The sequence below is a fragment of the Gopherus flavomarginatus genome, chromosome 2 (genome assembly GCF_025201925.1).
Source record: "Gopherus flavomarginatus isolate rGopFla2 chromosome 2, rGopFla2.mat.asm, whole genome shotgun sequence".
In the NCBI taxonomy this organism is placed as follows: domain Eukaryota; kingdom Metazoa; phylum Chordata; order Testudines; family Testudinidae; genus Gopherus; species Gopherus flavomarginatus.
This window is the reverse complement of record NC_066618.1, coordinates 156,860,038-157,148,395: the sequence shown is the minus strand read 5'-3', so window position 1 is coordinate 157,148,395 and position 288,358 is coordinate 156,860,038. Positions and strand designations below refer to the sequence as shown.

At 43.1% G+C, this 288,358-nt stretch overlaps 4 protein-coding genes across 12 annotated transcripts; 2 read left to right on the top strand and 2 right to left on the bottom strand.

Annotated features, from left to right (window-relative positions):
- Nucleotides 1-34,235: 34,235 nt before the first annotated feature.
- PRNP (prion protein) lies at nt 34,236-48,876 on the top strand. Its single transcript, XM_050940260.1, has 2 exons — nt 34,236-34,341; nt 46,119-48,876. Exon 2 carries the CDS (start codon nt 46,129-46,131, stop codon nt 46,948-46,950), a length of 822 nt encoding a protein of 273 aa, XP_050796217.1. The 5' UTR covers nt 34,236-34,341; nt 46,119-46,128; the 3' UTR covers nt 46,951-48,876.
- A 19,290-nt stretch (nt 48,877-68,166) lies between these two features.
- On the top strand, nt 68,167-73,520 carry PRND (prion like protein doppel). The gene is made up of 2 exons (XM_050940333.1): nt 68,167-68,231; nt 72,237-73,520. Exon 2 carries the CDS (start codon nt 72,247-72,249, stop codon nt 72,799-72,801), a length of 555 nt encoding a protein of 184 aa, XP_050796290.1. The 5' UTR covers nt 68,167-68,231; nt 72,237-72,246; the 3' UTR covers nt 72,802-73,520.
- A 25,398-nt stretch (nt 73,521-98,918) lies between these two features.
- RASSF2 (Ras association domain family member 2) lies at nt 98,919-142,900 on the bottom strand. The gene is made up of 11 exons (XM_050940376.1): nt 142,742-142,900; nt 127,773-127,863; nt 124,793-124,868; nt 123,489-123,640; nt 118,675-118,763; nt 114,189-114,349; nt 113,705-113,806; nt 112,245-112,296; nt 111,540-111,661; nt 106,915-107,012; nt 98,919-104,747 (listed from the first exon to the last, which is right to left on the bottom strand). Exons 2-11 carry the CDS (start codon nt 127,829-127,831, stop codon nt 104,678-104,680), a joined length of 981 nt encoding a protein of 326 aa, XP_050796333.1. The 5' UTR covers nt 127,832-127,863; nt 142,742-142,900; the 3' UTR covers nt 98,919-104,677.
- Nucleotides 142,901-155,512: 12,612 nt separating this feature from the next.
- On the bottom strand, nt 155,513-279,477 carry SLC23A2 (solute carrier family 23 member 2). 9 transcript variants are annotated; one of them, XM_050939999.1, is made up of 18 exons: nt 279,111-279,477; nt 276,243-276,317; nt 267,359-267,425; nt 228,147-228,424; nt 216,363-216,461; nt 205,977-206,093; nt 202,402-202,559; nt 183,396-183,484; nt 179,901-179,971; nt 178,565-178,746; nt 172,353-172,473; nt 171,439-171,595; nt 169,249-169,396; nt 168,498-168,603; nt 163,691-163,820; nt 163,389-163,526; nt 161,848-161,943; nt 155,513-161,031 (listed from the first exon to the last, which is right to left on the bottom strand). In XM_050939999.1, exons 4-18 carry the CDS (start codon nt 228,249-228,251, stop codon nt 160,799-160,801), a joined length of 1,950 nt encoding a protein of 649 aa, XP_050795956.1. In that variant the 5' UTR covers nt 228,252-228,424; nt 267,359-267,425; nt 276,243-276,317; nt 279,111-279,477; the 3' UTR covers nt 155,513-160,798. The 9 variants fall into 9 exon arrangements, with proteins under 9 accessions (XP_050795956.1, XP_050795957.1, XP_050795955.1 ...); XM_050940000.1 differs by lacking the exon at nt 279,111-279,477 and having other exon boundaries at nt 276,243-276,396; XM_050939998.1 differs by lacking the exons at nt 276,243-276,317; nt 279,111-279,477 and adding an exon at nt 272,024-272,136.
- Nucleotides 279,478-288,358: the final 8,881 nt, after the last annotated feature.

Genomic DNA, 288,358 nt, shown 5'->3' with positions numbered 1-288,358 from the left:
TTATGACTCCTGCACATAGCACATCTCAGACTAAAGGCACAAGGCTAAATAGTTGTGCAAAGCAAGTTTGTCTAATCCTAGTGACTGCTTCCTTTATTCACTCAGAGCATGTTCTCATTTAAACTCTCAGCCCAGAGAGTTCAAATAAGCATTTTGGATACCTATCTATACCTCACAAAGTAGGTAATATATTTGGGTTTTCCTCTGATTTCTTTCATTGCAATTCTTCTGCGTTCTCCTGCTGTGCTTGGCTTTATTTGCCCCAGTTCTCAGAATCCCTTTTTAGCTGGCTGGTTTCATCCATGGACAATTTGCTACAGAAGTAACATCATTCTACTGCTAATGAGGGGTCCTTTGCTATTTATAGTCCTCTGCCAATTCTCCCCACTTTGTAGCATTTGGGTGGGGTGTCACTGCAAATTAGTTCCCTTTTATTGTTTTCCCCTGCAACTGCTCAAGATTTCCACTTGGTTCATTATGCCCATTAATGTCAAAATCCTCCATTATTCAATTAAGGCTCCTTCCTGTGTGACCCTCCCTCTGCTTTTACTTCCTTAGGCTACGTCTACACTACAGGATAAATTCGAATTAGCTTAAACCGATTTTATAAAACAGATATTATAAAGTCGATTGTGCGCGTCCACACTAGGCACATTAATTCGGTGGTGTGCGTCCATGGTCCGAGGCTAGCGTCGATTTCTGGAGCGGTGCACTGTGGGTAGCTACTGTAAAATAATGAGGCCAATAACTTTGATTTGCGTCCACACTAACCTTAATTCGATATAGTAATATCGATTTTAGCATTCCTCCTCTCGTTTTGTAGGAGTACAGAAATCGATTTAAAGAGCCCTTTAAATAGATAAAAAGAGCAGTGTAGTGTGGACGGGTGCAGTGTTAAATCGATTTAACGCTGTTAAAATCGGTTTAACAGCGTAGTGTAGACCAGGCCTAAGTGGGAAAGTTTTCTTTTTTCTTCTGGCTTCTCCCCTCCTCTCTTTTGAAGCATTGTGTTTCCTTATTGTGAAAAAACAAGTGATACGTAATGCTGCAATCAACCAAACTCTAACAACACTTGCCATTTTCTCTCGCACCTTTCATCCAAGGATCTCAAAGCAATTTCCAAACATGAAGAAATTAAGTCTCCCAGAGTAGATCGTTATCAGTTATCTCCATTTTACAGAAGCACAAGGAGATCAGGGCTTGATTTTCATAAGCAATGAGCTCTCCCAACAGCCTAAGCTCCATTTTTAGAAAAGACTATAGGCTCTTAACTGGGGTTTTCAAAAGGGCCAAGACACCTAATTCCCATGATGACTAGTTGATGACCTATTAGCCTGCTTTATCAGTACTGTGCACCTTAAGGACTCTGTTCCCCATTAGCTTCCACACAGAGGAAAACCCTTTAACTGGAACAGTCTGCTTTCTACCTACCAAGCAAGGGGGAAACATCCATTAGCCTTTGCATGTTGTTATAAATAGGGTATTGATACCTGGAGCCTTCTGTTCCTGTAGTACTAACATTTGCCTGCAGAGGTCAGCACTGCCAAGGAAATATGAAACAAGCCGCTAGGTATCAGGTTTTGGGGATTACAATAGGTGTGAAAAGAAAATTAAATGCACTCTTTCTATTTTTAAACAACTGTTGCTGTTTGTGAGAGGGCTGCCCCAACGGGTTGCTGAGTTCAGATCCTGAGGTGAACTGCTATAGAATTTCAGTCACTTTGGATCTATGCACCTCTGAAATCCTGTCACCTGTGACTGATTATCTAGACCAATGAAATGCCCTCTTGAGCTTTTAACATGTAATCAACAACTCTACATTTTCCCCCACCTGCATTATCATTCAAATACGATGCTAATCATGCTGTCCTCAAAAAAGCAGTTGGCAGAAGGCTGCTGAGACCAGAAACAGCCACAAAAGAGCTGAAGAATATGTATATATATTTTTTTTTTCCATCTGATACACAAAGCCTTAAGGTGAAGGCTGGGATTTTGAAAGGAGCCTAAGGCAATTAGGCATAACTTAAATGGCAGGTAGGCACCCAACTCACTTAAGCTCCTTTGAAATCCACAGCCTGGATTCCTCCCTCATCACTCCCGGACTGTGAAGAGAATGTGTTTCGTTAAGTGAAGTTACAATTGTAACAGTCACTGTGTGAAGATGTTCCTTCTCACCCAGCAGTTCTGCTCCTGGGAGTCCAACTGGACCAGTAATTAGAGCATTAGTGACACACTTCAAAGACAGATGTTCGAGTCCCTACTCTGTCAGAAGCTTCCCGTGTGACCTTGAGCAAGTCACCTAACTTCCATTGATTTTAATGCAAGTTACGACCCTAAATCTCTTTGAGGATCTAGGCCTTAGTCTCACTGTGCCTCAGTTCCACACCTGTACAATGGGAATAGTAGCACCTCCCTACCTCACAGGGTGTTGGGAGAATAAATACAACAAAGATTGTGAGGTGCTGAGATACAATGACAGGGGCCATGTGAGCATGAGAAAGGGACTTTGTTAGCACAAACATTTGTGCCCTGCAGAGTCGTCATATCTACAGGGAAGTAAGCCAGATTCTATTCCATTTCAAGCATACCAACAAAAATTGTCAACTGAACTTTGACAAGAACATTTTTGTTACCAGTGATTACATCAGAAAATACAGTTTGATTTTTGAGGTCCCCTCCAGTGTTTGCAGTGCTGGCAATGGGAAAATTCATCCTTTGTTAAATATAACAAACCCTGAAGATCCATGAGAGAATAAAATATGAAAGCTCCAACTCACTTTTTTTTTTAAACAAAGCCTCTTCTCACAGTAAAACCACATTTTAAGTTAAATACTCATGTATGATGTATAAAAGCATGGGGGATATCTACCCTGTAAGACCTTGCATCACAGACAGAGATATATTAATGTAGTTATAGCTGATCTAACAATGACAAGAAAAAGAATATAGTCGCATATAAACTACTTGAATTTGATTGGCTGCTATTCCTGAGGTCATTTGTTATTGTCAGATATTCCGAGGGATGTCAGTGATGAGTGCAATATGAGAACCTAAATAGACTAGATCAATTCACAAAAATGTTCATCAACACCATGTTTACTTTCCAGTCTCTTGTTTCTCTTCTGATTGGATGACAAACTTTTTAAACAATACCATGTGGCAAGTCTCGTCCATGAATAATGAATAGTGAATAATCAGTGAACAACCCAGAGGCTGAAAATTATATGCCTGAATTATTTGGTGAACACTTGCAGTTTGCAGAAACAAATCAAGACAAGTTAGATAATGATAAGGGACACATTTATCTATTCGTCTGATGAAGTGGGTATTCACCCACGAAAGCTCATGCTCCAATACATCTGTTAGTCTATAAGGTGCCACAGGACTCTTTGTCGCTTTTTACAGATCCAGACTAATGTGGCTGTCCCTTTAATATTTATCTATTATTACCATTCATCCAGCCCTAAAAGTAATAGTTTCCTGGATAAACGGCAAACAGTCCATTATGATTATCTACTCCGACTAGCTCCAGGCCATAAAATTGCACCCAGTGATTTCTGCATCTGGGCCCATAACTTGTGGTGAAACAATCACGTCCTTTCACTGTTGAAAATGTGAGTCTCATTTCCAGTTTGATCTTTGATCTTCACATAACACAAGAACCAGGGCAGGGGTCTCCCAATGAAATTAATAGGCGGTAAGTTTAAAACAAACAAAGGGAAGTACTACTTCACACAACTCATTGCCAGGGGATGTGGTGAAGTCCAGAAGCATAACTGGGTTCAAAAAATAATTAGATAAGCTTATGGAGGATAGGTCCATCAGTGGCTATTAGCCAGGATTGTCAGGGATTCGGGACACAACCTCATGCTCTAGGTGTTCCTCGCCTCTGATTGCCAGAAGCTAGGAGTGGCTGGCAGAGGCTATATCACTCAGTAATTGCCTTCTTCCTTTCAGACCCTCAGAAACATCTGGCATTGGCCACTGACAGAAGACAGGAGACTGGGCTAGATGGGCCACTGATCTGACCCAGTATGGTGGTTCTTCTGAGGTTAATTTCCAGCCAGTGGGTCTTATGTCTTTGTCTGCAAGATTAAAGTGCCGTCTCAGCATCAGACATCCATTCCTTGAAGAAGAGCTCTGCATAGCTCAGGAGTTTGTCTGTTTCACCAGCAAAAGTTGGTCCAAAAAAGATATTACCTCACCCACCTTGTCAGTCTTCTCCCTGTGTAGGTAATTGTACATGTTTGCTTTCTATTAATCGAGATGGTAATATGTTTTCACTGTAAGCCCAGTCAGGTTCCAGGGGTGTACAAAAAACAGCTTTAGGTGAAAGGTTACGATGCTCTCCTGCTCCTAGTATAAAACAACACTAACCCACTTTATTCCTACCAGATGAAGTTTACTTCTAGATAGGGTTTAACTGGTGTCTAGTCTTTGTGCTGGCCCTCTGCTCAAGGGCGACTTGCACTCTATGCTATTTGAAAGATATTGGGCTAATAACTAAACTAAAAGGGCAATTTTCAGATTTCTGGATGCTGGTTTCCTCATATTCTCCCGGAAGTAGCTCTGAAAGATTCTAGTTAAGACACAGAGTGGAAGGAGCAGGCTGAGCCGTTTTCTAGCCACCATTACCTCATTGTCTCTTGCTCATGGAAACCTTCTCGCAATCCTTCGAACCTTAGTTATAAATGAATCTGCATGGGACTTAAAAATGAGCAGAGATAGGAATGGTTAACAAGGTAAGAGGCCAAATTCTAAGCTTTCTTCGCTTTAATCTTAGCCAGGGAGATGATGTAATGCTACAAAAATTCTTTAATAAAACCACAGACTTGGACTATAGACGACGGTAAATAACTCAAAGACGTAACTGAAACTAAATTGTGTCCAAGGATTCCAAACAAACTGATCTTTGTCAGGGTATATTTCTCAGACCGTGTTCCCGCTTTATTTTTAATGAGATGATTGCTGTCTCTCTGAAGTTACTATAAATACTTCAGGGATTGGAGGGGGAGAAGGGATGACCAGAATTTGGAAAGCAAAAAAACACAATGGAAGTATTGAAAAGGGTTGTTATGGTGGGGTTTAGTGTGGAGATGAGCTCCCAACTACTATAAAAAATCAGTGTCTCTGACAGACTCCCCATCACTTGCCATCATATGGAGGAGGTGTTTTTACCAAAAGTGGGAGTGCCAAAGGTGTGTATCTGGTGCCATTTAAAAATAACCAGATAGCTCAAGGCAGCTGAGGCATTTCGTCGTGGGAGAACCGCCTACAAAGAAGAAGGAAAACTCTGATCTCCACCTCTCATCCATGGTGTGAACTGGACATAACACCAATTTCCACCATCTTGTGCATTCAAAGCCTGTTCACCATAATCATGATCCTTGTGTAGCCATTTACACCAGTGTGAACTGGACATAAAACTCTTCCAGATCAGAATGGGAGCATGTTAAGCTTGTATTGCACTGGTGTAAATAACTGCACAAAGTGCAAGAGAATGGAGAAAAGAGGCCTCTTGAAGAGGGCTGGTCAAAAGTTTTCCATGAAAACTATGCTTCAGTGAAAAACTGGGGGGTTCCGTGAAAAAGTCTTCCACCAAGTGTTTGTTTTCTGCAAAAAATGTTTGATTTTTTTTTCACAATACAGTGTCTGAAAACCGAAATATTTGGAAGCTGAAATGCTACCCAAGTGCCTCCTGGGATTTGTAGCTCAGTTGCCTCATTTCCAATCCCCCTCTATTGGCTTGGCTCCCCAGCCAGACTACATCCCCCATGATTCACTGCATCCATGTGACTGCCATGATGTGCTATCTCCCCAAGCAATGTTGTCTAATCTATAGGGAGCCCAGCCTATGAAGAACCAGGGGGATAAGGTACCTGAGCTACAACTCCCAGGAGACACTGCTGCATTTCAACATCAAAAGATTTCTGTTTTTGATTTTTCATCAAAAACTCAAAATTTTCAAAAACCTACACTTTTCCAACCAGCTCTACCCTGGAGCCTGATCCCTTCAGTGAAATGGTTAAGAGTGCCTAGAAGATCAGGACTTTGTTTTTATTAGATAAGAAAGATATCATGGGGAGAAGGGTGATAAAAATAATAGTCTATTACAGGATTCCTGTTGGTAATTTGCATAGTGGCAGCATTTAGGTGCCCCAAGTTATGGACCAGAGCTCCGTTGCGCTAGGCAGTGTTCAACACAGAACATAAAAAAACAAAACCAACAAACTAGTCCCTGCCCCCAAAAGATTACAATCTATGTGTAAGACACAAGGCAACAGATGGATACAAACAGAGTGATGGGGGAGTAGAAGGAATTAAAGAAACAATATTGGTCAGCATGACAGGCTGTGGTCTCAGCACACCAACAGCCTAATCAATATCTACTCACTCCCTGGCTCCAAAGGCCTTATAGATCCTTGGCCGCTTTCACAATTGTCCCCATCCTTGTCTATCAAGGGCACATTTTTTCTCCATTGATTCACATTAAGAACTATTAGGTCTTGCTCACTATTTTCCTTCTATCTCCTCCTTGTTTGACCATGGAGGTAGACCACCCTAAGGAGATTGATTTCAGAGGGGTAGCTGTGTTAGTCTGTATCAGTCAAAACAACGGGGAGTCCTTGTGGCACCTTAAAGACTAACAAATTTGATATTGATATTGAGTTGATACTGAGTGGAAGACCATCAGAAATATGCTAAAGAGAGCCTTCCTATGGTGTCTAGCCTTAGTCAAGTTTTTGGTAGGCATCACAGCGGAGGAGAGGGTTTTAAGGAGTGATGTGGAGGATGACAACAAGTTATCTTAGATAGATTAGAATCAGATATAGTTCCTACCTAGGAAGGGGATCTTTTAAAGAGACATTTTACTTTTTCTTTTCAACCAGAAATAAACTTTAAGTTAGAAGTAGGAAAATATAAAGAAGAAACATGCTTACATCGTGTTTACGCTTGGATATGAGGCATACCTGGCAGGAAGCAGAACTCACTCTGAATTCCCTCCCTTCCCACTCCTGCTGATCTGCTATTGCAGTGAGTGTAGGGGGAGAGAAGGGGAGGTAGACAAACTTTTCCAATAGCGAGGTTCATTTCTTAACACAAGGACAGTCTTGTGAACAGTCCCTTACCGTTTGTCATCATGCAGATCTAGCTTTAAAGACACACTGGAATAGCAGAATAGCACAGCAAGACTGTGTTGGACCCACGATCCAGATTCTTCTGCCAGCTCCATCCTCCTGCCCTGTTTTAGTGTGTAGAGCACAGAGCACTGGACTGGGACTCAGTAGACTTGGGTCTGCCACTGACCTGCTGTGTGGCCACAACCACATCACTTCAAATCTGTGTACCTCAGCTTCCTCCTCTGTAAAATTGGGATGGGGGCTATTCTCCTCCTTTGGAAAGTGCTTTGAGACCTATGTGTAACCCTTCTGCCACTCTGAGTTGGCAGCAACAAGGGCCGGGTTCATTATCCAGGGGTTCTGTTTCAATAACACAATGCCAAACCAGCTCGAGCCCCCACCCAGTGACTTGGGAAAATCTTACACACACCCCTAGGCGCCTCGAAGAGGCAATATTTCCCCTCTCGCAAGCACAGAGTCTCGGTATAGAAGAAAAGGTTTAATTACATGAGATAAACAACAAGCATTAAATTCGGAAAACACCTCAACTAGAGTTCCTAGACCAAACTGTGAGCAAAGACCCACCCCAGGAAATTGGGCCGTGTCCTTTTCCCTGGGCTCTTGAGTGCAGCAACCCCCCAAATCACCCACAGTCCCAACAGTCCCACAATCCAAAAGTCTCTGTCCTTGATCAGTGCAGCCCCAAAGTTTGAGAGTCTATCTGCCAGAGGTCCCTCCCCCCATCCTGGGTAGAAAGAGGCACCTTATGTGGTCCGGGGCCAACTGCCCTGCCTCTCCGTGGGGTTCTGCTTCCGCCTTCTCCACGAACTGCTCCGCTTTACCAGCTACTCCACTCTGCTCCTCCAGCCGTCCTCACAAACTGCTCCGCTCCGCTCTGCTCCGTGAGCTGCTCCAGCTGTCCCCGCAAACTGTTCGGCTCCGCTCGCTCCGTGGGCCGCTCCACCCGTCCCACAGCTACTCCGCTCTGCCAGCTGCTCTGCTCCACCAGCTGTCCCGTGATCCGCTCCAGCCATCCCCACAAACTGCTCCACTCCACTCTGCCAGCTGCTCTGTTCCGCCGTATAGCTTCAGGCTCTCCCACTAGTTAGCACAGTACTCAGTGCCCTCAGCTCAATAATTCCAGCTCTTTAGTGATTTCAACTCTTAGTGATCTCAGCTCATAGTAGGGGAGCCCCAGTGCTAGTGCACCATTAGCCCAAAGTGAGTTCAGCTCAGTAACATGTATCTAGATTCTTATGGGAATAAAAAATCACTTCTGACATTCCACAGTGGAGAGAGGAGTGGGTGGAACTAGTGCTTCTTGCTCCACAAGGAGCCTACACCACCAGGCACAGATACCTGTCCCCAGCCTCTCTCAATTCACTGGGTTTTGGAACCCGTGTCCCTTGTCTAGCAAGTATCACCCAACTGAGGTTGAGTCACAAAGCAGTCCCACAGCTCGGCAGCCTGGGATGGGGTAGGTGTGCCTATGCAAATACACTCTCTGAAATTCTTTCCACCAGATGTCAGGGTATAGCTCATCCTGACTCTGCTTACATATGGATGAAATGCAGTATACAAAAGCTGGGTGTTGTCATTAGGTAGTAAGAAAGGGGAAGCTTGTCTACACTACACCCCATTCGCCAGTGGAGCTGCCTTGGAATGCGAACTGTGGATCCTGTTTCTTGTCATATAGTGATTGAGATCTGAGGTTCTTTCAAGCCCCAAATTCAAAGCAAAAATTCTTTTGGGATATTATAACTATATTAATGTAAGCTCTTTCTTTAAAAAACAAGCAAACACCTCTTCCTGTTACAGAAAACATCTGTGCTGTCAAGTTAATGAGGATTTTTTCCCCTACTCTTCTCCCTTTTAAATAATCTCAGCACTAAAGGTATCCATAGAGACAGACACTGAATGCCTGCTAGACTGTTGTGTCTAGGACAACCAGAGAACAAGCATCACTGCAGGGTTTAGAAGGTGCAAATCCTCTCACCTATACCTCTCCCTTTCTTGTATCAGACTGTGTATGTCAATTAGGGCCTGATCTTGCTGCCATAAAGTCAATGGCAAAACTCACAGTGGTGCAGCAAGGGCCCCAGAGCTCCCTTCTGATATCACACCACTGCAAATCAGCAACAATGCCTCTGCTGAAATCACTGAAGTGACAAGCAAGGTGAAATTGGGGAAAGTGAGAACAGATTGAGGCCCTTGGCATTTTGTATTATTTAGTGACCAGGGCTTTGTGTCATGTTGTATCCAAGAGATCATAGAAGATCAGGGTTGGAAGAGACATCAGGAGATCATCTAGTCCAACCCCCTGCTCAAAGCAGGATCAATCCCCAACTAAGTCATCCCAGCCAGGGCTTTATCAAGCCCTGCCTTAAAAACCTCTAAGGATGGAGATTCCACCACCTCCTTAGGCAAATCATTCCAAGGCTTCACCACCCTCCTAGTAAAGGTAATAAGGTAGGAGGGGAAATATTTTTTATTGGACCACCCTCTGTTGGTGAGAGAGACACGCTGTCTATCTCCACAGAGCTCCTCTTCAGATCTGGGAAAGGTACTCAGTGTCACCACCAAACACAAGATCGAACAGCAAGTTTAGCATAAGTAGTTAGCACACGTGGGGAAGGGATAGCTCAGTGGTTTGAGCATTCACCTGCCATACCCAGGGTTGTGAGTTCAATCCTTGAGGGGGCCTGTAGTGAGGCGGTGAGGCTCCCCTCCCTGTCAGGGAGGTTCGAGCCCTGTCAGTCATCCATGGGGCGGGGCTGCTGGGTGGAAGTCCCGCCCCTCAGAGGGTCAGGCGGCGACCCAGAAGAATAAAAGCCGGGCCCCAGCTTTCAGTTGTGGCTCGGCCACCGGCAGGAGCAGACGTGCCCGCTGACGCTTGTGACTGGGAGGCTGTCCGAACCAGAGGCAGGGACCAGGAGCTGCCAGAGCTGCCTCAGCCCTACTACGACGAGGGGCCGCCAGAACTGCCTCGCCCCTACTACGGCCCCGAGGAGCCCCCAGACCAGGCTTGGCCCGTGTTCCCCGAAACTTTACCGGACCTGCCGCCCAGCCCGGATTGGGAGGAACCGATGGTCTTGGACGTCCCTGGAACAGAGGCCCCGGACCAGGTAGGAGTAGAGGGGGAATTAGGAAGTAGCCCGGGGGCAGCTGACTCCGGTCAGGCTGCAGAGCTACCTTTGCCCATGTCAGTGTGTTTCGATCAGGACCCCACTGACCACCCTTAGCGGTGACAACCGCTACCAGGGCCCCGGGCTGGAACGCAGAGGAGTGGGTGGGCCTGCGTTCCCCCTGCCACCCATAATTCCCCCTCTTCCCAGTTGAAGAGGCTAGAGCTGCTTATAACTGGGTTTGGCGCCCCACGTGAACCAAGGGCTGGGCCCCTTTTGACTCTGCCACTGCTCTGCCCTGCTCCAAAGGGCCAGAGCTGCTTATAACTGGGTTTGGCGCCCCGCCTGAACCAAGGGCTGGGCCCCTTTTGACTTTGCCACTGCTCTGACCTGCCGAAAGGCCAGAGCAGATTGTAATTGCAGGGAAGACAGTGAGGCCGGTGTGGCTCCCCTCCCTCTCAGGGAGGGTCGAGCCCCGGCGGAACCCGTCTACAGGGCCATTTAGGGAACTGTTGTAAAAATTTGTCTGGGGAATCAGTCCTGCTTTGGGCAGGGGGTTGGACTAGATGATCTCCTGAGATCCCTTCCAACCATGATATTCTAAGGGACCATTCAAGGTGAACAACTGCTTCTGCTAGACCAGGGGTTCTCAAACTGTGGGTCACAATCCCATTTTAATGGGGCTCCCAAAGCTGGTGTTAGACTTGTTGGGCCTAAGGCTGAAGCCAAAGCACAAGCCCCACTGTCCAGGGCTGAATCTGAAGCCCAAACCCTACTGCCCAGGGTCAAAGCTAAGGTTACAGGCCTCCTGCCCAGGGCAGAAGCCCTTGGGCTTCAGCTTTGGGCCCCTCTCCCGCAACCTGGGGCAGCGGGGCAGGATGGGCTCGGGCTTCAGTCCCCTCTCCTGGGGCTGTATAGTGATTTTTGTTGTCAGAAGGGAGGTCACGGTGCAATGAAGTTTGAGAACCCCCCTGCTAGACAATCTGCTCCACTCTGTATTTAGCTGTGACATTCTGACTACCATTCCCAGGCCTGAAGAAGAGCTCTGTGTAGCTCAAAGGCTTGTCTCTTGCACCAACAGAAGTTGGTCCAATGAAACATATTATCTCAACCACCTCGTCTTTCTAATATTCTGGGACTGACACAGCTACAACTACACTGCATAAATATTATATTCAGTCAGACAAGTAGATGCTTTTAGAATAATATAGAAAGCTGAAATAAGTGTCCAGAGAATGAAAATTTAGCTGATTAAAATGTATGGAAAAGAACTGAAGGGAGAGAGAGATGCTATTTTACATCACAAATCCAGTATGTGGATTTCAGGGTCCTCACAAGGGGTTCAGTCTCACAAGAAGCTCTGCACAGGTGGATCCCTGTTTCAATGTAAAGCTCATTGCAGGGTTAGGGCCCAAGAGGCTGATCTTGCAAACACCTACTTGAAGCCAATGGGGCTACCCTTGTGAATAAAGTTACATGCCCAAGTGTTTCTTGGATGAGGACCTTGGACAAGAATTTTGGTAAACCAGGAAGGCTCTTGCATGAGCCAGAACTGAAGTTTAAAAAAAAAATGTGGGCCAAGAGAAAATGTTACATGGAAAGTGAAAATAACCTACAACATATACATAGCTAGGGCCCTACCAAATTCAGAGCCATGAAAAACGCATCACAGACTGTGAAATCTGGTCTCCCCCATGAAATCTGGTCTTTTGTATGCTTTTAACCCATACTATACAGATGTCACAAGGGAGACCAGTGTTTCTCAAATTGGGGGTGCTGACCCAAAAAAGGGTTGCAGGGGAGCCACAAGGTTATTTTAGGGGGGCCACGGTATTGCCACCCTTACTTCTGTACTGCTGCCTTCAGAGCCGGGCGGCCAGAGAGTGGTAGCTGCTGACTGAGGGCCCAGTTCTGCAGACAGCAGGGTGTCAATACCATACCAGGCCATCCTTACTTCTGTGCTGCTGCTGGCGGCAGCTCTGTCTTCAGAGCTGGGCTCCCAGCTAGCAGCTGCTTCTGTCCAGCTGCCCAGCTCTGCAGGCAGTGCAGAAGTAAGGGTGGCAACACTGTGACCCCACCCCTAACTCTTTTTTGGGGTGAGGACCCCTACAGGGGTTTTAAATAGCTGAAATCATGAAATTTACTGTTATTAAAATCCTACGACGGTGAAGTTGACCAAATGGACCGTGAATTTTGTCAAAAAATCAGGAAGGTTTTCCTGTTCCGTTAGACTCTCCTTGTATGCACTGAACACCTACTGATATCGGGCTCAATTCACCCACTGTCCTATCCTCCATGGAGTCATTTACACTTTTGCAGGGTAGGTATGAAATCCTATCAATTCAGCACAGCAGCATATTATGCTCACTTTGCACTGGTGCAAATGATTACACATACTACTAGACAATAGTGAAGCAGATCCATCCATGGGAATTCTTCCCACGTCGGGGGAGAGGAATATCTGCATGGAAACCGACTAGGTGGATCCAGAGGGAGAATTTCACCCTGCTGCTGCAAGAACACCTTTCTTTCTGCCTCCTAAATCCAATGGCCTGATGCTATCCAAGGACTAGAATTAACAGGCTGATTCATCAGCAGGTTTGTGTAGCTGTGTTGACTTCAGTGAAATTACACTGCATCATAGGGTGACTGGCCCTTTAAGGCAGATGGGTCCCACCCCATCTATACTTAGCTCATCTCCCCAGGTGGAGAAAATAAGCAAAGTCACATGACAGGCAGGTCACATGGCTAAAGTCAGTCCTTCTAGTTCCCCTGGGCAGGCAAGAAGGGAGAGATTACAGACTATGTATGAAGCCCTGGGAGTTGCTGCTTGACGGAAAGCAGGGGGAGAGACTCAAAGGAGCAGGGGGTGTGCATAAGTGGCTCCACACAAACAGAGTCTCCTCAGCTCCCAGGCACAGAGCTGGGGAGCACAGAGACCCAGTACCAGCTAGGAAGGCTTTGATCTTTAATAAACCAGCCCCCAAGAAGGGGTGTTATCTGACACATGAAAGCCTCTGTGAAATAATTGAGGAGCCCAACATGGTGAAACTGAGGCAGCGGAAAGCCAGAGCTGCAGCACATCCATTTTCATCAGCAAAAATCTAGGCCAAAATATTCTGAGAGGGGAAACAATAGTTGAAAGTGAAGCACCTTTTACACGTTCCCCTATTCAAAAACCACATCCGTTGAACCAGTTCAGTGTGTTGCTCTCCTTTGCCCCAACCAGAGACTATTCTGAAAATGATTCTGCCCAACCACATGGCCATGACTTGGTTTCACATCATACGAAGAAAGTGAAATGGCTGCTACAAACAAACCAGCAGAAGAACAACTCAGTGGGGCAGGAGGATTTTTTCCAGATTCTGCAGCACTGTAATAGGGTGTTGTTTAGTTCTTTGGAAACCATGGTAATATGGAAATGAGTCATACAGCCTGTGAGCTTTTTCACTCCAGACAGCAGGATCTTTGTGCAAGCTTCTGAGAGGGCTTTCTAGCTAGTTATTGCAGTGGAAAGAAAAGTCTGTAACAAAGCATGATCCTCCCCAGACCCTCTCACCACCGCACAAAGGTAAATGACAGGGTGATAGGAGCCCCTTCACCACCACTAGCATGGCTTCTGGAGATCAGGGAGAATGTTTCCTAGTGTAAATGCACCGAAGCTTATTTACATGAGCTTTGCTTATGCAGACTGCGTTCAGCCTGGTGTGACCAAGAATGGCAAGTTCCTAGTGTGTAGCTACTTTACATTGATTTCCTGCACTTACATGTCCACTGCAGTCATGCAAATGGTGCTCAGGCCTGGGCCTTGAGTGATTATATTATCACTTGTATTACAATTATGTCTAAGGCCCTAACCAAGGTCAGGGACCCATGCTTGCCATCTCCATTCAGGAACGTACCCCTAGGCAGGACAGTCCTTAAGCATGTCAAATGAGACTTAAGGACACGCCTTAAGTGTTGTCCCAAATAGGGATACAGAGCCTGGATGTTGGACTCTACTAATTCATTTTTGTCATGTACTGAAAACTGTACTAAAATTGCCAACGATCACACATTAGAAGTAAAGTGTTTCCTAGTCCTTCTAGCAGGCTAGGAGGCTCTGTGGGGAAAGCATGTGAACTGGGTCTTCAGCAGTCAGTCTGCGAAGAGCCAGACTAAAGAAAGACAGGGGGAGTCATACCTCCCTGCCATAGGGAGCAACGTGCTTTGTCTCTCTGGTTTTTTTGGTTCTTGCTTGTAAGGGTTCTGGATTCTAAGAAATAAAGCCATGTTGCACTGTAACCTTCCAGAAAGAGTAGTTTATGTTTATATTTATCTTCTGTGTGTATGCTGTGAATGTAGGCATTTTTATTTATTCAGATTTATAAAAATGTTAATTAAGGGCATTTATCCATACTTTCTAGGGGCCCTTGACATAACTGAAAATAAAGTGCAGCAGTACAATATAATGTAAACCATCACAAGTAGCTCTTTTGGATTATATCCAGACATGCAGGTTAAAAATAAATGGGATGGGAATCTCTTGACAGTTAACATAGTACAGATCCTACCCTGGACACACGATACCCATATGCAGTAAAGTACATTTAACCTTTCCTAAGAGGGACTCCAGCCAACAGCAGGTCTTTTGACTGCCAGTTCTCTGAAAAGTACCTTGTGTCAGTTTAAGGGAAGTCTCAGGGATTTGTCACAGTAATAACCCAGTGTCACTACTTTACCACGTCACCAGGGGAGTATCAACCAAAGTGCTCAAATTCTATGCTGCCTTCAAAGAGCATTCAAATTCTATGCTGCTTTTGTCTTTATAAAAAATACACAAATTGTCTGTCCCTTCCTCCAATTATTACTTCTCTGCTGCTTACTTATTCTTCAGGACACAGTAGTCAATTGTTCACATGCAGAGGTCAACACTGCAAGACATTCCAAAAGCATGAACACTCTGTTCCCCAGACTGGTTTTACGCAGAATATTTTGCTGAATCAGAGCCAGATTGCAAGTTCCTTACTCACATGGGTATGATTTACTCAGCCAGTTATACTCTATTGTTTTCATCTTTAAATAAAGAAAGATCCAGCTATCTCTGACCACCACATAACCTAGCCACCATTGATTGACTTGTCTGTCCAATTATCCTTTATCTGTAGCAATCACATAGAGAAAAATATGTGCATTTGAGCATTAAAACACCCAGTCTGACAACTAAATTAAGGATTTATCTATATGGAGAAAATTGACTGGAATACCTATGCAGAATAAGAATGCCCACAAGTGGAGTTATTCTAAAACAGCTATTGTACTTTAAGTTCACATACACCCTACCTGATTCTAGAATAGCTTCCCCATATAGACAACCCCTAAGCTAAGACCCTGGAAACCTTCAGAAAAATGTATTAAACTGCACAGTGTTTTTCAAATAAGAGTTATTACAAGTAAACCGCCCACAGCAGAATGGATGCAGGCTAAGAACTGTACTAAGTTACACAAAATAATTACCTGTCTCCTTCATAAGCATGCCCACCAACTCTATTTTTGCATAGACAAATACTTCAGAAACATCATGTGTTATATAGGCCTGTGGAGACACAACTGGACCAGTACTGTTTGTTGTTCTTTGGTGTTTTGTTTTTTTTAAAGCAGCATCTTTATTCCTGTTACTAAAGCTGCACACAGCTCAAACCTTGCAGCTGGTTGTTAGAATGCCCAGGGGGACTTAATCATGAGTTCACTGTGCTGCCGTGAGCTAAGACAGTTGTTTAAAAGCAGTTCCTATGAGAGGTTTATTCCTTGCAGGTTTAAACAACTATCCCCAGAAAATTCGTTGCATCATCAAGAAATCAACCTAGATACAGGAAGACAGCTCTGCCTGTAAGTAATTTATCTGTTTCTCTGCCTGGAATAGTACTTAGCACATGGGTAGTACTAAATTACCTACAACTGTTATCAGATTATGGCAGCTAGAGAAACAGTTATAACTTTTAAAGTGATCGTATTCCAATAATAAACACAGAAGACATGTAAATGATCCACAGAGATTCAGTGAATAAGATGCCTACCTATACAATAGGTAAGTTATTGATTAAATATTCCTTAAATAGGGTAGGTGCAGTTTGAGTGTGCTAGTTCTTTGTACACTTTATTATTACTATCAACTATTTGTATTACTGTAGAATCTAGAAGCACAATCACATTATGTTAGGCACTGTACAAAAAAAACAAAAAAGACACTCTTTCTCTCTGAAGCACAATTATGGGAGATAATACTTTGCATGTGTATAGTGCATTCTATCCAAAGGTTTCAAAGTGCCTTTCAATAATTAATTTGGCCTCACAATGCCAGAGAGGAGTAATTATGGCCATTCCAAAAATGGGGAAACTGAAGCATAAACAGGGTTAAGTGACTTGCACAGGCCACACAGCAAGTCAGTGAGTCATGTTTGCCTTCAGAGCTGTTTGTGCCGGAGACTGTAGTGTATTGTAAAAGAAAATAGGCCAGTTCCTCTGCTAGTATAAGTCAACATAGCTGCTTTGGAGCCAATAGAGCAACACCCATTTACACCAGCTAGGAATATGGCCCTGTGTGTGCATGCAGTGAATTACATCAACCAGTACATGAGTTTGTGGGTGGAGAAATGGGATCTCAATTTGCTGACAAGATTCATCTTTAGAGGTATTGATTTACATTGATTAACATGGCCCAGATATTTATTTGTTAATGTTACCACTTACGGACTAAAAAAATGGATTTGGAAATCCTTCAGAAATATTCAGGAAGCAAGGAAAATCCCCTACCTAGACAGCATGCTCAGCAGAGACCATGAACTCTAAAACATTAATTATCTGCATCATGAATGGCTGGTGCTAATAGATGTAGTTTGCTTGAGGAATCACAGGCTAATTGCATTTTCTTTCTAATCAAATGGAATGCCAAGGGCTTGGCTTTGCAACAGTCATGTGTTTGTTGGGAAATGTTCCTAGCTAGAACCAACTGTTCTGTGCCTGTAAAAGTTGAATGACTTCCCAGCAAGGACTTTCCCTGCCCTCCCCTTCCCCTCACCATTCCACTATCTATTTTGGACTATCAATGGGCTTAAACTGCAGCAAGGGAGATTTAGATTGGACATTAGGAAAAAGTTCCTAACTGTCAGGGTAGTTAAACACTGGAATAGATTGCCTAGGGAAGTTGTGGAATCTCCATCTCTGGAGATATTTAAGAGTAGGTTAGATAAATGTCTATTAGGGATGGTCTAGACAGTATTTGGTCCTGCCATGAGGGCAGGGGACTGGACTCGATGACCTCTCGAGGTCCCTTCCAGTCCTAGAGTCTATGAGGCTATGAGTTACCTAATAAAATGCACTGTTTGCCTCTATCAGCACCTTGGAGAGCTTTGGAGAACTTCCCTGTGACCTGTGGATTTCATAAACTCCTGCTTTGCAGTAAAACATCAGAATATTCAACTATAAGCATTTATCCAATCATTCAGATTAATTGCATGAGTATTCTCTTGTGCTCTTTCAGTGCTACTCTTATATCAACAAGATCAGAGCTTCATCACCTTGATTCTTTATTGAAAAATCCTCCAGCATTTTACAGAAGAGGAGAAGCCCTTCAAGGAGCTTGGTTTAAAACTAGAATTTAACAGACAATTAGGTCTCTGGTATAGAATTTATAGGACAGTTTAAGAAACCTATAGAAAAGAGTGGGAACCTATTTGATTTAGACCTTGTCAACAAATCGTAAAGATTTTTTATATGACAGGCACAAATAATCAAAAATCTCAGCTAGATTAAAACTCGCAGCCGGCCACCTTGGAGAACATCTCCAATTCTGCAGTTCTCCTCCAGCAAGTCTCCCATTGATTCCATGGGACTGAACCCTTTACACCCGAAGTTCCTTTTTCACTGCTTTGGCAAAGCCATGTAAAGGGGCCTTAGTGTAGATGAGAAATCAGGCCCTACGTTTCTACATGTAAGTTACTTGATATAAATGGACATTAGAAAAGTATTTGGTTATTTGGAAAGGAGTAATCTATGTGCACTAATGGCCAAATGGATCTTCTTAGAATCAATGGCCGTGTCCAAAAGATGACAAATAGATTTTGCTGGATCAGCCCCTCATAATTCTCCTAAAATTTCTTTTCCCTTTTGTTTACAGCAGCAAAGGTTCCTGGAAGCCTGCTCTCATTTTTCTTCTCCTCCGAGTAAGTATATGCTACACAAGCCAATGGCATTTACTCGTGTGCTTTGCCATATGCTGATGCATGCAATGTGAATGCCTATATAAGAGTTGGAATTAAAATTATGGGATTTCTGTGGCTATTTGAGCAGTTAGAAAGAAATGACCTCAGTATTTGGGTCATACTCTGTTTTGCTTCTGAATTCATATCACAGTTAGTTTAATGCAGATTATAGATTAATAGATGATAAAACCAGAAGGGATCATTGCAATCAAGTCTGACCTCTTGTATAACACAGGCCATAGGACTTCCTCAAATTAATTCATGTTAGAACTAGAGCATCTCTTTTATGTTTGGCTTACACAACTCCCTCAGCAACCAAGCATCAGTGCATCAATCCGAGTCCAATTTTTCCACTGCCTCGCACCTATGTCATCATCTATGCCTGTGAAGCTGGGTGCAAGCTGCTGCCATTAATCTGGTGGCATTTTGTACATGTTCACTTTGCCCAGGGACACAAGCGGTAAAGCATCATAGGGAAAAAAAAATCAAATAATCCACAGTGTTGAACTTCTGGTTCCATTTTTTTAAGTAAATCTTATTTAAAATATTCGTTTAAGTAGGTGGAGGAAGGGGAAATAGGGGGAGATTTTTATTTTGTTTCCAGCTGCAATTATGAAAGGATTTACTTTAGTGTTACACAAACAGCTGCCATCTGGAAAATTCAACCACTCCAGATGGCCGCTGGGGCATTTAACTCTTGGAGCCTGGGTGACCAAAATCAGTTCTCTGTGACCAAAGCATTCAGACACAACATATATTAGTCAACAGAAATGGGATTTTCTTTGTTTCTTTATATGATAAAACCTGGATAAAGCATGGGCATTTTTCAATCTGATAATAAAACTGGTCACAGATGACTAGGCTCCACAGGGTACACACTCAGCTTGCTATCATTTTATTTATCCATCCATCCACAGGGGTAGGTTTACTGGATGTGTACTAGCTCTTAGTAGTTCTTGCTTTATTTGCCTTCCGGGTTTTGAGCCTTTGTGGTTCACATTTTCAAGCTTTCCTCCATAACCATGAGAGCTACAAAAGGGTAATCTTTTTCTTTTTACATGAATCATAGAATATCAGAGTTGGAAGGGACCTCAGGAGGTCATCTTGTCCAACCCCCTGCTCAAAGCAGGACCAATCCCCAATCCCCAATTTTTGCCCCAAATTTTGAAAGTGGAGATTCTCACATAATCACATGACTCTAGGAGCTTGAGCTTTAAGAAAAATGCCGAATATCATGAGACAAGTCACAAGAGTTAGCAACACAGAGCTTCACAGCTGTAACTGAGGGAAGAATCTGCTCCACATGTGTTAGAATAAGGGGGCATTTAGGAGATGGGGTGATGGTTCAAAATTAGTCACTCCAAATTTATATATTTTGTTCTTAAAGTGACCAAGACAGGTACTACCAAGCAAGCCCTCAATAACAGGTCAATGCCCATTGGCAATGAAGAGAAACAATCTGGAAAAAGAAAAACAGATCCTTGTTAGGGAGGGATAGCCAGCGCATAGGATTGGGAGTCATGGTTTCTCTGTTATCCTGGTAATCACCAAGCTTCATGCAGATGACCCTCTGCATTCACGAACTCTGACATCTCTCCACTGAGCTGTTTTGTTTTCTGCAGCACTACAAATCCTGCTTTTGAGTAATATGGAATCCTCAAGAATTGCAGGGGGGGAATCATTTCGGCACAGGACTGCAGAAAGCCTGTGCACCAGTAAAATTGCCAAAACAGCAGTGTTACCAACTCATGATTTCTACCAAGAGTCTAACAATATTTGATGTTTTACTTAAAACCCCAGCTCCTGTGAGGAGAACCTCAGTGCTCTGTTCTTAATTTAAAAAAAAAAAGAAAGAAAGTTGGTCCTTTTAAAGTAGGTCCTTTGGTAGTTGCAGAGAAAATCTTGAAGACATGAGCCAAGTGCATCCCACCATCTCAAAAAACAGAAGGCAAACAAAGAGAATGCAACATTTAAAATCTCATGATTTTAAAGCTAATTTCAGGATTCTTTTCAGACCTCGCTCTGGGTTGTTGAACATTTCGGATTGGCCATACTGTAAAAGGTCCTGTGCACAGGAGTAGTTTTTCTCCCTAGGTATAAAGAAAGCTCTGCACAGGGATCTGCTGGGACTCCACATTCAACTTTCCTTATGGAAGATATGCATTAGCCAAACAAGTTATTGGGCTCAGTAAGGAGGTTGCAGAGTGAAATTTAATGGCCTGTGATATACAGGAGGTCAGACTAGACCGGTGATTGTCAACCAAGGGTACAGAAGTCTCCCAGGAGGTACTCAACTCATCTAGATTAGTGGGTTGCAGCTTCCAGAGTGGAGAGGGTCATGGGACAGGTTTGGGGGAGTTGCAAGTGTAAGGCTGACAGTAGAGTGTGGCAAGCAGGGCAAATGCCTGGGGTTCCACACCATAGAGAGCCCCACAAAGTTAAGTTATGTTCTTCGGCCCCACTGCCTGGGGCTCAGGCTTCAGACAAGGCTCACAAGTATCACTCTGAAATGTAAGTACAATATTTCTAGTCCAATGGATTTATTTTATCATTAGAAGGTAAAAATGAGAGAGAGTCAGCCATTTTTCAGCGATAGCGTGCTGGGACACTTTTGTATTTTTATGTCTGAGTTGGTAAGCAAGTCCTTTTTAAGTGAGGTGAAATTTTGGGGTACACAAGCCAAATCAGACTCCTGAAAGGGGTACAGTAGTCTGGAAAAGTTGAGAACCACTGGGCTAGATGATATGATGATTCCTTCTGGCCTTAAACTGTGGAATCTATTCATTTAAAAGGTGGGGGGCAAGAAAGGCAGTCAGGTCATGAGAACCTCTCTGTGCTTCATTTTAGCCATATGTATAATTAAGAGTGTGCTAGCCACAGGGGCTGCCAGGCTTAGAACGCTTGGAAAGGTTTGAATGAAGGGGAAATGTGTTAAAGTACAAAGTGTTACCTTCCCAAGGCTTTATGATGAAGAGCAAGGAAGAAAATATCACAAAAACTAATTTGACATAGGCTCTTTTAATTAGACTATGACTCAGAGTTTCCAGGGAAATATAAATCCTGTTTTATAGCTCTCCTAAAAAAGAAGACACTGATTTTTGCTACCAGATAGACATGCCATTTAAAATCCAATAAAATCCAACCCAGAATTGTTTTCCTCCAAACCAGCCCTGTAATAATGCACAACTAGATATCTGTACTCCCTCTCAAGGTGGCATATTTCCCACTCCCAGCAAGGCTAAATCTGGAAAATGTTCAAACGGGAGATCGTCAAGGAAAACCTAGGGTGTGGCACTGGTGATCCAATAGATGTTACATATCATTGTTAATTATTATTATTAAAATAACTAGCACTATATAGCACTCTTCAAAGTGCTTTACAAAAGGAGTTACTTATCATTATCCCCATTTTACAGATCAGGAAACTGAGGCACAGAAAGGTGAATAGATTTGACAAAGGTCACCCAGTGGGCCAGTAGCAGAGGCCAAACTAGAATCTTGGTCTCTTCATCCCAGTCCAGTGCTCTATCCACTAGACAAGACTGCCTTCTTAAGCACTATTAATCAGCTGCTATGTTTCACCCTACAAGTAGATGAAATTATTATTTGTGTATTTATAAGGCCATATTCCATCAGAGCACTGTAGATCTGCAACTGCCACGAACATTTTGGAGTGAGTGACTCCAAATTTGACTTTCTGCATTCTCACAGAAAGGTCACTTTGCAAAAATTTACAACACAGGAAAGAATGGGGCCTACAGGTCGGGTTGTGTGGTTGCCTTCCCCACATCTATATAACCAATCAAGCCAAAGTTCAAAGTCATTTTGGCCTTGAGCAAGCCCCTTCTCCCCCATGCCTTAGTTTTCCCACCTGTAATAATAATACTGACCTCCTTTGTAAAGTGATCTTTGAGATCTCTGAATAAAAAGCACAATTAAAAAAAACTAGGTGGTGTTATTATTAAAGGGGTGAACTTAGATGCTAACTCCAAGTCTGTGTGCTTTGATGACACCAGGGTACAGATTCAGCATATGCTGAACCACTATACAGCAACCCAACACAAGTTGCCAAGTAATGAGCTTTTCTCATACTGTAAGAATAAAAACTCTCACACCAGTACGCTGAATGTGTTCTTAATTCCTTCCCGGGTGCCCCAAAACAATCCAAGTAAGTTAACAGTGGAAAAGTTGTAAGCCCATCCCTAAGGGATCTACATGAACAAGAACTTAAATGAATGAAATAAAAGGTAAATTTACAAGGAAAAAAAAGGGTTAGGCCTCCAACTGCTGCCATTCAGTGCTTTCCTTTTCTACTGTACCTGCAGTACCAAAAGAGCCAGAGACCTCACTTATCTGCCACCGATTCCAGTTAAAATAAAACCACTGAATGATGGAAGGAATCAATCCACACACAGCCATGTTCCATCCTGTTTAGCTATCACAACTACACAGTACAGCCAATATTTTTTAGCTTTGCTTCAGGGCAAACAGCCTGTTAATGTTTGTTTTGTTTTGTTTATAGACTTATACTTCCTGAAGCATTAATGGATTTCATTCTTATCTAATGCATTTTGTAGCCTTCACTTTTTCTGGCTTTGTTTTGGTAACTTCAAGGAAAAAAAGACTACTCAGTGCTTATAGTGTTTTTCATGTTCAGAGCAGTGTACGAATAAATCCTCAAAACACTGTGGGAGATTGAGTAATACTTCCTGCTTATTAACCTTCCATATAGTCCATAGAGATTAAAAAAACTGGAATGCTGCCCTAGCAATGAGGGATGAGGAATCTCCCCACAAAGGTGGAGGAGGAGAAACCGTGTACATTGAAGGCTGGGGGGGCCCATGGCCACCACTCCCAAGGGGAAATGGTGGTGGTCAGTGACTCCCTTCTAAGGGAGAAGGAAGCATCCATGTACCAGGATGACCTGGCATCCCAGGAGGTGTACTGCCTATCAGGGGCCCGTATCTGAGACATTACAAAATGATTGCTGACCCTCTGGCTACTACCCCATGGGGACACTAATGAAACCCTGCAGGGTATGACCCTAAGCAGATCAGAAGTGACTACAGGGCTCTGGGAGGGAGGGTGAAGGAGTTGGGGGCACAGATGGTGTTCTCATCTATCCTTCTGGTCAAGGGTAGGGGCACAGGCAAAGACCGACACATCCTGCAGATGAATGCATGGCAGAGAAGATGGTGTTGCTAGGAGGGCTTTGGCTTCCTTAATCATGGGATGCTGTTCCGAGGACTGCAGAGCGGAGACAGGGTTCACCTAGCAAAGAAAGGGAACAGTATCTTCAGATACAGACTGGCTAACCTAGTGAGCTGGGCTTTAAACTAGGTTCAATGGGGGGAAGATATAAAAAGCCCACAATTCAGTCCAAAACAGAGTCCTACGTGGACAGCTGGGATCTGGGGGGAACATGTACAATCACAGCAGGGACAAAAGACAGACAAGAAGGAATATGGAGGGACGATCTAATGAACATCTTAGATATCTATATACTAGGGCAGGAAGTAAAGGGAATAAACAGGAAGAAGTAGAAATACAACTGAATAATCACCATTATTACACAAGCAGCAGACCAGATGGGATCAGTAACATGACTAGAAAAATGGTATAGAAGGCCAGACAGAGGAAAAAAGGGAGGAGTTGCTTTGTGTATCAAAGATGTATACACCTGCACTGAGGTTGAGATAGAAGTGGGAGACAGACCTGTTGAAAGCCTCTGAGTAAGAATAAAAGGGTAATAAGCAAGGGTCCTGGTAGGGGTCTATTATAGACTGTCTAACCAGGAAGAAGAGGTAGATGAGGCTTTTTTCCCCCCCAATAGCTAACAAAATCATTCACAGCACAGGACTTGGTGGTGACGGGGGACTTCAATTACCCAGACATCTGATAGGAAAACAACACAGCAGGGCACAGATTATCCAACAAGTTCTTGAAATGTTTTGGAGACTCCTTTTTATTACAGAAGGTGGAGGAAGCGCCTGGCGAGGAGGCTGTTCTAGATTTGATTCTGACAAATAGGGAAGGACTGATCAAGCATTTGAAGATGGAAGGCAGCTTAGGTGAAAGTGATCATGAAATGACAAGTCCATGATTCTAAGGAATGGTGGAAGAGAAAACAGCAGAATAAAAATGACAAACTTCAAGAAGGCGGACTGTAGCAACTCAGAGAATTGATAGCTAAGATCCCATAGGAAGCAAGTCTAAGAGGAAAAAAAGTTCAGTACAACTGGCAGTTTTTAGAGATACATTATTAAGGGTACAAGAGCAAGCTATTCCAGTGCATGCTACACTTCCTATCTTTCGTAACAGACCACTGTGGCTTAATTAGGACATCTTCAAATCAACTGAAACTCAAAAAAGAGCCATGTAAAAAGTGAAAACTAGGTCAAATGACAAAGGATTAATATAAAAAAAACCTCACAAGCATGTAGGGATAAAATTGGAAAGGCACAAAACGAGATTAAACTAGCTAGAGACATAAATGGTAACAAGATAGCATTCTAATACATATATTAGAAACAAGAGAAAGACCAAGGACAGCGTAGGCCCATTACTCAATGAGGAAGGAAAAACAATAACAAAAAACACCGCAATGATCGAAGTGTTAAATGCCTTTTTTGTTTCAGTTTTCACAAAAATGGTTATCGGTGATCGGATGACTAACTGTGAACATCAGTATAAATCAGGGGTTCTCAAGTTGGGGGTCATGACCCTTCAGGGGGTCATGAGGTTATTATGTGGGGGGGGGGTCATAAGCTGTCAGCCTCCACCTGACCCAAACACCACTTTGCCTCCAGCATTTACAATAGTGCTAAATATAAAAAATATATTAATTTGTGAGAGGGGGAGGGGTCACTCAGAAATTTGTTGTGTTAAAGGGGTCAGCAATACAAAAGTTTGATAACCACTGGTATAAATTATGTAGGATCCGAGGCTAAAATAGGAAAAGAACAAGTTAAGAATCACTTACAAGTTAGATGTCTTCAAGTCAGCGAGGCCTGATGAAATACATGCTAAATACTTAAGAAACAGGCTGAAGAGATCTCTGAGCCATTAGCAATTATCTTTGAGGAATCATGGAGGATGAGAAAGACCCAGGAGGACTGGAAAAGGGCAAATATAGTACCTAATATAAAAAAGGGGAACAAGGATAATCCAGGGAATTATAGACCAATCAGTTTAACTTCAGTACCAGGAAAGTAATGGAGTAAACAGTCAATCAATTTGTAAGCACTTAGAAGATAATAAGCTAATAAGTAACAGTCAACATGGAATTGTCAAGAACAAATCATGACAAACCAACCTAATATCCTTCTTTGGCAGGGTAACAAGCCTTTTGGATAGGGGGGCAAGCCGTAGATGTGATTTATCTCAATTTCATTAAGGTTTGAGATATTGTCTCACATGACCATCTCACAAACAAATCAGGGAAATATGGCTTAGGTGAGCTTACTATAAGGTGGGTGTACAATTTTTTGGAAAAACATATTCAGAGTGTAGTTATCAATGGTTCACAATCAAGTTGGGAAGGGCATATCAAGTGGAGTCCCAAAAGAATATGTCGTGGGTCTGGTTCTTTTCAATATCTTCATAAATTATTTGGATAATGGCATAGACAGTACACTTATAAAGTTTGCAGACAATACCAAGCTGGGAGGACAGGATTTAGAATTCAAAATGATCTTGACAAATTGGAGAAATAGTCTGAAATAAATAGGATAAAATGCAATAAGGACAAAGGCAAATTATACTTAGGAAGGAATAATCAAAATGGAAATGACTACTTGGGAAGAAGTAGTTCAGAAAAGGTTCTAGGGGTTATAGTGGACCACAAACTAGATAAGAGACAACAATTTTAAACTGTTGCCAAAAAAAAGCAAAAGAAAAAGAAAGAAGAAAAGAAACATCATGCTGGGATGTATTAGCAGGAGTGTTATAAGCGATGCATGAGAAATAATTCTTCCACTCTACTCAGCACTTATAAGGCCTCAACTGGAGTATTGTGTCCAGTTCTGAGCACCACACTTCAGAAAAGATGTGAACAAATGGGAGAAAACTCCAGAGGAGAATAACAACAATGATTAAAACATCTAGCAAACAATGATCCACAAGGAAAGATTGAAAACATTGAGTTTGTTTAGTCTGGAGAAGAGATAACTGAGCTGGGAACTGATAACACAGTATTCGAGTACATAAAAGATTGTTGTAAAGAGGACAAACAATAAATTGTTTTCCTTAACCACTGAGAACAGGACAAGTAGTAATAGCCTTAAATGGCAGCATAGGAGATTTAGGTTAGATGTTAGGAAAAACTTCTTAACTGTAAAGGTTGTTAAGCAGTGTAACAAATTACCAAGGAAGGTCATTGAATCTCTGTCACTGGAGGTTTTTAAGAACAGATTAGACAAACACCTGTCAGGGATGATCTAGATAACACTTCTTATTGCCTCAGTGCAAAGGACTGAACTAGATGACCTAACGAGGTCCCTTCCAACCCTACATTTCTAGAATTCCATTTTACAGATGGGGAAACAGAAGCAGGGAGGTTAAGTGATTTGACAAAGGCCAGTGTCAGAGCTGAGATTAGGTTGAGTATCAGGAACAGCTTCCTAATGGAGAGATCTGTAAGACTGTAAAATAGCCTCTGGTTACAAGTTCCATCCCAAGAAACATTTGAAATTGGACTGTTCAAAACAATGAAAAAAGAAAATACATTTTAGTGTACAAACCTGCATTGGACACAGAGGCTTAACTTCTACGATAAAAATACAAACTGTTTAAATATAGTGAAGGCTCTCTAATTTTCTGTTCGAATAGTAAGTACCAGTAGAAAGGCGGTTTAGTCTTTTTGATTGTTTTCTTTATTTGCAAATGTGTATTTTGCTGGAAGGATTTTAATTTGTATTTGTGCTGGGGAGAAGGCTTCTCTCTAGTGTCTATAAGCTGAAAGACCCTGTAACTTTTACCATCCTAATTACAGAGACAACTTTTACTTTCTTTCTTTCTTTTATTAAAAGCTTTTCTTTTTTAAGACCTGATTGATTTTTTCCCCTTGTTCAGGCTCAAGGGAATTGAGTCTGTACTCACCAGGGAATTGGTGGGAGACAGGGAGAGAGAAGGGAGGGGGAAGGTAGAATTCCTCTGTTTTAGATTCACGGAGCTTGAATCTGTATTACCTCTTGGGAAGAGGAAAAGAGGAGGGGGGAAGGTGCATCCCTCTCTGTTTTAAGATTCAAGGAGTTTGAATCACAGTGATCTTCCAGGGTAACCCAGGGAGGGAAAGCCTGGGAGAGGCAACGGTGTGGGAAAGGGTTTACTTTCCTTGTGTAAGATCCAGGGGGTCTGGGTCTTGGGGTCCCCTGGGAAGGTTTTGGGGGGACCAGAGTGTACCAGGCACTGCAAGTCCTGGTTGGTGGCAGCACTACAAGATCTAATCTGGTAATTAAGCTTAGGGGGATTCATGCTGGTACCCCATCTTTTGGATGCTAAGGTTCAGAGTGGGGGTTATACCATGACAGGGCATAAACTTTCATGGGCTAGAACCCACTTCATCAGATGCATGGAGTGGAAAATACAGTAGGCAGGTATAAATATACAGCACACTACCAAGGGAATTTTGTCAAAACCTTCCCAGGCTTGTCTCATAATACAGTCTTCATACATGTTAACAAGGCCTGCAGACAAAATAAACATTCATCTCACACCCTTCCCATTTGAAAACTTCTCACTGTCACCTGCTGTTGTTTGCACCAGGGCCTGGTGGTGGTGGTGAAGACTTACAATGACTTCGGTGACATGCTTTGGAATCCCCATGTCTGTCAGCATCCTCCAAAGACAGTATCAAACGCTTCTGAGTAGTCAATGAAGCATGGTCAATGGGTGACTGTACTTACTGCATTTTTAAGTGATGCGACAGGTATTTGCAATTTGGTCACGTGTGCCTCTGCCCTCACGGAAACAAGCTTATTGTGGTGGCAGTTCTGCTTTCATTCTTAATTTCATGCTATCCTAGATTATGTAGGATAGAACTTTGCTCACATGAGATATCAGGGAGATGAAGTAACAGCGACTACTACTACTACTACCCCACATATTTGCATAGAAAAGCTTGGAAATGTGATCTGAGAGTACCCGAACAGCTCAGGAACCAGAAAGTGAAGCAGAACTCAGAGCTGTTGGGTTTTTTAAAATGTGATCTTTGACTCATGGTTTTCAAATGGCTAGGCTTGCCAGTACTGCAAAATTTTGGTTTTGTTAATAAAGTAGATCATTATAAGATCTGCACAGATCAGATCTGTTGAGCAGAAAGATACCATTTTTCACACGGCCTGATGGAAAGCCCTCTGAAGTCAAAATCAGTTTCCTGGGCTTGACACTGATCAGTTATAAATCAAGGCGGGCAAATAACTGATCTTCCAGTTCAGCCAAGCAAATCAGAAAAAAGAAAGTCCAGAAACAAAAAAAGTTCCGTTCTGTTCCAAAAATTGTTTGGAATTGATCAGTAAATCCGAAATGCATCACCTAGGAGATAGATGTGGGTTCAAACCCCTCTCCTCCCAGGTGAGTGACTATAGAGTCACTCTCTCTCTTTGGCCCTGTGAATACTTAAGTATTTATAAAAGTGGAACAGCTTCTGCACTTCCACACCTGAGGAAGATGCTCTGAACCACTGGGCTAAAGGTTATAAAGTGGGCTGAATGGAGACACACACACTTCTACAACTGCAACTATTTGGGTCACATTTGTGAATAGTTTTGGGTTGACAGACACTGCATTTTTTGGTAAATAAGGTATTTGTCTGAAAAATGTTGCCCAGCCCTAGTTTGAAGTCTCAGTTTTTAAACACAGTTGGCTAAAAGAAAGATAGACCCGGGATGAGATGCAAAGATCTTCCTAAGTCTACATTTTGAGTACTTGGACTCTGATCTCCACCCAGAAGTTAATTGCAAGATTCCCATGCGCTTCAGTAGGCACTGGATCAGGCCCTTGCTGACTAAAAGATGATTGGACTCAGTAAACATGTCAAAATTCCTTCTCAGACTATTTCCAATCTAATTCAACTTTTGGATTTCAGAGATCAGTGAAATGCTCAATCTTGTGGATCAGACATAAAAATCAAAGTCCTAGCCATTGTGGTTACTAATAGCCTCTCATTAACAGTTAGCCACAATATCTGGCCTAAATTCCCACTTGAGTAATAGCAATTTGCTGTTCTAGTTAACCCTGAGTGGCTGGTTTCAGGAGGATACATCCATCTTGATATCATGTGTTCATAACTAGTTCCCATATTTCACCCACAGCAGTGGTTGTTTTTCAATTGTAGATGTAGGGAAACCAAAGTATGATTTGTGAAATATGGGGTATTTTCATGCAGAGCAGTTTGTTAAGCTTGTGACATAGTCTGGGAGCCCTTTGATGTGAAATAAGCTCTAGAAATGATGTATATTATATACTCTAGAGAGATACATATATGTATGTTTGTATACATTTGGAAGTAAAGGTGAAATATTTATGTGCACAAACTAAAATCCCTTAATATTTATAGTGTATTTATTTATATATATATTTATAGTCTATAAATATTAAAGGATTTGTTTTGGTTTGTGCACATAAAAATATCACTTGTACTTCTAAGAGATTAAAAATGGATACAGTCATATATTACTTTGCAGAATAATAAAAACCATGTTTTGCTGCAAAATGGACCCCAAATATTTGTTTTTATTTTTTGTTTGGCTCATTTTGCATTTTATATTGTTCATTGTTTGGATTTTCCTACAAAACCAATGTTTATCTATTGTAAGACATGGGAGAATTTCTATTAAGAGAACAGCTGGTTGGAAAAAAGGAAAATTTCCTTCCTGCAGAAAATTCCAACATTTCAGAATCTATTTTCACTCTGAATTGGAACCATAAACTCATTTTTTTCCTAAAAAAATGAAATTCTGAAAAAATTTGGTTTGGAAACATGGAGAAGTTTCATTTTATCAAAACAAAATAAATATTAAATACGATGTTAAAAATAGTTACACTGTAAAGGTCAAAGCAAAATGAAATGGGAAAATCAAAATGATTTGGCCAGCTTAGTTATGAGCGAAACTGACAGTTGAAAGTGTTTACATTGCTAAAGTAAAAGACATTTGAAACATTATTTTGGTTTTCTTATGGTGTCCTAGATGACTGTCTCCTTCCTTCCTCCCTCTCAATGGAGTTCTATGAGGATTCCATATAACATGTAAGTTACTTTGAAGATACTTTATTCTGACATATTATTAATAAATCACACTCTGAGAGGGTATTTTTCCATTTAAATGATAGACAAGAAGAATATAAAGAGATTCTCAAGATAACAGCATGTGTGGAATAGAGCAATATCTTTCAGAATGGCTAATGGAAAAAGAAAAATTTGGGTTTTATCTGATGGGAATTCTGAGTTAGCTTGGTAGGACTGTGTGCAAAGATTTGAGATAGATGGTGAAATAAATTCACTGAGGTGCAGAGGATCAGTGGAAATCTTCTGCTCCCTGTAGGTCCTCTTTATGTCCCCAAAACAGAATTTAGGCAAGATGTAAGTGGTCCATAAACTTTGCATCAACTCTCTGCACAAGGGTGAATTTCACTCCTATGTTATTAAGGGTATTTAGTTTAATGGAGTTGTGCCCACTTACACCATCAGTGGGCATGACTGTGTGAGAACAGAAGCTTTTGTTGCTATGACTGGAGGGTTATCTGTCCCTAACCCTGCGTTTTAGACTCTTTTGCCTTATATCTGCATGGTAAGAGTCATTAGGCAATGGGCATGGGGTAGAGAGGGAGGTAGAGAACAAAAACAAGCAAACAAGAAACCTGTAGCAACTTTAACTATGGCTATGTCTACATTACAGAGGCTATGCCATCATAGCCACCTAACATAGATGCAGCATATGCCAACAGGAGAGGACTACTGTCAGTGTACCAAATGTCACCTCCCCAAACAACTTGAGCTTTGCTGACAAAAGCCTTCTTTTGTCGGCACAGCTGTGCCTATACGGGGATGTCATTTAACACACACACACCTGACTAACACACAGATATGCTAATATAAGCTTTAAGTGTAGACCAGGCCTATGGAGAGTTTGCAGTTTTTAAATAAGTCCTTGTTTGAAGAGGACAATTTTCTTGGGCTGTTTATTATTTACACTCCACTCCGCTCAGGCAATTAAAAATACACTTGTCAGTTTCCTTTTACTTCTAGCCCTTTCCGTTTTCAAAACCATGCACCAGCATCACACAGTTGTTGGGGTTTTGGGTTGGTGGCGGTGAGTTTTTGTGTTTGTTTGTTTTTCGGGGTTTACAAACAAATTTTGATCTTAAAATAACTGACAGAATCCCTTAATATTCCCCCCCCATTACTCTCCACCCCAATCTTAAAAGTTTCTGAATCAAATTCCTAAAAATATTGCAAAACTATTGATCCAGATCCTCGGCTACTGTAAATCAATTAAGCTACACTGATTTACACCAGCTGGGCACCTTGCCCATTGTACTTTATAAATGTACTATATCGCACAACTGAATATTTATGGCTAAAGTGTAATCCCCTAAAAGCAGGTGTTTATAATGGAAATGGTTTTGCCAGTTTTCACTACACAGCTCTGTCGTGCTGAGGAATAACCTGAATGTATACTGTGCACATGCACATTATCTGCCAGAATTAATACCATCTCTCTTTCCTGTTATTCCAGCTTCTCATATTCCCAATATTCATTTCATGCATCTGAAAAAGTGGGGTTCCTTACCCAGAGTCAGCTCTAACTTTTTTGCCGCCCCAAGGAAAAAAAAAAAAAGGTGCCGCCCCACCTTAACACCTCCCACAGCGCCGTGCTGCCCCACCAAAACACCCCCACGAGCGCCATACCACCAAAACAAAAACAACCAACCCCCCTGCTAAACAAAAAAAAAAAAACCGAGCGCCCCCTGCCACTCCAAGATTGGCCGCCCCAAGCATGTGCTTGGTAGGCTGGTGCATGGAACCAGCCCTGTCTTTACCCACAAAAGCTTATGCCCAAATAAATCTGTTAATCTTTAAGGTGCCACTGCACTCCTTATTGTTTTAATATCACTGCAGTAGCTGCATCTTTCAGACCTTCATTTAGAGCCTCTTCAATACACATCAAGTATTTGGGAGTAGTATTGACATACCCAGTAGCAGCAGATCCTGGCTGAAATTTACTAGCACCCTGCAACAGCCAATACAGTGATTGGATAGAAGACTCAGTGCAGAAGCCCACAACCAACTTCTTCTCCTACTGCTGCTTTGTAAGACTAAGCCTGAGTGGAAAGGTGGATTCTATGTGTTGCTATAATTCAAAATCTTCTTCCCTGGGACTATGCGTTATTTGTTAATCAAAAATCAATAGCTCTCCCCTGTTGGGCAGCAGGAACAGGGGATAATTGGCTGCAGGCTAGTGAGGTGGGCAGCATCTGGCGGGGGGGGGGGGGGTGTCTGTGGCCTGTTTCTGCTTAGCACTAGAAATTACAAAGAGGAATTCAAGGGAGTGATGAGGGCAAGCCAGGAAAAGGGGAGGGGCAATAGTGAGTGACTGAGCAGGTGAGGGAGTGGTATGTGGTGGGAGGCAGGAGCTTGTGGAGCTAGGGGGCTCTGTCTGCGAAGGGAATGGGCAGGTGAAGTGAGCTGGGCCACTGAAAATGGGAGGCTGGGTGGTGATGCATAGCTTCAGGGGTGTAGGGTGAGCAGAGACTAGTGTGGTTTGGGAGATGGTGTGAGGAGGGGCTGGATGTATTATATGGTGATATTGGGAGGGACAGGCAGGCTGTACTGTGAATAGCCCTGGGATAATGTGAGGGACTGTGTGGAGGAGGGAGGAATGGGACATTAGGGGTGGCTCAAAGAGGGACTGTGGGTCTGCAGAGGGCTGTACGGAGGAGTAGGGGGTGTTAAGTGGTGGGTATTGGGTTGTGGGTGCTGTGTTGTATAGTGCAGGCATTTGGAGGGCTGAGCTATGGGGATGGAGGAGACTGGATACGGGAGGGCGGTGCAGTGGGGACTACTGGACTGGCTTGGACAGAGCTGGGTGTGTGTACGAGAGAGCAAGTGCTATGTGGCAGTTACTGGGATGAGTTCTGGGTTGGGGTGGGGAAGATGTACGGCTCGGCTGTGGGATGAAGGGGCAGTGGAGGTGTGAGGCTGGGCTGGGGGTAATGGGGGTGAGGCTGGACAGTGGGGGTAGGGGACTGGGGATGTAGGGCTGGGCTGTTGGGGCAGTGGGGTGAGTTGGGGGGTAGGGGCTGGTGAAGCTGGGGGGTGAGTAGGGACAGCGGGGTGCTGAGTTGGGATACCAGGGGGCAGGGCAGGTAGAACTGGGTGGTGAGTAGGGGCAATGCAAGGGGGTTGTGGTGGGCGGGGCAGTGGGGGTGAATGGGGTGGCAGGGTGCTGGGTTGGGGTAGAAGGATGTGGGGCAGTGGGGGTGCAAGGCAGGTGGAGCTGGGTGGTGAGTAGGGGCAATGGGGTGCTGGGTTGGGGCAGTGGGGGCAGGGCAGGTGGAGTTGAGGGATGAGGAGGGGGAGCAGGTGCTGGGTTGGGGTAATGAGAGGCAGGGCAGGTGGAGCTGGCGGTGAGTAGGGGCGGCGGGGTGCTGGGTTGGGGTAACGGGGTGAGGGGGAGGGGGTCGGAGCGGGGCGGGGCAGGCGCTGGGCTGGGCTGGGCTGGGCGCCCGGCTCCTCCCCTGCGCGCCGCATCCTCCCCGGCTCTCCTGGCAGCGTGGCGCAGGCGGTTCTCGGTTGCAGCAGCCGCAGTTCCCAGCCGCATCCCGGGGAAGCGGAGCAGGCAACGCAGCGCCCGGGTGAGTGCGGGGCCGGGGAGCTCCGGCTGGGGAGGGCAGGCAGCCGGGCGGGCGGGCGGGCAGGGAGACCCTGAGCTGGGGGGGGCTGGAGGGGAAACGTGGGGCCAGGCGCGGGGAGCTGGGTCGGGCCCAGCTTGCCCCCACCCCCAGCATAAAATCGAGCGGCCAAAGGCTGCATCAGTCCGGGGCAAGGAGAGGTTTAAAGGGGGGGGGGTTCGTGCTGTGTGGGTCGGAGGGGAGCAGGGGTACCGGCCCCCTCGCCCCACTGCCCGGGGTGATCTCATTCTGAACACCGCACTTCCTCCTTTCCTAGCGCTGCCTCGTCATGGAAGACTTGAGCCAAAGATAATTTAAGTCAGAGCAGAAAACTGATTTGTGTGTGTCTGTTCAGACAGCGAAACAGGCACACGAACAAAAACCCCACCCCATCCATCTGCTCACATCTACTTCCTTTACACCAGACCAGAGGCAGCAGTACCAGGGACACTTACCCATCTTCCCTCCGAAAGCAGGTCCTGCTTTTCCCTTGCTTTATTTAAGCTCCAGAAATACACTCAGGGCTGTATAAGGCATAAGACCATCTTACACCTTAGACAGAACAGCATCCACATCCCTTAACAAGAATATTGCCCTTCCTACCTGTTGCCCCCTTACCTAGTCCAACAGAAAGACTTTTACAGTAAGAGGAACTCTAGAAAATCCTAGGTCCAGTTTGCACCATCTGAAGGTTGGAAATGGAAGCTGCTAACAGGCACACCCAGCTGCAGCCCTTCCTGGATTTCCCCTCACACTCCATCCCATGGCAGCTTCCTGGCATAAGAGCATTTCAGCTTCAACATTTGTACCCCAGAACTTGTCCCTACATTCTGTTGCCTGATACCTCTGATATCTTCCCAGCTCTCTCACACTTTCACACTCTTCTGCTGCTGGACCTCTGTTTTCCTGACCACTCCTCTCTTCTCCTCCATATCTTTCCCCTTTCCTCTTCCACCGTTTCCCTCCCTGCCTTCACTTACTGTACAGATTCAGCTCTTCACCACCATCCCCCTTGGCCCACCTCTAGTTGACTGAAAAAAACAAAAAATCAGCACTTTTTTTTGGTTGCAAAACAAAGATATCTCCAATACCCCCAACCCAAACATAACCAAAGCAAACTCATGAATGAGTGAAAAGAACAGGAGTACTTGTGACACCTTACAGACTAACAAATTTATTTAGCATAAGCTTTCATGGACTACAGCCCACTTCTTCAGATGCATAGAATGGAACATATAGTAAGAAGACATATATACATACAGAGAACATGAAAAGGTGGAAGTTGCCATCGTATTCTCTGTATGTGTGTATATATATATATATATATATATATATATATATATATCTTCTTACTATATGTTCCATTCTATGCATCTGATGAAGTGGGCTGTAGCCCACAGCTTATGCTCAGATAAATTTGTTAGTCTGTAAGGTGCCACAAGTACTCTTCTTTTTGTGGATACAGGCTAACACGGCTGCTACTCTGAAACTTGAACTATGAATGAGTATTGTTACTCTCATTCTCCATTTCTCTCTCCTCAGTCTCCAACTCTTTTTAATCATCATTGTAAACTCTTCTTGACACAAACCGTATTTGTCTAGAAGGTGCTCACTATACTTAGGATCTAGATAAATAATCCTTGTTCCATACAACCCGGAAAGCATCTTCTTTCTGAAACCCTTCACCTGCAGAAAGGTGAGATGCAGTACTATTATGTTGTGAGGATCCATGTATCCGTGTTTGCCAAGTGCTTTGAGATCCTCTTCTCTAAAGGTTGTAGAGAGAGGCTCTGCGTGTACACAAAACATACAGATTGATGAGCACCAACAGCATCATTACCTGTAAACAAGATAATTATTCTCTCCAACACTTATGTAGGTAACATAGGAATGGATAACATCTTATCATAGTGGCAATTCATTTTTTCTAGGACATGAGGTGGGAACCCCACCCCTAGGGCTGCAGAGACATTAAACAGATGCATGATTAGACACACATTTCTGAGCCGCTGCCTTGTTTATCAGTTTGTTTTGCCCTGGCACATTGAGCTAGATTATTTAATACAACTCAGATGGAGCATTCTCCAGTGCTTTGCTGTAACATGTCTGATGAAAAAAACCAATTACATTCTTATTAATAATTACTTTGCTTGCTTAAGAGGAGGCTTGGATCTTCATATGAATAATATTGAGCTTTTCTGTCTGTATTCAGGAAGGGACATGGCTTTGTTAGTAAAAAATGTACAGTTTACCCAGTGAAGTTATGAATGTGATCCCTGTATATGCAGAGCTGACCCACACCAAATATAAATGTCTTTGGACTATTTTTAAACCCACTTCCCTCACTGACTGACAGTGCTTCAGTATGAAGGCATTATGGAAATCAGAAAGGAACAGAGAGAGTTAAAGACTGAGGGCTGTAAAACAGCTAGATTTTAAAGCATTCTGTGGGGTAAGGCAAACAAGCAAAGAACAAAAACCAAAAAGGCTTTGTTTCTTAATTGTTATAGTCATGGGGCATGTGTTATTGTATCTTTCTATTGCTCCGTTTTGGTAGGCAGAGAGTATATTTAAGTACAAGAATCCTGCTAGGTTATGTAACCATAGTCAGCCATGGGGAGGTGGAGGAAATCCCACTTGCAGGGTTTATACTGTGATCCACTTAAGCTGTCGTATGTATTAAATAAGCATTTTGATTAAGGAGCATTCAGGTCTAAGCTCTCAAACCGACAGTTGATTCAGATTTTTTTTGGTGTGGTTTAATACCGTATTGAATAACATTATGCCACAAATACCTGCCTCTGCCATGGCAACTGCAGCATTCAGAGAGCCATAAGCTACTGTACATTAAAAATTCAAGACTCCATTATGTACGGACCATACTCTTCTGTATGTTCTGCCCTGTTAAATATTGTTTTTAGCATTAGAAATAAGGACGTTTCTATCATGAGTCCAACATTTCTTTGCATGTTATTTCTCTGCACAGTGTATTATGCAAATAAAATATTTCTAGAGGAAAAAGGAACTATAGTGGTGAGAGCAGGAAACAGATAGGTTCTCTCATGTGCAGAGAGGTTGCTGATTTTTTTTCCCCTTACTAACAGAAGCCAAGACCCATCATATCTATTTCCTTGAGCCAAAATTGTACAAGTTTCAGTTGTTTAGATGTAGCGTACTGCTTCATTCATTCACTTAAAGAAAAGTAAATGGGTGATTGTTATGGTGGACACTCACCGATGGTGGCCTAGTGCAGAACCACAGATGCATGTCTGACTCAGTTTCCCCCATAGACTATCAGTGAGTTCCATGAGGCTTGTAGATAGTTAACCCCGCCCCTTCAGGGATCTAGTTGATTTAATCAGAGATGAAACATAGTATGCAAACAAGCCTTCACTCCAGCATCCTACTGATGGGAGGGGGGAGAAGAAAAAGGGGTGCAAGTTAAATGTTAGTCAGTCTGCTCCCACCTGAATTCCTCCTCCTTCTCCTCTGTCTAGCATCTTTCACCAGTAAGGCCCTCTAGACTTGAGATCCTCCAGAGGAGTCATGCCTCCGGGCATCACCTTCCTTCCCTTGACACAGGGCCCCTGCAAAGATCAAGCCCCTGCAGCTCTTCCCTAATGACCTGGACCTCTTCTTACTATCTGGTAAGGTCCTTTCGCTGGGACTGGGCCTCCCTAGGTGTTTGCCCTCTTAGCCCTTTGGACATCTGCTTTCTCCAGGCGCACCTTTCTTAGGTCTCCTTTTCTGGTAGCCTCTCTAATCAGCTCATCTGAGATGATTCCTCTCCGTCTTCTGAAGACCTCCTCTTGACTGGGCGCTCAGAAGCCTGTATTAGGCCCAGGTGTTCCAAAACTGTCACCTAGGTGGATTTGGGTTGGCTCATTCTCCTTAGCCAGCCATCACAGCTAGACTGGGTGCCTGAAGCACCTCAGGGGCAGCTACCCTATGCCAGTATTCCATAGTCATCTGCATGTTTTAATCATCCTTGTGCTTTGTTAGGACTCATCTCTCTCCATTCTTGGCACTCTCTCTGTTAGAAATTTGCATGGATTCATTTCACAACAAAAGTAAGCAAAGAATAGGAATATGTAGCCAGTTCTCAGCATGGAGAGACATTAAAAGTAGAGTGTGCTTTATGGAATAGAACTACAGCCTGTGTTAGTATATTTATTAACCATCTGGAAGGAGAAGCCATGAATGATGAGGTGGCAAAATAAGTGAGGTTACTCAAGACTAAGGAACCTTTGGGAGGATTTCACTAACATAGTTAATTGGGCACCACAGAGTAAAGTCAACCCACACATGTGCAGGGTAACAAACATTAGAAGAATGGACTGAAATTTCTCCTGTGCCTTGATAGGTTCAGAATTTGTTGTAGTCTGAGGGGGGGAAAGCTCTAGGGACAAATTTTGGCCCCACTGAAGTTAGGATTTGCCATTTAATTTTAGTTAGACCAGGACTTGATCTGGGATTTGCACAAGAGCCCAATTCCCATTAAAGTACAGTGAGAGCTGGATGCCCATTTCCCTAGACGCTTTTGACAAGCCCAACCTTGGTGCTTTTCCTGGACAATGGAGTGAAAATTCCCTCTCAGTAGTGGTCAGATAAGCAAATAAGATATTAGTCTGTTAAGCAGGGAACAGAGAGAATGTGGGAATTATACCTTGGTATAAACTGACAGTACAGCTTTACTTTGAGTAGTGTAGTTTGTTTTGTAATCTAAAAGGAACAGACCTGATCCAGGGAGGGACAACGCAAGTTATTGGACCAAGTGTGTCCACACTAGGGGAAAAAAGTGTGTTCTTACCTTTTGCTAGACAACATGATAACTAACATGAGGTGTAATCCTAGTGAAGAGGATTGTAGAAGGTAGTCATAGGACTATTAATTCAATTACAGATGTGATTTTTAAAAAAAATTACATTTCTGTAACAGAAAACCCCTCCTGTAAATGCAGTTGTACCAGCATAAAATCCTTTTGCTAGTTATCGTTTATTTTGCTCAAGGAAGCTATGCTGGGAGGGTTTCCTCGTACAGCTATATTTGCAAACCTTTTATTTTACACATCTGTCCTTACTGTTGCTACAGCAGTCTTGTCTTCACTGCCAAAAAGAGGTGTTTTTACAGTGGGATTACGTGCATTAGCTATCCATCTGTAAAATCCTAACAAGTCAAGACATGGGTCACTTTTACTGAGATGTATCTAGGCCAGGTCAAGGCTATATTCACTGCTCATGGTTCACTTCACCTTAGGGTGGCCAGATGTCCCGATTTTATAGGGACAGTCCCGATTTTTGGGTCTTTTTCCTTATATAGGCTTCTGTTACCTCCCACCCCTTGTCCCTATTTTTCACACTTGCTGTCTGATCATCCTAGTTCACCTAGCTACACCATAGTAAGAACTACATTGCCTTGTCTCTGCTAGGATTTCACACTGAGAACACTAAAGCACATAAATTGTCCCACTATATTAAAAAGAAAAAAAAAACCACCACTTTTTTTTGGCAGCAAAGACATGTTCTAACATTAAGACCTACACTGCAAAAGATTTGCTGTTATCCCGAAACAAGTGCTTTTAAACTGCGTACAATCTATATATTAGTTTCCCGCAGTCAAACTGAGTATAGCAGTAGCAGCTCTTTTTAAATACTGGTATAACTATGTACAGAAATAAAGTAAGAAAAAAATCACTCCCCTAATCCACACTACACCTTAGACCTGGCCTAAGACTGAGAAGAAAATTGAAGTATAAATTTAAGTTATTTTTTTAAATGCCCAACATACTGGTGGTTCAGATGGCTCACTGAATTGAGTCCCCCTTGCCCCTCACACCAATAATGTGGACTTCTTTGGAAACACTGCAGAAGAGCACCCACACATCAAGAGAGAAAAGGATAGGCTTGCACATCCCCTTGTGCCTTTCCAGCTGGAAAGGGGTGAAATAATCTGTAAATGTGGTCTCTTGTTTGCTGAATGATTTCAGGCTTACTGTGGTTTAGAAAGTCATTAATAAGCTAGGTACCATTTACACATTCAACAGTCTTTTAATGTGGCCAGGACACTGTCATATTGGACCATGATCCTCCTCTACAGTCGTTTTTATGTTGTAGACCACAGCTTCCTGGTAAGTCTCTCATGCTGAGCACATAACAGTTTTGTTCCTACTAACATTGGCAAAACAGCTTCAAGGAAAGTAAACTCAGTCTAAAACCAGGTGTGGCCAAATGGAGGTCAAACAAGGTTTGGTCAACCAATGTCAATAAGGGCAGGATTTCCCCTGACCCAACATTCATTAATAGAGAGAGAGAGAGGCAAGAAAGATTTGGAGGGGGAAGGGACATTTAAATTCAAGTTCATCTGCTTTGTACACTTGACGGCACTTTGTGGATGGACACTTTATCCTAGTGTTTGTGTCCAATTTGCACATATTAACAGGGGAATGAAAAGCATTTAAAGTAGAAACGTGATTGTAAAATACTCAAAAACCAGGGCAGATGTCGCATCTGAAACTGCTCTTAACATCAGCTAGAATTTGGGTGGGTATTGTCCCTTTAAAATATGGTGTGTGAATTGATTATATCAGACTGCCTCATTCCCTGTGATGGTGAAGACAACCTGAAGTGTGTTTGTGCCCTCTTGGGGCAGGAGGGAGGATATCTTTGCCGAAGCATCTTTGACTGGAACTGGTTTCCTCTGGCGGCCAGTTAGTTAGCATTTTAGCCTTAAAGCTTGCTGGATGGCTCACCGCTTCGGCCAAGCCTTTGTCTAGTCTAAGGCCCTTTCCCCCCTTTCTGTTCCAGCTTTCACTTCATTAAATGATGCTTGTGTTTGTAGATAATGTGCTCCGGTGCCATGGCAGTTGACAAACTAGAAATTGCTGCTAAACTGCTTAACACACCAAGAGCGGATCAAATATGTAGAGCGAGAGTTGCTGGGACTGCATATTAGTGCTTGTACCTTGTGCTTTCTAGAGCCAACAGTGAGCTGGAAATGGCAAGATTCCTACCCACCCAGCACTTGAGACTGGAATTATGTCAGTTTCCGCACACTGTTGCCTCTCAAGTATAGGTTCAGTTGGAAGAACAAAGGAAGACCTGGCTTCTGTGTGTTTGAATCAATCAAATCGATCCTGCTTTGGCTTCTGGTGGATCATACACCTACACCTTAGGAAGGAGCTGAGGTTTCAGCTATGGACCGTTCTTAATTCTGGTGGGGAAAAGGTTCTCAGTGTCCTTTATATTTTCACTTTTATGGAAACATCTTTAGATGGAAAGCCATCTACAGTAAGAAGGTAGAGTTATCCTTTGGTCTAGTCAACAAGTGCTAAGCCTGTCATTGAATTTCTGTTACAGAGCTATGAACCCAGAGCTCAACTTTTTGTAACTTTCACATGAGCCGACAATTGGTTCTGACCAGGATCAAAGTTGCTGTGACCTCCGTGACTGTTTGCATTAGGGTAGAAACAGTTTAATCTTCTACACAGTTTAATTGTGTCATGCTAAAGGTATACATTAAATGTTGCACTGCAGTATAAATAATTTTTTATAGTCCTGTACTAAGTGTTATATTTATATAATTCATTTGGAGCTCATTTCTTCCAGACTCTCTCCAGTGGAGCAGCCTTTCAGGTAGTAGTAGTAGTAGATAGAATTAGTGTAGAGTAAGCATGGAAGCCTTCTAAACAGGCATTTAACCCAGACTTTCCTTGGCATTTATCCTGCCAATGTGCAGTAACTGAGACACAAATGCTGGGAAATACACAGTCATTGGATGTCTTCTCCTTCTGCCTCTCCCTGACATTGTAGAGCTGCCAATACATGACTTTTCTAATGGCTTGTTGTTAAAAATGCATTTTTTGCTCTTATGTTGAAGGTTGTTCTCATATAAAACTTTTCTGAGCTGAATTTGTTGTAACTTCTGCATCACAAAAGAATGAAGTAAAAATCTTAAGTGAACCCACATGTTCCATAGAATCTCTATGGATAGTAATTTCATGCTCTAATAAGAACATAACATTAAGGATCTATTATCAACCACCTGACCAGGACAGTGGACAGGATAGTGATGATGAAATGCTAAGGGAAATTAGAGAGGCTATCAAAATTAAAAACTCACTAATAGTGGGGGATTTCAGTTATCCCCATATTGACTGGAAACATGTCACCTCAGGACGAAATGCAGAGACAAAATTTCTCGATACTTTAAATGATTGTTTCTTGGAGCAGCTGGTATGGGAACCCACAAGGGAGAGGCAACTCTAGATTTAGTCCTAAGTGGAGCGCAGGAGCTGGTCCAAGAGGTAACTATAACAGGACCGCTTGGAAATAGTGACCATAATATAACAACATTTAACATCCCTGTGGTGAGAAGAACATCTCAGCAGCCCAACACTATGGCATTTAAATTTCAAAAAGGAGAACTATGCAAAAATGAGGGGGTTAGCTAAACAGAAATTAAAAGGTACAGTGACTAAAGTGAAATCCCTACAAGTTGCATGGGCATTTTTTAAAGACACCATAATAGAGGCCTAATTTAAATGTATACCTCAAATTAACAAACACAGTAAATGAACTAAGAAAGAGCCACTGTGGCTTAACAAGCATGTAAAAGAAGCAGTCAGAGATAAAAAGTCTGCCTTTAAAAAGTGGAAGTCAAATCCTAGTGAGGTAAATAGAAAGGAATATAACACTGCCAAATTAAGTGTAAAAATGTAATAAGAAAAGCCAAAGAGGAGTTTGAAGAACGGCTAGCCAAAAACTCCAAAGGTAATAACAAAATGTTTTTTAAGTACATCAGAAGCAGGAAGCCTGCTAAACAACCAGTGGGGCCCCTCGATGGTCGAGATACAAAAGGAGCGGTTAAAATAATCATGATAAAGCCATTGTGGAGAAACTGAATGGATTCTTTGCTTCAGTCTTCATGGCGGAGGATGTTAGGGAGATTCCCAAACCTGAGCCGGCTTTTGTAGGTGAGAAATCTGAGGAACTGTCACAGATTGAACGGTCACTAGAGGTGGTTTTGGAATTAATTGATAAACTCAACATAAACAAGTCACCGGGACCAGATGGCATTCACCCAAGAGTTCTGAAAGAACTCAAATGTGAAATTGCGGAACTATTAACTAGGGTTTGTAACCTGTCCTTTAAATCAGCCTCTGTAGCCAACAACTGAAAGATAGCTAATGTAACACCAATATTTAAAAAGGGCTGTAGAGGTGATCCCAGCAATTACAGACTGGTAAGTCTAACGTCGGTACCAGGCAAATTAGTTGAAACAATAGTAAAGAATAAAATTGTCAGACACATAGAAGAACTTAAACTGTTGGGCAAAAGTCAACATGGTTTCTGTAAAGGGAAATCATGTCTTAATAATCTGTTAGAGTTCTTTGAAGGCGTCAAACAAACATGTGGACTAAGGGGATCCAGTGGACATAGTGTACTTAGATTTCCAGAAAGCCTTTGACAAGGTCCCACACCAAAGATTCTTACATAAATTAAGTTGTCATGGGATAAGAGGGAAGGTCCTTTAGGGATTGAGAACTGGATAAAAGACAGAGAACAAATGGTAGGAATTAATGGTAAATTCTCAGAACAGAGAGGTGTAACTAGTGGTGTTCCCCAAGGGTGAGTCCTAGGACCAATCCTATTCAATTTATTCATAAATCATCTGGAGAAAGAGGTAAAAAGTGAACTGGCCAAGTTTGCAGATGATACTAAACTGCTCAAGATAGTTAAGACCAAAGCAGGCTGTGAAGAACTTCAAAAAGATCTCACAAAACTAAGTGATTGGGCAACAAAATGGCAAATGAAATTTAATATGGATAAATGTAAAGTAATGCACATTGGAAAAAAATAACCCCAACTATACGTACAATATGATTGGGGCTAATTTAGCAATAACAGATCAGGAAAAAGATCTTGGAGTCATCGTGGATAGTTCTCTGAAGGTGAATACTGCGTACAGATGTGGTCTCCTCAGGCTAGGACTTTTCAGGTTGGTAAAGAGGAGACTAAGGAGGTATATGATAGAAGTATATAAAATCATGAGTGACGTGGAGAAAGTAGATAAGGAAAAATTATGTACTTATTCCCATAATACAACAACTAAGGGTCACCAAATGAAATTAATAGGCAGCAGGTTTAAAACAAATAAAAGGAAGTTCTTCACACAGCGCACAGTCAACTAGTGGAACTCCTTGCCTGAGGAGGTTGTGAAGGCTAGAACTATAACAGCATTTAAAAGAGAACTGGATAAATTCATGGAGGTTAAGTCCATTAATGGCTATTAGCCAGGATGGGTAAGGAATGGTGTCCCTAGACTCTTTGTCAGAGGATGGAGCTGGATGGCAGGAGAGAGATCACTTGATCATTGCCTGTTAGGTTCGCTCCCTCTGGGGTACCTGGCATTGGCCACTTTCGGTAGACAGGATACTGGGCTGGATGGACCTTTGGTCTGACCCAGTATGGCTGTTCTTATGTTCTTTGATATTTTACAGTTTTATACATGATAATCCACTGTCCACTTCCTAGCCCAATACTGTGAAACACTGTAGTTACTTGTCGTAAGTTTAGGGAAATACGGCACTCTCTCAGATAGCATGTGCAGTAACACTCTGGGTTTTCACATTTTTAAAAGGTGACAGCTATACTTTGAGAATTGCATGTTTATGAGCATTGTAGAAATCATTGTTTAACTGAGATCTATTAAACATCAATACTGATGTATTAAAGTCATTCTTTATTTTAAAAGGTCTTTTTTTAAAGTGAACACTAAAATATTTGATTTTTTCTTCTTTTGAAGAAATCCGTAAGGTCAAATCTGTAAGGCACCCACCACTCCCATTGAAGCTTATGGGAGCTGAGAATATTCAGCACCTCTAACTCAGAACTCAGGTGTACACTTCGAAAAAATAGCAAGAAACAGCTTTTCTAAACTACGTTTGAGATTTGGTTTGAGGTTTTCTTGGTTTGGTTTTGTTGTTTTCCCATACCCACACATCCTTTTACAAGGAGCAAAATCTCCTCTTGTGATTTAGCATAAAATATTGCAGAGGAGGTTTAAGTGAATGTGGTTTTAAATTTTAACTGCAGCTAATTTAACAGGTCGGATATAGTAGAAGTAACAAGGTCTGTTTCCTCTAGGTATTATGTATCAGGTCTGTTCTCACTTCATCTGTTGGCATTTCTCATCCATAGGAATTAAAGTGCATGTTAAGAGAAGATAACCTTTTTAGAAAATTGACTTTTGCTTCTATTGTTTCTGTAATTTAAGTGGATTTTTAATATTGATACACATTCAATGCATTCAGTCTACAGCTATATAAAATGGAGTGTTTGTTTATAATGATTTCACAAGCCAAGCGTTAAATAACACTCTTAGATGCTGACAACAGCGGGAGCCCCATAGATGCAACCAAAGGTAGACCATGACCCTTGACCTCATGCAAGACCTCCTTCTGTCTGTCCTCATGTTTATAAATACAGTTGCACCCACTGAAAAATCACTGTGCTGATTGCTATCACAGTTTTCTCCTGTTGTGTACAAAGAAATTCTGAAGTATCTTATACCGTTGTACAGTAACTGTTGGCAAAAGGTAGATTCGTTAATGGTGAGGTTATTTAAAATCAAATATAAATGAGGCTGAGTAGACAGCCCCCTGCCATCTGGTTGTAATTTTGTGTGTACCAACACTTTTATACATCAGGTTGTTCTTTAAATCCAATAATTATCTTTTACAGACTAATCACCATGGGGAGGTACCGAATAACCTGCTGGATAGTCATCCTTTTTGTTGTGATGTGGAGCGATGTTTCCCTTTCCAAAAAAGGAAAGGGTAAAGGTAGAGGCGGTGGGAACACAGGAGGCAACCGCTATCCCAGCAACCCTGGCCATCCCAGCAACCCCGGCTACCCCCAAAATCCTGGCTACCCCAGAAACCCTAGCTACCCCCATAATCCCGCCTACCCTCCCAATCCCGCCTACCCCCCAAATCCTGCCTACCCCCCAAATCCCAGCTATCCCAGGAACCCTAGCTACCCCCACAATCCCAGCTACCCCGGTGATGGTGGGCAGCACTACAACCCAGCTGGTGGCAGAACAGACTTCAAAAACCAGAAGCCCTGGAAGCCTGATAAACCCAAAACCAACATGAAAGCCATGGCAGGAGCAGCAGCAGCAGGCGCTGTCGTGGGTGGTCTAGGTGGCTATGCCCTGGGAAGTGCAATGTCAGGAAGGCACATTAATTTTGACCATCCTGACGAGCAGCGGTGGTGGGACGAAAACTCCAATCGCTATCCCAACAGAGTGTACTACAGGCAATACAACGACCACTCCGTTCCAGAGGGAAGGTTTGTGCGGGAGTGTGTGAATATCACAGTGACCCAATACAACATTGATCCCAATGAAAATCAAAATGTGACCCAGGTAGAAGCCAGAGTCATGAAGCACGTGATACAGGAGATGTGCCTGGAGCAATATCAGAAATACCAGCTGGCCTCTGGTGTCAAACTACTCTCTGACCCCTCACTCATGCTGATTATCATGCTTGTCTTTTTTTTTGTAATGCATTAAGCAAGCAATCTCAACCTGAACTGTGCTGCTGATCTGTGCACACATTCAGAGGGAATAATCTATATAAAACAGCCTTTCTGTGGAAGTCTCTCATTTTTGCTTGTGTTTATCTTAGGGGAAGTATCTTAAGATCTGTAATAGGTATCAATAATGTACCATAGAGACACAGGCTGACAGTGTATAGCTCTCTCTTCAAAGCTATCTCAGATTATACACCTACTGTCCAGAATTGAAATTGAACCAGACTTCAAATGGAAAGAAAAGTCAATCCGTTAGCTCCACGTTTGTTCTAGTGCAATAGACCTTAAAAGCCAATACAAATCAGTTAATACTGACACAGTGAGCTTGTGATCACACAAGAAAGTGGCCTTCACCAAAATGCCCTCTTCCTCAAATCCATTCTTTAAACCCTGCTATGGATAGGATCCATCTGATCACACTCATCTTCCCGCCTCCAAAACTAGACCACTTGTGAGAGCTGTTTTTTCCATTCCACTACACCATTGGACTTCTTCCTCTCCAGCTCAGCTAATTAAAGATTTCAGACTGTTGTTTGGCTTCACAAGCGTTCCTGGGTCATCTAGGCTGAGCACGTTGCAAAGGCAGAATACTTATGAAAATCCTCTTTAGAGATAATTGGTGTCTTAGCTAATGGCACTAAATAGTACCAAAATGGCACCAACCTTAACTTGGGGACACCACATTTTTTGGGACATCCACAATCCAAGTTCAAATTACAAGTTAATTTTGTGACCTAGAGTACGTACCAAGTATTTCAGACAGTTTTTCCTGCCGGTCTCCGGCTTGTGAAGTGAAACCCTTCCATTGTTAGGCTGTATTTTGTACCATTAGATCACCGTTTTGTACTTAAGAGTATCCTCTCTAAGCACATGTTTACGTAGGGGCATTCCATCCGTTTAACAATTTGCCCATTGCAAATGTTCCAGCAGAATAGGCCAGCTTTGGATGCCAAGTGTCAGCCCAAGATGGTAGCCTGCCAAACGCCCAGGTTCCAAGGAGCAGGCCTAGGATTGTTAAGTTTGGGTAGAGTATCCTTTTAGTTGTACAGTAATTGACTTGGAATGTTTAAGGAGACAAATGCTTGATGAAGGTGTAAATAGCTGCTACAATAACACTTGTTTCATAGTTGTCGTCACAAGGAAAAACAATTCTGCCGATGCAGTAAAAGGTGCATGGTTTCATTCATGGCTATATTGTCAGTAAAGTTTCCCCCTTCACTGAGCTGCATTCACACAAACTGTTGACTTCATTGGAAGTTGTGCATCACATACTTCTGAGGGCAGGATTTGGCTTTAACAGCCTCATCTAAAGCCTGTTGAAGTCAATAGAAAGGCTCCCATGGATCAGGCACTAAATCAGTAAAACTTGCATTACATTTACTTCAGCAGCTTGATCACGTTAGAACAAGCAACATCAGTCAACATTATCCTGACACAGACAGTCAAAATGCTGCAAGCCATCTTTTGGAAGCAACTAATCCTGGTTGACCCACTGCTTAATACCCAAATTATTATGGGAATTGATGGCGTCAGTTACTGCTAATCTGCATTTTGATTGTCTTGATGATGCAACTGTGTTGTATATAATGTGTAGTATATGTAAAGGTTACGCTTATTGCAACTGCCATGCCAAATATTTAGTGTACTCTATATTGCAGCAAGGCACTGAGTGACTAAAACAAACAAGCACCCTTAATTATTTCTGCTTCAATGTAAGTTGAATGGATATATTATGAAACTGTTCAAAATTCACACTATAAAGACAGGACTTGGAAGTCACATGTAGTTTGTGATGTGAGAATATTTTGTATATTTGTAATGGTGCATGTACTTAACTCTGACGCTCAAATCCTTTTATAAATGTTTGATGTCCGGTAAAAATTAAACAGACACAGCAAAGGCTCAAGCGTGTCTCTTGCATGCAGATATCTTTATTTGTGAATGGCTCATCTACTCAGATCGAATGCTGAACTCCTGTTCTCAGAGACCACTACTTCTGCCTGAACATTTTTTGACTTCTGTTGATCCAGGCACTTATATGGCCCTCATCACCATAATATCTGAGCATCTCACATTCATTAAATGAATTTTACCCTTAAAACCCCTACTGAGTTCATAGAATATCAGGGTCGGAAGGGATCTCAGGAGGTCGTCTAGTCCAACCCCGCTGCTCAAAGCAGGATTAGGGAAGTATTGTCCCCATTTTACAGATGGAGAAACTGACACGTAGCGTATATTAAGCAACTTGCCCAAGATCACCCAGGAAGCCTGTGGCTGTGGCAGGAATTGCCAGGTCTCCTTGGTCCCAGTCCAGTATCATATCCACAAGATAGTCCTTCATTGCTTGCTTGTGCTTTAATTGCATTTTAACAGCATAGATGCTTAGAAAATTATACCATATAAGTCTCATTTTTCTATGTGACTGAGACACTCTTGAAAATTGGATTTAGTCTCCTTGGTAGCACAGCTGGTTTTGAAAGTTTTATCCATAGTGGCTAAGCAATTCTTGTGTTCTGATAAAATGTAAGTGTCAAGTTACTAGATGGAGAAGTTATTTACCTAGCTCAAAACACAGGTAAATAAAGAGAGGTAAGGAAACTAGCAACTTTTTTGCCCTGGGACACAGGAGAGTCTTGTAGCTAATCATATAACAGATTGATAGCCTTCAAAAAAAAAATGTGATCCTGTATATTGCTTTGCACCCTGTCTAAACACTAAAGCTGGTCTAGGAAATGGAGTTTCCATTTTGCGGGAAATTCCAATGTTTCAAAAATTCATCCTGAATTGGACTGAAAAGTTGAAATTCCAAAAACATTCAGTTCAAACACCATTATTGTTTTGATAATGCCCAAAACAATATAGTAAGTCAGAATGAAACAAAATAGTTGAAGCAAAATGTTTTCACAGTATCAAAAACCGAGGAAGTTAAGATGAATCCAAAGTTCTCCCCTAAAAAAAAAAAAATCCTCAAAATTGACCTAAAAAGTTTCAGTTTCAACAAAATTGCATTTTCTGTTCCACTGAAAACTTTGACCAGCTCTGGGAGGTCACATAACTGGGCAAAGTGGGAATAAATGCGGCTGTTCTGGTTTGGTGGTGTGTTGCACCCAATTTAAATGTGTACTAAGCAGCAAAGAATCAAGATGAGAGCATCACATGCCATCATTTGGTGAATGGGGGGCCAGACTTTTGGCTGGTCATCTGAACAAGCTGGTCTCGGCTAATCAGCATTGCTCCCGTTGACTTCAATGGAGCAAAGGACCGAGGCCTAGAAGGATAAATAAGCACCTAATGTTTAACATCGGATCCTAGAGTTAATTATTTATTAGCCACTTAGTTTTGCATGCTTCAGAAAATGATGAGCCTTAAAACCATTTTGTTCATTTCCTCTTTTCAGGGAATATTTGCTTCCTCTGTGTGTGAATTTAAGGACTTGTGTCAGGAGCCCAATTGAAGCTCTATTGGTGCAGAATATTGGTGTCTCCTAAGCAATGGCAGCACAAGCTTCCCTCACCTTTCCTTTCCTTATGAACTTCAGTCTTTCCCTGAAGGGTAGTTCTGTCACCATGACCCATTCAGTCCTTCGCATCTCTATTGAGATGGCTTCAAATTAGTGGCAATTTCTCTGATGTCGGTACTTATTCATTAGAAATACTGACAAACTCCCTTATCATAAGGGATCAAACAGCCATCACTTTCCTTCACTACTGAGGAGCATTTGCACTGCTATCACAAGAGTTAGTATATCCTATTTCCCTCCCCTTCCCAATCCTTGATATTTCTTGCTTTAAATTAATTTTAGACCATGTCTTGAATCAGTTTGTCTGGGGGAGAAGGTGCACAGGGAAACAAAGTCAATCGTAATCTTCCCTACACACACACACACACGGAAAGCTGTATATAGTGTTGGTGAAATATGAAGAACAAGGATGTATAGTGGCCTTATGTACAATCACTGCAAACTTGACTCAGGATCCTATTTTGAAACCCCTGATTTAATATCTCCCATTTATATATTTCCGCAGAAGTGGGGATGCTGGTTTGGGCCCAAATTCAAAAACCAAATACACACTGTGGAAGTCCGGTTCCAAATTTTACACCTGGCCCATACTCCTAAAATGGGCTGAACCAAAACTCCAAGTCTAGAATGCCAGTACCTTGACTGTTGGGAAAGTCCAGGGAGGGATCTGAACCGTGTGTCTCAGGTCTTTGTCTAGTTTTCTCAAGCACTGGGCTTTTCCTAGCAATGTAAGTATGTCACAATTCAAATATTTTATGCAGTGATCTATCATGGATGTAGCTATCCATCTTAGGTCTTTTGTCCCTCTAGTATTAAATCATGTATGTGTTATATTGTAATTTATATATAGGGCTGACTGAATTTTCATGACTTGCATAGCTGTCTGTTTTACTTAAAAGAACCAGATGAACAAGATATTGCTTTTCAATGAACAGGCTTAAAATGAAATGCATTGTTCCCCCACCCCCTACCTTGTGTGTAAAACCCTGTTTTCACCCGATTATGAAAATACTAGCAGCTGCTCTGCTGTGATTATCTATCCATTACTTCACTGGTAAGACTGGCAGCCACGAGAGATTGATGCACAGCACTTCACACCAGAGTAACCGGTTCTTTCCCCTTAAAACTCCAAACCTGCAACGGACCAAGTCTGCACATCTCATACCAGTGGACTCTGGGCTCTCTCACCCCATATATACAATTCTTCATTAAATTCATTTTGTTTAAAAAACAAAAACAAAAAAAACAAAAAAAAAAAACAGCTTTGAATTTTTTCCCCTCACTCCCCCCCCCCCCCGCTTACTTTGTTTGTTTTTTTGGCAGTTACTCTTCGCCATTGAGGTATGACGTGAAGCATTATAGAAACACTAAGGCAGACATGATCCCAGTAGCAAAATGCTTACATTCCTGTAGCTCTGTTAGTCCCAGGACCCTGGAAAGGGAGGATGCTTTGAAGTAGACCCACTGTTTAAATTTATTTGCAAAACAGTAATTGGCAATGATTGGTACCTCTTGAGATATTAGACCCGTTTTAAGATGCGGCTGCTTTATGGATGCCTGGTCTCTTGGGCCTAACAGGTTGGAATTGCACAGCTCATCATTCTGAGCCACTGAGGACACGTTTACACAGCATTTTGGAGGTAGGGTGACCAGCCATCCCAATATTAGGGGTTTTGTCTTACATATGCAACAATCCCGGCCCCTCCCCCCACCCCCACACATAATAAACGTTTGGTCACCCTGTTTGGAGCAAGGCTCCCAGCCTGAGTCGACAGACTGGGGATAGCAGGACTGCACCAGTGCCCTAAAAACAGATGTGCACGCAGCACTGTGAAGTTGCAGCTCAGGCTCTGAAGCCTGTCCTCTCCTCAAACTTCAAATCTTCGATCATACAGCTATTTGTAGAGTGGTAGCGTGCACCCCACTAATCCAATTCGGTTGACCCAGGCTCATTCCAAAATTTTACATAAACATACCTCCCCTGCACCAGCCTCTATCTGTTGAGGCAGAAACAGAAATAGTCACTCATTCTCTCCCTCTGTGTCCCTAGGATAAGATGCTTCCTCCTTTCAGCTGCTGTGTTGACCTTAGTTTTTGTTTACCTTGTCACATCTTTTCCTGCTGATCCCCTCAATTCCTCTAGTGGCCACAACCCTTTCCAGTCACTGCCTATCCAGATTGTAAATCCCTTCTTCCCACTGGGGCAGCGCTTAATTTGTAATCAAAGAGGTGCTTGGGCTCAAGCAATTTTTTTTACAGCATAACTGATGCAGCAAGCCTAGAGGTGCTGGGACTATGAACTGCACCTGTACTCTTAGGTTCTCAAAAGGAGGACAAAAGTCCAACCCCGCGTTACACAAGACTGTTTATAAAAGGCAGCAGACATTGAAGACAAGTAGGTGGTACCAACCGGTGAAATGAACTAAAGCCAGAGGACTTCCAGGCTCCTGCTACAGTCACAGGTGGATTTAACAATAAGACGGAAGATTCTAGAAATGGGAGGAAGTGCTTGTAGTGGAGAGTACTGAAATGTGCTTTCATTGGATGATAATAGTGGGATGAGGCTGCCACCCTTTATGGGCATTGTTTATCTGGCTGTCATTCAGTGAGAGACAGGGATGTGTAGAATGGAGAAAACAAGGTTTACCATCATGGTTTCCTCTCCCCACTGTTTTCTGAGACCCCACATCCACTGTGACCCCCTTGGGCCTTCGCTGTCCTACTCCTGAAAAATATCCTGACCAGACTGGGTAAAAGAGGTTTCCGAGACTGGGGCCATCTAAATTAACTTACTCTCTCAGCCCCCATAAGGACCTTTAACACTCTCTTTAATTCCACCTAAACGATTGGCAAAGAAGAGTTTCTCCTATTAAACACAGAAGGTCTCAATACAGCAAACATAAGAGAAAGAGCAGTTTGTTTTATACTGTGAAGGCCTTACTTACTACTTTATATTTCAAATGCTTTAACTGTTTTTCTGTGTCTTTAATAAAAAGGTTAATAGGTGGTTGTTACACTGGGAGTCGCCAGCAATCACTTGACAGAAAACCCTGCCTTACTCCTGTCTGTTAAATGTTGTAACAATGAGTAAAGATTTTATTAACATCTTATCCCATCTGCGCTCTGACACCCCCCTATATCAACACAACAAATCACAATCTGACCCTAAAGGATTTAGTGGGGATTAAAAAAAAAAATCTTAAGAATCTTAAATCTGAGCCCTTTTTATGAATAAAATTGATGGTCAATCTGGTCTGGCAAGAAGCAGTGCACACTGTGGTTATTCATCTGGATAAAACTCAGAGTTTAAGGCTAAAAGGAATCACACCAAGGTCAGTGAGTCTGACCTCCTTTACATCACAGGCCAGAGGAGAAATAGGGGTGCCGTTTGGATGGCTTACATGATTTTGGAGCTGTTCCCATGAGACTTCAGCCAGAAATGGTGGCTATTTCACCAGATCAGCTCATCTGGCAAAAGATTAAGAAAGGAATCATCTATGATCAAGACATTTGTCTCCTTGGACCAGAAGCTTGCAAGAACAACCCATCATGGGAGTTTTAAATATGTAGGATTTAAATTGGTTTTTGCTCTCCCAGGGAAATAAGGTCAAAGCAATGAGTTGGGATCCAGCAATCTGAATTCAAATAACCCCTTCCTGAAATTTGGAAGGGTTCAGATTAAATATTTGTGAAAGAGAAATATTACAGTATTCCAGCATTTGAGCATCCAGCATTTGAGGCTACGTCTACACTATGACCTACAGGAATGATTTCCCTGCTTGTGTACATCATATACTCATGGCTAGCTGTCATTGAGCAAGCAGGAGTATCAATAGCAATGTAGCCAAGGTAGCACAGGTAGTAGCAGCCGAGCCTTGAAACCCACTGGTTTGGGGCTGATGGGTCACGTACAGCGTAGACATAGCCTAAGTCAGGATTTCATTTTTGTAGCTGAAAGGCAGGACATACTTCGCCATGAAGCTACTTGCAATCAGCATGAGTACATTTGGCATATATTTTATAAGATAAGAAAAATATCACTGGTAACTTGTGTTATATTGCATGCTTCCCTAGGATATATAGATTACAGAGGAGGCAGGGATGGGGGTGGGGCAGGGAAATAGCACTTCCACTGAAATCACTTACTGGACACATTTACATTAGCCCATCGTAGAATATCAGAACCTAGAGTGGAGCAAAAGCCAACATAGAAGCCAGAGAAAAGGGACTGGGGTAAGAGAAAGAAAGTCTTACCATGTTTTTAGAACCAAGATATAAATGGCTTGACTATACCACAACAGCTGCATCTCTGTAACATGAGCAGCCCTGGGCATAAAGGGGGCAAACATCTCTCGTCAGCTCAGTGACAGAATGACTCTTTCATTACCAAGAGAAGCCTGCTATAGAGTTTCAAGCTGGTTATTAGATAGTAAAATTAATGGAATAGGGAGCAAACAGGTCAAGCAATCTGATTGGTTAACATGGGGGTAATTCCCTATAATATCCTTTATACGCCAACCAAAATGATATCACTGAAAAAGAAAAATTCAGACGATATTTGATTTTATTTTTTGCTATGTACGAGCACTGAAGATCTCAAATGTAGAACATTACTTAGGGATCAATGAACAGCGCTGGGTCTGTCCTGCCAGTCAGTAACCCTCAGAATGTGCCTTGCATCATGCTGCCAAGTTTGAGCATTTTACTCCTTGTCGATTTTGTATGCTAAAGCCTAGGCAGTTACACAGCAGTGCCAAACCATCATCAATGGCAAAACCAGCACAGTCTCCAGTGGGACCCAGATTTGACTCTGATTGTGTGAGCGAGCTGAGGAAAATAGAAATCCCCAGACAAGGAAATCAGCATTACTTACCCAAAGTGGTCTCTTCCGGCACCTCCCATCCTTCCTCCTGCTTTGAGTTTCTCATAACTTGAGTCTAAATGGTTTTATTTTTTCTTTAATCTTCTAGAAGATTTATTCAAATAAGCTTTCCACAATTCTGGCACAGCTGGCAGGGTGCCATCTCTGCTAGGAAAGCCCATACTGTGAACCAGGGCTCTGCATCTTTCTGATCCAGCTAAAACAGTGGTTCCCAAACTGGGGTTCATGAGTCCCTGGGGGTTTGTGAAGTGTTACAGGGGTTCTCAGGAAAAAATTCCCTAATGGTGGACAGAGCTGTCCCTAGGGATCCCGGGCAGCATGGGGCCAGCAACCCAGAGCCCCTGGACTTCCAAGAGCTAAGCAGATCAAAGCAAAACATCTCAATCACACTGAGGAGTTTTAAACCTCAAAACTCCTTTTAAGAAATGGAAAGGGAGGTGGATTTTTTTTTGCTGTTTCTAAAATTAAGTTAACAGTTAGTATTGTTTTTAAAATTATTATGAAGAACAAGTTTAAGCTTTGTTGTACTGGACTGCTCAAGACCTGAATGCTTGTGTAGGAGGAACTCTTGAGCTGGTTTCTTAAATATCTTCATGCTGTTTCACATCTGATGTTCCTTGATGAAACATAGGTACCTTGTCTCATAATAGGCTTATTCAAAAGTGATACAAGCTACAAATGTGACATCTTGGAAGAATGTTGCCTTTTTCATAATGTAATAACAATACTGTAATAATAAATAATAATAGTGTGTAAAGCATATCATAAAAACAAATTTTATATTTCCAAGATCACTGCTTTAATAATTTATACTTGGGAAAAGGAGAAAATCCCTAGAAATATTAATTTTTAGGAGGGGGTTTGCAAGACTTGAAGTTTTAGTGAAAGTTGTTAAAGTTTGGAAACCACTGAGCTAAAAATGTATATTTGTATTGATTGTTATTGTTATTTGGATTATGCACAACAGAGAAAGAGTCTCAGATGGAATTGTGATCTCCAAAAGGCTGTGACATGATTAGGGCTGGTTGAAAATTTTCCATCAAAACTGTTTTTAGATGGATAATTTGACTAAATGACATTTTTCACTAGGTTGCAGTGTTGTAGTGGCTGTATTGGTCCCTGAGTACAAGACAAGGTAGGTGAGGGAATATCTTTCTTCAATTAACTGCTGTTGGTGGAAGGGACAAGGGTGACAGGGTGTTTTGCTGTTCTATAATTTTTCTGTGAGAGTTCATTCGAGAGCGTAGTGATTCTCCCATTTTACCCACGTTGTTGGTGGGACTTTTGATGCACAGGATGAGGTACACCACATGTTGTGGCAGGCCTGTGCAGGATTCAGGGACCTCAAAAGGTGTGTTGGGGCGAGGAGGCGGGGTTGCAGATCATCACAGCAGTGGAGATATGTCTGCAGGTTTTTCTCCTGTTTTTCTGGCAGGGTTTGGTGCCAACTAGAGTTGGTGTCTCCTGGGCTATGGGGAGCTTGCTTCTGATGATGAGGTTGGGGGCATTGTTTGAAGGCCAGAAGAGGGGATTCAGGAAAGATTTACATGTTCAGGTGTGTATCACGGATTCTCTTCCAGAATACACCCCTAAACACATTTAAACCCACCTTCAGTAAACAAGGACACTCCACCAGAGAAGTAGATTGCCTTATGGCCACCTACATAGCTGGAGAAAACCTGCTTTGATGCAGAATCACCCCCATGCATACACTGACTGCACAACCCTCATTGTCACCAACCACCCTACACTGGGACCCCTACAGGGTATCAAACAATTGCAACCTATACTATCAGAAGGGTAGCCGTGTTTGTTGCTTTTTACAGATCCAGACTAAGAATCCTGTGGCAGCTTATAGACTAACAGACGTATTGGAGCATAAGCTTTCGTGGGTCAATACCCACTTCGTCAGGTGCATGTAGTGGAAATTTCCAGAGGCAGGTATAAATATGCAGGCAAGAATCAGTCTAACCTCGTTATCTGTAGACTGATTCTTGCCTGCATTTTTATACCTACCTCTGGAAATTTCCACTACATGCATCTGACGAAGTGGGTATTCACCCACGAAAGCTCATGCTCCAATACGTCTGTTAGTCTATAAGGTGCCACAGGACTCTTGGTCAACCTATACTATACACCCTGAAAGAAATACCCACCCTGGACACTGGCTTCCTTTCCAAATGCTAGTTCTTTGAATTCTTGCTAAATTTAAAAAAAAAATCCAAAAGGAAAAAACAATATTTTCCAACCAGCTCAAGACACAACCCTATGTACTGCTGTTCAATCAGCTGAGGTGGGTCATTTTACCAACAACGGTAGGTGGGCTGCAGAGAGAGATCCCACCTAACAGAGCAGCAGCTTCTTCTCCTACACTTTGAGCTCAGTAATGTATTATATTTCTGCTCTAGCCTGATGCCAGCTTGTGATCTTGATTAGATTGAAGGCAGCTTTGATTACCTGCCTTTTAGCTTTTCATTTAATTAATTCAGGCCAAACCCCTCACAAGGTGTTAACACCTTGAAATCAATGGGAGTGAGTCAGTTGCCTAAATACCTTTGAGAATCTCAGCCCAGTTCCCAGTCAATAGTTTTAGGAAAGCCAAGTCTTCAGTTCATCCACACTAAAGTGCAACTGCACAGGGAGCATCAGTCGCTCACTGCTCCTTCACACTGACCCTGTGCCTTAATTCAGAGCCACTCGGCCTTGGCCCAAGTTTGGTTCCCGTTTGGCACAGCTATGCAAAACCTATAGCCTGTGTTATACAGGAGTTCAGACCAGATAAGCACATTGGTCTCTTCGGGCATCATGCTCTATGAATCTATGAACTGCACGGGAACCCTGCTGTGCGCCCTCCCCCCACCCCCCCATGACAGAAACATTCCCATTAAATACATCCCATCTCTGTGGATGTGGTTCCCCTTTTGGTCAATGTGGGGGAGCAGGGCAGAAGGCTCTCCATACACATCCCCCCTTGCCACCAGCCAGGATTACAGGGAATCTGCTGACACTACGACCAGCCAGTCCAGAAACCATCAGAAACCACCAATACTGGTAAGTGTTTTTTTCTTTCTTTCCCCCTCCCTCAGCATCAAGGCAATTTAAAGGGCTAGTGTCACCCAGTCAGCTACCCTGTCCTACTGCCACCTCATCCACTCAGCTCCCGATCCTCCCTCCTCACGACAGCAGCCTTTCCAAGAAGGTGAAGTTCCCTGGGCTAATGACAAGAGGGTAAGTGGAGAAGGGAAGAAATGCCACCCCCACCACTCAGACCCCAATTCACTCGGCCTTCACCACCCTTCATCAGTCAGAGTTTCTATCCCACAGGAAAGTCCACGGTTTCTACGTTTGTTTTCGTTCTGCATTGGAACCAGGAGTGAAAAAAATCATGGAATCCCCTGCAGAACAGAAGAGTTCCTTTCAATAACCTCAAAACGCTTCTTTTCCACTTTAACATTTCAACTTTTATTTTATAAATAAGTTGAAATGAAAACATGACTCCTCCCCCAACCCAAAATGAAATCTTGACACATTCAACACATGCTCATGGAAGGTTTTAATTTTGTGGAATCAACATTTTCCAACAGATAATTTTTTTTAACCCGATCTACAAAGCATTTTTACCATTGAAAAAAGGACTTTTTTTAAAAAAAAAAAGAAAGTTTTTATTATTTATTTTTCTATTAAACTTAAAATTGAAAAAAAAAAGTTCTTTTCCGTTCCCATTTTCCTTTTTGTTCCAGTGACAAATTGGAAAAAAAGAGAACGGGCGTGGAAGAAGGGAAAAAATGAAAGTTTTGAAACGGGAAGTTTTCCACATCCAATCGTTCCTTTTCAAACCATGTGGCATGAAAGGGACAGAGAAATTTTCAAAATGTTTAACAACTTAAAAAAATAGAAAACCTATTTTGCTACTAAGCTCTAAAAGAATTCAGACAAGAACCAGGATAGTTAAACACATACTAGAAAATAAACGGATAAATTCTCTCTCTCTCTCTCTCTCTCTTTTTAAATTAACCTCCTTTTTATTCTCACCCCAGGAAGAGTAGGAAAAGCTTATATGTTATGCCTTCCATTAGTTATCTTATAATACCACTGCCATGTTCAAATCCTAACCCCATTCTGCCATTTTGAATTGAACTTCACCAAAACTCAAAAACCATCTGCATGGCGGAAGAAAGCATTTTTCCTCTCTGACGCAGCCGGTATTACAGAAGCCTCTTTTATTTGTCCTCTAGATTTATTGATGGACTCGCTCCATCTGTCCCTGGTTTAGTATTAAGTGGAAGACATCTCCTATTAGAATTCTCTAGCCAGCTTGTCACTGGCTACATAGGTAAAAATCAGCTGCCCTGAAATAGTTCATTGTCTAAATACTTTATTGTTGCTTTATTGCCATCTGCTGGTCAAGTTGGGGTAGGATCCAGCTTTACAAACTTCCCCACGTGGGTTCTGTGGGCTAAGCTAGATACTGAATTAAGGAAGCAACAGACAGACAAAGGTTGTTGAGCTCAGCCCATCCCTGGCTTGTCCCACTAACTGCCTATAGTAAATACAATGATAAGAAGCAGCACTCCATCCCCATTGTGCTGCTGTTGAACAGAATAAAAATACTAGCCTCTAAAACTACACACAAACGAGGAGTCCGGTTTAAAAGAAAGGGAGGATAAACATACGACTGACAGCCGTCATGCTAAATACCCCATCACATCACATTTGAGCACTCTGATCCACACAACTGGACCAACGCACCTGTTCAGGCTGCCATTGATTTCCTTGCCTGGGTCAGCTACACTAGCTGAGCCTCGAGTGGAGAGAGACAAGACTAGTTTCAAGGGGAAGGAAGTGAATGCCCGTCTACAGGGCCATCTCCAGCAAAAGATCCATCAGCTCTCTGCTTCTGATGGTACAGTGGCATCCTTCAATGTGCGTGGCATATGATTGCAAGTACCCACCAGTAGATAGCTCAAAGAGCAGGTCTCTGATATTACCAGGATCTGCTGATTGTTACCTTTCAGGAGGTAATGGAGTCTAGTCTATTCTGATTGTAAGCTGTTCACGGCAAGGACTGTCTCTGCTTATGTGTTTGTACAGCTCCAACAGAGCTCCAGTCTTAATACAAACAGGAACTATTCCTTTTAGTGCTCTCTTGATTGAACACAGCAATTAACTGGCCCTTTGAAATTCCTGCAGGAAGACAGCATTGTATTCAGAATGCCTGCACCAGAGGTGGCCAGGTCAAGTGCTCCTGGAGACTATGAACCTGGTTTGACCCTAGCAACATCCCAAGACCAGGGAGCCCTTTACCCTGTGGCATCTACTACTGAGTTTCAGCTGGCATGACCAGCGCACCCACTCAGTGGGGTCATGTTCTGTATCTAAAACAGTGGTCCCCAACCTTTTTGTGGCCAGTAACACATTCATGTTTTCAGAAGAGTGTGGCTGGTACCAGCAATTTGTTAAGGCTTATTTTGTATTTGTACATTAAATAATACAAAAAAACCCATTGTATTTAATATTACATAATATATGAATCCAGAGAGAAGCCGAAGAGAAGCCGTAAGGACAGACAACACTGGTGCCCGCAGCCCTGGAGTACTCTGTCCCCAGCAGGCATGGGGTCCCAGCTTCTCTCCCCTGCTCAGCACTAGGCGGGCCCTGCACATGCCGGGGACCAAGAACACTGGCGCCTGCAGCCCCAGAGTTTTCTGTCCTTGGCAGGTGCGAGGCTGCAGCTTCTCTCTGGCTTAAGCCTCAGCCCCGCCTCTGCCAGGGACCAAGAACATCGGTGCCTACAGCCTGCAGCCCACGAGTTCTCTGTCCCTGGCTGGCGCGGGGGCCACAGCTTCTCTCCCTGATGGGCACTAGGCAGGCCCAGCACCTGCCAGGAACAGAGCACACCGTGCCTGCAGCTTCAGTTCTCTGTCCCTGGCAGGCGCAGGGCCGTGGCTTTTCTCCCCTGCTAGGCACTAGGCGGGCACACATAAATGCCCCGGCAGCACGTTGAGGACCACTGATCTAAAAGGTGTCAAGTAATATATTGTTGGGAAACTAATGACACACTGATGATGAATAGCATTAATACATACATTTCACAGTGAAATATGTGGAGTTATGGATGCTCTCTGAGACTGTGTTTGAAAGTCTGTATTTGAACGAAGTAGAAAACAGGTCTGCCCAGGTCTTGAACACAAAGGGAGCCTGGTCATCAGGCAGAGACAAGGAAGACATGTTTACATGCAAGGTAAACACAGCCATCATGAGATCACGTGGGGAAAGGTCACTACTTAACCATCTGCAGGTGTGATGGAGATGTCACCCCCCAGGAAACCTCTCTGCCTCTTGAAGCAATGTCAGTGAGCTTGGAATGATGCTTTGCAAAGATTTACTGGACTACTAGAAGGAAGAGCAGAGAACCCCTAAGTTATCCATCACTTGAGGGACGAAAGAGGCCAGAGGTCTTGAGATTCCAGAAAGATGAGTCCTTCAACCAAAGGGGTTGAAGGCTCTGGAGGTTGATTATAGGTGAGAAATCTGCTTAGGCAAATTGTAACTGACTGAAATTAAATTTTAGTCTTAGAAGCATATTCCTACTTTTGTTGTTTGTAATTCTTTCTAAATTCTATTCCTTCCCTTTGATATCACTTAAAGTAGGACTTTTGTTTAATGAACTTGTTTTACTTTTTACTGTGAACAATCCAGTGCTTTGATTAAAATGTTTAATGTTAAAGTGTTCCTTAACTCCAGTACAGTGGTAAAACTCCTGATGTAGTTCCTTTCAAAGGAATGGCAAACATCTCTTCTCTAAGGTGACAACCCCTCACTGGTCTGAATTGCACCCTCAAAACATGACACCTCGTCAAGCTGCTTCATTTATGATTTTTCCTTAGTCCTTTTGCCAAGTCTTGTTTTGTAAACTCTTCATGGGGGATGTAAGCAACTTATTACTTGATACACTTAAGGCCTGGTTTTCAACAGATACTGAATATCTGCAGTTCCCATAATGTGGATGCTCAGCACTTCTAGAAATCAGGACTCAACAACAATTGAACTTATACTGCAGTGAATGCAATGGACCAGGTGAAATGCAACTGTAATATTTGGACATCAGGAGAAGCCAACCAAGTATTCTGCTTCTTAATCAATGTAGATTGTTCAAAAGTAAGACTTAGCACTTAGAACGTGTTTTATGGCCCGGGTTAATTCTTGGTTTCCATGTGTCATGGACTCACAGATCGTGCCCACTCATGGCCCCGTGCGGTCTGTGGGGGGTGCCCCTTCCAGTGCGACAGCCCTTCTCGGGAGTCCACTCTCTCTCAGGGTCAGGCCCCTCCACCTCCCGGAGCCACACATCTCTGAGCCTTAGCACACCTGTTTCTCACCATGGGCCCCCTCAGGGAGTCCACTTGCTCTGGACCCCCGGGCCTCCACCCCTGAAGGGGTTGATGTAACCCTGTTCTCTAGACCAGAGTGATTCTCAGCCAGCGTAAAACCGGAGGGTTTATTGAGAGTTGAACACAGAACAGGAACCTCTCAGGGCCTTAGGCTTGGCCTCCCTCAGCACAGCACATCCAAGTCTCCCTGCATCCCCAGTGGGCTCTGCCTGCTCCCCCTCTCCATCCCAGAAACCCCTTGCTTCCAAGCTGGGCCTCCCATATCCCTGGCCCCAAACCCCACTTCTGTCCATTGTCTTCTCTTAGGTAAACAGGGTCATAAACAGGATAGCCTGGGTGTCCTCTCCTCTCAGCCCTCTTCTGGCTAGAACTGGCTGGTCAGGTCACCAGGGTCCTCTCTTCGCAGCCCATTGTCCTCACTGGCCAGAACCAGCTGTGACTCCTGAGCTGGGCCTCCCAGGTCACCAGTCGCTGGGGTCTCCATCTTCCCAGCCATCGGCTGGGGTTCCAAGGTCCCTCTCTGGTCCTCTGTAACAACAAACTCCCTCTCCCCTCACCTCATTAAACCAGTAACACCTGGGGACACTGAGTCCCATTCCCTCTACATGCAATCCACTGGAAAACACAGAAAAACCAAGGAAAAAACCCCACTTCGTCACACCATAGAAATCTGGGTTGTGAGCCACTAGCAGTACAAAGTCTGCTCGGTAAAGTCACATGGCAAAGGAGTACTGTGGTACAAGGTGACACGGAGGGACCCAGAGCCAGCCAGCACATCCCACAATGTGGGACCCAGGCTTGTAGACTTGGTGTTTCCAGGTCTGTGCTTGAGTGTTTACACTGCACTCTAAACTTGGGTTTACAATTGCTGGACCAAGGTCTCACAGCCACGCTAACATGTCCATATTGTGCCATGCAGACCCTCTGACTCAGATCTGCCACTTGAGCTGCAGCCACACTGCAAAATGGCAGGGCTTGGACCAGAGTCACAGCAAGACTCAGACTCTGACCTCCCCTCGCCTCCTCCCAGCAGGGTTCTAGGACCCAAGTGCATGGACAGGAGGGCGGCTTAGGCTTATACCTAAAGTCAGAGCCTGGCTTTAGTGAAGAATGTAGACATACCCATGAGACTAGTTGTGGAGGAGCAGGGCTAGGGGTGCCCAAAGAGACACACTTAAACAGTACATCTCCCAGGGGTAATATTCCATAAGTGGGACACACCAGAACAAACAGCTGCCCTTCCCTGGTGGAACCTCCCAGAGATGACAATGGTGTCATCATCATCTGGCCTCTCTGGGGGCAACCCCTATGCCCCACAGGGCATCCTCAGCTGGCTTTGGGTTCTGGATCAAAAGTAGGCAACGCCTAATCTGTGTAATTGTGCCATTGCATCCCTGCTCCCTGCCTGCTTGAGTTTTGTCTCAGATCACAGAGTAAGGAATCATGCTTTATTGTGAGTATTTGCTTAGCACCTAGCTCAACTGCCCTGGTTGAAGCCTATGGGTGCTACTGCCATAAAAATAAATTGCATTTGGAATCTATTGCCAGCTACCTCTGATAGGGAGTTACCTTGTGAAGACAGACCTGGGCTTGCTCAATAAATGATACCCGTTAGCCCTTCTCCAGTGCTTTTCATCAGTTGGTCTCCGAGCACTTTACAAAAGGAGGTCAGTCGCAACATTAGAGCTGGGTGGGAAACTTTTTCCTGTCCCTAAGAAAATTTAAGATTGCAAAAACATCTGTTCCACATCTGGACATAGCCAAGACCTTTCAAAATTTTTCATGAAAAGAAGAGAGAGAGACCGTCCCCCTAGAATAGCCAGTAATCTGCAGCAAAGCACTCACTTGGCAGGTTCAAATCCATGCTCTGTCCAGTTCCCAACTATGGGAGTGAAGCACCTAAGTACCTTTGAACCTTCAGCCCAAGTGACTTGCCTAAGATCCCACAGGACTTCTGTAGTGGAGCAACAAACTGGACATGACTCAAGTCCCTGCTGCCTAAACCACTACATCATTCTTCCTCTCTAGTAGCTGCCGCAAAGGAAACTGAAAATACTGAAGGAATCAACTGGTCAGCAAGAGTGTGATTCTGCATCATCCTGAGTACTATCAACTCTCATTGTCTTAAGCAGGAACAGAGGATGCTCAGCAATTCAGAGGATTTGTCAACGAAGACCTGATCCAGTCTTCATTGAGGTCAATGGAAAGAGTCTACTGACTTCAGTGAGCTCTAGATCGGATGATTGAATAGGTGAAATTCCCTCGGCCTGTGTCTCATTAAAAAAAATTGTGAAAATTTTATTTAAAATAATTTTGATGTTAGGCTTGATTCACTACTGTCTAACACCAGGTAGCTCCATTGAAATCAGTGGAGAATTGGGATCATCAAGCCTATATATAATCTGTGAAAGAGGCCAAGTCTAAAGGCAGAGGGGTGAGAGAGAGCATCTATTTTTCTTTTGACAGCTTTAGGTGTTCTGTCAGAAGTTTTACTGTTCATCTTTAAATCCATACCAGACACTGGCTGATATGAAGATTGCTGCCCACTTGAGTAGTACAAGACAGGGCCTGCTAAAAGGAAACATTAATAAAAATACTAAATTACAGTAAGTGCTTTTTTGGGAAAAAAGTAATTATTGAAATTGCCTCTAACATCATGCATAAATGTATTCTTGGCTCATTAGCTCTTAGAGGGGTTATGTTTCAATATTTCAGACTGAATATTGATGAATGGATTGGATACACTGGAAATTAAACCTCTTAAGCTTTAAAAATAAAAATAAAAGACAAACAACATTAGGGTGGAGAGAAAGTCACAAAAGCAAGAAACTTCTTACATAAAGCAGCGATATCATCTGTAACTCAGCCGCTGGCTGTGACTATGGATAGAAAGAGGACCTGTGTTTAGCGCATCGCAACATAAACTTGTGGGGGCAAATCTTTTATAGCTCTTCCTCAGACAAAAACTCTTTATAGGAGTGTCCTAGAAAATGTGACAATTCAATTCCTGCTGTGGCATTTTCTTTTTAAACAATGCTTTAGTAAAGAGACAGTTCTCATGGCCTCATGTCTCCATTACAGGAACATCTTTTCTTTGGCCTTGACCACCATTCAGGGCGCAGTTGCAAAGGTCATTTTCCTAGCCTATCACTTTTTCCAGACCACTCTCTGTTGACTCCCTCGTCTCCACAGCATCACACACAAACTACTTGTCTTCCCATTAAAAGCCCTTCATGTCCTATCCCCACTATAGCAAACATCAGTCTCAACACTGCGTACAAAGAAATCCAGTTTCATTCTACCCAAACTGTTTTTTTCAATTTTTCAGAACTGCCAGTGAACCAAAAATAAAATCTGCTACTTGACCAGCTCCATTAAGAACTACAGGTTATGGAAATTAGATATCAGTGGGAATTGACCTGAAAATTGCTAAAGAAGCATCATGTGTTTAGCTAAGGACAGAATTCAGCCCTTTGAAATCAGATGCAATGAGTAGAAGTAGTATAATTTTACACTGGAGTTCTCCTTTACTAGGAAGTTCACTACAGCTAGGGGTAGCAGTTTAAATGACAAGAAAGGCAGAAAACCACATCTGTTCAGCAAGAGAATCTGACACACAACTAGCTAAATTGGCTGTGTGGCTAGCAGTTAATTTATAAAGGGATGCTTTTACATAGCTCCGTGTGTTTACTCAGCTATTAGACACTTGCAGAGATCTGGGAGTTTTGCTGGTACGAGCCAGCTTACTGGATGCTTAGAACATGATACTGGGAACCAGGGCTCCTGGGTACCATTCCTGGCCTGGTAATTGATTTCCTGTGTGATCTCAGGCCCAAAATGAGATGTGCCTGCTAATTTTCAGGGCAAAGCATGAAACACCTAAATCCTGAAGTTAAGAGGCACTTGACACCCACACCACCAAAATGAAGTCACTGGGAGGTGCACATACTCTGTGCATGTGAAACTTGTGTCTTGGATTGTCAACTGGAAGTTAAAGGGCACATTTGACAATTTTGGGCTCAACCTCCTTGTGCCTCAGTTTCCTCATCTTTAGAGGGATGGAACAATGCTCATAGGGGTGTGGGGAAATTTAAGTGTTACTAATATGTTCTCCAGTGTCCTAGATGTGCATAATGCTGGGAAAAGGAGCTATGGATGTCATTAATTGTCAGGAACACCATAAAACCACACATACAAGATTATGGCCCGTGGACTTTATTTCTGGCACACTCTGCATTCTCTGAGTTCTTTGATTATTTGCATTCTCAATTCTTCATTTGATTATATCTTATTTAACACCAAGCAGCATTCAAGAGACAGAGAACCCCTGTTTCGAACCCAAAGAACTTGCTTTGAGACTGCCATTTGCTTGACTTAGAGTAATCTTTATTACTAGAAAAGCTATATGAATCTAGTGCTTCCATGCCCAACCAGAAGAGAAGAAGTTCTTGAACTGCCTCCCATTAGACACATGACCACATAAGTCTTTTCTATCCTGAAAATCTGATTCCTAAATGACTTGCACTTACTGTGTAAAGTGGTGCTCTCTCTAATCATCTGGAGTTCATTTTCTGGATTTAGTTTATTGTAGAGATAGGTGCCAACTAATTCCCTAGATCCAACCACCTCCCATTTGTCAAAGTCAGGTTAAAAGTTTGAATCATGCCCATGGCCCAACTATGTAGAAATGGTCCAACTCAGAATCCAAGATCCAAAATATCCCCTTTCCCATCAACCTCCCAAACAAGAGTGTTGAGATTCTCAACACAATCCATGTTTACTATGTGTGCTTACTGGAGATGGGCCACAAATCAGAAGACAGATCTGAATTCTTCTCAGAATTTATTACTTTTCAGGAGCCAGACCCCAGTTTTACAATTCAGAGGTGCATAGAATCATAGGACTGGAAGGGACCTTGAGAGGTCATCTAGACCAGGCCCCTGCACTCATGGCATCTATCGATCGATCTTAAGGTTTATATGGCACCCATCATCACAATATTGAGCCTCTTTTTAGGCATGATCTGAACTTGGATACTCAACCCAACTGCCCTAGAATTTGGCCAAGTTCAGATGCAGATCCAGGTCCAGATAGTATTTGTATTGCAATAGCACCTATAGTCCTTAATAATGGATCAGGGCCTCACTGTGATAGGTGCTGTACAAAATGTCAGTCCTTGTCCCTACAGAGCTTACGGTTCAAATACAAAACTGCACAGCTCAGTTCATCTCTAACATGTACAGGAAAATGGAATATTTAACAAGAGGCAATTGAAACCTTGAAAGGGGAGGAGGGGACGGGAACAGAACATGCTCTCAGACACAGCACACTCAGAGAGAAATAATTTGCCATATTTGGAAATGAACATACCCCACCTACTGCTATATAGTTTGAGAGATTCAGCTTGGCAAATGCTATCGAGACCTGCACTTCCCCCAAAAAACAACCTGCAACTCTCTAGCAGAAAGGTGAGTGATTACCAACATCTGGCACCGATTTTTATCACTTATTTTCATTTGGGTTTGCATAGGATTTTGCCATATACCTTTGTTTAAAAACCTCTCACTCCGTCCAGTGAATTTCAGAGCTATGTAGATCACCATTTGTTTTCAGTTACTCGTAAGTGACCTGGATAAAAGGGACTGCTCATAGACCCGCAGTAATTCATGACCCAAAGACTGATCTTGAAGCAAAAGAAATTGCATTGCTGTAACAAGGACCAGAATTCACGTCAAGCTGTCTTATCTGGATGATTATTAGACTTGCTCTCAGATAAGTTACCCAATATCTGCATGGTTAGGTCCTAAAAGAACTGGCTGTTTCTTCCAGCCCATGCAATGTTAATTGCTCTGGGATATTAAAACCATCATTGATAAATATTTTTAATGGGTGTAGTTGCATGTTGGACCTTAACTGACCTTTCCATTGAGTTTCAAAACCTTGTGTCTATAGAGTCTTTTCCTGGAAAGAAAGGAATGATGGAAGAGTTCTATTCATCTGCTAGTTTAGACTGAAGCAAATATATGAGTATGTAGTACCATATTTAAGGGGAAAACCACAAAGCGTTTACAAAAAAATGTATCTGGTAGATTTCGTTGCTGAATTTAGCCTCATAGAAAAAAAATAATCACATACATAGACTTGCTTAGGCTTGTGATTTCTTCTTTGAACTAAACAATTTCTTAATGGTCTGTTTATGAATGTGCTAAATCCTTCTGTTCTAATCCGATCCTTACTCTTCTAGCATCCCACTGACTCTCAGTCAGAGTTTTGCCGGAGTAAATGCTGCACAATTTGGCTCTACAGAAATACACAGGCAGCACCCTATTTTCCCCTCAATAATACCACTGTGCCTACCTTGGAGCTCTCAGGGTCCCAAAGCGGCTTACCATCATCCATTCTCACCACACCCCTGCAATACAGGCAAACAAACATGGAGAAACTAAGGCTCGGGGACATTAAATGATTTACCCAAGATCAGAGAAAGCTAATGAGAGCTGGGGATGAGAACCTAATTCCTCTGCTCTAACCAGAGGTCAGAAAGAATAGGAAATGGTGTAGAAGCATCTGCTCATCCCATCTTCTATGTTTCAAGCTAAACCAACATGATACATATACGTAGGGTGACCAGACAGCAAATGTGAAAAATCGGGACAGGGGGCGAGAGTGGGGGTTAATAGGTTCCTGTATAAGAAAGAGACCCAAAAATTGGGACTGTCCCTGTCAAATCAGGACATCTGGTCACCCTACATATACATGATACTCTATCTGCCCAGGTATTTAAAATGCACCTATCACCCTGGTATCTGCACTGTTGTCTCTTGTTGATCTTTCCGTTCTAGCCTGCCACTCTGATGAAGACTGGTAAGCAAAAAAAACCCCACCCAAACGTAGACATTTGAACCGAATCCATGGTTGTGGGTACATAACTAAGAGGGAGAAAGAGAGAGAAAGCATGTGTAATTGCACACTTTTTCCTTCCTTTTTCTCTTTTCTGTGGAGCATTCGGAGACAACACTCAGCAGTACATCCGAGTACCCTTAGCTGGGTCCACAGAACTGATTCAATGGGGAGCTTCATTTGATAGCCTTTTTTAAAAAACAAAAACAAAAACAAACAAAAAAGTTACCCACAGATTTCTGCGATGAATAAAACAGCCACACACTATTTCCGCAGGAAGAATCTGTAACGTACCGTGGAACAATTTGCCAGGGCTGCAAGCTACAAACTTTGTTCTATGAACCTAGCTGGAAAGCGGCTACTCGTTACTTTCCACTGAAAGTGAAGCCTTACAAAAAGACAACATCCTGTGATCATAAAACAGCCTTCCTATAAGCACAGAATGAGTTGGGACATTAGGGGCCTGATGCAAAGCCCAAAGTCAAAGGAAAGTCTCCCAGTGGATCAGGTCCTACATGCTCAGAAAACTCTATTTCCATACTGTGAACATGAACAGTTTCAAAACTTATTATGAGAAGCCCAATGGGTTGATTTTTAAGCAGATTTCCCCCCCCCCTCCCTTGATATGGATGGAGGGAGTTCTGCTTGATACCCAATGGCACAATATGGGTTGTGGCTATTAGTTATTTCTTACCCCCAAAGCACTTCTAAAACACGGTGGGTTCAGAAGTAAATGGGGTTAGGTGGAGAACAGCAAATGATCATTAAAAACTAATATGCACCTGATCCAAAGCCCATTGAAGTCAGTGGGACCAATGTATTCCTGGAGAGCCCTGTTCAATATTCTTAATTCTCCTTTAGTAGCGTACAAAGAAAGCTCTTATGGCAGCCTAGTTTGTTAGGAGTTAATTCCAAAATACTGACAAGTTAGAAAGCCCTGAACTTCCTACATAAATCTCAATGGGGAAAGCATCTAAATCCCCAAGGTTATTTTGAAAATAGCAACCATTGACTTTAACCTGTGCCTCAGTTTCCCCAGATGTAAAAAGGAAATATCACTCTGGCTACTTATATGATGGCACCTTTGCACCTGAACCAATGCTATTCAAGGACATGTCAGTCTACTGCACCGTGCAACTGCAGGTGTCTCTTTTGTACTTAAATGGCCCCCCACTGCTGTAGTTTCTGGGCAGGTCACAACACCACTGTGGGGCACGGCAAGCTGACTATCCCCATTTGACAGGGCCCAGAGATGGAAAATGATTTAATGCAAGGCCAACTCGGAAATCTGTGGCAGAGCCAGGGAATTGAACTTGGGTCTCAAGTGCTAGGGTGGTGCTGTAACCATTAAACCATCTTTCCTCCACCCAAAAGGAAGTATCTGGCCGCTCTTAGTCAGCTTCTGGGTAATCCTGAAGGGTTGTGATGCTTCATTATTAAGTCCTTTGAGATTTCTGGATGAAAAGCGCTATCTACTTATGATTATTTGTCACCTAAATGTTGGCAGCTTCCCTTGGTTGTTACCCCAGTAGTTAAACAGCTTGCCCAAACTGCATATGTCATGGAGTTGATGTGCTGGAGAATTTGGAATCAGAGTTATTCCCCCTCCTCTTCCAAAAAAGGTGGGGGAGCATTTGCGACAAGGGGGTTGGTCTGTCAATTACAAAGTTAGGAATTGTATGCAAAATTCAGGTCTAAATGCAGGCTAGGATTCTGAAACCTTTCAAAGTTTACAGGGTGTTGGGATTGAGCCCATATCTATAGGAAATACATTAGGTTGTTAAGAATTAGCATTAATCCAAGGACATTGTGGAATTGGAGAGGGATCAGGAAGAGCCGTGAGAATTAGGAAAGGATTGGAAAATATGCCTTATAGTAACAGACTCAAGGAGATAAAGATAGCTTAAGAGAAAGTTAATGGACGATTCTATGACAGGTTATAAGTACCTACATGGGCTCTTCAATCTAGCAGACAATGAGCATAAGAAGATCCAGTGGCTAGAAGTAGAAGCTGGACCAGTTCAAACTGGAAATCTTTTAAAATAGTGAGATTCAAAGGTTAATTATCAAGTTGCCAACCATTCTGGCGGTTTCGCCATCAACTGCCATTCTTTAAGTCAGGGATAGGCAACCTATGGCGCATATGCCGAAGGCGGCACACAAGCTGATTTTCAGTGGCACTCACACTGCCCAGGTCATGGCCACCGGTCCAGGAAGCTCTGCATTTTAATTTAATTTTAAATGAAGCTTCTTAAAACATTTTAAAAACCTTATTTACTTTACATACAATAGTTTAGTTATATATTATAGACTTATAGGAAAATACCTTCTAAAAACGTTAACATTTATTACTGGCACGCAAAACCTTAAATTAGAGTGAATAAATGAAGACTCGGCACAACACTTTTGAAAGGTTGCTGACACCTGCTTTAAGTCAAGACTGGATGGATATACTATAGTTCAAACAGGCATTATTTTAGGGATGTTCTGTAGCCTGTGTTCAGCAGGAGGTCAGATCAGATGATCACAGTGGTCCCTTCTGGTTTTATAATCCAAATCTCTTCCCCTTTCAGATCCTCCAGAATGGGAAGGACCCGGATGGTGACCTGCTGGATGGCTATGCTTTTTCTGGTGCTATCTAGCGATATCACCCTTTGTAGGAGGGGCTCCTCAAGGAAGAAAGCAAGCCAGAATAAAAGCCCTCCCCCAGTTAATAAACCCAGCCCACCAACGAAAAAAGAACCAGTGAAGATTCCAGGAACACTCTGTTACACTGGCCAATTGCTCAACATCAAACTAGAGCCTGAAGATGCCAAATATTACACCGACAACTTCAAAAAGTTCCCTGATTGCGTTTATTACCCTACGTGCTTCCGGTCACTAGAGCCAAACGCAACCAAGGACACGGTTAGCGAGTGCTTTAACGTTACGGTGAGTTTGACTGAAAACAAACTGGACTTATCTGAAGGAAAGAATGCCACCAGTGTGTACACCAGGGTCATGTGGCAAGTGATAAACCATTTGTGTGCAATGGAATTCTGCTGCCAACGATGCAGCCTCGCTCTGTCAATCCATGGTTCCTTTGGTTGGTTAGCAATGCTTTGCCTCGTGAGTTTTATTTCTCTTACCGTGCAATGAGCTTGCAGCAAAAGCCATTGATTTACTGGCAAAAGTGGAGTGCCTGTCAGTAACTATTTACCTTTTAGGATTTGTATATACTAAACTTCCATAATTCTTTTATTTGTTATTTTAACCAAAATCCTTTGTGCATATAAACTAAAGTGATTTATCTAGCAAACTAATGTGCTTTGTTTTAAACTGGATTAATGTGTGTCCAAATAAAGGAACATGCTAATCTTTTAACTCCTTTAACCTAGTCCAGAGAGGGATTCTGGATTCTATGATAATAGACATTCTTATTAGTAAACAAGACAAGCTAATATACAGGGTGTGTATGATTTATAAGAGGCATTTGTTATTGCAGATTTTTCCTGTGATGAATGAAATAATGACCTATTGAGAGATGTTGTTAACTCATTAAGAACTACCGGTTGCCACAGCTGTCAGTAATAGTGACTGGATTATAAATCCCCTTTAGTTTATCAATCAGGTACAGTGAGATAATCATAAAAGAAATCCCATCAGTAATGAGGTAAAAATAAGATATTGAAAACAACAGAGTAAAATAATTGTGAGAAAGTAACTTTTCCCTCTTCACAAAGATTTCTTTGTCTCACACCCTGTAAAAAAGCGTTTTGGGGAGATAAATTGGGAATTAATACTGCCAGCATTCCACTAAGTACGGAAGATGGGACTAAACTACCTTCATCATGGACAGGAGTGGTTCTCTTTCTGTATCCTGGATATTGCTGTATTAATCTCAAATTAAATAATTCCATGTGAGCCAGTTATTCCAATACTTTGCATTGTTATTAAATTCGAACATGCAACAACATTGAAGTGAAGGAAGCCATGAACTGGTTGCAAAGACACAGTCTTCACCTCTTCAGTTTGTGTAATGCCAACAGACCCTGCTCGACAGCGGACAGGATCGAACTGAGGACCTCTAGAGCTTAGTGCATGAGCCTCTATTACTTGAGCTAAAAGCCTGCTGCCTGTTAGCCAAGGCTGTAGAGCACGCTCATTTTATCTCTCTTTCTAAGTGCCCCCAGATGGGACAGAACACCACACCCAAAAGGTACATGGGTTACACTTGCACAGTTGAATGGCCAAGCTATTCGATAGACAGTGATCTGTGCGGCCCTAGCACTCCCTCATTTCTTTGCTTTGCCATTTCTAATCAGCATATTTGAGACTCATCGGAAACTCAGTAATGGTAATGATATTGAATACTGGGGCGGAGCAAAGCATATTTGGAAAAGCATTATGGAATATAAGAAAGCCAGAGTATCAGGAAACCTACTGAGCAACCAAACTTCCTCCCACATGTTGAGTCTCAACCGACAAGATGCCCAGGTGCAAGAGTGTGGATGGGGATGGTAAATGTTGCACCAAATCCAGTGATCCTGCTTTACAGAGGTTATGAGATGTTCTAAAGAAACCTTGGTCTTTTGGATTAACTATGATGAAGGTGAAGATTTTATCATGGTTATTTGCAGTAAAAGTCACAGACAGTTCACAAGCAATAAACAAAAATTCACGGAAGCCATGACCTGTCTGTGACTTCTGCTGCTGTGGCAAAAGCCTGTGGCAGCTGGAAACTTCAGGGGGGCCCCCTCTGCCCACGATGGCTGGGAGCTGCAGAGTGACCCTATTTCCCAAAGAGAAAACAGGACACCCCCAGCCGCTTGCCAAAGGTGTCCCTCTGACCCCGTGTGAGACTATCTCCAGAGTCCTGCAGCCCCTGGGGCTTAAGCAAAGAATGTCACGGAGGTTTCTGGAAATCAGATTCCATGACCTTCGTGACATAAACGTAGCCTTAACTAAAGCTTCAAAACTGTAAGGGACTGTCTCCCACTGTGCCTGTAAGCACATAACACAATGAGGCCTCTTTCTCTTTATTAAGCTGTTGTGTCCTATTCCAATAGTCCTTATGAAGATTATAAACATCTCACTCCCCTCAGATATGGAGGAATTCATATTCTGCATGGTCATCACATCACCCTGCTCATGCATCGCTGAAAATGGAGCTGCTTAGAGATGAATAGAACATCATGCACTTGGCTGCAGAGACAGTAAACACTTTAGTGGTAGGAAGTCTATTTCTTTGAGTGTAAAGAATTCTAATGAATGTTTAATGGGACAATAATGGGTGGGGCACAATGGTTTGTGCTTAGTTTGAAATGAAGGATTAATGTGCCTATTTAGAGGGCTATGCCCTTCTCACATTAAGGAGGTTACATTACATCACAGCTGACTCTGGCATATTACAGGAGAGGAGACGATGCTGTCAGCTAATTACATTGCGCTACATCGCATCACTCCAACAGACTGATCTGCAGCAGAAACAACTCTGTCCCTGGAATCAGCAGCACCCAGACTGTCTCTGCAATTGCATCATTATTATCCAAATTAAGAGCAGAGTGAGATCTAGGACCAGGTCCTCAGCTGGTGTAAATCAGAAAAGCTCCACTGCTGATTTAAAAAAAACACAATTTTCTATCAAACATTTTAAAAAAAAAATAAGAAAAATAGGTGAGTGACCATTCAACTAAGAACAAAAAATTGTCAGAAAAATGCATTGGGTATTTTGTGTTACAACCCCCCGCAACAAATAAATAAAATAAAATAAACTGCCAGCAAAACAGATTTAATTTTCATTGCAGTTTTTCCATGGGATCAAAAAAATCCCCCCAACCCAATCGCTATTTCAAAAGCTCCATACGTAACAAAACTTGACACATGAACACCATTGCAAAAGAAATAGTCTGAGACCATAAAAAAAAGGAGAAGAACGAAAAGCCAGGCTGCAAGACCAATCCATAAGCAAAAGCAGAGAGTACAAAGCGTCCCTCCAGGTAGCACATAGCCTCAGTCATTCAGTTCCAGAAAGAACACTGGCTTAAAGCATATAGCATTATCTTCTCCCACTGGACATACTCCTCTGATCTGACGTTCCTTCTCAAAAAGGCACAGGCAGCTTGATTTAACTTGGAGACCATCACCAAACTGCATTCCTACGTGCTGCCATGATGGGTAAGGATTAAGATTGTTAGCGGGGCGGGGGGGAAGGAAAGGAGTTGCCAATCAGCACTGCACCCCAAGCAGAAGGCTCACACATTAAATCCTGCTGGACTTGGCTCTCTGGGCAGCAGAAAGCTTTTTCTGAAGTAATCAAAAGATCACAACAGGACCATAGTGCTGGAGAGAGGATGGTCAAGCAGTTAGGTCATTAGCCTGGGACCTGGAAGGCCTAGGTTCAGTTCTGTGGTCTGTCATAGACCTGTGTAATCCTGGTTAAATCACCGTCTCTCTGTGCCTCAGTTCCCCATTTGTAAAATGGGAACAATAACACTGCCCTACCTCACAAGGGTGTGGTGAGGATAAATACAAGAAGGACTGTGAGGTGCTCAGATAATGGAGGCCATGCAAGTACCATAGATTGGTGGGTAAGGAGCAATGCGTGGAGTGCTCTTGAGATGGCAATACATTTTTCTTCTCCCGTTGCCTCCGAGGCTGCCTGCATTGACTGACCACAATCCTCCATGATGCTGGGAATTAAAATAGCAAGCCAAGCCATCTGAACTCTGGATACGTTCATAGGTTCTTATATTATATAGGACTCTGTGCAGCAACCCGAATGCATAGACTGTAAGCGCCTTGGGGCGAGGACTGCTTTCTGTTCTGTTTGTTTATCACACCTAGCTCAACGTGGCCCTGTCTATTGTTTCGTTTCCTAGATGTTACAGCAATAATGGTAATAAATAGGAAGGAACATAAAGCCATCTCTATGGTACCTATATCCATTAGCTGCATCAATGCAAGTACTATGCTTTCGTAGATTGACAAATCAGGCCCTATACATCTTATTGATCTTTTACACTAAGACCACTTTACATTTTCAGAGAAGCACATGGGTAAATTATACCTACTTTAAATGGTCCCTTTACGCTGCCAGATCAGTATAAAGTGGTCTGAATGTAAATGAGAAAGAATCAGGTTCATGACAGATAAGAAAAACCCCCAATATAGCTCCCCCAGCACGGGGAAAATAATGATGATGATAATGCTCAGAGCAAAGCCAATAAGCAACGGTTATCCCCTCTGTTCCCCAATTTACAGAAACAAAGAGGTAATACAAGTCACCACAAAGAGAGGGCAATGGAACAGGATAGCAGCCTACAAATATCTGATGGGTATAAACACCTGGGAAGGAAGGGGACTGTTACTGTGTGATATGGGGATATAGGTAGGAGAAAATGGATTAAATTTAGGCTGAGCATCCAAGAAGCAACTTTCTGACAGCGGGAAATGCAAGGCTGGAGACTTTGGTTTCCCCAAGGATGTGAGACTCTGCATAAAAGTTACTGGAAAATCTGAAACATCAACACACAAAAACTGCAGAGATGCATGTGGTGTCCAAGGTAACAGGACATGGAGCTGGGAATTCAAAAGATGTGCTCTCAGATGCAATTCAGCTCTGAGGTCCAGCACGGGAGTGCTGGGCATCTGCACATGGATGAATTTCACCCTTAGTACATGGAGTCAGTGACCCCTACACACCAATCAACTACCCTTTTACAAAGGTGTCTCAGCCCCTGCAGTTAAGAATGGAACAAACAGCACCATCTACTGGCTAAAGCACACAAATTATCTCCCTCAAAAGCATTTGCTTCCGGCTGGAGCCACATAATCTTTAAATTTGCTTCTATAATCATACTTTCCAAATGGTCTGTTATCTGAGGTGAAAACTGCTGCTTCCTATGAAGGAACTTACCAACACATTTCAGAATGCTTATTTACTGATGTCATTTCAGAGCCCGCTGCTAGAAAAAAGCAACACACTCCAGGTTGCTTAAAAAAGAAAATCCTATCTATACACTGTTGATATGGAATAGCAAGTTTTCATAGCAGCTTAATGTCTCTAATTGCTTGACTGGAGAAGATTAGTACAAACAAAACTGTTTATAATTGGAATTGTTATAGTTCTGTTTATTGATCCAACAATACTAACCCTAGTGGATCAAAAAAAAAAAAGATGAATGGGTTTCGTTTGCCTTAATACATTGATCCATTGTGTTTGAGGAATAGGAGTCTCAATCAAAGTGAAACAATTCCTTGGATGATAATTGTTATGGGCCCTGTGGAGCCATTGAAGCTTATTATGCCATTAAATCGATACAATATTTAGCACTTGAAACAAATGAATATTGTGCTCACATCATCAGCCATTTGAATGTTGATGCCTACATACTATTTTCTTTTTGAAGCTACCGAAATTAAGAAATGTAATCTACAAATATTAAATAAAAATAAAAAACAGTTAAATCTAGGCAGGACAAGGCAGTAGGACAATATGCTCTAGGGAACAGTCCTGCACTGTCATGGGAGAATGGACTGGCTCCCCTAGGAATTGATTGCTGTCACTATGATTCTGCCTGCTGTTTCATGCACCAGGTTCTGGGTGGTAACATGAGAGGACTACACTTCTATAAGTAAAATGGCTCTTTATTAAGAAAGTTATCTACCGGGATGCTGCAACTGCAGTTAGCATTCCAGCCATACGCACACAGACTGACTTTCTGGTGCCTTCTCCAGAATTCTCGCCTCCTACAACCTGTGCTCCTCCCTCCAAGTTCCATGCAGCTTGCTACAACTGTGAGCAAAGAAATTCAGATTTCAGTCTCATGTTCCATATTTAACAGGATTGGATAAATTCACTGAAGTCAATGGAGTTACATAAAGGAGAAGTGGGTTAGTTGTGCCTAGATAATGCAGGCATGTGACTTTAGACCTCGATTTAGCCAGATGCCCAAAGATGTGCCTAATTCTAAGCATGTGAGTAACCCCATTGACTTTATACATTTACTTTAAACCATATGCTTATACGTCTTGCTGAGTCAGGGCTGCATATACTACAATACCATAAGAGCAACAGAGTTCTGCTTTGGCATGCATCAGCAAGGATGCGAGAATGGAAACAGAGAAAGCATTCTAAAGCTGTGTCGTGCCTGGTGACATGGCAGATAATGAATGAGGTAAAGAAAGATTACAAAGGGGCTGGCCCAAAGTCCATCTAAGTCTCAGAAAGATTTTCATTGGTGTCATCGGCTTTTGGATCAGGCCCTACAAAAAACCAAACCTTGTTTGGGTTCTCAACATTAAAAAGCAAGACCAGAATGGTTTTGCAAAACTAAAATCCTGCATCCTTGGCCCACCTCATCGTGGTGCTTTCAGCTAGAATATTACTTTAAAAGTAACTTTAATAATAATAACATAAAATAATAATAATAAAAAAGTTTTCTGGATACACTGAAAAGGCTATATTTTATGTGGGTAATTTGATGGATGTAGGTCCCTGCGGGGTTATTGGGATAGGTCAGGCGGTTTCTGACGTTTTATGGTTCAGACCATTAATTAATGTCATTGTATTGCTGACTGTGTTTTTTAAGTTCTTTGTGAAGGTTTGATTAAACAACATGAAGTGCTTCGAGTTTGGGATTAGCCCAAAATAAATCCCAGCGTATAATTACAGTAATCATCTATTCACTGCTCATGAGAAGCTGAGCTGTAAGTGCTTGAATGGACTTTGCTCTTGCTTTGACCACTGTAAACCAGAGTGACTCTCACCTACATCAGTGCGCTAGATTTGTACTGGTGTTTCAATACAGGATTGAACCCACAGCTACAGAATTTCATACAGAGCTAAATAGTAGTAAAAATAATATATTATAGCAGAATACAGCAACATTAAGTATACACAGAATATATTAGTTTAGGTTAGTGATTTTCAACCTTTTTTCATTTGCGGACCCCTAACAAACTTTTGAATGGACATGTGTCATGGTATAATTCCCCACTCTGAACCTTAGCGTCCAAAAGATGGGGTACCAGCATGAATTCCTCTAAGCTTAATTACCAGCTTAGAACCTGTAGCGCTGCCACCAACCAGGAATTCCAGTGCCTGGTACACTCTGGTCCCCTCAAAACCTTGCCCGGGGACCCCGCAAGACCCAGACCCTCTGGATCTTAACTCAAGGAAAGTAAACCCTTTCCCTCACCGTTGCCTCTCCCAGGCTTCCCCTCCCTGGGTTACCCTGGAAGATCACTGTGTGATTCAGACTCCTTGAATCATAAAACAGAGAGGACAATTCACCTTCCTCCCTCCTCCTCTTTCCCCCTCCCAGACTCTTCCTGAGGGAAAGTAATCCCGGCATAGAGAGAAATCAGCCTCTCTCTCCCTCTTCCCTCCTTTCTCCCCACCAATTCCCTGGTGAATCCAGACTCAGTCCCCTGGGGTCTCACCAGAATAAAAAAACAATTAGGTTCTTAAACAAGAAAAGCTTTTAATTAAAGAAAGAAAAGACAGTAAAAATTATCTTTGTAAATTTTAAAAAAAATGGAATAGGTACAGGGTCTTTCAGCTATAGACACTGGGAACACCCTCCCAGCCTAAGTATACAAGTACAAATTAAAATCTTTTCAGCAAAATACCAATTTGAACTCCTTCCAGCCAAATACACATTTGCAAATAAAGAAAAACAAACACAAGCCTAACTCTCTTTATCTACCTCGTACTCACTATTCTGGATCTATAAGAACCTGTATCAGGGAGATTGGAGAGAAACCTGGTTGCATGTCTGGTCCCTCTGAGCCCCCAGAGTGAACAACCACCAAACACTAACAGCACATACACAAAACCTTCCCTCCCTCAAGATTTGAAAGTATCCTGTCCTCTGATTGGTCCTCTGGTCAGGTGACAGACAGGCTTACTGAACTTGTTAACCCTTTACAGTCAAAGAGATATAAAGTACTTCTGTGCTATTAACTTTTCTTATCTGTTTGTGACAACATGTGAACCCCATTGGAAATCTTAGGTATAGTCTGCAGATCCCAGGGGTCCACAGACTACAAGTTGAAAACCACTGGTCTAGGCTAGACATGCCTACACACAGACATCCCCAACCCTTGTTTCTCCCCTCAAAGGAAAATTTCAAAACAAGTTTTCCTACTACTTGAAGATATAATCTCGGGAACAGTACCAGGTGCAGTGCTTATTAATTCCACGTACTTCAATAAGAACATGCCAGTGGTGGTGGTTGTGGCCCTGATCCCACACAGCAATTAAGCACATACTTAACTTTTAAGCACGTGAGAAGTGCCATTGACTTCAACCAGGCTGCTCAGATGATTGAATCAAAGCACTGGCTTAAATGTGTTGCTGGACGAGAGGCTATACTCAGTTTTAAGTGTATGCAGGATCATCTCTTCTCTTCTTCCTCTGTATGGGCTGTGGGTCACTTGCTAGGTTCATCTGGGTCTCTCTAACCAAATTAATTCCCTACCATTGCAAGGACCTTAGCTGCTAGTGTACCTTGGGCCATCCCATTCTCTGCCTGTGGCACACAACAGTTTAGACCAGGGGTGGGCAAACAACGGTCCCTGGGTCAGATCCAGCCCACGTGCCATTTTAAGGAGGCCCGCCAGCTCCGCTGGGGAGCGGGGTCTATTAGCTTGGTTCCACACCAGTGCTCCATCCTGGGCACTGGGTCAGGGGCCACTCCAGCTCCCCAAAGCCGTGGTTTGGCCCTGCTCCAGCTCTTACGCCCTTCAATGGCCCTCTCTGGTGCTCCAATGGGAGCTGCAGGCGCTGCGCCTGCGGATGGGGCAGCGTGCAGTGTCGCCTGGCCATGCCTGAGCATAGGAGCCAGAGAAGGGCCATGCTGCTGCTTCCAGGAGCTGCTTGAGGTAAGCGCCACTCAGAACCTGCGCCCCTGAGCCTCTTCCCATGTCCCATCCCTTTGCCCCATCCCTGATCCTTCTCCCACCCTTCAAACCCCTCAGTCCCAGCCGAGAGCACCTCCTACACCCCAAATTCCTCATCTCCAGCCCCACCCCAGAGCCCACACCTCCAACCAGAGCCCTCACCCCCTCCTGCACCCCAAGCTCAAATTTGTGAGCATTCATGGACCACTATACAATTTCCATTCCCCGATGTGGCCCTCAGGCCAAAAAGTTTGCCCACCCTGGTTTAGTCTCTGACGTGTTTTAATATTTTAATCTAATCCAAGTTATTGGGGTCAACGCAGGGGTAACTGGGTTGTGTTTAGAGGTCTGTGATGTACAGAAAGTCAGACTACATGATCTATTGCTCCCTTAAACCAGGGGATCTCAAAGTGGGGGTCATGACTCTTCAGGGGGCCGCAAGCTGTCAGCTTCCACCCCCAGCATTTATAATGGTGTTAAACAGAAAAAAAAAAGTTTTTAATTTATAAGGGGTGGTCACATTCTGAGGTTTGCTATGTGAAAGGGGTCACCAGTACAAAAGTTTGGGAACCACTGCTTTGAACTGAGTCTAGAGAAGTCCATGTGCATGCTTGTGCGCTCATAGGCAGACTCAGGGTACATGACATAAAGGGATAATTATATCATATGAACACAAATGCGTCAAAACTGCAATGTTGTAATACCATCAAATCTCTGAACTACAGATTTAGACAGGCAACCTCTAAACTTTTTCCAGCATGAGTGGACGATGACTTGGGTATTTTCTTGTGGACTAGGGTTGAGACACAATCTGGCAAAAGCCGAACCAATGTTGAGCAAGGCTGGCTCCTCTTCAGTTTGTGCCCTTGGATATATGGATTTGGGGTTTTTTTGCATTTGATTATACATTAGTGTTTATGGCCGGAAGGATTATACATGTGCTTTCCCAGGCAAACAGCAGCAAGGGAGAGAATGCAAATGGGTTCGGATCCTTCCTCAGACAAAAAAATAAATGGAGGAGTAGGTGTTTTACTCTCCCATTGAAACCAAGGGGAGTTTTGCCCAGGATTATAATGGGAACAGAGTACCATATTTTTCCATAGATGTATAACCCACATCCACTCAGGGTGCTGCTCTGTCCCCTTCTAGTGGTGGATAAGTGACTATAGTGGTTGATAAGCCTGTCATTGCCTTGGCTAGCAGCCCAATTTTAAGAGCCAGAAGTCACAGGTTCACTCCCCACTGTGGACAACCAAACCAGGACTATGGTGCAACATAGGTATCTGTTTCGTGCTTTCAAGCTATAGGTGAAATTCACCTCCCTCTGCAGCAGGCCAGCCCAATGCCCATGCCTCTCTTGAGCCCCCCAGACCTTCAGAAGAGGATTTATGCCCCCCTCTGCACAGGGGTATGTTTTACTGTATCTGCACAGAGGCACAACACAATAATTACATTCCCCATCGAGTGTGCCGCACACCCACGTTCAGTACAGGGTTGGGATCATCTTTTGTGGGCATGGCTTGGTATGTACATTTAAAAGATTTTCCTCTAAAACATATCTGTGAAGGACTCGGTAGAGTGACCCCTAGTTAGAGATGAAGGATGTTCTTCGGTTAAGACCCTGGACCTCAGGAGACCTGGATTCATGTCCTTGCTCTATGACAGACTCCCTGTGTGACCTTGAGCAAGTTGCTTCATCTCTCAGCTTCCTTCTCTCCCCGACCCCACCTATAAAATAGGGACAAGGCTGCTTGCCTTTCCTTCCATCTTTTGTCTGTGTTGCTTACACAGCTTATCAAAAGCTGTTAGTCTTGGAGAGTTTACAACATTCATACACTGCACCCAGCACAGCACGCCCCATCGCCACAAATCTAATACACAGGGTAATTATCATAATGATCAAATCAGTGGAGTACAATATTTCAGTTCCTTGGTGCGTGGCGGGTCAGTCAGAAAGGAAGTTATTAGTGAAGAGTGATATTACAGCACAGAGGTCAGAAAAACACTTCGTTGTATAAGTAGTGGGGGGAGAGACATAGATCATGTCAAAAGAGCCACTCTTTACAACAATTGCTCTTCTAATGCAAAGCTTATCAGCAATCAAGCCTAGCATGAGAGGCAAATTATACAATTAAATGAGAGTTACTGGAAAGATATCACAGGATTCCTGGCATTTCCTTCAGCTATGAGCATAAATAGAAAGCAATGTTCAAACCCCATGGAGAATTAAGAGGAGATGGGCTAACCTTGCACAACTTGAACTTTATTGGAGCAAGGCTCAAGTTCTAAGTGCTGCCAGGAAGAGATCTCTCTCATCACTCCTTGCACTTAGGCGTGTGCATAGCAAAGATAACTAAAGAATGGTCTGTCTCTCATCTAAACAGTTCTCAGAGCTGCAGAGGACTCCCCAGATACTCAGTTTATCAAATTGCTGTTGGGAATTTTAGCAGTTTGGGACCTTTTCCTTCCTCCTCATGTATGAAATCACAGACCTCCTTAAACAAATCATTTGTTGAACAGAACAACTGCAGATCAACAGGCTTCCACACAGCTCAAGTTCCAGCTTAGTATTCCTTGTTTACCAGGAGCCACTTGCTGGATGCCTATACATCATAGAGACATCTAGTGGCTGCACTGCATTCTTCAGGCAAATAAATCATTGCACTCCCCATAAGATGTTACCACAAGTATAAACAGCAAAAAAGTCTCAAGCTACCAGGGATCGGCAACCTTTGGCACATGGCTCACCAGGGTAAGCACCCTGGCAGACCAGGCTGGTTTACCTACCTGCCATGTCCGCAGGTTTGGCTGATCGCAGCTCCCACTGGCTACGGTTCTCTGTCCCAGGCCAATGGGGGCTGCGGGAAGCGGCAGCCAGCACATCCCTCGGCCCGCGCTGCTTCCTGCAGGCCCCATTGGCCTGGGACAGCAAACCACAGCCAGTGGGAGATGCAATTGGCCGAATCTGTGGATGCAGCAAGTAAACAAACCAGCCCGGCCCCCCAGGGTGCTTACCCTGACAAGCCACATGCCAAAGGTTGCTGATCCCTGAGCTAGACACTACTCAGTATAGAGAAGGGGGTGCTAATGGCAAGATGCACTTTGTGAGAGTTTCTTGGGCTTGGAGTTTGTTTCCCATTCCTTTTCCAGAGCCTGGCTCCAACCCACTAGGCATGCTGTAAAGCCTACTTTTGCCTCAGAGGTTTGGGGAGGGGGTGGGCTTTCTGGAAGGAGGTGGGGTCAGGATTGTTAATAGGGAGCATTGTTAAAGAAGCTTGTTTGTCATTTGTCCAGGCAGCCTGTGAACTTCATTGAGCACACACATATGAAGTTACCCAGGAACCTAAGAGTTTGCAGAGACGGGGCCTTAGATAAGCACCACAGGGCAGGATATTCCCCTTTGGCTATAAAAGGGATGCCCTATAGTACAGCGCTGTATAATAATCCATTAGAGAAAGTGCCAGTCCGGCTCTTAAATGAGCAGGCTCAGTGAGCAGCTATGCATCTTCTCAAGGACAAACAGCACTGCAGGACCATGGCATTGAGGGTAGCATAAATAGCTAGATGGACAAGCCATCCCTCACCAGGCCTGCCATGTGTCTCACTTCTCCTCTTTCCCCACTCCTCCTAATAAACCTTCACTTTTGCACAAGTGCTCAAGCCATCCCTCATCCCTGGGAAGGAGTAGGGAACAGGCAGTTGCCTTGTCTCTGAAGAGAGGGAGAAGTCAGCACCACTTTCTCTCTCCCTCACTCATTCCCAGCATCCGCAGGACATGTCCCAGAAATAGAATTCCCTGCCGTGCCCCCTTCCACACGACAGGTGTCCCTGTTTGGCTATCTGATCACTTTAGAAATGTGAAACTACAAAGCTCATGATTCAGTCAATGAGGCACTGGACTGGGACTCAGGTGACCTGGATTCTAGTCCCAGCTCTGCCACCCACCTGCTCTGTCATCTTGGACAAGTTACTGCCGCACTCTGTGCCTCAGTTTCCCCTCCTTACCAGTCATCCTTATTTGGATTGCAATTTCTTCAAGGCATGGACTGTCTCTTGCTATGCCTAAGTACAGCACCTAGAACACCACAGACACCAATCTTGTCTGGGGCCCACAACTAACTACCACCATAATAATATGGTCATCATCAAGGGACCAGAAATCAAAGACATAACCCAGTGGGAATTCTAGGGAGGAATTGTTGAGGGTCAAGTTATGATGTAGCAGCATGTGTTCATGTGTGTACATTTATGTGAGTGAAACAGAATGTGCCGGCCAGCAAGAGAATATTTTTCTGAAGGCATCTAGATCTTGGATATGGATTAAAGAAATCCCTGTAAGTGAAAGTGTCACGTGAATGAATCCCAACTCTCGTCAGAATCCTGGCACATCTGAATCTGTAATCAGTGGTAAGCATCATTGGAGAAACAGCCTTTCCTGCTTTCAGAGAGCCTGATACTTCTCTTCAGCCATGAGTCACCTTCTCACTGCATTCTCCTCCCCTGCAAAATAACGGCACCACACTGGCCTGACAAGTGTCACCTCTTGGTTCCCTGTCATTTTCACTAACATTTAATTATTTAAACAGGAGAAAGGCAATAAACAAGCACTGGAAAGTAACTTACAAATGCCTGTTAAAACACAGTAGCAAAGGATTCTACAGGGCATCCAACCCCAGCCTCTTTCTAGCAAACTTTTACTGAAAATACAGTCTTTGGGATAAATGCCACCAGCCGTGCCCAGACTCCTCACTGTAATGATGTTCACTTACAGTACACTAGTCGGTTCTCTGTGTGCAGTACAGCATTAACAGAGCATGGTCCCTCGGAGACAAAGCTGGAACTTGGGTTGTGTGGAAGCCCATTTCTCTGTAGCTGCTGCTGTTTTAGAAACACCTCTTGTTTAAAACAGGCTGCGACTCCATGCCTGACACTCACTTTTCCTTTGCTCTCTGTGCCTTTCCTTCCCCTTCCATCTTCATTTTTAGCATCCTCTTTGTTGCTGCTTTGGTAGCAAGGACATTTTTTCAGGACCTGAGAAAGATTCTCAGCTCAACTCCTCCCCACCTCGGCCAGTGGGCAAGAGTTCATGAGACTCTCTCCCTGCCCCTGCCAAAAAAACAAACAAACAAAACAAAAACACATTACAAACATTCTTGGGGGTTTCTGGTAATGACTGTGGATTCAACAATTTCCAGTGGGTGTTGCATTTGCTGGGTTCTGGGGTGTTGCATTCAGTTCTGGGGATTGCCATACTAGAGTGATTGACAGCTTGGAGGGAGTTCAGAGAAGAGCAAAGGAGGAGGAGAGGGAAGAGATGGGGGCAGGTCAAAAATATGCATGGTTACATTTTTGAATTTTGAAGCATTGACTGAAAATTTCATCAAAGTTTAATTGGAAAAAAATGGAGGAGGAGGGGGATTTGTTTTCCTATTTCTTGGATGATAGAGCTGGTCACTTCCCACACCCCAAATTTCAGAGAAATTTTGAAACTGGATGAAAAAATAGAGGAAAAAAGAGCAGGGACAAAAAATTTTGGCAGATCCCCAGGGTTTTGACCAATTCAACTGACTAAAGTGTATTAAGGTTGTAAACAGCCCCTCTGAGGTGATAAATGACTTATGGGAGCACCTGGAGCTGGCCTTCTGGAATCACAGAATGGAGAATTTACCCTTGAAAGAATTCCTGAAGGAAGCTAATGAGACTGAGGGAAGTTCTCCCCCAGAAAGACTATCAAAGGTACCTATGTGGCCCCTCATCAGCGCAGTATCTAAGTCTCACAACCTTGAATGTATTTATCCTCACAACAGCTCGGGCAGTTCTGTGACCCTATTCTGCGAGGGGGACTGAAGAGGCTAAGTGAAGTAACCAAGGTTACAGAGGGAATTTGTAGGGAGACCTGGGTTCCACTCCCTGCACTGCAAATCTTAGACTAAAGTGATGGAACCCTTGGGGCTTGGGACATTCAGAGTCTGACGCTGCAGCAGCAGGGATGCATTGTTGCCAGCTAGAGAAGCCAGATGTGCACTAGTTCTGCTCAAGCTAGCACCTAAAACTGGGAGGGTAGCCATGGTGCCTTGGGTTAGCCATCCGAGCATGTACCCAGCAAGTCAGGCAGGGTTGTATTCAGCCAGCTAGTCCGACATGCTGCCCAAGCTGCCACTGCTCTTTTTAGACTCTAGCCAGAGGAGGATTACCCAAGCTGGGAACTGCACCTGACAGCTGCTGCATAGACGTACCCTTAAAATTAGAGCTGGTGCTACTTTGTTCAGCAGTGGTGAGGTCTCAGCTGGAGACCAGGGATACTTGGGAGGAGAAGAGCATGAGGGAATGAAACTTTCATTTATGAGCGATAATGGACCTCAGTGCATCTCATACAGGGCTAGGCAGAGCCCTCCATTTCAGTGTGAGGTGTTCACTGATCGCTCAATGCCTAAGAAGCTGGCACACAAACTTGTCTCGGAAGCTCAGCCCTTGAAGGCACATTCCCTAGTACCACATATGCAATTACCCCAGGTAAAGACATATACTTTTCTCTCCACGCCTTTGATATGTGACTGTCCCCACTAATGCCCCCACTGAAGTCACCAGCAGGAGATACTATTCTGTTCCTAGAAAAAACTCTCTCTCCAGATCCTGCCCTGTGAGAATCACATACTGTGCTGAATGCCTTCCCCTCCCCCCACTAGCTCATCATGACAGTGCAATGCAAGCGATGATCACTGAAGTACGTAATCTCACATTTATAGAGAACAGGGGAAATGCTGCTAGGATTAACGCTGCCGATTGATCCACAGGGCTGCCCTCTAAAATAAACAGTGGTTGGTAATGGTAACTAGTACTACTACATAAGAATGGCCATACTGGGTGTGACCAAAGGCCCATCTAGCCCAGTATCCTGTCTTTGACAGTAGCCAATGCCAAGTGCCCCAGAGGGAATGAACAGAACAGGTCATCATCAAGTGATCCATCCCATCGCCCATTCCCAGCTTCTGGCAAAACTAGTGGGAAGGGGTTGTCAGGGTTTTGTGTTTTGTTTTATAATTTGTATTTTAAAGAACTCTTTCAATATAGTGTCACATCAGCAGCCCTCAAGCCACAAGGAGGAAAGCAGGAGAAATGTGTCAAAACAGACTGTTGGGATTTTAATCCATACTGTTTGCAGGAAGAGTCAAATTTTCAAGACAGAAATACAAGCCCTTAGCGAGAGCTACCCACCGCGGTAACTTGTCAGAGAGGGCAGCGTGCCCGAGCAATTACAAGTGAGTCAGTGAAATCCGAAGAAAAGCTTTTCTATTGTTATTCACATCACTGAGGAGTTGTCTAAAATCTGGTGTTTACAGCTTTTAAGAAAAGCTCTGTGCGTTTCTCTCCCTACCCCCAGCTCCTCACACTCTGCAAGATTATCAGAAGTAACAAGCAATTTTGGATCATTCACTTCTGGGTACCAAAATTGAAACACCTTGAAGGGGCCTAATTTTCAGGGTATGATGCGCACCAGCCTTCTGAAAATCAAGCCCTTTTAAAGGTATCTTTAGCTGGACACTCAACATGTGTGTCAATTTTTCCATCTATGACTCCTGGCTACAGACCACAGCCCGGTAATAGTTATTTAACCTAAAAATGTCTCTGCTGTTCAGAGTGTAGTTCTAAGCATCCAAGGGACTGGAAGAGGGCAATCTTGGAATTCCACATTTATTCTCACTCTAACATTCATACCATGGGCTCAGTTCTTCAGCCAATATGATACCACATGAAATGCTGCTTGAAGTTGTACTGTACCTGCATAGGTTGCAGAATCAAACCACAGGTCTGGGCAGTTCACAGCTTTTGGAATCATGCAGTCATCTGAATGTAGAGCTAGAAATGAGCAAATCCCACATTCATACTGTTACAGCTATACAAAGCTCCCACCTATACCTCTTGGCCTTAGCTTCCCTTTTTCGTGAAGTAGCAAACCTTCATCTTCAAGGGATTGCATGATGGCTCACTAATTTATGACTGAAAACATTTGGAAGATGGCAATGCAAGGCTCCATTTTCTAAAAGCCATTGCAAACCCAGCTCAGGCTCCAAGTACCAAGGAGGAAGATGCTGCAGTCAGAATTTTGCTGGCTCTGTTCAGTGAAGAACTGAATCTAGCTCACTCTTCCATAGCTGAATTAGGCCTATATTTTAGCTTAAAAAGCACCTCTCTACATGCTGTATAGAGTCAAGATTCCACCAAGTGATGCACCTGAACACAATCCTAACCCTGTTAGTCACAAAACATGGTCAGACTCCTGCACAAAACCCCAGTGACTTAGACAGGGAGTTATTCCATATGGTAGGCTGAAAAATCAGGGTCCAGAGCTCCAGGCTAGATTTCCTCACCCCAAACACAACATTACCCACCCCTCTTTGCAGTCACCTCTCAGCCTCGTGACACAGTTAATAGAAAATAAACACCGATTTGTGCTACACATTAAGCAGATGCACTTTTAATAAGTCTCTACCTCCTCTATGGCAATGGTAAATGCATCATGATGTCTTCCAGACAGTTTCTGAACGCTATAATAGAGAGGAAAGTGGTAAATAGCAAAGGCATCAGCCTGCCTACAAAACTCAGCTAAAAAATCATGATATGTGACTTACCTCTTTGAGGAAGATGACCAGCTCTGAGTGCATGTCTTCTAGGATTTAGCCAGTACTTTTGTTTGCTTTGGTTTTCCCACCTCTTTGCTTCTCACAGGGGTGGGTCTTAGACCTTGGCTAACCAAGGATTTCTGAATGGCTCTTTCCTCCAGGTGCATGGATAAACCAGATGGGGAGATAGAGACCTCAGGGACTAACATTATTATTAAGCACTTATTCAGAAGGACTTTTCAGGAAGCCTCAGGTTGGCCCTTTCTAGAAGGAAGGACAGACAGAAGTTGAATTTGCTGTCTGAGGGTTGTTTGCCTTCCTCTGCTAAGCTGTTAGAGGGGAAAATGTCAGGGAAGGCTTCAGCTGGAGACAGCTAACAAGTTTCACCTGGAACCATCAAATCACTGACTAATGAGAAGAGGTAAGAGCCATCTGCTTGCAAGGGGGCTTGCTCCTAGGTATGTATGTTAAAAGATTTGTATAACCTGGTGCTTGATGTATTTGAACACAGTGGTCGAAGACAGGCAGGAAGGTGTCAGGTTTGTGACCAGATGCCTTCTGTTCACACTCAGCCAGCATAACAGTGATTCAAATCCCACATACCGTTGCTTTAGGGACTTCAGTGGTGCATCAACCTCATGCTTGGTCCCATGTGTGTCTGTGTGCGCGTGCCTGCCAAACAGAGGCATCTGCCAACACCCGAATGCATCAAAATCTCTGATTTAGTTGGGGATTGGTCCTGCTTTGAGCAGGGGGTTGGACTAAATGGCTTCCTGAGGTCTCTTCCAATCCTAATACTCTAAGTCAGTAGCAAACCCTGTGGAACAGAAGTTCTGTTCCACAACATCAGAGCAGTAGAATATGGTGGGACAGGGAAGAGGTGAGGTTAGAACAGTAAAAGTAAGTGACAAAGAATCTCAAGGCAAAACTTTATTACAGGTTGCAATTCAGGGCTTTTCTCTTACATGTCTTTGAACCCACCCATTTGTTTACAGTGGAAGCTCTCACCATGTTTTTTTTAAATGTAAAATCTAATGGCACGACACAAGTCAGTGCACCAAACCTACAACAATACAGCAAATCAGTGCCTTTATAGCACCAGGTCTATTAAAAGCACTATTTAACCATTAACTAATAATCCTCATAGCATCCCTGTGAGATAGGTGCACTGCTGAGGTATTATTACCCCATTTCACAAATGGAAGTATGACTCACCTGAGGCCAGGCAGTGAGTCATGGACAAGGCAGGATTTGAACCTGAGAACGGCCTGGCTCCCAGTCCTCTGGATTGCACTATCTATCTTACAGGTTAATGTTTCTCACCCAGTTTATAATTTTCCAGAATCATCATTGTATTTGTTTGCTCAACTATGGCCAAATACTAAGGCTGGTGGAAAGCAGTGATACACATACATAGCCCTTATGAAGGGTTTTTTCCTCTTCCAAGCACTTTTTAAAATAATCCTTCCAAGTACCTCTGAAAAGTGGGTCAATCGTATTGTCCCCATTTTACAGAAGGGAAAATGGAGGCACAGCAAGGTGAAGTGAATTGCACAAGCTCATAGTAGTAGTCAAGGAGTGAGCCAGGAGTCTATCTTGAAGGTTCCAGCCTCCCAGATCATGCAGCTCTGGATAGTACTCTTTGGTATTGAGCAATGGATTAAAAGCAGTAATGTTCTCCCCGCCCATAATCCTGTGTACATTTTTGAGAGTGGAGTCATACAAAAAGTCCAATTTATCTACTGCCCTGCTTTTCTAGCTATCAGATCAGTTCTTTGTATCGATCACTCTAGCACAATAGTTCCCCACCACAAAGAGCTGGGAGGTACTGACCCAGAGTAAACGCAGAGAGAGATACAGAATAATTGTGGTGATGTATTGGTTGTGATGTTCCAGTTGTGGCACTGCTTCGCTAGGCAATAGGCTGCCTCATCCTAAGTCAGCACAGCCCCACCCTGGCAGGGCATCAAAACTATCACTGCAACATGCTCATAGGTCACATCAGCCTGAGTCCACCTAGCATTCCACCTCTTGGGGAGGGGGAAAAAATGCCTCTTGCTGAATGGGAATCAATGTACATTCTTTGAAGGAGCCTAGGTTTTTGCCCAGCTAATGCGAAAAAGGGATGAGCACCTGTGCCACAACAGAGTCCTTCCTTTGTGCGAACCATGCCTTAAGATGCGAGCAACTTTTGATTGGAAGTTCTCTGGCCTGTGTACCTGGACATTGCTTTACTAACAACTGGGTGAAAGACATTCCTGGGCCCTATGTGCTCCATAAGGCTGATCTTCAACCTTAAAGTCTAGAGGTGCCATAGCATACCCTGGGAGCTGAATGTGGCTTATATATAGGGCACTACCAAATTCACGGTCCATTCTAGTCCATTTCAGTCATGGGATATAAAAAACTGTCAATTTCATGATTTCAGCTATTTAAATCTGAAATTTCACAGTGTTGCAATTGTATGAGTCCTGACCCATGAAGGAGTGGTGGGGGTGTTACAAGTTTATTGTGGGGGGGAATTGTGCTGCTGCTGGCGGCAGTGGCACTGCCTGCAGAGCTGTGCAGCTGCTGGCTGGGAGCCCAGCTCTGAAGGCAGCGCCGCCGTCAGCAGCAGCACAGAAGTAAGGATGGCCTGGTATGGTATTGCCACCCTTATTTCTGCACTGCTGCTGGAGGGGTACTGCATTCAGAGCCGGGTGCCCAGCCAAGAGCTGCTGCTCTACAGCCACCCACCTCTGAAGGCAGCTCGGAAGTAAGGGTGGCAATCCCGCAACCCCCCTGCAACTCCCTTTTGGGTCAGGACCCCCTATTTATGAAACACTGGTCTCCACGATGAAATCTGTATAGGATGGGGTAAAAGCACATAAAAGACCAGATTTCATGGGGGGAAAACCAGATTTCACAATCCGTGACACATTTTTCATGGCTGTGAATTTGGTAGGGCCCCACTTATAGAGCCTTGTAAAAATATGGAAGTGCCGGATGAGGGGCAAGAAAAAACCCAAGCAAGTTCTAATCATGTCTAAGAAAAGAGCAGCACCCAGATCAACTGTGCACAGTTGTGCTAATCACCATCTTGGAGGACACTGGGAATTCAACTGAGGACCTCTGGTGTTCAAAGCATGAATGGCTACAGTATGAGCTTTAAAAGAAAAACCCAACCAACCAAAAACATCCTTGCCTGTGGAGAGCAGTAATTAACATATGTCCTGTGGGGCTCAGCCAGACCTGGAGAGGGAAGATGGAAGATGCAGTGTTCAGTGGGTTACGCATTTTTCTTTAATTATGTAGTTATTAACTAGAGCTGGTTCAAAGAACTTGAAAAGTTTCATGAAGCTTTTTGAAAATGTTCACAGAAATGTTGAACGATGGCAGCCAGCTACAATGTTTATTAGACTGGCAAAGTGGGGAGCTGGGACTCTTGCTTTTTGTCATGTGCTAAATTCAGTTTTATTATCTTATCCTACTAACCCACCCACTCCCACCACGGGGTGTTTCATCCACTGCTATCTTTTATGGAACTTGTGAGGCTTAACATGTTTGTGCTATACCTAGCTCTCTGGGGCCCTGACCTTGAACTGAGATGCTCAGATGCTTGGGAGTAGTTATACGTATGGAAGCTATGAACAGGCCCTTGGATCCTGGCATGGTGCCCTAGCTGACGGTGCTGTTGGAGAATTCCTGACAGTTTTCAATTAATCAGCTGAGGTCTAGTTTTTAGAGCTTTATTGAAACAAAGCAAGTTAATAAAAGATAATGGAAAAAGTGGCACAAAAGGCCCAGGGTCTGTAATGAGCTCTGTTTATTAGAATTAGAAGGCACTAGGGGGTTTCAAGGACCAGGGCTGAATTTTTTAGGGGTCCTATGGACTGTGGAAGCCCTAGGCCTATTAAATCCAGCCTCTAACTCAACATTAGGATTTGTCATGAGTGGGTTCTAATTTGAGTAATTAAGCTGAACTTTGAAGAGCAAGAGGTTGGATACTTGAATCCAGACCCCTTCACCTACCTCCCAAAAAAACCCCAAGAGCTGGCTTGGATTTTGTCAAGCCAAAAGCTGAACTAAAAAGGCTTGCAAAAATCAGCACCCGCCCTCAGCGTGCTCCTTTGCGATGGTGTTGTGGTCCTGTTCCTCCAAAAGACTATAGCGTTATTGAGAGTGGGGAAGTGACTCTGCTTCATGAAGTCCATCTCTTTGCCTTAGAGAAAGACTAGGAAGAGAGAAAGTGAACAGTGTTAGATGTCTGTTGGTCTCCAGCTGTTCTATACTGTCTCTTGTTCTATACTTAGATTGTAAGATCTTTAGGGCAGGGACCAGCTTTTTGTTCAGTGTCTAGCGCAATAGGATCCTGGGCTAGAACTGGGGCTCAGATCTATCACCACACTAGATGCACAGGGCTTGGAGGGGCCTGCTTTCACCCTGACATACCCCTGTGGTGTAATTCCATGGATTGCAGTGGATTTTCTTACAATTCACCCTATCAGGGAGCAGCATCAGAACAGGAATTTTTGTTTCAGATCTCCACAGGCAAAGACAAAGAGCCTCATACATTGTTGCACCCTTCACCACCAGTGCGCTGATCATGCAAACCCTTAATATCACTGACTGGAGCAGTCCCAGAGACTCCAGGGGCATTATTCACCGCAGTAGCATTATAGAAACATAGGACTGGAAGGACTCTCAAGAGGCAGGATTAAGTAGGTTTACACCATCTCATGTGCTTACGTGTTTGCAAGAGGTGGGCGTAGGTACATAGGTTGGTCACAGTCAGGATATTTGTGACCAAACTCACTGATTTTCACCCTGCTTGCTCCAGAGTTACTGGGATTGGGTATGTGTCTAGCTTCAACTGCATGCAAATATTCCCAAACCCATTAGACTCTGCCTTAACTAGAGGGTTAAGTTATAGCAGACGAGGGTGGAAAGTTGGTTCCATCTGACCCTGTGCGTCGCTGTAGTTTCACTCCTGCAAGCCAGCTACAAGATTACAAAAAATAATAAAAATAGCAAACCCTTTGTGGCCCAGCCTCAAAAGGGGTTTGCACAGCTCCCAACATGGCCCCCTGGATTTATCTACACACAGATTAGACTAGTTCGGCATTAAGGAGGTGCACAGCTATGGGCTCTCTTTTCCTCATTGCTTCTTTTAACTCACTTGCGGGGGCACTGTTCAGCCCCTAAGGATAATACTAAGGCAGCACCCAATTGGAGACAGAAGCAGGGTAGTGAGGGCTTCAGCATCCTTCGGGGCCCGGTTGTAGAACTCTCCTTCAGTGGAGGAGTAGGACCAGTTGGAATAGCCCTGGCCACTTGGTGGCACCTGCTTTCCTCCTGAAGCGCCATGTCCTACGCGGGAGTGGCGAGACCGCCCAACAGCGCCCAGGCCGTATCCAATGGCAGCCCCGGCGGCAGCTGCTCCGGCCATCTTCACACCACCGCTGTGGCTGCTCTCTTTGCTCTGGCTGCTGCTGCTCTTCGGTAGAGCCTGGAACCCTCCGCGCATCCCTCTGCTTCCTCCTCCATTTTTCCCGCTTCCTCCTCTGCTTCTTCTTCCTCCTCTTTGGCAAAACGCAGCCTCACCAAAGACAGCGAGCACTAGCATTATTATCCAGTACCAGGCCTTCAGGGTTCTCCTCATCCTGCCACACCTGCAACAGGTACACGAGGGAGGGAAGTGAGCCCTGGATTCGCTACAGGGAATGCTACAAAGAATGGCACATTGATACCTAGCCCACCAGTCTGTAATTAAGATTCAACAGACCAGAGTTCTGTTCCTAGCACTGCAGCCATGCTGCTGTGTGACCTTAAGCAAGGCTTTGTGCCTCGCTTTCCCCTCCCACTCTTTATCTGTCCCATCCATCTAGCTCCTCCAGGAAGGGACTCTGGTACAGTATAGCACTTAACACAATGAGGATCCAATCTCTGGGGAGGCCCCTCGGTGCAAACCCTTAATACAAATAATATTAAATAGATTTGCTACCTAAGGGGTCCTCTTAAAGGAGAGAGAAAGTTTATATGCACTTGAGTGCTATAGAAGATAGACAAAAATTTCAGAGCAAATCTGTGCCACAATTATTTAAAAGGGGAGGTCTGGTTATAGCTGGCCTGAAACTGGGACCGTTCAAACCAGTGAGTCGATGAAAGGACAATTGGCATCAATCAAGAGATTCCCATTAACTTGTTATTTGGACCATGTCCTTGGAGTATTAAAATCACCAGAACCACTTGTCATCCCGCTGTTCACAGGGTGAGCTGCAGTAACTTGCATTGCACCCGTGACACAGCAGAACCTTCTCCCTGGGAGCTGACCAAACAAAAACTGTTGTGTGTAATCAGCTGAGCCATCACCAGCCAAGCGCTAACACTGGACACACCGTCAAGGTTTACAAAGCACTTTTGACAAGCCACATGCTGATGTGGTTCCGTAGCTGGAGATTCCATTTCAATGGAAGCGCAGACATAGCATTTAAGGCAGCAATTTGGGTGCAAATATCTGTAGGATGACAGCCATCAAATAGCCCTTTTAAAAAAATATAGGGGATGAAAAACAAAAAAGTATAAAAGCTCATATAGGGCAGATGGGGGAGGGGGAGAGAGCTGTTTTATTTAGTATATGTTACAGACGCTGATCCTGCAAACAACTGAGCCCGGCTAAACGTTTTTTGAGCAGCACCAGGGCTCTGCTGAGTGCCTGTCAACCGGCGCTTACAGCTCAAGATCAGCAGAGGGTCCAGCTGGGTGTTTGTGCCATGCCCATCCCCATAGCATCTGAACAGAATTGCAGTAAACAACGTATACAGTTCTTGGGCAGAAAGACAATGCCGACAGTAAGGCAAATGGTTTATTTCCCATCTACTGCCGGCTCCCCATGCCAGATGTCATTTCTGACACTGCCTCCTCATTTAAGTATAAGGAATAAAGGTGAGTGGCTCATCTCATGAAAAAACACTCAAGTGTATCCAAGTCAGAGCAGGGCTCTGTACTCTGTACTTTTCACATCATAGGATCCAGGCTGAGTTGCATGTGTTCCTATAGGCAAATCTTGGGATGCTACAGCCTTGCAATCTTCACTTTATCTATCCCCTCTCTGCTGTTTCTAGGGACCCCACAAGCATAGTCCCTCAGTTCTATCCTTCCCCACCTAGTCCCCTTTATTTCTGCTATTTGAAGGCATTTAAACCCAATCATCTGCTGCCATCTTTCCCTCACATGCTCTTTACTTTGAATGCTTAGGAAGTAATAGACACAAACAGGTTAGCATGTCTGCACACCAGGTTGCAAGACAAGACTTATTTCAGAGTGGTAGCCATGTTAGTCTGTATCAGCAAAAAGAACGAGGAGTCCTTGTGGCACCTTATGCTCAAATAAATTTGTTAGTCTCTAAGGTGCCACAAGGACTCCTCGTTCTTTTAACCAAGACTTAGACCTTCCTGTATTTAAAAGGAGGCAATCCAGGAAATGCAAATCAAACCAGGAGCCTGTGAAAAAACATGTTAGATCAGATAAAGAAAATGGCTTCACTTACTTGTTGCTGGGGCAGTAAGAGACAGCTTGATTCCCTCTAGGGAAATAATCTGCTAAGGAAGGACTTCCGAAGTGCCGCATTCTGCATGTGTGCTGGTGATAAAGCATCAGCTACTCTACAGGATTAGGATTCCCCATCAGCTAACTATGACTAACCAATAGAGCTGACATCACTCATCACATCCTGCCCAATGAGGAACACGTTAAAGCCATGTGCTCTCTTTGGAATGGTTACTATTAGAGACACTCTGCAGACTGTCTGCTAGGGCTTCACTCATTCACTCGTGGCCTTCACATGAGGGTAGGGTGACCAGATGTCCCAATTTTATAGGAAGAGTCCTGATTTTTGGGTCTTTTTCTTATATAGGCTCTCATTACCCCTCCACCCCATCCTGATTTTTCACACTTGCTGTCTGCTCACCCTACATGAGGGGTTGCAGGTTGGCTTTGCAGGATGCAGCCTTACTTTCCAGAGGGGTGGTGTCAAACAGGCAGATTTCAGTGCAGATGCTTAGCCACTGGGAAGAGGATGGAATCCACCGCACAGGTGCTGGACAAGGTTATGGAGGAAGATGTCCATTTAATAGGTTAAGACTTGTATCTGATTAACAACAGCATCTGTGGAAACACTAGGCAGGTTAGCCTTCTGCAAGACCAAGCCTCAAGCTTCAGGGCATAAACTGATATCAGGGTCAGGAAGGAATGCCCCCCCCACACACACACTTGGTACCAAACAGCACAGTTCAGCTCTCCATGGAGGAAATACAGCCCCAGGTAAAGGGTGTAGTCTCAGATAGACTTCAAAGGTACTTAAGTGATGCACAGACATTCTGCTGCCACTCTACAAAGGAATGAATTTTGCCATCTGGAAGATAAACATCTGAAGAGTCCAGCACTGAGGAGTGAGGCAGATAGGCTATCAGGCTAGATTGCCAAAAGGCCAACAAGAGAGACAATTAAGATCAAGTGCTGTATGTCACTATCAAATGGGCTTTTGGTCTGTGCCACTGGGGAAATTTTGGGATGCAACCCTCATAAGCCCAATTGAGGCATAATGCACCAGATGCTTAGCTAGTGTAAGGAAGCTCCACTGGCACTCCAACCCCTAGTTATTCTCACCCTGTGAAACCTTTCCCCTGTTTTAACACTTATTTATTCAACTTAGTCTTGTCTCCTCTTCACCATCAGCTCTAAAAAAACAAATACACACAAACTCAGCAATCTCAGTAGCATTTCTATCCGCAAAGTGCTTTATTTGAAAAACAAAAAAGGATCTAACTCATGTGCTTTGATAACGTATAGAATTGTTACATAAGCTTTTCTCATTAATGAGGCATTGTCAAAGTCATAGTCAAAATACACAAAAAGCATTTGTCACTTTACAATACTTTCAGTAACACATGCTAGACAGATTTGTGTAAAAAAAAGGTACCATTTAAAAAAAGCCTACAAAGTTACACTACAAAAACCTCAAGAGGAAGAAAATCACCACAAATTTTAGTTACCATCGACATACAAAGAGATATTGCTAGTTTAGCTCCAGAATGAGAGAGATTTACACAGAGGTTCTACTTATGTCAATGATAATGGTAATTGAGGCTCAAACTGCAGCTCAGCTAGGGATGTGGGGGCAAACCCAGTAGTGGTTTTAGATTTGGATCTGGGTTCACATTTATATGAATGTCTAAAGGGTTGGGAAAATAGTTCCAGCATTGCCCCGGTCGCTACACATCTGTCACTGACGTAATCCCAATTGCTGCTCATTCTCTTAGTAACAAGGATGCACTATTGCCCCATTCGTTCCCCTTCTGCAAACAGATCTTAGTGATCAGGATTTATGTCCCCATGCCATGTCAGAACTGTGCTGGGGAGAGCAACCATGTGAGGTACAGGGCAATGAAGAAATGGAGCTCTTCAATTTTTCTGGCAAGGAAGCAGAAGCCCAGCATGCATGTTCGCAATGGCTTTCAGAGTCTGAACCTGTGTACACTGAAGGCCTTGAAAAGACTCCTGTTGCCTTCAATGAGGAGCAATGTAAGGGCCACTCTAAGTTAGGGAAATCTGCGCCCCCAAAACACTGTGACAGCACAAAATGGTGCTGGTACTAGAAAAAGCTGCAGTGGGGTAAGCACCACTGACTGGGCACTATGGCCATGTGTCTAAAGATAGAGAAATATGCCATAGTGCAAGCCCCTAATCTACACAGAAGTTAGCAAAAAGTCTTACAAAGATCTCTATTCACCCTATACACAAGGGCAAAGTTAGCCTAGACTTATTCATTAACCAAAAAATGTACACAGTGACTCAAAAACTAAAAAAAAAAAAAAAAAAAAAGACACCAACGAATTCACAAATAGCTGGTTCTGTGCTACATGATCCCGAAACAGGTGTGGAGTAACCTCCCAAAACCACGCTGATCGGAACCTCAAGTTGCAACTCTTCATACGGTCATTGTGCTGGCTTGAGTTTCTTTCTAACAATGTCTTCCAAGAGAAACTCATTCTTGGAAACGATTTCCCTGGGTGATATTTGGCATGTTGTGTAGATCAGAGAGATTCACATCATTTTTTTTTTCATTCCCCAATAGAACTAGTGCAAATGAGAAGCAGGGGAGGGGGAAAAAAGAAGGGTTACACGGCCAGATACAAGTGGAAAAGAAAACCACATGAATAGGCAGTTCTCCCATAAAAAGCCCAATGGACACTCGACTACAGCTTCTTTTATTTTCAGCAGAGGCCATGCAATCAAAGGCGAATATTTCCAAGCTTAAAGAGTCTCCCTTCCCTTTTAATTATTACAATAGAAATGTGCTTTCATTTAATCAAGTCATTTTGTTGCATGTTACTGTTTTGTGCCTTTAATTATGGAGGGAGGTGAGGGCAAGGTTGCCTCTTAACACTGCGTGTGTGAACTGAGCCCTGGTAAAAAATGCTAGAGGCCTCAGTTCAGCAAAGCACGGGCTTAACTTTGAAGGTTGACGTAAGTGAGCCTCAGGCTAGGGTGACCAAATGTCCTGATTTTATAGGGACAGTCCTGATATTTGGGGCTTTTTCTAATATAGGTGCCTATTATCCCCTTCCTGATTTTTCACGCTTGCTACCTGGTCACCCAACCTCACACACATGCTTAAATGTTTTGCTGAACCAACGCCCATGTGACAGCCCCGGAGACTGGATAAACATACACGGCATTAAAGGGGCAGTATAAGCTTCCCCAAGGCTGCCATGGCTGCATGCCTCAGAACCATGTCCTCTTCCAAGCAAGGGAACAGGGTTCTGGCTCTGGGGCCTGACAGCACTTAGCTTCTCTGCTGAGTCTCCCAGCAAGAGAGGGTTGTTAGCACCTACTCTGGCATTGGGTTTTATGCCATCAGCACCAGTTCACTAGGAAAATAACACATTCCTCTCCCATCGGGCCACTCAACAGCCATCAGCGTACAACAGCTTCCATCCGGACTTCGATCTGAGCTAACTAGAGCTGCTTAAAGAACGGGGCAGGGAATTGCAAGAATAAAGTAAAAAAAACAAAACAAAAACAAAAAAAACCCTGGTGTTTCTGTGAAAGTTTTCAGCAAAAATTAGAATTTTTTTTCCCAGCTTTAAAAAACAAAAAACGAAACAGCAGTGCAGGGATGAAAGGCTCTTTATCCCAGTGCTCTGGGACATCCACTCCCCTTCTATCTCTGTCTCTGGTTTTGTTACACACTTTACGTAGATTGAGTGCTTTCTGCTACAGACGCTCTAAAATATTAAAAACACTATTTGCCCACAGATTGAAACCTATTCTATATTAAGATACACAATGTAAAGCCACCAGCAGGCAGCTCGTCACAGCAACGCAGAGCCCGCACGATGGAGATGCTCCTATCGCCCATCTGGAAACTCAGCTTGGCTCCTATTTCTTGCGTGATCCTACTGAGGGGTTACACAAGCCAAGAGAGACAGGAGTGAACCACGTCGTACAGATCACACCAAAGCAATGAATCCCGAGAGTAAAGAAAGTGAAGAGACAGACACCATTATATTCAAGTCCCATTTAAAACGAAACCAAACCCATTCTCCTTAGCAGTACCGGAAGCAATGTTATCCTCCACAATTGACCTGCTGGGAGCTATTTCCCCAGGGCATCTAGGGACAGCTGAACACCTTAGGGCTCAATGTCCGTCTGAGAAATGCTAGCAATATACCACATATCATAAAGGAAATAAAGGCCCCATAGAGATCTGGTCTTAAGCCAATCAAGGAAAACAGAGACCGAGTTAATTTAGGGCATGCTTGGAAGTCCGCCAACCCCACTGCCAGTTTCTCTGTTCACTGAAGACCAGCATTAGATTAATCTTTGAAGCCGTCATTTACAAGCAGGGCTTTCTGTTATGGGCTCTGCAATGCAGATATTAAGGACTGAAGATCAAATTTGGGCTGGATTCAGAGAATAAGTGTCCCATGTCATCCCAGCTAGGCTTTGAACAAAGAGCCTGCTCGTCTGTAGGAAGCAGTTCTACCTGTTGAGCCAAATGAAAGGATGCCACTTACAACCAAGCTGGGAGCCTTACAAGTTCCATTGTGCTTTACATCCATCATACAAAAAAAACCCACAACAAAATGCACAAACAGTGGAGATGGTAAACACTATTTACAGACAGTCAGCTAAATTTAAGACATCAGGAATTGAACGGCTACTTCCACATCGTCCCTGTCAAACTAGTTGGAGTGTGAAGCTAATGGTGATATTATAGTTGCTTGCAGAGATTAAAAATCCACTGACAACTAGCCACTCTCCAATCAACAGCCCCAACCCAACTCATGTTCTGCAACCGAGGAATCGCTCAGTATAACTCTAGACAAAGACACTATGCTGGTGGGAGTCGGTTTCCTTTGCTTGAGGAAATGTTTATGGATCAAGAGTCTTTAATCACAGGTGTGGACAAATCAAGGGTCTTTCTTCAAACTGGTTCTGAGACAAATTTTCCAGAAGCTCTTAAGTCTCCGAGGCACTTTCGGGAAAAAAAAAATTGTCTGCCCCCCGCCCCCAACCCAAATCTCAAAACATTCCTCTGGCAGATGCATCAGAATCTAGATAATTGATGTCAAGCTACATGGAACTGCCACATCTTGGCTCCCTTTATTCCTTGTGATGACCACGTGAGTATCACACAACTGGAATATCTCATGGACACACCCAGTCCCTGCTGACTTTGACAGCCTGACCTGGCAAAGTGCTTAGCTCAGCAATGCACCCGTCAATTTGCCTCTTGATACCATTTTTTAGGCTGGTCATAGAGTCATCAAGTTTAAGGCCAGATGGGACCACCAAATCATCTATATTCTGTTTAACACAGGCCACCAACACCACCCATACACCAAACCTACCAACCAACAGTTTCTGAAGCAGGGCTCCACTGACTTCAGAATTACTCCTGATTTACACCAGAGAGGGGAGAATCAGGCCTATCACATGTTGAGAGAACTCAGCACCTTGCAGGATCAGGCCCTCACTCTAGAAACCAGTCACTTAACACTCCTCTGCCCCCACCCCCAGAAGCTGCCCTGGCCTAACTCCACACCACGACCCACAGACTCCAAGCTCTCAAGGACAGAACAGCCCAAACCACCAACAGGTGATGGTTATAACTGCCCCCACCCCGTCAGTCCTCCCAAGAGATCTCATGGCAGCATCTAGGTAGGTGCATCTCTTCCTATCCAGCTGCTGTCTGTCTCCCACCAGCCCTCTGGGAGCTCCACTTCCTGCTCACGCTATTCTTCGGTCTCCTCCTCACTTTGGGAAGATCTACACTGCCATTTCCAGCTCAGGCAGATGATCAGACCTAGCGTGTGTACAAGCTAGCGCGCTAAATAGAACCGTGCAGCTACAGCAGTACAAGCGGTGGCCTGAGCTAGCAGAACCGAGTCATTAGCTAGGCTCTTGGATGGGATTGTACTCAGGTGGCTAGCGTGACCTGCTACCTCTGCTGCTACATTTGGCATGCTAGCTCAATCAAATCTAGCACGTGTACATCTCCCTGAGCTGGGAATGACACCTCTAGCTGCAGTGCAGACATACGCTTGGTGACCCACACATGAAAGTGAGGCGCCAAGCATCAGAACGAGGCAGGAAAAGCCAAACACCAGGGGACAACAAGATGCATCTCCCACCCATACCATGCGGGGGGAAAAAGTATATCTTTTGTAGCTGCACTCTGAGAGCCCTCTGAACAGGAAAAATAAAGAAAAAAGAGGATTGTCCTGTATGGGAAAAAGGTACACAGAACATATATCTTGCCATCAAAACACACTTCATAATGCATGACATTCTGGCACGAGCGGAGGTTGGCAGGAGTTATTGCAGCAAATTGGCTACCCGTACTGGGATTGGTCTGGAGCATTTACACGGACTAATATTTTCTAAGTGTGCGGGCATGGCAGAAGCTGGTTTACTAGCTTTTGTGAGCATGAGTTTTGTTCTCTCTTTTGCGTACAGACATGAGACCCTATGCATAGTAACATCAGCACTCAAGCATGGATAAGCATCTCAGAATGGCAGTAGGCGAGAAGCAAAGGAGCATGATCCACTCCTCTCAACTCAACTCAACTGGTTCTTCAGTACAGACACTGCAGGTCAAGGCGCACTGGCATGCCACACCAGCCTTGGTGGGCATATCCCAAAAGCCTTCTTTCGACATGCCAGCAAGGTCAACTCTCCTCTTTGTGAATGCTAGGCTTGCATTCTGTAAATCATTTCCTTTGAGAGGAGAGGAAAAGAAAATTGTTGGAAGGTTTTCCTTCTGCAGAAGGAGTCCATTGACTCTTACACATCCATGTCTGCTGAGCAGGTACAGGATACACATTCAATCTCCACAGGGTTTTGCATTCAGGTTTGGTTCCCAGGATGGAGTGCATCTTCTTTTCATTCTTCATGTAAACAATGATTCTTAGAGAGACTGATCGCCGATACAGGGCTGCAGCACAGCGCTGAGAAGAAATTTAGATTGTTGCCGGGCTCTCAGAAATCTCTTCTAGTCTTTGTTCTATCATTAACCGGAGGACTGTGTATCTAGAGAGACAGACAGAGAGACAGAGAGAAAGAGCCTTGTTAGAGCTGAGCCCCAAAAATCTAAGTACCTTGACAAATTGTCAACAATACTATAACTCCTCACCCATATGAGCTTCACAATAGGCCCCGAAGGTCTTTGAACTTAGACTCTGACTGGGCAAGGGAGTAGAGGAGCCAATTTCCATGAGTCAAGGGCCTTCTACCTCTAACCCAGTCATAGTCTTCATACAGCTGTGAGCAGGATGTTAAAAAAAGAATTAGATAAATTCATGGAGGATAGGTCCATCCATGGCTATTAGCCAGGATGGGCAGGGATGGTGTCCCTAGCCTGTTTGCCAGAAGCTGGGAATGGGCAACAGGGGATGGATCACTTGATGACCACCTGTTCTGTTCATTCCTTCTGGGGCACCTGACATTGGCCACTGTCAAAAGACAGGACACTGGGCTAGATGGACCAATAGTCTCACCCAGTATGGCCATTCTCATGTTCTTGTAAATCTACAGGCCAGCAGCCCAAGATATTCTCAATTGTCTGGTAAGCATGAGGAGAGGCACAGGCCTCTGAGGTAGCCAGAGACACAAACCAAAGCAATACGAAGCCATGTGTCAGCCCAAACTTACATGAAATGTTTGGGAACCTCAGACAAGCCTGCTTTGAGCTTCACAACAAACTTTGTCCCAAGCTCAATGTTTAACCAGACAGACCTCTCTCAAGGTCCCATCTGTTTAACCACTGGAAACAAGTAAGGCTGAGCTTGCCAGGGACTTTTTAAACACATGAATTAGCTGGCACATTTAGCTACTTTAAGAAAATAGAAGACAGAACGCTTCCTCCTACACCCACCCTGCATTCTTTATGGGGACATATACAAATGATGCCTCTAGTTGAAATACTGCCAGAAAGGGAGCATTTTCATCTCTGTCAATTTCTCTGCAGGAATAGCAGCGAACCATTCTCACAGCACGTCATCACAGGCCAGGTTCTCAGTCAGGGAACAACTGTGCCTTCACACCTCACAAGTTCATGCTGCCAGGGGTCTGACACTGGTTGGGTCCCTGCAAGAGAACTGGCAGCACTGCTGGGATGTCAAAGGACAAAGAATAACCTAGAATTCACCTTCCTAGACACACTACTGTTTAAATCAATGCAGCTGCACCAACGTAGGGCCATAGTGTAGATTTGCCCCAAGACAGCAGCTAAAAAGGTAGTGTGTTCGAAGTCTGAAACCAACTGAACTGGCATGTTTGCATCCACTGAGGATAGACAGACAATCACATTGTCAGCTCTCTGAAGCACCCGGCACACTTGGAGGCGCTGTGAAATAACAATTCATTATAAAGACAGAGGAAATGCTACATTGGAACAGACCATCTACTCTGGTATCCTGTCTCTGCATTCCAGCCCAGCAGTGGCTGCATCTGAGGTGGGGTGAAGCCATCCCTGTTAATAGCTGAGGAGCACTGAGATAAGAGAAAGGTGCAGAATATTGTCAAAACCATTTATCAGCATCATTATTATTAAAATGGATCCCATTGCCAGGAAGCCCCTGCTGCCGCAATTTAAGAATGGGCTATATGCAATATCAGTGCCTTGTGCTTCCCCTCTGTGCAATTCTGTGAAGGTTGAATATTGTAGGGGGAACCAAACTTTTCAAAAGCAGGTGCTTAACTTTAGGCAGCTACACCCAGATAGGCACCTGGATGTGTGGCTCGCCTTTTCCCTCCCCAAGTACTCACCGACCAGTAACTCCCTTTAAATTGAGGGAGATGACAGCAGTTCAGAACCTCTGCACATCGGGCCACTTATTTAGGTGCACAAGTATGGATTTAGGTATATGGATCCAGAGGGCTAAACCCTGGGTCTGGGCGCCTGATGCTTCTGCTCTACCATCCAGCAGCCACGGCACAGCCATGATCAATGCACTGCAAATCCTGGGAGACTAAATACCACAGGAAGTACACCCTGGAAGACCCGACTGGCAGCCCAGATGTAATAAACTGAGGCATGGATGGTGAAGTCCCCTGCCTGCTCCAACCACCAAGCCTGACAACCCACAGGCTCCTAATGTCACAATATCTTTAAGCCCCTGCTTGTGACAAATCTGGGCCTCAGGCATTCGTGGAAGAAGCCCACAGGACTATTTTAACTTGAGAAGGGAGCACTTACTTGCGCATGAGTTTCTTCACTTCACGGTCTTCTTCTTCTTGGAGCTTCTGGATGAAGCTTTTAAGAACTGGCATTTCAAATTTGATGTACTGAGCAACCTGCGTTGAAAGGAAAAATAAGAGAACACAATGGATGGAGCACTACCAAACAAATTCCTGTAATCGGCAGATCTGAAAGTGCTTTAAGGGCATTTAAACCTCCTACCATCCCGCCCCCCAGTCCCCGGCGGCAGCATTCTCCCAGTACAAGGTTGATAAACTGAGGCATGGATGGTGAAGTCCCCACCTCCCCCTGATGCAGAGAGCCAGCACAAGTCTATCACTTATAGCAGTTGTGCTGGCCCTATGCACAGGGAGTGACCAGCTTTACAATAGATCACACTGCCAGTGACGTCAGTAGCAGGAGAGTTAGGCCAACTCTGAATACTTCCAAAAGCCCACCCAAAGCGAGCGAATCACAGGCCCCCAATGTAACTGCTTAGGCAAAACACCGCTTGCCCTCTATTACATCCGGGCACCACACGCCAGTGAGTCTATAGCTTCTTCTTATAAACCGCTGCTCACGGGTTTAACTGTATTCCTTTCACAGGGTGCTGCCTTGCGATGCGAGTTTCCTTCCATTCTATGCAATGTAACTCAATGCAGTAGCTGTTTGCGCATTTGCAAGAAAGGCAGCAACACCAGCGTTGGGAAAACGTTGACACTTGGGAACACCTCACTGAAGGTTCTTTGCAATTGGCCACAAAATATTTCAAGACTAGAATGATCCTATAGTATGACACAAGAGAAAATCTAGACAAACAATGGCAGTTTCCTTAAACAAGATGATTAAATAGGTTTATTCAACCATTACTGAAGCTAAAGGCAAAAACAGAAATTCCTGTTTTTTCTGAACCATAGGGGCCAGTATTCTGTTTTGTTACACCAGTGTAACTTCACTCAAGTCAGACAAGTTACTTCAGGTTTACACTGGTCTAACAGAGCAGAATAGATCCCTCTAACTCTCAATGAAAATATCTTTTCTATCCATACCAACTTACTTTCTGCTAATACAAATCACTATAAATCAATTAGTGAAGAGACCTCCAATAATAATTTTGGCTGTACAAGCTGGTCTCAATTCTGGAGTGAACTCTAAACTCTCTCCAGTACATGTACACAGATCCTAGTGTATGTGTGTCTACTGAAAGAGTGAAACCTGCTAAGTTCCATCAATTCATATAAAACACTCTACCTTGAACTCTGCTGACTTTCTGTCCTGTTTGCTGAAATTAAAGGCGAGGACAAACAGGGAATCCAGCTCCAATAGGATTATACTCTGTTATCCACCAGATGGCAGAAAATAGCTATTGGCTATGAGCATTAATTTCTCTCCTTTGAAAGAATGGATGATGTCAAGGGACATGTTAGAAATGAGAGGTTGTAATGATTGTTGATCAAATGTGGAAGAGCTAAAATCTGATCGCATGATTGGTTCTTGATGCTATAAAACTACGGTAAGTGACAGAAGTCAGGGGAATACCCAGGCAAATCCAGGTGATTTATTAATCCAAATAGTGCCTGTTTTTACCATCCCAAAATGTTCCCATCCTGACCAGGGATAAGAAGTTCAAGCCTGAAAAATTTTCATGAACGAAAAATTGAAAACCAAAACCAATAAGGAAGACCCCCAAAAACTCTGCAATCAGGTCAAAAAGTTATATTTCAAAATGTTTAGTTTTCAACTTATATATTTTTATAATATTTTTATTGCTATTTATGTCAAATTTTTAAACAAAAGAAGTCTCTGAATTAAATAACAGCTTTTTCCATTTAAAAAAAAATGTCAAAGTGGGACATTTCAGCAATTTCTAAACTTTTCAAAAAATTTTCCAAGTGGGAAATTTATCAAAAAAACCAACCCTTTCCCATGAACAGTTTTGAATTCAGATGAATCTGCATTTTGTAACAAAAAATGCTTCCTCAAAACATTCCCAACCAGCCCTACAACCCAATCACTAAGGCGTTGAGTACTGTAGAGATGGGGTGTTGCTAAGAGAACTCAACTTGGTAAACCTTCTGCATGGACTCTGCCACCATCCACTACAGCGATGAATATACATTAATCAGGTTTGGCTACTATTTGGGAACTGTAACTTCCCCCACTATCAAAAAAAATCCTAGAGAGATGAAGGCTGAATCTTCAAAATGGATCTTAAAGAGACTTAAGGTAAAATTTTCAGAACCACCTAATTGGATTTAGTCTCCCAAGAACCAGTATGACCTATGGGCCTCTTGATGCCAACTGGCTGCGGACACTCAGGATGCATCATTTTATGGGGATCCCTATGGACATGTAGTAGAGCTCACCAAAAGGTGTCATGTGATGTCTCTACCAAGAGCCCACTGCTCATTATAATCCTTACAAAATGTACGCAAGAAAGATATTTAAGAAGTTATGCATCTATGCTAAAAAGTTATGCTCATAAGGTCACGAGGAGATAAGCATCTACCTCCTGCCTAAAAGGAATATGCTATCTGCCTGTCTGGTCCTAGGTGTACTTAGAGTTACCACCTTTGAAATGCAAAAAAAAAAAATAAAAAAAAAATGGCACCTCACACACAAGGCAACTCCACACACATACACCCCCAGTTCCCCAACAGCCACTTACAGTATCTAGAGAGACATCATATATAGATAAGACTGAGAATATCTCATGTCTCCTCACTCTTGTGGAACTCAACCCCTCTCTATGCACATTCACAGTGCGCTTGCGTGTTGGTGAGCAGACAGCTGCTGTATTTTCAACAGTTTTGATCTGTTATCGCAGAATGGGGGACACTGCAGCATCTTTAGCTGGACACACACTTTTAACATTAGCTATCCCAGTGTATTTGATAATAATGCAAAATTTGTATATCCATGTTAAAAAACAAACGAAACAAACAAAAACAGCCATGCCAGTCAAATACTGGCCAGATGGTAACCCTACTTGTACGGCATATTGTTCACTTCACAATGAAAGATCGCAGCCACCCCTGGCTGCGCAGCACTGGCAAGCAATGTTTTAGACATGAGAGTATCTTGTTAATTAAGTCCAAGCTCTAGAATGCATGTTACCATTTTATTCATAGGTAACCATTTGATTCCAACACTTCTACTTGCTATCACTTGAATTCATATGCTTTGTTACCCTGACTCGTACCTGTTTTCACTACCAACATATCTAAGTGCTGTGAGTAACACAGAGTGGTGCTCTCAGGTCAAACTTGTAAGATGAGGGTTACTGTTTCTTTGGAACTCTAAGAATACTGCGAATGTTCAGCAGACCAGGGGCTGGATGCTCCAGGGAGATGCTTTCAGGGCTAAGCGGTTGGAGTGTGCCCATCGCTACCCCGTAGAGAGAGAGCGCAAACAAGGCCTGCAGAGGCTTAGAGAGGACTGCTTGTGTTGCCGAGGCTGGTAGAGTTGGGAAGTAGGCCCAGACAAGGCTCCCTCAAGCTAAGGGCAAGTGATAGTGAGGTGTCTCACAACATTGGGCAGCCCAGGAAATGTCACACCCACTGAAAAAGTCCCCAAAATTAAAGTTTTGCCCTACAACACACAACTACCATCATATTTGGGTCCCTTAAACTCATCCCACAATAGAAACAGACAATAAGGTTGAACAGCAGTTACCCTTAAAGAAACCCTAGATATTCCCATAAAGAAAGATCCTCTGTTGAATTTTTAAAGCCATCTTGCAAACTATCCCCCTGCTATAAGCTATTAGCATTGTTTAGTTTTAAAATTCTATAGGTCTTCTCTGTAGACTTATTAGCAATGCTTTCAATGTTTTTTGAGCCAAGCAGGAAGTGATCTTTTTTCCTAATAATGCAAGAGCATTATTTCCCTGTCCTACCTCGTCAGTGCCAAAATACAAAACAGGGCCAGAACACTTGAGATCTCACAGCGCTTTTCGCAAAAGCACTTTATGTATCATCTTGACCAGATTCCACTTAGCAATAACTTTCTGCTTTCCTAATCCCATTCTCCCCCTCACCCTCTCAGTTATAGATTATGGGGCCCTCTATTTCCTCCTAAGAGTAACACCCTGTTCCAGTTCAGAGGCAGCAGCATGAAAATTGCAGGCACGCATGATAGAGGGAAGAGAAATGGCCAACTTCAAGCACAGCTCAATACTGGATCTGCATTTTCCACTGAACAAGTTATGCACTTGTAGCATTTGTACTCATGCTACAAGTATGACTTAATTGCAACGCTAGCCAGTTTCACGTGGTTAAGTGCCGGCAGTGCCTCCCTATGTTTAAGGGAGGATTGCCAACCTGCTATTAACACAGCACAAGCATACGACAATATATATGAACATTCCCACACCCACTTATTTAAATAGCATATCCCCGAAGCAGAACTGTACTTGGGAACATAAGCCTTCTTACCCAAACTAGCTGTTTTACGTCTTTTCCCTGCAAGACCGCCTGTCCCTCCCTCTTCTTTCAGAGAGACCCCATGTTTTTTATATTCCTGAGCTGGCTATTATGAAACACATTTAACCTGCCTCCAGGGTGAGACAGCAAAATAGTTCTGCACATCACACAGGGTCTTAAAGCTTAACAGCCTATGGTGCTCCACTCAAAGACACTCACATCATAGGTGACTTCTTCAACTTGGTCCTTCTCCATCAGGAAGACCTTGGAGACCTGTTCACACGGCCCTTGCAGAATGCGGGCAATCAGTGGATAATCTGTAGCCTTCAATTTCTGTTTTTCTACAAGGGACCCCCCCACAATATATAGGACAGCAATTAGAAAAACAGACCATACAAAGCAGAAGATACTATTTTTAATCTTGGCAGTATCCCTTAAAGCAGTGACTCACAACCTTTCCAGATGACTGTACCCCTTTCAGGAGTCTGATTTGTCTTGCATATCCTCAAGTCTCACCTCACTTAAAAACAATTTGCTTACAAAAATACACAAAGGGTCAGAGCACACTATTACTGAAAATTGGCTGACTCTCTCATTTTTACCATATAATTATAAAATAAATCAACTGGAGTATAAATATTGTACTTACATTGCAGTGTATAGTCTATAGAGCAGTACAAAAGTCATTGTCTGTATGAAATTTTAGTTTGTACTGACTTCACTAGTGCTTTTTACATAGCTTGTTCTAAAACTGGGCAAATATTTAGATGAGGTGATGTATCCTCCGAGAAGACCTCTGCGTACCTGCAGGGATACGTGTACCTCTGGTGAAGAACCACTGCCTTAAAAGATACACAGCGGAGGTCGCCAATTAAGCCAAGTTACTCTAAACCATTACAGCTAGAGGATTTCTTCCAGACTTACCTCCACTGGTGTGGACAATATACAATGCAAATTCGTCAGCCGAGTTTTCAATCTGAACCCAGGAAAAAAGAAAGATGTCAAAGCATCAAAAGGCAGCTAGATTACTTTATGAAAAAAAGAAACATTTGGCACTTCCATAACACCTTGCATCCACCTTGCATTGATAGGAGACAGTTCTCCACAATATGCTTTTGGCTTCAGGCAAGAATTCTAGTCATTTAGTAGATGGGTTAAAAAATAGGGTAGAGCTAGGTACAGAGTTTAGTATTCCTTTAGCTCAGGGGTGGGCAAAATACTGCCCCTGGGCTGGATCCAGCCCATCTAACATTTCTGTCCGGCCCACCAGGCTCTTTGGCTGTCCCCTCACGATCTTTAAGCTGCTAAATGTCCAGCAGCGCAGCGGGGTGCTCAGGCAGACTGCTTGCCTGCCGTGGTCCCATGCTGCTCCTCAAAGCTGCCAGCTGCTGCTGGCATGTCTCTGCACACCCTGGTGGGGGGCAGCTTTGTGCGCTGCCCCCGCCCCGAGGGCCATCCTCATAGCTTGGAAACTGGCCAATGGGACCTGCGGCAGTGGTGCTTGCAGGCGCAGACAGCACACGGAGATTTGCTGCCTCCTTCCCCACAAGGGGTGTGCAGAGATGTGCCAGCAGCAGCCAGCTGCAGCCGCTTCCGGGTGTGGCATGGGACCACGGCAGGCAGGCAGCTTGCCTGAGCCCTGCTGTGCCACCAGCAGGGAGCCACCTGTGGTAAGCGCCTCCTGGCCGGAGCCTACACCTCACACCCCCTACCGCACCTCAACCCCCAACCCTAGGTCAGAACCCTCTCCTACACCCAAACTCCATTCCAGACCCTGCACCCCCTGCTGCACCTCAATCCCCTGCCCTAGCCCGGAGCCCCCTCCTGCACCAAACTCCCTCCCAGAACCCACATCCCCTCCATTAATATAGTAAAAATGTGCGGCCTGTGACGACTTGCCAGAATTCGTGGAGTGGCCCCCCTGAGAAAAATTATTGCCCACACCGCTTTAGCTTTATTATGGTAACACCTAGCAAACAGAGCCCCATTGTGTTAGGTGCTGTACATACATGTAAGTAGCATCTCTGCCCCAGAAAGCTTACAGTCTAAGTAGACAAAAGGAGCCAGGAGAAACAGACACAGACAAGGGAAGCAGCAGGTCAGTAGCTGATCCGAATATAGAGTTCTGGTTTCCTGACTCCCCACTCCACTGCTCTGTTCACTAGGCTGTCCTGCTTTGGACAAAACCCCTCCCAAAGTGGGAAGCAGAATCCACCTCCCTGCTTGGTCCAAGCAATGGTTCACTTCTGACTTTGCTTGGTTTGAACCAAGCAGTTGCTCAGGATTCTCTAATACAAAGACCCTGTTGAACTAAAAAAGCATCTTAAATTATATGAGTTCAATGAGAAGGTTTAATGGAGAGAGTAAATTGGGATAAAACTTGCCTTAAACTTATTGAGCAGCAGTTTGAGGGCTTGAGAAGTGGTCATTGTGCTGTTTATCCTGACATTAGTGACTGAGCCATAGGCTGGTGTGAACACAGATGTCTAGGGATGGAAAAGACACAAAGGATTTAGATTATGATAGACACAATATGCATCAGTAATTTTCCTCACAAACACGTCCCCTCCCCCACCTAGGCAAAGTTCACTCCAATGCTCTCCTCAGCCCAAGGTCTAGGCACCTTTCAAGTCCCATTTAAACCCTATTTTGAAGAATTCAGGGGACTCCAGTCTTACTGCACATGGATGGGTTTTGGGGGGACAGCCAAGGTCGCCAAAAGTAGGAACGCACTACGGAGATACTCTTCAGCCACATAATCAGTGCTGACATTTGAATAGTGATACTTCTTTTTAATCTGCTAGTCAAGTTATTTTTTGGCACTTCAAAAGTGTAACTAAATGCTCTGTCTGGGCTCCAGGTCCCTACTTTGTGATTGTAGAAATGCCCGTTGATGGAAAACCGATGGCGTTTGATCCGCCGCTGTTCACTTGGAGTACGGAAATTCCCCCTGCGACGGACTCCTACATCGCTCCGGGTCCGCATCAGCTGTGGAGTTTCCTCTTGCTGAGGTTTTAAGTCTCCAACATCTGAAATTAAGAGTAAGAATGGCTTTAAAACAAGACTCTCATGTGTAAAAGGAGATACCACTGGAGAAACATGTGTCACTACTACTTAGATGGTCAGCTCTTTGGGGGAGGGACCATCTCCTTGTTCTGTGTTGGTAAAGCACCCAGCACAATGGGGTCCCTGGTCCTTGAGTAGGGCTACTACGCACTACCACAAAACAAAGACCTCAAGAGGTCATCCAGTCCATCTGGATCCTACACTGAGGCAGGACCAAGTAAACCTAGATCATCCCGGACAAGTGTTTATCCAACTTGTTCCCATCATTGGAAGCTGTTAAGAATTCCACAGCCTCCTTTGCTAACCTGTTTCAGTACTCAACTACGCTTATAGCTAGAGAGTTTTTCCAAATATCTAACCTCAGTCTCCCTTGCTGAAGATTAAGCCCATTAGTTCTTGTCCCACCATCAGTGGACACGGAGAACAACTGATCACCTTCCTCCTCCTAATAGCCCTTAACAGATTTGAAGGCTTAGCAGGTCCCCCCTCAGTCGTCTTCTCTCAAAACTAAATGTGCTCAGTTTTTTTTAACCTTTCCTCACAGGTCAGGTTTTCTAAACCTTTAATCATTCTTGCTGCTCTCATCTGGACTCTCTCTAGTTTGTCCACATCTTTCCTGAACTGTGGCACCCAAAACCAGACACAGTACTCCAGCTGAGGCCTCACCAATGCCAAGCGCAGGGATGATCAGGGAAGCTCCACGTGTTACCCCTGCCCCCAGCGCCAGCACTGCAGCTCCCACTGGCTGGGACCTGTGGCCAAGGGGAGCTGTGGGGGTGGGGCCTGCAGGTGCAGGCAGCGCACACTGCGCAGAGCACCCTGGCCCCTCCGCCTAGGGGCCAGACATGGCGGCCACTTTTGGAGCAGTGTGGAGCCAGGACACGCAGGGAGCCTGCCTTAGCCCCACTGTGCCACCATCAGGGAGCCGCCTGAGGTAAGCACTGCCTGGCCAGAGCCCGCAACTCGAGCTCCCTGCCCCAGGTCAGAACCCCCTCCTGCACCCTAACTCCTTCCCAGACCCTACACCCCAACCCCCTGTCCTAGCCCTAAGCCCATTCCCACACCCAAACTCCCTCCCAGACCCCACACCTCCTTCTCCAGCTCTGAGCCTGCTCCCACACTCCAAACCTCCTGGCCTTGACCCAGAGCTCCCTCTTGCATCCCAAGCCCCTCATTCCCTGCCCCACTCCAGACCCCACACCAGAGCTCTCACCCCTCCAACACCCTAATCCCCTGCATGGAGCCTAGGGGAAGCCCCGAGCCTCCACAACCCCCACCTCCCTCATGGGGCTGTGTGTGGCCCACGACTGATTTTTTTCTGTGGGTCAGTGGCCCCTGATAGAAAAAAAGATCCCACACTCCTGGTGTAAAGTGATGCTAATTTCTGCATTTTTTAGCCTGAAACCAACTAGATCTAGTGCAATATAATCTTAGCTGTTGGATTATATATTAACCCACACTGTCTCTCTCATTTATTGATGGAGGCTATTAATTCACAATTGCAGTGTAAATCCGTGCAACTACTTGGCTACAGCCTCACTTTTATGAAGTTAAGCATCTTATTCGTCTTGTCACATTTTAACATTTTTTTAAAATGAGAACAGGAGACGCAAGCCAATATTTAACATCTCTGAATGAAAACTGGCTCATATCCAGATTATAATGAAATAGCAGTTCATCCATTTTTAATGAACCACTTGAGCTAGGACTTAGTTCTTTGTGGTTTTTTTGTTTCGTTTTGTTTTGTTTTGAATTCAAAGCACGTCCATGCCAACAGAATCTCTTGCTCGTTCCATCCCCCACACAGACAGGAAACAGTGACCCAACATTCATGAGGAGCCCTAGATGTACATTATGTAGCAGTTTTATGGGCATATTAGACAACCACAATAAACGTTTTTGCAATGCCACGCTATTAGTAGAAGACACCTCTCAAGGTACTTCAGACAAGTAATAATAGCCAACCCTGAGATGGGCGATTGCTATGTTCCAAGTGCCTCACACATACCAGGCAGTCAGCCCTCAACACAGCTGCCAGGGAGGGACGTATCAGGCACTTTGACACGTAGGGAAGCTGAGGGAGACAGAGTCACAGCCCTACTTTCAGAGATTCTGAGCACCTACAACCTCAAGTGCTAATGGGAGCTACATGCGCTCAGCGCCTCAGACAAGCAACTCGGCCACAGAGTGAGCGAGTAGCTAAGTAGGGATCATGTGGCTCCCAATGCCCAAATGCCAGACACCACTTCTATACCAGCAGAAAAGCATCCAGGTGTCTTAATGGGCAGGGTGGGAAAAAAAACTGAAACCGAGAAAAGGCACGTCCATAAGAAGCCGTGATATAAACCACATAGGGTTGCAACTGCTCTTTCAGGCCCAACCCAGATTACAATTTCATCTCTCTACCCCACCAGCCAGTCCCCGAGAAAGAACATAATGCAACGAAGCTACATTAACAAGGGAGCCGTCGCAGAAAGGATGTAGACTTCCTGTTTTTACAGACCCACATGCAGCTTCCTCTGATATAGTCAGATTGCCCCGGTAAAGAAGGCCTTAGAATGAGTCCCAAGACAGGCACACTCATTAAATGCACTGAGAGCTACTTACCCACAATAGAGAAGATTCCCAACTGTGCATTAGCCTTTTAGAGAATTAACATTTAGATAGCACTTTCCCTCCCAACAGATCCCAAAGCACACTGCCATGACTATACAGGAACAGTTTCATCTACTGCTGAAAAGCAGCCATCTCCAGAGAGCAACATGGTGGGTCTTAACAGTGTCTTGGGACACTGCACGGCAGTCAAGGAGGGGAAACTGATCAGCCAGCCAGCCAACCAGAACTGCAGTGAGATCCAGACAGGCAAACTGTGATTACAGATTGCCTTGTCCCAGGACTTCTCCATCCACACCCTTGGAAGACAGGCCATGGGTCTCTTCACTGATCCCAGATGATCTGGTTTTCTGTTTCTCTGTCCCAAGACGGCAGTTTTGGCAGCACCTCACCTGTTAACACCATATTGGGGCACCCATTCAGCACCAAGACACAAAAAGGAGCATCAGGGGGTAGTTTGGTTCCAGGAATAGGATATAGGATCCAGAGAAAGGAGACCTGGATTCTATTCCCAGCTCTGCCACAGAGACCTTGGCCAGTCAGATCCTTTCCTTGTGTCTCTATTCAGAGCAGGGACTAGTTCCCCATCCTCTCATCCCAACTGGAATATAAACAACCACCTAGTGAAGAACAACCCCATTCCCTACAGCATTTGGGCAGTCTCCCATCCAAGCAAAACCCAACCTAACCCTGCTTAGAGTGGAAGATCAGGCAGGATCAGAGCTCAAGGCAACAGGACGGCACAACACCAGCATGGTAAGAGTTACTGTACTAAAGCATGCCTGGAGCAGAGACAAACCTCCCTCTGCTCTGTACACAGGAAAGGCCCTTCAGACTCAACTCTGTGTGCACGGGCAGCTGGGGGGGTGGGGAGGGAGGAACTTCTTAGAAATGTTTACTTCTCCATGGTAACGCTGCTAAACAATGGCTCCTATTCTTCCTCTTGAAAGCAGAGGGAACCCAGGCACCAGGGGCGCGGGGGGACTGCCAAAGGAAAGGGAAGCAAGGGGACAAGTGGAGATTGTTACTCAACAACCCTTGCTTTCCTTTGGGGTTTCACGCTGGGCTTTTGGAGTAGCTTCTATGACACCTGCACAGCTTCTGGGCAAACAGCAAAGGCTACGCTGGTCCCACACCAACGTGCTCCCTGAGATGCCTGTGGTGGACATTTTTGGGTTAGGCTTAAAGAACTCAACAGGTTAACATAGCAACAACTCCCTTCCTGGGGAATCTGAACGCGATAAGGCCAGAGTGGTTGGAGAGGAAGATACAGGAATAGGCCATGTTAAAAAAACAAACCAGTGGAACCCCTGACTCATTCAATGCATAGGATGGACAGTGCTCACCGAACAAGCAGCTATTGATTGTTTCTTCTTATCCTTGTTATTCCATGTGTGGCCCTTGGTCTTAATTACTGTACACCGTTTAAATGTGGTGGAAACTCTTGCGCACCCATAACTAAAGGCATCGCTACCTATAATATAGATAGATAAACCATTTCATGCAAGACACATGCAAGAATAATTTCTGGCAGAGTGATTCCACTGAATCAAAGAGATTGGAATAAAAGAAAGCAAAAAAGTTTTAGGCATGGGGCATCACCCCTTTGGTTTATACTGGAACAACCTACTGAAATATAACAGATTAGTTAGAAAATCCACCATCCTGGTCTCACCTGTTCCACTCCCGGAGTCATCAGCATCCGTGGGGGCGTCAACATCTGTAATCTGAATATCGGGTATGATACTTGGCTTCACTGCAGACCTAATGAAGAGACAGACATACGGTTACAATACAGGATCAAAGTCACCAGCCAATGCACCGAGCTCACTTTCTCACACGTAATGGACTGTCAGATGTGGGTGTCTCATTTAATGGGGGTGTGATAGTGGGGTTTTTTTGTTTTGTTTTGTTTTTTAAAGTTCAAGTAATGTTCGTATCTCAGAGTACGTAGCCAGGCCAGATAACCCTACACAAATACAAGTGAGGTGGAAATTCACCCCTTGTGCAAAAGGGCCAGCCCACTTTTGCTTGCCCTCCACACGGGTGAATTTCATCCCTGAATACTTTCCAGTTTTATACTGGACTGAGGTACATACACCCATGCACACGTACACACTGGAAGCCAAGAAGGTTGGGACTGAAATTTTGGATCACAGGCAAGAGTGGGCTCCCTATTTGACAAGGCAAAAGCTTGCTAGGTTTCACTTCAACTCTCATTAGTCTGTAACGCAATTCAAAGACAGTGTCCGTTGTTGGATGTAGCAGAGACTTTCTGTCACCCTAGTTTTCAATATGCTATTTACTTCTGCACACTACAGCAGGGAGAGATTTTAGGCTTTTAGTCCCACAAAGTCTAATAACTGGGGAGAATGTTGAAGTGACCCTCAGATTTAACTTGGCTAAAACACTGCTGGTGATGTACACCCCTCTGCAGTGACGTGCAATGCCACTGCATGACTTCAGTCCTCTTAGTAGCTGGCACTTGCACCAAGTCACATGCTGCTCTCAATAACTATGCAGAGGTAATGGGTCCAGGAGATTGCATTCAGGGCTAGAAGTCAGGAAACTGGGTTCTATTCCTGGCTCTAACCTGCTGGATGACATGAGACAGTTCGCTTCTCTCTGTTCCCCCACCCATTTCTTGTGTATTAAAATTGTAAGCTCTTCGGGGCAGGGACTGTTGTACAGTGAGACCATACAGTGGCTGGGTCTCTAGATGCTATGGCAAAAAACACAACAGCGTGTCCAAGTGCCATAGAATTCAGTGCCTACATAATGATTTTAAGTATTGTTTTTCAATGCGCCCCACATCTTAACACACACACAAATGGAATGCACTGGTCATGGTAAGACAGTCAATGAAAAGTCAATCTATTAGTTCAATCAAAAGTTGATCATTTGACAAGTCCAATTCATTAGCTGAAATATCAGCAAATCAGTAAGGATTTTACGCAGTTGGAAAGATCAGGTGGCTTTCTAAAGGAGATTGGCCACATTTCGGGAGATTTAAAGGAGGTGTAACAATGCCTTTTGATAACATAGCGAAGCAAAAAACAATGTGTTGCGCAGGATTAATGCCCTATAACTGTGTCCCCATCTCAGCTATTAATATCAAACTACTCAGCCAGTGGAAATGTTCTGGATGTAGATTTTCCAGCTATGGTTTTCATCTAAACTGATTTTTATAGGGGGGGGGGGGGGGGGGAAGGATGAAGTTTCCCCCAAATTCCCCTCCCCTTTTATTTCCCCCCGCCAACTTTACTTAAGTTGGATGTTTTGAACAGTAAGCTTTGTGGGGCTTCACTGCTGAAGAGAGGATCTCATAACAAATACTGGGTTATATCAAATGTTTCAAAATATAGGATAATTTTCTCTCAGCGATCGATCCCATGGAATACATTTGTATGACACCCACAGTGGTTCCCCTCCTACACACACACACCATAAAAAACAATGTGGTCATACCAGAATGATGCGAAGAAAGTACCGTGAAGTAAGACAGGCAGCAATACAATGATTCCAACGGTCGCATGATGCAAGACGAGACATAAGGAGGTTTCACTCAACAATGAAATGATGGAAAAATCGTAACGACAGCAAAGGAGGAGAGGGAGACAGGACCGATGAGATTTACAGTTCAAGACAGTGAACTGGGACTTCTCCCAGCTCTGCCACAGCCTGACAGCATAATCTCCGTATGCCTCAGTTTACCAAGATGTAAAATAGTGATAATACTGGTTTATTTCACAGTAGGGGCTAGGAGACTAAATTCCTTTCTCCCCCCCCCCCCCCCAGAGGCTCATTAGCACTCATTTCCTTTCTGGGATATTCTAAACCACCTAGATGGAGGCAAAGTTAACTTTCCCACCCCTCGCTCCCAGTCACATTTATAGATATTCTCACAGAGTTTAAGGCCAGAAGGGACTATCAGATAATCTAGTCTCATTTCCTGTATATCACAGCCCCTAATATTTCACCCAGTTGTTACCCCATAACGTGTGTTTGGCTAAAGCATATCTTCCAGAACAGCACGGAGCCTTGAGTTAAAGACAAAGACAGGGAATCCACCTCTTCTCTGCATAGTTGGTTTAAAAATAAATATAAAACTTTAAAATGGTGCCTTATTCCCAATTTGAATGGGTCTCGTTTTAGCTTCCAACCATTCTTGTTCTGCCTTTCTCCACAAAATGAAGGAGCCCTTTAATACTGGCTGTTTTCTCCCTGTGGTTTCTACACTGTATCAAGTCACTACTCAGTCTGGTAAGCTAATCAGACCGAGCTCTTAAAGTCTCACTGTGAGATCTTCTCCAGCCCTCAAATCATTGTTGTGGCTCCTTTTCTGCACTCTCTGTAATTGTTTTGGTGTCCTCTGCAGAATGCTGACAGCAGAACAGGATGCAGTACTCCAGTCTGTCTCCTCAATGACATGTATTGTCTGTATGACCCCAACTCTCCCTCAGAATTGCTGCTTTCCAGGATATAGTCCACCGTTCTGTAAGTCTGGCCTGCATTCCTTGGTGTATAATTTTGCATTTGGCTATGCTAAAGGAAGCGCTGTTATTCAATCCTGCAAGGAGCTTCATTTGGGTCTCTGTCATAGCAGAGACAGCTCTTTGTTGCCTTGTCTTCACCGGACTTTTGTACCTTGCGTGAAGAAGGATTAGTCTAGGGTAAAAGTCCAAATATTTGCTACAAACATACCCATAGAAAAATGTCCAAACTAGTCTTTACAAATATGTCAAGTGTCAATTAACATGAGACAATCAGTTAACGCAAGGAGCAAAACACAAGGTCCCATCTTCACTAGGGAAAAAAAGCTTAAATCTTAACATGTGATTTAAACAAAACAAAACGTGGACAAGGCAGTTGTAGTTTTAACTTGCGTTAGCCCTTCAAGGTAAACGCGAGTGACTGTTGCCCAGTGACTCTTATTTTTTCCCCCTTTTTGACTTTATTTACTATGGAAGGTGTAGTTTTTGGGTTAGCCAGAGAGCTGAAATATCCAATCTGCATGGAAATTGAGCCAACAGCCAGATCTGATGGTGGGAACATAAGGCACACCCTAGCTGGGCCAGAGAGATGAAAGCTGTATTAAAGTTACATACTCTTTGTAGGGAAGTTGCAAGAGCCAAGCGAGGAAAATAATTCTATTGGCAAATCAAGAAGTTAGAATACCTCCTACGGGATATGTCAAAATACCAAATAAGTGAAATATACTGACTCTAAATAAAACCAGGGAAAAGTTCACTCTACAGCAAACCTAAGCAAGTTTAGCTTCTGTTGTAGATTGGGTTGCTTTTCACTGCCTTCCTGATGATGCTCACACAAAAAGCAGTACTGCAAGATGGGAATTCACCAGGCAGTCTCTCATGTTTGTTTGCCAACTGGCAACGAAGAATTAATACCACCAACCAGCAATTGTACAGGAGATTGTTTCCATCCACAGATCTCCAATAGCTTTACGAGAGGTTCCCAGTTCAGACGTATGAAATTGAAGCACGCAGGAGTTCTGTGATGTTGAACAAGTCACCTAAGTCAGTGGTACAGCGGGGAAAGAAAGCCCCAGGTGTCTCAGTTCCCATGATCCAGCTGGTTCTCTAAAATAAGCAGACTGCATTGGTAGAGCCCTCAGCCGGACCTGCCCATCACAGGAGTAAGGACTTAGTGGCTGCAGAAAGCAGCTTTATCAGGCGAGGCAAAAGAAAGCCTCTCGGGTAAGATGACAGGAGATGTGAAAAGCTCACCTTAGATGTACTGAGGCTTTGAGCACCAACAACTGCCTACACCAGCAGCGCTAGTCTATTCCACAATGAACCAACTAGCCAGATTCTCCTCTGCAGCAGCAGGGCTACAGAAGTTCCCCAATCTCCCCACATAGGGCTGTACAAACCACCACCGTAGCGCTGACCAGCTCAGATGGGAAGAGCTTAGCGCACAGTTTTAATATGAAGGCAACCAATAGTGTGGCAGTGTGGTCTAGTGGAGAGGGCACCAGAATAGGATTTGGGAAACCTGGGGTCTGTTCCCGGCTCTACCACTGACCCGTTGTGTGACCTTGAGTAAGTCATTTCATCGCCCTGTGCCTCAGTTTCCCCTCCACCCTATTTAGCACGTAAGCTCTTCAGGACAGAGCATGTCTTCCTACGTGTTTGTACAACACCTAGCATAATGGGGCTGTGCTCCTGGTTGCGGCCTCTAGGCATGACTGCAATACAAGTAATAACGCACACATTACTCAATTCTTCACGTCAGGAATTTCAACACTCTCCCCCCAGTGACTGCAGATGACACTGGCAATAAGCCCTAATTCAACCTCAGTAGAGAGGAAAAGCCCATTGACCTCTTTCTGGAGCTGCATGTTGGGTCCTGCTGTTGCATGTGTGTGGTCTAGCAGACATCCATGGATGTCTCTACCAAGACAATGAATCCATGCTCGGGAGTTCTAACAACAGCTTCCTCCCTAGGCAGAGTGGACCATCTACTGACCCCTGTGTGCCCAGGTTGCAGCCAGAGTGCCAAGAGGAGGAGGAAGGAGGAGGCCGGATCCGCTGGTTGTCATCTTGCATCTGCAGCCGGATGGGCCTGCGCAAGCCCCAGGAGATGTTCAGCAAACCCTCGACAATGAACTCGCCTTCCTCCTGGGCAGCAAACACAAAAACAAGTCAACATCTCAGAGCAGTACCTTGGCCAGAGCCCTCTCCTCCTCGACAAGGCAGATCTAAACACACAGCCCTGCCATCCTGCCCCCCAACCCCCTAAGCTCTCCAAACACTTGATCATCACTAACAAAGCCTCACAACGTGAGAGAGACCATATCATCTCCATCTCCACGATATGAGCAGAGAAATGGAAAGCCTAGTGGTGGTGGATTTACTCACTGTGTGACATCATGCCATTGGGCAGTGCTGGAAACAGAATCCAGGAGTCCTGACTCCAGGCCTGGTCTATGCTTAAGTTTTAGGAGAAATATTTTGCTTAGGGGCACAATTTTCTTAAGCCAATGTAGTTATACTGGTACAAGCCCTAGAACGGGGGCAGTTACACCAGTATAAAGAGGCTTTGTACTGGTATAGCTTATTCCCTTTCCCATATGGAAATAAGTATACTGGTAAAAAGCACTTTTATGGAGATATGGCTGCACACAGTAAATGTAGTTGCGTCTCTAACAACATCAGTATAGTTAGTGAGATACTACTTTCTAGTGTAGATAAGAAATCCCCTGTTCTAACCCTAGATTATTCTCCCCGCCCAGAGTTGGGAAAAGAACCCAGGAGTCCTGACTCCCAGCCTTCTGCTCTAACTAAAAGCCCACCTTCTCTCAGGAGCAGTGCACTCGATACTCCAAAAAGCATCCCACAGCACACAACGGGCAACAGGCTTAAATCATGCATCATTAAGGAACAATGATATTACTGATAAAAAGTTGGTCTAGAGGATCATAGTGTTCCCATTCCAGCCTTAACCTTTGAATCCTGGGAAGAGACTGGATCCCACTCCCATTTAAATCAGTATCAAAATTCCCATTGATTCCAAAAGGTGATCGTGTGGGAGGGGAGAGCCCAATGGATCTCTATATCTCCCTCTGTAAAATAGCTACAAAATAGGAACTCAAGACCCTACAGCTGTAGCGCTCCCCTTGCAATAATAACCAGCCATCAGCTTGCTTTGCCAGCAGTCACTTTTTGACCTCCAAGGTGGGCACTGACCCAGACGGTATCGTTTTTCCATGCAGTGTCCTCCATCTAAGTCACAAGACCAGCCTGCTCGATAGTTACTCATTGATTTCTCACCTCTCTGTGCCGAAGCTGCAAATTCTGACCTTCATAATACAAGTTGTAGGTCTTCAAGTGCAACAGCAATTCGTTTCTGGAAGATAAACAACATTAATGCAGGCAAGAAGTCACAAGGAGACGAGGAAAGAACCAAAGCCTGAGAAACTCGGATTCTTATGCTGCACAGGGCCCTGTGGTATCAAAGCGCCTGAAGGGGCTGACCTGAAGCAGGTTTGATGGAGTCAGGAATGACTTTCCAGAGCCAGGGCTCGATTACGGCAAACTAGTCATACGCACAATGCCTCATGACCCCGCAGCCCTGCCTCTACATGGGACGGCAGGAGCATGCGTCCCATGGCAGAGCCATCTAATGCCCCGCTGAGGGACTTACCACTACTTCTCTTTGGCCAGGCTCAGGGTACCCCACTTCTACAGCCCTGGGATCTGCTCAGGAGACCATCTGCAGGCTGCGGCAGGAGTCACTGCAGTGGTTATGCTCACATTGCTCTTTCAAGCTTTTCTTTACAACAGCAGGGCATGGAAACACATCTTCTCTTAGATATGAAAGCGGAGATTCTCATGGGATCTCCTGACTGTGGGAGACGAGGCCCTCGGTGTGGGTCCGTAGCACTGATGGCTTAATCCAGCCATATCCAGAGCCTGCATTCAACAACTGAGGGCTACGAGATCAGACCTTGGTCATTCCCTGCCTCGGCTTCCACTCGCACTGCACAGAAAAGGGGTGTGTTGGGGAAAAGCACAAACATGCCGAGGTGGAAACAGAGACCCTCTTCCCAACCTTCGTGACGTGGCGCACAACAGCTGCCATCTCAAGAGGGGAACTCACTGCTCCCTAGGGGTGCATGAGGCCTCTGTGTAACTCCTACTACTCCGGATATGGGGCTGGCAGCGAGGACAGGCTGTCATACACAGGACTCCTCACCCTCACCCCTGTACACATATACCTCCTTTCCTTCTCCTCCCCCTTACCTCAGCCTGCCTTGATGGACCTTAACAGAGCACAGTCCTTGTTACCAACGAGTGCCAGGTGGCCCATGCTTTCCAGTAGGGATTCTTCCCAGGCAGTTACTGAGCAGTAACCTGGAATCTGGAGCTGGTGACCATTATCGCAGCACCTAGATTCTCTCTCACTCAGAGACCGTCTGTGCTCTAAACAGACACGACTGGGGCAGGGAGTATTATCCACACAGAGGCAAAGTGCAGCCCTGAGCAATTAATTCATTTGACCAAGACAGACAGTCTTTGATAAAGCCAAGAATAAAGTGCAGAACTTCCGAGTCCTGATCTTAACCACAGGACCATCCTTCCTCCCTGGAACACGTAGGTGTCTCTGTATGTATGGTGTGTCCAAGTGTCTCCCTCCCTTGCAGTAGCTTACGGGCCCTTCGACAGCCAGATGCTTGGAGGAATCCCTGGGATTTACTACCATGAGTGCTCTCTATGTGATCAATAATAAGGCCTAGCCCCTTTACCAAGTGCAGGATCCACTCCTTAATTAACAGGCGTAACAAATTAGAGAAGCAAGTGGAAATTGGGGGTGAAGAAGATTCCTGAATACTCTAAGGCACTCGCTAGATACGTTTGGGGAGCAAGTCCCCAAGCTGCAGGGGGTCTCCAGCAGCTAAATTAGGGCACTGAAATTCAGAGCACCTTGTTTCAATTCTTAGACCACTAGGAGACCATGGGTCAAGTAGTACACTGTGCCACTCTGTGCTGCCAGCTGCACATTTGGAAATGCGGAAAAATCGACACTCAGAGAACCAGAACCTCTTCCTAGAGGTCCAGTGATCACTTCCCATTTTGTTTCCATAAGCCCTTCAAAAAACAATCTGCAGGGTGCATCAACATATCGGCCCTACAGATGGGCAATGATTTTGCCCCCTCTAAGCACATGCCCCAAATATGGGGGCCATCAATGCTTGTTTATTGCATCTCCCGGTCAAGAGTAAGGAGTGCGCAGCCACAACTACTGTGTCCTGACAGCCAACGCTGCCCTGAGGAATGCTGTCTGGGCTTTGCCAGGGGCCCTTCTTCCAATGATCAAAAAACCCACTGCAACAAAAAACTCAGACAGACCGACCTTGATGAAGCAGACTTCAAGTCTGCAAGACAAGCAGCTTAGGGAACACGCAGTCACTTGACTCTGTACCACATTTATTGTCAAAATAAAAAAACAGCCCCCATCACAACACATTTCTGATGTCTATTCACTGCACCAGCCCCCCCATCTTACAGTTTAAACAGCACCACCATTGTAGATACTGAATGGGAGGAGGGGAAGGAAAAGAGAGACCTAGCATAGGTACACAGGTCCAGATCCTCAAAGCTGTTTAGGCACCTAAGTCCCATTGATTTCAATGGAGGTTAGGAACACAAATATGTTTAAGAATCAGGACCCTAGGGCCTGGTCTTCTGGGTAGCTTTGCCTGCTTGGCACTACTCCATTAGTCAGTTTGGCCCAGAGTGTGGCAGGTGCAGTATTTTCCTGACCTCTAGAGGCATTTTATTTTTTTTGGCACGGGAATAACTTGTTCCCATGCAAAAGTCACTAAACGTCTGATCTATCCAACCAGGCATCTCACAAATTGCCCAGTCGCTGGACTATTACCTGTCACCTAGGTAACGTTTCTATTAAAATACCATAGGACAGACACATAGCATTTGCACAGCACTTCCAATTAGGAGGTGTCTAACTCTGCAAAGATGGAGGAACTAGAATCACAGACTATCAGGATTGGAAGGGACCTCAGGAGGTCATCTAGTCCAACCTCCCCCTCCCCCCAAGGCTCCTCTGTGGATTTTTCCATGCTTTGCATCATCAATTGCTAGAGAGATCACCTCCCCTTCCACTTCTATCCACAGCTTTAAGTTTTGTGTGTGCGTGCATCTGCCCCTCCTCCACCAGTCACCAGGGCCTTTCATAAATAAATCATAATACCAAAAATATTTCTGCGTTAAGCTCTGGTTGCAATCTTACTTTGAAATGTATTTGTCTTTTCCACAGGGGACTAGGGATGACTGGCTGCAATAATCCATCCTCACGATCTTCTTTCATTAGGAGCAGAAATCTGAATTGTGGAGGGAGAAGATACAAGAGAAATTTGCATTAATCACTACATCATTTCCATGTTAATATGTGCAGATTGGGCCAGATACAAAGCTCAGTCAACTCAGCGGGAGTTTTTCCACTGACTTTAGAGCTTTGAATCCATCTGTCAGCCACATCAGACAGCAAAATAGAAAGTTCCAATTCAAATTATGGACCTAAAAGCGGAAATGTGAAAAGTCAGGTGAGGGGAAAGTAAAGAGAATCACTGCAAGTGCACCACAGTAAGACGATCCAGGGGGACACAATTAATAGAATACTTTGTATTTCTATTATCAGAGGGGTAGCCGTGTTAGTTTGGATCTGTAAAAGCAGCAAAGAGTCCTGTGGCACCTTAGAGACTAACAGACGTTTTGGAGCATGAGCTTTCGTGGGTGAACACCCACTTCATCAGATGCATGTAGGGGAAATCTCCAGGGGCAGGTATATATATGCAGGCAAGCTAGAGATAAAGAGGTTAGTTCAATCAGGGAGGATGAGGCCCTGTTCTAGCAGTTGAGGTGTGAAAACCAAGGGAAGAGAAACTGGTTTTGTAGTTGGCAAGCCATTCACAGTCTTTGTTTAATCCTGAGCTGATGGTGTCAAATTTGCAGATGAACTGAAGCTCAGCAGTTTCTCTTTGAAGTCTGGTCCAGATGCCAACTCTGCCCACATATCTACACCAGCAACACCATCACAGGACCTAACCAGATCAGCCACACCATCACCGGTTCATTCACCTGCACGTCCACCAATGTAATATATGCCATCATATGCCAGCAATGCCCCTCTGCTATGTACATCGGCCAAACTGGACAGTCGCTACGGAAAAGGATAAACGGACACAAATCAGATATTAGGAATGGCAATATACAAAAACCTGTAGGAGAACACTTCAACCTCCCTGGCCACACTATAGCAGACCTTAAGGTGGCCATCCTGCAGCAAAAAACTTCAGGACCAGACTTCAAAGAGAAGATTTCACACCAAAAATATCCACCACTTTATACACAACACACACGTATTTTCCTCAGCTGTACAATGGTGTCAGGGACTTTAACCCCAACAACCTGGACCCTACTCAAAGGGTAGGTGGACGTTGCTGGATTTTTACGAGTTTTAGCTGGTTTACAGAACACGCCTTATCGCCAACGCAGAGATTAGATTACCAGGCAAGGCTCCTCTAAACTGGAGGATGCGCGCTGCGTTGCCTCAGGGTCCGATTCCACGCCGGAGAGTCAGACGGGTCCCGGCGGAGTCGCCAAAGATGTTAGGGACTCTAACCCAGACGGCAAAGTTTGTTGTTTGACTGCGAGAGAGACAGGCAACACCAGCAAGGTTTTATTAAAAGCTCTTTATTGACAAGTGCACGCATTAATAGAGAGCAGCTTGTTTTTAGAGAGAACCAGCCTGCTCTTTACATCTTAGTATAAGCCTATATAGACAGTTTTGTTGCGTCATAAATTATTTACTGGAGCAACCCACCCCCTTTTTTTAACAACTAGAAACTAGACACCTTTAGTATACATGCATGCCTAAAGTTAGAAATGTAGGGGAGTTCAAAACAAACAAAGAACAAAACCAGGGAGCGAAAACAAGGAGGCTGGGAAACTAGGACTTTTATCAGTTCTTCGAAGGAGCTGCCCGAACACAGCACATTTGGTACTATGCCAGGAATGCAGCTTCTCTCTTATTTTACTTTTTCCCAGCGCTTGTGAGACATGCTGCTGCTTTTCAGTGTTTTCCACTCAGGGATTACCCACAAACCTCTGTTAGCCTGACTTTGGTTAGGTTGGCATACCTGCTTTTGTCTGCTATATCTTTATTCAGGCCTAACAATGGCAATACTATTATTGACCAACTTTTAAAGTGCTTTTAACTCTGCGGATGAGAAGCACTCTGAGATCCAGGTATTATTGTTATTCATTTCCTAAGGAAATTGCTCAGTCCTTCTCTTTGTCTTGAAGAGAAGGGCCCCAAGTGTTAAGTTAAAGATACAGGGTCCTGTAGCTCATTATCACACTGAAGTCGATGGCAGATCCACGCAGTGGTAGCACGGTCTGGAGTGTATTTCACAGCACTACTGCACAGGGAAGTCGCTCCAGGACCTCAAAGCCCCTCACACAAAAAGCTAGTTCGCTTCACACCTCAAGGAATTGGATATTTTACAGAACGGGAAATGAAAGTACAATGAGTTAACTTGCCTGCAGTCACACGGGAGCCAATGACTGGGTCAGAAATACCTGCTCTCAGTTCTTCTGGGTCGCAGTTAGGATACCATCTCCCATCCCACACTGGCACAACCCTGACTAAAACTGCAGTTACATTCCAACTCCATGCTTCTAAATCCAGCAGCGGTCCAAGCACAAAAGCCTATATTTAAACCCAGCAACAGCAAGCATGAGACAAGACGACAAAGGGCAGGAAATTCAAAGCTACAGCTAACACAGGGCATTGTCTTAAAAAAGGAGAACAGAAACGCAAAATAATAACGCAACTAACGACGGAAAGACTGATTCGGCTTTTCATTTCCTAGCTTATGCTACTGAGTTTCACAATCACCTCAGCAAGGCTGAAATAGTTGGGTTAGGCTGTGAATGAACTGGAGGGAGGCAGGCAATGTTCACTTAGAAAAATTAGAAGGAAATACTCTTTTCTCACTGGAGGCTCTAACAAACATTACTATTGACCAGAGGTGTGTTACTGGTCAGGCAAACACGAACCATATTTAGACTGCCACATTATGATCTCAGGACAATTAGTAGTAGTAGTACTGACACAGCCCTACAAGTCACAGCTGTGATCGGGGTTCCATTGTGTTAGCTAATGTACCCACATGTAGCAAAGACCATGCCTGCCCTGAAGAACTTGTACAGTCTGAAAGTTGGGGAAAAGTAGTATTGTCTCCAGTTTACAGATGGGGAGACTTAGATACAGAGAAATGAAGGTCACCCAGGAAATCCGTAGCAGAGACAGGAACTAAAACCAGATCCAGCACACCATTTAGACAGACAAAGGATGGTAGGGGAAACTGAGGCACAGAGCAGCAACCTGCCCAAGGTCACACAAAAGTTCAGTGTCAAAGCTGGGAACAGAACCAAGTCTCCTAACTCCAAGTCCATTGGTCTGTCCACTAGACAACACTGCCTCTCAATGTTTTAGTATCCATGTTGTGGCCTGAGTCTTGTATCATTCCTCCCCCTTTTTTAGATTGAGTATGTATGTGGAACCATTCTGATAGAGCAGAAATGTACCTGTGTAATCTGACTCATTAACTTCACAACTGATCTCAATGTTATTCACCTCCAAGGAGGGAAACAATGGACTTACAAAGGGAAAAATCCTGATTTATCAGTGGCAGAAGTCAAGAACAGCACTTCTCTACCTCATTCAAGTGTGGAGAAGTTCAGTGCTCGTAAAGAGATACTCAGATGAAAAGTATCGTAGTGCGTAGTGCAGTCTGCATCCTAACAGAGAGATTCTCTTGTGGACCAATTCCCTGCCCATTGCAGATCACGTAACAGTTTCTAGTAAAAGCAGCAAAGAATCCTGTGGCACCTTATAGACTAACAGAGGTTTTGGAGCATGAGCTTTCGTGGGTGAATACCCACTTCCTCAGATGCATGTAATGGAAATATCCAGGGGCAGGTATATATATGTGTGCTAGCAAGCAAGCTAGAGATAACGAGGTCAGTTCAATCAGGGAGGATGAGGCCCTGTTCTAGCAGTTGAGGTGTGAAAACCAAGAGAGGAGAAACTGGTTCTGTAATTGGCAAGCCATTCACAGTCTTTGTTCAATCCTGAGCTGATGGTGTCAAATTTGCAGATGAATTGAAGCTCAGCAGTTTCTCTTTGAAGTCTGGTCCTGAAGTTTTTTTGCTGCAGGATGGCCACCTTAAGGTCTGCTATAGTGTGGCCAGGAAGGTTGAAGTGCTCTCCTACAGGTTTTTGTATATTGCCATTCCTAATGTCTGATTTGTGTCCATTTATCCTTTTCCGTAGAGACTGTCCAGTTTGGCCGATGTACATAGCAGAGGGGCATTGCTGGCATATGATGGCGTATATTACATTGGTGGATGTGCAGGTGAATGAACCAGTGATGGTGTGGCTGATCTGGTTAGGTCCTGTGATGGTGTCGCTGGTGTAGATATGTGGGCAGAGTTGGCATCGAGGTTTGTTGCATGGATTGGTTCCTGAGCAAGAGTTATTATGGTGTGGTGTGCAGTTGCTGGTGAGAATATGTTTCAGGTTGGCAGGTTGTCTGTGGGCAAGGATTGGCCTGCCACCCAAGGCCTGTGAAAGTGTGGGATCATTGTCCAGGATGGGTTGTAGATCCTTGATGATGCGTTGGAGGGGTTTTAGCTGGGGGCTGTATGTGATGGCCAGTGGAGTCCTGTTGGTTTCTCTCTTGGGTTTGTCTTGCAGTAGGAGGCTTCTGGGTACACGTCTGGCTCTGTTGATCTGTTTCCTTATTTCCTCGTGCGGGTATTGTAGTTTTGAGAATGCTTGGTGGAGCTTTTGTAGGTGTTGGTCTCTGTCTGAGGGGTTAGAGCAGATGCGGTTGTACCTCAGTGCTTGGCTGTAGACAATGGATCGTGTGATGTGCCCGGGATGGAAGCTGGAGGCATGAAGGTAGGCATAGCGGTCGGTGGGTTTTCGATATAGGGTGGTGGTAATGTGACCATCACTTATTTGCACCGTGGTGTCAAGAAAGTGGACCTCCCGTGTAGATTGGTCCAGGCTGAGGTTGATGGTGGGGTGGAAGCTGTTGAAATCATGGTGGAATTTTTCCAGAGTCTCTTTCCCATGGGTCCAGATGATGAAGATGTCATCAATGTAGCGTAGATAGAGAAGGGGTGTGAGTGGACGAGAGCTGAGGAAGCGTTGTTCCAGGTCGGCCATGAAGATATTGGCATATTGTGGGGCCATGCGGGTGCCCATAGCAGTGCCACTGATCTGGAGATATATATTGTCATCAAATTTGAAATAGTTGTGTGTAAGTATAAAGGCACAGAGCTCAGCAGCCAGTTGTGCTGTGGCATCATCAGGGATAGTGTTCCTGACAGCTTGTATTCCATCTGTGTGTGGGATGTTTGTGTAGAGAGCCTCTACATCCATGGTGGCTAGGATGGTGTTTTCTGGGAGGTCACCAATACATTGTAGTTTCCTCAGGAAATCAGTGGTGTCGCGGAGATAGCTGGGAGTGCTGGTGGCATAGGGTCTGAGTAGAGAGTCCATATATCCAGATAGTCCTTCAGTGAGAGTGCCAATGCCCGAGATGATGGGGCGTCCAGGATTTCCGGGTTCAAGGCTCTTCCTCACTCACAGACATTCTCAGAGGCCATCAGGCTGACCAGTGAGGAGCCTGGACATCTCTCTCAACAACCTCCTTTCCAGCCAGCTCGCCAAAGACCAAGGCCCATAGATTGACCTCTGCAGAGATAAGGGACGTATTCCCAGCACGACCGCTGACTTGGACAATTTTTCCCTTCTTTCTCTCCCCCGCCCCCATCAGTAAAACAGGGATAACACTGACATTCACACCAGAATTTCTGTGACCTCTGAATGAAGGGTGACATGAAACTGTAAGATATTAAGTGGACAGAATTACTGCTATAGAAACAAACAACATACTCACAGGGCAGATCTTGCCATGCACTTATACACCCATTTCTCCCTGACCGCTCAGCAGAAACATGGGTAGAGAACCAGCGACCAGCTCCTCGTGCCCTCTTTGCAAGAGCAAAAATTCAAGACTGAGCAAGAGGGTGGTATGAGTAATGGGGCCAGCCAGCCGACATAGATATCCAAACAGAATGGATGAGCGTCCATAGGCCAAGCTGAAACCAGGATGTGCAAAAAATCCCTCTGAAACCCGTAAATGAGGAAATTATGTCTTATTCTATGCAAGCTCAGAAGGGAGGAACAGAGCAGAGACGGCATTGCTGTGGGGGAGGGGTGAGATCCATCCATCTCTCAGACAAGAGCAATTGCAATTACAAAGACAGCAGGGACGGAGGGATAGGTGACTGATAGGCGAGCCGAGAAGAGGTGACAAGACGGCATCCGAGATGCACAGACTGATCCTGAAGCACATACAACGAAGATTCGCAGCTGTATGGCTGAAGATCAACCTTTCAACAAGATGTCTTGCCTGGGAAAGCTTCCAGCCACCTTGTATGACCGCAATTTGACCTTCCCTGAGGGTCGAGTCTCTTGACTAGATGACCTCCTAAGGTCTCTTCCAACCCTAATATTCTATGATTATTTTGAGAGGAATGGACAGTGTTCATGTAATTAAGACCCTGGCCTGGTGCTGATAGGATCTTGATTCAATTCCCATTTCCACCAGATTTCTTGGGTGACCGTGGGCAAGTCGCTTCCTCTCCTTGGGCCTCAGACAATGAGAATACTGACTTTCTTCCATCTTTTCTCCATTTGCTCTATTTAAATTCTAAAGGGGCGATTTTTTTCTAAAACATCTGACAGAGTTAGGCACCTAACTCCCTTAGGCACCTTTGAAAAGTCACACCCCACACTCCTTGGTGCAGGGACTGTCTCTTATTAAGAGTCAATATAGAGCCTAACACTACAGGACCCAAATCTAGGTTGGGGCCTCGAGGCTACTGGAATAATTACCTTCTGCTACAGAGAGCTCCACCAAGAAGCTCTTACACCAACCCCTCCATCTCCCTTCCTCAGAGGGGTCCATTAAGGGAACATGAGGCTACGTGACTAGTGTATTCTGAAACATCATCAAAAGTCAGGAACTGTTGGGGAAGTTACCACCAAGTAATTACCACACAGAGGAAGAAAAAGTTGCACAGTTACTTGTCCCATGTAAAAACGTTACCCGAGTCACACACAGATGGGCAGCGTGTGTTTTTCTTTTAGGCTCTTAGACTCCTTTGCCACCTCAAAACACACACAGCATTATGCCCCTCAGGGCTTCTCCTCAGGATCAGAGTTATCCAAAGGCTACACATATAAGCACTGGCTGCAGCAAACAGCTGCAAAGATGCAACCAGACTGATATTTCTGTTCTGTGGAGATAATAAGCCTGTTGGCCCTCAGTATTTTATAAAAATACTAGGGACCTTAGAGGTTTTTACTTTGAACTAATCAATGCAGCAATAACAATTTGCACCAGCCGGGGAATTTGCACCCTTTAGTGGTCTACTTGTCTTAATATACCCATAGGTAGGCTTGGCAGAATTCGATTTCTATGTTGTTATCATCATTTTGACACATAATATTTATTTTTAAGCTTTTCCCCCCTGATTTAAATTCTCACAGTTGTGCAAAATTATGGGTTTCCGGCTTTTAAAATTTGCATTGATGTAAATTTTCACAGATTGAATGACAGTAGTCACTAAGAGTCAAAAAGTTAAAGCTTTATATAACTATTAAAACACAGCTAGTCAACACCACATCAAAATGTAGAAAGTACATATCCTCAAATCAAATGCAGCTAAGTTCTCAAGCAGCATTTTCTTTCCTCAGCTTATCTGTAAATGTTGATAATTAATCGATGGAAATGTGTGTTGGATTGTGTGTGCACGGTGATGTCAACGTTTATGAGTAAAATCTAATCTTTCCAAGCCTATGTGAAGAGCATTCTTGAAGCTCCTTAGCAGCCGCACGCCCAAGCCAAGAAGTGCCAGGGCATTTCAGAGCAGTTTATACAGAACCCTTCAAACACAGGGCCACTGCTGAAATCAGCAAAGGCTCTCAAGCTGGAGCAGCCTCAACATAAACTAGAGCAGGGGAGCTGGAACAATTTGTATAGTGGGGGTGCTGAGAGCCCTTGAACCAAACTGTAAACCTTGCATATAATGGAAATCACTTTAAGCCAAGGGGTGCACAGCACCCCCAGCTTCAGCACCTTTTGATTTTGGAACTACCTACCTTGGTCCGGTGGTGCCCAGATTTATTAGCATTCCTGACGTGCTGTACACCCTCTCTCTCTCTCTCTCTCTCTCTCACACACACACACACACACACACACACACACACACGGCTGTCTGTGTAAAGGAGAATAGGGGGCAGAGGATATATTTATGGATAGTCCTTTGTTTATGCTCATGTTGCAAGTTTTAATTTAGGCAGTAGGTGCCTGGAGCACCAGGTGGCTACTGTAGTTGCAATTTAAAAGGTTTGAAGCCATACGTAAAACAGAAATAATAAAAAGCAGCTGTCCCTGGGGTGGAGTGCAGCAGTCACGGTAAAGGAGGAGAAATGAAGGCCAAGGACACTCTCACAAAAAATGGTTCTTGAAAAAAGTTTGCAGAGATCTTAATTGCAGACGTGCTTAGTTTTCAAGGTCTCCAAGCTGAGCCACATGGTGTTCATTTATCTACACCGGGAGAGGGAGAGCCCAAACCTCTGGTTTCGCTTGAAAGTTACATTATGGATGAATTTCTAGAAGGTAAATGGGTTTACGCTTATGTATTCTGCCTGCCTTATGATTAAAAAATCTTGATGCCTGGGAAGAGCCCTCCCTTGTCAAAAACAGCTTAGAGCTGGTGCAGTTGCCTTGCCAGGTGCCTTCGGTTTCTCAGACGGAAGATCTGCTTTTGATTGAGCTCCAACTTCCTGTTTATCAACCGGCTGCTAGATCTGAAGTGACAAGCTGCTTAAGCCTTCTCTGACACCCTCATCTCTGTCACCCTCTCCATTTCCTAAGCAAGACAAAAAGCTGCCCGTTCTTCCCTTTTTTGGGGTCTGCTGTGCAGATTCAAGGTTCCTCATGCAGGTTTCTAGAAAGGGGTGTGAGGTTGTCAGTGTCAGACTGCCAAGCCCAAGGCAAGATTTACTTTCCTTGATATGTAAGAATATTTTGACGTCCTTTTAAAAATTATAAATACCAGAGCTCACCCACAGAAGTGGCCCAGTACTTCCAGTACCCACAATACAAACATGAGATCTTTTACAGGCCACCATTCTCTCTGCCACGGAGAGATGGCCTGAGCAGCTCAATACAAACAAGATCAATACCTGACAAGTATGACATGTCAATGCACAAAACAACTCTCAAGCAGCGCAGCAAAAAGGCTCTTACTTAGACCTGGTCAGGAGTACTGTCTCACCCTGTGGCCTAGGAATTGAAGTGGCACTTGGGAATTTTAAGTCCTTTTGTGGCGCACGCCCATAGTAACTACAGTGGCATTTGGGGAATTCAAACAAGAGCAATAGAGAATTCTATTCCATTCTCTGTTCTGCCAATGAAGAACAGAGCTAAAGGTCTGAGAGAGAGAGAGAAGTGGAGGGGGGGGGGAATGAATCAGATGATTTTCTATCTTACCAAGATTTTACGATCACAGAAACTTAAGGAAGAAACCAAGTCAGTCAAGGAGTCAATCCCTCTGCCAATGAAGAAAAAAGCCTGCTAAAGGATGATTTTATTAACATCATCTATCATTGTAGCACCAAAAGGCCCATGTTAAGAATGCCCCCCATCCCCTTATGCTATATAATTACTACATGAGGAGCTTCACTCTAGTCTAGGGTTACACACACGTATCAGATGTTAAACCTGACTTTAGTCCCAATAGCCAGAAAGAATGCTCAGCACCCTACACGAAGCCTTTGCTCCACCACTTTACAGCTGCTGCGTCATCGAGTCAAATGGCCTTTCTGCTCATCTCCCTTTAACACAGTTTGACAGGCCACCTAGATGGCCCTGGAGCAGCATGGAGCGTTCTGAAAGAGCAACTGAAATGCGCAAAGATGACAAGTATGGGTCACTTTCATGCTGTTACACACGCCATGTTCTTACTCGCAGGTATAAAGAAAACCTGCATGGTGTAGGAGTAGATGGGACAAAGGAGACACAGGAACCAATGAAGACTGGTGCAGCAAGAGACGCCATGAGTTTGGGTTATTAAAAAAAGAGTCAGATCTGATACTTAAAGCTTTGAGCAGACGCTGCTAACAGAAAACTCCAGCTGATCAAGGAATCCTGGAGGCTGTCCCTACCAAGCAATACATATAGGTAGAATTGCATTACCTGCAACAGTTCTTTCATTTTCATAAACGCTGGCTAAACAAGATGCCTCTGATCTAGGCAAGGGGATGGCTGAGATCAACAAATTTCTGTTCAGAGCAGGATGTAGTGGCTAGTGCACAGGACAGAGTCAGGACTCCTGGGTTTCATATATAAATAGATTTTAAAGCTTCAAGGGACCATTATGATCTACTCTCACCTCTCACACCACACAGACTGCAGAAATTCCCTCAGCGATTCCTGCAGTTAACTGTGTAAGTCAAGGTATAACTAGGGCATAACTTCAAGAGTCCAAGAGAGAGCATTTGTTACACTGCTTGTTAAGCCGTTCCAGTGGCTAACCCTCCCAGTGAAAGACGTGAATCTTTTGTCCAGTTTGAACTTTACCATTTTCAGCTGCCAGTGTTCTATCATCAACGGTGCCAGCAGGTCTGTACGTGACCTTGGGCAAAGTCAGGTAACTGCACCGTGCCTCAATTTACCCAACCATTAAAAATGCAGCATATTTAGTTACTATTTGGCCCGCATGTATACTAGAAGAATCCCTTACTCTTTGCAACATCCTTTCAAAGCTTTAGTGGAAGGGGACTACATGGAAGCCTGAAATTACATGAGGTTTCCTGAACCAATTTGAAAACTCAATGCTTCCTGCACAGACAAAAGGTTGGAAATATCAGGATGTAGCAGGTTTGCCATGCAACATTATCTGTTTCTAAAGTCACTTTCAGGGCTGACTGTACCACAATGCAATTTACCCTAAAAATATCTTTTTCGGACCATTTCGTCCAGGTCCTGACAAACCCATCTGCTCTGCAAAGCCACCCCCACCAAAATCCAGACTGTTGGGTCCCTTCTCAGCCACTTGACTCATCCCTGTGTGCTGGCAAACAGTGGAACAGAATACCGTCCAGCAGCCTATGCTCCCAGATAGTAGCGTTTGGATTCATTCCGACACCCTCCCCGCTCACAGTACCGGGGTGCCCCGGGGCGGGCGGCACCACACACACGTGCTCCAGTCTCAAACAAAGCTGCTCTGTAAGCTTTTTGCTGAGCCTGCCCATCTGGAGGTCACCCTAAGCCATTGCAACAGTGACAGACGAAAAGGAGAAACAGGCTGTCATGGCAGGGGATGCTTCCGAGAGTTACCACGGACCTTGACAGAAACCTTGAGCAACAGCGAGAAGAGAACTTTCTCCTGAGAGCTGGGTTTTTTCTGACAACCTGAGGCCTTGTGGCAGGAACAGCTCTCATTAGTGGCCAGGAACTGGTGTAAACTGACCTATTGCTGTAGTTTGCTAACCTGGCACAAGCTCATCTACACTTAGGGTGTAGCACCAGTGCAGTTATGGCAACTGATGGGTACTGAGAACTGGATCAGAGCAATTGTAGGGGCAGACACTTTGCACCTAACCAGGCGCAGATCTAAGCTTCTATTTAAAATGAAAGTTCCTATCTCCGAATGACTACGCAGAAAACCCGCCAAACACAAACCAAGTGAAACTGACCCAAGGTCAGGCTCCTGCGTCCGCAGACAGCCAGAAACATCAGAGGCCACCCTGAGGCCAGAAAGCAGGATATTAAGAATCAGGAAAGAGCGTCAAAACACCATTGGAAGCCCTGGCCTGACCTCCTAAACCTGTTGGGTCTGGGTGTGAAAAAGGAGCCATTGTTGTGGGTCATCAGTGGGGCTCAAAGCTGGGACATTCAGCACCAGTTCCCACCAGCTAAGCACACCGAGGCTATGAGGAGATCGTGCTGATCTTCGGAGAGGGCCAGGCGTGTCTGACAGACATGTGCATAGCAGCTTAGGGTGGAAGAACATCATCCCCACCACTAAAAGCTGCCCGAGTGCGAATCCCCACACACGCCCCACTCAGCAGATATTTCTGCACTTTGAGTCCACCTTGACAAGTATCAACTCCCTCCCTACCCTGTGACCCATAACCCGGTGAGGGCAATCTGTCCAAATAGTCTTAGGCCTACGCAACATAAATGGTCACATGCAGCCCTCTCCATCCCTGTCCCAAATAAGGCTGCTTTACTCACAAACAAGTGCTCACTTCAGCAATTCTCACATGCTCTAGGGCAGGGGTTCTCAAACTCCATCACACCGCAACCCCCTTCTGACAACAAAAACTGCTACACGACCCCAGGAGTGGGTACCGAAGCATGAGCCCGCCTGAGCCCGCTCGAGCCCTGCCACCATGGGGTGTTGTGGGGGGTGTCAAAGCCAAAGCCCCCCAGCCCCCTCGGGGGGGGGCTGTAATCTGAGCCACACTGCCCAAGGCTGAAGCCCTCAGGCTTCGGACCCAGCCAGTGGGTCACAACCCCACTTTAATGGGGTCACAGGGCTGGCTTAGACTTGCTGGGGCCAGGAGCCAAATCCTGGGGGACCCACTTTGGGATCCCAATCCACAGTTTGAGAACTGCTGCCCTAGGCAATGGCGGTATCTCTAGCCCAGCTGTTGTAAGCTCTGCTGACCCAAGTCCACAGAGCAATTCCTATAACGGGAGCCCAGAATCCAATGTAGCAGGAGAAGGCTAAAGCCACATCCTACTGGAAGCTGGGCACTGTGCCCTGCAACATGGCTGGAAAGGAAAAGCATGCCCACCTGTTATGAAGCTGTGCACTGAAAACCCCTGCCTAGGCCCAAGTGGATATTGCCTGGAAGGGTCCTGCTCAGGGGAAATGGAGAGAAGCCAGGCAGAAGTCAGAGGCAAAGGGTAGGAAGGCCTCGGCATGAGACACAGGGAAATTAAGTGGGACGGGTCAGAGCAATGGGGTTTATTGAACTCTTCACCCCTAGGTCACTGGTTCAAACCCAGCCCGACTAGAAATAGTTGCCATCAAACGGCTCTTTGTGGCCTACAGGAAATGAGCTGGTGGGTTTGAGTCCAGCCCCCTCTCTTGGGCTACATCCACATAAGAGATCTCAGCAGAGGTCCAGGACTACAGACTGAACTAGCCTTTCACCCCTCACGAAGATGTCACCCAGCCAGCAGGGAGATACAATGGAGAGGGGGCATAGTGGAATTCTTATCCCCAGGCAGCAGCTGCTCTGGAAATCAACACAGGACTCCAGCCCACATGGCATCTTTCATGAGCACTAAAACCAGCTCACGCGCAGGTCAATGTGGGTGAAAGTTGACCCTGTCCAAGGGGTCAGCATGAGGCCTGTGCATCTCTCATATCTTGAAGTGGTGCCAATGACCTAGTGAAATCATCCCCATAGCACTTGAGCAGGTTCATCATTAACAATCTCACTACACAGGTCATTATTCTGAGCCATGTTATCATTACTCAATCACAAATACATTTAAGGAGTCCGTTACAAAACCAAGAGCTTTGAATGATCATAATGGCTCCTTCTGATGTTAAAAAGAGCTCTGAATTATTAAATTAATGACATTTTACAGTTTGTGTGCTTATTCACACTTATTTTGTTAAGGCACATGAGTCCGGCTTACCCACACAAGTTTCAAACTTGCAAAAATTTATTTATGGGCAGAGGGGGAGATGTGGAGGTTCACAAGGCTCAGGGGGCTCTTGACTGGAACAGGTTTCACATAAACACAGCATTTGGGCCAATAAAGACCCCTCCATAGTTTTACAAAAAGTTTCTGAACTGCTGCTGTCTCCCTCTTTCAAAGATTGCAGTTGTAGAGGTTTTATTATTTTCAGAGGGACAGCCTAGCAATGTTTGCCGAAGGAACAGCTGGAATTCATACTGGGCTGGGATGGAAGAGCACATCAGTGAAAACCCATAAGCCCTTCCCTCTCTTCCTCCTACAGGGAAACTTACACAGTATAATTGTAAAAGCAGCAAAGAATCCTGTGGCACCTTATAGACTGACAGACGTTTTGGAGCATGAGTTTTCGAAAAGCTCATGCTCCAAAACGTCTGTTAGTCTATAAGGTGCCACAGGATTCTTTGCTGCTTTTACAGATCCAGACTAACATGGCTACCCCTCTGATACTTGACAGTATAATTGAAAAGTTCAATATACGCACACCCACTGAATAGCTCCTGATCTAATATCCTTCCAACTCCTCTCCCTGCACACTGACCTCCCCATAAATCAGGATTTAGAACAGAAAGTTTGACATGCTGAACAGCTTTGTGAACTTTGTTAGATGCCTACTGAAAACAAGATGCTTGAAATTCAGGAACCAGTTTCTTCCTCTTTCAGCATCCTTCTCCCCACCCTGGCCTGCCCAGGGCAGAGTCCCAATGGAATTGGGAGTCTGTGCAAATAAAAGCAGGCTCTGAGGGAAGTTACCCAACCACCCATGCCGATAACTAAGGAGGACACTGAGCTGATGCAATTTACTCCAGAGCGGATACTAAGTGGCAAAGTTGGAGAAAACTCCCCAGGCGTCTCCACTACTTGTCCTGAGTCCTGGACCCCACCTGTTCCCTGAGCTGGGACGAGAACCCCAGACCTCTTGCTTCCAGCCTGCTCCTGTAATCCCTAGACCCCCTCAATCCCTCCCTGCCCGCCCCTGGAGCCAGGGACAGAACCCAGGCATCCTGGCTCCCAGCCGGCTGCTCTAGCCACTGCCCCAGGGCTGTACAGCTCTGCAGCGGGCACGCGGCTCCAGGACACCACGCCACATGCACCCCGATCGCTCCCGCAGGGAGATCCGCCTTGAGCAGCCCCCCGGCCGCTCTAGGCTGCCTCTTGCGACGTGGGAGCAGCCTTGCAAGCGGCTGCTAAACTTTTCAGGCTGCAGCCCATGAGCAGGGACCGGGGCCGGGCTCCCCTGACAAGGGCCCGCCTTTGTTACCCAACTCCCCCGCCCCAAACCCGTGCACCCCCCAGCAGGGCTGCAGAGCGAGCGGCCGCCGCTTACCGTGCGCTGAGCCGGGCAATCAGCAACCGCCCCGCCGGGGAGCCGCCCCGCTGCTCCGGCTCGGTGCCCTCTCCGGGCGCCCTCCTCGCACTTCCATCAGCCTCCCCCGGGCAGGGCAGCGGAGCTGCTGCAGACACCGCCTGTCTCTCTCGACCTCCCCCCCCGTCTCCCTACGCCCCCTCGGCTGATAGGAGCCCCCCCGCACCAATAGCTGCGGCTGGGCTGCGCAATTCCGCGGCCTCATTGGTGTCTCCAGCCCCCCTGCTCGGTGGGGAGAAGGGAGGAGGAGCGTTGGGGCCCGCCCCGACAATGCGCAGCTGGTTAGTGGCTTCAGCAGCTGCCAGAGTTTGGAGTGTCATCAGCCTCGGACGGAGGAGGAGGAGGGTGGCTGACTGGCTTGGAGAGCCTCACCCAGGCTGGGATTGGAAACATCGGGAGGCCAAAGCGGCGAGAGCTGGGACGGGGGAGTCCTGGAAAGCCCAGTGCACAGGGGCAGTGAGTTTGGAGGGGTACTGGCAGCACTAACATCATTTGGGGATGAGGTGGGGGACTCAAACTCATAGACTCTAGGACTGGAAGGGACCTCGAGAGGTCTTTGAGTCCATTCCCCTGCCCTCATGGCAGGACCAAATACTGTCTAGACCATCCCTAATAGACATTTATCTAACCTACTCTTAAATATCTCCAGAGATGGAGATTCCACAACTTCCCTAGGCAATTTATTCCAGTGTTTAACTACCCTGTTAGGAACTTTTTCCTAATGGCCAATCTAAATCTCCCTTGCTGCAGTTTAAGCCCATTGCTTCTTGTTCTATCATTGGAGGCTAAGGTGAACAAGTTTTCTCCCTCCTCCTGATGACACCCTTTTAGATACCTGAAAACTGCTATCATGTCCCCTCTCAGTCTTCTCTTTTCCAAACTAAATAAACTTTCAGCCTTCCTTTATAGGTCATGTTCTCAAGACCTTTAATCATTCTTGTTGCTTTTCTCTGGACACTCTTCAATTTCTCCACATCTTTCTTGAAATGCGCTGCCCAGAACTGGACACAATACTACACACCTGTTAATGCATCCCAGAATCACGTTTGCTTTTTTTGCAACAGTATCACACTGTTGACTCATATTTAGCTTGTGGTCCACTATGACCCCTAGATCTCTTTCTGCCATACTCATTCCTAGACAGTCTCTTCCCATTCTGTATGGGAGAAGAGCTGTGATGGGAAAGAGAGAAAACTTGTGTGAAAATCATTGGTGGAGAGTCACAAAGGCCCTGGGCCTGAAGGGTCTGGCTACGTTTCAGGGTCTGGGCCAAAGGATCTCCCCAGGCTGGGGGTTTTCACGCCTGCATCTCACAGTTGTCACTAGGGTGACCAGACAGCAGATGTGAAAAATCGGGATGGGGGTGGGGGGGCAATAGGTGCCTATATAAGAAAAATATCCCAAAATTGGGACTGTCCCTATATAATTGGGACATCTGGTCACCCTAGTTGTCACCTCAGATCAAACACGGCACGGGTCTGTAGAGACCAGGAGTCATTGCCATCTGGTGTTTGACGCATCATTGGAATGAGCAAGCAGGAGTCTTAATCCATGTCGAAGGCATAGGCAGATCCAAGCTCCATAAACTAGAAACTGAAGCGTTTTCAAACTGGTAATAAAGTGGAATATTTGAATAGTGTGGGTAATTAACCATCGGATCAGATTGCCAAGGGACATCTATTCTCCATCCTTAGAGTCCTTACAGCTAGCTTGAGCATTTCTCTAGGTCAGTGGCTCTCAACCAGAGGTACGTGTTCCCCTGGGCTACACAGAGTCTTCCAGGGGGTATGTCAAGGTTCCTCCCTCACTCTGAACTTTAGAGTACAGATGTGGGGACCTGCATGGACACTTCTAAGCTTAATTACTAGCTTAGATCTGGTAACACTGCCACCATCCAGAAGTTAGTGTCTGGAGCATTCCCTGTCCCCCCAAAACTTTCCCCTTCCTGGGTTGCCTTGAGGGACTTCACCAATTCCCTGGTGAACACAGATCCAAACCCCTTGGATCTTAAAACAAGGGGAAATTAACCATCCCTCCTCCTTTCCCCCACCAATCCCTGGTGAGTCCAGATCCAATCCCCTTAGATCTAAAAACAAGGAAAAATCAATCAGGTATTAAGAAAAAAAGGCTTTTAATTAAAGAAAAGAAAGGTAAAAATCATCTCTGTAAAATCAGGATGGAAAATACTTTACAAGGTAATCAGATTCATATAGCCCAGAGGAACCCCCTCTAGCCTTAGGTTCAAAGTTACAGCAAACAGAGGTAAGATCCTCTCAGCAAAAAAGGAACATTTACAGGTTGAGAAAACAAAAATAAGACTAATCCGCCTTGCCTGGCTATTACTTACAATTTTGAAACATGAGAGTCTGATTCAGAAAGGTTTGGAGAGCCTGGATTGACATCTGGTCCCTGTTAGTCCCAAGAGTGAACAACCCCCAAAACAAAGAGCACAAACAAAAGACTTCCCTCCACCAAGATTTGAAAGTATCTTGTCCCCCTATTGGTCCTCTGGTCAGGTGTCAGCCAGGTTTACTGAGTTTCTTAACACTTTACAAGTAAAAGAAACATTAACCCTTAACTATCTGTTTATGACAGGGTACATCAATTCATTTAGATATTTGCTTAGTTTTACAACATAAAAAGCACTAGTGAAGTCAGTACAAACTAAAACGCCATACAGACAATGACTTGTTTATATTGCTCTGTATACTATACACTGAAATATAAATACAATATTTATATTCCAATTGATTTATTTCATAATTATATGGTAAAGATGAGAAAGTCAGCCATTTTTCAGTAACAGTGCGCTGGGGACACTTGTATTTTGATATCTGGTTTTGTAAGCAAGTAGTTTTTAAATGAGGTGTAACTTGGGGGTACACAAGACAAATCAGATTCCTGAAGGGGGTACAGTCATCTGGAAAGGCTGCGAGCCACTGCTCTAGATTATTCACGCTAGCTTCTAGCACAAGCTATTGGGCTCAATGCAGGAATCTGTGACTCTGATCCACTCCTCTAGCAAGGTCCTGTGTTCTGAGCCTTTGCTGACCCGTCAGGCTGATGTGTATGGATGGAACTGGCATTTGGGCTCAAACCTGAGTCAGAGCCCAGGCTTAGTGTGCAGGGTAAACATACCCTAAGTGGTCTGATCTACCCCAGTGTTGAGCACCTTGCAAGTGTCTAGAAGTTCTGGCCTAAGTAACTTGCCCAGGTTGGTGCAGAGCTGAGAATAGAATGTAGGAGTCATAGGAACATAGGACGGGGCTGGATCTTTGAGTCCAGCCCCCTGCTATGACAGGCAAACCAATCATATAATCCCTTTCATAAACTGACTCTTGCCCAAAAGCAAGCTATTCCGATGGGTAGGAAAGATAGAAAATGTGGCAAAAGACCACCTTGGCTTAACCACGAGATCTTGCATGACCTACAAAATAAAAAGGAGTCATAAAAATTTGAAACTAGGTCAGATTACAAAAGATGAATATAGGCAAACAACACAGGAATGCAGGGGCAAGATTAAAAAGGCAAAGGCACAAAATGAGCTCAAACTAGCCATGGGAATAAAGGGAAACAAGATGACTTTTTATCAATACATTAGAAGCAAGAGGAAGACCAAGGACAGGGTAGGCCCACTGCTCAGTGAGGAGGGAGAAACAGTAACAGGAAACTTGGAAATGGCAGAGATGCTTAATGACTTCTTTGTTTCGGTCTTCACTGAGAAGTCTGAAGGAATGTCTAACATAGTGAATGCTTACGGGAAGGGGGTAGGTTTAGAAGATAAAATAAAAAAAGAGCAAGTTAAAAATCACTTCAAAAAGTTAGATGCCTGCAAGTCACCAGGGCCTGATGAAATGCATCCTAGAATACTCAAGGAGTTACTAGAGGAGCTTTCTGAGCCTCTAGCTATTATCTTTGGAAAGTCATGGGAGACGGGAGAGATTCCGGAAGACTGGAAAAGGGCAAATATAGTGCCTATCTATAAAAAGGGAAATAAAAACAACCCAGGAAACTACAGACCAGTTAGTTTAACTTCTGTGCCAGGGAAGATAATGGAGCAAGTAAATAAAGAAATCATCTGCAAACACTTGGAAGGTGGTAAGGTGATAGGGAATAGCCAGCATGGATTTGTAAAGAACAAATCATGTCAAACCAATCTGATAGCGTTCTTTGGTAGGATAATGAGCCTTGTGGATAAGGGAGAAGCGGTGAATGTTGTATACCTAGATTTTAGTAAGGCATTTGATACGGTCTCGCATGATATCCTTATCGATAAACTAGGCAAATACAATTTAGATGGGACCACTATAAGGTGGGTGCATAACTGGCTGGATAACCATATTCAGAGAGTAGTTATTAATGGCTCCCAATCCTGCTGGAAAGGTATAACAAGTGGGGTTCCGCAGGGGTCTGTTTTGGGACCGGCTCTGTTCAATATCTTCATCAACGACTTACATGTTGGCACAGAAAGTACGCTTATTAAGTTTGCAGACGATACCAAACGGGGAGGGATTGCAACTGCTTTGGAGGACAGGGTCAAAATTCAAAATGATCTGGACAAATTGGAGAAATGGTCTGAGGTAAACCAGATGAAGTTCAATAAAGACAAATGCAAAGTGCTCCACTTAGGAAGGAACAATCCATTTCACACATACAGAATGGGAAGAGACTGTCTAGGAAGGAGTATAGCAGAAAGAGATCTAGGGGTCATAGTGGACCACAAGCTAAATATGAGTCAACAGTGTGATACTGTTGCAAAAAAAAGCAAACGTGATTCTGGGATGCATTAACAGGTGTGTTGTAAACAAGACACGAGAAGTCATTCTTCCACTCTACTCTGCGCTGGTTAGGCCTCAACTGGAGTATTGTATCCAGTTCTAGGCACCGCATTTCAAGAAAGATGTGGAGAAATTGGAGAGGGTCCAGAGGAGAGCAACAAGAATGATTAAACGTCTTGAGAACATGACCTATGAAGCAAGGCTGAAGGAATTGGGTTTATTTAGTTTGGAAAAGAGAAGACTGAGAGGGGACATGATAGCAGTTTTCAGGTATTTAAAAGGGTGTCATCAGGAGGAGGGAGAAAAGTTGTTCACCTTAGCCTCTAATGATAGAACAAGAAGCAATGGGCTTAAACTGCAGCAAGGGAGATTTAGATTGGACATTAGGAAAAAGTTCCTAACTGTCAGGGTAGTTAAACACTGGAATAAATTGCCTAGGGAGGTTGTGGAATCTCCATCTCTAGAGATATTTAAGAGTAGGTTAGATAAATGTCTATTAGGGATGGTCTAGACAGTATTTGGTCCTGCCATGAGGGCAGAGGACTGGACTCGATGACCTCTCGAGGTCCCTTCCAGTCCTAGAGTCTATGAATCTTTGTTCCAAGCTGCCTCTTGCAATGGGGGCTTGGTGTGTTTGTGTAGCATTGGTGTCCTGAACTTGTTCTGTGGGACAGGAAAGAATTTCTTAAATTGGCTAGATTAGAACCATCTTTCTTTCCCTGCTGGTCCTTGTCTCTGTTGCTGGTGATGACATGCCTGGCTTGTCTATGCAGCTGTAAGCTCGTCGAGCCAGGTACAGGCAAGTCTCATCTTATGCGGGGGTTCCGTTCCGTGGTTAGCGCTTAAAGCGAAAACCGCGTATAGTGAAACACTCATTGAGTTAAATGGCAGGCAGAATCACTCGCACTACAGATGCAGTTTTTATATTGTTATTTTTCTTTTTTTTCCCCTGTTTTTGCCGACCGTGCAAAGCTGAATTTGCACATGTTAAATGTGCCTAAGATGTGACTTGCCTGTATTCTCTCTTACTATATGTATGTCCATCTTCTAGTTGACTTCAGTTTGTCCTCTCAATGCCAATATAATATAGCCTTATCATTTCCCCAAGCCAGACTGGTTGGCTCGCTCCCTGATTTTAATACAGCCATCTTTTTCTTCAGTTGTTCATAGTTTTCTATATGCAATTGGAAAAGGCTAATTGCATTTCCCCATCTTGTGCAGTGGTGAACATTAGCTTGTTTTGATTAGCTTTTTTTTTTTAATTAAATGTGGATGTGTTTCTGGTCAATTTCTTTTAAAAGGGGCCTGAGCATCCCAGAAGTAATGGGAAAGTTCAGGACCGGACAAAGGGGGAGAGAGAGAGAGTTGCTGATGCTTTGAAATACTTGATATCTAAGAGGCACTTGGATACCTGTCGTGCTGAAAATCAGCCCCGTAAAAGCACATAGCAGTGTCGGGCTGGAAGGGACCTCAAGAGGTCATCAAGTCCAGCCCCCCTGCACTGAGGCAGGACCAAGCAAACCTAGACCATTGCTGACAGGTGTTTGTCCAACCTGTCCTTAAAACCTGCAGTGATGGGGATTCCACAAACCCCCCTAGGTAACCTGCTCCAGTGCTTAACTAACCTTATAGTTAGAAGTTTTTCATAATGTCCAATCTCAATCTAAATGAGGATACTGGATTTTCCCCTCCTTTGTAAAGTGCCTTGAGCTCTACCGGTGAAAAGCGCTATGTAAGAGCGAGGGGTTAGTATTCGTTTCCTGAGGTTTTGTGGGCTGTGACAGAGCCACCGCCATCCTAACAGGAAGCCAGAGGCGCTAATGCCTGTGAAAATACTTTCATGCAGCTCTTTTGCTGCACAGAGAAACCAAACCTAAGCTTCGCTGGGCAGCGGGACTGTGCTCACAGCTCTGCCCTGGAGTCCAGCTGCAGGTGTGCTTGTCCCCTCCCCTACAACAGCAGGTTCAAACTAGCTGACACCCCCCTTCACCATCTGGAATCTGCAGCTTGAGCTGGGCTGACATCCAGGCCCTGGGGAAGTGCAGACAGTGGCAGCGGTGGCTGCTATGGGCTGAGCAGAGAGATGGCATGTTGCTGTACAACAACTGTATTTACTTCCAGGCTGACTTTAGTCTCAAATCCCCTTTCAGCTTTCCATTGGCTCTACCAGAAGGTTAAGTTGTTCCCTCCCTCCCCTCAGCTGCCAATTCAGCCCTGGTGGAAGATGTAGGATTGAGGGCCCTGACAGCTGTAGTCCTGGGTGCATCCACAGAGCAGAACCAGCAGGGGTCTTAGCAGGGCAAGCCTCCCTCCCAAGCCATCCCACCTTAAGCTGGAGGGTTCACTTTGAAGAGGCAAAATGTTGGTTCAGCCTCAGTGGCACCTGCTAGCTGCAGTATTACCATCCCCAGGCATTCAAAAACCTTCAGACTCCTTTAAAAATCGCTTTAATCATACATGCATTTGGGGTTCTTTTTAGTTGCCTTCTGGTTCTGAACTTTCTGGGTTACACTTGGGTCATGTTTCAAGCTTATCTCAACCACGTGTGCCAGAAATTCCCTTTTTACTTTTTTAATGAAAGCTGAGATTCTCAGTTTATGTCTTGTCTCCAGGAGCTGGGGCTTTAAGAGAAAGACGGAATAACGTGAGATTTGCTATACAAATGCAGGAGTTGGCAATGCTGCTCAGAGCCCTATTCACACTGTGACGCAGGTTCAAGCCCTGTAATGCTGCAGTGTGGATGCAGCTCAAGCCACAGACTCAAGTCAGCAGGTCTATGTAGTGCACAGTGGGAGACCCAGGCCTGGCAATTGTAAACCCAGGTTTACAATGCAGTCTAGACACTCAAGTGAGGGCTTGGAAACATTGAGTCCACAAGCCTGGGTCCCACAGTGCCAGGCTTAGCATGCAGAGTAGACATACCCTGACATGCCTCAAGCTGGATGTGGGTACCTAGCTTTAACCTCCAGCTCTCAGTTTCAGCATCTGTTAACAGAGTACCAGAAGGGTTTATGTTAATTTAATGTTTGCAATACATTGCATAAGCATCAGATGAAAGCTGTTATATAAGTGCGAAGTACTAAAGGTCAATAATTTATTGGGACATCAGCCATCTCAAATATCTAATTACTAGGAAATTAACTTAGGCCTGTTGTCCCACAGGGCCGATGTCTCAATGTATTATGGGCAATGCTATGGATGCCACAAATAATTGCTGATGATGTATTTGGGCATTAAGGTTCTAGTGTTATGGTTCTAAATATGAACAGAAAAGCTGATTAAACAGTGGTGACCAGTATAAGCTGGTATCAGGCTGTGTCACTCAGAACAGCTTCTCTTGTATTTTTCAGCTTTGGGAGTGGAGGGCAAAGCTAAACCACACTCACAAAATGGCCAGTCACTGAACAAATGTATCAACAAAGCTGTGTTCAGACACTAACACTCAGCTGTAGTAATATGGGAGGTTAAAATATCCAGCAGTGCCTCCGCTTAAACCTACAGGAGACATTTTGATTTATTGATGTGGACATCTACAGAGAGAAATCCTCTCCTTACACTCAGGGCTTGTCTACTGGGGGAAATTGACCAGCAGGACCATACCAGTAGAATATTTGGGAGGAGTGTTGATTAAAATAAAAATTACAACAGATCTCCAAGCAAATCCCTTTACTCTCAGTATTAAATAAAGCATCTTCTATGAGGAAGTCAAATGTTTATTTTTTAATGTCTATGAGGAAGAATGAGACACTCCATTTCCAACCATAGGGAGCACAGGTTCTATTCTAGCCTTACTCCTGACTCATGGTGCAGCCTCATCTGAGTCACTTAGCCTTCCTATTGTTCAGTTGCCCCATCTGTAAAATGGGGCTAATGATTCCTGCTCCTTCATAAAGCGCTTTGCACTCAGCAAGTGTAATTTTTTTTTATTTCCAAAATATTTTGTAGGAAATTGGGAAAAGCCACTAAAATTCTCAAAGTAACCTTTTTTTAAAACCAACTCTTTACTTGGATGACATTTTTATTTCTGAAAAGTGTGAATTTTTTTTTAAAGGCAGAAAGAATGAAAAAGAAAACCCAGAACATTTTCCAAAAATAAGTTTCAGGAATTTTTTTTAAAACCACCTCCAACAGCCAAGCATTGGGATATCTAGTAGCACTGGATGGTGATGTTTGGATTACGTTTTTTTTTTTTTTTCCTGTCAGAAGTTGCCGGTTTGTCAGAATCAAAGTGTTCTGTGGGACTGAGTCAATTTTGATGAAGTTCTACCTGGATTCCTGCCAGCTCACCCACTTGGTTCCTTGGCAGCCCACCCAGTGGGCTGCTGGGAACCTGGAAGCCCAGTTTCCAAGGTCACAGATCTCTGGCAGCCTGGGCTCCCTGCTCCAGCACAGTGCCTGAGCAGGCTCCCAGTAGAGTGAACAATAATTCCATCTCAGGGAATTCTGAAATTTATTTTTGTTCTGAAACAAAACAAAATTTCAAACTCCTCCATGAAACAGAATGACCAACTCAAGTCCCTAGCATTCATTTGGGCCCTCTCCACACTAAAACAGTTTCTGTTTCGGGATACAAGGTTGCACCACCATCATCTGCCTACACATTTAAGTGTTGCAGCACAGATGGGAATGAGCCAGAGGGCACCACTGGTCTGTACATGGCATGTAGCAAACTCCCTTTGCCCTTCCACTTTGCTGCCCCCATTGTCACAGGCAGACACAACCGAGGAGCCCCTGGCGATGATGATCTGCTTTGTGTACATATATGCACCTTACAGCATCTCTCCGCAGGGCTCAGCGTGTTTACCAGACACCGTGCAAGATCAGTCCCTGCCACCAAGGGCAGTTCTCTCCCTGGAAATGGAAATTAAATGTCTGATTTTCAGATGTGCATGCACAGCTCCTTTTGTCTTCAGTACCTCTGACAATCAAGCCCTAAATAACTTTCTCATGGTTACTCAGTGGGTCAGTGGCAAAGGAAGGAATAAAAGCCAGGCCTCCTGACATCCAGCCCTGCATTTTAACTGCTAGAGGGGCCATGCTTCTTCCCTCATAAATGTATTATTGTCATTCATTTCTTCTGTTCAGTGGGATTTAATCAATGGCAGGAGAGGGCAACTGGCACTGCCTTCTATTAAGGACTCTCTTACTGTCACTCAGATGTCAGGATCAGAGGAACACATCAAGGAAAAATGCAGTTGCTTCAATGGTAAAAACTCTGCTGATGTGGGCTCAGAGGCTCTCTCCAGTTTCCTGGAATTGATGTGGACAGCTGTCATAAACAGATAGCGAAGGGTTAATGTCTCTTTCACCTGTAAAGGGGTTAACAAAGAGTGACCTGCACCACCTGACCAGAGGACCAATCAGGAGACAAAATACTTTCAAATCTGGGTGGAGGGAAGTTTGGGTGTGAGTTCTTTGTGTGTTGTGTGTTCTTCTCTCGGAGGGTCTGAGAGAGACCAGACATTACTACAGGCTCTCTAAGTTTCTTTTCATCTAGTAAGTAAAAACAGGCGGTTTAGGCTTTTTGATTGTTTTTACTCTATTTGCAGTTGTGGATCTGGCTGGTTAACTTTTATATGTGTAGTTGCTGGGAATATTTTGATTTGTATTGGTACTAGGGGGAAGGTCTCTTTCTGGTGACTGTAAGCTATAGGACCCTGTAATATTTACATCTTGAAGTTATAGAGATAATTCCTTACTTTTCCCTTCCTTTTATTAAAACTTTTTTTTTTTTTTTGTAAAAGAGAACCTGATAGATTTTTTCTTCCTTGTTTCCCTTGTGTTATTCCAGGGGATTGGGATACTCACCGGGACGGGTGGGGGGGGGGAGACGGGAGGGGGAGAGATAGAATCTCTCTTTGTTTTCCTTGAATCTGTTTGCCTCTTTGTGGAAAGGAAGGGAGATGCTTCTCTGTATGGTGATTTAGAGGTTAGATCAGTATCTCACAGGATACCCCAGGGAGGGAAATTCTGGGAGGGGGAAAGGTGGGGGGAATGGTTTATTTCTCCTTGTTTTAAGAACCCAAGGGATCTGGGTTCTTGGGGTCCCCAGAGAAGGTTGGAGAGGTCAGAGTGCCCCAAAACACTATATTTTTGGGTGGTGGCAGTGCTATCAGATCTAAGCTGGTAATTAAGCTTAGAGGATTCAGGTGCTAGTATCTCATTTTCTGAACTCTAAGGTTCAGATCTGAGAAGGAATGCTATGATAACAGCATCACAGATTCTAAGCCCAGAAGGGACCGTTGTGATCATCTCGTCTGACCTACTGCGTAACAGGGGCCATAGAACTCCCTCAATGTAATTCCTAGAGCACATCATCCCATATTCTCCAGCAGGAGTTAAAAAAGTGCAGGGCAAAGGGGGAAGTTTCTTGGATCCTGACTTCCCAATTAGCAGCTGTCCAAGGTCCTGCATCTGCTGGATCTTGGCAGGGGGAAAGACTCTGGATTGTATTGATATGAAAAAGGACATGGTGTGAACAACTAATCCACTGATACAGGACAATGACAGAGCAAGAGAAGCAGAGGTACAGAAGCTTCCAGGCAACTTTTTACACACTTGACATTGTTAAAGTAACAGCAGCCCACAGGGGATACAAATCGCTGAAATTAGCCAAGAGTACCCTTGGGCTTGTGCCTCCCAACATCTTCTAATGGCTCAGCGAGGAGCCTCCCGCTTTGATTTGCTCCTAACAGATCAGATGCACAACTCCTCCTTAGTTTATGCCTGAAAGCAGATAGTGCGGCTAAACTGATACATGGACTGAACTGCGCAGATGTTGCCATTTTGTAACAGGCTTTATGGCCATGATGCTAGGTACACGGTTGGATCAAAACTCAATAGCATAAAGATGGATTGTTTTTGTGATTTATTCTTTTTACTGATGACGACTGATTTTTTTAAAAACTGATTTCCTGGAACATGCCTGACAAGAGAGAGAGTTCTTTACATATTTAGTCTGACAGTTGTGAAACTCAACTGACTGTGTTTTTCCCTCAATAGAGTCCAAGTTCAATGAGCTGGCTTGAGCGTCTCTCATTCAGATACTTCCTCCTTTTTATTCATGCCTCGCAACCCCGCTGACAAGAGATATCCAATTCTTGTAAGAGCAACTGACTAAATCAGGTTAGGAGAGTGCACACTTTTGAGTGCAACGAGTAAATTCTATAATCAAAAGTCCAGGCTGAAGAACCAGCATCCTGTATAGTTTAGAATACAATATTCAAAGTGGTGATCGGGGGGGAGCAGGGTAGACATATCCTCTTAAAACCAAACCTCCAAAGAACCAAATGTGCATGCGCGCGCGCACACACACACACACAGAACACATATTGTGCAATCATTTGTATTTTAACAACTTTGTTCTAAGGAATAGCTTGTCTAATAAAAACTGTCAACCACATATTCCTCTTTGTGTAGCCTAGGAAGCAGCGTACTGGTCTGATTTCTGGCAGAGGTAATGCATCACCTCTGCTGTTTTCAAAAGCCATTCAAAAATAGTAGCAAAAATAGCACAAAAGCCCTGGAACAGCTATTTGGTCTATTCATATGCTGGTAGGGAGTAAAACAGGAAAATAAACACATTCCCTTAGAATCTTAATATTAATCTCTTCATTGGCCCTTTAAAGTGGATTAAGAGAACACACTGCCGTCTAGCAGACAGGGCACTAGACTGGGAACCAGAAGAGGGCCTCTGTTCCAAGCTCTCCTAAGGACCTGCGCTGTGATCAATCTGTGTGATTGTTTTCCTTCCTGCCCTTTTCCTATCTTGTCTATTTAGATTGTAAGCCTATGGGCTGCCTCTGTGTATTTGTAAAGCACAAAGCATAGAGCTCCAATCCCAACTGGAAGATTCAAGACATTGCTGTAAATAAAAATTATAAATAAGCCATTGCTTCTCTTTGTGCAAGTTCCATATTTCTTGAAAAGTGAGAACTACCAACAAACTGCCAAGTTGCATCTATGTCAGCGTTTATTTATACTTAAAGGCTTTAAAAATACAGAATAAAATAGCTTTATCTACTATTATTCACAACATCTGGTCCAAATATTACATATTTTTTAAATATTTAAACGTTTAATGAAGCCATGTTAGAAAAACAAAATACGAAAACTCCATAAAAGAATTACACGTCTCAAAAAATAAAATAAAAAAACCAGAAAACCCTTGGTATGTAACAAAATAAAAATGTTTACAGCCCAAGTCAGTCAAAAAAACCTCATGGAAAAATATTTATCCCCACTGTTTAAGAACAGTCAATAGTTTGTTATGCCGAAGGTTGTTATAAACAGACAAAGTACAATAATTTGGACTGGCAGCAAGATGCAAAGATGACACAATAAATGCCAGATAACACAGGAGGCAAGTCTAAATACATCTTCGATATTAATAAGTACCGATGACAATGCACAGTCACAATCAAATTGTAACCTGACAGGAATGGCTTGGATGCTGCTAAATATGAATCCCCAACACTTAAAGCAGCCCAGCACTATGTTGTATAGAAGACTCATGGGCGGAAGCTAAATACTGGCAAGCGTGTGGCCTCCTCCAGTATTATAAAAGCTATATAAAGAGGTGGACATGCAATATTTGTTATCCCACGTCCAGGAAGGTTAACATAAGCCTGAGCAAGAAGTCCTGCAAGACATGCACCAAATGGGAAACAAACCACCGGAAGATTTTCTGGAGAGGAAAAAGTGGTATTTTTTGGTTTGAGAAGGCCACTTACAAAAACTAAAGCTAGGTTGTGCGGGTCCATCAGGCATTTTTATTCAGATCTAAATGTTAGCACAAGCTGCTTTGGATTGTATGCAAACATCCAATGGTTAACTTAAACCATCAAATGTTGGCTATTTGTAAACCACATGTGCCTGTAGTGCTGCTTATACCATAAGTGATATTAATCAACTGAATATTTGAGACACTGTTTTGGTATGAAGGTATTGCCATAATGGATTGTTCTCACCTGACTGACGCCTCTTGCGGTATAAATAGTACCAAGGATTTCAATTTGTAAGTGCTGATTCTACTTTGCGAGTAAGGATATTTCAGTAGGGAGGTGAACAATAAGAAACTCTTCATTTCTCAGGAATAACAAACACGGGTAAATAAAGTATACACAACTACTATAGATTCGTCAATGAAGAAATTCTATCATCACATGACATTGTCATGACAATCATACCACTCCCTCCCAGGAAACCTGTAAAAATTATCCTGAGTGGAAATGTTATTTTTAATATATGGAAATAAAATACTGCAATATTCATGTACAGATCACGTTGCCATATTGAAAGTCAGTATTAAAAGGTGTAACGCAAATCCCGAGTATGAATTTGGAAGAAAAAAGAAGTAGTCATGTTTTTCCCAATAGGTTACTGATCAAGCCAGTCAGTCAACACATCCTAATATGGACATTAGTCAATCATAGAGGTAAATGTGCTATGAAATGTAATTTTGAAGACGCATAATTTGTCAATGTTCTATTTAGAAAACTTGTTAGCAAGAGTTCTTAATTTAACCAAAAAGATCAATGCAATAAAAGGATGGCTACAAAAGCCCCAAAGCTATTTTGCTTTGAATATAGTTATACACCTTTGATACAACAACATGATATTCTGCCATGAATATTTGCCATTCTATATTTAAATCTAGTTGAAACACCATCTTTTTCTAGTCCTTTTAGTAGGTGTTGTCTTCTTTATACACTATTGTCTAATTTATCAATTAGAAAGGCAATTACATATACAGCAAAAACATACTATTTCAATAACAACCATATTTCTATTCCCATCTCCCCCACCAACTTACCCCTTTAAGTATAAATGTAAACAAGAAACTTTTAAAGTATCCAACTGTTTTTCAAAATTACAGAGCAAACTTCTGCAACGTATCTGCCTACGGCACCTCATGTGGTAAACTTTGCATCACCTGAAGTTAACAGCATTTCCACACCATTCTAACCAAAATTCAAATTTTAAGTGTTCTGTTGTTTTGTTTTCTCAGGGGTGTGGACTCTCCTACCATAAACAAGGGTATTAAAAATCTGCACTTAGTATTTGATTGGCAATTGTAGATTCCTCTCAAAAACAGACACAAAAAGAAGCGGGATTTCTCTTCCCAAGGCAAAACTGTGCACATGAGATTTCCCCCCTACTCTTATCTGAAGAAAGCTAAGATACACACAAAGAGACATCTAACATTCTGGGTGCTGCAGTTAACATCAGATGTTAAGTGTACTGCCAGTGACTTTGTTAAAACATTTTGCTATAAGCAGCATTTCATCAGCTCTCTTCTGGTTATCCTTGCAAAATCAAGGCTCAACTTAACCATCAGCTTTCTTAAAAGAAGAGGATGCAAGAAGTCAACTCTCTCAGAAGTTAAATGTTTCAGGATTTTGGTTGCAAAATGGACTGCTCGACCACATTAAATACTAGTTTTTAAGGTGGCTAGAAAAGCAAAGCATGTCAGCTAAACATTGTGATCCTCCAGTATATATTTTGCTAAACTTCTCTCACCCAGTCAATGGAATCAGCGTGGTAGGACCAGGAAAGAATCTAACTATAAGATTTTAGGCGGAGGAGACTCTGGCTTTCCATAAGCCAACGTACTTTCTTCTGTCAAGAATGGTAGCGTATCTCAGAAAAACAAATCCTCAGAATGACGGTTCAACTATTTGATTCAAACTACCATGCAGCACCTAAAGACTATTTAAAGTGGTTATTTTTTCAAACATGTTAAAGAGGCCATTTCTGTGTGTGCGTGCAGCAGTGCTTTACTTCATCCAAAGAAAGATCTTGTAGGAAAAAAAATCTATTTAATTTTCAAGTCAGGATTTCCCATTGTGTGGTCTGCTACTGCATGACGTGTCATGCTAATACAAGAACGCACAAGCTGCCTGGCATTACAGGGTTAACATGCAAGTCGTTCTGCCAGCAATCTTGTAAGGTAGCCAAATGGTTCCTAAAGTTGTTGTAACATTTTAGTTTCTTTCCACTGCCTTACATTAACATACTTTTTTGGGAAAAGACCAGACAAGCCTCAAACATGACATTCGCTGCTGAGTCCACAGAGCAAAATGTACTATTAGATTTTAAGTATCGAGAAGTCTGTTTTTAATGAGTGGCATCATCTTTAATTCAAACTTTTGCCTTCCTGCCCCCACATTTATAAAAGAACCAGCTTTGGCATCTTACATGATTATAAAACCACCTCATACAAGCGGCTTTTCTTTTTGTAATTGAAACTCCCTCACATCTTTGGTTGCATATAAAATAAAAAGGTGGAAAAATTTAGAAGCTTAGTGTTACTGATCAGTGCTCTTAGCCAAATCCTTTCCTAAGGAGACGGGTAATTTCTGTAACCCCTCTCATTGCCTGTAGAGCAAAATAAAAGATACAGGATCAGCTTTGCACTACAAGTGACATAACCTTGTCTATTACACAATAATTCTTCTGACTGGCTTTCAACAAAGTCCAACTGACGCCACAACTGCAAACTACTGAAAGTTCCTTGGAGCAAGAACAAATACATGGTTTGTTATGGAAAAAGTTGTATAAAAATATGTTGCATAAACAGCCATGACATGCTGAAAACTATATCAATGGAATCATTTTGACTCTGCACTATTCAATACTGATCCATTAAGCAATTTTCTTCCCCTCCCCTCTCCCACCCCAGCCCTTCCATGCTTCAATAACACAATTTACTGCTCTTGTCCAGTAGTCAACTTTGATAAATATATTAGCGAATTACAGTATCTACCTTTATTTTTTATCCAGAGATACAAAATGCAAGCATCATAGAGCATACTGGCCTTAAGAGTACATTACACTACACTTCCCTGATGATCTCCACAGCTTAAAAATGCTTTTTTGGGCCACACTGAAACACTGACGTCTAAAACTAACTTGCAATAGTAAGAACATTAAACATGAATAAAACCTTATAATTATGAACGCATGATGAGTATTAACATCCACATAACATCAGAGCTGAGGCTATTCCAGAAAAAAATATCTGAATGGCACCGTCACTGGGCCCAATACCCGTTAAAACCATCCAGTGGATGATGATGCCAAATGTAGTGTGTCTGCTATTTAAAAAATCCACTTGTAAAAACAAACAGCTGCTGCATTAGTCCCCAGAGGAGGGAAAAAAGGCAGCATAGACATAGGCGACTCTTATTCAAGCAGTACTAGTCAGACAGAGATAGTCTGAGCAGGATGAAAAAAATTAGGTCAAGTCAGAATAAGCACATGCTGATATTTTGCCCTGTTGATTTCTACATATATGGGGCTGCTTAGACAAATTCACATTTTCATTCAGGAAGAGTCTGTGATTAAAGTGGATATATGCACTGTATTGTAATGATAAAAGCTGCTGGGCTAGGAAACTGTTAACACTCTTGAAGTTAAATAGTTCCCTATCCAAGTAAAAATAAAGTTGACACTTCCCTTAAAGTGAACTTTGACTCAGGTACTAGTTAGGTGGCAAGCTTCCAGGTAGACAAGAGCAACATATCTAAGAGATATTGAAGTGATTCTTGCACAGTAGTAGATCACATGGGTAAATTAGTGCTTTTATCTGGCATAATTTAGTAAGGAAATTGTCGTCTGGAAATCTCTGAATGCATTGTTAATGACTGCAAAGATATTCTAGTGATATACCCATTAGCCACAACGATATAATGTCTGATTTACAGATGGCTGTGTGGAAAAAATATGGAATGTATGAGCAATAACTGGAAAAAAATACAACTGACTTGATATTGGTGTCTGTGTTTTACAAGTGAATAAAATGGTATTTACTCATTTCACACACGGATTCAAATTTTCTGGCACAACTAACTCTGCCAGGAATGGATGTGCTGAAAACATCAGCACCGATGATTTAAATAAAATAATCAGAGGATAAGATGTTCAAAAGCACCTAAGTAATTTAGGAGTTGAAGTTCCACTTTCAAAAATGAGTTAGGCACTTAGGGACCTAAACCTGTTCTGAAAATGGGACTCGGGCACTTAAATTTTACCCAGATCGGTAACCAATTAGGCAGTTAGACACACTATATAGAGCCATCACCATCCACAACAGGAAAGCTTTTTTTTTAAATCTGCTCAGCTCTGGTTCCAGAATTTAAATGCAGATATACAAAACATATATTTTAATGCTTCTTAATCAGCAAGAAACTGCAAATACATCTGTTACTACAACGAGATAATATAATTGCAACCAAGGCTATACGGTAGCCTCAGAGTCTTCATCTGAACTCCTGCAGTTACTGCTTTTCCTGAAGCCTTTCCACGTGTAGCCCATGAAGGTGGGACTGATGGGCAAGAAGCTGAAGCACCTGTACTTTTTGATAAAGTTCATGCCGAAGGGCAAATCGTATGTTTCCATGCCCTCCAGGGACTTGCTGCCTTTGCCCACGCCTTTCTTCCATTTCTGGATTCCTCTCTCCTCAGGGCTTCCTGAAGTTAAATAAAAAAAAATGGAAGGGAAAGTCATTCTACTTCGAAGACATCATGTTCCGCAAGCAGTCAGTCTAGGAAGACACATAGTATTCTCAGGGAGGGAAAAACAGAACTTCACTGCAAAGACAGAACCTTTAGTACAGGGTAGTTCCTACACCATTAAGGGCTTGTCTACACTACCGGCCGGATCAACGGGCAGCAATTGATCCAGCAGGGGTCAATTTATCATGTCTGGTATAGACGCAATAAATCGACCGCCGATTGCTCTAGTGTCGACTCCGGTACTCCACCTCAATGAGAAGCACACAGGGAATCGACAGGAGAGCGTCTCCCATCGACACACCACAGTGAAGACACCGGATTAAGTAGATCTAAGTACGTTGACTTCAGCTATGTCATTTATGTAGCTGAAGTTGCATAACTTAGATTTATTCCCCAACCTCACAGCCCCCGTAGAGTAGACCAGCCCTATGTCAATGGTGACTTAATGGAAGTAGGATCAGGCCTTATATGATCTTCTACTAAGGAAGTGGCTTCAACAGTGTTTTTTTCCCTGGTTTCATTTCGTAATCATCAGTACATCTTTTAACTTATGTTGCCCTTTTGGCAGAGAGACATTAAATGATTTGCCTAAGGGACCACAGCAAGTCAGTGAATTCAAGCTAAGAATTAAGCTCTGGTCTCCAGCATCCCAGTTCTGTGTTCTAATCTCCAAGCCATGCCGCCTCCACAGTTAACAGTGAGAATACTCATTCAGAAAGGCAGGTGAAGCCATTTGAATTTCAAATACAACAACATCACTACAAAACTGACCTGGAATGGTGTTATCCAAAATAAACGCCACACACCCGCCAACAAACATGGCTGTAGTGAGCAGAACATTTAACACTTGATCGATGCCTGCTATTCCTAGAAAAAGAAAGAATTAGGTCAGGATTTGCAGTTTTTACACGTGAACACCCTATTTGGGGGCCTGATCTCATGTATTTAGCCAGGCAAAAATCCCAGTGAGCTCAAGGGGAGCTTTGCTTGAGTAAACAAAGAGCAGAGGATTAGGTCCTCAGAAACAGTTTACAGGAGCATCTGCCACTAATCTACTCTAGTATGTAGGACTGAGAGAAGTATGTGCCTTACCTACTCTTTTAGAGTCTACAGTTCTGGATTTAAACCAGTCAGGAAACTAACCCTAAAGGCATTCATTTCAGATGGCTTAGAACACCGTTTTCTTTAATAAATCTATGGGAGACACTTCTGCTAATGCAATGAAAAAACCACTAGATAAAAAATACGAGATTTTTTCAAATTTCAAAATTATGTCGACAAAACAGCCCAACTATTAACTATCATAACTCCTTGGAATGGCAAGTAGTTTACAAGGTTCTTCATTAAGGATTACTCTATAATTGCTTGGAATTTAGTTCTCCCTTGCTTTGTTGAAATAAATCTCAGCCAAAATGAACAACCAGATTAGCCTCTCAATCTGCTTTTGAAGCAGCATGATTAAAATTTAGTTTAGACTTGTATCTTTCAGCAAAAAAATTAGTTCTGGTTCAGGGGCTTTCTTCAAGATATTACATATCTGCACCAATCCCAGTGGTGAAAGAAATCAAAACAGCTTCTCCCCAGGTTAGTTAAGAAATCAGTCATTAAAAAGTCTGAAATAAACTGAATTTTGAGGGGCTCTCTCACTAAAATACATCTGCAAGTGACAAAAACATCAGTCTTGTCAAAGGTTAACACTAATACCCACATTTCAAGATCTAGTTCAATGTTTTCCCCAGTGTTTTAAAACCTTTTATAGATTAGCTCTAGCTTTTTAAATGCACACTTTTCTCAACTCTTCTTCCACCCATCTAGCAATGGGTCCTCTCCAGACCCTGCGTCCCTCTCCAACGTCACCCACAAAAGGTAAGGTGAGAACGTCATCTCCACACCATCTAGAAAAATCTTCTTGGGTCTCACCATCTCATCAGCTCTCTGGCCTGGGAACATATCTGCTCCTTTACTTATGGCTCTAAGTCCAGGCCTACACTACAGACTTTTGTTAGCATAACTGTGATAGTCAGGGATGTGATCCCTGGCCAACATAGCTGTGCCAGCAAAAGCCCTGATTATTCTGGTAGATCTGCACATGGAATAAGCTATGCCAGGAAATGTGCAATTTTGCTCCGATAAGCTGCTTCCACACGAGGATTGCATTATTGGTACATTACACTTGAATATACCTATACTGGCAAGGTGCTCCTACTGTAGGAAAGGCCCTGATGTCTTTTTTTTTTAAATGAAGTATTTATTACTAGCCCATTATTTCACTTGGTACAGCATTTTCACATGAATGAATCAGAAGTTCGTACCTGTAACCAGTGGGTTTTGTTTGAGATAACTTGGAAGGACAAGTCCGAAGAAGATGGAAAATCCAAGTACAAAGAGGTTACGTGAAGAGTTTAAATCTATGAACTGGAGGTTGGACAGACCCACAGCTGTAATCATTCCTAAACAAAACAAATCAAGAGTGAGAACTTTTAGACTCTCTCTCCTTTTTGTTCAATTATTTTGTTCAAAGGTTAGCTAACATCCACAGATACACACCACTGAGGTTAAAGGCTGTCAAACAATCAACTAGCATATGAAGAGAAGCAGAGAAATAGACACTTACCAAAGAGGGTGCAGAAGAGGGCTCCAAGCACTGGGTCAGGCAGGGATGCAAACAGCGCACTGAACTTCCCAACCATTCCAAGTAAGAGCATGAAGGCTGCACCATACTGAATAACCCTACGACTTCCAACCTAGAAAGCACAACGGGAGAGGAATAAATCAGAATACTTCCGAAAAATGCACATTTACACCAACTTTAATGTCTTACTTTTTAATACTAGAAAAAAGTCTATATTTTATTGTCTAATCCCTTTTGAAATTCTCTCCAAACAGAGACCAGCAATCTCCTGTAGTCCTTCATGGCATCACAAAGCAAAGTAACCTTGCACAACAACAGCTAGTCTGGCTGAGACAATATACATAAGGGAGACTCAATTCTCCAGTGAAACACAAAGCACACTCCCCACCCCAAACCTACACCCTACAGGAACTGGAGATCATCAGAGGAGCAAAAACTGCAGAGATCTCAATTTTAGGACCAGTTGCTTCAATTTTCAATTTAGATACTCCCCCTTCCCCCGCCTTCCTTAAAATACTGGCTGCACAGTATTACAAATGTCTCAAGTTTCATAGTTGGAACATGGTTGTACTTCAACTGTGACATAATATGGTTTGGTTTTGCTTATTTAGACTGTAAGCTGTTTTGAAACTACAGAACCATTAACCTTGCCCAGCATGGTTTCCTTGATGTAGTTTGGTCCCATCTACAAAAATTAAAATCACCTATGTAACACAAATTGTACATGGATGCCCCAAGATAACAACAAACGGGACCAAAATGTAAACATTTGCCTTGGCACCACATTAACATAGCCTCGCAGAATAACATATCGCCAGGTAACAGCAACTGTGTGAAATTTTGCCTCACCTCCATTCACTTCAGTCAGGTGTAATTTCCCTGCCTGAGATCACGAACTGATTTTAAGTTCTCTCTCTCAAGCAGCTGCAGAATTTGGCTCAGCTAATGTTGCAGGAACTTCAGTATTTCCATTTCCATAATGTTTTTATATTTTAATTGTGCAACCTATAGTGTAGTATTACTCTTACATTTTATGTTGTAGTGTACGTTTATACACAAGTATAATGTGTTTTGAACTAGGGAGAGACCTCGTGTACATACATACATATCCGTATGCACAGAACCCAATTCCGGGAGGTTTGAAAATTTGTTCCCAGCATAACCTTTTAGAGGTTTTCAATTCAGCAATATTGAGCTTCATACAGACCATAAGTAACAAAAATCACTATTATGTGTGGCTGTTTCCAATGCTTGAGCCCTTAACTGAGCCAACTGGTATAACAGGGTGTTTCACCCAAAAAGGGACACTCAGTATAAGCAACAATTAGTTCCTCAAAGTGCTTGGGTGCTAACAGGGTCAGACACAAGCAGGGGCAGCTCATGCTGCAATTATGTATCATTTGAATTTAAAAAAGAAACATACTATGCCTTTGTGGGTAGAGGAGACTATTTCACAATGTTTTTCATTGCTTAATCATTCTCAGTGTTACCTGCTACATGGAAAGAGACCAACTGCAAAGAGAAGCCAGGCTGGTCAACATTAGTTATTTAGTGGATTGGCAATGCGAACAACTCTGCAAAATATCTTGATTAAAAATATTTCCTTATTTGTCTAGTATTAATTTCCCTCTGACTTGCTATCCCTTTCTTATTACTGAATACTTTATGATAGAGCGTGAAAACTGCAGAAGAATTGAATCATCACCACACCCACAGCCAGTAAGAAGGAAATTGACATGCAAATATTCAACCCTTAGGCATTAAACAAATGAAGTCTCAACTGGGATTTGAATCCCACAGTGAGTAGTGTGTTACTGAAAACATCTTATTCAGAACTGAATTAGATCTGAGTACAAGTTCCCAGACACTTAGACACAAGCTGAACAAAAAAGGGTTTTATTTCAAAACAAGTGGAAACCACGTACAGCAAATTAGTATCTTATTAAGCGACAGAGACCTGTGGCACCTTATAGACTAACAGACGTATTGGAGCATAAACTTTCATGGGTGAATACCCGCTTCGTTGGATGCACATAGTGGAAACCTCCAAGAGGCAGGTATAAATATGCAGGCAAGAATCAGTCTATTTATACCTGCCTCTGGAGATTTCCACTACATGCATACAACGAAGCGGGTATTCACCCACGAAAGCTTATGCTCCAATACATCTGTTAGCTTATAAGGTGCCCCACGACCCTGTCACTTTTTACAGATCCAGACTAACAGAGCAACCCCTCTGACACTTAGTATCTTATTGACATTCAATATCCTTTTCATCATGAATGTCTGCAGTGCAAGATGCCTGAAGCTTTTGCCTTGTAGTCAGATACACCACTTGATTCTCTTCTCACAGAGTAAAAGTCACCTGAGCAGGGGTCTAGCATAAGGCCTATGCCCTATCCAAGTGCCACTTAAGCTCTCAAAATTGGACCTTAAACTGTGCACGAGCTTCATGCTGCACTCTGCACTGGGGTATATTTTACACCCACAGATTTTTCACTGGTATAGGCTCAAAGAACCCTATGCAATTTTAGTTCATAGAGTGCCCAAATCACCTGTGCTAGTGTAGATGGGTAGGTGCAGGAATAAAAACAACTGACCACTTTCAGACGAGCACATTGTGTGCCCCCACCCCGGGGCAATTATTGAGGGGCATGCCCTTGCTTGCTCTCTCCCCTTATGCACCCCCAGAGTGTAGACCTGCCCACAATTAGGTTTTTAACCCCATACAAAGTTTACATGCCTCTTTGGAACCTTGCCTTACGATAACTCCCATGAGAATTAGGCAGTAGAAATGCAGATGATTTGGTCAAAATAAACCCTTTATAATTAAACATCTTTTTATAAATATTTACACTAATTTTTTCCTATGGAATTTCCTTCAATAAGAAGAAGAGAGACACAGTCAGCAGATGGCGCTGTTAGAATTTCTATTCTCAGCTAAAGCAAATACACTTGTTTTAGTGCAGGAAAAAAATGGATAGAGATGCTCCAGAATGGTATGTGTATTTAAGAAAATGATGCCATCCCTCTGTACTGCCCAAAAAGAGTTTGAAAATCAGATGCTTAATTTAACTAAAAAGATTTAATACAATTGTTGTAAATGAAATATATATTGTGATCTGTCATCAAAGATCCAGTATATGCTATGTACATCTATTTTCATTTGCTAGAAGAAGCTGGATCTGATTTCTGAGTTCAAACACCACAATCACTTATGCCAAATATTTGACAAAAATATGCACATTCATAACAAATGGTTACTCTTACTAATTTAGTGTCTTAACAATATTAATAAGGGAAGTTGAACAAATCAGTGTGTATGCTAAGGTCCCAAATCAGGAAATTACTAAAGCATGTGAAAGCAGCAAAGAATCCTGTGGCACCTTATAGACTAACAGTCTATAAGGTGCCACAGGATTCTTTGCTGCTTTTACAGATCCAGACTAACACGGCTACCCCTCTGATACCTAAAGCATGTGCCTACTTAAGCATGTGAACAGTCCTCATTAATTCTAATCATAGAAGATTAGGGTTGGAAGAGACCTCAGGAAGCCATCTAGCCCAACCCCCTGCTCAAAGCAGGTCCAACACTAAATCATCCCAGCCAGAGCTTTATCAAGCGGGCCCTTAAAAACATCTAAGGATGGAGATTCCACCACCTCCCTAGGTAACCCATTCCAGTGCTTCACCACTCTCCTAGTGAAATAGTTTTTCTTAATATGCAACCTAGACCTCCCCTACTGCAACTTGAGACCGTTGCTCCTTGTTCTGCCACCTCTCACCACTGAGAACAGCTGAGCTCCATCCTCTTTGGAACCCCATTCAGGTAGTTGAAGGCTGCCATCAAATCCCTCCTCACTCTTCTCTTCTGTAGACTAAATGAGCCCAGTTCCCTCAGCCTCTCCTCCTAAGTCATGCGCTGCAGCCCCCTAATCATTTTCATTGCCCTCCACTGGACTCTCTCCAATTTCTCCACATCCTTTTTGTAGTGGGGGGGGCCACTAATGAGACGACTTACCTACTTAAAGTTAGGTATATGCTGACGTACTTTGCTGAACAAGCCTAAAGCATAGGGCATTTTCAAAGTATACATATAGAAATATAGCATCCAAAGCATTTTAGGTGTTTTAAAAGCTAATAAGAAGTTGAGGACAAACGCCAGCTCTCTATTTAATTTAAACCTACAATGGGGTTTCTAACATCTGATGTAGCTACATCAATGCAACAGCACCAGGGCAAACCCCCAGTTGCACAGTAGGAGATTTCATCAGTGCTGCTAAACAAGTGGCAAAACAGCCTTTCCCTCCCAACCCAGGTGTGGACAAGGCCTCAAGGTTTGCACTGTATTACACTCGTGTGTAAAATGTTCAGTCATTGTTATAAATTACCTCACAGCAAGGATACATACCAGAGCATTGATTTCTATTTACTTTAGAGCCCAAACAATTTGAAAACTGTAAAATCAACTTTGTTTGCACAAAGATTGAATTGATCTCATGTCACATTCCTGAAATAGGTTTTTCAACTGCTTTTGACAAAACGAAGAAAAGGTTTTAATGTCTCTTATTCATAATGGACAACTTGACAAGAAAATGCCCAGTGTAGACAGATTAAGGAAGTTCAAAATATTGTGTGGCAGATGGTTTGCACAACAAGATACAAGAGAGCATTACTTCCCCGTAGAGGGTTATGTCATGAAACAATATAAATGGTGAGAGCCAGAGTACTACAAGATTAAGCAATACTCAGGGAATTGATTACTAGCTGATCAGAATAGAACATGTACCTTAGTGATACCCAAGACTCCGATGTTAGGGCTAGACGAGGTGGATCCATTACCAGTACCAAATACTCCATCCAAAACACAGGAAAGACCCTCAATGAAAATCCCTCTGTAATTCATGAAGGGAAAAGAGTTAAAATTTAGATTAAAATATTCTCACTTCAAAATGTATTAAATGGCTGCACACTAAGTAGATGTTTATCATGGTCCCTTATCCCCAAGTTCTGACCCACTGAACATTTCAACACTTAGGTACATCTAACTAACTACAGTGGAGTCTTGTTGCCCCATCCCAGATATCTACATTTATAAAACAATTTAGGAAAATACAATGAAGTAGAAAAATCAAAGTTTAGAATTACTCTCCACTCTTAAAATTTAATTTCAGCTGCATTTAACAAGATGCAGACATTGATTCCTTGTAATGAATTTAAAGCCCAAATATTTTAATGATTCCAGCAATATTATAAAGACAATATTAGGGTATACATGAGTGCGGGGCCTACTGAAGCCATAAGCCTAACTTCCACTGAGTTCAACAGGTTCAGGATTGGGCTTTGAGTATTATTTTCATTAAAAAACATAGCAATTCAAAATAGTTGTTTTAGATATCAGATCACTGGGTTCCAGACTTGATCACCGTATAAAATGTGATACCAAAACATCTGATAACAAAAAACTCTGTCTCAGCCAGAGTACGAAGCAGTCATGACAGCAGAAAATACTATACTTATTTATTTTCCAAGTAACTTACCTATTTATTGCATGAATAGGTGGAGGAGGAGCACAAGACAACCTTGCACAGGCATAGTAATCTCCGATTGATTCTATAATGCTTGCAACAACTGCACTAAGCATTCCTATTACTCCAGCCGCTGAAATCGTTGGCAACCCCCACTGAACTGTGAAGAGAAGAAAACTGAAATCTCTTTTGTTCTACTGAAGACAATAATTTCATTATTAAGATGTAAAACCACTGGTTCCACTGCAGATTGCATGACTATTGACTATGAAGATCATTTAAGAAAACTCTCTCATTCAACTAGATATGACAGGCCAAAACACTTGGTTAAATGTAAACCACTATAATTTTTAGAGACTCTAACCATTTTAACTGGCTTGGCCACGTTTAAAAAAAAACTGCTTACATTCATGAGAAATTTCAATGATCTGAGCTGCAGTTTGAAAGTCAGATCAGTGTGGGCTAATCACATAACTATGATTTGTTTGCACATTTGGTCTCTGTCTTCAAGGGCTAACAATCTTTAAAAATAAAAAAAAAAAAAAAGACAAAAACTACCAGTTGTGATTATCCAAATGCCAACACCTCATCTCTCCAAACCTTCACAACACTAAAATAACCCTGATTTTAAAGATAGAAGAAAAATCTTGCCATTATTTTCATAACCACTGCCTTGATGGCTTCATCTTTTTTAAAGACAGAGGCACACTTCCAATTAAGCAGTTTAAGTTATGCATACATTAGTGAATGACCCAGAGAAGTCTAATACATCTTTAATTTGAAAAATAATACCACTACCCAATTCCTCACAGCCCCGTATCTCCCTTCAAAAATCTTCATTTGCTTCACATCACATTTTACATAACATACTTTGGAAACTACTTCTTTAAAACGTTCAATATGAATTAAAGCACACGAAAAACCAAAATGCAGGTGCCTCATTTCTGTGTGATAGTATTTCTATGCATTTCTGGTATTGTTCCTTTCACCTCAAAGGGGCACAATTAAATCAGGTTGTGAAACTGAAATTTGTGTTAATGCAAAATGTAACGATAAGTCCCCTGATACCAATTTTAAGCTTTAGATCCACTGGCAAAAGAATAAATGTCTAATGGTTTAACTGTAAAATTCACTTATGCCCCAAGTATCCTGTTTCTCCAACCCACTATCACATTTCAAAAGTAGAAAGATATACTGCAGCACTTAATCAGTTAAAATTACCAGGTTGTAATACATCCATCTGGACATTGTGAAGTGCTCCGGAAATTCACCCAGCACATAGAGTAAGAGTTCAGACATGAGCCAACAGTTTAAAATTTGATGCCTGAAGTTTGACACTTATCTTTATTATTTAGGCCAATAAACAGAAGTGTTCTAATTTTCAGACTTGTTCAGACTCCCACAGAAAACAATGGGAGTTTGGCCCTTCTGAAAGCCAAGCCACTTCTACTGTAGTGCCCAATTTCAGACTCCCAAATTTGAACATTTTCATCATAATTATCAGAAGTGGATGAGAAGAAATCTGATCAGTTTGGAAAACAAAACAAAAAAACCCCAAACCTGCACATTTAAGTGATGCTCTTAGGTAGCTTAAAATCAAGACACGTGTATTCATTTGTTCTCACTATAGCTCAGTGACTTCAGCAGCTTAACAGGAGCTATACGCACCCGCCACATCACCTATATCTTACAATACTATTAGCAGTGGAGTGTATGAAAGTAAAAGCTTGCTGCGCAAAAAACTACATATCAGCAAGTGCGTGTTAAGAAAAATTAAACCCAACACTTCCTGGGAATCCCAGTAGTTGCTTTGCCGTATCCACTGGTCAAAAGTTACTCTTTTGTGGGAAAACATGTAAAAACAGATGTAAGTTATTAAACAACAATAGTTATCTAGTTATATCCTGTGAGGTACTGAGGGTCCTCAACTCCTAGCCCAGCAAACGTGAGCTGAAGGTGCTCAGCATGTCTCTGAATGAGGCCCTGCAGCTTGTGCTGGTGTTGTATATAAAGGGAAAGCCATACCCAGGTTTAAAACCCTTGGTTTCTATAGGTCAGTTTAAAATCCCATCCTTCTGATTGTCTAAACATATCAGAAGCCAATGGTATGACATGGTCAGTAATGTTAGCAGGGAACACTGAAAGGATGCTTGTGAGCATACTTCTAATTCCCAGCACGTGCACATTTTATAACATACTCACAAGGATAAGGAACCTTAAACCACGGTGCTACCAACAGCACTCCTTGTCTAGCGTCAGTGCGAGCATAGAACCCATACTTTGTGCTGTCAGGTGGAAAGACATCTGTCACAGTAAAGATGAAGCAAAGCAACCATGACACCAGGATAGCCAGAATAATCTGGGGATAAGGAGAAAGAAAAAAAAAAGGTATTTAAAGTGAACACATTTTATCCAATTATCAACAAGGAAATATTCAGCAATAGTGAATTGTTCATGCAAACCTCTATGACCTACATATCAGACATACTTAAAACCATAAAAATAAATCCTGTAATGGACTTGTTGGATAGATTATCCTTTAATTAAACTGCATCCAGAAAAGCTTTAAAGTCGACTTTTTCCCCTTCTTAAAACAGGGAATGCCTCCAAAATGAGTACTTCAGGAATTACTGCACTAGTTTCTGTTTTAACAAAAACATAAAAGGAAGCTTTTCACATAAACTCAAGTGTATATTACAGAAAGCCTGAAGACAGCGAACTTTACCACCCCCTACTTTGAAAAGCTAAATTTAAGATGTGAACCCCTCCTTCCTCCTTCTTTTCCCACCCTGGACCCTGTAACTGGTTCTGCACAGGCACAGGGGACAGCCCACATGGAGCCAGCTGCAAGAATGGGGACTAATACTACTAGAGGTTTGTCACCATTTCCTGTACCAAATGAGAATTTTTGTGGCGTTTCTTAACAGTGCATCTGTGCTGTTATCCCCATTATCATTTTTTGTGATCTGCTGAACTGGTTGAAGAAAAATCAAAACAGTCTTCACCAATTCAGAGAAAACAAAGAGTCCCTTCAGACTTTATTACACCATCACCTGTGGTATGGAAAGAACAAAAGCAATTTTATTCCTAAGTGAAAGACAAGTGGAATTACTTACGGGAAACATTTTGAAAAGCTGCAACCTGTAGGCTGTCCATCCTTTCTTGGATTTGTAAATTGGTAAGGGGAATTTGACATTCCTTGCATATTGAGAAAACAATAACACTAGGAAAATAGTCCTGAGGGAGAGAAAAAAGGGTCATAAATCGTTCGCATCAGTACTTTAAAAAACCTTCCCATTACAAATACAATATTGCCATCTCTTGCGGACATTCTGCTTCCAAGGTATAACAGCACATTTTGGTGCTTAACCAAGATGAAACATCTTTACAAAGAGAAGATGAATACTGTAAGTATGAAGCCATTGTAATGAGAAAGCTAATACTATAAAATCTGTATACATGCTTTAGAGTGTCATAATACAGCTAGAAGTAAATAGGTCAGAACAGAGGGAGTGAGATTAAGAGATCTAGGCCACTGAGTGATGCATTTTCAGAGATGGGAAAGCTACTGCGACTGAGAGATATATTGTTCTCTATAACTCCTGTCTTTAGGGTGCTGCCACTATCCATAGCCAGGACTGTGTGAAAGCACAAGAGATCATGGACACTATGAAATCTCACTGCTAAATACGCAGAAGGGGAGGTCAGAGACAGGCTGGAGGCAAGTACATGGAGAGATCTTCATACTTGGTACATACATAAAGTTTACCATCGACAAAGCACTTTACAAACATTACTCAATTAAAGTTACCAAAAAGTCAGTTCTGGCATCAGCTCTTAAAGGCTCCAATTTTGTGGTGTATTCACCCTCCAACATGGGAGTGCAACAATCAAAGATTAACGAGTTACACATTAGCACAGGGTGAAATTTCACCCCTATGCAGAAGGACAGCTCAAGGCTTACACACCACTTACATTCTCAAAATAGGGTTTAAGTGATATACAGAACCTGTGCTGGCTCTCTGGCACAGAGGTGTAATTCACTTATCCTTTAGGTTAATACATAAAAGCTGCACAATCGATTTATGGAAAGTAAGTCCTGGTGAAGCCATACTCTAATTCCCATCCCACTGCTAAATTTTTTTTTTTTTACAGGAAACACATTTTTTCTTTGAAAACAATTCATGTTTTCTGGGACTCCAACAAGAGAAAGAAGGAGAAAGTGTTCAAATGTGAAAGAAATGCATATCCATTTAGAGACAGCACAAAGCAGGGGAAGATGCAGCTAGTGTAATGCAGAGTTGTAGGGCAACACCAACTGCTAAAACCACCCACACGGTTGTGTTGAATATGATACTAATGATGGCAAACAAAAAACAAAAATCATGATCTCTCCCCCTCCCAACCCCCGCCTGAAGGCCAGGCAGACCAATATTCAAAGTTCCATTCAAACTTTAGTGTTAATAACAACACTGTTTATTACTTGTACTACAATAATGCCTATAAGCCCTAGTACTAAGCAACCATTTCTCTTGTGCCAAAGCATCTGATTTGAGTTTTGGACTTGCTTCTGGGTCACAAGTGCAAACTTCTAGCTTAGAAGGATTAAAAAAATATTAATTTAGCACTGTTGTAAGATTTTAAGTCACTGCTGCTCATACTTTGAAGAGGATCAAGAAAGCATGGTATTTAATATTTTACTCAAGCTCATAATAGCGGAGAACAGTCTTAATGCCTAAAAATTACTAACAAACAACCTGAATAAAGGCCTATTCCAGGTCCTACCCAAAGTAGTCACCTCATATGCTTCTATAGTCTCTTACAGTATTCTGTGCTGACCTTGAACTAGATACTAGTCCTCATCTTGAGAGCCAGTCTAGCTCTAATGAGTCAAATCAGAATGCAAACTACGTAAAAACTGGAGTTAAGCTGTCCTAAATACAAACCCTTTTTGAAATTCCAGGATTAGGTTACACCCCCAATTCAAAGATTTTAAGCTTTTTTCTTTCTGTCTTTTCCTGTTCCAAATCACCTTTAGTCCAGACGAAAAACAGGCTTTACTCTCAAACTCCAGGTACAGAGTGTTCTGTGCAGGAGTAGTGTCATTCATACTTGCAAAAGTATGAATGATAAAAGGTACCTTTCCTTGCATTTGAGTACATCTTGCACTCTTCAAAAAAAGGCATTACTGAAAGATGAACTATTTTTGTAAGTGTAACTAGCTCACCCTAAACCAGAGTTCAACTGGTTTCAGATAGTATTAAATAAAAGTAATAAGAACTGAAACTGGATCACCCAAACATGGCAGATGTTACAAGCTTCCTAATTCAGTGGTTAAAGCACAGAAGTCGGAGTCAGAACTCGAAATGTAATTCCAACTCTGCCACTGCCTCATTGGGACTGTACACAAATAAACCTCTGCGTCTCAACCTGATGATCTACTAAATGGGTATAATATTAGGCCTGCTTCAGGGGGGAATATTGAGGCTTACTGGCAGTCTCTGTATAGTATTTTGCGATCCTTGGATGAAAGACATTAAGTAAACACAGAAGTGTTATAACTAAATTAGAATATTTTGCCCTAAGATCCTTTGACAAGGCAATTTTCCTGCAATATTCTTGAAAAATATTATTGAATAAAGTTTAAGCATCTTTGGAGGTCATTGTATTGAACGCAAAGTTTATGTATTTTTGTGGGATTGGATGTAACTTCTCTGGGGGAGGGAGGCGCGGGGGAGGGAGACATGACCAATGAAAGCCCTGGGAAGTGTGATGAGCTTCAAAGGACTATTTTAAATAATGTACCAGGCAAGAAAGAACTTCTGGAACAAACAAGTGAGTTTCCTAGGAAATGCCTGGGGGAAGTGAATGCAAACTTTGCATTCAAAGTTTGCAGACTCAACTTTTTAAAGTTAAACTCCAAGGAGAGAATCATGGTCCGCTGATGATCTATTCTCAGAATCTGAAGATCAAAGATCCAAGCTGTATACAGGAGAGTGACTTATTCATGGGTGTGCTTGTTCTCAGCTAAAACAGTGATGAACCTGTAACCACAGCAAAAGCACTTTGTGAGGCCTGAAGGACTGATCAACTTGCCAGGGCCCTAGCTGGATTGGCGGGGAGGAGGGAAATGGTATTTCTGGTAAACTTATTAGCATGCATGAAGAGTTTTATTGTTTTTAAAGTATCAGAGGGGTAGCCGTGTTGGTCTGGATCTGTAAAAGCAGCAAAGAATCCTGTGGCACCTTATAGACTAACAGACATTTTGGAGCATAAGCTTTTGTGGGTGAATACCCACTTCGTCGGATGCATGCAGTGGAAATTTCCAGGGGCAGGTATACATATGAAAGTGAGAAGCAAGCTAGAGTTTCATGAAGAAACTTGCACAAATACAGACAGATATCATCTTCCTTTCCAAATGCAAACAGATGGACATCATACCAAATGCACTAAAGGTAAAAAATCCACTGCTATCTACATACTACACAGACCACAGTGAGATGTTATGCCATACTCTATCAAAGAAATTGAGGAACCACCTGATCAGCATCCTATACAGCAAACAGGAAAACATCAAAAAAGAGCTCTCCAACTTGGAGATTCATTAATAACCCAACTTCCATACAAACAGACTTCACTAAAATAACACAGGAGATCTACATTACTCACTTCACCTCTCTACAAAGGAAAAAGGACTGCAAGCTGTCTAAACTCCTACCTGCCACATGGGGCCACAACTGCAGTATCCCTAACCCACTCAGCAATATTGTCAATCTATCCAACCACACACTCAGCCCAGAAGAAAAGTCTGTCCTATCTCGGGAACTCTCTTTCTGCCCTGCCACCCCCCACCAACATGATACAGTTCTGCGGCCATCTGGAAGCCTGCTTTCGCCGTCTCCAACTCAAAGAATACTTTCAGGACAACACTGAACAATGCACTGATACACAGTTACCCTCCCACCAACAGCACAAGAAGAACTCCACATGGACTCCTCCTGAGGGTTGAAATGACAGTCTGGACCTATACATTGAATGCTTCCATCGACATGCACAGGCAGAAACTGTGGAAAAACAATATCGCTTGCCTCATAACCTAAGTCGTGCAGAACGCAATGCCATCCCCAGCCTCAGAAACCACTCTGATATTATAATCAAAGAGGCTGATAAAGGAGGTGCTGTTGTCATCATGAACAGGTCCGACTACCAAAAGGAGGCCGCCAGACAACTCTCCAATACCAAATTCTACAGGTCACTTCCCTCAGATCCCACTGAGGAATACACTAAAACTGCACCATCTACTCAGGACACTCCCTGCACTAACACCGGAACAAATCAACATACCCTTAGAGCTCCGACCAGGGTTATTCTATCTACTACCCAAGATCCACAAACCCGGAAATCCTGGACGCCCCATCATCTCGGGCATTGGCACTCTCACTGAAGGACTGTCTGGATATGTGGACTCTCTACTCAGACCCTATGTCACCAGCACTCTCAGCTATCTCCGTGACACCACTGATTTCCTGAGGAAACTACAATGCATTGGTGACCTTCCAGAAAACACCATCCTAGCCACCATGAATGTAGAGGCTCTCTACACAAACATCCCACACACAGATGTAATACAAGCTGTCAGGAACAGTATCCCTGATGATGGCACAGCACAACTGGTGGCTGAGCTCTGTGCTTTTATCCTCACACACAACTATTTCAAATTTGATGACAATATATATATCCAGATCAGTGGCACCGCTATGGGCACCCGCATGGCCCCATGATATGCTCATATTTTTATGGCCGACCTGGAACAACGCTTCCTCAGCTCTCGTCCACTCACGCCCCTTCTCTACCTATGCTACATTGATGACATTTTCATCATCTGGACCCATGGGAAGGAGACTCTGGAAAAATTCCACCACGATTTCAACAGCTTCCACTCCACCATCAGCCTCAGCCTGGACCAATCTACACAGGAGGTCCACTTCCTAGACACAACAGTGCAAATAAGTGATGGTCACATTAACACTACCCTATAAGGAAAACCTACCGATCGCTATGCCTACCTTCATGCCTCCAGCTTACATCCCGGGCACACCACACGATCCATTGTCTACAGCCAAGCACTGAGATACAACCGCATCTGCTCTAACCCCTCAGACAGAGACCAACACCCACAAACTCTCCACCAAGCATTCTCAAAACTACAAAACTCGCACAAGGAAATAAGGAAACGGATCAACAGAGCCAGACATGTACCCAGAAGCCTCCTACTGCAAGACAAACCCAAGAAAGAAACCAACAGGACTCCACTGGCCATTACATACAGTCCCCAGCTAAAACCCCTCCAATGCATCATCAGGGATCTACAACCCATCCTGGACAATGATCCCACACTTTCACAGGCCTTGGGTGGCAGGCCAGCCCTCGCCCACAGACAACCTGCCAACCTGAAGCATATTCTCATTAGTAACTGCACACCACGCCATAGTAACTCTAGCTCAGGAACCAATCCATGCAACAAACCTGGATGCCAACTCTGCCCACGTATCTACACCAGCGACACCATCACAGGACCTAACCAGATCAGCCACACCATCACCGGTTCATTCACCTGCACGTCCACCAATGTAATATACGCCATCATATGCCAGCAATGCCCCTCGGCTATGTACATCGGCCAAACTAGACAGTCTCTACGGAAAAGGATAAATGGACACAAATCAGATATTAGGAATGGCAATATACAAAAACTTGTAGGAGAACACTTCAACCTCCCTGTCCACACAATAGCAGAGCTTAAGGTGGCCATCCTGCAGCAAAAAAACTTCAGGACCAGACTTCAAAGAGAAACCGCTGAGCTTCAGTTCATCTGCAAATTTGACACCAAGAACTCAGGATTAAACAAAGACTGTGAATGGCTTGCCAACTACAAAACCAGTTTCTGCTCCCTTGGTTTTCACACCTCAACTGCTAGAACAGGGCCTCATCCTCCCTGATTGAACTAAGCTCGTTATCTCTAGCTTGCTTCTTGCTTGCATATATATACCTGCCCCTAGAAATTTCCACTACATGCGTCCGATGAAGTGGGTATTCACTCACGAAAGCTCATGCTCCAAAACGTCTGTTTGTCTAAAAGGTGCCACAGGATTCTTTGCTGCTTTTACAAAAGCTACCAAAACACTAACTACTACTAAAAGCTACGTCCTATCTTTTGTCTTTGTGCAAACCATTCCCTGACATGAACAGGAGAACCACTGTGGAGTGATAACGGTATGCATCCTTACTTCATAATGCAGCCCAGTTAACTATATTCAAGGGTACTTACAACATAGCAATACCCCAGTGTTTGCCTGCTCTCTCCCCTGCAGCCTGGAAACCCGACAGGCCAATCAGAGCCACAGTTGGTGTAATTGTCAGAGGTCCAATGTATCTCAGGAGAGCTCCAGGAAGGCCAAGGAAGCCAATCACTACTTCTATTAGGGAGGACATGATAATAGCCCCTTGGATCTGAACACAAAAAGAATGGGAAAAAATACAGGTCAATTAAGTTTGAAATGGATACACTAAATATGTTTTTCGGCTCTGGGTTATAAACTGCAATTAAAGAATTCAGTGACAAAGCAGGCCTAAGCAAACTGTTTTTTGTCATACAACAGCTAATTAGGAGTTTAAGTGACTTCTTGCTTACGTATAACACTTATGTTTTTCTCCACAAAACTATTACCCAACAGACCAATGGGCCAGTTTGGCAGTTGTGTGGATAGCACATCACACTGTCATATAGGAGACCTGGGTTCCAGGCTAACCTTTAAGCTCTCAGATCGAACCGGCAAGGGCTGGTGGCGCCACGGAGGTGAGATGCTCTTAGCTCCTAGGGGCAGAGTGTATGCTGCATTGGTCACAAGTGCTCCTTAGAAGCTGGCATAGAGCAGCGTTGTGGTCTCAGGAGACTGCCAGCCTTCTGGGCTGCAGGGCTCTTGGCAGGATGTAGCTATGGTTTGAACATGGGGAAGAGAGAGGGGTTGTTTTAAATCGAGGAAAAATTGGCAGCCCAAAGTGACGGGATGGGAGATAAGTTCCATGACACATGCCTCAATTGGACTATGCTACCATCTATCCTTCTGCAGTGTGATGTCTGGGCACAACCCCCATCCTGGGCTCTGTAGGACATGAGAAAGTTCATACTGAAATGCTGGAGGTGGGGAAGGAACTGGGCAGACTCAGCAAGTCTCTGGTGAGCATCAACATCTCCATCAGAACTGAATCCAGCTTGAGAAACCTTGATGTCAAGTGATTTGCGAACTGCCTATTGAACAGCCTATTGAATTGCTGAGCGAGGGTAGGCAAGCGGCGTGATGAAGTGTTTAACTGCTACTGGTGCACACAAACGACACAGTCTAAGCAGCAGAATGTTAGTCTCACTTGTGTATTGTACAGTGTGTCTTTTTTAAGATGGTAAATGACTCATTGCATTCCATTTTCAGTCATGCATAAAGGAGTTGGAATGGTTAAAATTTGCACGAAGCAGATAACGGGATATATTCACAGTGAATGGTAGTGGACGAAGAAATTACAAACTTAAAATACAAGAACATGTAGAGGTATGGATGAGAAACCTTAACTGAATGGGATGATCAACGGAGAAAGGCTACTTATGTTACCTCTCGTATCCTGGGGTACCAGATATGTTCAGTGTGCAGCAGCTCTGTTGTTCCATTAGTAACTGTTACATCTTGGAGGAATAAAAAACAAACATGCTTTCATTTTTGTGTCCCCTTCACAGTTTTTGTTATTTAGGAAGAGAAAGATTCACCTAATACTTCAGCGGTCCTTTATTTTTTAGACTGATAGATGTTTGAGAAACAAAAACATTCCAGTTCCAGCAATCAGCTCTCAGAGTCGGTCCATACAGCAACTAGACACCAATGGCTGGCCTGGGCCAGCTGACTCAGGCTTCCAGGGCTCAGGCTACGTGTATGTTTCATTGCAGTGTACACTTCTGGGCTCGGGCTCCGGGACCCTGCACAGTGGAAGGGTCCCACAGACCAGTGTCCAGCCTGAGCCCATTAATGTGCAGGGCAATCAAACAGCCTTGCAGCCCTGGAATGGCACAAGCCAGCCATGCGATTTTCTTCGCAGTGTGGATAAGGCAGCAGCATTTCCTAAGGGCTAGCCACCAATTCCACCCATTACACTAGAGTGGTAAATCCTAAGTTGCCAAATATAAGGGTCAATTGTGGATTCTTTTCACTCAAGTAAGCTGAATGGGAACATTTTCATCAGGAGAATTACCTGATTTTACACAATGTCTAAAACAGTCAAACATTTGTTATTCACTAATTTAGCTAGTTCATTCGAGTGTAACAGCTCATATCTGATCCCTTTAGAAGGTTAGAAAAGATCAGGAGCAAGACAAAACAAGGGTCCTTTTCAACCATAAACTGAAACCAGTATCTCATTTGATCTCTAATACAGGAATAAACCACAACAGGGGGTGTACTTCTAGGCTGTTAACACATGCTTCACTGCACTGTGATGCATCAACTTGAAAGTAAATCATCTTCAACCACCACCTAGCCTACATGGCTTACTGCTATGGACACTGAAAATGTGTGTGTAATTTCATAACATCCAGGGCCTGGTTTTCTGAACTATAGACTTGGATATCTACCTTCTCAGATATTAGCAACAGCTCATTTCAGGTTTTACATCAAAAAGCAAGAAGTGAAAGTAAGAGGGTCACAATTAATTAAAGATACCTGGGGCCTATGAGAGGTAACTGGAAACTGTCTCTTTCCATCCTTTAACATGCTTTCCCCTTCCCCAAGTCAAGCTGCCTCATTCTGCACACGTAAGCTCTTAAAATCTACTGTAGAAAACTGAACTGAGAGCAATGACATAGTTCCCACTTTAGTTTTTTAATTTAGAGAGAGACCAGATGGTTAGGTTTCAGCTAAAAAATAACTATACACCTGTGGAAAACCTCTCAAGACATTGGGGTTGGCAAAAGAGACACTGAAAGCCTACTTTGGGCTACAGTTTTGTTTGCTTGTTTAATTGGTGACATTGAGATGGAAACAACAAAAACCTGGAACCTGGCTCTCAAAATCCAGGGTCATTATGCAGGGATAACAGTTAAACATTATTTCCATAGAGTTTACAACTAAAAGGGACCATTAGCTCTTCTAGTATCATCTCCTGTATATCATAGGCCACAGAATTTTGTCCAATTATTCCTGTATTGAGCCCAATAACTTATATTTTACTAAAACATATTTTCCAGAAAGGCATCCAGTCTTGATTTGCAGACATCAAAAAATGAAGAATCCACCACATTCCTTGGAATTTTTTTTCAATGTTTAATCACCTGCACTGTTAAAAATGTGCTTCTAATTTAAATCCGTACAGTTTAAGCTTCCAACCCTTGGTTCTTGTTCTGTCTTCACTAGAGCCCTTTAGTACTGGTATTTTCTTCCTATGGAGGTACTCATACACTTTAATCAGATCACTCAATTTTATTTATTTATTTTTTTGGATTAACCAAACAGATTGAGCCCCTGAAGTCTCTCACTCCAAGGTATTTTCTCCAACCTTCAAATTATGTTTTGTAGCTCTTTTCTTCAACCTCAAAGTTTCAACATACTTCTTAAAAGGCAGATATCAAGACTATATGCAGAACTACATGGTATTTCAACACTGGTCTCATCAACACTATGTACAGCGGTAACAATCATCTCCCTACTACTACTCATTAATCCCTTTGATATATCCCAGGATTGCATTAGACCTGTACGTCACAGGATTGCACCAGGAATTCATGCTGAGTTGCTGGTCAACTATAACCTCTAACTCCTTTTCAGTTGCCAGGATACAGTCCCCAATTCTGTAAGTATAGCCTTCATACCTTATTCTTAGAGGTACAGCTTTGTGTTTTAATACAGTCAAATGTATTTTGTTCTATGGGCCCAGATTACCAATCAATCCAGATGACTGCTCTATCCTCATTATTTACTATTCAGCTGGTCTTTGGGTCATCTGAATATTTTATCAGCAGCAATTTTATATTCACTTCTAGACTGTTGACCAAAAATGCTGAATAGCATTGAACCTAATACTAATCCCCGTGGAACCCCACTAGAAATAACTCCATTCAATGGAAGAGCAGCAAAGAGTCCTGTGGCACCTTACAGACTAACAGACGTTTTGGAGCATGAACTTTTGTGGGTGAATACCCACTTCGTCAGATGCATTCGATGAAATGGGTATTCACCCACGAAAGCTCATGCTCCAAAACTTCTGTTAGTCTATAAGGTGCCACAGAACTCTTTGCTGCTTTTACAGATCCAGACTAACACGGCTACCACTCTGATACTTGACTCCATTCAATAGTGATTCCCCAATGACAACTATGTTTTAACATCTCTCAGCTAGACAGTTCTTATTCCACTTCACATAGGTTTTGATATAGATAAAGCACTACTATTTTAATGTTTGAATACTGACATAACACTAGCAGTTTTTTGAATTTTTCCTGTTTTCTCCCCTGCCAGATCTTTTATAACTCATGGATGCAAGTTATCCTGCTGATTTAAAAAGGTTTATCCCTAGTAGCTGTTGTTTCAAAGCCTTCTTAATTAATAATAGACTGGAAAGTATTTCAAAAATGCTCATGTGACAAGAGTACATCGTCCTGCTTCATTCCAAATGCACAACAGAAATATTTATTGAACACATCTGCCTTTTCTGCATTATCAACAATTTTGCTACATCCATTAACAGACTTGTACCACCACTATACCCCACTTACTGAACCAAAATATCCATCTTATTGTCCTTAGCCCTACAAGCCATAGATTTTTTCCTGATATAATTAGTTTCTCTCTCTCTCTTTTTTTAAACATTTCATTTACAAGAAGAGAGCATTTGACATGGAAATCACTAAAAGAAAATCAGAACTCCGCAACAGCATTTTTACAAAATCATTTTTTCAAAAGCAGAAAAGCATACATTTCTCCTAATCTCCCCACTTGTTCACAAAGAGAGGTCAATGACATATCTTTTGATATGTCAGTTGCAAATTAGATGCCCCATTTTGAGTTACCTTGGTGATTTATCACACGGTTAAAATTCCACAAGCATACATGACTGTCATTTACCTGTGTTATTACACTTCCACTTGTCCAAGGAGAGGATAGCTCTGGCAGGTGCTAGGAATGCAAAAGCACTGGCTTGAAACAAAGGTAACCTGAAGGAAATGGAAAGAGAAAATATAGACATTTATAGTTTGCGACATCATAACACTGTTTCTGTGTACCTTTCTACGTGTGGTTTTCATGAGGTTAACTCTCCCCAACTTACTAATCTTTTTTTCACTGTTTATTAGAAATTCTGAAGTAAACAATTTTTTGTTTAAAGGAATAAAAAGAAATTATGAAAAATCCAACCACCATTTAGAGGTACAGAAAGGCATTAAATGCAATAGCAGCTACTATCAGTAACAAATGTTATTGAACACAGGTATGCAGATACCAGGTATTGGTACAACAAGATCTTTATTCAATGTGGGAAAAGGCAGTGCATAACAGGTATATAATAAAACAGTACAAGTGTCAGGGTCACATGGATGCTGAATGTGCAAAAGTACAGTACATTAAATGTTAATTTCTTTGTGAAAGGGAAGTCATTCTTCACATTAGTTTGAGTAAATGCCACACCTTAATTGCATAGCTGGGATTAAAAGCATATATAGTGTGATCATTGAGTTATAAAGCAGGTAAAAACTCATAAGTTCCAGGTGAGCAAGAGCAATAAATCTGGAACTGAAAGGATATTAAGAGAAGACATGTTTAATATTGTTTACATAAATTCCCAAAAAGATTTTTAAAATGACATCCATTTGTATAGACATATCTTTGTATATCTCAGTAAGCCATAGTTTGCACGTTAAAATAGTAATAGACATTGCTTAACTATTTAAGAACAACACTTTGAACTGTTCTCTACATACTATTTTTGAGAGATGGTCACATAGTTCTCTTTAAAACCAGATCAAACTATGGCACATCAAGTACTTCCTGTTCTTGGGGCACTGGCTAGACTCCTGCCTTTCTGCTGCTTGTACAGCCACAACAGAGAGCCCACAGAATCAACAGCACAGGAAAAGGAGCAAAACCAGCGGGCTCAGCTTGGGGTAACAACTAGCACAAAAAAGTGGGATTAGAAATGCAAAACGCAAGAACAACTGGAGGGAGGACCTTCCTCAGTGAGGTACTTCAGGGAGTAAGATGAACACAGAAGGTGATGAGTAGCTAGAAAACAGAGGAAATAAGAACACACGTGTTATCATACGTTCACAGGCAGGAAGAGGGATCAAGAATTGGTTTATGATTGGCAGGCGAGGTGGTCCATGAGATTCTTTTACAAGAACTGGCCCACACAGAGAATTCAGAAACCTCTGCTTTTTAAAAATTATAAGTACTGACAGCACGTATTAAATAGTCATAGAAGCCTGGACTTCTGCTGTGTCAGCTTGCCTCCATTTGACACAAAACTTCTTGATGGATACATTTAGATTACTGTTTTTTTTAAATCATAAAATTACAATGTCTTGGAAGAGATCAGTGCAAAAGAATTTAGGAGCTGAGCTTTTTAACTATATTTGATAAGAAACTTGTGTGAAGTGTTTAGAGATATGTTCTGAGCTGTGGAGATTTTTTTAATTAATGATGTTTGAATTTTCAAGTAAAACACTGAAGCCCTGATTTAGACAAGTATGTACATGAGTGCTCAGGTTAAGCTTTTGGATATTCTGCTTTGATAAATGATTTGTACATTATCTAATGCTGTTTTGCATGACAGATCCCTCAGGCCTTGTAAATCAAAGTTGACCTGCTATATTGATCATGAGAGTTCCTGCAACAGACAAGATATCTGCTTTCTTTTTTCCTAACCAGAAATTAACATAACCTATCTTACTTTGCTATAGTAGTAAGCAAGTAAAAAACAACCATAACCAGTTATCTTTCAAGATAGCTAGCATCAGCACTGGCCTTGGTTAATAGTTTGGAACATATTCCGTGAAATGCGTTTCCAATTTTTAAGTCCCACACATACTGGGCAAGAATTATGCTAACTACAGCCATATTTTTCAAAAAGCTCATTTTTAAATGTGCAATTTCAATTTGGGCTAGTGCAGTACGTAGTCCTTATTCCCATTTCTAATGTTTACACTGCAGTCAATTCACAGAGAGTAAGTTCTAATGCAACACTGAGACAAACACCATTGCTGTAAACACAAACCACAGTATAAACGCTGAAGCTGTTTTGTAAAAGGTAAGGTTACTCAAAGAATATAATTCACAACAAACTTGCAAAAAGCAAGATGCTAATTTAGAGTTTAAGTCTAACAGCAAGCCTGAAGCTGTTTTGTAAAAGGCAAGGTTGCTCAAAGAAAACCGGTTACTCACCTTCTCATAACTGTTGTTCTTCGAGATGTGTTGCTCATGCCCATTCCAATTAGATGTGTGCACGCCACGTTCGCAGTGGTCTGAAAGTTTTTCCCCTAGCAGCACCCATCACATCGGCTCTGGACTCCCCTCGAGTGGCACCTCCATGGAGCTCAATATATAATCCTGCCAACCCAACACCTCCTCAGTTCCTTCTTGGCGGTTACTCAGACAGAGGGGAAGACAGGTGGGTTTGGAATGGATATGAGTAACACATCTCGAAGAACAGTTACGAGAAGGTGAGTGACTGTTTTTTCTTCGAGTGATTGCTCATATCAATTCCAGTTGAGTGACTCCCAAGCCTTACCTAGGCGGTGAGGTCGGAGTTATGGAATCGCTGACTGGAACGCCACTCGGCTGAAAGCTGCATCATCTCTGGAATTCCGGATGATGGCATAATGAGAGGTGAATGTATGTACCGAGGACCAAGTTGCTGCCCTGCGGATTTCTTGTATCGGGACCTGGGCCAGGAATGCCGCTGAGGACGACTGAGCTCTCGTGGAGCATGCCATACGAGCCAGGTTTGGTGTTTTGGCCAACTTGTAGCATGTGTAGATGCATAAGGTGATTGTAGAATCACAGAATATCAAGGTTGGAAGGGACCTCAGGATGTCATCTAGTCCAACCCCCTGCTCAAAGCAGGACCAATTCCCAACTAAATCATCCCAGCCAGGGCTTTGTCAAGCCTGACCTTAAAAACCTCTAAGGAAGGAGATTCCGCCACCTCCCTAGGTAACCCATTCCAGTGCTTCACCACCCTCCTAGTGAAAAAGTTTTTCCTAATATCCAACCTAAACCTCCCCCACTGCAACTTAAGACCATTACTCCTTGTTCTGTCATCAGGTACCACTGAGAACAGTCTAGATCCATCCTTTTTGGAACTCCCTTTCAGGTAGTTGAAAGCAGCTATCAAATCCCGCCTCATTCTTCTCTTCTGTAGACTAAACAATCCCAGTTCCCTCAGCCTCTCCTTGTAAGTCATGTGCTCCAGCTCCCTAATCATTTTTGTTGCCCTCCGCTGGACTCTTTCCAATTTTTCCACATCCTTCTTGTAGTGTGGGGCCCAAAACTGGACACAGTACTTCAGATGAGGCCTCATCAATGCTGAATAGAGGGGAAGGATCACGTCCCTCGATCTGCTGGCAATGCCCCTACTTAGACAGCCTAAAATGCTGTTAGCCTTTTTGGCTCATATCCAGCTTCTCTTCCACTCTAACCCCTAGGTCCTTTTCTGCACAACTGCTGCCAAGCCATTCAGTCCCTAGTCTCTAATAACAGTGAATGGGATTCTTCCATCCTAAGTGCAGGACTCTGCACTTTTCCTTGTTGAACCTCATCAGGTTTCTTTTGGCCCAATCCTCTAGTTTGCCTAGGTCTCTCTGTATCCTATCCCTACCCTCCAGCGTATCTACCACTCCTCCTAGTTTAGTGTCATCTGCAAACTTGCTGAGAGTGCAGTCCACTCCATCCTCCAGATCATTAATGAAGATATTGAACAAAACCAGCCCGAGGACTGAACCTTAGGGCACTCCACTTGAAACTGGCTGCCAACTAGACATGGAGCCATTGATCAATACCCATTGAGCCCGACGATCTAGCCTGCTTTCTATCCACCTTATAGTCCATTCATCCAGCCCATACTTCTTTAACTTGCCTGCAAGAATACTGTGGGAGACTGTGTCAAAAGCTTTGCTACAGTCAAGGAATAACACATCCACTGCTTTCCCCTCATCCACAGACCCAGTTATCTCCTTATAGAAGGCAATTAGATTAGTCAGGCATGACTTGCCCTTGGTGAATCCATGCTGACTGTTCCTGATCACTTTCCTCTCCTCTAAGTCCTTCAGAATTGATTCCTTGAGGACCTGCTCCATGATTTTTCCGGGGATTGAGGTGAGGCTGACTGGCCTGTAGTTCCTCAGATCCTCTTCCTTCCCTTTTTTAAAGATAGGCACTACATTAGCCTTTTTTCAGTCATCTGCGACCTCCCCCAATCGCCATGAGTTTTCAAAGATAACGGCCAATGGCTCTGCAATCACGTCAGCCAACTCCTTTAGCACTCTCGGATGCAGCGCATCCTGCCCCATGGACTTGTGCTCGTCCAGTTTTTCTAAATAGTCCCGAACCACTTCTTTCTCCAGAGAGAGCTGGTCACCTTCTCCCCTTACCGTGCTGCCCAGTGAAGTAGTCTGGGAGCTGACCTTGTTTGTGAAGACAGAAGCAAAAAAATCATTGAGTACATTAGCTTTTTCCACATCCTTTGTCACTAGGTTGCCTCCCTTATTCAGTAAGGGACCCACACTTTCCTTGACTTTCTTCTTGTTGCTAACATACCTGAAGAAATCTCTCTTTTTACTCTTAACAACCCTTGCTAGCTGCAATTCCAAGTGTGATTTGGCCTTCCTGATTTCATGCTTGCATGCCTGAGCAATACTTTTGTATTCCTCCCATGTCATTTGTCCAATCTTCTGCTTCTTGTAAGCTTCTTTTTTGCAATTAAAATCAGCAAGGATTTCACTGTTAAGCCAAGCTGGTCGCCTGCCATATTTACTATTCTTTCTACACATCGGGATGTTTTTTTCCTGCAACCTCAGTAAGGATTCTTTAAAATACAGCCAGCTCTCCTGGACTCCTTTCCCCTTCATGTTATTCTCCCAGGGAATCCTGCCCATCAGTTCCCTGAGGGAGTCAAAGTCTGCTTTTCTGAAGTCCAGGGTCCATATTCTGCTGCTCTCCTTTCTTCCTTGTGTCAGGATCCTGAATTCGATCATCTCATGGTCACTGCCTCCCAGGTTCCCATCCACTTTTGTTGCCCCTACTAATTCTTCCCAGTTTGCGAGCAGCATGTCTAGAAGAGCTCTGCCCCTAGTTGGTTCCTCCAGCACTTGCACCAGGAAATTGTCCCCAACATGCTCCAAAAACTTCCTGGATTGTCTGTGCACCACTGTATTGCTCTCTGAGCAGATATCAGGGTGATTAAAGTCTCCCGTGAGAACCAGGGCCTGTGATCTAGTAACTTCTGTTATCCAGCAGGAAGATATTCTTTGAGATGAGACTGGGAGTCCTTTCATCCTGTCTGTCACTGCTGGTTCGGCTTCCTGAACGGCTTAGTGCACTCCATGTAGAAGGCTAGTGCTCGCCGAACATCCAGGGACTGTAGCCTCTGCTCATGGCTACTGGCATGAGGATTAAGGTAAAAAACAGGTAGGAAAATGCCCTGACTAGTGTGGAAGCATGACAAAACCTTAGGAAGCAAAGCCAGGTGAGGTTTGAGTTGCACCTGTGGAAAACCATGTAAGGTGGGCCTTTAAGCTCAGACACCCTCCTTCCCGATGTAATGGTGACAAGAAAGGCTACCTTCCACGACAGAGAGAGAAGGAAGCAAGTTGCCAGCTGTTCCAATGAGGGTCCCATTAGCATTGAGAGGACCAGGTTAAGGTCCCACATGGGAACAGGCTGTCTGATCTGGGGATGTAGCTGTTCCAGATCCTTGAGGAACTGACCAACTGTAGGGTTGGTGAAGACAGAGCGTCCAGACACTCCTGGGTGGAAAGCCGGAATTGCAGAGAGGTGTTCTTTTATAAAAGGACGCTGCCAGGCCTTGCTGTTTCAGGTGCAGAAGGTACTCTAAAGATGAGAGGTAGCGGTGCCTGAAGAGGGGGTGTACGAATCCGGTCACACCAACAAATAAATATCTTTTCCACTTTGCCAGGTATGTGACTCTAGTGGAGGGCTTCCTGCTGCCGAGGAGGCTGCCCCCCCACCTTAATTGTTCTGAGCACAGAAGCTCCGTGGGGTTCAGCCATGAAGTTTCCAAGCCATGAGGTGGAGGGACTGCAGGTCGGGGTGATGAAGACAACCATGGTCCTGAGTGATCAGGTAGGGGAGGAGTGGCAACATGACCAGGGCATCCACTGACAGTTCCAGGAACGTGGTGTACCAATGTTGTCAAGGCCACGATGGTGCCACCAGAATTATCTCTGCCCCGGCCCTGCTGATCTTGAGTAGGACCTTGTGCACTAGAGGGAACGGAGGAGAGGCATAGGGCAGACGGCCTCCCCAGGGTAGCAGGAATGCATCTGTGTTGATCCTGGGCTGTGTCTCTGGAAGGAGCAGAACATTGGGCACTTCCTGTTGCGCTGGGTGGCAAACAGGTTGACCTGGGGAAAACCCCACCTTTGGAAGATGAGGTGTATGACATCCGGCCAGATGGACCACTCGTGCGTGTGGAAGGACCGCTGAGGTGGCCCACCAGCATGTTCTGAACTCCTGGTAGATAGGATGCTACCAGGTGAATCGAGTGGCCTATGCAGAACTCCTACAGCTGGAGGGCTTCCCAACGGGGAGGGGAGCGGGCTCCACCCTGCTTGTTGATGTAAAACAGGACAGTGGTGCTGTCCATCCTAACTGCTACGCACTGACCTCGTGGTCTGGCATGCTAGTCGCACTGCCCTCAGCTCCTTGGTGTTGATATGGAGGGTGAGCTCATCCTGCAACCACAGGCCCGGCGCTTGGAGATCTCCCAAATGCGCGCCCCCTCCCCTCTCAGTTACCAGTGACAAGGAAGGCTGAGGGCTTTTGAAGGGGACTCCTTCACACACTCTCCAAAGGTAGAGCCACCACTGAAGGGACTCAAGCACCTGCCCCAGCATTGTGACCACTAAATTCAGGCTGTCATGTCCTGGGCGACAGGCCGAAGCGAGCCAAACTTGGAGTGATCTGAGCCTCAGCCTGGCATGCCGGGTCACGTAAGTGCAGGCTGCCATGTGCCTGAGGAGACTCAGGCATCCCTTTGCTGTAGTGGTCAGATATTGCCTGAGGCTTTGAATTATGTTTGTCATTGCTTGGAATCGGGACCCTAGCAGAAGTGCTCCTGGCTGAACCTAGTCTAACACTGCCTCGATGAATTCTATTCTTTGGGTCGGTGACAAGGTTTACTTGTTGAAATTGAGGAGGAGACTCAGTCTCTCGAATGTGGATCTGACCAATCAGACTTGAGACTCCACTTACCCCCTGGTGCAGCCCCTGAGCAGCCCATCATTGAGGAAGGGGTATACTTGCAACTGCCTCCAATGGAGGAAAGTGGCCACGACTGACGTGCACTACGTGAACACTTAGGGGGCTGTTGAGAGGCCAAATGGAAGGACCATAAACTGATGATGTTTGTGGTCAACCACAAACTGTAGGAATCGTCTGTGTGCAGGCCAAATAACTATATGGAAACACGCGTCCTTCATATCGAGGGCGATCCCCGATCCAGAGAAAGGATAATTGTGTCCAGAACTTCAAAGACTCAAAAAGTTCGTGGTAAAGTTGAACATCTACAATGGGTCTGAGACCCTCTTTGGCCTTGGGGATTAGGAAGTAACGGGAACAGAATTCCTTGCCCCGAGGAACCTCCTCCACTGCTCCCCCCTAGCGAGGATAAGGAATTGCTCGTGAGAAGGGTCCCAGAAGAGGGACGGGGAAGGGGGGTGGGAGGGAGGATAGGAGCAGAATTGGAGAGAATATTCCACTTCTACTGTACGGCAAATCCAGCGGTCCGAAGTTATTTGGGAGCAAGCACAGTAGAAGTGGGACAGACGATTCAAGAAAGATGGGGAAGGATCTGGAATTTTTGGCTGGTGTCTGTCCTCAGGCATACCTTCAAAAGACCTGCTTTGAATCTGACAATGGTTTAGTCAGACCCTGGCCCTGCCCAAGCTGGGGGAGAGGGGGTGTGGCAAGGCTTGTGTCTGCCATTCCTACCCTTTTTCCTATAAAAGTCCTGCCTCAGCCGAGGAGGATAGGAGTGCTGCTGCTGCTGCGGCTTGAAATGTTTACGTTGGGTTGCCGGGGTGCGCATACCAAAGGACTTCACGGTAGTCCTGGAGTCCTTTAGGCTATTCGGCCTAGAGTCAGTCTGCTTCGCATACAGACCTGCCCCATCAAAAGGCAGGTCCTGCATGGTCTGTTGAATCTCGAGCGGGAGTCCCGAGGCCTGCAGCCATGAGCTACGCCTCATGGCGATACTGGAGGACAAGGTGCGTGCTACTCAATCCACAGCGTCCAGTGAGGTCTGTAAAGAGGTCCGTGCCATCACCATGCCCTCCTTCACTCTCTCTCCAAACTCCTCCCTGGACTCTGTTGGCACCAGCTCCTTAAACTTGAGCATCAGGTTCCAGAAGTTGAAGCTGTATCTACACACAATTGCCTGCTTGTTTGCAATCCTGAGTTGCAACCCCACTGTGGAATACACTTGGCACCCAAATAAATCTAGGCACTTGGCATCCTTGGACTTAGGCCCTGGGGCTTGTTGCCCTGCCTCTCCTTTTCATTTACTGCAGCCACCGCCAGTGAGCAGGGCTGTGGGTGTGTGAAGAGGTATTTGTACCCCTTGGATGGGACGAAATACTTCCTCTCCACACCCTTCATGGTGGGATGGATGGAGGCCGGGGTCTGCCAAATGGTCTTAGCATTGGCCTTTATAGTCTTGATGAGGGGTAGAGTCACCCTTGATGGGCCTTCCAGGGCCAGGATGTCAATCATCGGGTCCTCTGACTCCACCACCTCCTCGGCCTGCAAGCCCATATTTTGTGGCATCCTGTGAAGGAGGTCCTGGTGGGCATGGCTCTCTATGGGGGGCAGTCCAAAGACTGAGGTGCCTGCAACCGCCTCATCCGGGGAGGATGACAAGGAGGCTAATGGGGGAACAGGGTCCTCCTGAGCCTCTTGGTCTCCAGGGGCCTCCTGTCCCACCTCTCTGTCAGGGACAACCACACTTGGATCAGGTTCAGGAACTGGCGATGGTTCCAGTGGAGGTAGTGTGACCAGTACCTCCTTGGCCCTAGGGGTGGGGCAACTGGCTGATGCCTCCGGCACCCACAGTTCAGAAGCAGCCAAAAGGGAACCTTTGGATTGGGCACCCTGGGCCTGGTAGTACATCCATGGAGGTACAGTATCTCCACTGCGCACACCATGGCCCTACCCCCACCTCAGCCCTTCCAACTCTGAAGACGATGACCAGGACCACAATGGCCAGGGTGGTGCCGAACGGAGCTGGACTGGGGAGCAGTGCCACAAGGCTGGGAAGCGGTGCCAAGATGCCCAGTGCTGGGAACGGGATCTGCTGCGTGACAGAGATTGGCATGAGGATAAGCGTCGTGGCGCCATGGTTCTGAGCGGTGCCGCAACTCCATCGGCGGTGCTGAGGGACAAAGCATCACCTGTTTACCTCAAGATGGCGCCCACGTTGCAGTACTGGAGGCTTGGCTCGAAGGATCAGGGACTGCGGTGCCGTCATTGCAATGAGGTCCCTCGCGGCCTCAAAGGTGTCTGAGGTGAATGGCAATTTAACATCCTCAATGACCTGGCTTGGGGAATCCAACAGCACCAGACTGGACAGTCCCCGTTGCAGGTGTCTAAGTCAATAGTGCCGGCTGCAAAGTCTTCAGCCCTGGCTGCTCCTCTCCCGAACACATCCCATTGGCCAGCTCCAAACGGGTGGGTGTCTGAGTTGGAGATCCACTCCTCCCCTGCTTCCGGTGCCGCTTCGGCGCCGGGGAATGGGACCGGTGCCGGATCGATCCTACCAGTTTGGGCGCTGGGGAACCGCGGTGCCGCAGGTCTCTCCCAGAATCCTTCTGCGGTGCCGCTTCTACCTCTTCCACTGGGGCGTGGAACACCAATGAGCTTGGTGCCAGGTCTTGCCATGCCAATGTAGGCTGCGGTCTAAGGAGCTGCTTGAGGCGAAAGTCTTGCTCCTTTTTTGTTCTGGGGCAAAACCCTTTACAAATCCTGCACTTGTCCGCTTGGTGTGCTTCCCCTGGACACTTTAAGCAAATGTCGTGGGGGTTGCCCATTGGCATGGGCTTGTTGCAGGACTTGCAGGGTTTGAACCCTTGGGATTTAGGCATACCCCGAGTTCCAACGGTGAACACGGTCTGGGTGAAGAGGAAGACCTCCCACTCCCAATAGCTATCTGCTGTAACAACCGAAAACACTAAAACTAAACTTAATGAGGCTAGGAATAACTGTGAACTAAACTAAACTGAAAGCTAGGGAAAACGAGGAGAGCTTGCTAAGCAAGTCACCGCAGTTCCGACGACTGTCACTGGCGGTAAGAAGGAACTGAGGTGGCGCCGGGTTGGCAGGATCATATATTGAGCGCCATGAAGGCGCCACTCCAGGGGGCTCCACAGCCAACCTGACGGGTGCTCTTAGGGGGAAAACGTTCCGACGACTGTGCATGCAGCGCGTACACACCTAATTGGAATCGATATGGCAATCACTCGAAGAAGATCATCAATTCACAACAAACTTGCAAAAAGCTAGATGTAATTTAGAGTTTAAGTCTAACAGCAAGCCTATTCTGCTACAAGACATTTACACAGAGCGAAGTTTAACTCAGGGGTAGGCAACCTAAGGCACACGTGCCAAAGGCGGCACACAAACTGATTTTCAGTGGCACTCACACTGTCCAGGTCCTGGCCACAAGTCGGGGGTGGGGGGGGGGCAGGGGGCTCTGCATTTTAATTTCATTTTAATTTAATTTTAAATGAAGCTTCTTAAACATTTTAAAAACCTTATTTACTTTGCATACAACAATAGTTTTGTTATATATTACAGACTTATAGAAAGAGACCTTCTAAAAACGTTAAATTATTACTGGCATGCTAAACCTTAAATTAGAGTGCATAAATGAAGACTTGGCACACCACTTCTGAAAGGTTGCTGACCCCTGGTTTAGCTAAATTATCATCAGGCAGAGGTTGCAGTGTGCTCAGTCAACTACTCACATGCTCAAAGTTACACAAGTGCTTAAGCACTTTCCTGAATTAGGGTCAGTATGAGTATAGGACATATCAATTACCCCTAACCAAACACATCATCCTTTCCCTGGCTCTCTGATGCAAATCCAATTAACTGCAAGCACCCTTTCTTGTCCCAGCGTATAAACAATAATTAAAACCCCACCCGTCTCATGGGAGCAAAGTCCACTCCCAAACTGGAGTCTCTCATGCCCCAGGGGGGCCGAGAAAGCAGCTTGCCAGCCTGCAAAGCGTATTAAGCTGAGTAAATCGGCAGAATCCACAATAAATGGTTTTACTACCCACCGTAAAAAGGCACAAGAATTCTGCTACATAATTAAGCAATGAATGCTCCAAAGAGCTTCTGACTGAATTCTCCTCACTCCAATTTCTAGAATAAACTCAAATTCAGCTTACAATAAAAGTAAAACTGGAAAGGCTCTAAAACAAAGGGAACAGCTCGAATTTAGCAATGCTATTTCCGCAGTGGCTTTATCTCTGTGTTTAAGCCTAGATGAGTTTGGGGAAAAAACACATTAGGAGTTCTCTATTAGGTTCCCCTTTTCATGTCATATCCATGGAGATGGTGATTATCTTAACAGTGAGGAGTTATTCCAAATGCAAACTGCCTTTTTTTTTTTAAGCATTGTCATAAATAGATAGTTAAGGATTAATGTCTCTTTTACCTGTAAAGGGTTAACAAGCTCAGTGAACCTGGCTGACACCTGACCAGAGGACCAGTCGGGAGACATGATACTTTCAAATCTTGGTGGAGGGAAGTCTTTGTTTGGGCTGGGTTTTTTTGTTCGTTCGTTCGCTCTTGGGGCTAAGGGGGACCAGACGTGCAATCAGATCTTTCTTCAATCTTTCTAAAACAGTCTCTCATATTCAAAATATTAAGTACTAGCTAGAAAAGGCGGATTAGGCTTATGTTTGTTTTCTTAACTTGTGAATGTGTATTTTGCTGGAAGGATATTTTTACCTCTGTTTGCTGTAACTTGTATCTTAGGCTGGTGGGAGGGAGTCCCTCTAGTCTATATAAGCTGAAGACCCTGTTAACATTTTCCATCCTGGTTTTACAGAGATAATTTTTACTTTTTCTTTCTTTAATTAAAAGCTTTCTTTTTTAAAGAACCTGATTGATTTTTTCCCCTTGTTTAAGACCCAAGGGGATTGGCTCTGAACTCACCAGGGGATTGGTGGGGGGGAAGGTTAATTTCTCTCTGTTTTAAGATACACTGATCCAAACTCCTTGGATCTCTCAGGGTAACCCAGGGAGGGGAAAGTCTGGGAGGGGGAAGGAGGGGGAATGGTTTATTTCTCTCTGTTTTAAGACTCAAGGGGTTTGGGTCTTGGGTTCCCCAGGGAAGGTTTTTGGGGGACAGGGAGTGTACCAGACACTGGAATTTCTGGTTGGTGGCAGCGCTATCAGATCTAAGCTAGGAATTAAGCTTAGAAGGGTACATGCAGATCCCCACTTTCTGGACGCTAAAGTTCAAAGTGGGAAACATACCTTGACAAGCATAGAATACAGAAGACATTGACTGTAAAGTTGCCTGATTAGTGCCCCTGCATTTTTCTCTTCTCTCCAGTCATTCTCCTTTCTTCTAAGACATAGGAAGTTGTGTTCACGGCTGCAGGATCAACTAATACTTTTTTTTGTTAATATAGTGATTTCCCATACAAAGCTACATTTTTCAGTAGTTTAAAACTTATTTAAACTAGGGCAGTGGTTTTCAAACATTTTGTATTGGTGACCCCTTTCACACAGTAAGCCTATGAGTGGGACCCGCTTATAAATTAAAAACAGGAGGGGAATATAATTTAACGGGGGCTTGGGGACGGCAGCCCCACAGAGCTGACAGCTCACGACCCCAATGAAACCACCCTGTCACCCCAGTTTGAGAATCCCTGAACTAAGGGTCGCATACTTTGTAGCTTGTGTGGGCTAAGCTCATTGCACTCACAAGGGGCTCCAGACATCCTTCCCTTCTCCCCTCTCCCCACCCCAGCTCCCTATGTGCCACTCTTCCCTCCCTCTCTATTGCAGGGACTCCCTGAAACCTCCCCCAGTCTCCTCTCTGCCACAGACTCTGTGCCCCCTCCCCTCCATTCCTCCCATACCAGCGTCTCCCATTCTCCCTCCCCACACCAGTAGCTTTGTGTACACCCCATTTCCCACTTCCCCCATGTCATCCATTCTCCTCCATCACATTCTGGCCATTGATTGTTATAACACACTGAAATTTTGAAATTCATCAGATGCAGCATTCCAAAGTGACTGTGCTATACCAATACAGAGAGAGAAATGCCACTGATGGAAGCATAAGGCCTCCACAAGCTCTGCTAAAAAAAAATCACTGAGTTGAACCCTGTTTCTGAACTACTTTTTTCAACTCAGTCACAATGGACTTTTTGACAAGGCTAAAATGGCTGGTCTTTATAAGGGCATGATCAAGGGACTCCAGTGGTTATTACATTTTATTCTTCTCAAGAGAAGACAAATTCCTTCTTCTCAGATAAATACATTGTAATTTGTCAGCAATATACAATGAAGTGGCGATACATGGAAAGACCATTCAACAAAAATCAGAAGAAAACCTAGTACAATCTCACCTTTTGTTTTAAGTAACAATTATATATCTTAGTAGAATTGTACCATAATCTTGATAAACTGAAACTATGCCCTAAATATATGCTATTGTGAAACAGTAATGCATCATATGCCTAAGATCACACAAATGTACAAAGTGGATACATTACCCAAGCCCATTTAAACGTACAGTCAGGCTGCAATTTCAAGGGCAATTCTGAATTTCCTGGTGGTTGAGGTTTTGACACTTGCACTATTGAAGACAGATTCTGAATAATTAAAATGTTGTTTTGAAACATTCTAGCTAACATAAATGCATTGTATAGATCGGGGTCGGCAACCTTTCACAAGTGGTGTCTCAAGTCTTCATTTACTCACTCTAATTTAAGGTTTCGCATGCCAGTAATACATTTGAACATTTTTTTAGAAGGTGTCTCTCTATAAGTCTATATATTATATAACTAAACTAGTGTTGTATTGTAAAATAAACAAGGTTTTCAAAATGTCTAAGAAGCTTCATTTAAAATTAGATTAAAATGTTGATCTTACGCTGCCGGCCTGCTCAGCCCACTGCTGGTCCGGGGTTCTGTTCACCTAGGCTGGCAGTGGACTGAGCGGGGCCTGTGGCCAGGACCCCAGCTGGGAAGAGTCCGACAGCCAGAATACCAGACCAGCAGCGGGCTGTGCGGGGCCGGCTGCTGGGACCCCAGACCGGCAGTGGGCTGCGCTGCTCAGCCTACTGCCGCTCAGGGGTTCCATCCGCCGGCTCCTGCCAGCCGGGATCTTGACTGCCGGATCCAATGAGCTTGTTGCCAGTCTGGGGTCCCGGCCCTGCCCACACACAGTGGGTACCTACCTTCTCCCTGGTTCTGGCCCATTCTCTGCCTCTCTCTGCACTGAGCTGAGGGTGGGAGCCCACTGAGCACAGGCTGGGGGTGAACGGTCTGGCCAGGAGCTAGAATGAGGGAGAAGGCTCAGGGTTGGGGCAGGAGGTTTGGGTGTGGGGCACTTACCTGGGCAGCTCCCATATGATGCAAGGGATGCAGGTGGGATTGTGGGGGGGAGGTGCAGGAGCTCTCATTTGGTGCTCAGGGTGAAGGTGGGGGGTGCTAGAGTCAGGGCAGAGGGCTGGGGGCATGTGAGCGGGGTACAGGTGTCGGGGCATGGGAGGGCTGGGTATGTGTGGGGGTGCCAGAGTCAGGGCTAGGGTCGTGCGGGGGGCTGAAGAAGTCAAGAGGAGGTCTGGGTGTTTATGAGGGAGGTACAGGGCCCAGGGCAGGGGCCTGGAGTGTGTGGGGGGTGCGGGACTCAGGGCAGAGGGCTGAGTGTGTGGGGAGGAGTGAGGGCTCAGGGCAGAGGGCTGGGTGACTGCCCCCCTCAGAACCCACAACCCTCTCACTCCTTGTCCCCTGACTGCCCCCCTAGGACCATACTACCAGTCACCTTACACACCCCCACCCCCAGACAGACTCTCGAAACTCCCATGCCCCATCCAACCGCTCCCCACCCCCTCACAGGACCCCCAGAACTCCTGGCCCATACAACCCTCCCCCTGCTCCCTGCCTGCTGCAACCCCTCTCCACATCCCTGCCTCCTGACAGCCCCCCTCACCCAAACTTCTGACTCATCCAACCCCCCCAGGTCCTTGTCCTCTGACCACTGCCTCCAGAGACCATCCCCCACCCTAAGTGCCCCCCCCCCCCAGGACCCTCCTTGCTACCTGTCCCCTGACTGCCCTGGGACTCCCATGCCCCATCCAACCCCCCCTGCTCCCTGACTGCCCCCTCCAGAGACCCCCCCACCCCTAAACACCCCTCTCGGGATCCCACCCACATCCAACCAACCCTGCTCCCTGTCCCCTGACTGCCTCTACCCCTTATTCACTCCCAGACCCCTTACCTTGAGGCTCCAAGCACAGCCAGATACACTACCCTGCAGGAGCACACAGCCCCGCCCCTCAGAGTGCTGCGCATGCAGCAGCAGGGCTCCGGGTGCATGGGGAGCGTCTTTCCTCCCCGCGGAGCCAAACACTGCCCCTTGGGAGCGCACAGCCCTGGCCCCCAGAGCTCTGCATGTGCAGCGGCAGGGCTCCAGGGGAGGGCAGAAGGCGGGGGAGGGGCCGGCAGCTTATTGTGCTCGGCCCAGTGCTCCAGCCCGGGACCGCGGACCCTGCAGCTTGCCGCGCCAGGCAGGATTTTTAATGGCATGGCAGAGTCCCAGAAGGCAGCCGTGTGCCATTAAAAATCGGCTCGTGTGCCGCCTTTGGCAAGCGTGCCATAGGCTGCCGACCCCTGGTATAGATGTAACAATGCTTAGATATTACAGAGACATAATTCAGCGAACCTAAAATACGGATCAAGGTACATATTTATCTCTTAGATCATGATAGTTCCTTTGCATTAATCCAAAAGGCTGACAAAGAGCTATTCTTTGGTAAATAGCCTGAACTCCTAAAATTAGTATGGATACAAGACTAACCACAATGGCTCCAGGTAACTGGCTACATCCATCTCTAAGGACTTTTAACCAGTGAAATTTGACCTTTCTGAAATCATAATGGTTTTATTTGTTCAAACATTTCTCAGTTCACAGGCTTGCCAATAAACCTTGTAAAAATCTCATTTCAAGTGAAGTTCCTGTCTGCAGGTCCCAATCAAATATAAAACAATATCACATACTAACAGTTACAAAATGTTCAGTCACTAATTTGCCTCACAAACAAGGCAGTGGAATAGGTCTGAGAGGTGACAGATCAAGTCTTTAGGAGTCTAAAAAATGAAGATGACTTTTAATCCAAAAAAGACTTAAGAACCTGACCATATCTTCTGATTTCCGTGACCACCCCTTAACCCTATAGGGAAGGCCAGTATAAGATGCAAGATAAGGAGGTAAAAAGTAATGTGTTAAAGGTAACAAGCATTTGAAGTAAGCAGCAACATAATCAGATATAGCTGCTCAATTAAATGTGATTAGATTGAAGACAATGAGGGGCCTGTCCCATGCTTCTCTGCTACCCTCCTCCCTTTTATAAATGGATAGCTAAAATCTAGGAGTAAGTGTATTTGAGCATTAAGCCAACTCTCTTAACTTCAAATGAGCATAAACAGAAAGGAACAAACAGAATAGAAAAGAAAAAAATTGTCTCATACATGAGAGAGAGACAGAATTTTGTTGCAAGGAAAACATGGTCTTAGGAAAAAGCAAATGCGTTTCTCTCCTTTCCAACAATTCCTCCTAGATAAGTATCCCTTCCTATTTCTGAAGTAAATAGATGATAAAAGAAATATCAAAGCAGCTTTACAATTCTTAGAAAAGCTGAGGGTAAGAAAAGGACAAAATCTTTTCTGAAGAGGTAGAAGGAAGGTGAGATGGCAGATCAGCTGAGTACTTTCTCCAGACTATTGAAAACAAAAAACAAACAACACAAGGACTTTGACTCAGGAAGCCTGAATTGCCTGAAGAGGTTTTGGGATTTTTCCCCCCCTTTGTCTTATCTGCATTAACAATCCTAAATCATTTGTTTAATGGGTTTGCCCTCCCCCTACCCCGCTGAGTGATCTCCTCCACCCAAAAAGTCTGTTTCTTAGGTAAATGTTTTTAATAGGGCCCATGTTGTCCATTTTTCATTTAAAGTCTAAGACTTCATCTTATCTTATATCATTTTTATGATCAATTAAGTGACACTTGAACTGTAATGCTTGGACATGATAATACAATGAGTATCTTTCTTCTGGTCTTATTTTTCTTTCTTCATTCTATTCAAGATGCAGAAAACCTTGTAGGTTTTATCCATCCCTTGACTTAGACAAATAATGGATGAACAAGGGCTTAAGTAAACGTTTAGTTAAAATCTCTCTGCAGTATTCCAAGTATAGTGATAACTACTTTTTTATTTTTATTTGAACTTCACTGTTGTTAGAACGTACTATGTTTTGGCAATAACATATTACTTTTCAAATCTGGCAATATTTAGACTAGTCTCAGATATGTCATCGTATTAAAATAGCACTTCCAGAAACAGGAGAGTGAAAGATACAGTGACCCCAAGCAAGCTAATCTAATGCTTATGTTCCTTGACAGCTTGTGGTAAAGTGATACTGGCACCTCTGCATAGCTGAAAAATAAGACCTTTATTTCTCACCCATTCTCAAAGAAGGAATTTACAAGGAAACATATGCAAAGGGTGTGTTATTGGCAGAAACAGTAAGATCAGGGATCAGAAGTTGCCCTTCCCTTCTCTTAATATCTATTATATTACCTACTTCAGTTACGTAAAAGTGATTCAAAAAAGTGCAAGGGTTTTGGCAGAACAGAGAGACTTTCTTCTATATCAGCATTTTATCCTCAGCTTAAGCATGATTAACTACACAGGTCACCTTCTTTCACTGAAATACACCTGCACCCTGAAGCATCACAGTCATACATTAGCTTCTTTAAGCATCTGACTCCAGAGATCCTACTATTTCAACATACTTTGACAATCAACTTGCTGAAACTGTCATTGCACAATGCAACAGAAGCAGAAGCAGATATTACTGTGTCCATACAGCAAAACTTTTACTGGTTACCTTTTGGCAAGTAGTACAATGACAGCATTCTAAGCAGTCACACTTTAAGTGGGCTAAATAATTTTTTCCCTGTGTTCATTCATCTTGTTTCTCCTCACTACTTCCCTGCTCCTCTACTCTTTTTATTCTGCTCATGCCTTCTTTAACTCGAAACAGCTTCCCAGTTATCCAAAATGTCGTGCTGGTCTACATTAGAAACTTAGATCAACCCAGCTATATTGCTCTGGGGTGCGAAAAATCCATGTCTGAGTGATGTAGCAAAGCTGACCTCACCCCCAGGAACGTCTATAATAGTGCTACATCGATGGAATAACTCTTTCATTTATCTAGTTACGGCCTCTTGGGGAGGTGGATTTTCTACAGCGACAGAAGAACCCCTCCAGTCACAGAAATAAGTGAGTATGGTAAGTGTACACTGAAGCATTACAGTAGCGTAGCTGCAGCTATGCCACTGTAATGTTTTAAGTGCAGACACAGCCTTATTCTTTTACTTCATATCAATTATTTTTTTTGTGAAACCTTCCAGAATTACGATCAGACAACCCTATTCCCGACCAATCTTGAGTCTTAACTGTTTTTTCTCTGTTTCACATTCATCCTTCTGAAATACCCTATGCACTTCTTGAATATCCTGTACATTTAAAGAGATTTGTACCCCACCGTCAGCATCTCTACAATAAAGACTGAAATATGAGTTTTGATCTCACCTGCATCCAAAAGTTGTTTGTAACAAAGTAGTGATCCCCACACAGAAGAAAATGGTCCCAATCAGTTGGCTGGTAGCCCACTGGTCAAATCCAACACACATGGCATCAGCTAGCAAAAAAGGTACTGCTATAGTTCCACTAAAACATGTCAGGTAGTGCTGTGAACACAAAGAATGAACAGCTTGTTAATACTGATAATCTCACACACACACACAAGAACCACAGAGATTCATTATTTTTCCTTTGCACTCAGTTTATTTATTGCTTTAAATTAACCGCCAACTCTCTTTGTTTTCTGGTTCCAAATATTTTAATTCCTAGTCTTACTTTCCATGTTTAGCTACTTTTAGCCAGTTACTAATGACTTCTACTTATAGATGATAAATTAGGCTATTTACCTAGCTAAATGATTCCTGTTCTTATTCTTGATGAGTAGGTATCTAGGTAACAGTGCTGAAGCAGCTTCTAACTAACAGAAGCAGAAAAATAGCTCCCTCCATTTTGAAACACACAAAATCACAGGGTTAGAAGGGATCACAAGGGTCACTGTAGTCTACACTCCTGCCAAGATGCGGGAGTTGTTGTGTCTAAACCATCTAAGACAAATGACTATCGAGCCTCCTTTTGAAAACCTCTAATGAAGAAGTTTCCACAACCTCCTAAGGCAGTCCATTCCATTGTCCTACTATTCTTACAGTTAGGAAGTTTTCCCTGTGATTTAATCTAAATCTGCTATGTTGTAGTTTGAACCCATTGTCTTGTCCCACTGCCTCTGTGGCAAGAGAGAATTCTTCTCCTCTTTTTTTGGCGGCCTTTTTAAGCAGACATGCCAAATCTGCACAGAAACTGCAGAAATTTGGCTTGTTTTTGGCTTAACTGGCTTGTAAATTGCATGTTAGCAACAAGCTACAAGCCAGAAACTAGCCTTTGGGGAGGGGGGGGGAAATCAGCTCCTGGCAAGCTGGGGAGAGAGTGTAGGGTGCATAGCAGGCCCACCACAGTCCCAGACTGCACACCAGGGGATCTAGTCACAGAGTGTTGGGGTTCTTAGGGATTGGCTTGGTTTTGCCTTTTTTTGAAATAAGATTAGCTTGATTTGTGGCTTATTGTGAAAGTCGGAGTGCTTATTTACAGCGTGAAAATTGGCAACTGTGCTTTTAAGTATCTGAAGACAGCTATCATGTGCCTCCTCCCCCCAGTCTCTTCTTTTCCAAACTAAACATATCCAGTTCCTTCAGCCTTTGCTCATATGGCTTGCATTCCAGCCCCTGGATTATCTTTGTGGCCAACCACTGGCCTTTTCAGTTTCTCTGCATCTTTCTATACACTGGTGACTAAAACTGGACACAGCCCTCCAGCTGAGACCTAACCAGCACCAAATAGAGCAGCACTATCAATTTCCATGACTTGTGTGATATGCCTCTGTTAATGCAACCTAAAATTATATTTGCATTTTTTTTGTAACAGCATTGCACTGATGACTCATATTGAGGTTGTGATCCACCACAACTCCCAGATCCTTCTGAGCACTGCTGCTGCCAAGCCAGTTATCCTCCATTCTATATTTGTACATTTGGTTTTTCTTCCATAAGTGTAGCATCTTACATTTGTCTTTGTTGATTTTCATTTTGGTGCCTATAACCCAGTACTCAAATTGATCAAGATCCTTCTGGATTTTAGCTCTATCTGCCAAAGTGTTTGCAACCCCCACCCCAAAGCTGTGTGTTATTGGCAAATTTGATTGGTATGCTCTCTATTCCTACATCCAGGTAATTAATAAAGATGTTCAACAACATCAGACCCAGAACAGATCCCTATGGAACCCCACTTGAGACCTCCCGCCAACCCAACATTATTCCATTAATAGTTATTCTTAGTTTGCGGTTGTTTAACCAATTGCATATCCACTGAATGGTAGTTCTGCTGAGCCTGCATTTCTCCAGCAGAAATATCAGAATGCCATGTGGGACTGTGTTAAAAACCTTGCTGAAGTTCAGGTATATTATGTCCACCACATTCTTCCTATCCACCAAATTAATTCATGTGAGGATCACATGAAAGACTGTCTGATTAGACATGAATTTAAATAGTACTTCAGTATGAAAACTATATAGGGGATAAGTTCTGGAATGTTAGAGACTAGCTAATCATGGATTTATTCTGCTCCAATCCAAGTAGATTACAAAAATTATTAAAAAGCTGCATGTTCAACTATGTAAGAAAAAGAAAATTCCGGCAGTGCTGGCTGATGAATATATGCAGGAATAAAAATAAGCCACTTTGGATTTCTAAGGAGTCATTTGTTTGAGGATCTCAAAGTATTTTTACAAATACTAATGAAGTTTCAACATTCCTTTGGGGTAATTTTATTACCCTTTTAAGAGAGCTGGAGAGAGAGGAAAGAACTTGTCCACATTCACAGCAAAACAGCAACTAGAATCCAGCCGTCTTGGCTGTCCTTTAAGTTCTGCTATGGCCATGTTTACGCTACAGACTTCTGCCGGCATTACTAAATTGGTCAAGGATGTAAAGAGTGAGATTCATGACCAACATAACTGTTTTGGCAGAAGTCTGTAGTTTAGACAGAGATATACCAGCAAAACTGTGCTTTTATCACTACAGCTTGTTTCATTCGTGGGGGGCGCTTTTATTACACCAGTACAAAGCACAGCCTTGCCGGTCTAATTGCACTAGGAGCACTTTGCCAGTGTAGTACACTGGTATTCCCACACCAGTAAAGCACTCCTAATGTAGAAATAGTCTAACTCTCTAACTAACACAAAGTACAAACAAATGCCTGAAAAGTACAGGGAACTCAGCAGGCGGGGGGAGGGAGGTTTCATAATTAACCAGCTTTCCAGCCAGCAGATGCTGCCATCTTGGTGCTAGTCATTCCCAGAACTAATCCTACTAAAAGCAGTACCTCCAAGAAAGATCAGAACATTAACACAGCATCTCTCTCACCTTCCATCCCCCTATATTATCCTCACATGAGTTCATGAGCAACAAGTTGTTATTGAATTTTATTATTTACTTAAATTAAAGAACACGTATTAGGTAGCAGCCCAAATGGTTATTTGTGAAGCAAGTCTCCAGTAATTCCTGAAATACAACAGCTAGCAAGCAACATTATAGCTCATTGCCAATATGTGAATTCTAGTGAGGTGGTAGAGAAGGGAACGAGACATTTTGCAGGAAACCTATCTTGCCAGGATAGGCTTTTTTGCAAAAATCTAGGAATGCTGGAGAAGAAAATTAATACAGATATGAATGTAGGGGAGCATAACAAAAAATAGGACTTTTATAAGCTTCCAGCTGTTTTAAGACTCTCCAGTAGTACTTTCCATCCATTCTGCTTCATTCATAATACATGACTCTGTTGCCAGAGTGGGCTTCCAGCCCCCTAAACCACTTCAATAAGTCATCAAATGGACTCAAAGTAGAAGGCAAGTCACCAATTTTGTTGAATATCTGTATCACGTACCACTATGTACTATATAAAAATGCTCAACATTTTCTTAAAGATTATAAACCAAAAAATGCATTTCTTCAGAAATATGCATTTTGAAATGTACCTGTAACCCCAAGAATATGCAGAGGTACCAGGGAGGAACATCCTCAATTGTGTAAATCATGTCGGCTCTCTGAGCATCTAAACTTCCGCTGCTGTCCAGTGTCTCTGCCAGAGAACTCTGTTAAATTAAAAGAGGAAAAGCCAACAGCAGTTTAATATTACAGAAGAATAACTGAATTTGGAATGTTAGACTTCTAAGGTATCTTGAAGAGAACGGGGTTCTATTATTCCAAAGCAACATCAGTGCAAATTAAAGCTTAAACTTTTGAGATGATCAACCGCTATCCCTTTCATATTCTCTTTCATAACCCATCCCCTGCCTATTCAGACAAACAAAGCATAATCCTCCATTTGTGATATAACCAATTTGGCAGCAGATTATGCCAGAATAAACGGGGATTATCATGATTGATTGGTTTACACAAAAAAGGAGAATGAGAGGGGAAAAAGTAAGCTGTAGAACATTCAACAATGGATATTTCAAAAGTAAAATGGCTATCCTTGCATCAGAGATCTAAATTGAGGGTAAGAACGGTTCGAACTATTATGACTGCATTCTAAGATGGCCTCTTACTTATTGTAGTCAGGCTCAATCATTTTGAGCAACATGGCAAACCATATGGGGCTGTTGCTTGTTGCCGCACACTGAAGCATGTAGGAAAAAAATGTTGATATAGCTACATTAAGTAATCCAGAGCATCTTTAATACAGACAAACTGAGTTACTCTGGATTTATCAAGTGTAAATGAGATCTGAATTTGGCCTATACACATTAATACGTCCTAATTAGGAGAGAGCATGCTGATAACTGGAAAAGCTGCTACACGTACGGTAGTACCTTCCAGCCTCCCTAGATAGTCTGCAATAATTTCAGAATCATTATCGTATTTTCTACAGCAAAATATTTTAAATACAATTTTAATGGCTTCATTTCAAAACTGGGGAACTAAAACTTTGAGATCAAAATACCTACATGTCTTTTAGTGCCAAGAACATTTGAGCAGGAGGGAGGATTTGATTTTATCATTTTAAACCCTGAATGATAACTTATATAACTACAGTTCTGGTCTAATCCACACTGAATACATTCACATGAAGAAGCCTTACCGTAAAACTGATAACTTTCCCAGACTTCCCTTCCCTTTCATTGAGATAAATCCAAGTAGAATTCTTACATGATCCCAATTTACTTTATTATCCAAAGCGTCATGGAAATCAACTGACCCATAACATTTCCTTTTCACACTGCACTGATTTTGTTAGCAAAACAAATACAACTGCCTGGGCTACACATCCATACTCAGATAAGTTACATATAGGGCTGGGGAGGAATGGGGACCTTGAGATTTTCCTGTCCAGAGTACAGCGATACTCATATCCTAGAAGCCTACTCAAAATGTTAAATTCAGTGTTTTGTTGAAGGAATGATTGAAATGAGAGGGATAGCTCCTAAATGATCACCGAGAGGAAGCTGTTCAGAGTGGCTCCCATCTGGCAGACCAGCAGCAGCACAAAGGATATGCTTTTACCAAAGGATAACTGAAAACAGAGTGGAGAAAAGGCAATTTATTTTTATGAGAGGTAAATTAGGTGATGTTAACCATGGGCAGGAGGTACATAGCACTGACCTCACCTAGCCACTCTCATGCCTTCTGCCTCCACTCAGGATTATACAGCAAGGTAAGTAACTACAGCATATTTGATATCTTGCTGTGTGTCAGTGAAGACGAAGCTGAGGGAAGAGCAGTGGGGAAAGGAAAGCTGCCCCCGGGGGAGGGAAAAAAAGAGAGAGACAGACAGACAGAAGTTAGTAGTGAAAATGTGGGGAGACCCGATGGCACCTTTATGTGACATGGGGACTTCTCCTATTCTTAGGTTGCACAGCTGGACAACCAGCAAAGCGCAATCTAAAGAGAGTTTAGGACCAATCAAGACTGTGACAGTCTGTTGGAAAAGAAGAGCCCTCTCCCTGGAAATTAAGTATGCCTCAAGAGAAATTTCTGTGATGGTTTCAGTCTCGTTGCAATAAAGTTCTGTTCAACTTCTTAAGAGTGTTTTTGTGCCTGTATACATTTCTCCTCACCCTTCCTTCTGCTCTGAGATTAGCATATGTACTTGCTGAGGATTTTGTTTATAATAGGGGATTTTATATTTTAATTAATTTTTTGGCTAAGTCATCAACATACTGACTAAAAAGGGTCAAGAGGGAAACACCGCCACCCTGTTAAATATAAGATAAGCCTAATACCAACAGAGAGAAACTGGTTTCCTTGTGAACAATGCCAGAGTTGTTTTGGTGAAGCCATCCATCTAAGAGCACAAATTAAACATGATGAACAGTTGCCCTATACTCCTGAAGGCAAAATTATTGCTTGCTCCCTTACCCAACAGAACACCTCACCATACTGGGTGTCACAGGTAACTTTCCAAGGTCAAGTCCTTCCAAAGACTGAGTGGCGTGAGCTTGACAAGTTGCCTATGACAGGGTGCTGGAGTGATATTTTTGCGTTTGCACATGTTCAGAATGCCTCAACATTAGGTACTAGGTTTCATGAAAAGTCCAGGCCATAATCTAGGCAAGCTCATGTGCCTTCATTGGTCCTTGCCCTTTGGCCTCCTCTCCTGGTCTGCAGCTATGCTGAGGAGCTTCAAGTAATTTGCCTTAGCTGCATCGCACCATACTACCCTGAAACACTCCCCAATGTTCTTCACAGGACAGGTGAAATTGCACCACTTCTACAGTGATGGTGGGAAATTTTCAAAGAAAGCTTAGTCACAGCCTGGAGATAAAAGCGTTATCTATTGGCACACTGTCTTACCTGGCTATTCCCTATCCAAACAAAAGTTTACAACACACCCGTCTACAACATAAGAGATTAAAAGCCTGAAAATGTATTTAGAAATAGAAAATATTCAGACACACACATCCAGCAACTCTGAGCCCAGCAGTCTGTCAGCAACACACCAACCACACTCTGGCTTCCACGAGCCTCAGATACTAAACTTGCAGGATAACCCCAACACACTCCCAGGCCTTTATTTATTTATTTATTCATTCAAAAAATTGTGTTTGCACTGTCCAGCCTTTAGGGTGTGACCTGCATGCTGGAAGGCTGTTTGTGAGCAGCCCAGGTTGGGAGCTACATCGTCAAAACATTGTGAGGCACCCAAAGTTGCAGAGCAAGTGGTGACACAACCCCTCACTGGTCTGGATTGCATCTTGGAATGTGACATGAGGTATCTGATGGGAGTGTGTGACCAAGTTAGTGGATTTGCGTGGATGAGCGTGATAGAATAGTTTGGAAAAAAACAAGTTACTGAAAGAATTTTTTGTGGGGCTGGGGAAGTGAGACAGATATAGATATGTATAGAGAAAACCACAGAGTATGGGAACAAAGCAAAAGGGAAATAATGGAAGTAAAGGAGAAAGACACCAAAAATAACTGACAGACTTACACGACGATCTAATAAAGGGGAAAAAATAAAGAAGTGGAGAGAAGCCAGAAGCGAAAAATGATAAAAATGCAAGAGACATAATTCAAGATATGTTTTCAAAAGTGTTATATGATGAGCTAACTGACAACACTTTACAATTAAATCAATGATGCAATAAGCAGTGTGCAAGTGTTTATTTCTTTAAATTAGAGCCATAGGGCAGTGTAGCTATTTTCACTCTGGCTGGCAGGCCTAATACTGGGACTAACAGGCGCCAGGTAATTTAGCATTCATACTCTACAGACTGATACGTTAGCGTGCATATTTACTCGCCACAGACTATATACATTTTAGTTATCTTCACTTTGAACTTTTTTCTCGTTTGGTCTTTGATGAGTGATATTTTATGAGAAATAGAACAAAAAAAGAAACGTGACTGATACCGAAACTGTTGTTAAAGGTGATTGAGAAACAGAAGAGAGATGTTTGCATAAAGGAAATAACAGTGTCAACCATTATCTCCCACACTAGATGACTAATGCATAAAGCCCTATCCTTTCAACTCTACCAAGTTCCTACATCACGCAGAGCTGATAAAGTTCACCATCTACATAGGACAAATTATATTATGCACTATTTACAATCCTGTTCACGTACAGTTTTAAAAAAGAAAGAGACAGAAAAAGTAGTACCCAGAACTGAGTACTTAGTGTGTTGAAGCAATGTATGGATGTTTTCTTTCAGTGTAATGCAATCTGAATTACACTGGCATGTAGCTGGCTAAACTGTCCAAGAACTGGATGAGGAGTTAAGGAGTTGACAAGAAATCAGTAGAGAACAGATAAAAATACAATTTATGCAGAAAAATTAGTCAGCAAATGCATGCTTTCAAATCTGAAGACCTATATATTATGGTGATTTTACCATAATAAATTTTGCATATTAAGAAGCATTTATCAGATTATTGCTATCACATACAAACTTTGCCTTGATGTGACCTAATCCCCGTGGTGCAATAGTAGCATCAGATAAAATTTACAACTCACCAGTTGCCAAAGTTCATCTCTGCAGTACTGTAACGAAAACTGGAGTTTTGCCAGTTAAAATATTATATTAGAAACAGAGAAATAATCTTTATGCCTCTCTGAATAAGCTTAGTGTTCGCAGTTGGACTCTGGAATAAAAGGTTTTCTACATCTAGACAGTTTGATATATTGTGGACTTTGTTTCAGATATTTACCTAATGTTCTTGTTAAAAGCAATATAATCCAAAATGATGCTGGTATATTATTAGCCTTCTAAAGTTACAGATAAAAACCTTTTAGATTTTCTAAAGACTTTGAGATAGTCAAGGAACTAACTAAATATTAATAAAGAAAAGACTCTATGCAGCTCTTCCCAAAATCTTAATTATGTCTTATAGTTTAACAAACACCTTTCCATAAAGTATGTGATTTTAGTATTAGACAGATCATTTCAAAGAAATACACACTGACAAATTAAGACTGTGATGCCTGTTTTAACATTGCCTATTTTCAGTCTAAATTTTAAAGATGAATAGCAGAACTAGATTATAAAGATCTCTATAAAAACCTAATATAAATATATGATTATAACTAAAACTACCTTCAAGTCAGATATTCTTTAGTTCTTTTTAAAAGTTCTGGTAATTTGGTCACCAGATCAATAACTATTCCATGTAACTGGGTATTCACCCATGAAAGCTTATGCTCCAATACGTCTGTTAGTCTATAAGGTGCCACAGGACTCCGTGTTGCTTTTTACAGATTCAGACTAACACGGCTACCCCTCTGATACTATTCCATATAGTTTCACTTGAAAAATTTCAGGCTAGAGTCTATGTTACAAAAGAGAAGGTTATAAGAACATAAGAAAGGACATACTAGGTCAGACCAATAGTCCAATGAGGCCAATAGCCTGTCTTTTGACAGTGGCCAGTACAAGATGTTTCAGAGAGAATGATCAGAACATGGCAATTATCAAGTAATCTATCCCTCATCATCCAGTCCCAGCTTCTGACAATTAAAGGTCTAAAGGCATCTGGGGTTCAAGCCCCAAACGAGATTTTCCTTGAAGAAGTTCTCCAGTCCTTGGTGTATTAACACTCAGCACAAAGATGTCAGTTATATGGCTTAACATCAACAGTACTAGTGGAAATACATTAATCAAGATTTCTTTAGTTTCACAAAATCTATGAAAGTCAACATTTGTTTGTTTCAATATAGAAAGCCCACTTGTTTAACAGGAATATAACACAACTGAAGAGTAATCCCACAATGACTACTAATACCTATAGTTCTATCTATCAGCGTGAATAAGGCTGATGGAATAGAGTAAAGCCCTTCCCTACTCCACCCTCGAGGATTAAGAAACCCTTAATTCTTTCAAGTAGCCCCGTGGGCAGGTTTAAGGAGAAATTTTTCAAAGGCACAAAAGGCAGTTACACGCCCAACTCTCACTGAAAGTCACAAGGTTGTGGATTCCTAACTCCCCTTTGTGCCTTTGAAAATGTCCCCTGGAAACAGTGAATCAGTTTCAACGGATGAGATGTGAAAACCTACATATCACTTGGTGTAGTCCTTGTCGCTAAAGAAGGAAAAAGACATACCTCATGTTTGCCACCACCTCATCTATTATGTTTTTACTGTAACAGAGCAAGCAGCTTCTTGCACTATCCGATTCAAGGCTTTTTGTGAGATATTTTCCACCAATCAAAAAAGGAAAGATCTATTTCATCCCTATTAGAAATACATATTTCTCAAAAGGAAAATCTGACGATAAAGATGCCAGATTAGAAAATCTGCAAAGCCTGTGAATAAGTAAAATGTGCACAAAGACTGAGGAAAGCAGTGCCTGGATCGCCAGAGAACTGTCTCTTCGAAGCTGACTTCAAAATTCATGGGTCCAATCCAGAGAGGTGCTGAAATCAGAAGGAGTTGGAACAGCAGAGCAACTCTTATAAAGGTCAAGTGTGAGGAAAAAAACCAAAAACCCCACAACTTACTTCTTGCACCAAAAAGCTGCTGTGTCTAGTAGTGGCTATTCTGTGAGATTTTTTCTTAAAGTTGATTAAGAAGAGCCCAAACTTGAACCAGGCCCCAAATTCTATATGATTTTAGCAATACAAAAGTGGCAGACTAATAGAGCAATTAGCAGAGCTTACCCAGTCTCTTGAGTTCAATGTAACCATCAACAATAAAACAAAATTGCATTGTAAAAGGTAAAGAGCTAATTTGGACAGAAGAAGAAACAGACACTTGGAAGGCAGAAATGATCAACCTTTATCATTTCATGCCTGCCCATTTATGAAAGGTTTCAGGCATGACATGGACAAGCATATGCCATGTATTTGACATAGCATGAGAGCACATTAAAAAAAAAAAAAAAATCTGTCATCACCTTTCCAAAAAAAACCAAAACAAAACAAAAAACAAAACAAAACTTAAAAGCAGCCTAATGCAACAGATGAAACCCCAATTCTCAATGCACACTGACAACCCAGAACAGAGGCATATAAGTGACACCAGACTACTCCAAAGACATCACCTCTTCTTGCTCTGACTGGTCGATTCTTGTGAGCCAGCAGGTATTTCAGAGGATCAGTCTACCTGGGCAAATAGAGATGCGCCTTTCAATCTAATCAACTTATTTTGACTTAAATCCCCCCTCAATGCCCACATAGATACAGTTTATTGAGATTGTTTGAGTCGGCTGTGTTGCGCTTGTGCTGACAATCTTAAAGGTATTAAACTATGTTTATGTGGGCACTGAAAGGTTTTCAGTGCGGTTAACCTACGGCTTCCTCACCATGAGAAAGCTTCACTATTTAAATTAAAGGTGGGATATTAAGCAGCGTTGGTGTATGTCTACGCTGAAAAGACTAGAGCAACCCAGCTGCACCACTGCAGTGCTTCTCTGCGGCACAGGTAATCCCCTTCCATGGGAGACAGTTGCTAGGTTGACAGAAAATTTTTTTCTGTCAACTTAGCACTGTCTAAACTAGGGATAAGGTCCTTATAGCTACATCTCTCAGGGGTGTGGATTTTTCACCATCCTTGAGAGATGCAACTATTTCCTTAGTTAAACTAGAACTTTGGCTGTGTGGCCACTGTGATTTGGATAAACCAAGTTGATTTCAATTTAATTTAAGTTGATTGGAAAGGTGTTAAAGCTAACCAAAATAAACTATTCTTAGTCAGAAGCATGTTCACATGGGTTTCCACTGTTTTAACTTAAATTGGTTTAACATTTAAGTTAATCTGGGGCAACATTCTTGTTTAGATAAGGCCTAAGTCAACAGAGCCAACTCAACTAACTACTTGTTTTTGCCCATGCAGACCGATATACAAGAATCTTACGCACCAGAAGAGCTAAGACTCTTTTACATTCTTGTATATTCTGCCTGTTTGAATCATTGCCCTACCCTATTAGCTCTTTTTCTATCTGTGTTATCTTGCAAAGTTGATACAACCTAGATGGACCTACTGTAAGGTAGGTGTATAACTGGTTGGAAAATAATTCCCAGAGAGTAGTTACCAGTAGTTCAGAGTCATGCTGGAAGGGCATAACGAGTGGGGTCCTGCAGAGATCAGTTCTAGGTCTGGTTCTGTTCAATAACTTCAGCAATGATTTAGATAATGGTATAGAGAGTACACTTATAAAGTTTGGGGACGATACCAAGCTGAGTGGGGTTGCAAGTGCTTTGGAGGATAGGATTAAAATTCAAAATGAACTGGACAAACTGGAAGAAATGGTCTGAAATAAATAGGATGAAATTCAATAAGGACAAATGCAAAGTATTCCACTTAGGAAGGAATAATCAGTTGCACAAATACAAAATGAGAAATCATCGCCAAGGAAGGAGTACTGCGGAAAGGGATCTGGGAGTCTCAGTGGATCACAAGCTAAATGAGAGTCAACTGTATAACGCTGTTGCAAAAAAAGCAAACATCATTCTGGGATGTATTAGCAGGAGTACTGTAAGCAAGACACGAGAAGTAATTCTTCCACTCTACTCCACTCTGATTAGGCCTCAACTGGAGCATCATGTCCAGTTCTGGGCACCACATTGGAAAAAGTCCAGAGAAGAGCAACAAAAATGATTCAAGGTCTAGAAAACCTGACCTATGAGGGAAGATTGAAAAAAAAAAAATGGGTTTGTTTAGTCTAGAGAAGAGAAGACTGAGAGGGGCATGATAAGTTTTCAAGCATATAAAAGGTTGTTACAAGGAGGGAGAAAAAATTGTACTTCTTAACCTCTGAGGATAGGACAAGAAGCAATGGGCTTAAACTGCAGCAAGGGAGGTTTAGGTTGGACATTAGGAAAAAGTTCCTAACTGTCAGGATGGTTAAGCACTGGAATAAATTGACTAGGAAGGTTGTAGAATCTCCATCATTGGGGATTTTTAAGAGCAGGTTGGACAAACACCTGTCAGGGATGCTCTAGATAATACTCACTCTTGCCTTGAGTGCAGGGGACTGGACTAGATGATCTCTCGAGGTCTCTTCCAGTTCCACGATTCTATGATAAATGCTACGAAATCAAAACCAAGCTGATTTAATTTTAGGCCTAGTTGCCTTAACAGAGTCCCTTTGAATAGTTAATATGCCACTAGCAATATCCAAGGAGAACATTTATGGATGTATTTATGGGTTCACAATGCTTTCAGTAAAGAACAAAAAAAATGCCCTCATATTCAGAAGGATTAGAAAACTTGAGTATGTGAGACACAAGACAAAGGTCACAAAAATCAGTACAGTCTTAATGCCAAAACACCTGCTGGCAGGCTTTTTTCCTGCAATTCTCATTAATTCTGCCTTCTAACAGGGAGGTGAGAAAGTTCTTGTTGAAAATTTCCAAGTCAGAGTGACTGAATCAATACTTAGAAATATCATTTACCTTGTTATTATGGACATTTTAAGATTAAAACTACCCATCTGATCAAAATGATAGAGTACTACTGGGGGGATCTAAATGCATTGGAATTGGCAAGGTTTCGTTTGCAGAAAGTTGGCTTTAGAGAGAGCTCTAAAAGGAAATAGATTTCTATGTTGCTGCAGAGAATCACTTTGGGAAGGGACTAACAGCGGCAGTTCACCAGCTGAAATGCACATCAAAGAGGAGCATATGGGACATGGAAACAGTCCTGAGGCTACAGTAGCAACCATGGAATAGTTATGAGGCTGCTGTGCAGACTGATAATGGAAGGAGGACATCTTGCAATCTCATGACACATAGGAACTCACTGAATTGGGATTTACAGAGGAGTTGAGTCCGTGGTCCTTTGTTCTTTCCTTTCAGGGCTTGTCTACACTGGCACTTTACAGAGCTGCAACTTTCTCGCTCAGGGGTGTGAAAAAACACCCCTCTGAGTGCTGCAGGTTTCAGTGCTGTAACATGCCCGTGTAGATAGTGCACCAGCGCCAGTGGCTATGCCCCTTGTGGAGGTGGCTTTTTTAGAGTGCTGAGAGAGCACCGCAGCAGCACTTGAGCACTGCCAGTGTAGAATAGCCCTAAGCTGATACATTTTAATACTTCTAGATACGTAATACTTTTAATACTTCAACAGAAGCAAGTTTGACAGAGTGTAGCAGCATATGAGGATGTGCAAAAGGCCAGATGGAGTTCAGAAAGGCAAAAAAGCCACATATTAAGAATTAAAGAAACTGTTTGTGTGTTTTAACTCCTAACCTAATTGCTGTATCGCTCCTTGAGCTCTATAACCAAGGACCTGACCCTGCAGACATAAGGAAGGCAAATACCCCAGTGAACCAAGAATTGGGGCTGTAAGTCCGTGTATTTTGTGGAAGCAGAGAAGGTAGACAGTGAATTTAATTAAATTAGAAAGAATGCTCAGGCCCTAGGATGAAGCAAGAGTAAGTCATTTTATATTAACATGAGTTTTACAAAGTATTTAACAAAAGGTTATACCTTTTCTGCTCTGCCATTTTCTGTGGTATAGATTGCCATCAGCTCTGTGTCCTCTGTGTCCTGATCACCACTTGATGTCGCGCCACCAGTTATGACAACCTACAAAAAATCCACATACAATATCGTAACTTACTTAACTACACAGCTTGTGACATCATATTTGATGTCAACTATCGCTAAAAAACATTCTGAATAAAAAGTATGTAACAAGAAGCTCTCTCACTATAGCTCCTTAAGAATATATTCAAGTTGTTTTAGTGGCCATATTCTAGCGGTTCTCAACCAGGGGTATGTGTACCTCTGGGGGTACATAGAGGTCTTCCAGGGAGTACATCAACTCATCTAGATATTTACCTAGTTTTACAACAGGCTACATAAAAAATCACTAGCAAAGTCAGTACAAACAAAAATTTCATACAGACAATTACTTGTTTATATTGCTCTATATACTATGCACTGATTGATTTATTCCAGAATTATATGGTAAAAATGAGAAAGTAAGCAATTTTTCAGTACTAGTCTGCTGCGACACTTTTGTATTTTTTATGTCTGATTTTGAAAGCAAGTAGTTTTTAAGTGAGGTGAAACTTGAAGGTACGCAAGCCAAATCAGATTCTGAGTCCTGAAAGGGGTACGGTAGCCTGGAAAGGTTGACAGCCACTGCCATATTCTATAGCAGTTCACAAAGTAAAGGTCTCATTTCAAGACATCCTGCTGAGAAGATATTTTAAAACTACATATGTATAGTCGATTAAAAGCAACACAGTATTCTTGTTTCTTTACTAAACAAGAGCATGGTTTGTGGTAGTGAATCAACAATTGTCTCCTTTGCTTGTGTTTTTAGTGGCACTTAGATGAAAATGGGGAATTTCTGTCTTTAATCTTCACCTTGTTCCCCAACTAAGGGAAAGGGGAAGATTTTGTCATGCTCTCACAGATTGTTTCAGCGTGAGCAAAGTAATTCTCTGGAAATTAGATGTACTTTCATTACTGAATGAATACTTTAATACAGACACCACGAAATCAATGTCATGAGTTTTTCTTAACGCCACACCTCCCATTTAGATGCATATTCGACAGTGTAAAAGCAAATGCTAAGCATTTTTAATTTGACTTTTCTAGCAGAGAACTGCCCTCCTAAGTGCCTGTAATAAATCACAAGTGTGATGAAAAGTATTTCATTCTGTTGTATAATTTCTGACTCTGGATCATGAGATAAATACCAATTATCTAAATATGGATCACTGGTTTTTTTAATAGGCATTTAACATAAGAATATGCTTAACTGTGTATTATAATCAAGTGAGATTCTGATCCTTACCACCATCTTCCTATAGATCCTGCAATACACTATACACAACATGAATTGCAGTTTTCAGTTCCACAATTAGCCCCTCATAAAAACACCCCCCCAAAAAAAGATTGACCCAGTGCATGGGTGTGAAGTCACATCCACAAATTAGAAAATAAACCTATTAAGGCCACAAGAGCAGTAAACTAAAGCCATTCAGGCAGTGAACGACAACTACAGAAGGAGGAGGAGAGAGGAACTAAGTAATACAAGGAAGTGGGAGAAAGGTAACAGCAATACTACTAGAACAGGCATAAATTGCTCTCTGCTTCACTCTTGCCATGTGTGTCAGCACCTTAACACCTCGAGGAATTATAGATAAGCAAATTAATTATAGGGCTATATACATATTTTGCAGAGAAGGGCTCTCTTTGATTGACCGTGCCCCTCTCCCCCCTTTCTGCTCATTTCTGAAAGACCTTTGTTTATCACTTGATTCATTTTATATTTGTTCTTTCCTCCAGAGTAAAAGCTGATCATCTGCTACTCTATGCTTTTAGATTGCATTTAATATGGAGTAACAGCAAGTTCTCAGATCCATTAGTATAGACAGATTTTGGGGTTCTTCTTACCCATCACGCCTTGGATACAAGACTCATCCTGAAAGCAAAAACCCATCCTTAAAAATACAGCACAAGTTCAAATATGGACAGTGATTTAATACATAGTTATCAGAATTGTTAGAGAAAAAGAGAATAAAGACATTATTTTGCAAGGTATGCATTTTACCTCCATTTTCTACTCGTTGTAAACCTGCCTGGACAGATCAAAGGCAAAAAAACAAAAACAAAAAAACCAACGATGTCAATAACCTAGTGCATTCAGTTTGCTTGTTCACCTAAAAATAGTGTCACCAGCCGATATTTAGGTGTTTGTCCTGTGTCCCGACCGATCTTTGGTCCGGACGCAATTTGTCCTGATATTTCGCTCCACCGGCAGCACTTGGGTTTTTTCTTTTTCCCCTCCTCGTCGGCTGACACGCCCCCCCTCCCGGCCCCAATGTGTCCTGATACTTTCTCCCTCTCATCCTATCACCCTACCTAAAAACTGCATCAGCAAGTTATTAATATCAGTTTGTGCACTGGTAAAACAGAAGTGATTCAATACCATTTTATAGCTACTTTAAACTATGAGAACTTGATGTTTTAGTTGAAAATTAACTAGGTCAGAAGTCACAAAGATCTTAACATTCACGTTAACATTTTCCACCAGTGAGCAAATATTACTGAGTACTGAAAAATCTAACCTTTCCTCTATCTAGAAATAGCAGGCATAATTCAATCAGGAATGACGAAAAAGGAGCTCTCTCAGAGTTAAGAGGCTATCTGGCAAATAACTGAACTGTTACCAACAATGATTTGGAGGCTCATTTCTGTACCAATTCTGGGTTAGAATCCATTTGTAGCTTTTTAGAACACTTACATAAATAAAAAGAACGTTTCTTTCCCATGCCTGGAAATGACCTAATTTTTAAGATATGAAGTTTATTTTAGAAAAGCTTACACACTTGAAAATAAAGAATGCAGCAACAGACATTTGTGCTCTGATCAACACTCTTTTAGACACACAACACAACCCTTCTGTCTGTCCTCAAAACAGAGACACAGACATACAACTCCACGAAAGTCAATGACAGCTGACATCTTACAAAATTGTATAAATGGTAAACAATGAAGCTGGCCATGTTTGCATTCTTGCTTGCAGTACTTCAACTTCAGACTGATATTTCAGACCCTTCCATACTTTAGAAACACTGTATATCGCAAATAAAAATAACGAGAGTCTAGCCTGTGTAAAGACTGCAGGATTAGGCTCAGAGCCATCAAGAAATATAAAAAAGAAATTCCTATTCCTGCTTTCAATTAGATATAGTCTTCTCCCTGTATGTCCTTCCACAAACCCACACACTTTTGGGGGTTTGAGGGGGGAAGTATGCATTCTGGGTAACAGTCAAAACATTCACAAGTCACTGAACGTCTAAATGGTAACACACGATCTTAAATGGTAAAAAAAAAGAATGAATTTCCATATGCATTCTTCTAAGCAGTGCATGTTTCCCAATATATTATTGATCTAACCATTTTTCAAAACATTATCTGATTTCATCTTCCCAATGAATTAGGCTGCAGTGAACATATATGTCATGCCTATCCTCAAGTTCCTTCACTGACTTCCAGTCAGGTTCCAACAACAGTGTACAGCTTCGATCCTAAGCAACATTAACTGATCAAATCCTAGGAATATTAGAGACAGAATTTTGATCTATAAGCCACCAGGACAGCTACACTTCTCTGGGACAATGAAGCTCACAAAGCCCAGAATGAAGTGCACAACGTCTGGAAATATAATATTCTCAGCTGAGAGGATCCAGCTAGCTTCCAGAGAAGATCAGGCAACATCAGAACCTGACCTTTCAAAAATACCGTCAAAACTTGCTTCTTCAAAAAAGCCTTTTCACCACAAGACAGGCATTCAATAGTGACATCCACTTGTACCCAATTATCCCCTCTTCCCCTCACCCTGGGGAGAGGGGGGAGAGAGAAAGACAGACAAAGAAAGGAAAATAAAACCTTAAAAACAAGAAATCCTCCCATATTCAATTTCCATGTATCTGAAATTCATAAGCAGCTATTATACCAGCAAGAAGTTTTTCACAATAGTGTTTTGCACAATTCAAATTGTTTATGAACTGCAGTCTCATTTGAGCCATTAGACATTATGGGGCTGTAAAAAAATAATAAAACTAAAAGACATGCTTTTATTATTAACAGGGCAGCTGAGGTGTTAGCGTTCACCAGCAAGAAATGAAACTATACCACACAAAAGAAACCACGTCCCGAACAAAGAGTCAAGTTTCCCTTTCTGTCACTGAGTTACTTATTTAGAAGTGGCTGGGTCCCATGTCTGCCATAGTTTTTAGTCATGCATCAAATGAAAAAACTTTTATGGTACAGCATGAGATTGACAAAATGAGTAATACAGCCTACTTCCTCCAACTGAAGGTCTCATCATGGGATCACTGTGTCGAAACCAAGTTGCCAAACAAGTTCAATCAACCCAGAACATGGATTGGTCTTGTAGTGTAGCCTGACTTAACTGTAATTTGGAGCCACACTACAGACTTGTACTTCTACAGGACTGTAGCACAATACTAGAGTCCAGATCAGTCCTGTCTACTCTGCAAAACCCACGGAAATTCTCAGAGAGTGTGTTATTTTTGGGTGCGGGGGAGGGAGGGGAGAGAGGGTTGGGGGATGCAGGATGAGTATCATATTCTAGCCAAGTACCTAAAATTTGGTAGCTTCTACAGCGCAGTCAGGACCAAAACACATTTCACACTAAAACTACCGTGCAATTTCTACCCACCAGTCAGTCTGCTCATGGCGTAGTGCTGGTGCGCTGCAGAAGACGACCGATGAGGATTCAGTTTCCAACTCCAGTTTCCAGCTCCATGGGACAACCAATGTGAGAAGAACTGTGCAGGCATTGCATTCAGAACATTTGAAGAGGACTGGCAGATGCTAAACAATACCACCAGTTAAGGAGTACCACTGCCTTATTAAAGGAAACTTTTTCCGCTACTCTTCAGCTGGGAGGACGTTGTCCACAACGTTCATAAGGGGAAGATGCTCATCAGGGATCCGTAAAGGATAGGGTGAAATGCTACTCCCATCAAAATTTACACAACACCTCTAATTTTAAGTAGTCCTCCCTAAAGTGAAACTAGCTCAGTAAAATACTCATATGAAAATCACCACATTAAGGAAGGCTGGGTTGATAGGCACAGGAGAAAGATGGCATTTTAGAATAATAAAAACAAATTGTTATATTATATACACACACACACACACACACACACACACACACACATATATATAAAATTTATTTATTTTTATTTGATTGCACTCTATTTTCACTCTCTTTGGATTTTACTTTTTTTAGACTAAGCTATTGAGAGCAGGAAGCATGCCTTCCTTCGCAATTGCCCAGCACATAGCACAATGATCCTGACCAGGGACTATCTAACTTTGGTATGCATATGGCTCTGGACACGACTCTAATAATTATAAGCAGTCCTTTATTCCAAGATTCACCATTAACGATGTAATGTACACGTCCCCTTCCCTCAATCTGAGACTGATCTGGCTAAAACACTAGCGCTTTTAGAATGAAGGATCCTAGGAACACAGGTAACTTCTTCCTCCAGCAAACAGACACTCAAAATTATTGTTCTATGCAATGTAGTTGTAGCTGTGTCAGCCCCAGAATATGAAAGAGACAAGGTGGGCGATATATTTTATTGGACCAATTTTTTTGTGAGAGAGAAGCTTTCAAGCCACACAAGAGCTCTGAAGAATAAGCATGAGTATGCAACTACAAACATGAATGCCAGCTGAAAAAAAATCAAACAAAGTATTTCAACAGCAAAAGCACGTGGTGCTCCCATAACAGGGACGCTTTTATGATTCTAAAATGAAAAATACTTTTTCTTGGCATATTTGTCTGTATGTTGCAATATGATTATTCCACCAAGTCTTGTGACAAGATTTCACAAAAACTGCACAACACAAGTGAAAAATAACTCAGGATCATTGATGGGGGTTTTCCATTTGTTTGTTTGTTTGAAGCACACACAACACAGACCATCTTCTGTTTTCCACATGGTGATATTTACAACAGGACTTAAGGTATACAAGTTTATATTCAAAGGGCTCTTATTCTCATGTCACTTACCCTCTACTTATTTTACTTTTGGTCCATTTGAAATGATGCTGGATGTAGTGAGATAGGTGTGATCACCATTGAGTAGTGACAAATATGTGAATAAGCAGCAGGAGAACAAAACGCTACGTAGTAATAGTTTTCTTCTAGTACTGGGTTACTCTGGTGATCTTTTACCAAAGGGAAAAATAATTGTGCCCAACAAAATGTAACATATCAAATATTCTCCTTTCAAAATTTCATTGATTCAAACTACAGCTGTTCCTGGACACTGCTCATCCCTTCTCCATGAGAAATATAAGTGATATTTTAAAGGATTCTCAAAGCAGAAAGGTTGAGACAGACAAGTCTTGAAAAGATTGAACATTCTTATCACTACGGCCTTAGTTCATTCATATACTTCCTACACCAATCAACCTATTTGTACTGCATCTTGCCGTGAGTGTTTGGCACTGGTGTGATGACTGCTGGAATACAGTGTCCAGTTCCAGTGCCTGCAGTTCAGGAAGGATGTTGATGAACTGTAAAGCTCAAAGAGAATACCCATGAGAATGATTAAAGGATCAGAAATCACACCTTAAAGAGCTCAATCTATTTATCTTAAAAAAGAGAAGATTAAAGGGTGACTATTACACAGCTGACACGGGGAACAAATATTTAATAATGGGCTCTTCAATCTAGCAGAGAATGATTCAGTGGCTGGAAGTTGAAGATGGACAAATTCAGACTGCAAATTAGAGTAATTAACCACTGGAACAATTTACCACAGTAATGGGAGATTCTCCAACACTAACCATTTTTAAATCAAGACTGCATGCTCTAATAGATCTGCTCTAAGAATTATTTTGTGGAAGTTCCCTCGCTGGTGTAATACAGGAGGTCAGACTAGATGATCACAATGGTCCCTTTTGGCCTTGTAATCTATGAATACCTTTCTTCTTCCTGTGTATGTTCTAACACTAATAGCATGACCCCTTTCGTCCCACAAACATATGCATATACTTTAACTGAAATATTTGCAGGGTTGTTTTTTTTTTTTTTTTAACTGCTTGAGTTGTGCCTGTATCTTATGGTCATTACACTGTTACAATACAAACGATATCCAGGTTCAAAGCTAATCTTTAGTGTACTCATGAGTGTCTCTAGCTACTGCCTCCTACACATCATTTATTGGTATTAAATTTTCAGTTAGAATTCTAACAGCATTCTTTGGGCACTTATGACTTCAGGCTAAGTTTTCTTTTTATTGGAATTGTCATAGCGGATGGATTTGTTTAAGTCTGATTTCATATTCTTACTTACAGAATTTCTTCAAATTATAACTGGATTTCAAATATATTTAAAACCCAGGACCCAGACAAAAGTCAGCACCAGATCTATGTGATGAGAAGCTTATTCCTTTAAGAGGTGCTACTCCACTGTATTAGGTTTGTTTTTCCCCTTCAGAATCAAGTGAAGTACCATTTACATGGAAGTTTAGTGGAGATGTAAATGCTGCTAAATCACATTTGGATATCCAGGTTTGGAAATAGAATACTGATATTAGCAGGGGTGATTTACTTTGAACAGGTGCATGCTGAATAGTAAGGAAACTGCACGCAATATCAAATTCCCAAAGTCTCTACTTCAATAACTCTGGAAAAAGTACGCCAATTATTGCTTCCTAAATCTCTCTGAGGAAAGGTGGTCAATTGTCCATTTGTAGTTAAATTTGATTAATTTTTCTATTATAATCCATTAAGTGCAAAGCACATATTTAACAAATCTGATTTCTGACGTTTTACTTTGCTACAAATGTTCTTTGAAGAAGTTCACAGTACAGAGTAATTAAACAAAGTGAGAAGACAACGAACCAGTAAGTGAGAAATTATATAGCACCGTCTCCTGATATAAATAGTATGCAATAAACTGAAGTGAATCAGATGAAGCTCTTTGGCCAGATAAACTTGTATCAATTGATTTATTAAATCTGCTACGGGAGGACCCAAACCTGTTACCAAGTAAGAGAGAAAATTACGACTTCAGTGAGAGTAGAATTTGGCCAAAGCAAAGAAAGGACAAGGAAAGATGGGGGAGATGCAGAAACTTAACTGGGTCGTGAAAGAATCAAACAAGTGTAACCCATGTCTGCTTGGTGTGGTGCTCTGTCCCCCTCAAGTGTACCTAAACCATGCAGAGATTGATGAGGCTGCTACAGCCTCATCAATGCGGCTTTTAGCTCATGCAGTAGAGGCTCACACATTAAGCTTCAGGGGTCCCAAGTTTGATCCCAGCAGACAACAGGTCAGCAGCATTACACAAGCATCAACGGAGCCTACTGCTGTACTGTGTTTATTTTTCTCTCAACTCTGAGCAAACCTACAGCACGAGGGGAAAAAACAGATATTCTCTCACTCTGCCACCCACATCCCGCTCCTATTCACCCCAAATGTATATTTTGTGAGATTATCACTGATAGATTGCCTCAGCCACACAGTGGGATTGTTTAGCACTATTCCCATGTAGGCTGCCTCTCCACACACATTTTATATATATAACCCTTCTGCCCCTCTGAGTTGGGAGCAACAAGGGCCGGGTTGAGTATCCAGGGGTTCCATTTCAATAACACAATGCATAACCGGCTCGAGCCCCCATCGGGTGACCTGGGACACTTACACACCATCCCCTCGGGCGCCTCTAAGAGGCAATACTTTCCCTCTCGCAAGCATGGAGTCTGAATGTAGCAAAATCCTTTTAATAAAGGAGGGAAACAATGTGGCATCATGTTGGAGAAACACCACAAACAGGATTAAAAACACAAACCATAAGCAAAAAACCCACCTCCAAGTACGTTTGGCAATGTCCTTTCCCCCTTAGGGTCTTAAGTCCAATCACCCCAAAGTCCAACAACCCAAAAGTCTCTGGTCAGTGCCACCCCAGAGTTCATAAGTTTATCTGCAGAGTTTTATCCCTCTCAGCCTGGGTGGAAATGGGGGGGAGGGCCCACATAGAGTGTTAAGGGGCACCTTATGTGGGCCAAGGTCAACTGCTCCACCTCTCCATGAAGTTCTGCTGCAGCCTTCACCATGACCAGCTCCATTACACCAGTTGTGCCTCTCCTCCAGCCAACCCATGAGCCACTCCAACCGTCCCCGCAAACCGCTCCATTCCGCTCACTGTTCCATGGGCTGTTGCAACATGCTGCAAACTGCTCCGCTCTGCCAGCTGCTTAGCGATAGGTCTTCAGGCTCCCCCACTAGTTAGCACAGCACTCAGTGCTCTTAGCTCAGTAATTCCAGCTCTTTAGTGATTTCAACTCTTAGCGATTTCAACTCACAGTAGGGGAGCCCCGGTCCTGGTGCACCATTGGCCCAACATGAATTCAGCTCAGCAGCCTTTAGAAAGACTCCTAATGAAATCAAAATTAGCTCTACTCTTTAACAGTGGAGAGGGGAGGATGTGCAATTGGTGTTCCAGGCCCTCAAAAGGGGCCCATACCATCAGGTACACACACCAGTCCCCAACCTCTCTCAATTCACTGGGTTTTGGAACCCATGTCCCTTGTCTAGCAAGTGCTACTTAATTGAGGTTGAGTCATCTCTGTCATAAAGCAGTCTCATAGTTCCTCATTCACATAGTCAGGGTAACACCACTTTATTCTTCTTGCCCCAATAACAAAGAAATTGGGGATCCCAGAGCTGTCAAAATAACCATCCCAGGCTGCCGTGGGCTATGCTAGGTGAGGTGGGTGTGCCAATGCAAATACCTGAAATTCCCTTCCATACTCTCCATAATTCACCACCAGATGTCAGGATAGAGCTCATCCTGACTCTGCTTACATCCACCTATCTATATCTATATCCACACACACACTCATTCACAATATTGGAATGGTCAGGAGGAAAAAAAAATATTTGGTTGATTCACAAACACAGGGACTCATGTCTAACCTGCATCTTCTTGAAAATAATATTTGCACCTTTCATATCATAATCTTTGTAGAGGGTCACTAGGACCATCAAATAGCTGACTCTTTTCAGTGCTCTGTTAATGCTGCTCCCAAGAATCGATGCCTCTATAAATAAATAGCCCCTAGCACTGATATTTCAGAGGTCAAACATTTGCAAAGGCAGGGCAATGTCACATGATTCAAAATGAAGGCTAGTTAGAGGGAATGTCCTGCCCAAGCTTCAACCTTTTACTCGTAAAGTCACTAAGCTCAGCATCATGGTTCTCTGTTTTGTTGGCTGTGAAGAGATATTAGGACACGGTAGATTTAATCTAATCAGAATTTTTGGAATGTGAGACTGATGACCGTGTGGACAGTTATATCAGAAGCAAACAGTGGCTAAACATTAGCTCATGGAGGATAAGATCAATAAGATCTCTCCCTTCCTCCTGAAACCAAAAATCTGATAAACTATGTGATAAATAATTCCAAGTTTAATCACCACATTTCTGTCACATCTGAATAGAAGTAACCAGAAAAGGAACAAACCTGTGGAAAAGCAACCAGAAATATTTTTAATGTGAAATGCAGAAAAGCAAGATTATAGATCTGATTGGGAAAGACACCTTAAATTCACTAATGTTCCTACTGGAAACCCCAGTTCTCTCTGGTTCAAGAGAACCAAATGGTAATGCAGCAGCATTAGTCAAATGGCAAAGTTTTGTTGATTGCAAGTTCGTTATGTTAAAACACTAACATCCAGTGGAGTTGAGGAACTGATGAAGACGTTCTAGACCAAGGGTTCTCAAACTGGGGGTCACAAGGTGGTTACATGGGGATCATGAGCCATCAGCTCCATGGTGCTGACAGCCTTGAGCTGCCACTAAATTAAATCCCTCCCTCATTTTATAAAGGGGGGCACAATCAGAGGCTTGCTGTGTGAAAGGGGCCACCAATATAAAGTTTGAAGAACACTAGTCTAGACAGTTAACAGAGAGCTAACACCAACAAAAATCACTGTGATCCTGTCCACAATGTAGCAAAACTGTGGTATCTACAACTGTGTTAAATCTGTAAGATATAGACATTAAGCAGATACAGCACAGTTATGGAGGTTTGGTGCTAAAACTCACCTATTAAAAACATTTAAACATCGTTGTAGCTAGCATAATCATGCTTCCACAAAAGCTACTAACAACTTACTTCAAAATGGTTTTGTATCTGTGGCACAATCCTTCAGTATGAAATGAACCATGGCACTGTGTGGAATAATTTAGTGTCATTTACTTTCATCTCAGTTAAAATAAAAGTTTTTCATCTTAGCAATGCCATCACTACACACGTTGTTAGTATTTGTTTTTCAGAACAAAATACATTCATTGCAACTATTCATAATATGGAACTACTTTCCCTACTTAAATAAAATTCTTTCCAGACAAATTACAGCCTGAATTTCCTCTCAATAGATGTAATTTTCCCAGACCATTTTAAAACAAGATTCTTCCCCAAAAAAAGATGAGTACGTGTATGCTTACTAAGAGACACATCTTAAGACATGTGTTAGAGAGCTATATCACAATAGACATTGAGGAGTCAAGAACTTAGCTCATTGATCTAGTAAAAGTCTCTTCATAATGCAATGACACTCAAAATTTCTATATCTAAAAAGCTTAATTGCATATTGGGACACTATGCTTAAGTCAACATAAACCCTGATAACTGAATAATACAAAAACTTTTTACATATTATTTAAGAAAGAACATGCTTGAATATTTTACTTACAGGTAGAGTGAAGAAGGCAGGATGCTTAGATTCATCTTCATATTTGCCTTCTGTTGAGCTTCCAGTCTCCACCGATTTAGAAGCAGTGTTCTTGCCAATCCCCATGGTTTCCAGAATGCTGAGGATTGTCACACAGTAGCTGAATTGAATTTTATGAGATGGGAAGGTGGAGAGGAACAGGGCAGTTTACAGACAGCAACACTCCCAGAAGTAAGAACGGTACCTAGTAGTCAAGTTCAAGCATTAGGTCCTGGAAGTACCGTTAGCTTTGATGGCACCTAGAAAATAAAGTGAAACTAATTACATATTTTTTCACAATGACACAGCATATTTGTAATACTTTATGAAACCAAAAAAAAAAAAAAGGAGTCGTCGTTTTATAAAATTCACTAACAGCCACAACCATTGTGAGTGCAATACCACTTTATCTAACACTGTCATAAACAGATAGCTAAGGGTTAATGTCTCTTTCACCTGAAGCACCTGACCAGAGGACCAATCAGGAAACTGGATTTTTTCAACTTTGGGTGGAGGGAATTGAGTGTCTGTGTCTTTGTCTTTTTTCTTTTGTCTGCCTGCCTGCTTTCTCTGAGCTTTGGAGAAGTAGTTCTATTTTCTAGTCTTCTGTTTCTAAGTGTAAGGACAAAGAGATCAGATAGTAAGTTATATGGTTTCTTTTCTTTGGTATTTGCATGAATATAAGTGCTGGAGTGCTTTGATTTGTATTCTTTTTGAATAAGGCTGTTTATTCAATATTCTTTTAAGCAATTGACCCTGTGTTGTATCATCTAAATACAGAGAGAACATGTGTACTTATTTTTCTTTCTTTTTATATAAAGCTTTCTTTTAAGACCTGTTGGAGTTTTTCTTTACTTCAGGGAAATTGAGTCTGTACTCACCAGGGAATTGGTGGGAGGAAGAAATCAAGGGGAGATTTGTGTGTTGGATTGCTAGCCTGACTTTGCATTCCCTCTGGGGGAATAGGAAAGTACTTTTTGTTTCCAGGACTGGAAGCAGAGAGGGGGAGTCACTCTGTGTAGTTTCACAGAGCTTGTGTCTGTGCATCTCTCCAGGAGCATCTGGAGGGGGGAAGGGAAAAAGGATTATTTCCCTTTGTTGTGAGACTCAAGGGACTTGGGTCTTGGGGTCCCCAGGGAAGGTTTTTCAGAGGGACCAGAGTGCCCCAAAACACTCTAATTTTTTGGGTGGTGGCAGCAGGTACCAGGTCCAAGCTGGTAACTAAGCTTGGAGGTTTTCATGCTAACCCCCATATTTTGGACGCTAAGGTCCAAATCTGGGACTAAGGTTATTACAAACACCCCATATGGAACATTACAATGATCCAGGTTTCCCATAAAACCCTGAAGGAAAGCAACCCCAACTTTAGCTCTCTAACATACTGCCTGCTAAAAGTTTAGGCTCTCATCCACATGCTCTGCCAAAAAATATATAGATTTTTAATTTCTCCCAATTTAGGATACAAATTAAGGCCCTTTACTGGTTTGCTCACCCCTCTCCCCAAAATCTGGAGAATCATTAATTTACAAACACCATTTGCAGCATTCTGTACACTATTACTATATGAAAACCCAATGTGAACAATGTTTTACATGTTAGGCTAGCCTACCTATACACGCGTCTGCCTATGATTTTATAATTTACTATAATATCCATCTACTTTATTTTGAGTGTTTGAGCAAGAGAAGTTTCCTTTGGGATGGATTTCTTTGATTATTCTCTCATGCTGAACAGTCGTTTCCAGAGAGGGAGGGATGTGCCTTGTATCTTGAAAAAGTTATTCTCACCACCTTCAGAGTACTGGAGACTTGTATTTTTATTTTTTAATTCCACTAATTTAGATGGATTAGGACCATTTGTAAAAAACTGAAAAATCCCATCCTTTAGGATGTGGAAGTATGGTGATGCAATTAACTATTATGCATTCCTGGCGGTTACGCTTCTTCAAAAAGTAAATCCTATGGACCTATATATGGTAAACCTGATCTTTCAAGGTAACTCCACGCTGCCATTTTAAAATAGAAAAAACACACATTTAGCTTGGCACAGTAAGCTGAAACTTCACAACATGAGGCACATTCCTCCGCTACAGAAACTTCATTTTAACCTGAGATTGAAGATAATATTGGAGCCTATTGCCGGTTATAAAAACTTAGTTCAAAAGTTTCTTGGAGAACACAGCTGTTTGAGGATGCAAAAATGATTGTTTTAGGGCCTCGACAGAACTGAATATGAATTTTACATAACATTGTTCCCTTACTCCCTTTGGGATGGGGACATTAAAAGAAAAATCTTTCGTAATTAATTTGTCTCCTTTTAACTTGCTAAACCGACCACTGCAATGTACTTCCCCTATGTTCCCTACTCAGATAAACATCCCAGCTCTTCAACAATCCAAAACTTGACATCCCCAAGAGTGAAAACACAGCCTGACTATTCAACCTCAGTTCCCCAGCTGGCAATGCAGAACATCATTGCTAAGATCCCAGGCCAGATGAGCCCTGTTCTGACATCACTGACTGTATTTGGTGATATTCTATCATCAGGCACCTATAAATAAAAATCAGTTATAGGCAACATTAAAAAAGACTAAACCACAAAGAATATGACAGATCACAAGGTCAGGAAAGAGGGAGGAGAAAAATACTCCCCAGCAAAAAATAAATAAAAGACAATCAGGGGGAAATTTCTGTGAAAGTAACCACAAAATTAAAACAGAAGAAACATCCATGGTACACTGGCATGTGCTCTAAAGTCAGTGACATTTTCAACTAAATCCCTGAGGTAAAAAGGTAGTGAAGGAACATTCAAAAATAAGTCATGAGAAACAAATCTCAGCACAGCCACATTATAAACCCCAACAAAGTAGTGACCGTTTATTCTCTTTCCTAAAGGTTGTCTAGCAAAATGCCAGGAGTTTAATGTCTGATGCAACTGCAGTAATAATGACACTTGATGTGTGACCTGTTCTGTAGATGGCAGAGTTTGGGCTATGTTTGGAATCATCATACAATACCTCACCTTTTAAAAACTTGTTCCAATTTAAGAATTCTCCATTTGCTAGTCGGTTCTGGTTACTCTGGTTGATGAACAATTCAGTTTTAAAAATAATTTAACATTTAGACAGCCAAAAACAAACACATTAAAAAGTGCTATTTGAGCATTGATATGCAAGTGAAGCACTCCTACTAGAAAAGTGAAATGGCCTCAAAAGAAGTATTCTTAACTAAAAGGCTTAACTAATAAGAGCCAGTAATTTTAAAGTATACGTTAAGAGGATACTGGCAAATCCTTCTTGCAGTCGGACCTTTAAATTAAAAAACAAAAAACAAAAAATGAGAGCCAGCCCAAGTGCTCACTGTTTGGAACACCCTTTTGTAAACAAAACCTTTCAATCCCTACCAGACGCTCACATTTCTACTTGAAAAATATGACCTGCCAGAGATGGAAAGTAACTGGTTTGCTTCTAATTGTATACCTTTATCACTGTTGACAGCTCCAAAAATAATGTGGCCAATGTTAGTGCAACACCTACTGGAGATGTTCACGGTGTCTGGATGGCACAAAAATAGAAGACGAGAAAAAGAGACATTGTGTAGTTATGGATTTATCATCCACGGAAGTAAAAAAATAGTTTATCCCTTAGAGGCTCAAAGAGTTTACTTGAAATGGACAAAAGATCTTTAAAATGCATAGATATTCACCAATAAAAAGTATAAAAGATTGTGTATATAGGAGGCGGAATGGACAGCAAACCCCATAAAAAGTGAAGTAACTTGAAACATTTCTGATGTCGTGAACAAGTAGTATCTAGCTTCTCGAAGGGCATGTCTTCGCTAACAACTTTAAAGTGCAGCCGTGGCACGGCTTTAATGTGGCTGTTTAGTTGCGGCACCAGCGCTGGGAGAGAGCTCTCTCAGTGCTGTAAAAAAAAAACAAAACCACACCTCCATGAGGGGAATAGCTACCAATGCCGGTGCATTGTCTACACTGCCACGTTACAGTGCTGAAACTTGCAGCGCTCAAGGGGTGTTTTTCCACACTCGGGAGCGAGAAAGTTGCAATTCTGTAAAGTGCCAGTGTAGACAAGCTCTAAGAAATAGGTGGATTCCACTTCATATCAAGTAAACACTCTTGTCCTCTAGGAGTTTTCCTTTTTGACTATGATTTACACTTCATTTGTCTGGATGGAGCAACAGAGGACTCAAAGAACTAATTGAACGTCCTCTGCGACACCTATGAGTGAAGAGGGAGAGTGAACTACTACAGCACAACCACTGTGGTAACCCTTAGGGTTCCCAGCCTTAGGGTGGGACACTAAGGGCTTGTCTACACTCCCACTTACTTCAGTATAATTTATATCACTCAGGGATGTGCATAATCCACACTGTAGCACTTCTAGTGTAGACTATCCCTAAGGCACTGCCCTGTTTTGTTCCTGGGGTGTGGGGGTGGAAAAGGAAGGGAAATGCACAGCTCCAAAGATCTTCTGGGACGTGACACATGCCCTGAGAAAGGAGGTGGCGTGGGAGCCTAAACTCAACATCGGCTGCCCTTCAGAGTCAAAGAAACCTCAAGAGGTAAGTGAGTTCCACCAATCTCATGCTAAGGAGCCTAGAATCCTGTAAAATGACATTCAGAGAGGAGTGAATCATCTTAATTACAGGCTAAAGAAATTAATGATTTTTTTTGTTCTCAAATTTAGCCCTAATGTTGATGTACACCACTAACTGCCCTCCTCCACAAGCAACACATAGCTCTACTGCTATGTTAACTAAGCCCGGAACATCTATGTAACAGCTGTCTGATTTTCAAAGGTGCCAAGCCTCTGAAACTTTCATTAGCTTCAATGGCAGTTGAGAGTGCTCAGCACCTCAGAAAATTAAGACATACTATATTTAAGGGCCCTATGAATTAGGGATCGCTAACCTCAGGTTCTGAGTTAGAAAATAGTCCATTTCTGTATGGGCTTGAGACAGAGTTGTGGACTGGCAAACTGACTCTTACCATTTAGGTATATATACTGATAAGATACAAAATACAGTTTTGAAACTTACTGTAGGGTGACCAGACGTCCCGATTTTAACGGGACTGTCCCAATATTTGCTTGTTTATCCTGCGTCCGGACCGATACAGTGGACAAACTAGCAATTTTGCCCTCCGCTCCGGTGCACAGGCAGACTCCGGAGGGGCTCCCGGCCCCCGCCCCCTCCTTCCCTCATTGGATCCCGCTCCAAATCCCCGCCCTGGCCCCGCTTCTTCCCCAAGCACGCCGCATGCCTCCTCCCCCCCAAGCTTGCGCTGATCAGCTGTATGGCGGCGCAAGCGCCGGAGGGAGGGGGTGATACCAGCGTGTGTGGCGCGGCCATGAAGAAGGTCGGGCCAGGGCGGGGATTTGGGGAAGACAAAATTGCTTGTTTGTCCAGCGTGCCAAGCCACGTGAAGGTGGGAGAGGCAGCGGGGCACCTGGCCGGGCCACCAGTGCCGCGCCCAGACCCCGCGCCTGAGTGGCAGAGCTGCCGCCCACCGGCCCCTCCCCTGCGGCGGCTGGCGGCCCCCGTTCCTCGAGGGCTCCCATGTCCCCCTGCCCCTTTGCCCGGCTGTTGCATGTGCCATGTGCCCTGCCCTGAACCCCCCAGGGCCGCAGCGCAGGTCGGCGCTACAGGCCGTTCTTGTACACGGCAACTCGGTGGGGTCACAGCGGCTGCAGGCTGAGCACGCCCCAACCGCTCACTTCCTAATCCCGGGCTTCCCTGTGCTGCAGGGCAGAGCTGCCGCCTGCCTGAAATGCTGCTGTCTGAGTGGGCGGGATTGCACCAGCTGGGCATCTTCCCCTATGGGGGAAGGTGGAGAAAAGATGAGCTAGTGGGCGGGGGGGCCTCCCCCTCCGGCGGCTTTTTTTTCCTCTCCCCTTCCCGATATTTCACCTTTGTCATCTTGTCACCCGAACTGACTGGACATTGGAAAAGATTAATATTTCAGGTCATCCTTCTTTAGCATGCCAAAATACAATTTTAGCAATACTGCAGCACTGTTTCAGTGAAGAGTGCGCCACAGACTGCAATTAAAGACAGCTCTCAAGTCCTGCTGTACCAGGCAGAGAGCCATGAAAACTTTAGGCCTGTAACCAAATCACTGGATTTACTTTGTTATGATCTAGAAAAGAACTGCACCTAAGCTAAGTAGTCTACATTGTTCTGCAGCAGATCCTTGGTGACAGCATATTAGGAGCTAGAAAGGAGACTGCATTAAGAATAGGATCCCATACAATTTGCCTGCCAGCAGACATTTACATTTAAAGAGGTGAGAAGGAGGGGAGGACTCAAGACTGTGCCTGCCAGAGAATATGAAGGGAGACTCATGCCACACAAGATAGTGGAGAGATGCAAAAGGTCCCCAGAAGTTGTAGAAGAAATTCTGCCTTTAACAAACACTGAATTGACCTGATTAGAGAAACAAGACTGGTTTTCAACATTCTTAACTATTGAAACAAACAATTATGGATTGTTGTTGAGGCTCTAATTAACCAAGTTCACTTACTGGGTATAGCTCTCACTTGCCAGATAACCAATGAAACACAAAAGCAAGGCAATTCCCAATGAATTATGGAATGGCAGCTTTATCCTGGTTGTTCCTGGCTTTGGTCAACTCTCAAGTCATTAATGACAAATTTCAGGGTTTAATTTTCTCTAGCCTGAAGTACAGATTTTTAAAGAGATATTTCCATGGTATCAAGATCCTGGTGGATCTTCAGCTGATTAAATGTGAGTCACCTTTTGTATAGTTGTCTTACTACACATGAACAACACAACTGCTCTTTTACAGACAGTCTGATGAACACTGTCATAATAATTAATATTTCAAGTCCCACAGAAAACAGTCTCTGGGCACAATTGTATCAAGTCCATAAAATGGACATATTTTTAACTATGCAGAATGAACATTAGCTTTTCCTAATTAAACAAAACTGCAGTTTATGTTCATGTATTAAAAAGCAAAAAACTAATTTTGTCTATTTAGATTATAAACTGTTTCGGGCAGCAACTCTTTCGTTTTCTTGGTAGAGTGACTATCAAAATGGGGCTGTCACATGTGATTGAGGCCTCTAGGCTGTTAGATAATGCAACTTGATTATTTATGGAAGTGCCTAGTCTAGCCTGCAACATTCTTGTTTTTAAAAGGAAATACTTCTCTGCTGGAGGGTAAAAATTTAATCCCAACATAAAAGTTCATGACCAAGTTACGAAACACTGAAAAAACAAATCACTGCTACAGTGCTCAAAGAAACCTAACTTCTACTTGAAAGATTATCCTTGCAGTTATGCTGACAAGTGTCACAATAATTATATGGTAGCTCCCCAACACCTGTCTAGCTGATGTAACTGCAAAGTTAATAAAGCCCAATATACACAACTTGAGCAAATTACTGATTAGGGGACCAATTCTGCAAGAAACCAATTCCCTTTAACTCTGATGGGCAAATCCAGTGAGCCAAAGTAATTAATCTTAAAAATGGTGCTTAGATAGGAGCTTTATAAACAAGTAAATTAACAGTTTAAGTCCCTATTCTGCAAACTGTTCCAGGTGGGCAGAACCCTGAGCCCACATGAAGGTGCAACAGCCTTGCTCTGCATGGTGTGAGAATCCATGCTTGCAGGATCAGGTCCTTAACCACTGTACTTATTTTATTTTTTAAATAGTTGTCTTTTTCAGTCTGGGAGAACAGATTTTCCAGAGTATCACAAACTGGAGTCTCCTTCGGATAAAAGAAGGCTTACAATTTGTTTTCCTTTTATTGTACACAAGTCCTTTACAACAACAGTTTTCCATGACAGTGTCTAAAAGGGAACCATAACAAAGGGTTGCAATACCCCTAAAAAAAAAGGCTTAGAAATCAACAAACAACAGCGTTCAGATACTTACAAGGCAACTATGTTTCAAATCCCCGATGCAATACTTTAAAGTACCATCTCTAAAAATCTTTATGAAACAGGTGTCTCTGCCCAATAGAAATGTTGGGACTGTACAGAGAAGTGGATAAAAAGCTTGGCAAGTACTCCAAAAAACTAACCAAAAATTTGGGCTTTTAAAAGTAGATTCAAAGAACATTTAGGTGGCCTCTGGATACTGAGTTAGTTTCTTACTTGGGTTCTGAGATGCTGCTGCTTTAAAACAAGTCTTCAAAAGAGAAATTAATATTTTCTAGTGGTTGCAGTATTTCAACTGTCCTACAAAATAATCTAAAGAATTAAAATTCCAGGAGAATCCCATCCTTCTGAAGCTAAGAATTTCTGTGGAGTCAATGGCTCTGTCTATACTACGGATCTTACAGTGGCATAGCTGTAGCACTGCAGCTGCACCACTAAGCTCTCCTGTATAGCCGCTCTATGCCAGTGGGAGAGACGTCTCCTGCCAGCATAATGAAATCACCCCCAACAGGTGGCAGTAGTTATGTCAGTGGGAGAGTGGTAGTGTAGACAAAGCCAGTGTGAAGCAATGGAAGCAGCTAAAAGCATGGCTGAGAGCTCTTTTTGTTCAGAATATCACCAGGAAGGAATAAAGGAGAGCAGCAGAATACAGACCTTGGACTTCAGAAAAGCAGTCTGATTCCCTCAGGGAACTGATGGGCAGGATCCCCTGGAAGGCTAATATGAGGGGGAAAGGAGTCCAGGAAAGCTGGCTGTATTTTAAAGAAGCCTTATTGAGGGTGCAGGAACAAACCATCCTGATGTGCAGAAAGAACAGCAAAAATGGCTGGCAACCAGCTCAGCTTAACAGTTAAATCTTTGGTGAGAGTCAACACAAACAGGAAGATTACAAAAAGTGGAAACTTGGACAGATGACCAGGGAGGAGTATAAAAAACATTGCTTGAGCATGCAGGGGTATAATCAGAAAGGCCAAGGCACAATTGGAGTTGCAGCTAGCAAGGGATGTGAAGGGTAACAAAAGGTTTCTACAAGTATGTTAGCAACAAGGTAGTGGTCAGGAAAAGTGTGGGACCCTTACTGAATGGGGGAGGCAACCTAGTGACAGAGGATGTGGAAAAAGCTGAAGTACTCACTCAGTGCTTTTTTTGCCTCCGTCTTCGCAGACAAGGTTAGCTCCCAGACTGCTGCACTGGACATCACAGTAAAAGAGGTGAGCAGTCCTCAGAGGTGAAAGACCAGGTTACGGACTATATAGAAAAACGGGATATACACAAGTCCATGGGGCCGGATGCAATGCATTCAATAGTGCTGATGGAGTTGGCTGATGTGATTCCAGAGCCATAGACTTTGAAAACTCTTGGTGATTGGAGGAGGTCCCGGACTATTGGGAAAATAAATATAGTGCCCATCTTTAAAATAAGGGAAGAAGGAGAATCTGGCGAACTACAGACTAGTCAGTCTCACCTCTGTCCCCGGAAAAATAATGGAGAAGGTCCTCAAGGAATCCCTTTTGAAGCACTTAGAGAGGAAAGTGATCAAGAACAATCAACAGGGATTCACCAAGAGCAAGTCATGCCTGACCAACCTGATTGCCTTATATGATGAGATAACTGACTCTATGGAATGGAGAAAATGGTGGATGTGATATACCTTGACTTTAGCAAAGCTTTTGATACGGTCTCCCACAGTACTCTTGCCAGCAAGTTAAAGAAGTATGAATTGGATAGACTATAAGGTAGATAGAAAGTTGGCTAGATCGTCAGACTCAATGGGTAGTGATCAACAGTTCAATGTCCAGTTGGCAGCCAGTATCAAGCGGTATGCCTCAGCAGTCGGTCCTGGGGCCGGTTTTGTTCAACAGCTTTATTAATCTGGATAATGGGATGGATTGCACCCTCAGCAAGTTCACGGATGACACTAAGCTGTGGGGAAAGGTAGATATGCCGGAGAGTAGGGATAGGGTCCAGAGTGATGTAGACAAATTGGAGGACTGGGCCAAAAGTAATCTGATGAGGTTCAACAAGGACAAGTGCAGAGTCCTGCACTTAGGATGGAAGAATTCCATGCACTGCTACAGACTGGGGGCCAACTGTGTAAGCAGCAGTTCTGCAGAAAAGGACCTGAGGATTACAGTGGATGAGAAGCTGGGTAGGAGTCAGCAGTTGCCCTTGTTGCCAAGAAGGCTAATGGCATATTAGGCTGTATAAGTAGGGACACTGCCAGCAGATGGAGGGACATGATCACTCCCCTCTATTTGACAATGGTGAGGCCTCATCTGGAGTACCGTGTCCAGTTTTGGACCCAAAATACAAGATGGATATGGAAAAATTGGAAAGAGTCCAGCGGAGGGCAACAAAAATGATTAGGGAGCTGGAGCACATGACTTATGAGGAGAGGCTGAGGGAACCGGGATTGTTTAGTCTGCAGAAGAGAAGAATGAAGGGGGATTTGATAGCTGCTTTCAACTACCCGAAACAGGGTTCCAAAGAGGATGGATCTAGACTGTTCTCAGTGGTACCTGATGACAGACAAGGAGTAATGGTCTCAAGTTGCACTGGGGAGGTTTAGGGTTGGATATTAGGAAAAACTTTTTCACTAGGAGGGTGGTAAAGCACTCAAATGGGTTACCTAGGGAGGTGGTGGAATCTCTTTCCTTAGAGGTTTTTAAGGTCAGGCTTGACAAAGCCCTGGCTGGGATGATTTAGTTGGGAATTGGTCCTGCTTTGAGCAGGGGAGTGGACTAGATAATCCCCGGAGGTCTTTTCCGACCGTAATCTTCTATGATTCCAGTTGAATCATCACTGGATCTGGTGGTCTATTACAGTCCAATGTTTAAGTTCTCAGCCATTTTGACTTTATGAAATTACACCTGTGCAGCATAAAGCCACCATAAGGTGTGTATCTATGCCATGCCAAGAGTCCTAGACCACTATGACATCAGAGGTCATGCAAAATACAAAATGATGAGGTCTAAATTAGCTGTTATCACTCAAGAAAAAAAGATTTTGGAGTCATCGTGGATAGTTCTCTGAAAACATCCATTTAATATGCAGCAGCAGTCAAAATATCCTAACAAAAGGTTAGGAACCACTAGGAAAAGGACAGATAAGAGACAGAATAGCATAATGCCACTATATAAATCCATGGTACACCCACAGTTTAACTACTGTGTGCATTTCTGGTCACCCCATCTCAAAAATGATAAATTAGCATTGGAAAAAGTACAAAGATCAGCAACAAAAATGATTAAAGGTATGGAACAGCTTCCATATGAAGAACGATTAAAAAGGCTGGGACTGTTCAGCTTGGAAAAGAGGGGGGATATGATGGAGGTCAATAAACTCATTACTAGCATGGAGATGGGTGAATAAAGTAGTGTTATTTACCTCTTCTCATAAGACACGAACAAGCGATCACATGATGAAATGAATAGGTAGTAGGTTTAAATCAAACATCAGGAAGTACTTTGTCACACAATGCCAACATGTGGCATTCATTGCTGGGATACTGTGAAGACCGAAAGTATAACTGGGTTCAAAAAAGAATTAGGTAAGTTAATGGAGGATAGGTCCAACACAGTGGCTGTTAGCCAAGATGGTCAGGGATGTGAGCACACATTTTGGGTGTCCCAAAACCTCAGACTGCGAGAAGATGGGACCGGATGCCTAGGGATGAGGCACTTGATAAACTGAGATGTTCTGTTCCCTCCCTTTGAATCATCTGACCCAGCTACTGTCAGAAGACAAGATGCTGGATTAGATCACTCTACCACTAATTTATATGCAACAATTCTGTTAGTTGTACGAGGGAGACTTGCATAGATGCTGGATTAACTGGCTCAAATGCCACACTCATATGCCCATCTGCCAACCACACAAAACAACATAAAACTCCCAACACAACTACTCCTTCCCAGATAAAACCACGCACACAAATACCACAACCAGCTTACACAATAATTCCAAATACATATAGCCTTGACTACTGCACACACCCCTCATTCGCCACCAGCACAAATCCACACAACTCTTCCAGCACAATTCAACCCACATACAAAATCAACACAATCACCCATATACCAGCAAACAGAATAACCTCAAACATCACTCTGAGCCCTAAAATGTCTGAGTCAATGTGAAGCAATGGAAACAAACAATATGACAGAGCTCTTTTTGTTCAAAATATCATGAGGTTCAAAGATCACTGCAATTCATAGTCTGTTACTGACCAGTTTTTAAGTTCTCAACCATTTTTGGCTCCGACCTTTTTTTTTAAACCAATATGACTTCACCAAACAAATCCTTGTGACTACACAGGCTTTCAGCAACTAGTATGTCTTTGTAATTCATCTGCTACGCTTGGGCATATCTACACAAGGATGCTCAGGAAAATTAAGCTCAATTAACTGAAGAAGATGTGAACTGAAAGCATATTGAAACATTGTGTGGACTCTCATGGTGAGAAGTAATATGGACTCAGTTCCCTTTAAACTCAGCCTGAGAGTCCACACAGCTTTAATGTACTTTAAATTCACATCCTCAATTATTTTGGCTTAACTTTCCTGCACGCTGCTGTGTAGACATGTCATTCAGGTATATACCACTGTTTACACTATATACTGAGAACAAAGATAACTGGTATTTTCTGGACACACTTGCCCCTATATTTTCCTCTGATCCTGTATTTTTTCCTGTTGGTGATCATTCTTGCTACATCATCCTTGATTGGTTTAATCTCCTGTGGAGCACAGTACATACTAAGTTCATATACAAATAAAAAATGAACAAGCAGGATGCTTCCAATACAGGCTAAAACAACAGATAAAAAAAATTAGGGGTTCATTGTTTCAGATTTTGTGCTTTTTAGCTTAACAGCATTAAAAAATGTAAAGTGAATTCTGGGAATAATGTCCAGAGCAAATTTGAGAAAGACATTACATTTGCAGTTTTCATTATGAAACAGAGCACCATTTTGAGTTCTTACTCTGCATCATGTAGCCAGACACATGTTAAAATGAATGCAATCCATGTCCATTTCTGGCAGAAATCACATCAATTTTAAAACATTATATTATTTCTCCTCTATGTTGCATGTGTCATTACTGAAATGACTGTACTTTTAAATGTTATCTCCTGTCAATCAATGTTTAGGTCTTCATGTCAGAACCCACCTAACTTTTTAAAATCTGTATCACATGGCAGTGTATACCTTGCCCAGGAATGATTACATTCATTTATTTTATTCTGGTGCAGAGAGTTAGTAATAACCTCTGAAATTTCAAAGCAGTTTTAATCTGGATACACTATTTTTCCTCCAGAAAAATTCATGTAATTGACACCAAGGGGTCTTTTTGGTCCTTATGTATTGCATGTTTATTTGTGAATTGAAAAATTTTGTTATCCTCATAGACACTACAGTTTATTAAATCCTGTTCACCTGCTCATGAAGACTCCTGACAGCATGCGGAGTAAACATTATTTGTTTAACCTTTCATTACACTGCCATGCAGAAATATAGGGTAAGCTATCTTTATCCATAAGCCCAGTCTCATTTTCATTTCTAGCTTCAATCAAGTCTTTGGTCAGAGAGAATCCCCTTTCTGGAAGAGCATATTTAATACTCCTCTGAACTCCAAAAGCTAGAGCGCTGGTTCCCTTCTAAAACTACATTACCTTAAAGTCAACATGAGACTAATCAATCCAAGAGTGAGTGAGTGTCTACTTTTAGTTAGGTACTTTGCACAAAAAACTCATGATTGATAACTATCCTTTCTAGCTTTGTAAAGTATTTGAGAAATGTGAAGCTTCCGTTTATTGTTCTTAAATATCCAACATTGTTCCAAGAAAACCCAACAGCAATAATGTTTTTCCTCTCCAAATTACCTGCTATAAACACTTCAGCATTTTCATGTACTGTAAAACCCCATTCTTAACTGAATGATTTCCACGCACACAGGTTCTCTCTCTTATCTAAAGGATTTTTTTAAATTTAAGTGTGTAGGCAAATATATTGCCACAGATGACTTAACAAATTAAGCATGGCTTTAGCATTTCTTCCTAGCTCTCTTTACAGCAGTCACAAATCTGTTTTCTACAGTAAGCAAATAAAACTGGTTAAAGTCCTCACATCCAAATTACATGTTTTGAATGTTAGTTTGTAAAATCAGAAGAATTTTTCATATGATTAATAGTCATTTACATCTTTTATTCTTTATGTCTACTTAATTATAAACTGGACACTTAATATCTAAACTTAAGCAGCCGAGTTCTTCCTTTTACCACTTTAATTCAAAAAAAAAATCTTACCTCCAGAAATCTGTACTAATCTCTGCAGAGCCTCTCAACCTACTGTCCTCTCCAAAGTTTCCTGCGTTTTCTACACAGAGGAACTGAAGGCTGTGAGTAACATTCTACTAAAATGCAGACATAATGAAGGTTTTTTATAATCTAGATGGGCTCATTATATTGTATAACTATTTTATCCAATCAGAATCACTATTTACATTATACAACAGCTAAAAATACAGGAAGACACCACATGGTCACAAGCTGTTACTACATGCCTCTGACATAACCAGAAAATTTAAGTAAATGCACAAGAAGTCGCTTTATGAGTAATAGCACAATGCATACAAATCAAATTAAACCAATGGCCTGGAGGTGGTTTAGACATGATAAACTGTTGTATACATGCTGGAATATTATAGGCAGAAAATCCAGTGGAACAGTCAAAATCCTCAAACTGCGTAGGACAACTATTTAAATGCCTGACTTTATAAACACTATAATCATGCCGGTGTGCATTCCCCACCCATCCCACCCGTTTCCAGTATTAACTATTGTTAATATTGATGTTATTATACTGTTAGTTACATGGTCTGTAGGACAAAACACTGGAGAACACACTCACACAGTACACAAAGAAAGGGGGAAATATGAACACATGCTATGAAAATATTTTTATAGCTATTACTTAAATCAATAAAAAACTAATGAACTCAAATTTTGTCTGACAGCACAAAATTTAGTCAGTGAAAATCCATGCAAGACCTATAAGGCAACGTATATATTGTGGTTTATTCATCTTACAGATAATCTTTTAAAATTAGGACCTAATTTTACTGAGCCTCTTTTAAAATTGTTTCTTTATTGTAGTTTACTAAATGTCCTATGTATATTAACAGTTTTCATTTCTACAGAAAATGTAATCCAAAGATATAAGTCCTTTCCAAAGACAGGTATGCATTATACATTTTAACAGATTGAGAAACTGAGGCCAAGTAAATGGCTAGCAGAAAGTCACAAAGTATGTCAAATATAGAACCCTGAAATACTACCTTCTAATTTCTATCGGAAACTACACTGCAAACTAGGCAGCCACATTATGTAAGTTCTGAAGCTTAGTTTTATAAACCAGTTTAATCACAAATATCATCAACAAACATTACAACAAATGAAGGCAAAATATTAGAACACAACATGACTTTCAACTGAATGCTTACCTTTGCTAAAGCTGTTGGTGGCTAAAGACTGGCGTTCTCCTCCTATTCCTTCTTAGTAAACAGCAAGTAAAAGCTTCTCTCTATAAAGGTGAAATAGGAACGATTAGCCTTATCTCAGGTGCTGAGCAGTCACATATTTAACTTTGGTCAATTGGAGCAACAGGTTACACCTCCAGAAAATAAGTTTTGCTGGCTTTTGGTTAAAAACAGCTTTAAAATTGCCAAACATTTGCACTGCTCACCAACTGAAGAGAGCTAGACGGCACTATTGCTTTAGTTTTCAGCTCCTAAAAAACTGGGTTCAAAAACTCCTTTAAATCGCAAGTGGAAATCAATACTACATACTAGTCAGTCTCTCACCAGCACTGGAATGGTGGGAACCACTGTACATCTGCCCTGAGCTGTGTCTGCAGTGTTATAGCCATGTTGGTCGCAGGATATTAGGATATCTACACCAGCACTTTTGTTGGCAGAACTTTTGTCCATCAGGAATGTGGAAAAAAAAACATCGCTGAATGACAGAAGGTGTGGACGGTGCTATGTCAGCGGAAGGCACTCTCCCGCTCACATAGCTACCATTGGTCATTGGGGGTGGTTTAATTATGCCAATGGGAGAGCTCTCTCCCGTCAGCACAGAGTAGCTACATGGGAGACCTTACAGTGGCGTAGCTGCATCAGTACAGCTGTGCCACTGTATGGTCTGTAGTGTAGACATAGCCCTGAGACAATGTGGGTGAAGTAATAACTTGTATTGGTCAACTTCTATTGGTGAAAGAAACAAGCTTTGGAGCTCTTCTTCAGGTGTGGGAAACGTTATGTAACTCGGAATGTTACAGCTAAATACAAAGTGGGACAAATGGTTTACCATAAGGTGTCAACATGTTGTAAGAGACCATTCAAGATGAAGTGAGCAGTTAACACCTCTGCAGTTGTAGGACAAAGGAGGATTAGTGGGTTACAGACTGTTGTAATGAGCCGTAAATCCAGTCTCTCCTAGGTTCATCTTTTCATAGAATAGTAGGCCTGGAAGTGACTGATGTGTACATTTGTGCACTAGGAACTGTAATAAGACCACTGAAGTATCAATTAGCTGGTGAATTATTTCCACATACACAAAAATACACACCTGTTCTCTGTGGAATGGAAGTGCACATGAGGCTGCACAAACCCTATTTTCAGATTTCCATTGCCTGGACTGAAAGCTGAACTTCATGGAACTCAGACATATAAAAATCACAGTAATACTTCTACCGCTCTGCTTCTGCACCTATCGTATCTTACTTTTCAAGGTTTTCTACTAGCTCCAAAGTTGTGTACTGCATATTGCTTGTATGCCAGATGATGCAGTTGACATTAGTCTGGTGCAGATAACATCATATACGATGAAATAAAAATACCACCAGCTTTTATATAGTGCTCATCATCCATACATGGCCACATGATTTACAAAGGAGTGCAGTATTATTTATCCCCGTTTTACAAAAAAGGAAACTGAGGCACAGAATGGTGAAGGTCAGCCAGCCAGAGGCAGAGCTGGAAACAGAAACCACATTTCCAATCCTAGTCTAATACTCTAGACACTGGACCATACTGCCTAGAATTGGATGAATCAGCACATGTCCATGGCTTGGTCTATTCTGGGTTTATATGCCATGTTGCATAGTGAGAAAAGTGTACAGGAGAACCAGAGGCTGATTTATTTATTCCATTTACCTTTGGAAGATTGCCCTTAGGATTCTGCTTTAAAGGGAAGAGTAAAATCATGCTGGTTAAGTCCTGTGCAAAAATTTTGGTAAGAAAAGCAAATTATCACGGTGCCTCTCCATAGCTGATCATTTCTGTTTATGAAGTGTATTTGCTTGATTAATTTTCAATTCTTAAAATAAACCTATAGGAGTTACTGTTGCAAGGAAGAGAGATGGTGTTTTCAAAGGGCTTGTCTACACCGGCAGTTTACAGCGCTTCAACTTTCTTGCTCAGGAGTCTGAAAAAAAAACACACCCCTGAGTGCTGCAAGTTTCAGCACTGTAAAGTGTCAGTGCAGACAGTGCACCAGCGCTGGCAGCTATTCCCCACGTGTGTCATAAACAGATTGTTAAGGGTTAATGTCTCTTCTACCTGTAAAAGGTTACAAGCAGGGAACTGGACACCTGACCAGAAGACCAATCAGAAGACAAGATACTTTTAAAGTTGGGTGGAGGGAAGCTTTTGTGTGTGTTCTTTGTCCGTTGTGTGTTCTTCTCTCGGATGGTCTGAGAGAGACCAGACATTACTAAAGGCTCTCTAAGTTTCTTTTCAGATAGTAAGTAAAAACAGGCGGTTCAGGTTTTTTGATTGTTTTACTCTATTTGCAATTGTGGATCTGGCTGGTTAACTTTTATATGTGTAGTTGCTGGGAATATTCTGATTTGTATTGGTACTGGGGGGAAAGTCTCTTTCTGGTGTCTGTAAGCTATAGGACCCTGTAATATTTACATACTGAAGTTACAGAGATAATTCTTTACTTTTTCCTTTCTTTTATTAAAAGATTTCTTTTTAGAGAACCTGATTGATTTTTTTTCTTGTTTCCCTTGTTTTATTCCAGGGGATTGGACGGGAGAGATAGAATCTCTCTCTGTTTTCCTTGAATCTGTTTGCCTCTTTGTGGAAGGGAAGGGAGATGCTTCTCTGTATGGTGATTTAAGAGGTTGGATCAGTATCTCTCAGGATAGCGCAGGGAGGGAAACTCCGGGAGGGGAAAGGTGGGGGAATGGTTTATTCCTCCTTGTTTTAAGAACCCAAGGGATCTGGGTTCTTGGGGTCCCCAGGAAAGGTTGGAGAGGTCAGAGTGCCCCAAAACACTATATTTTTGGGTGGTGGCAGCGCTATCAGATCTAAGCTGGTAATGAAGGTTAGAGGATTCAGATGCTAGTATCTCATTTTCTGAACTCTAAGGTTCACATCTGAGAGGGAATGTTATGACAGCGTGGAAGTGGGTTTTTTACAACGCTCAAAGAGCGCTCTCCGAGTGCTGATGCTGCAACTAAACAGCCACGTTGCTAGTAAAGGCATGCCCTAAGAGTTGGTTTACTTCAGTTACAACATTTTGTTACTTTTCCCCTCCAAATATGTAATTTATATATATATATTTGTGTGCGTGTCTGTGTACATATGTGCACACACACAGACGCCATTAGTTTCTCTGTCCACTTACAAAGCAGAGGCATTCAGTCAAAGGATAAACAAATATTGCAAAATATTCTATTCAGATACCAATATCTGCTATTAGACATATACTGGTCAAAATATCCGGAAATTTACTGAGCGCCTACTCTAATTTAAGATAGGTGCATTTCACATATTCAATGAGAAATGTGGCCCTAGTGCACAATGATTGTTCCTGAAAACACTACATTTCAAGAGTAAGGACAAATCTCTTTTCCCTCCCCCATAACCTATCACAGTCCCCAGGAAAATTGTTACTTTTTATTTAGGTGCGGCATGATTATACATTTGCATGTGCCTTTTATCTAGGTGTGAAATGCCAATTAATTGCATGATTATGAATGCCAAGAAAGCAGGATAACATGGCCCAATGCATGCCAACTCTTCCCAATCAAATCGCTCTTTTTGATCTTTAACACATCTGTTACTTGTAACACAAGACTGAATAAGAAAGTGATTCCAGTGCTATTACAAAAGTTATCTTCAAAATCTGTTTTAAAAGACCAGAAGCGCCACATTTGTTAGCTAATGTTCAAATGCTTGAGGCTGCCTTTATTAGTGCAGGATTTTTTAACTTAGTAGTAGGCCCCTTGGCAAGGAAATCATATAGGGGACACATCTGATTCATCAAGGCAAGATGAGTCTCTCTAGCATGTATCTAATTTAACAGTGTTCTTCCCAAAACAGGGTCACAATGGAAGGCTTCAGGTTTCTTCCAATCATCAAATTATATAGCATACCCATATATGAACATCCTCCCTTTGAAGCCCTCCTAAAACCAGAGGACAAGCAAAGCAATTGTACAGGAAAGTAGCATTACATACAGTATTAACAGAATAAATAGACCTAAATCTCATCACTATTTAAAGAGCTGAAAACGAACAAGTTTTATCTTGCAGACATATTTATAAATGTTTAGAGATTTTCATATTTTAACTGCAGGTACAGTAAAGCACAGCCTTCGGTGGTAAAACGTACTCTAAATTAACAGAAATTACTACAAGACCTTGAATGCCAGTATCATCTTCCTTACAAAAGCATTTAAGACAGATCCCTTTAATATGAAAGCACTTAGGGCTCCTACACTTAATGCTTTGTAAATTACATACAGAGGCTACATCTGACTAGTGAAATTGTTCTGAAATCCTGCAGTTTGACTTCAACACACAATCCTCGATACTTGGCACTGTTACATGCTTGCTCCTTACAAAACCCGACTAGTCAAAACCTAGGGGCCTGGCTACACTCGAAACTTCAAAGCGCTGCTGTGGGAGTGCTGCCGCGGCAGCGCTTTGAAGTGAGTGTGGTCACAGCGCCAGCGCTGGGAGAGAGCTCTCCCAGTGCTGCACGTACGCCACCTCCTTATGGGGATTAGCTTGCAACACTGGGAGCCGCGCTCCTAGCGCTGCGGCACTGTTTACACTGGCGCTTTACAGTGCTGTATCTTGCAGCGCTCAGGGGTGTGTTTTTTTCACACCCTGAGCGAGAAAGTTGCAGCGCTGTAAAGCGCCAGTGTAGCCAAGGCCTAGGTCTTTCTGCTGTAACAGAAAGGATAGCAGTGTACATCCTATCATAGTGACATAACTGGGATTTCATTTTCTGGTTTGAAAGCGTACTGTTAATCCCAGACTTTTTATTTTTAATCCTAAATCTGATTACAGGCCATATTACTATGGAACATTTCTTAGAACTTTTCCTGCATCTGTATGTTTTTACATATTAAAATCAAACGATAAAATACTCAATTAAAAAAATAGTCAAGAGGGAGTTATATTTTTAAATATATATTACTCAAGAAGAAAGCACATTGAATACATTGTGATTTTCAGGACCAAGTGTCAGAGATCACTTTCAAATATTTGAAAAAAGTTTCCCTTGCATATACAGGGCCATGAGTTTTGTGGGCACAGATGTAACTGTTCCCCCACAAAATATAGTAAGATGGCAGCCAGTGATCTACTGTTCTTTTTATTAGGTCAGGAATCTTTGACATTGATCACATACTTTTTACTGGACCTCCATTTACATTCGCAAATCATTCTTAATGGTGGATCAACCACCAGAGATTATCTTCACAGCTACACGTGGACTGGCACAACAGTAAATATATGGTTCACTGTTCAATAAGGGTTAACTTGATGTTGTTCATTTCAATGCTGATGTCAGCTTTAACTATTACATTCAGGTTTCAGGGAGCATCTCGGTTTCTTGCTACTGAAGACTGTCAATACTTCTTTCTGCCACACACACTAAAACATGCTCAGCCACAACTCAGAGAAACAACTTGCATTGCACCAGACTACATACCTACTGCTGAGTATCTAATCTGCTATTAAGCAAGGTGACCAAGTACTCTCCAACTATACCTGATGTCTGCCAGTATCTTGGACCCTTCACAGTCAGGCTTCACATCAGGATACCGCACACAAATGGTGCTAACTCCGGTCAGGGGGTGATCTGCTAGCCACAGACAGGCAAAAATCTACACTCATTCTATGGGATCGCTGTGCAGAACCCAATGCCACAAATCACAGGATGCTACTCTCACACTTCAAGAAACCTAGGCCAGGTCTACACTTAAAACATATGCCAGTATAGTAACATTGGTCAAGCGTGTGATTTTTAAGGATACTTTTTTATAATCAGCCAAAGCCATAGTTTAGAGGCAGTTACACCAGCAAACAACTGCTTTTGCTGATATAGCTTGTTTTGTTCAGGGAATTTGTATAAGCAGTATCAGCAAAAGCACTTTTTTTGCCAATATAAACCACATTTATATTAGACTTCCACAGTGAGATGATTACAGGCTGTGCACAAACCTAGAAAGAATTCTGTTTTTCAACTGAAGTTATTCTCTATTTTTATACAAACAAAAGCAACTCCAAATTCATATATTCTTGAACTCAACATGCTATGCTCTTTGCACAGGTGCTTAGGAAAAACTCCTGTACTAAATGCTAACTGATCAAGCAAAATAATCCAGCCATAAAGGTGAAGTGGCATTAGAACTAGGAGAAGGAGATATGTGCATAAACCTGTCTCTGCTCAATCTTAAACTTCAAATACTGTGATCTCATTCAGGACTCAGTAAGCAAGTGATACCTACAAAAGTTATTCAAGTACTCCCTTGCTGCTGCAGTAACCCTAACGCACCTACTTTCATCTGAAATTAAATATTCCCATCAATCTTCAAAGCATGGCTACAAGCCCATCTCAAATTTAGCATACATCCTCACTTTCTTTCCAACAATTCAGTTGGTGGAGTAATGCCCTTCTGATTTGTTAACTATACATTCCTTTAGGATTATTTCAAGGAAGCATTTCTAGGAATAGTCAGCAAATGTACATTCATTTTTATGTAAAGAAATTGTTAAGGTTTCAAGTGTGAGGTACTCAGTTCTTTCAATTACCCATTTTCCTCAATCCAGCTCTCACCACACTGCAGGATTTTTTAACTAACTGCACACCCAGTACAGTGGATGTTGCAGAGTTTAGCTCCCTGTACTACATGGCTCAACGTCTCACTGTGGGCAACTGGCAGTGCTATGAGTTAATGGGACCATGTTTACCTTCTAGTACTGAGAGTGGTGGTTGTCACTGGGAAAAGAGTAGCAGCAGAGCAAAGGAAGAGACATTTTCATAGATTGTAAGGCCAAAAAGGACCATTCTGATCATCTAGTGCGATCTACTGCATAATACAGGCCATACTATTTCCATGAATTAATTCCTGTTTGAACTATAGCCCTTTTTTTTCAGGGGGGGGGGGGATCCAATCTTGATTTTATCATTTCCAGTGGTGGAGAAACCACCACAAACTTTGGAGACAACGAGGAGACAAGAAGTGTGTGGTGGGGACAGATGAAAGGGGAGAAAAAAACAAAATTATTCCATCAAAATAGAATCCCTAGTTAGAGATGAAGTACATCTAGAAAATTTTATTTTGGCATCAGGAAGAGTCAGAGGTGATAAGGGAAGGCTGACTCAGATGACCTACAGAAAAGAAAAAAAAAACATACAGAGCCGTTAAAGATCTAATACCTATGTTTCATCACTAGTGGGGGAAATTACTATTGATGACTTTTATATATAAAAATCTGTTTCACTAAAAGGCAATACACGAGATAATTTTAATGATTCGGAGAGTTACAATATCCTGAAGTTAGCAGAATGCACTATTGCCTATAGTAGGGCCCTTCATTTTTGGTTTTTATTTTATTTAACATTACCCAGGAAATTATCAGTATTTATTACTAGAACAAAATAGGTGAAAATCAGTGCAAAACATATTAAATTCTTCTGGATAAATATCAGGGTTTATTTCGGTGGATGGAAGGACAAGAGATAAAAGCATTCAGTACATTAATGCTCTGATGAACAGAATTCAATGTGGTTTGATGCAGAACTAAAACAGAACTCATAACACAATTTCTACTCTGAGTTTAAGAAAACAATAGATCGCTAATCCCCAAATAAAACTTCTCATTTGAATAAGCCGTTTATTGTCGTAGACTTAGTACTAATAGCCTATAAATATTTACATTTAATAATTGGGCCACACCACTTGCAGCACACACACTCAACTTCATCATTTTCTTTTTTTCTTTTAAACTCTCAAATACTTCCTTGGGTTCTCAACAGGGCTGCCCAGAGGATTCAGAGGGCCTGGAGCAAAGCAGGGAGCTGCGGTGCTTTTACTCACCTGGCGGCGGTCCAGGTCTTCGGTGGCATTTCAGAGGTGGGGGACCCTTCAGTCGCTCTGCGTCTTTGGCAGCACTGAAGGGTCCCCCACCGCTGAAATGCCACTTAAGACCCGGACCGCCGCCAGGCCAGGGCTCACGGGGTCCCTGCGGGGCCTGGGGCAAATTAACCCACTTGCCCCCCCCCCCTCACCCCGGGCAGCCCTGGTTCTGAAACATATTATGATACAGATTTTCATTTTCTTCCCATTTTAGTGGGTCAAATCTTTAAACCATTATCTGCAAACAGCTTGAATGGGCAAATGGTGGGCATGATATTCATCAGTACATTCAGATGCGCAGGCACTTCAGAGCTTGCATGCGTGTCTGTTTGTTTATTGTGTGTATCTTATAGACTAACACATAGTCTTAGTTCCACAGGCCTCTTTGCATATACACACAGACTAATGTATTATTGAGAATCAGAGGGGTAGCCGTGTTAGTCTGGATCTGTAAAAGCAGCAAAGAATCCTGTAGCACCTTATAGACTAACAGACGTTTTGGAGCATGAGCTTTTGTGGGTGAATAACCACTTCGTAGATGCATGTAATGGAAATTTCCAGGGGCAGGTATATATATGCAAGCAAGCTAGAGATAATGAGGTTAGTTTCCAAATGCAAACGGATGGATATCATACCAAATGGACTAAAGGTAAAAAATCCACTGCTATCTACATACTACACACACCACAGTGAGAGGTTATGCCACACTCTATCAAAGAAACTGAGGAACCACCTGATCAGCATCCTATACAGCAAACAGGAAAACATCAAAAAAGAGCTCTCCAAGCTGGAGACTCTCATTAATAACCCAACTTCCATACAAACGGACTTCACTAAAATAAGACAGGAGATCTACATTACTCACTTCACCTCTCTACAAAGGAAAAAGGACTGTAAGCTGTCTAAACTCCTACCTGCCACATGAGGCCACAACGGTGGTACCCCTAACCCACCCAGCAATATCGTCAATCTATCCAACCACACACACAGCCCAGAAGAAAAGTCTGTCTTATCTCGGGGACTCTCCTTCTGCCCTGCCACCCCCACCAACATGATACAGTTCTGTGGCGATCCGGAAGCCTACTTTAGCCATCTCCAACTCAAAGAATACTTTCAGGACAACACTTAACAGCGCAATGATACACAGTTACCCTCCCACCACCAGCACAAGAAGAAGAATTCCACATGGACTCCTCCTGAGGGTCGAAATGACAGTCTAGACCTATACATTGAATGCTTCCGTCGACATGCACAGGCAGAAATTGTGGAAAAATAACATCGCTTGCCTCATAACCTAAGTCGTGCAGAACGCAATGCCATCCACAGCCTCAGAAACCACCCTGATATTATAATCAAAAAGGCTGATAAAGGAAGTGCTGTTGTCATCATGAACAGGTCCGACTACCAAAAGGAGGCCGCCAGACAACTCTCCAATACCAAATTCTACAGGTCACTTCCCTCAGATCCCACTGAGGAATACACTCAGGGACTGCACCATCTACTCAAGACACTCCCTACACTAACAGCGGAACAAATCAACTTACCCTTAGAACCCCGACCAGGGTTATTCTATCTACTACCCAAGATCGACAAACTCGGAAATCCTGGACACCCCTTCATCTCGGGCACTGGCACTCTCACTGAAGGACTGTCTGGATATGTGGACTCTCTACTCAAACCCTATGTCACTAGCGCTCCCAGCTATCTCCGTGACACCACTGATTTCCTGAGGAAACTACAATGCATTGGTGACCTTCCAGAAACACCATCCTAGCCACCATGGATGTAGAGGCTCTCTACACAAACATCCCACACACAGATGGAATACAAGCTGTCAGGAACAGTATCCCTGATGATGCCACAGACAACTGTGCCTTTATCCTCACGTACAACTATTTCAAATTTGATGACAATATATATCTCCAGATCAGTGGCACCGCTATGGGCACCTGCATGGCCCCACAATATGCCAATATTTTTATGGCCGACCTAGAACAACGCTTCCTCAGCTCTCATCCACTCATGCCCCTTCTCTACCTACGCTACATTGATGACATTTTCATCATCTGGACCCATGGGAAGGAGACTCTGGAAAGATTCCACCACGATTTCAACAGCTTCCATTCCACCATCAACCTCAGCCTGGACCAGTCTACACGGGAGGTCCACTTCCTAGACACAACAGTGCAAACAAGTGATGGTCACATTAACACCACTCTATACTGAAAACCTACCGACCGCTGTGCCTACCTCCATGCCTCCAGCTTCCATCCCAGGCACATCACACGACCCATTGTCTACAGCCAAGCACTGAGATACAACCGCATCTGCTCTAACCCCTCAGACAGAGGCCAACACCTACAAAATCTCCACCAAGCATTCTCAAAACTACAATACCCGCATGAGGAAATAAGGAAACAGATCAATAGAGCCAGACGTGTACCCAGAAGCCTCCTACTGCAAGACAAACCCAAGAAAGAAACCAACAGGACTCCACTGGCCATCACATACAATCCCCAGCTAAAACCCCTCCAATGCATCATCAGGGATCTACAACCCATCCTGGACAATGATCCCACACTTTCACAGGCCTTCAGTGGCAGGCCAGTCCTCGCCCACAGGCAACCTGACAACCTGAAACATATTCTCACCAGTAACTGCACACGGCATCATAGTAACTCTAGGTCAGGAACCAATTCATGCAACAAACTTCAATGCCAACTCTGCCCACATAGCTACACCAGTGACACCATCACAGGACCTAACCAGATCAGCCACACCATCACCGGTTCATTCACCTGCACGTCCACCAATGTAATATATGCCATCATATGCTAGCAATGCCCTTTTGCTATGTACATCGGCCAAACTGGACAGTCTCTACGGAAAAGGATAAATGGACACAAATCAGATATTAGGAATGGCAATATACAAAAACCTGTAAGAGAACACTTCAGCCTCCCTGGCCACACTATAGCAGATCTTAAGGTGGTCATCCTCCAGCAAACAAACTTCAGGACCAGACTTCAAAGAGCAACTGCTGAGCTTCAGTTCATCTGCAAATTTGACACCATCAGCTCAGGATTAAACAAAGACTGTGAATGGCTTGCCAACTACAAAACCAGTTTTTCCTCCTTTGGCTTTTGCACCTCAACTGCTAGAACAGGGCCTCATCCTCCCTGATTGAACTAACCTCGTTATCTCTAGCTTGCTTGCATATATATACCTGCCCCTGGAAATTTCCATTACGTGCTTCTGACGAAGTGGGTACTCACCCACGAAAGCTCATGCTCCAAAACGTCTGTTAGTCTATAAGGTGCTACAGGATTCTTTGCTGCTAATGTATTATTGTAATACATATTTTATTAGGAAAATACAACACATTGCATACGATAAGTTATTTTTATATATTTGAATGATACAAAAGTAGGGTGAAAATCAGAAAAAACAGAATACTTTTTGTAAAACCCGGGAGTTTTTCCAGTAAAAATCTGTTTAAACTGAAAACTAAGGGGCTTACAAGTGCCAGTCTAGTCCAGTGATGAAAAGAGGTGATAGCAAGGGAGGGTGTGCTGGCGGATCAATAAGCTAGTGAGAACCTAGGCACCCCAGCTCCCATACAAGTGCCTTTAATAAAGGAGTTTGTCCATAGCCACCTCAAGGAAGCAGCAACTTTTGGACACACCCTTTAACTCAGGTTGTTTTTTAAATAGACCTGAACTGAGTTTTCTTCTTCTTAAACAATTAAAACCAATATGTTTTCCAGCCTAGTTCTTTTTTTCTTTGTTTGACATTTCAAAGGATGACACAATAGCCATTTCAAAGGCTCTGGCACAAACTAGAGAAGGGACGAGATTGAACACAGCAGATCCCAATGTGAGAGGACCCTCCAGGGTGAAGAGCAATTGCCCCCAACAATCTACTTGGATCTCTTAGTAAGCTTAGCATAAACTATTGCATTTTTTGTGCATCAGCATTTGCTTTTATTTTTTATGCTTGCACTATTCTGAGAAATATTTACTTTCCTTTGCTCATGAACATTTTATTCACAGATACTGGTGTCAAAAGAGGTTGCATTGCTTATCTCCTGTTTACTGTTGCCACTGACTTCATTACGAGAAAGTGTAGATGGAGTCAACACAGGCATCCATGGCTTAACAAAAGTACATAAAAACATCTAAGTTTTGCTGGTAAGCTTATAAGCATGTGATTGCTTGAAAGAGCTGTGGAGTAGCTTGTAGCTAAGGGTAATAACAATAGCCTCCGACGGGAAAACAAAGTGCAGAGTAGGCCTGGCTTGCTGGGGAACTCAGTGTAGACAGGGAACTGTGCAGCCTGGAAAAACCCAAGTCTGGAAGGTCTGTGTGCAAGAGAGGTGACAGTTAGGGATCTGGGAACCTACAGTGGCTGCCCTTGCTAAACCATGGAAGGGGTATACAGGCACAGTTGCCTTCAACTGTGACATCTACTACAAGGAATTAAAGGTAAGGACCAGGAACTGAAAAAATTCCAAGGAAGCAATTCAGAAAGGTTTAACAGCCATCAGCAGTACTAAGGATAATAAAAGTTTCTATTTCAAAAGACCTTAGATTTTAAGAGCGTATGGAAAGTCCAGCGAAATTAGTGGCATAAATTTTATTTCACTAATGCTATCCATTCAACACTCACTATTCTGTCTGCAAGGATGAGCATGCATTACAGAGGGCACCTGCCAGCAATCTACCAAAACAAACTGATATACTGGGCCTGTGACACAGAGCGAGGCAAGTCTCACAGCTGCCCACAGGAACAATGAAGGTCTCAGACAGTTCTACCAGAATGCGTACTAACACCTGAAATGCCACATCTCTACTGACAACCTCTAACATATTAGGGATTAATTTATGTTTATTAAGGGCATTGAAAATCGAAACCCCTTTTTCCAAGAGGTGGTGATAACAACCATAAATTGCACTGCCACATTCTTCCAAATGATCACACAGGCCTGTTTTAAAAACGACGTCCAAGTGGAAACCGAGTTTGCTCTCCAGCACTGAACTATGGCTTTCAAAGAACCCAACAAACTGTTAGTCTGTTTGTGTGTTTTACTCCAGTGACAGTTCTTATATGGAGTTTCTGAAAGCACGATTAGAATTTGAAAGCAAATTAACAAGCTAATTTCAAACTGTCTCAATTGCAGAGAAAGGAGGATAGTTATATCAGAAGATGACTTTTTAATGCAAATGTCTGCAATAAATACATTGATAAATCTCTTTCCACAGGTTTACCACAGAAAAGCAGCTTGCGTTAGACAATAAGGAAAGTCTCCAGAAAACATTAAAAACAGAACAAGAAACAGGATTTACCCAAGTTATGTTAGTTTTACTATTGGTGACTAATCATGAGGACAAACCCAGTGATTTACGGTCACTAACTAGACATGGAGTATCTTAACTAATTTTTTAGGGGCTGGATCAGCAAAGGAGACTTAGATTGAGCATTTTAACACCTAACTTTTAAGGTGCCCTACTGCCTAGTGAGAAATTTACAACCCTAAGTTAAGTGCCCAGGCTTCCTATACAATGCATAGGAGAAGTTAGGCACCTATGAATGGAGCCACAAAAACCACTGAGCTGAGAAGGAAGTTTCCTGACGTAGCCAGTAGGAAATGCCCTAAGACCTGCCCCTCAAAAGGTCATAGATGTCTAAGTTTGGGAGTCAGAGCCATGAACCCTCTCCTGAAGTTAGATATCTAAGCCCTTTCTCACAAAAAAAGAGTTAGTAGTATCTTTACAACCTTTAGCCCAGTGTTTAGGGTACTCAACCAGGATGTGGAAGACCCATGTTCAGTTCCATTCTCTGCCTGATTGTGGAGCAAAGACGAACTTGGATCTCCCCACTCTCGAGAATGCTTAACCACTGGGATATGGGTGCATGCTGGGCAGATCGCTCAAGCTCTCCTGTTGAAACTGTTCCTCTGTGTATAAATAATTAAATATGCATTGGAGCACTTGGATCTCTCTTCTCCTAGGTGAGCGTGCTAACCACTGGACTAAAGATTACTGGGAGTTGGGGGAATGCAACACTATTTTTTCTTTGTGTTGTTTTATGCAGCACCCACTCTGGTAGACAGTTTCTGACACCACCTACTAGATGGAGCCCCGCAGGTGAGATAGGCAAGGCAACGTCTTGTTTGAGGATCTTAGCTGTGAGTTAGGCGCCTAGACAGAGGCAGCTGTGTGCATGCCCAGCTAGAGATTTATTTAAGCACTAAGGAGTTTAGGCACCTACAGAGATAGATGGCAGCTGACTGGGGGATTAAGGTGGCTAAAATGGTAGTTAGGCATCTAAATCCCTTTATAGGTCTAGCCCCAGATAGTTTCTCACCCCAGAGCAAAACATTAATTTTAAAAGCATTAATGATAAGCGTTATCTGAGCACTCCTCACTCTCTTGCCCATATAGTGAAAGATTTATGTAATATTGCACTTGATTTCAACATATTATGACAACTATCTAGTAGTTTATCACTTTCACAATGGAACAAGTTTGAAAAGATTGTTTACACAGACTGGCATGTGTTCAACCAGTTCTGCTCATTATTCCCCTCGCTATAGTTTCAGATATGTTTAGATAAAAGATATTATTCAATCATTCGGCTTCACCTCCTCACCATTCTCTGTTTGTAAAGCCAGTTTGCTGTTTTGGAAATTAATGCAACATTACAAATTTAGCATTGCTACTTCAGTGGAGAAACAAATATGAAAAGGAGATGGGCAGTAACAAGACCTTGCTTGAACACAACTGATAGTTTATGCAGCAAGTAAAAAGATTAACATGGGTACAGCAAAGCGTGATTTACCAAATAATAATAAAAATTAACCCACAATGGGTTTGAAATTTTTCCTCAGTATAGAAGTCTAAGTAAGAAAAGATTTAGAACACATTTAAGTCCAACATGGACTGAGAATTTATAGTTAAAGATTTTTTTTTTTTTTTTTTTTTTTTTTTTTTTTACCAATTAGCCAACCAATGTAAATGAGAAGATAATAGAAATGAAACATTTCCATTTCTATGTTGGTCATCAAGGAATGTCACAAAGGACAATTAGAATAGGTCGACAGTGGTTCAAACAGCTACTAAGATATTTTTACCATCTTGAGTAAAACCTTAAAACAATGTTTATTCTTACAACAAGACTACTCTTTTAAAATCACCTTATTTCATGCCATGTATTTAAATTGGTTAAATGAATAAATTTTCTGTCTTTTGTAACCTTTTGACAGGTTAACAATTTGTTCTTTTACATTGTATTAAAGTTAAAAGGCTTTTATGATGTTTCTGTACATAATTTGGTTTGGCACATTTTAGTAACTCAAGTTATATGCATAACAGAATGAAGTGTTAACCTCACTTAATTGGCATTACTTAATGTCCATATGCCTTGAACCTTTTCTTAAATGCAGTAACTCTTTTCCTGTTATTTACTATTTGGAGTAAAACCCCTTTCTTATGTATTCTCCCTTCAACAGACAACTTCCTATTTGAATAATTAAGGCAAGACGAGATCAGTGTAGATATCCTCTTTTTAAAGATACCCACACACTGTGATGTCTCCACAACCAATCTATTACCTGCCATTCAACAAGGCACTGGTTGTCACAACAGCTTACAGAATAAAAATGGTAATTATACTTTTATACTTAATATACCCGATGCATTGTTCTAAGGACAAAGACTGAGCATATTCAGAAAGTACTGAATGGACTATGAAAGCATTTGTTAACTAGTGTGCAGAAGCTGAGCTAACATATGTCCAAAAGATTAAAATAAAATAAAAATCTTGCTAAAAATAGCAAAAAGTCCAAGGGTTCAGACAATTGTATGGTCTTAGACTCATCTAACGCTAGGAAACAAACCCACTGCTGACAATCATCAATAAGTTCCTCTGAAATTATGTTTAAAATTGTTTAATTGCTCGTATTGCTTGGTTTAACTGAGTCCCAGGCCTGGTCAACACTTAAAATTTACACTGGCATTGCTACTTCTGCTAGAAGTGTGAGCTAATGGCTGGAAGCTGAGGCTAGACAAATTCTGACTGGAAATAAGGTGCCCATTTTGAACAGAGACGGTAATTAACCATTGGAACAATTTACCAAGGATGTGGTGGAGTCTCCATCTCTGGCAATTTTTAAATCAAGATCCGATGTTTTTCTAAGAGATATACTCTAGGAATTATTTTGGGGAAGTTCTCTCACCCGTGTTATGCTAGGTCAGACTACAAATCACAATGGTAGGCTCTGGCCTTGGAATCTACAAATGTGGTTTGGAGAATGCTATTAATGTAACAGCAGAACTACTCCTTCTACCTGCCTATGTGGCATCTACATGAGGGGGCTACGCCAGTGCAGCTAGGCTGACAGAACCACACTGACACGGGCTCTGTAATGTAGATATGGCCTTAATGACGCTTTTGGTAATGGTGCTGAAAATTGTTTTGTCCTCCCATGCTTTGTCCTTTCCAACTAAACCATTGTCAGAATAGATTCAGAGGATATGACTACTCTACAAATAAAAACCCACAGCTGGCCTGGGCCAGCAGACTCGGATTCACGGGGCTTAGGCCAAGGGACTGTTTAATTGTGGTGTAGATGTTCTGGCTGCAGCTGCAGTCTGGGCTCTAGCACCCTGCAAGGCGGGATGGTCCTAGAGCCCAGGTCCCAGCCCAAGCTCAAAGGTCTACACAGCACTTAAACAGTACCGTAGTCCAAGCCACCAACAGGAGTCTAATTCAATGCAGACATACCCAGAGGGACCCACTGCTGAAATCTGTTGCCAGTGACTGTAGTGTTTCCTAGAGTAGAAGAGGACTCAGAAATATTCTGTCAAGAGTAGTATCAGCTACCAGCTATCATGCTGACTGTCCCCCATCTTCTCCTTTAGTGACCTATACAATCAAAACTGGGATGGATTTTACAAAAAAGATAATGGAAATATGCCAGTATGTTGGAAATTCCATGACCTAGGTTTTGCAGAGGGAGACTAGTATGTTGCTTCTATACTGCCTTTCATCCAAGGATTTGCAAACATCCAAGTCAGCTGACACAGCTGTGAGAAGATTATTGAGCATCTAGGAGCTCTAATCATGAACTAGCACCCCATTTTGCCAGGTACTGGGCTATACCAAGTTAAGTTCTTGATTACTGTACAAGTTTTCCAGCTCTTGGTTTTAAAAAAATGCAAATTCAGCTACCTAGATTAAATAGTCAAATTACATTTGTGACTGGCTCTACAATAAAACACAAACCCCAAAATACCTGGAAAAACAAAAGATGTCCCTCTAACTGCATCTGTTAAATGTTTTAAATGGAGTAAATAAACTAATAATATGAACATATTCAGAGTAAATATCGGGTTAGTAAAACTACAGTCTGCTAGCCTGAAATTTATAATACTACCAGCATGATCATATAGTACTTTATAAACAATTAATTATCTTCACACTAACACTATGCAGTAGATAAACATTGTCCCCATTTAAAGATGTGGAAAGGGGGACAGAAGTTGTGACTGACTCACCGCCACACATCTTAAGAGTTTGATCCAACTGCCACTGAAGCTAACAGGAGTCTTTCAATGACTGTAGTGAGAGCTAGACCAAGCTGCTAGTCCACGTCACTAGCTGCTCATGGTTGACCCCACATCTTTAAAAAGGAACAATCCTGTCCAAACTCAGGGCAAAGCAGTGCTCTACATCACATCAGTTAAAACACTTCATAAGATGATGCCTTTACCTAGTATGCACATGGCTTCAGAGAAAGTATTAAGATTCATGAGCTCCCAGTCTTGCATTTACCCTACTAGATCATAATGCCTCTCTGGTTAAACTGTTGACCCGTACTTAATTCTGCATGTATTTCAACGGTCCACAACATCTAACCTAAGTGAGAATGAAAAGTGACCTCCTGCTTCAGTTTCCTTGTAAATGTCGCCAAACAGCAGAAGTAATGGAGTATTTGCCCAGCCTGCTTCCTTATGAATTCCTCCTTCAGTTCCCCTTCATGCACTTCTCACAAAGAAACCTGCCTTTTCAGCCTCTCATCTGAAGTGCTGGCTGCTTAAAGAATGACTAATCAGCTGGTCCTTGAATGAGGGACATGCAACTTGCCTACCAAAAATAACTCATTCTGGCTTCAGAATTTTTTGTTGCCACAACCCTATTGTCTCATTAAATAACTAGGACTCTCATGGTCTAAAAGATATTACAAGAGACCAATCATCAAATGGTCTGGGAACTGCAGACAGAGCTTGGGTACAGTATCAGAAAGTCTTTGTCCCATCCCATCATCTAAAATGGTCTGCACAGACAAGCATGTTGCCTTTGTTAAGCAGGACAGAAGCAGGTCCTGGAATCTCCATACGAAGGACTAGTTTCTCAATTTCGGCCTCATTTATCCTTTGTAACTTAATACAGCAGGGATTCCAAGACTCAGATAACACAAAACAGGCATCCCTTCCCACAAGAAAGGTAAAAGCCACAGCATGTTCAAATCATATCACAATGCAGTCAGCTCTTAACCGCTGTTTGACTTCATGGCATTTTAATTTTATGTACCATTTGCCAGAGAAACAAGAGAGAGTTGCTATTTTTGTAATGCAGCATTTTATTCCAAATTACAAGCTAGTAATAACTTCATAGAATGACAAGTGACAAAGCCATGACAAGCTATCAAGGTTGTAGGTTTGGGGCTTTTTTTGGAAAGCATTTATATGCTCATGAATATTGTAAGATTATTTTTTAAAGCTTAAATTCAATCAGCACCACAAAATAGAACAACTTTGAAATGTTTACTTAAAGGCACAGTATAATATTCTAACTGATAATGCTGAACTAGTGACACCAAAAAGGCCACCAAAAACAATGATACTACGGTAGCCAAATAAGAGCCATGATCACAGATGTGTCTCAAAAGTGGGTTCAGTTTACATCTATAGTGCTCTGCAAGTGTAACTTCAGGCTATACCTACTTGACCAAAAGCTATTAATTATTATTATTATATGGAGATATACCTATCTCATAGAACTGGAAGGGACCTTGAAAGGTCATTGAGTCTAGTCCCCTGCCTTTACAGCAGGACCAAGTACTGTCCCTGACAGATTTTTGCCCGAAATCCCTAAATGGCCCTCTCAAGGATTGAACTCACAACCCTGGGTTTAGCAGGCCAATGCTCAAATCACTGAGTTATCCCTCCCCTCTTCCAAAGATTTCCCATCATGACTAATACCAGTTCAGCTCCACTGGTGTTAGCACCTTGACAGCCGTGGCGTAGACAGGCCACCAGCATATTAACGGCCGCATCATCTAACTCCGCTCTAGTGGGCATAGGGCTTCAAATACCAGCAGCAGCCTGTTTACGCTAGGGTACCTGCGTGTGCACAAAGCCTGAAGTTCTGTCTCCCCACTCCAACCTACTTTGAAATTTTACAGCTGATCACAGCAAGAACAAGCACCCCGATAAGAGTTGAACCCACACTGAAGACATTTACACGGGGGGAATGGGGAGGGGAGGGGAAATTGCCAACAAGTCTAATGAGATTTCAGGGGATGACAAGCAAACCAGAGTAGCCACAATGAAAATGTCCTAGTGCATTTTGAAGTACTAATGAGGCTCAGGCTTACTAAATGCATGTAGGCCTAAGAATCTATTACATGTACTTAAGAGTGCAAGTATACAGAATCAGAAATTAGATATGGAAGAGACCTGTTAAGTCAACTTGCTCATTCACCAGACAATACAGAATTGCTCTTTACTATACATTCTCAAAATGTTTCATCCAGTCCACTTAAAATGACTCATGCAATAAGGTAGCTGACTAACAAATACATGCAGCTATTAAATTTCAGGGATGCCCAGAACATGCCAAAACCAGCCCTATGTGCAGTGTTAGATTTAAAACATCATCCAGGAAAGGGGGGAAAAAAAAAAAAAAAAAAAAGGCAACTAACTTTTCCTTCAGTATTTATACCCATCTGACTCTGTATACTTTGAGCCATTCTAATCTAAAACCAAACATATTGTTAATGTTAGCAGGAGGTTACTGAAATCAGACCTCAATCCCCTTAATCACAAGGCAGATAACAAGCAAACATGCCTTAACATCTAAAATATTAGTAACTGCACTCAAAAAACCCTATTTCAGCCATTATTTTTAACCAACACAGAGCCTAGAAGTCTAATACAAGAATACAATAAATGTCATATTGCTGCTTAGACCATTTCAAAAGTAGTTCTAACAGAACTACTCTTCCTCCATGCCCTTTTAAAAAAACCCTGGAATCATTCAGAGAGCTCATTTTCTCCAGCACTTTGACGTCACAAGCATTGGATCAAAACACCACTTGTATAGAATGGGAAGGATCCAATGTCCTCTACCACACAAAAGGTCAGATCCAGATCATTATGGTTGTACCTAACATCACCTATATACTGAAGGGCATATAGTGCATGTCCTCAACACTAACAGAATTGCTTTGTGTTTAAATTGTCTCAAACTTAATACTAACATGATTTTGAGAATGGATAAGGGCCCAAAAGCAAGTTATTCCGATGGTTAGGAAAGATAGAAGATGTGGCAGAAGACCACCTTGGCTTACCCTTGAGATCTTGCGTGACCTACAAAATAAAAAGGCGTCATATAAAAAATGGAAACTAGGTCAGATCACGAAGGATGAATATAGGCAAATAACAGGAATGCAGAGGCAAGATTAGAAAAGTAAAGGCACAAAATGAACTCAAACTAGCTATGGGAATAAAGGGAAACAAGAAGACTTTTTATCAATACATTAGAAGCAAGAGGAAGACTAAGGACAGGGTAGGCCCACTGCTCAATGAGGAGGGGGTAACAGTAACGGGAGACTTGGAAATGGCAGAGATGCTTAATGACTTCTTTGTGTCGGTCTTCACTGAGAAGTCTGAAGGAATGTCTAGTATAGTGAATGCTTACCGGAAGAGGGTTGGTTTAGAAGAGAAAATAAGAAAAGAGTAAGTAAAAAATCACTTAGAAAAGTTAGATGCCTGCAAGTCACCAGGGCCTGATGAAATGCATCCTAGAATACTCAAGGAGTTAATGGAAGAAGTATCTGAGCCTCTAGCTATTATCTTTGGGAAATCATGGGAGACAGGGGAGATTCCAGAAGACTGGAAGGGGGCAAATATAGTGCCTATCTATAAAAAGGGAAATAAAAACAACCCAGGAAACTACAGACCAGTTAGTTTAACTTCTGTGCCAGGGAAGATAATGGAGCAGGTAATCAAAGAAATCATCTGCAAACACTTGGAAGGTGGTAAGGTGATAGGGAATAGCCAGCATGGATTTGTAAAGAACAAATCATGTCAAACTAATCTGATAGCGTTCTTTGATAGGATAACGAGCCTTGTGGATAAGGGAGAAGCGGTGGATGTGATATACCTAGACTTTAGTAAGGCATTTGATACGGTCTCGCATGATATTCTTATAGATAAACTAGGAAAGTACAATTTAGATGGGGCTACTATAAGGTGGGTGCATAACTGGCTGGATAATCGTACTCAGAGAGTAGTTGTTAATGGCTCCCAATCCTGCTGGAAAGGTATAACAAGTGGGGTTCCGCAGGGGTCTGTTTTGGGACCGGTTCTGTTCAAAATCTTCATCAACGATTTAGATGTTGGCATAGAAAGTACGCTTATTAAGTTTGCGGATGATACCAAACTGGGAGGGATTGCAACTGCTTTGGAGGACAGGGTCAAAATTCAAAATGATCTGGACAAGTTGGAGAAATGGTCTGAGGTAAACAGGTTGAAGTTCAATAAAGATAAATGCAAAGTGCTCCACTTAGGAAGGAACAATCAGTTTCACACACATAGAATGGGAAGAGACTGTCTAGGAAGGAGTATGGCAGAAAGAGATCTAGGGGTCATAGTGGACCACAAGCTTAATATGAGTCAACAGTGTGATACTGTTGCAAAAAAAGCAAACATGATTCTGGGATGCATTAACAGGTGTGTTGTAAACAAGACACGAGAAGTCATTCTTCCGCTTTACTCTGCGCTGGTCAGGCCTCAGCTGGAGTATTGTGTCCAGTTCTGGGCACCACATTTCAAGAAAGATGTGGAGAAATTGGAGAGGGTCCAGAGAAGAGCAACAAGAATGATTAAAGGTCTTGAGAACATGACCTATGAAGGAAGGCTGAAGGAATTGGGTTTGTTTAGTTTGGAAAAGAGAAGACTGAGAGGGGACATGATAGCAGTTTTCAGGTATCTAAAAGGGTGTCATCAGGAGGAGGGAGAAAACTTGTTCATCTTAGCCTCCAATGATAGAACAAGAAGCAATGGGCTTAAACTGCAGCAAGGGAGATTTAGGTTGGACATTAGGAAAAAGTTCCTAACTGTCAGGGTAGTTAAACACTGGAATAGACTGCCTAGGGAAGTTGTGGAATCTCCATCTCTGGAGATATTTAAGAGTAGGTTAGATAAATGTCTATCAGGGATGGTCTAGACAGTATTTGGTCCTGCCATGAGGGCAGGGGACTGGACTCGATGACCTCTTGAGGTCCCTTCCAGTCCTAGAGTCTATGAGTCTATATCCATGTGCCTTACTGCCTGAAGTGGGGAGGTTAAGAACCTCCGGAATCTCCCCATTCTTAAAGGGCTGGATTGGACTTCACTCCCTACTGAGTAGATTAGCACAGCTCTCTTAGACACATGGATAGGAAGGCCCTGAAGTATGGCAGTAAAAGCACTTCAGTGGAGCCCAAGACAGAGGGAAGGGTAGCTAGTTTAGCAGAGAAACAAGAAGCTGGGAGGATCTAGGGAGAAGCTTGAAGGGAAGCTGTGTTAAGCACAAACTGCAAGAAAGCAGCACAAAGGGGCTTGGAGATATGAAGTAGCAAAGGAAAATAGTGGCCTGTCTAAAGGAGCAGACCTAGCTACTTTATACAGGGTCCCCAGGCAGAGCAGAGAGTGGGCCTGGGTTCCCCTACCAGCCGATGAGGCATGCAAGCCCAGTGGAAGGAATATTGAGCCAAAAGGCAGGTTCAGGAACAGCCCAAGATGGGAGCAAAAGGCTCTCTTGTACTGGGGTATTTTGTGAACTTTCAGTTGGACCCTTCTGCTACCACACCAGGGGACTGAACTTCGTAACTTGGCTGAAGGGCTGAGCCACAGGAGACCCATTGAGAGATGGACTGCCTGCAAAAGATGTTGGAGACAAGGACCAACCACAGCATTGCACTCTGCCACAACTGCCCGCTTCAGGTGGTGAGTCCACTATGTTACGGTGCAATTATAGTACAAACCCAGAAGTTGGAGAAAAAGTGAAATTTCAAAAACCTGATCCTTTTTCCAAGGTGTGCTTTTTTTTTTATTTTATTTTATTTTGTTTAAACTAAAGAAACATAGCTGAGAGTTGTCATTTGGATTCACTTCTTCACATTAAGTGGTGAATTTGTTTTTATATATTTGTTTTATATCTAGAGGTCAAGATAGGTGCTTAATAAATTAAAGTATTTGAAACAGTTGGTATGTAGAAGAAAACTTAAAAGTCTAAGCTTCATTTTTTGCCTCCTATAATCTGAAAATAGCTGACCACCGCCAGACTTTTTTCCACCTTCCAGACTAGAGTTACCATCAGTACACTACTAATCACAAGAAAATACGGTTTCTAATGGAAACATGCTCCACAATAATGATAGCAGTATTACGGATTACAGGAGAAACGGATAAGCGAAAGCTTACAAGCAAAACATTTTAATGCAACAGAGCACAGCACACAGATTTTGTTTTCAATTATTTAATTTATTCCTACCTTCCACTACAGCATGATGCACATCCCCTTACGTAACCTGACTGTCAGTCTTCTTTTCCTGCAGATTCTAAGCAAAAATAAAACATTTTAATTATTGACATAATGTTTCATAAGTGTTCGCTCTTGGTAACTATAGTTAGGTGAGTAGCGGATGGTTGTAACTGTTTCAGATATGTATGGACATAAAACAGGGAAATTCTCCCAGCTAACTACCAAAATTTCCCCAATCAGTTCCAACACATCTCTGAGGCCATGTCTACATCTACAATTTTGCAGCGCTGGTTGTTACAGCTGTATTAGTACAGCTGTATAGGGCCAGCGCTGCAGAGTGGCCACACTTACAGCAACCAGCGCTGCAAGTGGTGTTAGATGTGGCCACACTGCAGCGCTGTTGGGCGGCTTCAAGGGAGGTTCGGGGAACGCGAGAGCAAACCGCGGCGAAGCTGGTCTCCTTTCCCGGTTTGCTCTCTCGTTCCCCGAACAAGCAGGTCTCCTTCCCTGCGGTTTGCTGGGTGGTTCGGGGAACGCGAGAGCAAACCCGGGAAAGGAGACCAGCTTCGCCGCGGTTTGCTCTCGCGTTCCCCGAACAAGCAGGTCTCCTTCCCTGCGGTTTGCAGGGTGGTTCCGGGAAACGCGAGAGCAAACCGCGGCGAAGCTGGTCTCCTTTCCCGGTTTGCTCTCTCGTTCCCCGAACCCCCGAACAAGCAGGTCTCCTTCCCTGCGGTTTGCTGGGTGGTTCGGGGAACGCGAGAGCAAACCCGGGAAAGGAGACCAGCTTCGCCGCGGTTTGCTCTCGCGTTCCCCGAACAAGCAGGTCTCCTTCCCTGCGGTTTGCAGGGTGGTTCCGGGAAACGCGAGAGCAAACCGCGGCGAAGCTGGTCTCCTTTCCCGGTTTGCTCTCGCGTTCCCGGAACCACCCAGCAAACCTCAGGGAAGGAGACCTGCTTGCTCGGGGTTCGGGGAACGCGAGAGCAAACCGCGGCGAAGCTGGTCTCCTTTCCCGGTTTGCTCTCGCGTTCCCGGAACCACCCAGCAAACCTCAGGGAAGGAGACCTGCTTGCTCGGGGTTCGGGGAACGCGAGAGCAAACCGGGGAAGGAGACCAGCTTGATTACCAGAGGCTTCCTCAGGTATGCTGGGATACCTGCTTATTCCACGGAGGTCAAGAAAAGCGCTGGTAAGTGTCTATATTTGATTACCAGCGCTGGATCACCAGCGCTGGATCCTCTACACCCGAGACAAAACGGGAGTACGGCCAGCGCTGCAAACAGGGAGTTGCAGCGCTGGTGGTGCCCTGCAGATGTGTACACCTCCTAAGTTGCAGCGCTGTAACTCCCTCACCAGCGCTGCAACTTTCTGATGTAGACAAGCCCTCAGTCAGATCACATTCTGGTTTGTGCAATACCCTCAATTTAATTTACATGTCAGGCCTGAGAATACCTGAGAATGTCTTGAACATTCTTCTCCATAGTGCCTCAAGCTTGAAAAAGACATGCATGAGAAAAATGTGTTTGAAAGAAAAATCATCCTTAAAAAATGGCTTCCCAGTCATAGTATCTCTAAGGCCTTGGCTACAGAAAAAAATAAGAAGAATCTTGTCTACATGAGAGAAATTGACCAGAATAGCTATTGCAGAATAAACTATTCCACAATATTTCCTTGTATAGACACTCCTGGAATAAAAGTCCAGAATAACAAAGTGACTTTTATTCTAAAACAGAATGTCCACACAGGGAGCTACTCTGGAACAGTAATTCAAGTCAATTTCCCCTGGGCAGATAAGGCCTACAAAAAGTTAATACTGTCTGAAATTAGATCATTATGGCAGGTTATCCACTATTTGTCAAAGAATCTATACTACTGAAAAAAAAACAAACGTACCAGTTTAATTTAACCCCCTTCCCAAGTGACAAACTAAACCAAAGAAAGCTATTCTTATACCAGAGTAAGAGCCTCCACATGGATGTTTCTACACTATGTCAATTACTGGGGGTGGGGGGGAGGGCCGGCAAAACCTTCCCATGTAGGCAAAGCCAAGGAGAGAAAGCGACAAGCTGACTTGTTCTAATTATAACCCTTTGACATGGAAAACAAGGCATTAACAAATTGAAACCCTACAATCGGCAGCATCTCTAGCCATTTTTCTTTTCTGCCCTATCTTTTGATCAAAGGATTGTGGGAGTCTCCCACATTTTTAACATTATCTCTTACGGAAAAAAAAATTCAACTGCTGCCGCCCTTACTAAGCTACACATGATGAAAAAAATGTCTCCATCCAAACAACACTAATACGAAAGCTCTGACCTTTATTCTTCTCTTTGAATTCAATTGTGCGTTAACTTCAAAGCAGGAGTGGGGGTATTTCAATGCTAATGCTATTAAGGCAGACAATAATAAAAACACTCAACAAGGCATATTTTTAAAATATCTATATCCTCCCACCCAAGAAAGACTCTTTTCTTGCTGCTCTGTCACCATGTCCTACTACTTCCTAAAAAACTGTAGGGGTTGCTATTGCTTGGTATATTTCCTTTTAGCTTCCCAAACTCACCTTTGGATCAAAAGCAAATGCAAGATGAGGACATGGTTCTTTAGTAAGAAAAAAAAAAAAAAAAAAAAAAAAAAAAAAAAAAAAAAAAAAAAAAAAAGCAACGAGCAGCTGCTCAAGTCACTGCTGGAGAGAATGGTAGTCACAAACCCTGTGCCTTTTCCCCTAGTAACTCCCATAAAAACTCTAGTAACTCCCATAAAAACTCACTAGGGGAAATAAAAAGGTGTTCTCTTATCACACATTAGTTAACTCATGGTAAAATCCTAATGAACACAGGGCAGTTTGTAGTTCTTCCCCCCCCCCACACACACACACACACACACACATCAGCAGGTTGAGGCAAACTTCAGGGCTGAGCCTAAGATTCATCTCACCTGGCTAACTCGTGTTAAGACCATGTGTGGCAAAAGCAAAAAGGGAAGAAATGCATCAGATCATTCATTACCTTGTTTTATATTACTAATCTAGGGACTTCCCCTTTCTGCCAGAACGTGCTTGCAAAGTCTGTGATTCCCCTTCAGGCTATTAACTTCAGGTGCCTGAAGAACCACCCTCAAAAGCAGATCCAAGAGTTTTAACTGTGTTAAGAGTTGATCTTCTCTGACTAGGCTACAACAATGGTTGTTTCAAAATGAAAGGATGGGAATAAAAGTGAATCCCTCTTTCTCTATATTTTATCTTTTATAGAAAAATAATCACATACACATAGAAAGCTATGCTACTTGCACACACTATGCTGGGCATTAACTGCTGTACTTACCTTTCAGAAAGTGAAACGTAACTGCAAGCTAGGACCAAGCTTTGATGGTGGAATTTGATTATATCTGTGTCGCTCATTTCCAGTAAAAATATTTTAAGATAAAGAAAATGCGTACACAAGACACATAGGAGGGAATGTGAGGAACATGGGGCTCACAGGTAAAAGCCACAGAACAAATGTATCCTTTTAGCTGTTCCAAATAAACCCGAAAGCATATCACGAGAGAGCGATCAAACCGGGGGGGGGGGGGGGGGGGGGGTTGGAACCCAGCCATCCCTTCAGAGCCATGTGAGAATTAACCTGAATTCTTCACTGGTTTACAAGCTTACCCCCTGCCACCAACTTGGTTGCAAATAAAGACAGGAATATAAGTGGAGGGGGAAAAAACAAACACACCCCATTAAAAAAAAACACCTTTTTGGCCTTTTTTTAAAATTTCCTTTTGCAAGATAAAGGGATCCTCATCCCACGTACCTAGTGCCATACCTGCACTCTAGACAGCCAGCATGACAGCCCAGGCCATGCTATTCCTGATGCAATTAGCTCGCTCTGCCCTCTTGGTACAGGCTAGGGAAGGAAAGCTGCAGCTAAATATGCCAAATGGGGACCCCGGCTCCCAGACAGAACATGGAGGAGTGATCACCTAGCAGGAGCATGGAAGAGAGATAACAGTGAGCACCAGGAAGAGGAAGGGGGGGGGGAGTTTATACCAGACTTGAGGAGCGGGTCACCTCCCGGACACACACAGCGAAGAGCAAGGGGGTGATGCTGAAAGCAGGGAGAGGGTGGCAATGGGGCGATTATCCTCAGGCAGAGGATTAATACAAAGCGGGGGATAGCGAAGGAGGAAGATGGGTCAATATCACACAAGATGGAGCAGGACGTTAGATGGGGAGGGGGCAGTGCCAGGCGGCACGGGGGGGGGGGAGAGCCAGGCAGCCAGGAGGCATTGCTAAGCGGGGGGAGGGGGCAGTGCCAGGCGGCACGGGGGGGGGGAGAGCCAGGCAGCCGGGAGGCATTGCTAAGCGGGGGGAGGGGGCAATGCCAGGCGGCACGGGGGGGGGGAGAGCCAGGCAGCCGGGAAGCATTGCTAAGCTGGGGGGGGCAGTGCCAGGCAGCGCCAGGCAGCCGGGGTGGGCGGGGGCAGTGCCAGGCAGGCAGAAGATGCGAGCTGACTAACCTGCCGAGGGGATGGGGATGATGGGGCCGCAGGGGGGCAGGGCTGGATACTGGGGGGTTACCCCGGGGGGGTGCTGGGGGGATACACTCGCAAGGGGGGCGAGGCAGGTAATGCCTGCGGGGGGGGGACATCTCTGGAGGATAAGGGGAGGGGGACTCGGCTCGCTCCCTCTCACCTGCCATGGCAGCCCCGGGGCGGCTGGAAATGGCGCTGGGGGGCTGCGGCTCCGCGCTCTCGGCGGCGGTGACTGCGGAGGCAGCAACAGCAGCGGCGGGGCCAGCCCTTGCACGCGAGAGGGGAGGGGCGGCCCCGCGCGGCTCCGCCCCCCCGCAAGATGGCGCCCGCCGTGGCTGGAGCCTCCCCGTGTCCTGGGCCTTCTGCGGGGAGAGTCGTCGTCCTGGTCCCCCTCCATCTTCCATGTCGCATGCGTGCGCCGCCCCCCTTCACCCCAATCCCCTCCGTATCCCCCATCGCTCCCCCTCCCGTCCCAGCCTATGAGCCCCTTCCCCCAGTTTCCTCCCCCCCTCTGCTCCCTCACGCCTCTTCCCCCCCATTCTGCCCCCCTCCACCTTTGCCTCCTTCTGCTGCTCCACTGGCCCCTGCTCCCCCTACTCTTCTCCATCCCTCATTCCTCTCCTCACCCCTGCTCCCCTTCCCTCTCTGCCCTATTCCTCCTCCCTCTCCTGCTATCCTTCCCCCTCATTCCTCTTCTGCTCCCCAGTCTGTTTCCCCCCACTCCTGTCCCTTCCACCCCTCATTGTTACCCTGCTCCCATCCCTGCTTCCCCAGCCAGTCCTTGCCCCGTGTGTATTATAGCTTGGGCTGTCCCTGCACTGGTTTTGTTTCATCAATCACATCCCCTGTGCAGAGGTCTGAGTGCTGGGAGAAAGGCACACACCCCTGGCCAGGGTGCTTGGTGAAACATTTCCCTGTATGCAACAAAGTGATGTTTTGTGGGAAGTTCACATACACACTGTTGGGGACACTGTGTGATGCATGTATGCACCTTTTAGGGACATTTTGGAAGATAACATCCCAAAAGGAGCGAGAGTAAGGGTGATACTTGCACCTTTTGAGCCATTTTGTGGGGCACACCTATCCACACCCCTTCGGGAATGTTTTGTCTCGTCATATTTTTATAAGAGGTTTCTCAGGGTTGGTTTGCATGTTTGTAAACTGTACAAGGAACTCAGACCGTTTGCTTTTCCTCCACCTATGATATCTCTCTTAAGATTCTTTCTGTCTCCCTGTCACTGATAGAGTTGAGACCCATGATTCCTACCCTCCTATGGAACATAATCAACCCTTTTCACCCTTGGCATTTCAGCCTCCTGTCATTGTACAATAGCTTCCCTAAATGCTAAAGAACACCCCACCTTCTGAACATTCTGCACTGACAAGTACATAAATACTATTTTTAAAAAACCTTGGGCAAAGTATTTACTCAAAACATCAGCAACATTTAAATCCAAACTTCTCTGAGCTTCTGTTTCTCCTCCCACCCTTGGTTTTACTTGTCCATTGTAAGATCTTCAGAACAGGAACTAGCTCTTGCTGTACATATGTCTGGTGCCTAGCACAATAGGGCTCTGATTTCAGGTGAGGCCTGCAGCTACTGTATTGCTGTAATACAAACAGATTTTGTATTTCTAGTCTTTGAACATAAGTTTAAAAGAAAAACTGGTACCTTGATACTGTTGCAACTGGCACTGTATAAATATCTTATGTAGATGGCAGTAATTAGTTACAATACAATAGGCAAGGAGAAGCTATCTTGTTAAAGCAGAAAAGAAGGAGTCAGAATCCTGGGTTCTGTTCCCAGCTCTGCCAATGACGCTTAATTTGTCTATGCCTTAGTTTCCCCACCTGCAAAATATTACCTACCTTAAAGGGATATTGAGAGAATATATGTTCTTTGAGCCCTATGTTGCTGGCACCACTCACATGTTAAGCGTTTGCTGGATCAGAGAGACACATGGGTAGCAGGACACACACCTTTCAGTTGTCAGTACCTGTAATTTATTGCAAGCCACATGGTATTTGATGTTTATGTTGAAGCCGCAGCTCTACAAGTTAATCTCATAATTTTTGTGGGGCCTGAGTTGTCATTTTCAAACCCTTGGGTTGTCAATAGTAGGAGCTGCACTTTGTCAGCCCTACCATGCTTTGCCGATTGCTACGTCTAGGTTGATTATATTTAAGTGTCCTAATTACACCTCTACCTCAATATAACGCTGTTCTCGGGAGCCAAAAAATCTTACCGCGTTATAGGTGAAACCACGTTATATGAAACTTGCTTTGATCCACTGGAGTGCACAGCCTCCCCCCGACCCCCGAGCACTGCTTTACCGCGTTATATCCAAATTCATGTTATATTGGGTCATGTTATATTGAGGTAGAGGTGTATTATAGCTTTCTGATTAGGTTTGATGCTGTATATTACTGTAATGATTTACTTTTTGTCCTTTAAAGTATATAGTCCTCATCTCAACTTGCTGAGATGCAGCTAGTTTTTGAAACCCTGGCTTATTCCACTGTCCTTGCTGTATTGTAGGAATTCAGTAGCTTGTCCTCCTGCAATCAAATTGAGATGCAATGCAATCTGATAAGTTTACTGTGGGTGATCTACTGTCTCTAGTGATCTTCGACCCTGTCCTGACTGATTCTGGGCTCTCTCTTGACGCTTCAATCTTGCTTAGTTGATTCAGGTGCCTTGTTGTTATTACAGGAATCCAAGTCACTAGGAAAGACTCTATGTTCCCTAGGCCAGAGGAACTAACTCCAAATCCATTACATCATTGTGCCCAGACCTGCAATTCTGTGTTGATCTTGCAGCCCTCTGCTTTAACACTTATTGTTGGTACAGAGGTCATACACTGAGCTGTTTACCAGGTCTAACTCCTACTGCCCCACCTAAACAGGTTTTCACTGGATCCCATTAAAGCTCTGAGCTGATTTTAAAATCTTTGCTCTGACAAGGCCTCTTGAGGGCTAGTGAATCATTTAGTTCCACATTCACTAGGTCACTCCCTTTGTTAAGCTCATGAATGGCTTTCAGTTGTACCAGATGGAGACACTGTATAGTAAGGAGAACAGGAGTACTTGTGGCACCTTAGAGACTAACAAATTTATTTCAGCATGAGCTTTCGTGAGCTACAGCTCACTTCTTCGGATGCATAGAATGGAACACATAAGTCATGATGCATCTATGCATGTGTGTGTCCACACACTCATTATGTGCTCTGCTATAGAATGTGACTCTTCATGTCATAGAATGCCCAGCTTTAACTCATGCCTATGTTACTTCTTTAGAAATGCAGCTTTTAAAAGGCTGAAGGCCTTTGCTTGTTACTGTAGATTAGTGTGGAGCCCTGGTATAAGAGGCATTTTAGAAATGCAAGATTGATTGATTGAGAGTGAGGCAGTTTTGCAGGTGGCAGTTGCTTCTAAGGGAAAGATTGATTGCATGTTTTTATTGATGCAGATTTTCAAGTTTCCCATATTGACCTCTTATACTTGGAAATTGCTGGCAAAGAAAGCTCTCTTTTCCTTTAGTATTTGAATTTAGGGTGGGAAGGATAAAGAATTTGGATTTATGAATAAAACGTGTAGTTTTGCCATCCTCACTAATGCAGGAAGGTGGCAGAATTGGATCCAAACGGTCCTATTGAATTCATAGGTCAGGTTCACATTTAGCAAATAAGGAAAGCCTGGGATTAGGAGGATAGCCCCAAAAGCAAGGGGCTAGAGTGGATGTTTAGTGCTCTAAGCATTAGATAGATATAGCTAGACTCCCTGGAATTACATGTTTAAATCCCACTAGACTCATCTTTGTTTTTCCTAGATAGATTAGCTGACTTCAAGTTGGTTTACTGTGTTGCAATTTTTTTAGATAAGACCTTGAAAACTGAGTTCCTGTCTGAATATTAAAGACCCTCCGGCACTATCACAGGAAGTGGAGCTTTGATGGCCCCAATTTCCCTCTCTCACTGCTGTGTAATATAAATGCAAACTAATATGCTATGATTATTGGAAAACAGAAGTCCATATTATAAAACTATAGCAAAGGACAGTGAGCAATTCATGTGAATGTAGTCAATTTTTGCCAAACTCAATCACCGGACCATAAACAGCTGGGAAGAGTTATAGATCTCCTCTATGTATCCCAATAATAGCAGCACATCTAAAGGCTATAGGTACAATTATTGCAATTAGTCAGTATGCAAACATTTGATATCGAGGGACTTAACACCCCTTTGCAATTTTCTTCATGCATGCACATCGAATCTATTTCTCTTTGTGCATGTCCAATACATTCATTAGCATACTATTTGGGTCATATAGGCCCAGAGACTCTTAACTGTCATTTCAGTGGAAATTAGCAACTTACATACCTTTGAGGATCTGGGCCTAGGTCCTTAGACCTCACCCAAGAATGTAAGCTTGCTTGTAACTCTTCCCCATAGCACCTGAATGAAGAGAGGATGCTGAGCTTTAGGCCTTGTCCATACTGCAATTGATTAATACCATGTTCCAATACATGTCCTAATCCAATACATGTCCTTAAAACCTGGTGTGGTTTCTGCCTGGGTACTACACCAGACCAAGTTCAGGGACAAGGCTGTAACAAGATTACTTTAATATAGTTATAACGATGGATAGGACACTACGTGTTGTAACATCATGGCTTTGGCGGGAACCGTGTGGGAATATTGCAGTAGTATGAGAAAAGCTCTTGTTCCCGGAGTCCCACTCTGACCAGCACAGGATACCAGACATCCAGCCTGGAAAATTACACCACAAGCAGCTCCCAGGATGCTGGACCTTCCACAGCTAGGAACTGAATCCCAGCGTCCTGATTCCCACCTCTTTGTTCTAACCACTCAGTATGCTTCTCATATGCAGTATAAATACCATACGAACATCTAGTAATGATCAGAAAATGCATTTGAGCAATTCATATATATTTTTAGTCAATTTTTGCCAGAATGAATCACTGAATCCTAAACATGTAGGGCCCAGTTGTAATAATTGGGCCTACACATTTACACCCTTTGTAAGCCCAATTGTGGAAAAGTGGATAAGTTTATAAAGTGTCACAATAGCTGATAACAATTAATGTTGATGGGGGGAAAGTGCGAAAGGAATCAATAAGCTGAATTAGTCTAAACAAGAAGGCCTACTAATATAAGTCAAGGACTGTGTTAAAATTATGGCTGGTAAACAAGAGAAGCATAGGACAAAAAATGAATGGACCAAAGTAAGAGTCTGCTTTCACTGGCCAAAACTGTACATTTTGCAATACTGCTGTAAGCCTTTGACAAGAAAAAGGCAGCTCAAAGCCATGTCATAAAAGCCCAAAGTTTGCCAGGTCACAGAGTAGCTGATAAGACCATATGCTGTGCCTGTGCTTTTCCCAGCAGAGAGGCTGCAAGAGAGTCCACACTGGAGACAGAAGCTGCACTTTCTATCTACACTATTCTTTGTCATCGTGTTAAAGTCTGACTCTGTTTTCTAGAACGGCAGCTCCAGCCGATCTCAAATAATTTATTTTTTCCACAAAAAAGCACAGCTCTTTGCATCTAAAAGACTGGCAACAAGGGGATTTTTCCTTATAAAAACTTTGCAGCTAAAGGGCAAGTGGGATATGGTTCAAATGAAAAACCTTACTTAATATTTTACAAGTCAAATGCTTTAACCTGTTTTGTTCTACTTGGTCTCTATCTGTAATAGAAGATTAAAAAGTTGTTAATCGTGTTTGCCAGAGCACCAAGCAGGCTGAGGTCACTGTATACCAAACCCTGAACTGTGTTTAAAAGTGTTTACTGATGGACTCACAGGGTGATGTTAACACTTTGACTCTTTGGGCCCATGCATTAATTTTGATTGACAACCCCAATGTTGCAGTGAACTCTGTGTGGTCAGACCCCTGCACCCATACCCAGCCTGAACAGGTTCTTAAATGTGGTGGCTATAGTATGCACAAGGCCTTAGTCAGCCTGGTTTTGCCCATCTCTGGAACCAAGGAGTGCAATATTGCCATGATATTCTGAACTTAACATTTCGTAGTACATTCCCAGGCAAGTCAGTCTATTACTTTGTTTGTTTCTCCATGCCACTTGGTAAGGACACTGCTATGTAAGGTCAGGGTTTTCTTGTGATGCAGCGAGTATCTTACCAGCATAAATTTAAAGGCTGAGATATTTTTGGCAGTCATCGCTATTGTTTATGCAGCATTTCCAGTTTAAACTCAAGTGTCACCTCATTCTGGGACAAACCTGTTTCTCCACATGGAAAAAAAAATGGAAGGAAATAATCCTAACCCTAATGACACTATTAGAAAACACCCAATTATTTCAGGGCATGAAGGAGGTCAGGAAGAATCCCCAACAAGCAGGTTATTCTCTAAGGTGAGGTTTCTCAAACCTTTCTGTGAAGCATCAGGATACTGACTGGATGAGTCACTGGTTTGATCTGGCATTGCAATTCTGATATTCTGTGTCCATTTAAAAAATCTTCATGACCAATTGTGTCATTTATGTGACACAACCATGAAATCTGCTTGGAAGTCACAAAGTCCTGGATAAGTGAGAAGAAACTGGATGCATTGTCCAAGGCCAGATTGTATTCCTGAGCATCTGCTTGGAAGCCAAACTGTTCAGCATGTATGTGTTGTACTTACTTTGGGAATAATCTCTGGCAAACACTGAATTGGGTGGAGAGTCTACAATTCTCTGTTCCTTTAAAATTAGATATAGGCTGAAAGGAAAATACCAGCTCTGCACACTTTCAATGTGTAGATAAGTCTGGATCTGGATTCTATAGAGGTTCAAAGCAAAAACCTCAGTTCCAAAAGTCTTTGGAGAAGTTTGTTCTGGATCCCAATTTTGTAGCTCAGGTTCAACTCGCCATCTTGAGTGATACGTTGTCAGAATAAGGTTAAAAACCCAACTTGCACTAAATAATCTCTGAAACTCACATTCACAAAATATTCCTGCGGCCAAGAGTTCAGCAGGATTCAAAGGATTGGATATGTATATGGATAATAAGAACATCTAATTAATAGGTTTCAGAGTGGTAGCCATGTTAGTCTGTATCAGCAAAAAGAACGAGGAGTACTTGTGGCACCTTAGAGACCAAAATACATTTTTTAGTCTCTGCGGTGCCACAAGTACTCCTCGTTCTATATTAATAGTAGAGAGGGTAAAGAAAGTAGAAATTTAAAACCAGCCCCCCGTTGAGAAGGTTACTTGATAACTTACCATCAGTGGGTTTTTTGCTCCTTCCTCTGAAGCTTCTTGCACTGACTGCTGGTGGAGACCCAATACTGGACTAGATGGACTTGAGGTGTGATCCAGGAATATAGGAATTACCAGATTAAAGAGACAGATGAGGCCATAGGCGAATTGATTTGTAGCTAAAGAATGCTATATACCACCACCTAGTGGAAAACAGGTAGCATCATCTTTCAAATTCCCTAGCTACCAGAGGACACAGTAAATATATTGTTACCCTTTTGGGGGCAAGTGTTAGGCTCTGTCTACACTAGCGAGTTTACAGCAGGGCAGCTGTACCGATGCTTGATAGTTCTCAAACATTTTAAAACATGTATGTGATGTACTTCTTTTTTGGTAAATCAGGACTAAACCCCCAGTTTTATAGACTCATAGACTCATAGGTCAGAAGGGACCAATCTGATCATCTAGTCTGACCTCCTGCACAAGGCAGGCCACAGAACCCCATCCATCCAATTTTATAACAACCCCCATCCCAGGACCGAGTTATTGAAATCCTCAAAATTGGTTTGAAGACCTCAAGCTGCAGAGAAACCACCAGCAAGCGACCCGTGCCCCACGCTGCAGGGGAAGGCGAAAAACCTCCAGGGCACCTGCCAATCCGCCCTGGAGGAAAATTCCTTCCCGACCCCAAATATGGCGATCAGCTAAACCCTGAGCATGTGGGCAAGAGTCACCAGCTAGCACCCAAGAAGGAATTCTCTGCAGCAACTCAGTACCCATCGCATTCAACATCTCCCCGCAGACCACTGAGCAGAGCTGTCTGGTGGTAATTCAAGATCAATTGCCCAAATTAACGATCCTATCATAACATCCCCTCCATATACTTATCAAGCTTTGTCTTAAAGCCAGGAAAGTCTTTTGCCCCTACTACTTCCCTCGGAAGGCTATTCCAGAACTTCACTCCCCTAATGGTCAGAAACCTTCGTCTAATTTCAAGTCTAAACTTCCTAATATCCAGTTTATACCCATTCGTCCTCGTGCCTACATTACTACTAAACTTAAATAATTCCTCTCCCTCCCTAACCTTAACCCCCTTGATATATTTATATAGAGCGAGCATATCCCCCCTCAGCCTTCTTTTGGCCAGGCTAAACAAGCCAAGCTCTTTGAGTCTCCTTTCATAAGGCAGTTTTTCCATTCCTCGGATCATCCTTGTAGCCCGTCTCTGAACCTGTTCCAGTTTGAATTCATCCTTCCTGAACATGGGACACCAGAACTGCACACAGTATTCCAGATGGGGTCTCACCAACGCCTTATATAACAGTACTAACACCTCCTTATCCTTGCAGGAAATACCCCGCCTGATGCATCCCAAAATCGCATTTGCTTTTTTAACAGCCGTATCACATTGGCGACTCATAGTCATCCTGCTATCAACCAGTACTCCAAGGTCCTTCTCCTCCTCCGTCGCTTCCAACTGATGCGCCCCCAACGTATATCCAAAATTCTTATTATTAATTCCTAAATGCATGACCTTGCACTTTTCACTATTGTATTTCATCCTATTTCTATTACTCCAGTTTACAAGGTGGTTCAGATCTTCCTGAATAGTATCCCTGTCCTTCTCCGTGTTAGCAATACCCCCCAGCTTCGTGTCATCCGCAAACTTTATTAGCACATTCCCGCTCTTTGTGCCAAGGTCAGTAATAAAAAGGTTAAATAAGATCGGTCCCAAAACCGATCCTTGAGGGACTCCACTGGTGACCTCCTTCCAGCCCGACAGTTCACCTTTCAATACGACCCTCTGGAGTCTCCCCTTTAACCAGTTCCTTATCCACCTTACAACTTTCATATTCACTCCCATCTTTTCCAATTTAACTAACAGCTCCCTGTGCGGAACCGTGTCGAACGCCTTACTGAAATCTAGGTAAATTATATCTACCGCATTTCCTTTATCTAAGTAATCCGTCACCTTCTCAAAGAAGGAGATCAGATTGGTTTGGCACGATCTACCTTTAGTAAATCCGTGTTGCAATTCGTCACAATTACCATTGACCTCTATGTCCTTAACTACTTTCTCCCTTAAAATTTTTTCCAAGACCTTACATACTACAGACGTCAAGCTAACAGGCCTATAATTACCCGGATCACTCTTATTCCCTTTCTTAAAAATAGGAACTACATTAGCAATCCTCCAGTCATATGGCACAACCCCCGAGTTTATCGATTGCTTAAAAATTCTCGCTAACGGGCTCGCAATTTCACGCGCCAGTTCCTTTAATATCCTCGGATGGAGACTGTCCGGGCCCTCCGACTTCGTCCCATCGAGCTGTTCAAGTACGGCCTCTACCTCAGTTGCGGTAATATCCACTTCCATATCCACATTCCCGTTTATCATCCCTCCATCATCGCAAGGTTCCTCACTAGTCTTATTAAAAACTGAGGCAAAGTACTTGTTTAGATGTTGGGCCATGCCTAGGTTATCCTTAACCTCCATTCCATCCTCAGTGTATAGCGGCCCCACTTCTTCTTTCTTTGTTTTCTTCTTATTTATGTGGCTGTAGAACCTTTTACTATTGGTTTTGATTCCCTTTGCAAGTTCCAGTTCAATGTGGCTTTTAGCCTTCCTCACTTTATCCCTACATGTTCTGACCTCAGCAAGGTAGCTTTCCTTACTGATCCTGCCTTCCTTCCACTCCCTGTAAGCTTTCCTCATCTGTACAATGGGGATAATAGGATTCTTTTTTTTCAGGGGTGCTGAGGAATAAAATCATAGACTTTAAGGTCAGAAGGGACCATTATGATCATCTAGTCTGACCTCCTGCACAACGCAGGCCACATAATCTCACCTACCCACTCCTGTATCAAACCTGTGTCTGAGCCATTGAAGTCCTCAAATCATGGTTTAAAGACTTCAAGATGCAGAGAATCTTCCAGCAAGTGACCCATGCCCCATGCTGCAGAGGAAAGCGAAAAACCCCCAAGGGCCTCTGCAAATCTGCCCTGGAGGAAAATTCCTTCCCAACCCCAAATATGGCAATCAGCTAAACCCTGAGCATGTTGGTAAGACGCACCAGCGAGACACCCAGGAAAGAATTCTCTGTAGTAACTCAGATCCCACCTCGTCTAACATCCCATCACAGGCCATTGGGCATATTTACCATTAATAGTCAAAGATCAATTAATTGCCAAAATTAGGCTATCTCATTACACCATCCCCTCCACAAACTTATCAAGCTTAGTCTTGAAGCCAGGTATGTCTTTTGCCCTCACTACTCCCCTTGGAAGGCTGTTCCAGAACTTCACTCCTCTGATGGTTAGAAACCTTAGTCTAATTTCAAGTCAATAAAGTTTAAAAATGCTACTACTTTTCAAAAATCATGTAAAAAAAACTTTGAACATTAATTAATGAGGCTTCAGGTAGCAAGCTTAGATAGATAAGCCAAGTATTGCTGCTACTATTTTATAGAAAGGTAAACAAAGGCTTTTGTTAAATGACACACGCTAAAGGTTACACAGTGGCAGAGAGGTAAAAGAAGCAAATCAGGATTTCTGACTACTAGTCCCCACTGCTCTTGCCATGGTAGAGTTGGAGGCTCAGGAGAATGTTGCTTCATCTTTGCATACACTATGTATCCTGCAAATGGGGACCATACTCGGACGCATTCAATGGTATTATTGAAAACGGAATCAGCCTCCCAAATTCCCTCAGTAGCTTTTTGGCCTTTTTATGATAAGGCTGCTCGGAATGCACTGGCAAAGCAATACAGATCCAAATATGGTCAGTAAGGGGGGGAAAGTAACAGCAGTAGAGGACATTTACAGTAACTAATTAGATGAGACAGCTCATTCTTTGGATGAGTAGCTGGTTTTCTTGAGGCTGACGTATCATCTCCTGTATTTCAGTGCTGCAATCAGCATTTGGGATGTAGCTAGCTGAACAGGGAATGGGCCCATACTGGGGACTCTTTCTGCAGTTCTTGGGGTTCTTTCCATGGGGCCCTGCCATAACTCCAATGGAGGCTGCAGTCTACAGAAGTAAAGGATTGCTCTTTAAACCCTGCTCCTGCTCCCATTAATGTCAATGGAAGAGCTTTCCTGGATTTCACTGGACGAAAGGTCAAGCCCTAACATACTGTATAGATGATACATTCATTTTGAAGTAATTTTTCCATTTCTTTCTAATGCATGGAAAGAAGGAACCTTTTCCCAGTGCCTTCCGTTATGAGCATGGTAGCTCACAACCTGAAAGTGGGTAGCCTGGGTCAGTATTAACTTTAAGCATGGGCTTAAGTCCTACTTAAAGCCAAAGTTGAGCATGTACTTAAGTGCTATGCAGAACTGGGGACCTGAATACTCATCAGCCTCAGACCCATAGTGAAATCATGTTTTTCACAGAACTTCCAAGTGGAACAACAACTGGGATGTTAACAGTCTCAGATTTGGATTCTACTCCCATCTAAACAGTTTCACTCTCTCTTAGGGCTGGTCTGCACTGGGGGGATGGGGAGGATTGAGCTACGCGAAGTCGAAGTATCTTAGTTCGACTTACCCCGTCCTCATGGCAGCAAGTCGATTGCCACGGCTCCCCCGTCAACGCTGCTTATTTCTCCTGACGAGGTGGAGTACAGGCAACGATTCGTGGATCTATTTGTCGCGTCTAGACGAGACACGATAAATCAATCCCTGATAGATTGATTACTACCTGCTGATCCGGCAGATAGTACAGAGGTACTCTTTGTTTGCTATATGTGGATTTCACTGTTGTAATAGGAAAAGTATCAGAGACAACTCCACTCTCAAGTGCAGTCTTCACAAAAAAAAAATTCAGCCTTAAATTGCTTGTCTTATACTAGGATTTTTAGAGGCATCCAGTTATTATCAAAGTGAATCAAAGATATTCTAACAAAATCTACAGGGAACTGATCTATTTTGACCAAAAGTTGTGGGCGGGGGGGAAGAACAACGTGAAAGGGGATGGTTTCTGCTCTCATTTACACCAGTAACTGCAATCTGTTGAGTTTCTTCAGCAAAAGGAATCACACTGGAGTAAATCCAGAATGAACTGAATCTGGCATAGGGTTATCAATAACTCATAAGATCTCAACTCTGATGTCCTTCTGTTGAAAGACGTAAAGAAATCTAAGACAGATAAAGAATTCATCATTAAACCTATATATCCTCTGCATGAGAAGTCATCTGGTCTAGTGATTAGGCCAGTGGATTAGGTCTAGGCCCGGGGTCTATTCTTGGATCTGCCACTGACTTGATGAGAGACCTTGATCAAGTCACAGAGGGGAAAAAAATAAATCAAGATCAGGACCTCTAGTCCCCTAGTTTTACCACTAAGGCAACATTCCCTTTGGTAGTTTGTGGGGTCTATGGAATAGGAGTCTGTGCCTCTGTTTCCCCTCCTACCATTTGTCTTGTCTATTTAGACTATACACTCTTTAGGGCAGAGATTGTCTCATGTATCTGTACAGCACCTAGCACAGAGGGGTCCCAGTCTTAGTTGGGGGCTGTAGGCACAATGGGAATGCAAATAAAATATTCATCTTCTAGAGAGGTCTCACTTTTGAGACAGTTTCCTTACTGCATCATCAATAACCAACAAAGACAAAAATATGGTAATCAGAAAAATGTTTTTTAAAGCTTGCATGTGTTGCTAATAAGATCATTAAGACCTTTTTAAAAATTCTAGGATAGACTAGTGAGTTGATGGGGCTATTTTTATTTAAACTCAATATTACTTTAAATAAATAAATAATCACAAGCTGCTTGGGAAGCCTTTCACATAGTATCACAGAACAGATTCTAAAGGGCCTGGGGCAGCAAAGCATTTAAACATGCCTGTGACTTTCTTTAGAACTTGAACATGTGCCTGAAGTTAAGTGCTTTGCAGAATACGGACAGAGGTTAAGCATGTGGTTAAAAGCTTGGCAGAATCAGAGCCTAAACCCAGAAGGGCCCACTATGATGATAGAGCCTGATCTTGCACCTAGAATTTCACCCTACGTTCAACTCAATAATTCAGGTTCCCCGGACTGGTTCTGTCCAACCTGTGATATTACCGCCAAGAAGCAAGATTCCCATTTAGGAGAATGGCTCAGGTTTGAATGGCACTAATATTTGCACACAGGCATCTTTATATCCTTCCCTGGTGACTGATGGGGCTGGCGTCAATTGAAACTAGCAAATATAATAAGTCAGCATGGGAACATTAAAAAAAAATGCAATATCTTGCCCTCCTTTGTATTATTTTATCTCGCCATTTAAAAAGAAAAAAAAAGCTCAGTAGATGTTATTAGTTTGCTGCCCTCTGAGTGACCATTTAGGAAGACGACAGCAGTGCCGGAGATGTGAAGCATAAATTGAAATCTAATCAGAAAGGACAGGATTGTTGTGCCAAATCATCCTTGTGTGTCCTGCAGGTTTTTCTGTCCTTATTGATGCTAAGCTCAACTATGGCTATAAAAATAGCAGTGCAGCGCTAAGCTTCTCAATGGCAAATATAGCTGAATTTGGCTAATTGCAGTCGACAAGAACAAAAGCAGAACTCCACCGCAGGGGCTAATCCAGGGGTCGGCAACCTTTCAGAAGTGAGTCTTCATTTATTCACTCTAATTTCAGGTTTAATGTGCCAGTAATACATTTTAACATTTTTAAAAGGTCTCTTTCTATAAGTCTATAATATATAACTTAACTATTGTTGTATGTAAAGTAAATAGGGTTTTTTAAAATGTTTAAGAAGCTTCATTTAAAATTAAATTAAAATGCAGAGCCCCTCGGACCGGTGGCCAGGACTCGGCCAGTGTGAATGCCACTGAAAATCAACTCGCCATAGGTGCCATAGGTTGCCCACCCCTGGGCTAATCTAAGCTTTCTTTCATGCTAGGTGCCAGAAAGATGCTGTAGATTGTACTAGGATTATGAAAATGAAGCCCTGCTAGAGAGTAATTTATATTTATAGGGCAGTCAAAGTGCTCCAGGTGAGTCACAATATTATTTCTCTTTCAATTCTGTGGAGGTTTCACACAAGCTAAACTATAGTATTTAGTACAAAGATTAAAGGCAGTTACAAATCTATAGGACAGCCAAGACCCCTGCCATGAACCCCTGGAGCCTCAGCCCATCCAGCCATATGTTAAGGGCTGTTTTTTCAAATGAGCTCAGCACTCACTTTTCAATCTGACCTTTGACAGCCTAGAACAGCACCCACTTACTGAGTGCCCCCATCACCAACAGTACCTCTGCAGGGCCTCACCTCTGTTTTCTCCTTCACTGGGCACCTTAAACCACTACCACACAATCCAAAGGGAAACTCAGACATCCAATTTATTCAGTCCTCAGGTACATGACAGCCCCTCCAGGCCCCAACTCAGCTCAGTGTCTCTCTGTCCTTGAGGGGGTTCCCAGAGCTGGATCACATTGTATTGTTTCTACAGAAGCCAGTCCTACTCCCTGCAGCTCCTTCTTCAACCCATCTACACTTCCCAGGTTTCTTTTTACTTGAGCAGCCTCAGCTTCCTACCAAGCTTCCTCCCCCATCTCACACACTTTTTCCACCATCCCCTTCCTGGTAACCTGCTGCCTTATATATGGGGAATCACCTGATTCCTCTCAGGTGGGGCTCATCAGGGCTGGTTTAGCCTGGGCACTCCTACCCATGGGCCAGCCATCCCATCAGAGAGAGTAACAGATTGAGTGTAATCTAGTGCTCAAGCACTTTGAGAGTCTCGCACAAAAGGGGCCAAGTCATGCAGGGGTGGCTCCAGGCCCCAGCACACCAAGTGCATGCTTGGGGCGGCAAGCCAAGGGGGGCGCTCTGCTGGTCGCCACGAGGGCGGCAGGCAGGCTGCCCTCGGTGGCTTGCCTGCGGAGGGTCCGCTGGTCCCGTGGCTTTGGCCTGCAAGCTGCCGAAGGCAGTCTGCCTGCCGTGCTTGGGGCTGCGAAATGCCTAGAGTCACCCCTGGAGTCATGTACCCATTTAAAGTTAAATCTTTCTCACTTTTGCTACTGATTTCCATGGGACCAAGCTTACGTCCCTACAGCTGGTCCAAAATCCCTCTTGGGGAACTGGTGTGATGCTCCGATAGCTTTGCTGCAAAACTAGAGTGCGTTCAAATACCGCTGAGGGTTTACATCCCTGTAACAGCTGCTGGGAACTTCTGCATCTGGCGTAAAGAGTTTCCATTCACATTAGCACCTGCCACCAGTGATGCTGGAGTAGCCGCTCAGCAGGGAAGCTGTCAGACAAGAGGATGAGGTAGCTACTCTGGGAAGCACCACAGCACCTACCACAAGGCTGTTCAGGGAGGCAGGAGGGCTAGCAAAGGTCCTGCAAAGAACATGGCATTTAAACTAGTTAAATCCAACAATGAGGAGAATTTAGTGCCCATAGCTCCAACCACATTACTCTGGATATCGGGTAATAATTCCCGCCTCCCTCCCAACCTCTCAGTGCCTCCCAGGGGTGAGTTTTTAATTAATAATTCCTTGGAACAGCTCCAGGACCTGAGAGCTGGAACACCGAAACCAGCTCTGAGGAAACATAACCTCATGCTCTAAAGCAAAAGCATTATCCAAGAGTTACTGATCAAGGAGATCATCCATACGGCTTCCTGGGGATTTGCTCTTCTTCTTAGGAGTCTGTTTCCCTTTCCCACTTTTGTACCCACTCTTCCCTAAACACTAGAAAATGCACTGTCAGGAACATTTGCAGGGGGACAGATTGGACAATCTAGTACAATTTTACTAGATTTACATTTCTATAATTCCCCTCAAGGCCCCTGCATAGCATCAACCAAAAAAGGGACACCCTTTGGGAACCCTCTGCACTCCCACTAGATGACAAGAAGGGAATCTGCAGGGTCCAGGGTGAACCAACTCATAAGAACATAAGAACTCTCCCCACGAGATACACCCTCCCATTTGACAGCAAACTATTCATAACTATTCTTTGAGGATGGCCTTTCAACCAGTTATGCACCTACCTTATAATAAATTCATCTAGACTGCATTTCCCTAGTTTGCTTATGAGAATGTCATGTGAGACTGCCAAAAGCCTTCCTTATTCAGCAGAGCATCAGGGCTTTCCTTATTCAACAGAATTGTGCAGTGCTGACTTAACTCTTTGGACACTGTATGGTTCTTTCCTAAAATCCAAGACCTCCTATTTGGCCTTTCCTACAGCTTCTCTCCATTAAACTATCTACTTGTGCCAGATTTTTCCCCTGGGATGCTTCCAAGTGCCTCTTATAAGTACTCCTCCT

Bases quoted from the DNA above. Each gene is read 5' to 3' on its own strand.
- PRNP (XM_050940260.1), top strand. From the start codon at position 46,129: ATGGGGAGGTACCGAATAACCTGCTGGATAGTCATCCTTTTTGTTGTG.
- PRND (XM_050940333.1), top strand. From the start codon at position 72,247: ATGGGAAGGACCCGGATGGTGACCTGCTGGATGGCTATGCTTTTTCTG.
- RASSF2 (XM_050940376.1), bottom strand. From the start codon at position 127,831: ATGGATTATTGCAGCCAGTCATCCCTAGTCCCCTGTGGAAAAGACAAA. The intron at 123,641-124,792 runs GTGAGAAATCAA...TTTGCTGCCCAG, and splicing joins TGCAGCTTCGGCACAGAGAG to GAGGAAGGCGAGTTCATTGT. The intron at 112,297-113,704 runs GCAAGTTTTATC...TCCTGGGTTCAG, and splicing joins TGCTGCTCAATAAGTTTAAG to ATTGAAAACTCGGCTGACGA.
- SLC23A2 (XM_050939999.1), bottom strand. From the start codon at position 228,251: ATGGGGATTGGCAAGAACACTGCTTCTAAATCGGTGGAGACTGGAAGC. The intron at 216,462-228,146 runs GTAAGTAAAATA...GATTTTTTGTAG, and splicing joins CTGCCTTCTTCACTCTACCT to GTTGTCATAACTGGTGGCGC. The intron at 168,604-169,248 runs GTAAGTTACTTG...CATGAATTACAG, and splicing joins CCTATTCATGCAATAAATAG to AGGGATTTTCATTGAGGGTC.